This window comes from Bos mutus, chromosome 14 (assembly GCF_027580195.1).
Source record: "Bos mutus isolate GX-2022 chromosome 14, NWIPB_WYAK_1.1, whole genome shotgun sequence".
Classification (NCBI taxonomy): domain Eukaryota; kingdom Metazoa; phylum Chordata; class Mammalia; order Artiodactyla; family Bovidae; genus Bos; species Bos mutus.
Genome location: NC_091630.1, coordinates 25463983 through 25740256, shown reverse-complemented (window position 1 = coordinate 25740256; position 276274 = coordinate 25463983). Strand labels below are relative to the sequence as shown.

The following is a 276274-nucleotide window of genomic DNA, read 5'->3' as shown; positions in this document are numbered from 1 at the left end:
TGGTGATTGCAGCCATGAAATTAAAAGATACTTACTCTTTGGAAGGAAAGTTATGACCAACCTAGACAGCATATTAAAAAGCAGAGACATTACTTTGCCAACATAGGTCCGTCTAGTCAAGGCTATGGTTTTTCCAGTGGTCATGTATGGATGTGAGAGTTGGACTGTGAAGAAAGCTGAGCGCCAAAGAATTGATGCTTTTGAACTATGGTGTTGGAGAAGCCTCTTGAGAGTCCCTTGGACTGCAAGGAGATCCAACCAGTCCATTCTAAAGGAGATCGGTCCTGAGTGTTCTTTGGAAGGAATGATGCTAAAGCTGAAACTCCAGTACTTTGGCCACCTCATGTGAAGAGTTGACTCATTGGAAAAGAGTCTGATGCTGGGAGGTATTGGGGGCAGGAGGAGAAGGGGACGACAGAGGATGAGATGGCTGTATGGCATCACCGACTCGATGGACATGAGTTTGAGTGAACTCCGGGAGTTGGTGATGGACAGGGAGGCCTGGCATGCTGTGGTTCATGGGGTTGCAAAGAGTCAGACACGACTGAGTGACTGAACTGAACTGAACTGAAAGGGACAAAGGCTTCAACATACGAATTTTGTAGGGAGCATAATTCAGTCCATAAGAGCCACCTAACATTTCTAACACCTTCCCTGAATCTGGGGAGTTTCTCACTTCAGTAGCCCATATGTTTAGAAGTTAGAATCCAGAAACTCTTTTGTTCAAGCATGTGCCATGTGCCAAGGCTTCTGCAAACACCTATGATTGTACTGCACAGCTTAGGGAGATGGTATTCACATAAACTCCACGAGAATGATATTTTACAGTTCTGCTGTATTCAACTTCTCTATCATATGACTTAGGCCCATTATTCTCCATCGTTTTGAAACTAGTTTCACAAAGAAGGAAGTATTTCAGAAATCAATTCCAATGCTGAAGAGAGCAGGGCCATGAAACTTCCAGAGACAGAAAATCTAGTGACACTGTCCACTGCCCGGTGTGTGCAGAAATAATATCTACCTTGTGGTTGCTGAAAAGGCAGTTGCTCAGGGACAATCCAGCAGAGTAACCTGGGCATCATTCTGCCATCATGGTTTCCATGTTGGACTAGCTGATTCTAATAGAAATTCAGCATAATATCCTTTACAAAATAGATTATTTTTCTTGAGTTCTTTGTAGTGCATTCTTTTGCTTACAACTAAGAGCCCTACTAGATACCTTAGTTTTTGCAGGAATTTTGTTTCTTAGAAAAAAGAAGGATTTCTTGGTGTCTGTTTGTGAAATATAGCAGGTACCTAAACAAGATGAAAGTGTGTATGTGCAACTTGAAAATAGTTAGATTTCTATGTACTCATTACTTAAATCAAGAAATTGCCAATGTCTTTTCGTGTTCCTGCCATTTGTACCTCTTCCCATTCTGATGTTTCTGTCAACCAACCCCTTGCTTTTCTTCAAAGTTTTTACCACCAGCATATGTACAACTAAAGAATATGTTGTGAGGTTGTGAGTGTTTATGAAATTTATGTAAGTGGACTGATATTGTATGTATTTTTCTATGGCTGGTTTTCTTTTGCTTAACGCAATATTTTTGAAATTTGTCCACATGGATACACATAGTTGTAGCTTACTCCTATCACTGTGTCGAGATTCTTTGTGTGATCCCATAACTTATATATCCATTCCATCGGTGATAGACTTTTAATTCTTTTATAAATAATAAAAGAGGTATTATTTCAAGAATTTTCCTAGAGATTTTAACATGCATTAGTTAATTAATTTTACATTATTAAGATCTCAACTTCATAAAAAATATTTATTCCCCCGGGACAGTATACAATACTTAGCACGGCTTATTTCAGTCACCTGTCCCCCATTTATATCCCATTGTTGTCATTATTTGAATTCTAACTTATATTGTTTTTATTTTAATCCAGAAAGATATTAGTGTTGTTGTTTTATACTATCAATATTTTATTGAACTTATCTATAAAACCCTCTCCTTCTTGAAGTTTAAACTTTTCATCAGATTGAGATCCTATTCCATGTATCTGAAACACATATTTTAGAATTTTCTTTAGTAATATTTTATTGATAACAAGCTAGCTGTTTATCCATCTCTGAAGACATTTTTTATTTCTTTTAGTTGTAATGACTTTTTGGTTACAGTCATTCTAGGTATAGAATTCTGATTGTTCCCTTCTTTTAGCAAAATTGAGCCCCTCATTTCATAGACTTCTGGGTTCCATTGTTGCTACTGAAAATCTGTTATCAATTTAATTTTTCATCCTTTGAAGATTGTTTATCTTTTTCTCTTAGGCTTCCCTGAAGATCTCTCTGCCTTTGAAGTTCTGTAGTTTCATTATGATATCCAGGTGTTATCTTTTTTTTCTTTTAACTTTAATTAGAATTCATGAACTATTTGAGTGAGTTGACGATGATAGAAGATGATTTTCATCAGTCTTGGAAAAATTTTCAGTCAATATCTCTGTTTTTCTCTATACTTCATGTGATTTTTTCCCAAAGTGTTGCTATGTATGTCTCTTTCATGTACCTATCAAAATACTGCATTAGTAACCTAATGAATACATCAGTCTAAAACAACAATAAATGATTTATTATCTCTCACAGTCTCTGTTGGTCACATTCAGTATATACTCTGAATTAGTCATTATTTGGGGTCATGAGATTACAGTGCTTTGTTGGCTGGGGCTGTAGTTATCTGAAGGCTTAGGGGACCCTGGAGTACCCATTATCAAGGTGGCAGAGGCCTTATTTCCTCTGTTTGGGACTGCTGAGAATAGACCTCATGGCATAGCAGTCATACTTGTTCAGTCTTTTTCTCTTTATAAAGATTGGATAGGTGACTTCCAAGCTCTTTTCATGTCACAGCAGAAACTGGAAGTGCTGATTTTGTCTGTTGAACTTCAGTTTGAAATTTTTATTCTATTTCTATTCTGTTTTAGATTTTAAAATCTTTCCTTAATTATATCACTTACCACATAAATGGCAAATGGAACAGTGGGAATGGATGAAATTGCCTCATAACAGAATGGGAAAAGAATCTAGGGCTGGGAAACTCTTTAACATTTAAAAGGCAAAAGAAGGCAACCCCCCCTTGCCTGCTCACCTGCATCCCTCACACGCATCCTATATTAATAAATCCACTTCTTGCCTATCCAAAAAAATAAAAGATATAGAAGGAAGCACATTATTTTTATAGCTTCTTGAATGTTAGTTTTAAAATTTCCATTTGTTATTTTTTAAAAGCAATAATAAATAATAAATAATAATAATAATAATAAATAATAATAATAATAATAAATAAAATAAATGCATAAGCATTTTTGCCTTTCGACAACTTTGACTATATTCCGTAACATGTGATCCAATAGAAGAAACACTTCATTTTGAAGTTGTTTAGGTTTTTTGGTTTAAATTTCCATTATAAATTTATCTTTTTATTGCTTTGCAATCTATAAACTAACCTGCTATATTTTAACTTTGTGGAACTTATGTTTCTTTTTTGGTCTTGTGAAGGTTAGCATGTTAATTTTACTTCTATGTTTTAAAAATTATGTGAAGTGTTTTCAGACTGAATCATTAATTTTTCAAATCTCTGATTATTTTTTTTCTATCTGATATGAGAGAATTTACAGTGGAATGTTAAAATTTTCTATCTCAAGTATATTTCTAAATATTTCACATATATTTTAGTGATTCTACGTTTTAGTGCTGAATAATTTGATATACAGACTTTTATACAGTTATTTTTATAATGTATTATTATACACATATATATAACTGTGGGTATATCTTTTTCCTCACATAATGTTTTTTTCCTTTATCTCTCCTTTTTATGAAATTCAATCTTTTGACATCTGTTTTAATTGTGTTTACCTAATAGGTTTTACGGTATCTGTTAATTTTAAACTGGTCTGTTATTTTTATATTTGCTTCTCTTTTCTGAACATTTGCCTTTATTTTTATCTACTTTGTTGTTACTACCTTTAAACTGGAACTTTAAACAGTTCCAGTGCTAGTTCTATGTATATTTTTATATAGTTGAATGCATAGTAAATACACAATTTTTATTATACGTTTTTAATTTTGCAGTGTGACGAAACAGTTTTCCTTGTCAAAAATCTTCTCACACTTATAGTGAATGATGTTGGTGTTTTATAATTTTACCATGCACTTTCTTTTGTTGGGTATTAGGTTGTTTTTTTTGTTTCTGTAATTGTTTCAAGTAATATTTCAATAAACTTCTCTGTATTTTGATTTAGAATAGTTTCTCCAAAGTGGAATTAATAAGTCAAAGTGGACAAACATTTATAATAAGGCTTTTGTTTATAGTTCCATTTTAAAAATAAATTTATTCTTTTCATCAGTGACTGAGATGGAATCCAAACAAATATGCTAGAGCTTATATATCCCAAGGTATCATCCTCCTTAAAGTGGACATTCTGCATAGATAACACACTGCAAATACTAAAACTCCCCTTTATGAGTTGCTCTCAGAGCCTAACACAAAACTTTTTAGTGATTTTCATGTGGTAATCTTAATTTTTGAGAATACATTTGATTTTTAGAAATGGAAGTCTTTCAAATTCATATCTTATGGCTCAGAAGGAAGAACAAACCCTCCAATGGAAGTTTTAGTATATAGATATCTGAATAAAACAGAATTTTGACCCAAGTATTTCTGACTTCCAAGCCCATGTACTTAACTAAACTCACATCCAGCAGACAAGTATTTATTAAGTTTTATTGTTGAGTTTTTTTATTCTAAGCATTTGCTAGGTGTCAAGATAGAGTAGGGACCATAACGGATATTTTTTTTGTTCTTATGCTGCCAAGACTTTATTTTATACTCAATGTTCTTCTTTCAGTTATACTCTTTTAAGCATTTAAGTAATGGTACTTTAAAAAACTCTATCTTGTTAATTGATAAGTAATGCTTATATACACCTCCTTATGATAATATCATTTCTTTAAAAGCAGAAGACATTAAGTCCTTTTATTGCTTGACTGCTATGAAGTTAGTGTTGGTCAGTTAGTATTTGCTCTAATGAATGTCTGATTGTATACTGAGTTTGACTCAAACTCATTTTATGTAGGGTGACATTATAATTTATCATCTAGGCTGACAAATATGATTGCCCTAACTTTATGTAGTGTGTTAGAGAAAGGGTTTTACAAGGCAGCAGACAGGTGCTTTGGAGATTTTTAAAATGTGCTAAGAGGATAGGAAAATGAATCTGATTTTGGAGGATTTCAAGGTAAATTTCTGTTGTGAAAAATATTTTCACCAAAATGAAAAGTGGAAGTTTGATAAATATTTCTTAGGATGTCTTTTATTCCAACATCTTTATTTTATCAAGTCAGATTTTAAAATCAGTCATAGCTTAAAATATAGATTACTCTTTTTTTAATCCAGTACAATGGTATAATTGCTTTAAGCATTATGGGAACAGAAGCACTTGGTCCTAGACTTACAGAAAATAACTTAGTCATAAATTTTGGAACCTCCAAAAAGAAGATAAGCATTGGGTATTTTCCAGCTCATTTATCTTGGCATTTAGCATGTAGGGTCAAAAGCATCTGAATTTTAATAGCTTAGATACTTAGATCATTTCTTGAGCCCTATTTTGTTTTCTTCAAGTCAGCAAGAGTATATGAAGAAATAATCAATTTTAAATGACATCTGAAAAACATTTGATATCATCTCCTGCAATTCCCATAGTTTTATTTTTTAACTCAGGGTAACGTGAACCATAGTAATTCTTTGACTAAGAAAAATTAGTAATTAAGATATTTAACATTTTACTCTGAAAAATGTCCATAGCTGTTTAAAGTATAAATAGAGATTAAGTAATGTGTATTTTGGAAAGATGAAAACCCATCCCATTTACTCATTTGAAGTGTTTGGTGAGTTTCCTAGATAAAGTTGGTCCTAACAATTAACTGACTTTTAAATTAGCATAGCAAAATGATGCCATAGGTGATGAGACAGGTTAGAGTTAAGTAAATCATATGAACTCTAATTTAAACATAAATCTTATTTTGGATTTACTTCTTATTAATAGTGAGTACTTTCTATGCCATAGATTGGAGTCTCCTAAAGACACATTAGAGTGAATAGTATCAGAATCTTTGGAGATTCTTGTTTAAAATGCATCCAGTTTGAAACCATCATTCTAGTTGATCAAGTTTCAGCAAGCCTGACCAAGAGAAAGAAAGAAAACCCAATTTACCAATATCAGCAATGAGAAAGGGGATATTTCTACAGACCCTGAAGAAATTAAAAGGATAAAAATACTATTATCTTCTCTATGCTCATAAATCCTGTAACAGATTGAATTGACAAAATCTTCAAAAGACACAAATCATCAAAACTCACTCAGAAGTAGATAACCTGAATTGTTCTATAACTATTAAAAGAAATTTAATTTATATGTTAAATTCCTTCCCGCAAAGAAAACTGGCTCCACTGACAAATTATACAAAACATTTAAGAAAGAAGTAAATGAATTCTATACAAACTGTTTTAGAAGATAGAAGAGGCAGAAACACTTCCCAACTCTTTTTAAGAAGTCAGCCTGATGGCTCAGAAGGTAAAGAATCTGTGATGCAGGAGACCCAGTTTCTATCCCTGGGTCAGGAAGATCCCCTGGAGCAGGGACTGACAATTCACTCCAGTATTCTTTCCTGGAGAATTCCATCGACAGAGAAGCCTAGCAGGCTACCGTCCATGGGGTCTCAAAGAATCCGGCACGACTGAGCAACTTAACGCTTTCACTTTTCATTATTCTGATACCAACTCTAGACAAAGACATTACAAGAAAAGAACACAACAGACTGAAAAACCTCATGAACACAATGACAAAAATCCTCAACACTATATTATCAAATGTAGCAACATATAAAAGAGTAATAAGTTACAACAAAGTGAAGTTTATCCCAGAAATGGAAGACCAGTTCAACATAGAATAATCAATCAATATATTTCACAATATTAACAGGTTAAAGAAAACCACATGATACTTTAAATAGATTTAGAAAAAGTACTTGAAAAAATTCAACAACTGTTCATGATAAAAGTTCATAATAAACTAGGAATGAAAGGAAATTTCCTTAATCTGACATAAGGCATAAAAAAAAAAAAAAAAAAAACTACAGCTTGCATCACCACTGAACATCTATATGTAGAAACAAAGCACCTTGATCTATACCCCATATCTTATACCAAATTTACCTTTAACTGTACCATAGATATAAATATAAGTGGTAAAACTATAAAAATTTTGGAAGAAAACGTAAGGGAAAATCTTTGTGATCTTAAGTTAGGGAAAGAGTTCTTAGATACATCAAAACCATAATCTATAAAAGAAAAATATTGACTAACTGAAATTCATAAAAACATTTTTATTCTCAAAATGGCACTGTTAATAAAGTGAAAATGCATACCATAGACTTGGAGAAAATATTTGAAAAGGATTTGGATCCAGATATAAAATGAAAACTCAAAAATAAGAAAACAACCTAATTTTGAAATGGACAAAAGATTTGAAGAGACGGTTCACCAAAGAAGGTATACTAATGGCAAATATGCACAACATCATTGGCCTTAGGGATATGCAAATTGAAACTGCAATGTGCTACCACGACTCACAGACCAAAATGGTTGAAATCAAAGACTGACCATTCCGCATGCACAGGAAGCTGTGTAGCAACTGGAACTCTTACCCTTTGCTGTGAGAATACAATGTGGCATTTTGGAAAACAGTTTTACTGTTATTTGTAAATTTAAGCATACAATTAAAATGCAATTCTGCATTTCCACTCACAGGCATTTACTAAGTGGAAATCAGCACAGAATTAGGCAAAATGAGGAGACAGAGGAATATCTTCCTAACAAAGGAACAAGACAAAACCCTAGAAAAACTAAGTGAAATGGAGATAGGCAATCTAACTGATAAAGAGTTCAAGATAATATCATAAAGATGCTTAATGAACTTGGGAGAAGAATCCATGAACACAGTGATAAGTTTAAACAAAGAGAACATATAAAGGAATCACCCCCCATAAAAAAAGAATGTTGAAATTATATCAAACATCTCTTGACCACAATGCTATGAGACTGGAAATCAACTATGAGGGAAAAAACTGCCAAAACACAAATATATGGAGACTAAACAATATGTGCTAAACAATCAATGGGTCACTGAAGAAAACAAAGAGAAAATAAAAAATTATCTGGAGACAAATGAAAACACAATGGTCCAAAATATATGGCACTTAGCAAAAGCAGTTCTAAGAGAGAAGTTTATGCTGATACAAGCTTACCTCAGAAAATAAGAAAAATCTCAAATACCACATTAGCAAACTAAAGAATAAAAATCATATTATCATCTCAATAGATGCAAAAAAGTTTTTGACAAAACTCAACATTCATTTATGATAAAATCTCTTAATAAGAGCAGAAACATACCTCACATATTAAAGACCTTATATGAGAGACTGACAACCAATATAATATTGAGTGGTGAAAAGCTGAAAGCATTTCATCTGAGATCAGGGACAAGACAAGGATGCCCACTGTCACTCATTTTTATTCAATACAGTATTGGAAGCCCTAACCATAGCAATCAAACAAGAAAATGAAATAAAAGGAATCCAAGTTAGAAAGAAAGAGTAAAACTCACTGTTTGCAGATGAAATGATGCTCTATATAAAAAATCTTAAAGATGACACCAAAAACCCATCAGACTAGTATATAAATTTAGTAAAGTTGTAAGATACAAATTAATATACAGAAATCTGTTGCATTTCTATACACTAACAATGAGCTATCAGTAAAAGAAATTAAGAATACAATCATATTTACAGTTGCATCAAAAAGAATAAAATACCTATGAATAAACCTAACAAAGGAGGTAAAAGACTTATACTAAAAAAACTGTAAGCCACTAATTAAAGAAATTGCAGGTAAAGAGATGTACTGTGTTAATGGATTACAAGAATTAATATTGTTAAAATGACCATACTACTCAAAGCAATCTACAAATTCAATGCAATCCTTATCGAAATACCCATAATATTTTTCACAGCTACAGAACAAATATTTCAATTCTTTTATGGAAAAGCAAAACACTGACCCCAAATAGTCAAAAAATCTTTAGAAAGGAGAACAAGGCTGGAGATATCACACACCTTGATTTCAAACCATACTACAAAGCTATGTAATTAAAATAGTATGATACTGGCACAAAAACAGGCATGCATAGATCAATGGAACAGAGTGGATTGCTCGGAAATAAACCCACACTTACATGGTCAATTAATCTATGACAAATAAGACAAGAATATACAATGGGGAAAACTGGACTACTCTGCCAGAACATATACAAAAATAAACTCAGAATGGATTAAAGACAAATGTTAAGATTTGAAACTATAAAACTCCTAGAAAAAATGTAGTCAGTACAATAGTTGACATGAGTTTTAGCAGTATTTTTGGGGCTATGTCTCCTCAAATGATAGAAACAAAAGCAAAAATAAACAAATTGGACTACGTCAAACTACAAAGTTGTACACATTGAAAGTAATTGTCAACAAAATGAAATGCACTTAGTGAGAGAAGATATTGGCAAACATTATATCCAATAAGGGGTTAATATCCAGAATATACAAAAATTCATAAAACTTAAAATCCACCAAACAACTGAATTAAAAATTGGGCAGAGGATCTGAATAGACATTTTCCCAAAGACGTACTGATGGCCAACAGACCCATGAAAAGATGTTCATCATCACTAACCATCAGGGAAATGCAAATCAAAGCCGCAGTGAGATACCATCTCACACATGACAGAATGGCTTTCACCGAAAGGACAAGAAATAGCAGGTGTTAGCAGGATATGACAGAGAAGGCAATGGCACCCCACTCCAGTACTTTTGCCTAGAAAATCCCATGGACGGAGGAGCCTGGTAGGCTGCAGTCCATGGGGTCGCTAGAGTCGGACACGACTTGAGCGACTTCACTTTCACTTTTCACTTTCATGCATTGGAGAAGGAAATGGCAACTCCAGTGTTCTTGCCTGCAGAATCCCAGGGACGGGAAGCCTGGTGGGCTGCAGTATATGGGTCGCACAGAGTCCAACACGACTGAAGCGACTTAGCAGCAGTAGCAGCAGGATATGAGGAAAAGGGAAACTTGTACACTGTTCATGGGAATGTAAACTGGTGCAACTACTATGGAAAACAACATAGAGGTTCCTCAAAGAATTAGAACTGCCATATGATCCAACAGTTTCACTTCTGGGTATCTACTTAAAGAAAACAATAGCACCAATTCAATAAGATATATGGAGTCCAAAGTTCATGCAGCATTATTTACAATAGTCAAGATGTGGATGCAATCTAAATGTCTCAGTTCAGTTCAGTCGCTCAGTCATGTCTGACTCCTTGCAACCCCATGGACTGTGGCATGCCAGGCTTCCCCGTCCATCACCAACTCCTGGAGCTTACTCAAACTCATGTCCATTGAGTCGGTGATGCCATCCAGCCATCTCATCCTCTGTCGTCCCCTTCTCCTCCCGCCTTCAATGTTTCCCAGCATTAGGGTCTTTTCAAATGAGTCAGTTCTTTGTATCAGGTGACCAAAGTATTGGAGTGTCAGCTTCAGCGTCAGTCCTATTCAGGACTGATTTCCTTTAGGGTTGACTAGTTGGATCTCCTTGCAGCCAAAGGACTCTCAAGAGTCTTCTCCAACACCACAGTTCAAAAGCATCTAATTATCTATTGATATACAAATGGATAAAGAATATGTGGCGTATATATACTACATATGTATATGTACATACACACAGGGGAATGTTACTCAGCCATTTTTAAAAATGAAATTTTTTCCACTTGCAACAACATGGGTGGATCTAGAGGGTATGATATTAAGTGAAATAAATCAGATAAAGACAAATATCACATGATCTCACTTATATGTGGAATGTAGAAAACAAAACAAAAACAGACTCATAGATATAGAGAAAAAACTCGTGGTTGCCAGAAGGAAGGGAGGTTGGGGGTCAAAAATAGGTGAAGAGGAGTAAGGGGTACAACACTGCAGTTATATAGTGAGTCAGAAGGATATTAAGGAGTATGACCAATAATATTGTAATAACTTTGGATGAGGACAGATGGTTACTAGGCTTATCGTGGTGATCATTTCATAATTATGCGAATGTCAATGCATTATGTAGTACACCTGAAACTAGCAATATTTTATATCAATAATATTTCAATTAATAAAAACTTTTGAAGTTTTAAATTAGGTGTTAAAAATTATTCTCTTAATTTACTGAGTGCTACAATACAAGATGCTGTTTGACATAAGTCCAAGTAGTCATCTGTTTTCTTTTTCTATTATAAAACTGAGTATCTTAAAATCAGAAAATTTTAAGAAGTCACGATTTGCATATAAAAAAGGACTTAAGTTTCAGAGTTGGACCATATTCAGCTGAAAATCTGTGATGGTGACTTATGTATAAAAAAGAAAAAAATAGACTATTTCCAATGTGATTTCATTTATATGATGCTCTCAGAAAGGTAAAACTATAGAGATAGAATACATATCAATGGTAGCCAGGCACTGAGGGTAGGGGGAAAGACTAATTCCCAAAGTGCAAACCAGGAGATCTGGGGGAGGCTGATGGAACTGTTATATATTTTGTTTGTGGTAATGGTTGTACAACTATGTTCATTTGTCAAAACTCATAGAACTGTATACCAAAAAGTTTTACCATTTGTAAACTGATGTAAAAACCCATCTACAGCTATGATTTTTTTCACTTTATCATCTCTCAGTCATTTCTCTACATACTAGTTTTTTAAATTCCTCCTCCTCAGTTAATTAAAACAGGAGTTTTGCAAGGCGCATCTCTACACTTAATCAGTTTAAAAATTACTTTGCAGTTATATAAACAAAAAGATAAGCAAATGTCATGTCGGGGCCCAAGATTTAACTACATGTGGTTATTCATATGAAAAGTATAAAGTTTTAGCTATTATTTAAATGACATGATTAACTATAAAGTAATACTTATCTATTGTCATAACTGTACTTTTTCCATGATGGTTCTAAAAGCACTGTGTGGTGTTTTCACTGGTTAGAGCAATAGATGCAGCAGAGAATTCAGAGAGGGATCCAACTGGTAACTTCTACTCTGAGGAAACAAGGAAGTGAATAATCTTAGGGACTGATGGGAGAAAAGAAAGTGTCTTGATATTCCCCAAAGTCCTACTGAGCAGGGTTGATGGTCGCACTCACTTTTTCTTCCCGTGCAACACCCAATCACTTATGGTGATGTACATAGAGAGCAGTACGATAAGAAATTTCTTTGGAGCATATGCAATACTGTCAGTCCAACCAGTGATGACCTCTGTTAATTCGGTATCATTGCACATTGGAAGGTTGAAGTTGATAGATTTTATTTCTCATTGCATTCTGTTGAAAGGCAGTGAAAAGAAGGAGGAGAAGGAAGACAGGGAGCTGAGTGAGAGAAAAAAAAGTAGAATAAGGAAAAGCATCAATCCCAAAGGGCTGGTGAAATCTACAGGGAGGTAGCAGAGTGTTATGGCAGAACATAAATGTTGGGGTCAGACATATTTAGGTTCAAACCTCAGCCTGTCACTTATAGCTTACTTAGGAAAGTTACTTAATCTCTATGAGCCTCAGTTTCCCCGATTTTAAAGCGGAAACTTAACAAAATATTAAAAATTATTGTGAGAATTAACAAGATCTTGTAAGGGGGCTGAATTTAACGTTTGGTCCAATGAGGATACGTAAGTAATAATTGTTACTATTAATGTTATAATTTACCTTTGTAAATCAGCATGGAATAACTAAATTGACTGTATGCAAGTTGCTATTATTCCTTCTATTCTAACATTCACTTTGGGCACAGTGATATAATTTCTCTGATCTTAGTTTTCCCATCTATAAGATGAGTCTAAGAATAATAGTACTGATTTCATAGTATCATTGTGAGGACCACATAAGTTATACTTTTAATGCTCTTAGAACAGTGGTTTGCACATAGTAACTACACAATAAGGGTTAGCTATCACAATAAACTGTGGAAAATTCTTCAAGAGATGGGAATACCAGACCACCTGATCTGCCTCTTGAGAAATCTGTATGCAGGTCAGGAAGCAACAGTTAGAACTGGACATGGAACAACAGACTGGTTCCAAATAGGAAAAGGAGTACGTCAAGGCTGTATATTGTCACCCTGCTTATTTAACTTATATGCAGAGTACATCATGAGAAATGCTGGGCTGGAAGAAGCACAAGCTGGAATCAAGATTGCCAGGAGAAATATCAATAACCTCAGATATGCAGGTGACATCACCCTAATGGCAGAAAGTGAAGAGGAACTAAAAAGCCTCTTGATGAAGGTGAAAGTGGAGAGTGAAAAAGTTGGCCTAAAGCTCAACATTCAGAAAATGAAGATCATGGCATCCGGTCCCACCACTTCATGGGAAATAGATGGGGAAACAGTGGAAACAGTGTCAGACTTTATTTTTCTGGGCCCTAAAATCACTGCAGATGGTGACTGCAGCCATGAAATTAAAAGACGCTTACTCCTTGGAAGGAAAATTATGACCAACCTAGATAGCATATTCAAAAGCAGAGACATTACTTTGCCAACAAAGGTCCGTCTAGTCAAGGCTATGGTTTTTCCTGTGGTCATGTATGGATGTGAGAGTTGGACTGTGAAGAAGGCTGAGTGCCGAAGAATTGATGCTTTTGAACTGTGGTGTGGGAGAAGACTCTTGAGAGTCCCTTGGACTGCAAGGAGATCCAACCAGTCCATTCTGAGGGAGATCAGCCCTGGGATTTCTTTGGAAGGAATGATGCTAAAGCTGAAGCTCCAGTACTTTGGCCACCTCATGTGAAGAGTTGACTCATTGGAAAAGACTCTGATGCTGGGAGGGATTGGGAGCAAGAGGAGAAGGGGACGACAGAGGATGAGATGGCTGGATGGCATCACTGACTCGATGGACATGAGTCTGAGTGGGCTCCGGGTGTTGGTGATGGACAGGGAGGCCTGGCGTGCTGCGATTCATGGAGTCGCAAAGAGTCGGACACAACTGAGCGACTGATCTGATCTGATCACTACTACTATGATTACTATTGTTACTGCTGTTATTATTCTCAACCAAGAATTAACATGTACTAATTGAGCACTGTTATGAGTCCAACTGTGTTGATAAAAGATTTGTGAGATATGCTGAGTATTAAACCGTTAAGTATTGAGTCTAAGTTCTTACCACTAAGAACTAATTAGTATTTGATTAATTAATTAGTATTTGATTAATTAATGAAGGTATGCATTAGTAACCCAGAGAACAGTCAGTGAATTGGTGAGGAAGAATGAGGAAAAACAATATTCATATTCTGAGAGAACTGAATACATGAGAAGGAAAAAAGGAGACTCTATTAGGCTGGGATAAAGGCATTAAAGCATAAGCGGAGCAAAGTATAGATGGAGAAGCAAATGTCAACTGGCATGGATACAGGAAACTGCAATATAGTAAAGTAATGCAATGAATTGCTATACAGCAGGGAAAATTAACTAATTATACCTATATACCAGTGTGGACAAATATAACAAACAGAATATGGAGTAAAACAAGCAGTCACAAAATAAAAGCTAGTATTATCTATTTATATAAAATTCTAAGATAGGCAAAACTAAATCACATTGTTACAGGATAACAAACATAAATGATAAACTTATAACAGTGATTATTTCAAAAGTTAAAATAGTGATTACATCTGGGGAAAGGAAGAGAAGGTCTCATGAAAAATTAATGTTCTATCATTTCATAATGAAGGTATGTATGAGAACGTGGGTATTTTGTTTACAATTTTTTAAAAAATATACGTGTATGCTTTATATATTCTTTTTTATGGATGACGTATTTCATAATAAAAAGTAAAATAGATTAAAAGTAAGAGTGAGTGGAATCCAGGAAGTTAGCATGCTCAACTAGAGGATATTGTATGCTGTGGACATTGTATGCAGGAATTAAAACAAATAAGGTGATATTCAATCCATTTCTAAGTGCTAAATGGAGTCCAAGTGGTTGCTTTCCTCCCCCTGTAAGCTTAAAAATCTCACCTTCCTCAATATATAAAAACAAATAATGGAAGTCATCAAGCAGAGTCAAGGGGTCATGATGGAGGGTATTGAAACCTCAGAGAGGAATGTTACCTCTGACACCTAGCTAGCTGGGCTAGGGTATCAGACGCAAGGCAAGAGTTAGGCATTGATAGCCAGCAGTTGTCTGTCAATATTCAGGGCTTCCTCATTACAATTGAGGCCCTTATTCCAGTTGACAAATGACACCCCACCGTAAGAGACGATGAAATTCATTCTGCTATCGAGGGTATGGTTAAAGCAGAATCTGGTCAGTCCTCAGTGGGAAAATGGAAGAGATCAAGCAGGGATAAACCAAAGGAATGTACTTCTACCAGGAAGATCAGAAAGAGATATAGGCTGATACATGTGCAAGTTTAGACACTTGGAGTTTATCTCTTGTGTCCAAAATCTGCCCCAGACATTCCATTACTCATTGCTCTTTTTCTTTTAATTCTGCTGTCGAGGAAATAAGATGCAAGCTGAGCAGGTGGGAACTAAATTCAATAAGTTTCACATTCTATTTGAATGCTTCTAGAATTTAGCCAGCAATGAAAAGGTTTAGTCTGAGCTCCTTATTATTATTATTTTTTAATATCCAGCCAGCTAAGAGATAGATAGCTGGATATTTGAAAGTATTATTTGGGTTGTTTTTTATTATTTGTTATTGGGTTATTTGTTATTATTATCTGTGTTATTTGGGTTCAATTAAAATTGCTCTGTCTCTATCCCTCACTCTCAGAAAGTCTTCTGGGAACAAGGTAAATGTCCAGGGGTAAACAGAACACTAGAGTACAGAAGAAGCTTGCCTTTTTATGACCTTTATTTTATTGTTGTTATTGTATGTAAAGTAGTAGACAATTTACATAATCCCTCAACAACCTTGCAAAATTGCTCTTTTTCTCAATAAGAAAACGGAGATGCTGAGAGGTTAAATAATTTGACCAGAAACGTATAGTGCAGCTCGGGTGCCAACTTGGTTCTGTCTGAAAACAACTCAAAGGCAGTAGTCAGGTAATCTCTAGTCTCTTAAAAAGCAGGCTGCTGCTGCTGCTAAGTCACTTCAGTCGTGTCCGACTCTGTGCGACCCCATAGACGGCAGCCCACCAGGCTCCTATGTCCCTGGGATTCTCCAGGCAGGAGTACTGGAGTGTGTTGCCATTTCATTCTCCAATGCACGCATACATGCTAAATCGCTTCCGTTGTGTCCGACTCCTTGTGACCTCATAAACGGCAGCCCATCAGGCTCCTCTGTCCACAGGATTCTCTAGGCAAGAATACTGGAGTGGGTTGCCATTTCCTCCTCCAAAAAGCAAGAATACTGGAGCGGGTTGCCATTTCCTTCTCCAAAAAGCAAAAAGAAGGAGAAGACTTGAAAAGGAATCTTATCAGAGCTGGTCACAGAGGTGGGAAGATCGTTCCCTGAAAGACTGGTGTATCTAGGGGAAGTCTTTCTGAACTAATCAGACTGGAAGGTAAGGGGACCATGTGAACTGGAAAAGGTGTAAGTCGTCTAAAGCGGGCAGTGGCTCCTCATGCACCACTGTTGTAATGTGGGATTTAGGCCTAATTTTCTTACTTTTCAAGAGGCCAGAAATCCAGACATTAGGTTAAAAAAAAAAATCTCCTGAGTTTTTACAAAAAACACTATAATGACCAAACAAAGTCTGCCATCAGTCTGAATTTGCCCTGTAGGCAACTAGTTTGCAACCGTGAACTTATTCCAATGCTGCCAACTTGGGCTTGCAGATGCTTTTCTTCTTAGCCTCCAGAGAATTAACTAGCTGTCCCTTCTTCAGGGAAGGCCAGATTTGTTCTTCCAGTTGGACTTTCTCTAGTTCTCTATGGATCCCTATCCTGTCTCTCCCTCCACAGACCTATTTTTTTTGTTTAATTAACATGTTTAATGTTTTTCTTTCCTGCTAGGCTGTAAGTTCATGAAGGAAGGAGACATTTCTGTGTTGGTCATTGTCACTGGGCTCCCCAGAATCAGATTGGCTGATGGAGAGTTATGTGAAGAACATTTACTGAAGAGCGTGCTCAGGAGCACCAGGTGGGTGAGGGAACAGGACTGGTCTGGGAGATATTAGGGTGAATGACTTAGTAGAGCTCCTACCTGGGAGACAGCCATCTATAGTATATAATTTGTGTGTTATTACTTTAAAATAAAGATATGAAAAAATGGGTTTTATTTGAAATTCTATTAAATTCTATATTATTTACTTTTCTGTTATGTAAATGCTATTTTTTTCCAACCAAAGCAATGAAACTAGTTAACAGTGGCAATTAGTAGTAATTAATAGTAGGACTAATGAATTATATGTGTGAGGAAGATTTAATAATATTTTGATAATATTTCTTTCCTCTGATGTAATGATTTATTTTAACTCTTTTTCTTAATGGGGTACTAAATAATTGCAGGCTATACTTGTATGTATTTTTAAGATTCATATTATTTAAACAGATACTGCCCATATCTGTTTAATCAAAAAAGTAACAATGAGATGTTTCTTATTGTCTTATGATAGCAGTAGAATATTTGTACTCTTTCAGTTTGCTTTTTCTTTTTGTTGAAGATTTATTTACTTCTTTATATTTGGCAGTGCCGAGTCTTCGTTCCTGCACGTGGGCTTTCTCTAGTTGCGGCAAGTGGGGGCCACTCTGTGCAGCTTGCGGGTCTCTCATTGTGGCGGCTTCTCTTGTTGTGGAGCGAGGGCTCAGAACGTGGGCTCAGCAGTTGTGGTGCAGGGGCTTCGTTGCCACATGGCATGTGGAGTCTTATTGGCAGGCAGATTCTTTACCACTGGACCGTGAAGGAAGCCCCTCAGTTTCCTTTTTCAGTGACACCTTCTGAATGCCGGAAGCCTTTGCCTTAGGACATATTTTTTCCTTTTATGTAGTGGTGGAAGTAAACGTAGTTAGTTGAATGTAAAATTCATTTTGACTTGCAGGTCTGCTCTTTTTTCTTCCAATTTTATTGAGATATAATTGATATACAGCACTGTATAAATTTAAGGTGTACAGCATAGTGGTTCAGCTTACATATGTTGTCAAATGATTACCATGTTTAGTGAGCATCCGTTTTATCATGCAAATACAAAATTAAGGAAATAGAAATTTTTTTTCTTGTGGTGAGAACTCATGAGGATTTACTGTCTTAAAAACTTTCACTTATACAGAAGTGGTAATTATGTTTATCATGTTGTACATTATGTCTTTTGTAAGTAAGTTATAAGTGCTTACTTATAACTGGAAGTTTGACCTTTTGACTGCCTTCATTGAATCTCCCCTTTCACAATCTCAATAAGTACAAATCTGACCTCTTTTTCTATGAGTTTATTTGTTGGTTTGTCTGTTTCTGAAGTATAATTAATCTACAACACTGTGTTAGAGCCTGTTACACACCACAGTGATTTGATATTTCTATATATTTCAAAATGATCCCCATGATAAGTCTAGTTACCAAAGATAGTACATAGGTATAAGCCCACTTATTTCTGATGTCAATCCAATCTGATATTGATCCAGATATCATCTCAACAATTTGGGCATTGAATATTTGGGATTTTACTTGGTAATAACAGCATGTTTTTAGATGTATAAGAATTAATTTCAAGGTCTTCCAAAAGTCCATTCATTTTATATCTACACACCAGCTGTTATCAATCAGATCCTGTGCATGTAGAAGTTAATCAGGTATGTTGCTGCTGCTGCTAAGTCGCTCAGTCGTGTCCGACTCTGTGCAACCCCATAGACGGCAGCCCACCAGGCTCCCCCGTCCCTGGGATTCTCCAGGCAAGAACACTGGAGTGGGTTGCCATTTCCTTCTCCAATGCAGGAAAGTGAAAAGTGAAAGTGAAGTCGCTCAGTCATGTCCGACTTTTAGCGACCCCATGGACTTCAGCCTACCAGGCTCCTCCATCCATGGGATTTTCCAGGCAAGAGTACTGGAGTGGGGTGCCATTGCCTTCTCTGTCAAGTAGGTTATCCGTATCTAAATCATTCATCATTTTTAAACATTCTTAAGCACATAGGACATCACCATATTAAATACTCTTTCTCAGCGTCGAAGGCAGAGGTAATCTGAACTTGTGAAATTGAAAAGTTGGATTTCAAATAGGGTAATTTAGTAAAGGAATGAGAAAGTCCTGTTTAACTTGGCTGCCATTTTCTGAGTTTTAAATCAGTCTTATTTCTCAAAAAAAAAGAGTCATTTTTTTTTCACTGTATGAATTTTGCTGAAATCTACACATAACATCAAACAATTCACGTGCAGTCAATCCACCCTTTTCCAGGTTCCTTATGGCCTCTTTAAAGATCATTGAAGTTTCAGAGAAACAGCATATACACTTCTGTTTTACTGTAATCTTTTTTCCATTCTCCTTCTGGATGCATTTTCATATTAGAGAAGGACATTATTCTTGTCTCACACTTTAAAAATATGATTTTACAGTAAGCTAATGTTTTAACATCTTTTCTGTGCCAGTAACACTGGCCAGACCAATCCTGTGGTCACACATCTAAGGACACAATCTCCTTCCATTTCTATAAAGCCAATAATCTTATGAAGTGCTTCTGTACATTTTATGGAAACTGAAAAGTGACCAATATTTTTATTATAAAAACCTCAATATTATGGGCAAGCAATTAAGTCTTTTTCCCCAAAAATAACTGTTGTGTACAGGTGTGTAGAACATAGCAGGTAAGACCTTTTTATTTTCTTTAGTAAGAAGTTTCTAGATAAGAATTTTACAAAATTTAACTTTGAATAGTACATCTGTTGAATATAGAGATAGATGAGCAAAATCTACTTCTGTTTGAACAAGATAGTAACCATATTTTGTATTTTCTGTAGTTTGATTAAAATCTTTATAGAAATCAACAAGATGATTTAAAACTCCATTTGTTTTTCAAATCAAAATACCTACGAACCAAGGGGAGCCTTTTTTCTTGCCATGATTAAATTTATCACTTATACTATAGAAAGTATGGTCATTGGTAATATCTGACTTAATTCTAAGGGATCGATACATCTGTTATCAAAATTCTCCATTTTTTGGGGGGGGGGACACAAATAATTTTTATTGGACCACAGTATTTTAGTTGGGACCTCTGAATCAGAAGATACAGGTTTACCCAGCATCATGGAGCAATGAAGGGACTGATAATGTGCTGTATATGGTATACCTAGATTAATTTGTGGCCAGTATTTTCAACTGGTATCTTTTGGATAAGATGGGATAAAAAAACGTTGATTGCTTTAAAGTACTTGTGTGTTTCATTCCTAACTTGAGAGATTTAATCTTCTTAGGTGATTTTACCTCTCTTTCTCCACCATGCCTGACCAGTTCTTTTTTGCATATCACACCCATATGGTACCAACAGTAGTTCCTCTTTTAGTTTGGTCATGTGTTCAGAATTTAATCAAGTGCTTCTAACAGTATGAAAGACCAAGCCTTGAGCTGTATATTTTACGGGGGCAGTCTGACTCAACACTTCATCTTCAACTCTTTACTGGAGTTAATCCTAATTTTTAGAAAATTGTTTAATTTTCCTACATGCTACAGGCATAGGAAGCTGTACTAAAAGGAAGAAGCTCTGATAGGAAACTGCAGTGAGTCCTGATGTCACTTAGTTCAGCACAATGGAAATAGAAGCCACCTCCCTTCTGTTGTTCCATTTCCCCTTTTGGATGAGCAAGAGAGAATCATCTTTAGGGCATTATGTATTCATCGAGGGGCAGTGACCTTAATCCATAAAGCCCTATAGAGTTTATGCTTTGATTACCTTAAAGCCCGCCTCCCCTTATACAGTGTCCCAGACAATCAAAATTGCCCCACAATGTGCCTGCTAATGTTCCCAATTTCAGTAGACCCAAGACTGAGCCATCTGGTAAATAAGGCTTGGCACAGAGATTCCCCTTAAAGTGATCTGACCATGCCACATAGTTTGCCTAGAAATCTCTTCCTGAATTGCCATGAGGCTAGGCCAGTTTTAGAACTCTCTTTGGATCATTGGAGAATAGAGTAACTAAAATAAACTATAATTGTAGATTTACTACATCAACGCTTCTTTTTTCTAAATAATGGTATTTAGAGATTTCTTGTGATTAAAAGGGGATGAATGAAGGTTAAATTCAATATGGGGAAAAATATTTTTTGGAGGACCTACAGTTTGGCAGGAAATTGGTATGCTTTCTCATTTGACTCTCACAACTCTATGACATAGATGTTATTATTCTTATTTTACAAATGAGGAAACTGGCTTAGAAATGTTAAGTAACATTTCCAAAAGTGATGGACTTGTCATTCAAATTCAAGTGCATGGGCTCCAGGTTCCGGGTCTTTACACTCTGTTACCCAAACAATAACTCTTTCTGAACTCCTTATTTCTCACTCTGGCTCTAATTAATTTTTTCTTTATCCTCTTTACTTTTATTATATTGTCCACCAGCCTGTATATATTTTCCTCATTTCTCCTTTTGGTAGTCTCTTAATATCTTCTTTTAATGACTATATTTTTAGTTTCATTTCTCATCTCCTACAGCTTTAGCCATTGTTATCTTTCCTGGACCAATGTATTAATTTACTAACCGATCTCATATTTATTCTCTCTCCTCTGGATCTCTTCTTCATATGTGATTATCTTAAAAGAAATAACTAAATTATGCTACTGCTTTGTTCAAAATCCTGAGATGGGCTCACATCACAGTTTAGACTAAAATCCTCTCTACTGATGGCCGAGACAGTTCTGTGGAATCTGGCCTCCACCTTTCTCTCTCATTGTGTCTCCTGCTACTGCTCCCCAGGCTCCCCTAACTCCAGCCACACTGGTTTACCCACAGGAGCTTGCATCCAAGTTCATTCCTGCTTTTGTCCCTGGTGCTCCTTTGCCTTCCTCTGACTTTTCTTGGCTCATTCTCTTCATTTAGGTCTCTGATCAAACTTATATCCTTGAAAACTTGAGAGAGGTCTTCCTTGACAATGCTAAAATAACTACCAACTAGTCCTACTTTGGGGTTTCCCTGGTGGCCCAGATGGTAAAGAATCTGCCTGCAATGCAGGAGACTCAGGTTCAATCCCTGGGTCTGGAAGATTCTCTGGAGAAGGGAAAGGCAACCCACTTCAATATTCTTGCCTGAAGAGTTCCATGGACAGAGGAGCCTGGTGGGTACAGTCCATAGGGTCACAGAGTTGGACACAACCGAGTGACTAATGCACACAGTCCTACGTTAATGCATTACCCTAGAATTTACCACTCACTACCTGGAATTATATTAGTCATGAACACAAAGTTATTCTCTTTGTCTTTCTCCTGCTGTGAGAATATAGGCTCCATGGTAACAGGAACCTTTTCCGTCTTGTTTATCACTGCATCCCAGAGCCTAGTAGAGTCCCTGCTTATACTCAGGGACTCAAGAAATATTTGTTGAGTGAATAAAGATATACTTATACAAGTGCCTCAGGAATTTTCAGGGTGATCTTAGCAAACTGCTTTTCTGAACTCTAAATTATTTTTTCATTTCCCTTATTTATTTATTTTTAAATCAAGCTCTTACTTTAGCACTTGATCTCATACTGCCTTATGACATATATTATATTATTACTTAAATAATGTCCATACAATATTATTATAGTTTGTTTTTCAATAGTAGCTTAAGGTACTACTCTTAGTATTATCCAGATGCTTTGTTATTTATTGACTGAATTAATGACATGTTATTAAATCCCAAAACAATATTCTAATGCTTTTAAAATATTATTTCTTTTATCCTTATAAAGATTTATAGAAATATATTTCTTTTCTCCTTTATCTCCTTTATTACTAAAAGGAGAAAATTCTTATTCTCTTGCAAATAAAACCATGGTTCAGAAAGGAGAAATGAAATGCTTCATTAAGGTTGTACATCTAAGAAAAGATGAAGTGGGTCTTAAACATAGATACTGACTTGAAAACAAATGATCCTTCCACTAGAGGCTATAGCTTTGCAGTAAATCTCTATGAATGTAATTTCATTCATATGGCATAATGACTCCCAAATCCTACTGAGCTGACTTGTCTATTGTGGGTGAAGAGGAAGAGGAGAATGTGTTGCTCTTGATTACCAACTTTATGCCATGTACTTATGGTGTTGTGTGAAGAAAGACTAGAAAGGCAACTGAGTCTACTCAAAAGAAAGGCGTTTAAAAACATAAAACACATGGGCACAGAGGGTAAAGCACAGTCTTGACCCAGTCTTCCATATTATAATACTGAGCCCCAAGACACACTGTGTTGCTTCCCCTTTTCCCTCCCATGACCATTATTCCTAAGCAGGCCTGAGACACGCAAGATAGTGTAGCTCTACTTAAAACTGGGACACTTAAAGTATCAGTTCAGTTCAGTTCAGTTGCTCAGTCATGTCCAACTCTTTGCGACCCCATGAATCACAGCACGCCAGGCCTCCCTGTCCATCACCATCTCCCGGAGTTCACTCAGACTCACATCCATCGAGTCAGTGATGCCATCCAGCCATGTATAGCCTAAGGGAAAAAGTTTCAGTCACTAGCTGACCATATTTCAGTTCTCCATAGCTGTCCAAAGCTATATCCTTGGCATTTTTGCAAGCATGACATGGTGCAAGATGCCTGGCAAAACCCAAAATTCCTGCCTGAAGAGCACACGAGAGGGAAGCAGCACACCTTAGGGGTTTGGTGATTTGAGAAGTTTGACATTTCATGTCGTGATCTTTACATTTACTGCACTTTCTCATTCAAGCTGAATTTCATGAATATTATCATGAATCAGTGGCAAGGTTTCAAACACAAGAACCACCACGGCATCCTATATGACAAAGCAGATTCCAGGGTCCTTGTTGCTAGAGATTCTCATTTAGTTGACCTTGAGTGAACCTGAGAACCCGTCTAAACAAGTAGTTCCAGGTGATTCTGATAACACATTATCTGCAGAGATATATCCGTGTAGGAAAACCTTTCTCCCCACTCAGATATTTTAACTCTGCAATTGTATTTTATGTCTCTGAATAATTTATTATTCTCCATATGAACATGAAGGACAAGTGAATATTGTTAAGTATATTAATATTAGAGACTGAAATCCAAAATGATAATCAGCCAAGAGATTGTTCTTATAATGATTTATTCAAGTCTTTTTTTTTTTTTTGGTCTTGTAGGGCTTTTAATGCACAGTCAATCTTTTAAATTAGACATTGGCCAAGTGTTAGCTCACAATCTATATTACTAAGTACTAAAAGCTGGCCCAGAATTCTGGCAAGAAGGATGAACTGTGAACAGTGAGGCCTGACAACCAAAATGGTATGAAGTGCTTAGATCACCTTGTGGGGAAATCTTGGCACTAATACTAATCCGTATTTCCCAGAAGATTCCTCTAAGTGTCACACAGTGAGGAAACCATTAGCAGACACACTGTGAGAGGATTTTGATTGCTTTGATACGTACGTGCTGCATCTTCTGGGTATTTTTTTACTGCTTTCATTACATTAACTTCTCTAAATAGTTATTGAAAACTTAGACTCTATAAAGTTATATAGTCACATTCCTTGCTCTATTTACCCCATAAGATATGGATAGAAGCAGCCCTGGACGTTATTAATTGCGAGAGACTATGAAAAGCACTACACAAAGGGTATGAACAGTGCTCAGAGTTTGGAGGCTGGGAAGAAGGTGGAGAGATGATATTTGAGCTAGACCATCAAGTGTAAGTAGCCTTTCAGTTGGAAGAGAAGGGAACAAAAGCCTTTCCAAAGAGAAGGGCTGCTTTAGGATAGAATAATAGCAACTAATATTTATGGAGAACTTATTATTTGCTAGCCACTGTTATGAGCACTTTGTGTTTTATCTCATTTAATTCTCAAAAAACTATGCAATGGGTGCTGTTAGTATCTTCCATGTGTAAATAAGGAGACCCATCTGTGTGCATAGGTTTGCAATGTTCTTGGGTAGCATGATTGGTTAGGCAGTGGCAAATGGCACGGTGTGACCTGAGCCAACAGAGGACTCAAGGTAGGCCGGGGCCAGGCGATGAAGTGCGTCTGTTAGATTCTTTCATTACACAGAGGATTTTGGTTTTACTTTTTTAAATTAGTGTTTCTAATTACAAAGGTGATGTCTACATATGATTTTAAAATGTACAAGGAGCACACAATAAAAAGAATCTTTGGCACCCTTGATCTTCAGTTCCACTGCCTTCCTCCTGGGAAGCAACCATGATCACCAACGACTTGTGTATCTTTGTGGACACAGTGTGTGTAACGTCTCTTGTCTTTGCCCTTTGTTGCACACTCTAGTACACACTATACAGACCTTGCTTTGTATCTTGAGATTGTTCTGTATCAGCACATTTGGCACATTTGGCTCTATCTCATTCTTTCCCACAGCTTCGTGTTTCCCAGTTATGTGGTTGAACCATGGTTTATTTAACCAGTCCACCAATGATAGGCATTAAATATGTTGCTAGTCAATACACAACGCTGATTTGAATATTTTTGTCTTTGAAAACATTCACGTTTTACTTACAGGAGATGCTCCTCAAGGTGAAATTTCTGTGCCCCAGGAATAACTGTAAACAGGGGAGTGGCATGAACAAGTTGGCCTTTTAGAGCAGTCCATCTGGCCCTTGTGCGGTGGATACAGTGGTGGGAGGAGCAACTAGAAGCAAGGAGGTTGCGAGGCTTGCGTTTCTTCAAGAGTGAGACAGTGAGAGCTGTGGAAAGCCCTGGCAAGGGGTCCTGGGAGTGGAGGACAGATTGGAGGAACAGTTTCTGGATACAGTCATTGAGAGAGTTTGCACCGACCATCTGACTTTTCCTCTCCTTTACTCCTTTCTGTTTTCCACTGAGTTCTTTTCAGCAGGTATCCAGAGCCCGTGATCAGAAAGTATTTGTGCCAACATCACCACCTCTATCTTTGGGGGTAAAGTATTTTGAATTTAGTAACCACAGATAATTTAAGGAGCCAACAAGCAGTGGGAGGAAACTCTTCTTAAAAATGAATTCCCAAAGGGACCGTCCAGTTACCTTCCTGGGCAGTGAATGCTCCCAACTCTGCCAAAGGATTGCAGATGGAGCTGTGTATCTGTGTATCTTTTCTTGCCATCTTTCCTTTCAGTGCAGTTCAGTTCATTCGCTCAGTTATGTCTGACTCTTTGTGACCCCATGGATTGCAGCATGCCAGGTTTCCCTGTTCATCTTTCCTTTAAAAAATTTTTTTTCTCCTACACATAAAAGCAAACTTGTTATCTTTTTCATTTGCGGGTAACTACCATACCCTCATTAAGCCCCATGATTTCTTCATTTGTTGTCTAGTCATAATCTTAATTACCCCCGCTTAAAAAAGCTTAACCTACTTAAAGGAGAAATAACAAACTAATCCTAGTTTGACAACACATGTACCTTGCATCTGGCATTGGAAGCAACAAGGTTTACCCAGCATCTATCACTGTGCAGCTTCCAAGGGGAAAATGCAAAGAAGCGAAGGCTCGCGGTTATCATCATCTTTTCTCTCTGTCTCTTGCATGGAGTCAGCTTTGGAAATGGACTCACTCACTCCAAGCCTGAGCACCAGAGAATTCCACAGCCCTTGTGCCCTAGGGCTATCCAGCTTTATGTAACAGAGAAATGGAGCAGAACTCCTCCTGGTGTGGTTGCAAATCAATTAGAATTTGAGAAACATGACACTGAAAGCCAGAGAGGACTGGCTGCCAGTCACACAGCATGCCTTTCTGCCAGGGCATTCCTGCGCCCGGTGACTTGGTGTGGCTCACCGTTTTGGCTAGGAAGGAACCCAGCACCCTCACAGGCCCATGCTGCTCATCTGTCAGGCAGGTTTTGATGATGGACATCGTAGGACAGTAGTTGTTCATGGGGTGGGGGGAAGTGGAATCTGCAGCTTTGTTTTCCAGGCAAAGGGCATTCACAGTGAGCTCGGGGCTTCCTAATGCTTCCATTTTAATTACTATTGTTCGGTTTCCCTGGAGGAAGAAGAAAGGAAAAGGAAAGTTGTAACTGGGATTTTTCAGGTGGTGGGGCCTATTTATTTGTTTTTAGTGGTGAACCTGACTTTATTCAGCACATTTCTCTCCCTATATATATATTTTTGGCTGTTCGTTGCTGTGTGTGGGCTTTCTCTAGCTGCGGTGCGTGGGCTTCTCATTGCAGTGGCCTTTCGTTGCAGAGCAGGGCTCTAGGGCCGGAGGGCTCGGTAGTTGAGATGCATGGGCTTAGTTGCTCTGAGGTGTGTGGAATCTTCGAGGACCAGAGATCGAACCTGTGTTCCCTATGCTGGCAGGTAGATTCTTAACCACTGTACCACCAGGGAAGTCTAGCACATTTCTTTTTATTCCTGAAGACACTGAAGTTCAGAGTAGGTGGAGAAACGGAAACAGTAGAGATGAGGAGGAGGAAACATGGGGTAAGTTTTCAATTCACTTCCTGCTTACGTGCCTGGAACATTTCTCTAAAGCAGAACTTCTCAAATAGAACTTCTCAAACTTCTCACAATTTCAGGATTCCAAAATATTGATCCTTTCAGCTCACAGGTGGCAGAACAAGGCCTTAAAAGGGACTTCAGCAGCCTTCTCTATGTATCTCAAGTCATTTTCAAATATGGTCCTTTTGTGCACATGTGACATATTTAGAGGCACTAAGAAAAGCTGTCTTGGAACCTAACAGTCCTAAATTCTTGGAGAGAAACACAAGATGGCTATTTGACCCCATCAAAGCTCTGGTTTGCTAGGCTGTGTGGGTGTGGATGTGTGTTTACATATATATGCATTATGTACATATGTGTGTCTGTACACATATCTATTTCAATAGAGAGAATTAGAGAGTTAATCAATCAAGTTAATCAAGAATTAGAGAGTTAATCAAGCATATGTTCCAACAGCATATGCTTTGGAGTCCGGAAGATTTGGTTTAAAATTTCACTTCACCATTTTCTCATTGTGTGTGAACTTGAGCAGGTTACTAAACTCTTTTGAACCTTGGTTTCCTGGGAAGTAAATACCTACCTCTCAGGGTCATGATCTTGAGCAAGTCAAATTCTTTGTTCTTCAGTTTCCTCATGTGTAAAATGGGATAATAATAGTATCTATCTCAAACTTCTGTAAGGATTAATATGTTAACTCATGTCTTAGTATATGAGTTAATATGTATATAAATTGGTTAGAACATTGCCTGGTATGTGATTCACTGTGAAGTTGTGAGTCTTCATTATCACCAACCACCATCATGAAGTAAAATGATGGGTCTCATAGACAGGATAGCTATCATCGTCATTACTGTAGTTAGCTTTGGGGAAGAAAATGGTTTTTGTTCCCACCATAGAAAATAAAAATGTGTGGAGCTCTGACAATGTGGAAAAAACTGCTGAGAATATAGGAGATAAGGCTGTTTTCTGAGTGAGTGTAACGTAGACATCATCTTCGCAGCCTAGAAGATGAGCTCAACGCTGGCCTCTTATCTTGTCAAAGGTCTCTTTATTCATTCCTTCCCAGCTTCCCTCTGTCCTATTCCTATCTTTGTTAAAGCACTTATCCATTAATCCTGCCAAAAAGAAAAATGGGAATATTTGTGTTCTTTGGAATCCCTGCCTGTTCTTGCCAAATCAAAAACCCGGCTGCCAAGGAAGCCTTGCCCGGGGGCTCCCTGGCTTCCCTTTGGTGTTCCCATTCTGCTGATCTCCACATTGGCAGCTGAAGGAAACAATGCTCATGGGAAAGAGTGTGAAGAGTCAGCAAAAGCTGAGCTGAGCTAAAGTATTATTAGAAACAGAAGAATAATCAACAAACTGAGCTTTCAGACAGGAAAATGGAGACAACGGAGAACAAGTCCAGTGGGTACCTCACAGGGCCAGGAGTTGTGGGTCACATATATTGCGGAGGCGTGTGGCATGGCAAAGTGAGCCCCGTGTGTGCACTTCTTGTTGCTCCCTGTCATTCCATCTTAATCCACCCCATCTCTAAGAATCTGAGCAGAGAGCAGCCCCTAGGAGAGGGAGAAAGCAGTAGCTGCCTCCCTGATTCATTCTGCCCACCCCCGCCTTTTCCCTGTGCCTGCTGGATTGTCAGGGAGCTGGAAGAAGGAGGGCATGAGTCAGAACTGGAATAGTCCAACTAGAGTTCAGTCCAAAGCTCCCAGGATGGCAGTCCGGCCCAGGGGTTAGGACAGCCACATGGGAGTCACAGGGACCTGAGTTCAAATCATAGCTCTTCTCTGCAACTGAATGAGCATGCTCAGGTTATTCATTTCTCTAAGCCTTGGGACCCGCATCTGAGAGACAGAATTAAAGGCAGTTGCACATATTACATTGTGACTGAACAAGCTAAAGTATGGAGAGAATTGCCACAGTGGGCATCACAGGTGCTTAAGAAATGCTGCTGCTGCCGTTAAGTCACGTCAGTCGTGTCCGACTCTGTGCGACCCCATAGACGGCAGCCCACCAGGCTCCCCCATAAGAAATGCTAGCTATCATTATTATCATTAACATTAAAGTCGCATATTAACTGCTCTTCAATGAGTCTGTCCACTGCCACCCCTGAGACAAAATCTTTTTCCTTTTTTTGCTCACATCTGCTGACAGCCTCCTGTTTCCCTTCTTGACTCCATTTCCTCTTTGAATACTGCCACTGATGTTGCTTTAATCTGGTTTTACTTGCATGTATGCATTCACTCTTTGAGATAGTCCCAGGACTCTGAGCTCTCCTTGAGCCACCCTGATGGGGAGTTAAGGTCGGAGAGGGCTCAAGTCTCAGATCTCATCTCCTGCTCTGATCCCACCGAAATCTTTCCCTGCCACATCCAATCTGACTGAGGAGTCTTACAAACTGCAGATGCATTCATGCGGCACTTGCTAGGGGCAGGAGAAGGGAAACGATCCCTCCCAGTGGAATGATCTTTGGGAGGGAAGGTGGAACGGAGACTGGGTTACACAAAAGGGAAATATCTTGCTGTCAGTAGGTTCTTACTGGCAGTTATTTTGGTTTCTGGGTTTCAAACTGCTGTGCAAAGTCAGCTACTGACAGTTTGGGTCGCTGCTTGTTGATGCAAGAAGATCATAAGCCAATCCAAGGTTCCCCCAAGCCTCCTCCATGGGATTGTTTCAAGGAAAAATAAAGAGAAAAAGTGCCATTGGTATCTTGTCTCTCTGAAGCTTTGATAGTCTCTCCAGTTATCATTCTGAAAAGCACTCTGATCCAGTATTTCACAAGAAAACCTAAGAAGCATGTAAAAATAATCTTCTGCGGACTCCCAGGAGGATGGCATTAGATGCTACAGATGGAAATGTTGGCTCAAAGGAACTGAGCTTCAGAACGAACAGGGCCTGTTGGATGGTTGTAGACATGGGGTGTCCCCACATGTCGGAATGGGGGGAAGGTGGTTCATCCCCTTAATTGGCATGCAAAGAGGGCATCAAGATACTTACTTACTTACAAGATACTTACAAGAGTGACTCTTCAGTCCCAGGGTTCTAAGCCTTACAAATCTAACTGATGTCTTTGGTAGAGAATTTGGTCGGCTTTGAAAAGCAGCAGAGGAAGAGTTTTCACTCAGTGTGAGGACTCAGTATTTGAAGGCTTATGAAACGAATACCTGGGTGATACTGGGTGTTTGAGACACTTTCCTTTCTTTGTTTCTGAATCCATTTTCAAGCAATGCTATCTGAGAACTTATTGAAATGGCTCAGGATATAATTATTTCTGTCTTCTTGGCCTGACCTGAGGGATTTGTTCTTTTCCATCTCCTATGTCTAACGAATTCTTGTCACTAAGTTCAATTTCTGGAATAATCTAGTTGACAATCATCTATAAAGTTTAGTGTGTCCTGGACATATCTAGTTAAAGAATCATACCTGAATTCTTATTTGCTGTGTTGCACAGCAGAGCTGAGATCTGTATGCCCACACTAGAGGGGGTAAAGCAATGCAGTGCAATGAAATAAGGTATTCTATCCTTTTAAAGACAATTTCTTGTCCAACTTAGGCACCTTAACTTTGGTGAGCTAAGGACCATCTACTTTTTTCTTGTCCCTCCCCTAACAAGGAGGACCAATTCATCCATCCAGTCACTCAACAAATATTTATTGAACATCTGCTGTGTGATAGGAACTCTTCCGGATACTGGGGATGGAGTAGAGAATAAAACCAAGTTAATGCTCTCATGGAATTATACTTTACTAGAAGATGAAAGACCAATAACCCAATGACTATGTTATTAATGCTGGTGGAGACAAGTGCTACAATGAAAAACAGATCAGGCTATCTAGCAGAAGACGTGTTTGGAAAGCAAACTATTTGACTAGAGAGAAAGTAAAGCTTTAACACTTTAGATATCATTCATTCTGTACAGTTTACCCACTTGAAAGCCTCAGGACTCTCAAATGATGTCCGTGACACTCAGCAAAAAATATACATCTTTGTGCAGACATAGAGATATATGTACTTGCCATAAAGAGGGAACCATGTATCAAGGTTAGGTTTCACTGCCCCATGGACACCAGCACTTACCTCAGAGATGAACTGGGCATAAATAGGCCTGTGGTGCTGAACTTGACACATTCACTTTATTTCCTCTTCTTTTTTTTGGCTTTAATTCTGCATTTTAAAAATCATTAACTATGCATATTATCTACAGCAGCTCTCTAGAATTATTTCATCTTGCATCACTAAAACTCTATATCCATCAACAGCAGTTCCCTGTTTCCCCCTCCCAACAGTCCCTGGCAACCAACCACCATTCTACTTTCTGTTCCTATGAGTTTATGTTGGATACTTCATAGAAGTAGAATTATACAACATTTGTCCCTTTGTGACTGGCTTATTTCACTTAGCATAATGTTCTCAAATTTCACCCATGTTGTAGCATGTGGCAGGATTTCCTTTTCTAAGGCTGAATAACATTCAGCAAATTCACATACACATACAAATATATTTTATTTTCACTGTACATATAATATACATATTTTTACTGTATATATGTCTATATAATATATATACACCACATTTTCTTCATCCATTCATTCGTCAGTGGACATTTAGGTTATTTCTATATTCTCATGGTGGATCCAAATTTGGATTTGTGGATTGTGCTGCAGTGAGCACGAGTAACCAAATATCTCTTTGGCATCTTTTTGCAACTTTTTGGGGGACCAATTTAGCCATTCTTGAGCCTCTATATGATGTGTTGTCCCTGAATAAAATGCATGGATCACTTTCCTTCAGCCCGCATGCATCAAGCACCAGCTATCTCCCAGGCTCTGGAGTCACAGAGGAGAACAGTAATACAAGATGGCACTTCTGTGATGCTGTGCGCCCTTTTAAGAACCTTGGGAGGCAGGTAATATTATTGTCACTCAGAGAGAATACAGAGGCACACAGTTAACTAGCAGAAAGAGAAATGGGTTTAGTCTCAGGCAGTTTGGCCCCAGAGACTGTGCTTGTAACCCTCACACTGAAAAATCTCCTCTTTGCCTTTCAAGTGTTCAGAGTATGGCAGGACTGGGCTGACAGACAAGGAAATGACTATATTCAACCATGCAGGAACTGCAGTTGTGTAGATGCTCAAACAATTTGCTTTGGAAATAAGGAGCAAAAAGCACTGAACTCTTTGAAGTTGGGCAGGATTTTCTCGGGGCAGAGAGGTTTAGGTTAAATCCTGACAGGTGAGCAGGAGGAACAAATCAACACAGGCACCGTTAAGCCCCTTCCAGGTAAAATAAAATCTAGGTGTGTTTTTTCACATCTGTTTTGTGCATACACCTGTATTCAATCCCTGCTGTTCAAGTTGTGTGTTAGACTTGACTGTAAGTATTCTATGTATTATCTTATTAATCCCAAACCCTTGTCACTGAAGGGCAAGTATAATAATCATCTTACAGGTGAGGAAACAAGTTCAGAGAGGCGACGTATGGTGCCCAAGAATATCCAGCCAAAGTCAAGTTCCGTGTGTTGGACTCAAGCTGGTTCTCCTGACACTGCAAAATAAAAAGGACAGATGAGGTGGAAGTCAAGCTCTTCACCCTGGGAGACCCCTGAGGGTGCAATTGCCCAAGCAAAGGTATGGTGTGAGCTGACCCAACTTGGTCCACTGACTGATACACCTGCCTGGAGTACACAGCAGAAAAGGAGAGGCTAAGAACAAGGGCAAGATAGCGAGCTCTTTCTTTAGAGAGAAGAAAGGCCGGCCGGCCCCTCCCCCAGCCTGGCACTTGGGCCGGTGGTTGCAGCGGGTGTTTGGTTGCCTCGCAGCCTCTGTTCTCCCGGGTCTAAGGTTGCAGCGCAAGGCTCCGTTCACCCGACACTATTGAAAAGTGGGGCGAGAGAAACAGTGGCTTATCACGAGGAGCGGAGGCCTCTGTCCTGCTGCGTTCTGCCGTGCACTTGGCATTCTGAAAGCACTTGTTGACGGACTGCCAAAATGCCAGCTTTTTTTTTTTTTTTTTAATCCAAGGTAGGGTCAGATTTTCTCTCCATCCACCCTCCTCCCCTTCTTCCAAGGTGGTAATCGCATCACAGGGAAACCTGAGCTCGCGGGTTTTTTTTTTTTTTTTTTTGCCGCTTGTTCCTATTTGCCTGGAAAATACATTTGCTGGAGAAGAGTACAGGAGGAACTGCCTCCTGATTTATTGCTCTTTCCCTGTGAAGTTTTCTCTTCTGAGAATCCTATTGTGTCAGAACTGGGGTGGGATTGAGTCTTGGTAATGAGATTAATAAAGGGTATATTCTGGTCTTTCAAGCGCTGTGATGTGGCAACTTACTAAGGAGAACAGAGAAGGGATGGTTTGTTAAATTGCTTTGCTGTTCCTGCAGAACTTTAAATACTACCCCGATGGGCAGACCCAGGTTGGAGGCTGTCTCACAGGTCCTCCTCGGAACTCTGTAGCACAGTCTCTTAATTTCCTCATTTCCTCCCACACATCAAGGCAAAATGCCTTTGACAAGGGGATGGGAAGAGGAATGAGTGTGGTTTGCCTTCAGTTCAAAGCATCCTTAGTGATACAGGTTCTCCGTGAATGTGTGTTAAATGAGTGAGTTAGGTTTTAGAAAAGAGTGGGTCATGGTGGAAATGGGGGCAGTGGTTGCAGAGAGTGAGGAAGAGAATGGTGGGCCACGGTGGGGAGACAGAGCTGCTGTTCTAACCTCCTATGCTTTTTCTACCATCAGAATGCTTCACAGTCCTGGCATGAGAAATCCAAATATGCTCAATGTGTTCACATAGAAGAGAACTTATCTCTGTGAAAACAATAGTTGGGGAGTATTTTTAATAGAACTTATATCTGTTTTTACTTTGGGTTCAAAGAGCAACTCACACCCAATGACATTTTCTCTTTTGTGAAACAATCATGTAGTTAAGCACTAGTCACCAATGGCCCCGGGATGGGTTTCTTTTTTGTAATTACCCCAAAGGGTTTGAAGGGAAAAGGTTTTCTTGTTTCTTTTTAAAAATCATTTATCAAGTCCAGAAACCATATTTTGGTAGACATGGAAGAAAGGATATTTTTGATAAATATACAGGAAGATGAAGCAAAGATTACCTTGATTTTAATTCTTAAAATAGTGCAATTGCTTTGTGTGTGATTTTTAAAACCACTTTACTGATACATAATTTACAGTCCATAAACTTCAGTATGTAAACAATTCAGCGGACTTCAGTTTACTGACAGAGTGGCTACTATCACCATACTCTAAGTTTTTAGCATCTTCATCCCCTAAATAGAAACGCTGTACCCAGAAGCACTCTTCACTCCTTTCAGCCTCCAGCCCTAGGCAAGCGCTGTCCTATCGATCTGTCTCTCTGGTTTTATCACCTTTGGACTTTTCATAAAAGCGGAATTATCTAATATGTGGTCTTTCATGTGACTTCCTCCACTTTGCATAAGGTTTTCAAGGTTCATCTGAACCATGTTGTGGCTGGTGTCAGTACTTCATTCCTTTCTATGGCTGAATAATGTTATGTTGTGTGGCTATACCACATTAATGTGTTTTTACTTTTTAAAATGATTTATTGAAAAAATTTTATTTATATTGGAATGTAGTTGATTTACAATATTGTATGAGTTTCAAGTGTATAGTAAAGTGATTTAGTTATACATATACAGGTATCTGGGCTTCCCAGGTAGCTCAGTGGTAAAAGAATCTGCCTGCCAATGCAGGAGACACAGGAGACATGGGTTCGATCCCTGGGTCAGAAAGATCCATTGGAGGAGGAAATGGTAACCGAGTCTAGTATTCTTGCCTGGGAAATCTGATAGACAGAGGAGCTTGGCTGGCTACAGTCTATGGGGTAGCAAAAAGTCAGACACGACTAAGCATGCTTGCACATACAGGTATCTCTTCTTTTTCAGATTCTTTCCCCATGTAGGTTATTACAGAGTACTGAGTACAGTTCCCTGTGCTATACGTAGTCCTGTTGATTGTCTGAAAATAATCCAATTTCTTTTAAATGACAAAATACAAAGTTATAAGCAGTTGGGATCATAATTTCTGAATGTGTGAGGTAATTATGTACATTTTAAGTGGAGTTGGACTTAACTCCTGAATTCTAATTTACTTGTGGTAGAGTATTATTTTGCAACCTTTTACTAAGCTGGGGATGAGAATAAGTTGAAACACAGTTGTACCTAAATAGTTCCATGGGGGTGGGGGGGAGAGATTAAAATGCTGCCAATTCACTGTGTGACATCACTTATATATGGAATCTACAAAATACAACAAACTAGTGAATATAACAAAAAGAAACAGATTCACAGGTACAGAGAACAATCTAGTGGTTGCCAGCGGGGAGGCACTATAAGGGCAGGGGATTAAGAGGTACAAACTATTATGCATAAATAAGCTACAAGGATATATTGTACAGCACAGGGAATGTAACCAGTATTTTATAATAACTATAAGAGGAATATGACCTTTTAAAATTGTGAATCACTATATTCTACACTTGTAACTTCTATAATATTGTATATCAACAATAATATCAAAAAAAACAAAGAGAGAGAAGAATCTGAAAAAGACAAAATCAATGGTGAGACCTTGCTCCACATTGCTTATAATGACTCTTGAGGCTAAAGAAGATGGGTTCTACTTGAATAGGTTGAGGCCTAGAGGAGCAAAAATTGGATTCAGAATCCTAGTGACTTCACTGGATAGCAATGCATGCTTAGATTTCTTGGTGAGACCCTGGGACCCTAAAAGAGCTCCATTGGTCAAGGGCAATGTCTCTCCTGTTCATAGGTCTATTCAGAACATCTAATAAAGACTTGTTCTCCAAGCCAGGCTTCAGCAATACATGAACTGTGAACTTCCAGATGTTAAAGCTGGTTTTAAAAAAGGCAGAGGAACCAGAAATCAAATTGCCAACATCCTCTGGATCATCGAAAAAGCGACAGTTCCAGAAAAACAGCTATTTTTGCTTTATTGACTATGCCAAAGCCTTTGACTGTGTGGATCACAATAAACTGTGGAAAATTCTGAAAGAGGTGGGCATACCAGACCACCTGACCTGCCTCTTGAGAAACCTGTATGCAGGTCTGGAAGCAATGGTTAGAGCTGGACATGGAACAACAGACTGATTCCAAATAGGAAAAGGAGTATGTTAAGGCTGTATATTGTCACCCTGTTTATTTAACTTATATGCAGAGTACATCATGAGAAATGCTGGGCTGGAGGAAGCACAAGCTGAAATCAAGATTGCCAGGAGAAATATCAATAACCTCAGATATGCAGATGACACCACCCTTATGGCAGAAAGTAAAGAACTAAAGAGAAGAAGAACTCTTGATGAAAGTGAAAGAGGAGAGTGAAAAAGTTGGCTTAAAGCTCAACATTCATTTTGATATTTGGCAAAACTAATACAATTATGTAAAGTTTAAAAATAAAATAAAATTTAAAAAAAAAAAAAAAAAGCTCAACATTCAAAAAACTAAGATCGTGGCATCCGGTCCCATCACTTCATTGCAAATAGACGGGGAAACAGTGGAAACAGTGGCTGACTTTATTTTTCTGGGCTCCAAAATCACTGCAGATGGTGATTGCAGCCATGAAATTAAAAGACACTTACTCCTTGGAAGGAAAGTTATGACCAACCTAGACAGCATATTAAAAAGCAGAGACATTACTTTGCCGACAAAGGTCCTTTTAGTCAAGGCTATGGTTTTTCCAGTGGTCATGTATGGATGTAAGAGTTGGACTATAAATAAAGCTGAGTGCCGGAGAATTGATGCTTTCAAACTGTGGTGTTGGAGAAGACTCTTTGAGAGTCCCTTGGACTGCAAGGAGATCCAACCAGTCCATCCTAAAGGAGATCAGTCCTGGGTGTTCATTGGAAGGACTGATGTTGAAGCTGAAACTCCAGTACTTTGGCCACCTGATATGAAGAGCTGACTCATTTGATAAAGACCCTGATGCTGGGAAAGATTAAGGGCAGGAGGAGAGGGGGACAACGGAAGATGAGATGGTTGGATGGCATCACCGAGTCAATGGACATGGGTTTGGGTGGACTCCGGGAGTTGGTGATGGACAGGGAGGCCTGGCGTGCTGTGGTTCATGGGGTTGCAAAGAGTCAGACACGACTGAGTGACCGAACTGAACTGAACTGAAATAATTACCAAGTTGGCTGAATGAAATTAAATGGAAATGAAAATCTGAGACTTTATTGGGTTAAGTGCTGATGATTCAGCAGTGGATAAGACAAAGTTCCTACCCCTATGGTGCTTCTGTTCTCACACAACAGTAATCATTCCACAGGAAATATATATTTTTATTGAGAAACTATTTTTCCAGAGTAACTTGTACCAAGTCAGTTTCATTCCTTGTTGATTCCTATAGCATACAGTTAAACATTTCTAATATTTCCATTTTCATTCTTATTTAATTAACTTGTTTTATTATTTTTACAGAGACTTTTTTTTTCCTGTGAGAACTTTGCAGTGAAATTTGATTCCTTGGATAGTTTTTTTGCCCATATAGAGTATACCAATTATGACTTAGTCTATTTGTAATTTTTGGACTTCCTTTTGATTCCTGTTTTTTAGTAAGTCTAACTGTCCCAGGTCAAATTGAAGTCCTCACAATGTGGCTGTTGCCAATCTTACTTTATGTTGATTGGTTCTACCATTTGTTATAAATGAGATAAGAGATCACTAGTTTGTATTTATGTCCCTACTAACTCTTGACATACTGCAGGATGACTCTACTGTCTGGAATTAGTCTCCCACATTGTAAACACATTTCCTCTGATCACTTTGCATATTCTGTTCTCTCTGTCAGCAGAACAGAGTGTCACCATGTCCTGTTTCATCTCTAACTTTATCTCCTCCAGTGACACTTGAGGCATTGTGAGTTTCAGCCAAATGGACTTCCCACTGAATGTTGCTTTAACTTCTTTGTTCTTTCCAACTTGAGAGGTTTTGCTTATGTCAATTTTACCAAACTCTTTAGGTCTGTGAAGGATGTTTCCGAATCTTCCAATCAAAGGTAAAATTTTTTACTTCTTTGATGGCACAGATATTATGTTCTTAGGCTATGTTACATTATATATTAAGATATGTATAGTACATATACACCATGACATATAACGACCTTGTCTTATTTTCCATAGTTATCTTGAAATTCCTTGAAGGCAGTGTTTGTGCCTTATTTATAGCTATGTTATCTAGGATTACTTAGAATACCAAACTGAATCCCTCTTTGAACCCCTATCACAGTAGGCTGGAGGGATAATCAGTCTCATTCTTGTTGCTTCCCCTCCCGTTGTAGGTCCACACTGCTACTATTGAGACAGCTTCATCCAAGCTGGAAGGGTCCTTACATTGTTTGTAGCTGTGTACCTTCTGTACCGTATGTGGGGGTGGGAAACAGGCATGGAGGTTCCTGGGCCTAGGTTCCTTGGTAACTCATACAGACAAATCTCTGAGGCCTTGTCAGCCCCAGGAGTACTCCCCTGAGATGGTCCTGTGTCCTCATCCTTTTTTTTCTGTAGAATACACATTTAGAGAAATGTGTATTCTACCCATTTAATATAAGTTCTTCAGTAAGTTTTTCCCAAAGGGCTTCCCTGGTGGCTCAGTGGTAAAGAATCCGCTTGCCAATTCAGGAGATGCAGGTGCGCTCCCTGGCTGGTAAGATCCCCTGGAGAAGGAAATGCAACCCACTCCAGTATTCTTGCCTGGGAAATCCCATGGACAGAGGAGCCTAGAGGGCTACAGTCCATGGGGTTGCACAAATCAGACATGACCTAGCTAGCAATTAAACAACAACAAGTTTTTTCTAATAGCCAAAAAAAAAAAAAAACAAAAAGCCATCTTCTTTAAGTGGCTTCTGCCTTCTTAGCAAAATTCTCTGCATCACAGAATTACTAAGGGCCTGGTTACTTGCTTGGAATGGAAGGGGAAGGGAAAAACATAAAGAATAAAAATGTATTAATATTTTAGGGAAAAATCCTTCCACATTAAAAAGCTGAAAGACTGGCTCAGAGATGTGAACCTGAATAAAAATAAAGGACTAATCTGAATCAGGGTCTTAGTCAGTTGTTCAACAAACTTGACTCAGGAGACCAGTCAAATCTCAGCCATAGGAAACAGGAGAAAATAAATATTGGCAGGTGAGCTGCTGGGGATTTGGTTATGAGAAAGAGTTAGAAATGTCAACAGGAAGAGAAGAAGCATCAGAAAGGTTTAGCAAAGAGAGAGGAGGGCATTGAGACTCAGGGTTAGGACACTGGCCTTAAGGAGGACCCACGGGAGCCAGGCAGAACCCTAGCTCTGGAGAGGTGGGCATTGGGTCAGGCAGTCACAACAGGGTGTTCAATAAGGAAAAACAAAACTAGAACCCAATCACCAGAAAGGGATTCAAAGGTTAATCAGAAACAAGGCTGACTTCATGCTGGGTTGCTGAGTCATTGAGCTAGGTGATTATGGTTCCAGAATTTACCCTCTAAAAGGAGAGAGGAAGATAGAGGGTGGGCTAAGTTTCAGCCTGCTGTAGAAATATGAGTTGCCCAAGGGATGGAGAATGAGGGATGGGAAAGGAATGGAGAGTGAGTCAGGCAGGCCATTAAACCAGGGTTTCATGCACAGAGTTTGAAAAAGACACTGGCATAAAAATTAGTCTTCACACACTTCTCTACACATGGATGCTGTCAACACGTCTAAACATGTTGACCAAAATAAAAATGGCCTTCTTTTAAAAGATTACCACTTGCATTTCCTTCTCAAAAATTTCCCATTGCCACAATTCCAAGGTAGAGAATGTCTCATATGTTGAAAAATATAGTGAAAATATTGTTCTGATAGTGACTGGTTAGTGAAGACTCCAGTACGAATAGCACATTTTCTGGGAGGATCAGAGAACATGTCATGGTTGATTGCCAGTTTGTGAACCATTAGTCAGGAAACACTTGTGTCAAGGTAACTCCAAGACCTTCAGTTGGGCAACCACTATAATTGACGCAGTGAAGGCAGTTGAATGTTATTCAGTGACTTCATAAGCAAATATGTCCAATCTCTTTCCACTTTAATCTGTACCACATTCTGCAACCACAAAAAGTTTTCTCAAACTATTAGTTAAACACATTCTTTCTCTTGCTTCAAAACTTTCCATAGATCCTTAATACATGTGCATACTAAGTTACTTCAGTCATGTCCAACTCTTTGCCACCCCATGGCCTGTAGCCCACCAGGCTCTTCTGTCCATGGGATTCTCCAGACAAGAAAACTGGAGTGGGTTGCTGTGCCCCACTCCAGGGGATCTTCCTAAACCAGAGATCAAACCCATGTCTCCTGCGGCTCCTGCATTGCAGGTAGATTCTTTACCACTGAGTCACCAGGGGATGCCCAGTCCTTAATCTGTTCCATGTCAATTCCAAAGCCTTCACAAAGATCTCCACAACTTGAATGCACTCCATCTATTCAGTGTTCTCTCATTGTTCCCAGGCATAGTCTTTCCTTAGTCTCTTCTCTGAATATGTCAGGCTAATCAGGCAAATCTGCCCTCCACTTCTGGTCATGCTGCTCCTGCCACTGGAGTAAATTTCTGTTTTCTTTGGGATAACCAGATCCTGACATCTTTCAAGATCAAGGAGTTGTTTCACTTCCTCCATGAAGCCATTTCCAAGAATTTTCTCTGTTCTTTCAATTCTCAGTATTGCAGAAACAAATAGTCATCTACTTACATCAACCCTACTTTTCATTTTCTTTTATAGAATCCCAGTTTTGTTCTGTGGAGAAGGGAGTGGCAGCCCACTCCAGTACTCTTGCCTGGAAAATCCCATGGCCAGATAAGCATGGGGGGGCTACAGTCTATAGCGTCACAGTCAGACATGACTGAATGACAGCATGCAAGCAATTTTGTTCTGGACAGCTCTTTTGTGGCAAGGAGTGATAATATTCTGGCTACTGAGACAGAAATGAATTTCCTGGAATTGCTTTCCCAATTTAGACATGGTATCGCCTTTTCCTCCTGGTGCTTCTTTCATGTTTTTTCCAGCTTTATTGGGAAAAAATTGACATATAACATTTTGTAAGTAAGATATACATATACATATAAGTGATTCTACTATTGAAAGTGAAAGTGAAGTCACTCAGTCATGTCCGACTGTTTGTGACCCCATGGACTATAGCCTACCAGGCTCCTCCCTCTATGGGATTCTCCAAGCAAGAGTACTGGAGTGGGTTGCCATTTCCTTCTCCAGGGGATCTTCCCAACCCAGGGATTGAACCCAGGTCTCCCACATTCCAGGCAAACGCTTTAACCTCTGAGCCACTAGGGAAGCCCTTAATGTTACTTATATCTTTTACCTCATATAGTTACCTTTTGTGTGTCTTTTTGTGTGGTAAGAACAATTAAGATTTACTCTCTTAGCAATTTTCAAGTATACAGTTATATAACATAGTCAACTATAATCATCATGCTGAATATAATTTCCATAACCAATTCATTTTATATTTGGAAATTTATTCCTTTGACCAGCATCTCTTTACCTCAACCTTCCAGGCCCTGGAACCACCAATCAACTCTCAGTTACTCTAAGTTCAGCATCTTTAGATTCCATATGTGTGATACCGGTATATGTCCTTCTCTGACTTATCTGACTTAGCATAATGCCCTCAAGTTTTATATATGTTGTTGCAAATGGCAAGACTTCCTTCTTTCTCATGGCTGAATAATATTCCATTGTTTATATACATCACATTTTCTTTATGCATTCACATGAAGGTTGTTTTTATCTCTTGGATATTGTGAATAAGACTGCAATGTGCATGGGAGTGCAGTATCTCTTCCAGATGGTGATTTCATCTCCTTTAACTTATACTTATAGCCAATCTTACTTTTATACTTAGGAATAGGATTGCTGTATCAAATGGTAGTTCTAGTTTTAATTGTTTTCCCTAGTGGCCATACCAATTTACGGTTCTATCAATAATGCATCAGACTTCCCTTTTTCCCACACCCTTGCCAGCACTTGTCATTTCTTGTCTTTTGATACTAACCATTCTGAGGTATGAGGTATGAGGTTTATCATTTATCACAAATATCATCATGATTTGCATTATCCTGATGATTAGTGATGTTGAACACCTTTCTATGGCCATTTTTATGTCTTTCTTGGGAAAATGTCTATTCAGGTTCTTTGCCCACTTTTTAATCAAATTATGTTTTTGTCTTTGAGTTGTATGTGTTTCCCTCTCTGTTTTAAATATTAACCACTTAGCTATTTGGTTTGCAATATTTTCTCTCATTCTATAGGTTGCCTTTTCATTTTGTTGATTGTTTCTTTTGCTGTGCAGAAATTTTTTAGTTTAGTATAGTCCTACTTGTTTATTTTTGCTTTTGTTGCTTGTGTTTTTGGTGTCATATAAAAAGAATCATTACCAAGACTGATGTCAAAGAGGTTTTCCCTATGTTTTATTCTAGGAGTTTTGTGGCTTCACATCTTCCATTTAGGCCTTTAATCTATTTTGAGTTAATTTATGTGATTGGTGTTAGATAGGGGTCTATTTTCATTATTTTGTATGGTGACTATCCAGTTTTCCTAGCACCATTTATTGAAGAGACTATTCTTCTCTGAAAATATTCTTGGCTCCTTGGTCAAATACTAGTTCCCTGTATATGCATAGGTTTATTTGGGGCTCTTCATTCTGTTTCATTGATCTATATTTGTTTTTATGCCAATACCATACTGTTTTGGTTACTATAGCTTTGTAGCACAGTATAGTTTGAAATCAGGAAGTACAATGCTCACAGCTTTGCTCTTTTTTCTCAAGATTGTTTAGACTATTGAGTGTCTTTTGTGGTTACACACAAATTATAGGAAAATGACATTGAATTTTGATAGAGGATACATTGAATCTACAGATGGTTTGGGCTGGCATGGACATTTTAACAATATTAATGCTTTTAATCCATAAGCAAAAAGTCTTTGTGTCTTTTTCAACTTCTTTCATCAGTGTTTTATAGTTTTCAGTATATAAATCTTTCACCTCCTTGGTTAAATTTATTCTTAAGTATTTTATTGATTTTGATGCTATTGTAAATGGGGTTTTTAAAAAAAGTTTTTTTCAGATAGTTCAATGTCAGTGTATAGAAACATGATTGATTTTTGTATCCAGCAGGTTTACTGAATTTATTTATTAGTTCTAACAGTTTTTCAGCTTTATTGAAATATAATTGACAAATAATAAGATATTTAAAGTGTACCTTGTGGTGATTCGATATGTGTATATATTGTGAAAAGATTCCTCCAATCTAGTTAAACACATCATCACCTCACATATTATTAAGGAGACCATTTAAATTCTACTCTCAGCAAATTTCAATTGTATAATACAGTTTTATCAACTAGAGTTGTCATGTTATACAGTATACGTGTGTGTATACTTGGTCATTCAGTTGTATCTTACTCTTTGCTACCCCATGGACTGTCGCCTGCCAGGCTCCTCTGTTCATGGGATTCTCCAGCCAAGAACACTGGAATGAGTAGCCATTCCCTATTCCAGGGGATCTTCCTGACCCAGGAATTGAATCTCTTGCATTGCAGGTGGACTCTTTACTGTCTGAACCTTATAAGGGGAAACCCTTATTCTTCTTATAATTGAAACTTTGTAGTCTTTTGCCAATCCCTCCCTATTTTCCTTATGTCCAAGCCCCTGGGACCATTTTTCTACTCTCTCCAACAGTTTTGTTTTTTTTTTTTTGGAGAGGGATAAAGTCTTCAGGATTTTCCCTATCATCTGCAAACAGAGGTGATATGATCTTATCATCTTATCTTTCTCGCTGGTTTGGATGTTTTCTATTTATTTTTCTTACCTACTTGCTCTGGCTGAAACTTCCAGTACCATGTTGAATAGCAATGATGCGAGGGGGCACCCTTGTCTTGTTTCTGATTTTAGGGAAAAAGCCTTCAGCCTTTCAACTGTTGAGTATGGTGTTAGCTGTGCTTGTCATAAATGACCTTTATTACATTCCTTTTATACCTAAATGTTGAGAATTCTTATCATGAAAGAATGTTGAATTTTGTCAAATGCTTTTTCTGTATCTACTGATAAATTGTATGATTTTTTTTTTCTCTTTCATCTTCTCTCTAGAACTTGAACTATAAGTTGCAAGTGTAGCAGTCATCTCCCGGTTACAAAATAACCAAATAAATAAAAAAAAAAAGCTAAAGATGGCACAGCATAAAGAGGGAAGTAGACTGGGATGTTGGTAATATCATGGAACTATTGCAGTAGCAGCTCTACACTGCCTATCTATAGCCATATTTTTTTCTTGCGTGACAATGTAATCCCCCATTTGGATAATTCAGAATAGGTTAGTGGATGATATGTATAACTTACTAGAACACCTATCTAATATCCTCATGTACTTAGAGTCATTGTCATAACATAAATCAATTATTTATTCCCTTTATCTCTTTATCTTTTCTAATTTGTTCTCTTCAATAATTTTATCTCTTCAATAATTAGAAGAGATAATTATCTCTTAATAATAATTAGAAGAGATAATTTATCTCTTCAATAATTAGATAATTATTTCCTTGTGGATGGGTATGGTTTTATATTATTTATCAGTAGTTTATCACTATTCTTAGATACTATTAGTGGCATCTAGTAAATAAGTGCAAATAACATTCAATGTTGACTGTATAAATCAGCCAATAACTATATAATAATATAAACTATGCATCCAGCATAATAGAGATCATGCAAGCTGGGGGAGTTTGCATTTTGAAGTAGTTTTATTGTGATACTAGAAGTCAGATTTTTGCATATGGGTTTTTAATGTGCCTGCTTAAAAATGGTCATTAAGAGTCTTTCACATATTAGATTATTACATTTAAGTATTTAATTTCATTATATTTCATTATTAAAGGAATGCTTATAATTTCAATAAGCAGTGTTAAAAATAGAATAATTAGATGACAGAGTCAGGCAACCTTATATAACCTAAACTATATCTTAATATAGTACTTATTATGCGATGAATGATGTAATACTATGAGAATATTTTTTTGCATTTCCATGCAAATTAGAAATTCTTACATTTCCAATGCTAATAGGATAGAAATATTCTTTCATTAGCTGTGTAAGAAGCCATCCCTGCAATTCAAGAAGTCAAGAAACTGAAAGACCTAGGTGTTGATGAATTATCCATTTAAAGTTAAGTTCACCAAGATGATTAGAAGAAAAGAGTGGGATGGAAGATGGGAGGGAGGTCTAAGAGAGAGGGGATATATGTATCCATATAGCTGACTTACTTTATTGTACAGCAGAAACCAACGCAATATTATAAAGCAATTGTGAAAGTTTTGGTCACTCAGTCGTGTACGACTCTGTGACCCCAAGGACTGTAGTCCAACAAGCTCCTCTGTCCATGGAATTCTCCAGGCAAGAATACTGGAGTGGGTTGGCATTTCCTTCTCCAGATGATCTTCCCAACCCAGGGATTGAACCTGGCTCTCCCTCATTGCAGGCAGACTGTTTATCAACTGAGACTCCAAAAATAAAATTTTAAAAAAGATGATAGGAATAAGTCATGGAGAGAGAAACAGTGAGCCAGGTACTAAAGTGATGATGAATAAAGAAGACTGATCAAGAAGTAAATGACAGCACAAAGGAAAGTCAGTAAGGGATAGTCTCAAATGATTATGTGTTGGTATCAAGTATTATTAAAATAATTGGCCCTGGAATGGTTCAGGGGACTCTTTCATTTAGAGTCTCTGTTACCACACAGATGAACAGAGTTTGGGAGCAGAATGGGTACACTAGGCAGAAAGCTGATTCTCTGTCCCTGTGAGCTCTTACAGGAAGGAGACCAGACAAGGGTTCATCACATGGCTGAACTTGCTTCCAAGTAGTGAAAACCAGTGGACAATATTAGAGGGACAGAATGATGTAAAACCTCGAATGGAAGGGTTTTGGATCTGAAAAAAGAGCGTGAGTTGAGGATTGGCTCAGAATCATAGGGAAAGAGCCAAGCTCTGCTCTTGCTCTGACTTTTTTTCCTGTTGATTGTATCCACACTAAATATCAAGGCCTAATATTTACTCCTCAACCTCCTCCTGTGCTTGCATTAGAGATGTCCAGCTCCTATCTATTCGATAATTAGAGTTCTAGAATATGAACTTGTGGAATTGGGAAGTAGATGGGTGGGAACTTGGTCCACAGCAGACCCTCTTCAACCTTCTGGTTCATTCTAGAATCTATGCTTTTCAATCTGAGAACCTGAGAAAGTGGTGTGTGATTGACTTCTTTGCATAATTTGATAGAGTAATGAACCTTACTGGGTGTAAAGCATGCAGCAGACACATAACTACTTCAGTATATGCACTAATTAATGCATATGATATCTATAGTCTGTGGGAGTAGGTAGGCAGCTGAGCCAAGGGAGATTGTGAGGAGGCTGAACAGCATTAGCTCATTGGTAATTGATGTTAATAGCAACCAGTGACAATTTGTCTCTTTGTACTATGAAAAGTATATATGTCAGTTCTTCCATCCTCAGTCTTAGTGATGCCAGTTTACTCCTGCTATAAGTTCCAAGAGAATAACCAATATCACCCTATGAATGTAATTATTACCAAATCCTACTTATTACCAGAGAAAGTGATTCATTGGCATTATACCCCGTGTCTTTGCCAGGACCATGGCTGAAAGCAGACTGTAGTCTTATTATTAAGAGTTGGTCATATATAACTGTATTTGAAATTTTCAATTGTCCTCTGGCTCTTTTCTTCTTTGGCTAAAAGATCAGGTGTCAGCTAAGTGATCTATATTTGTAAACTCTCACCTGACTAGGTAAGAAATGATCTACTCGGTGTCTGCTTAATGGTTTAGTAGGAGGAGCAAAGGTCCAGGGGCAGAAAAACTTCATTTACACTCTGGCTTTGCGACTAACTAGTGGGTAATTTTAGTGGCTCAGACGGTAAAGAATCTGACTGCAATTTGGGAGACCTGGGTTCAGTCCCTGGGTTGGGAAGATCCCCTGGAGGAGGGCATGGCAACCTACTCCAATATTCTTGCCTGGAGAATCACCATGGACAGAGGACCCTGGTGGGCTACAGGCCATGGGGTTGCAAAGAGTCGGACATGACTGAGCGACTAAGCACGTTAAGTTTTCCCAAATCTGTTTCCTCATCTGGAAATGTGGTAAGATTAATGAGTAATAGTAAGAATTAAATTATTAAATTAGCAAAAATTCTCTAACATAGTACCTGAAACATAAAAGATGCTCAATAAACACCAGTTATTCCAGGGGATGTCAATAACTTGTCTTGACTTGTTGATTTTCATCTGTGTAGAGACCCCCAAAATCCAGCTATAAATTATACAGAAAAAAAATAATCCCCAAACATCAGAAAACCCTTCTATTCTAATGCCATTCCTCAATCCTGGGTATTTGGATGTCTATTTACATTTTAGGGTGAGATGTCTCTAAGGGCAAATGATGTACTTTTTAAAGAGAAATTAAGCTTTATTACTTTATTTTCTAGTGGCTGAAACTCTTGCCAGGCATTTTGCTATATTCTATCTTTTTTTATTATATTCTATCTTTATATGCGAAATGGATATTAGAGTAAAGGGATTGGGGGTGTAAAAATAAGAGAGAAGTCAGAAGGAGAAAAGTGAGAGCAACAAGAAATACCCTTTCTCTCTTAAGTTATATTTGTCCATTTGCATATGCAGGGTATCTAAGAGGGTGGTTGGTAACTGATTTCTTGGTATGCACAATTTGGTAGAGTTATGGAGTTTAATGAGTGTGAAGCAGCCAGCAAACACACCCAACTCCTTCAGCATATGCAGTAATTAGTATATATGAGAGAAGAGTGGATGAAGTGGGATAAGCTTGGTGTGGAAGATTGGCGGAAGACAAAGTGGCACTGTATTTTAAGAACTGATTTAAAAAAACACTGTGATAGTTTATCTCTTTGCAGTCAACAAACTCCTATTATAGGATGTTAATAGCCGTATTACTTTAGTTTATATGTCAGACCCCCTAGGTAGTTTGTAAACTCCTTGAAGGCAGGTACTACGTTTTATTTCTCTATACAGCCACCCCCTAGCATAGGTATTCCATAAATGCTTGATGGGTAAATGAATAAATAAATGAATGATCACAAAGTTAAATAGACTGAAGTTATTGAGGTGAATGTCCTAAGGAGGACACTGTCTTGCTGTCCCGAAAAGCTGAGACTGGAACTTCAGTGAATTATTTTAAGAGGCTAACTCTGTCCATTTACTTGTCTAGAGAAATACTGTCACTCACTATCACAAACTGGAGGCCCACAGACTTAATTTGATAAGTTATGCATGTATGCATATTTAAAATTGAAGTTTGTTAGCTATAGGTAGAAGTTGGGATATAACATAGCATAAAAATTTGGATTTGTGTGGTTTTCTTCATTGACTGTACAGAGTCCATCAAGACTTGTATATTGTCACCCTGCTTATTTAACTTATATGCAGAGTATACCATGAGAAATGCTGGGCTGGATGAAGCACTAGCTGGAATCAAGATTGCTGGGAGAATATCAATAATGTTAGATATGCAGATGACACCATCCTTATGGCAGAAAGTGAAGAGGAACTAAAGAACCTCTTAGAAATAAAGAAAGATAGCACTAAGTTGTATCTAACTCTTGTGATCCCATGAACCGTAGCCTGCCAGACTCCTCTGTCCATGGGATTCTCCAGGCAAGAATACTGGAGTGGGTAGCCATTCCTTCTCCAGGGTATCTTCCTAGCCTAGGATGTGAAACCAGGTCTCCTGCATTGCAGGCAGATTCTTTACCAATTGAGCCACAAGGGAAGCCCTTAATGGAAACAATGACAGACTTTATTTTCTTGGGCCCCCAAATCACTGCAAGTGGTGACTGCAACCACAAAATTAAATGATGGTTGCTCCTTGGAAGAAATGCTAAGACAAACCTAGACAGCATATTAAAAAGCAAAGACATTACTTCGCCCATGAAGGTCCTTACAGTCAAAGCTATGGTTTTTCCAGTAGTCATGTATGGATGTGAGAGTTGGACCATGAAGAAAGCTGAACACTGAAGAACTGATGCTTTTGAACTGTGGTGTTGGAAAAGACTCTTGAGAGTCCCTTGTGCTGAAAGGACTGGGACCTTGTCAATCCTAATTGGGAAATGAATCCTGAATATTCATTGGAAGAACTGATGCTGAAGCACCAATACTTTGTCCACCTGATTCGAAGAGCCAACTCATTAGAAAAGACCCTGATGCTGGGAAAGATTGAAGGCAGGAGGAGAAAGGGACAGCAGAAGATGAGATAGTTGGATGGCATCACCGACTCAACAGACATGAGTTTGAGCAAGCTCTGGGAGTTGATGAAGGACAGGGAAGCCTGGCGTGCTCTAGTCCATGGGGTCCCAAAGAGTTGGACATGACTGAGTGACTGAACAACAACAAAAAATTCGATTTGTGTGGTTTTCTTGATTGGCTGTAGACTGATAAACCATTTCCCTTGGAAAAAGGAAAGACTTGGCTTTGATAAGTCAAATGCTTATGTGAAAAAATTTGGCCAGAACTAAGTAGTGACTCTGGATAGGACATGGAACCTGTAATTCACCATAGTCCCTGTCCACTCACTTTATTCATTTATGTTACCTATTTGATCTAGAATAACTGCTTGAGTTTGTGATTTTGGCAACATGTGATTGCCTGGTTAAAAGGCAGGGGGCATCCAAGGAAGAAGGGGTTACCTCATTGTCTTCCAAAAATACCATGAGAAGTGTGATTGGACCTGATGAGGAGATGCCTGGTTAGGGTTGGAAGGAATGAACACCTGCAGAGCAGTTGCATGTGGGGGCAAAGCTGATACAGCTATTTGTACACTGAGAAATGGAGGGGAAAGAAAAGAAAGATTCCAAATTCCATTTCACTAGGCTGCATAAAGATCTTTCATGATCAACAAGACCAGCCTTTCAGCAGGCAGGGGATTGCAGTTAAAGAATTTGTTTCTGAAGGGGGAGGAGCAGAGGTGGGCTGAGATTGTGCTCAGTCTAAAGCACTACATACAACTCTCTGGTTCTTAGAAGTCAGCCAATTCAATTTACTTACATTTGGCTTCCCCTTTCAAAAACCCATACGTTGGATGACACAATCTGTTATATTAGATTTACTAATATTTTACAGTGATGCAGCAAAGAGCAGGCCAAGTCCCTTAAACACATGAGATTTATGGCCAGTGATTAATCTTGTAAAAATAATGAATTGCCACCAAAAAGGGGAAAAGAACAGATTCTTCCCCAAACAGGAAAGGAAATCTAACCCCTTTGTTTGATGGATGAGTATTTCTTAAAAAAAAAAAAAAAAAACTAACAAATAGGAAACGTTAGAATCTAAAAAATCTCTTTCTGAACACCCAACCATCAGCATCTTCCAAAACCGACTTGGTGTACAGTTGGCAGACTGAATTTGCCCTCTCACCTTAAGAATATTAGCAAATTGCAATGGGTCCCCTCCAGAAGAAATATAATATTCTCGTGCTAGGACTTTCCAGCAGGAATACAGCTTCTACAGTTGGCAGGCTCTAACTGACACTCACAAATAGGTCCAGTTTGAAAGATGAGGATTCAGATGCAGTGAACAGCATATTTTTCTTATTATTTTTTATGCATATCTAGCTTTTCAGAAAAAAAAAAAAATTAAAAAGTCCCTGAAACTGAAACTCAAAAGGCTTATAAAAGCCATTCCTTTAGTTTTTTTCCTCTAATTGTTATTTTCTTTTTTCCTGTGACTTGGAAAGAAACTGGGTGTGTGTGGGGGGATAAAATTTATTATGTTTTATATTTAAAGGAAAAGGAATTTTGATTTTTTTGAAGAGGAGGACTGTGTAAGCAGGTTGGCTAAATCTATACATACTCACATATATACTGTATTCCTGGTAGTACTCTTGCTCTTTATTATCACATTTTTAAATGAAAAGCTCACCTTTTCTGAAGTGGTATTACACAGTTCATTACCCTTTTTTTGAGCTTTATATAAAAATTCAGGGTAGTCTTGCTTCACTGGTTTTTCACGAAAGAAAACATTTCCTTTGCAGCTTGGAATTTTAAAATGCAACTATTGGAGTTGTTTTCCTTTTCCTTCCTCTAAAACCAAGAAACATATTTTTCTTTCTGCACTGAGACGATTACTGAACTATCAGATGACCAGTGGGTCCTGAAACCAAGATATTTATAGTCTGTAAATATTTTTATGGTGGTAGTGGTGAAGAAAGAGGTGGTCTTCTCTATACACACAGACTGCCTTATAATTTTTTTTCTAACATTTATAAGTAATCTATTTTTCCTGCAATGAGGAAAGAAACCTAGGAAAATATGTGATTATTCTTTTTATTCCATTCTCAGACATTGTAGATCTGTGAATTTTACAGATTATGGATTGATTTTTGTGGTTCTCTTTCATGTACAATATAGATATTGAGAAATAAAAAAGGTTTATAAACATATACACATTTATATTTCAAACATTGCCTTTTTTTTCTGAATCAGTTTTGTCTCAGAGCATATGTATCTCTGGAAACAAAATAACTCAGGCATTTGTTTTTTTAAAAAAAAAAAAAAAACTTTAGTTTGCACATCAAAGACAATGATGTATAAGTCAGCTCTGCTTTGGTAACAAACTGTCCCTCAATCCCAGTTAATTAGAACAACAGAGGTATCTGAAGATCAGCTATGGCTCTGCTGCCCCTATCCTCTTATTCTAGGATTCAGGATAAGGGAGCAGCTCTTATTTGAAACATAATTTTCTTTCTTTTCTTTTTAAACTTTTTGTTTTGGATTGTGGTATAGCCGATTAATGATATTGTGATAGTTTCAGGTGGACAGCAAAGGGACTCAGCCATACATTCATGTGTATTCATTCTCCCCCAGGAAATGTCTTCCAGGTGGCGCTAGTGGTTTCAGAACCTGCCTGCTAATTTGGGAGACAAAAGAGACACAGGTCCGTTCCCTGGGTCGGGAAGATCCCCTGGAGTGGGCATGACAACCCACTCCAGTATTCATCCCTGGAGAATTCCATGGACAGGGGAGCCTGGCAGGCTATAGTCCATGGCTGAAGAGTCAGACACGACTGAAGCAACTCAGCATGCATGAAATGTCATTTTCACATCTAAAGAAAAAGAACAAGACAAACCATGGTTCTTAAAGCTTCTGCTTGGATGTGGCATGGGTCATACATCATGTTGACAAAATCAAATTCTATGGCCAAGAGGAGTATCAGTGGGCCAGGGAGGAGTGTTTCTCCCACGAGAAGTCACTGCAGACTCCATGGCAATGGGTGAGATAATTATCCTAAAGGAAAGGGAAAGCAAATCATTGAAAACCACAGTCTCATCTAACAGGATAATCCAGAGGAACTTACATATACTCATCATCAGTCAGGCCAGGGTGCTTCTACTTTCCATGCTACTTCCACGATTTAAATGAGGGCTCCCCCTGCCATGAAGAATGCATCCACAGTTCCTTCCTTTTGTCATTTAATGTGCACTCGGGATATTAAGAAATAAATTTTATTATTTGTGAAAGCAGAGGAAACTCAGAAGGGTCAAGATTCTAAAAGAAGGCACAATAATGTAGCTCACAACTGGAGATGCCCATAAGTATTGCTTAATGATTCTAATTTCTTGTGTCTTCTCTTATTCTTTTTCTCTTTATTCTGTGTCTTCCAACCTCTCTTCTCCTTTTTCCAAAGTACAGAGGTAGGTTTAGTTGCTAAGTCGTGTCTGACTCTTGTGACCCCATGGACTGTGTAGCCCGCCAGGCTCCTCTGTCTGTGGAATCATTCTCCAGGGGATCTTCCTGATCCAGGGATTGAACGTGGATCTTCTTCACTGCAGGCAAACTCTTTACCAACTGAGCCACCAAGGAAGACCTCCAAAGTACATACATTTCATTCAGTATGTCTCTTTTTTTCCCCTTAATTTCTCTTCTATATTATTGCCTTCCCTTTTTTCATTTCAACTCATTCTTTCAATTATTATTACTTCCTAAATCTATCTAAGATACCGAGATAAAATATAGTTCCTACCTCAAGTTTTATTTATTTTTGGCTGCATGTTACTGCCCACCAGCTTTCTCTAGTTATGGCAGCTGGGGGCTACTCTTTATTACTGTGTGTGAGCTTCTTATTGCAGTGGCTTTGCTTGTTGCTGAACACAAGCTCTAGGTGTGCAGGCTTCAGGATTTATAGCACTGGGGCTCAGTAATTGCAGCTCACAGGCTCTAGAGCAGCTGGCTAAGAAGTCATGGCTCATGGACTTAGATGTTCTGTGGCATGTTGAATCTTCCTGGACCAGGGAGGGAACTTGTGTCCCCTGCACTGGCAGGAGGATTCTTATCCACTGCACCACCTGGGAAGTCCTCCCTACTTCAATTTATGAAACGAGAAGGTTCTTCTAAGGCTGTCCAAGGCACTTTCTTTCTCTGAAATTCTATGTGATTGTTTCCTCCACAGGTATGCAGATTTATAGAAGAGATCAGAACAGTCACTCAGTCGTGTCTGACTCTTTGCGACCCCATGAATCGCAGCATGCCAGGCCTCCCTGTCCATCACCAACTCCTGGAGTTCACTCAGACTCACGTCCAACGAGTTGGTGATGCCATCCAGCCATCTCATCCTCTGTCGTCCCCTTCTCCTCTTGGCCCCAATCCCTCCCAGCATCAGAGTCTTTTCCAATGAGTCAACTCTTCGCATGAGGTGGCCAAAGTACTGGAGTTTCAGCTTTAGCATCATTCCTTCCAAAGAAATCCCAGGGCTGATCTCCTTCAGAATGGTTGAATCTCCTTGCAGTCCAAGGGACTCTCAAGAGTCTTCTCCAACACCACAGTTCAAAAGCATCAATTCTTTGGCACTCAGCCTTCTTCACAGTCCAACTCTCACATCCATACATGACCACAGGAAAAACCATAGCCTTGACTAGACGGACCTTTGTTGGCAAAGTAATGTCTCTGCTTTTGAATATGCTGTCTAGGTTGGTCATAACTTTCCTTCCAAGGAGTAAGCATCTTTTAATTTCATGGCTGCAGTCACCATCTGCAGTGATTTTGGAGCCCAGAAAAATAAAGTCTGAACTTTATTTTTAAATTTAAACTCTCATATAGAAGAGATAAAGATATACAAAGTTTGCTACAATACCAAGTAAAATGTTTTGAGTGCTGGGATCGGGTAATTGATAAAATGCTATGAAAATCAGTAGGAAGAGATTATTTTTAGGATGCATTGGCAATAGATAAGTCTCATTACCTGAATTTTTAAACCATATTCTCTTTTAAAAATTTCCATTCCAAGACCAACTCTCCCTCTTTCAGATATTTCATCCTTGGTGACCAGTCCAGGGCTCTGAATACTGTTCTTATATACCAGGACTCTAATTTGCAAGTTATAGAAGCACAACTCTAACTGACTTAAGCATAAAAAGGGAATGTACTACATGGTATAAGAAATGGAGATGTTTCTGGCCTATAGGCATAGAATCCATATATTTAAAGGCTATCATCAGGAATCTATTTCTCTTTCTTCACTTCTCTTTTCTTGGTGTTGGCTCTGCTACAGGCACACTGTCTCCTCAAGGTCCTAAGACAGCCCTCAGACTTCCAGACTACCAGGTTAGCAACCTCAGCAGTTCCAGCTAACCCAGGAGTTCCAGCAAAAGTCCTATGTTCATTGGTCTTTCTTGGAAAACAGTCCCACTCCTGAATCAGTTACAGTCACCAGGTGAAGGGAGTGGTTCAGTTGGTCAGTCTGCGGTCTCACTGCCACTCTTGGAGCCTGAAAGAAGGCGAGTCTTTCTTGTGGTATGTGTGTTTCCTTATTAAGGAAAATAAGATTGCTACTTGAGAGGAAGGGAGTGGAAAAGACAAGCAAAAACCACAGAGATCGGCTACATCAGTTCAGTTCAGTCCCTCAGTCGTGTCCGACTCTTTCCAGCCCCATGAATCACAGCACACCAGGCCTCCCTGTCCATCACCAACTCCCGGAGTTCACTCAGACTCACGTCCATCAAGTCGGTGATGCCATCCAGCCATCTCATCCACTGTCGTCCCCTTCTCCTCCTGCCCCCAATCCCTCCCAGCATCAGACTCTTTTCCAATGAGTCAACTCTTCACATGAGGTGGCCAAAGTACTGGAGTTTCAGCTTCAGCATCATTCCTTCCAAAGAAATCCCAGGGCTGATCTCCCTCAGAATGGACTGGTTGGATCTCCTTGCAGTCCAAGGGACTCTAAAGAGTCTTCTCCAACAGCACAGTTCAAAAGCATCAATTCTTCAGTGCTCAGCTTTCTTCACAGTCCAATTCTCACATCCATACATGACTACTGGAAAAACCATAGCCTTGACTAGACAGACCTTTGTTGGCAAAGTAATGTCTCTGCTTTTGAATATGCTATCTAGGTTGGTCATAACTTTTATTCCAAGGAGTAAGCGTCTTTTAATATCATGGATGCAGTCACCATCTGCAGTGATTTTAGAGCCCAGAAAAATAAAGTCTGCCACTGTTTCCACTGTTCCTCCATCTATTTCCCATGAAGTGATGGGACCAGATGCCTTGATCTTCGTTTTCTGAATGTTGAGCTTTAAGCCAACTTTTTCACTCTCCTCTTTCACTTTCATCAAGAGGCTTTTGAGTTCCTCTTCACGTTCTGCCATTAGGGTGGTTCATCTGCATATCTGAGGTTATTGATATTTTTTCCAATCTTGATTCCAGCTTGTGCTTTTTCCAGCCCAGCATTTCTCATGATGTACTTTGCATAGAAGTTAAATAAGCAGGGTGACAATATACAGCCCTGACGTACTCCTTTTCCTATTTGGAACCAGTCTGTTGTTCCATGTCCAGTTCTAACTGTTGCTTCCTGACCTGCATATAGGTTTCTCAAGAGGCAGGTCAGGTGGTCTGGTATTCCCATCTCTTTCAGAATTTTCCACAGTTTATTGTGATCCACACAGTCAAAGGCTTTGGCATAGTCAATAAAGCAGAAATAGATGTTTTTCTAGAACTCTATCTGCTACATAGTGGGGGCTTAATAGCACTTTGATGAAAGTGATGGTATTGTTATTGATTTTCTTCATTAGATTAGTATGTATGCAAACATAATCTTCCAAGTTTTCTCCCCAAAACTTTGTTGTCCTTAGCCTTGTCTCCCTACCTCATTCACAGTCGGTTCTATTCCCTGCAGATATTATCAAGCTTGTTTTTAGTATTTCTTTAAATACACTAAAGCATAATTGCTTTATAGTTTGCTTGATTGATTGTACCAATATTTATAATCTTTGTTGCTCTGTTGTCCATTGTTTCTTGTCCATAGTGACTTTTTTGTGTGTATACACTTGGTTCTCTTGTATTTTGTTTTTCTATTCGAAAAATTATTCATAGAAATAATGTGAATTCAGGATGAATGTATTTTGTTTTATTCCCTGGGCAGGTTATTTACTTATTTATGTAGTTTTTCGGTTGTGCTGGGTCTTCACTGTTGTGTGCGAACTTTCTCTAGTTGCGGCAAGCAGAAGCTACTCTTTGTAGAGGATAGGTGTCTCGTTGCAGTGGCTTCTGATGTTGCAGAGCACAGGCTCTTGGTGCACAAGCTTCAGCAGTTGCAGCACGTGGGCTCAGTAGCTGTGGCTCGTAGGGCTTAGTTGCTCCGTGGCATGTGGGGTCATCCTGGACCAGGGATTGAACTCATGTTCCCTGCATGGCCAGGCAGATTCCTATCCACTACCACCAGGGAGGTCCCCTGGGTAGGTTTAGAATTTGTTTCTGCCAGCAGCCACAGACACTCTCAGTCCAGGGTCATCTTAATGCAAATTAAATTCTGAGGGTCTGTAGACTGCTCAGGTAATGTAAATCTGAGATGCAAGAAGTGGTGGGGGCTGGTTTGCTACTGAGTCACCCTGACTCCAAGGGTGTAGCTAGAGTACCAACTTATTGAGAGGAGGGTCTCCTATTTAATTTCTCAACTAATATGTACCTTGCTTTGAATTTTCTATTTCCCTTCCTACAAGACACACTCTCCATCCTGAGAAAACGAAAACTCACATTTTCATGTTGGGCAAATGTTTTCAGGTTGAAAGTAGCTTTTGTGTTCGCTTACCATCCTGGGTTCTTGTTTGGCTTGTTATTTCTTAATATCTTCTTAGTTCTTTGTACCTATTAGAAACATGTTTATTATACCTGGCATTTTTAGTTGGTTTCAGCAGGAGAGTTGTTCAAATAACCCAGCCTGCCATTCCCAGGAAATGGAAGTCTTCTCTCTGAAAACTCTGGTTAATGCTTCAATATTCCTGGTTTTTTCTTTCTGAAGTCTGCTCTCCTGGTTTTTCTGCTCCTGTTCTTTCCTTATAGATAAGCCTTACTGCAATGGGATAGAAAAACCTGTTTCTTGACATGACATCATGGATCAGCTTTTCATTATTTTTGGTTCATATACTTTCTCTGTCGTGACATTGATGGTACAAGTTGTTTCCAATTTTTCCAAAAAACTATCATCTTGGTCCATTTGGACTCTGGTGTATTTGTGGGATATCTACCTTTCTCCAATCTTATATCATTTCTAACATCTGAAAACATGATAAAAATTAGAGTGTGACACAGGCAAGGGGCACCAAATATACAAAGAATGTTGCATATTTAGAATTGTATAACATACATGTTTAGACATGTATTTCCTTTACTTCCTGTTCTGCTTGGGGATCATTTACTAGCCTTTTTAGTTGTTTTTGTTCTTTTAATCCCCTTGGTTTAGTTGCTAAGTCGTGTCTGACTTGTGCGACCCCATGGACTGTAGCCTGCCAGGTTCCTCTGTCCATGGGATTCTCCAGGCAAGAATACTGGAATGGGTTGCTATTTCCTTCTCCAGGGGATTTTCCTGACCCAGGAATCGAACCCAGGTCTCCTGCATTGCAGGCAGATTCTTTACCAACTGAGTTACAAGGAAAACTCATGTAATCCCCTTAGATTTGAGTTTTTCCCCCACAGTCTTCTTGGCTCTTTCATTGGTTCTCTTCCTCTAGACACCTTAATTTTTTAGTACATTTTTCAAGGTTCTATCATGGATTTTTTTGCTTCTTACCTAAGTAATCTCTTGTAGTCCTAACACTTCAATTGTATTCTATGTGTAACCAATAATCAAATTTTATGTCTAGCTATGGCCTCTGTTTGGTGCTTCAGTTCCGTATCATCACAATTACTATCTATCTCTGCCAGGATGTTATCCTTGTTCTAAAATTCTATATTTCCAAAATTTTATTATCTTTCTCCTCCAGTCTCTTTTTCAGGATTATATTTTTTGGTAATAGCATTAATATTTACCCAGTCTTTCAAAATAGAAACTTCAGCATCATCTTTGCCTTCTCTCTCTCCCCATACCCACATTTAGTTGATCAAATCCTTCATTTTTGTCTCCACTAACATTGCACTGGTTTACTTTTATACATATGCAGGTATGTTGGAGAAGACTCTTGAGAGTCCCTTGGACTGCAAGGAGATCCAACCAGTGCATTCTAAAGGAGATCAGCCCTGGGTGTTCTTGAAAGGACTGATGCTAAAGCTGAAACTCCAGTACTCTGGCCACCTGATGTGAAGAGTTGACTCATTGGAAAAGACTCTGATGCTGGGAGGGATTGGAGGCAGGAGGAGAAGGGGATGTCAGAGGATGAGATGGCTGGAAAGCAACACCAATTCGATGGACGTGAGTTTGAGTGAACCCCAGGAGTTGGTGATGCACAGGGAGGCCTGGCATGCTGCGATTCATGGGGTTGCAAAGAGTCGGACACGACTGAGTGACTGAACTGAACTGAACTAAGGTATGTAGTCGATACTCATTATCCACAGATTCTGCTTTTGCAAATTTGCCTATTCATTAAAATTTATTTGTAGCCTCAAAATCAATATTCCTGGTGCTTTCATGGTCACTCATGGACATGTACAGAGTGGCAAAAATTTGAGTCACATGACATTTATATTCCCAGCTGAGGTTGAATGAGGTGGCATTCGCCTTCTTTCAGATCTCATATTGTAAACAAATATCATTTTTGTGATCTATTTAGGGCCAGATTTTTCACATTTTGGATTGTTGTTGGTAATTTCAGTTATAAAGGTCCCCAAGTGTAGTGCTGAAATGTTGTCTAGTGTCCCCCAGCTGTGATGTGACTTTCAGGAAAAAATATGTTAAATCAACTGCATTCAGATGTGAATTTATAGTGCTGTTGCTGTGATTAGGATGTTAGTGAATTAATAATATATATTAAGTAAGGTGTCTTTAAACAGAAACATATATAAAACAAGGTTATGTATTGATGGGTTGATGGAAAGAGACCAGAGGCTTACAGGAATCTTACCCTGTATTTCTCTAAGGAGCAATGGGTCAGTATTTGCTAATTCATTGTTGACTTTGTAGAATACAACTACCATGGAAATGAGAATCAACTGTATGCATGTGTATGTGTGTATATATATATAATTATATATATCATATATAATATATAATATAGTCATAGTAATTAACCTCTGAACTGGTTTCCCTTCAATGCATTTTCAGTGCTACCAAAGTAATTATCTTCCTAAGGTAGAACTGCGTGGCTTAGTGGTAAAGAATCTGCCTGCCAATGCAGGAGACACGACAGACATGGGTTCAATTTTTTGGAGTGCAGAACCCAACTTAATATTCTCCACAGGCCAAATCTGAGAAAACTGAGATGGAAAATAAGTGTAATAACACAGTATAACACATTGAGCAAAATAAGAATCTATGGGTCCGTATGCTTTCCATCTACTGATCAGGGAAAAGAGAAAACTTTTCCCTACAGTTTTCCCTACAAAATAACAACTAATAAATGTGGAAGAAATAATGTAGTTAGAAAAATCACCATTTCACAACCATCAGAGTTAATTATCTGATAGTTAACTATATCAGAGTTATAATTAATTATCAGTTAATAAACCATTAATATATGACAAAATTAGGGTGAAAGTTTGATGAGAAAGAGGGTATTTTCATAATCTCAAAGTGTTTCCTATAAGTTCAGTTCACTTTAGTGGCTCAGTTGTGTCCGACTCTTTGCAACCCCATGGACCGCAGCATGCCAGGCCTCCCTGTCCATCACCAACTCCTGGAGTTTACCCAAATTCATGTCCATTGAGTTGGTGATACCATCCAACCATCTCAGCCTCTGTCGTCCCCTTCTCCCATCTTCAATCTTTCTGAGCATCAGGGTCTTTTCAAATGAGTCAGTTCTTCACATCAGGTGGCCAAAGTATTGGAGTTCAGCTTCAGCATCAGTCCTTTCAATGAATATTCAGGACTGATCTCCTTTAGGATGGACTGGTTGGATCTCTTTGCAGTCCAAGGGACTCTCAAGAGTCTTCTCAACACCACAGTTCAAAAGCATCAATTCTTTGGCGCTCAGCTTCCTCTATAGTCCAACTCTCACATCCATACATGACTACTGGAAAAACTATAGCCTTGACTAGACGGACCTTTGTTGGCAAAGTAATGTCTCTGCTTTTCAATATGCTATCTAGGTTGGTCATAACTTTTCTTCCAAGGAGTAAGCGTCTTTTAATTTCATGGCTGCAGTCACCATCTGTAGTGATTATGGAGCCCAAAAGTCTCTCACCATTTCCATTGTTTCCCTATTTTCTATGAAGTGATGGGACCAGATGCCATGACCTCAGTTTTCTGAATGTTGAGCTTCAAGCCAATTTTTTAATTCTCCTCTTTCACCTTCATCAAGAGGCTCTTTATTTCCTTTTCACTTTCTGCCATAAGGGTGATGTCATCTGCTATTGATAGTTCTCCCAGCAATCTTGATTCCAGTTTGTGCTTCATCCAGCCTGGCATTTCGCATGATGTATTCTGCATATAAGTTAAATAAACAGGGTAACAATATACAGCCTTGACATACTCCTTTCCCGATTTGGAACCAGTATGTTGTTCCATGTCCAGTTCTAACTGTTGCTTCTTAACCTGCAAACAGATTTCTTAGGAGGCAAAATAGAATGTGTTCTTCAAAAATATCAAGGCCATCATTGAGAAAGAAAAACTGAGAAAGAGTTCCAGGCTAAAGGGGACAATGACACATGACAGGTAAATGTAATGTGTGATCCTGGATTCAAGCCCATGCTGGGGAATCAGCAGCTATAAAGGGCACATTGGATAACTGAGAAAATCTGAATACTGAGTATGAATTAAGTAACAATATATTATCAATGTTAAACTTCTTAATTTTGATAATGTTGAGGTTACATAAGTGGATGCTCTTGTTCTCAGGGAGTATACATTGAGGTATTTAGGACTAACAGACCATGTTTAAAACTTACACATCAGTGGTTCAGAAAAATATACATAGCTGTAGAGGTAAAGTGAAAAGTGAATGATAAAGTCAATGAAACAAAATTTAAATTATTAGTTGTGTTTGGGAAAGGCTATGTGTAAGGTTTTTGAATTTGCATCAAGATAAATGTACAAAAATAAACACTTTTTATTTATTAAGACAATCCCCATGTATTTAGTTTTTATCATTTAACTCTCTTCCCACTTAAGATATAGTCTCTATAAGGATCTCATCTTTCTTTCTCATGGCTGTATTCTCAGCATCCATAACTGTGTCAATACACAGGACTTCAATTATTATTTGTTGAGTGAATAAAGGAAAAACATACAAAGGCAAGTAATAATAGAATGGATTTCCATGCCTTTCATTTTTCTCTCTTCTGAAGTCTTATGAAATCTTAAGTAAAATAACTTTTTCATAAGGGGAGAAAATCACAGAGAAAGGAAGAATTAAAGACAAGACAACAACTGCCTCCCCTCAACCTTCCATCTTTGCAGAATATTGGAAAACTTTTCTCTGAGAAATCTGACCAACCCTAGTGAAAATATTTAAATAAATTGTATTTTGATTCCTTCCAATAAATTCCTCGTTCAGGTTACTTATGTTCTGTTTTTACCACACAGGAAAGTTCAAGTTGGCAAGCATCACCAAAGTGGTAAGAATTTTTTTTAAAAAAGAGTGGCTTGTTAATCTCTCACTTTTAAATATAAACAAATAGCCAAGAATTATAAAATATCAAGAAAAGTCTCTAAGATGAAAGATAAAGACCAAAACAAACCACAACTTGAAAATAATAAGACTATGCACAGTAAAGACAACCTTAAAATGAAAGAGAGCTCCTGAAATTAAAAAAAAAAAATAATAAAGTGAGAAGAGCAATGAAACCTAACCAGAAGACAAGAAGGATGAAGTTGAGGGAATATTCCAGAAGGTAGAGAAAAAATGCAAAGACATGAAAAGTAGGAGAGAAAATATGGAACAATTAGAGGGCCACTCTAGGATTCTCAAAAAAAAAAAAAAGGAGGAAAGAAAAATGTGTGTATGGGCTTGAGAGGAATCATATACCAAGTAATTAAAGAACAGTTATAGAACTAAAAAACATACATTTTCAGGGTTAAAAGGGCCATCAAACTTCTAACAAAATCAATAAAAAAATATCCATGACAAAGTAGTATCAGTGGAATTTCAGCCCTTCAGTCTTCTGGGAGTGGGCTACAGAGAGGAACATGAGAAAGAATCAGTGATTAGAAAGGTTTGACCTTCTCAAAGCATTACGGCAAAGTAAAAAGCAATGGAGTCCTGTTTTCAAACTACTAAAGAAAAATGATTTCAACACGAAATTTTATACCTTATCCAAATAGTTGTGAGAGTAAAATGAGGACACTCTGGACATAGAAAAGTCTCGAAAAATGTTTACCCTTATACAAAAATTTTCAGGAAACTCCTGGAGCATATCCTCCACCACAGTGAAAATTAACTTGGAAAAAGGAAGACATGGGTCATAGGAAACAAAAAACCCACTAGAGGTGAGAGAAAAGAATTCCCAGGCACTTAGTGAAGGGACATAATGGCAATCGTGTATCAGGCACAAAGGGGAACCAGTTGAGCAAAAGTGCTCCAGAGCCTTCAGGAGAAACTTGAAGAAGATGAAGCTGATGGTCTACGTGGGATGAAGGAACATATTAAGAGGTGATTAAGATAAATGTTTGGGTTCAGTTTCTGGTAAGCTACAGAAAACTCTGCAGAGGAGACAAGGTAATGACAGTTTTAGAGAAAACAGAGTTGCCCAGGAAAGCAACAGTAGTCCAGTTTACACATGACTGAGCTCTGGAAAACATAGTCAGACACAGCGACATAGCCATGCGATATTGATCTGGCCGTACTTGAAGGACGAGGCTGAGGCAGGCAGAGGATGGTGTTTAGGGGAGAAGCAGGAAGAAAAGGGAATAAGTTCTCATATTTAACAGTGGAAAAATCAACAGATAATACTTACGTCAGCCATGGTTCAGGCAGGAGAGTAAAGTCACTTGGTGTTACAGATGGAACTATTAGAAGAATCAGACTTTATGTCACTGGGAGAGGACCTGAAGAAGGGAAGTTCTGGAAGGGGGATTGGAGGGTTGGAGGGGCAGAGGAGTCACTAATATGTTTGGGAAGCCAAGTGTACCCCACCACCAGAGTGTGATGGCAAAGGGGGAATTTGTGGGTGGCTTCTGGAAATACACTGCCTCTGCAGCTGGTCATCTAGTAGTAGGACTAGGGGTTCTGGGTAAGCAGGGTCAGAATTCAGAAGAAAAGCAGGACGTAGAGTAGAGTGAGTTTCAAGCTCGTACCCACTGCATACCTTCTGTCCATCACTGGATCTTGCTGATAAAAGACCTCTGGGAAGTCGTGACCACTGTTTAATTTCTGTCCCCCAAATCCCATGTAAATTCCTCTTTTGTTGTTGAATCACGAAATCAATTTTTGTGACCCCATGGACTGCAGCCTGCCAGGCTCCTCTGTCCATGGGATTTCACAGGCAAGAACACTGGAACTGGTTGTCATTTCCTTCTCCAGGGGATCTTCCTGACCCAGGAATTGAACTAGAGTCTCCTGCATTGACTGGCATATTCTTTATGACTGAGTTACCCTAGAAGCTCAAATTCCTATTTAAGCCAGCTGCAATTCAGTATCCTTGCATAGCAGAGGATTTGAGAAATACAGTTCCCAACTTAACGCAAGTGATAGCATAAACTACAACAATCCAGCTGTTGACAATCTGGCACCCACTACACATGTCTTTTGACCACATTTAACTTACAAATAAAGATAAACACAAATTTATGTTTCCACAGTACTTGGCACAGCTATCCACACAAAAACATATAGACCTGCTTCCCAAAAGAGGATACTCAAAGTCTCATGTGTCCCTTTATTCATCTTGGGGTGACAGTCATTCTTTTAGCTGAGTCATACTCACAATTCTGTACTCTGTAGCTTAAATACTGAGATATAAGGTTGCTGCTAAGTCGCTTCAGTTGTGTCCGACTGTGTGCGACCCCATAGACAGCAGCCCACCAGGCTTCCCCGTCCCTGGGATTCTCCAGGCAAGAACACTGGAGTGGGTTGCCATTTCCTTCCAATGCATGAAAGTGAAAAGTGAAAGTGAAGTCGCTCAGTCGTGTCCAACTGTTAGTGACCCCATGGACTGCAGCCTACCAGGCTCCTCTGTCCATGGGATTTTCTAGGCAAAAGTACTGGAGTGGGGTGCCATTGCCTTCTCCAGATATAAGGTTAGCTGCAATTTATACATTTTATGTTAAATAGTAGAGGAATGAAATTGAAAGTGAAAGTCACTCAGTCGTGTCTGACTCTTTGCAACCCTATGGACTGTCCATGGAATTCTCCAGGCCAGAATACTGGAGTGGGTAGCCTTTCCCTTCTCCAGGGGATCTTCTCAACCCAGGCATTGAACCCAGGTCTCCGACATTGCAGGCGGATTCTTTACCAGCTGTAAATAGGAATAGGAGATGACAAAATATTGATATTTGACATTTATATCAAATCAAGAAAGAAGTACTTATTGCTGCAGTATGTTTCTGCAGCTTGTTATGTGACTGTAGTTGGTATTTATAACTTACTTTTTCCTAGGACTGAGGTAGACAGGACAGACTACTAAAGTGTTATATACGAGAAAAACCTTAGTTTTGGCTTATAGAAGTATAATCTGAGTCACCACAATAGTCACAGCCTCTTCTTTTATTTAAAAAAATTTTTTTATTTTTTTTGGCTGTGCTGGGTCTTCATTGCTGCGAGGACTTCTCTAGTTGCAGTGCACACGGGCCTCTCATTGCGGTGGCTTCTCTTGTTGCAAAGTTCGGGCTCTAGGGCTTCAGTAGTTGCGGCTCTTTGGCTCTAGAGCACAGGATCAGTAGTTGTGGTCCAGGGTTTAGCTGCTCTGAGGCATGTGGATCTTCCTGGATCAGGGATAGAACCCGTGTCTTCTGCATTGGCAGGTGGATTCTTTACCACTGAGCCATCAGGGAAGCCCCAGCCTCTTATCCAACCAAGACTTGAGCCAGTTGAGAACCATAAAATGAAGAGAACTCCTTGAATGAAGAGAAGGTAAGGTCTCTTGAGGAAGGACTCTCACCATAAATCTTTTTCCCGGTCTTCCCCCACAGGACCTGGAGCCATTTACTCAGATGACTATGTTTTGGGGAAGGAGAAGTAACTAGACTTTGGTTAATTTTTTGACACCCAAAATGTCAAGAGAAGTGTCTTATGAAGACTGGGTAATTAATAGAGTTTGGGTTTGGGTTCACCTCTCAATGGGCCTAGTGGATCCCATGATTCATGCCATGGTTATTTCCTCAGTTCTAGAGTGAACAATTGGAATAGACATAGTCGGCAGCTAGAACCCCTATGTTGAATTAGAACCTCTATGGTCTTCAACCTACATATATATATTATATATATACAATATATATATAAAATTATCTGGCGTGCTGCGATTCATGGGGTCGCAAAGAGTCAGACACGACTGAGTGACTGAACTGAACTGAATCATGTGTATAAGGTATGTATTATTAAGTTTTCTGTATTGTTCCAAAGTTAAAGCAGCTTATAAGGATGCAAATAATACTGAAAAATACAACACTAAAAATAGGTGCAAAAAACACAGCAAAGGGAAAATAAGAGTAGAAATATAAAATGGACCAAGAAATGAGACTAGTACATAAAGTGTCTGACCACAAATTTGCTCCTGAGAAGTAACAGAGCTCATTATAACCATAAGTTAAAGACAGGCCAAATGCTTAGGAGAGGCAAGTCTATTTGTGACATGGGTAGTGAAAAAAGTTCTAAGAAGCATATTTCCTGCTCTTAGGGATTACTTGTTCTATTGTTCATCTCAATTAGCATAACTAATTGCATGTCCACAAAGAGCAAAAAGAGACATTCTCTTCTATTAATGAAAACTGTCTCATTCTTAAAATAGCTGAGAATCTTTATCTCTTGTTATTAACCAAGTGTAGTAACACTTCCTTCCAGCAACCACATTCATACAAAAAAGAATGGAAATGACACTATTTTAGTTCAAAAGAGTTCAGAGTGCACAAGATTAAATAAAGGGAATAATTTTAAAACTTCAGGTCAAATCTCATGTTTTTTTCTTTATGAGCTGGTCTGAGTTAGACTTCCTTTGAAGAGAGCCTCCTGGATCTCTTCCATGAGGATGGAGAACAAAATGAGAAATGGGCCTTATCACATCAGTCTACAGAAGAGTTCTCAAGTGGCAGGACATAGTATTAATATTTGGAGGAGTCAAATATTTACACATTTTTCAAATGTTAAATAAGTGATTATGATGTGGCTTTTAAAAACAACAAAGTAGCCTGGATAAGAACTGGTCAGTGACCTGGTTGAAGATCTTTTGTATTAATTAATTTAATTATCTCATACAAAATATAATAAATGAACATAGGCTATCACATGTAACTAGCAAAATGGACATTCAGCTTATATTTAACAGAAAAAAAAAACTATCAATATTAATACAATGGCAAAAATGCCATAATTTGTTCCAAAGTAAATAATGGATAAATTCTAGAGTGGAAGAGTAAGTATGACAGCAACTAATTTCAACAATCAATAAGAAGATTGTGGGAAACTTTAACTCTGAGAATATGAATATCTGATAACAGAAAAGATAAGAAGACTCTAAATCAATTAGATGATGAAAATGAGAGTCAGAGCCAAAATCAACCATATCTGTGAACATAAATACTTAGCAAAAATTTAGAAAATGTAAACTCTATTCTAATGTAGCCACATCATACAGTCGTGAAACCACTAACAGCGTACAGTTTTTAACATTGAAAAAAGTGTCTTAGAAAACTCCCAAATAAAAACTAAAAAGAATGGCATGAAGAAGAGCTTTTTACAAGTGTAACACAAAGAAATTATAAAGATAAGACTGACAAATTTTAAATAAAATTATTTTTAAAATTTAAGTAAAGAGACAAATGATAAACCTGGAAAAGCATTTGCAACCCAAATAGCAAAAGATAATATATTTATATATATCTATAGTATATTGTACAAAATAAAATTAAGTGAGTAAGAGCAGAAAAAAAAGGTAAATGATATCTTTGAAAAGTTGATAAAAAAGGAAATATAAATTGCCTAAGCATATTAAAGGTGCATAATTTCATTTAAAAGAAATAAAAATTAAAACCATTGATATATCATATTTTGCCTAGGAGTGCTAAAGGTCAAAACACATTGGCTGGTTTATAGGGAGATGGGCACTTTCATACACTGTAATTGGATAGAATCTCTGTGGAAGGCATTCCCTCACACTCGGTTAACCTTCTCTATCACCAGTGAGTGGGATGATGTCAACCTCCTCAGTATGGTTCTCTGTAAACATACACCAGACACATGTCTGTTTATAAAGCGAGTTTAATGAAACCACCATCTAAACTCAGTTTAAAGAAAAAGTCCATTGAGTCTCTATGATGGAGAAACTCTGAGCACTGAGCCTCATCAACAACACTTTCACAGTTTAGAAATGAAAGGATGCAGAAATATGGGATTAAAGTTAATGATAGTTTAGGATCTGCTAGGGGTGTATTTTTTAGTAGCAAAAACATTCCTGGGTTCTTGAAATCAGGAAAAATATTCAGTGAATGGCAAAAAAGGAAAAAAAAATTCTGCTTTATCAACAACCTAGTCCAAAGAGATTAAGTGTGAGATCCTAAGTACCCTAAGAACAAAGTGTGAAAGATTTTTGAAGTTCCTTGGTGTCCTTTAGAGACAGACCAGGAGAGAGCACAAGGAGAAAGGAATTAGGAATCTTCTTGGCTTCCAGGGTCCATTCTTATCTTAACAGCATTAACCAATATTCAGCAGTGATACTATTAACATTCTTTTTTATGTGTGAAATGGATTTAGGAGTTCACTAAGCTGAAAAGTATCTCTGGTTTTAAAAATGCCAACAGTGCAATCCAAATGATTACAATTTTGGAAAGTAACCTTTGAAGACAGAAGATTGAAAGTGGTCTGTAAATTTAAGGATGACAGTGGCTAATTCTCATCTTTCTACAATGAAAACTCATCAACGATGAGTTTGTCCTCACGCTGTTGGACTCACTTCTTGACAGAAATAGAAAATTGACTGAAAATCAGAACATGGTAGGGGTAAAAGAGTTCGTGTTCTAATTTCCTAAAAGTACCGACAAGGAAAAGATCCAGAGATGTGTCTAAAACAACCCACATGGAGCTAGATCTACTTGGTCTTGTACTTACTTTTGTCTTTAAATATTTTAAAAGACACTGATGATCTCTAATCTTGAATGGATCCCAAGGCTATAAAGGCAGAGGGTTTATTTAGAGAGGAGTTTGTTGTGTCATGGATTGAATTTCTTTGCAAGTGCAATGAATTTGGTGTGTGTATTTGTGAGTCTGTGGAAGAAATGTTATTTATGATGCTTAGGGGGTAGTCACTGTAATATCATGCCAAATATCGGGCCACTCCCTAAACTGAAATGTTTCCAATTACTTCCAAATTCTGTGACAAAAATCAAAGGTTCTGAAAGCTAAGAAACAAATCCACTCTAGCCATTATGTCCTTAACTCTGTTTGTGCCCTATGGGCCAATCTCAGGGGCTGAATTTTCTTATCTGGGAAATGGGACCAGGGACTTCAACTCAGATGACTTGGATGTTCTCAGATATACATAAAATGAATAACACTAAAATTCTTAGTCACATAAATGCTGCTATATAAATAGTAATGTCTATAAAAAGTTACGGATAGGTATTAATGGGACAATTAATAATTGTGCTATTTTAATAGCCTTATTGTTTTATATGATTGTTTCAAATCTCCAAACTTCTGAACATCTTAAACTGAAGGCATAGAGAAATTTAAATGGTACAAAATGCTAGCATAATAATATGGTACTTGTGGTCATATTTGCAAACATTCCTAAACCCCTGGTTAGCAGTATAAATTCTTATCTTTTGCCTAGGCAGTAAATTCATTCCTACAGTAATGACTTCAGAACCTAAGATTTCACCAGAATGAAATCTAATAGCATCAAGAGTATGTAGCACTTCGTTAAACAGAGTATTCCCTAAACTCAAGGCACCTAAAAGTTCAATTAAGGAGACTGCGAGGGTGGGGGAGGGAGGAGGATTATGAATAAGAAGTGTTTCAGTAAGAACTGAACTTCTCTTCGAAGAAGCAAGGCCCTAATTTCTAGAATACTGCAAGCAAGGGATCAAAGGTTTTTGGAAGTTTTTCTGGAGGAGACACAAAGTCAAGAAAGACTTCTAAGGATAAGCAAAGGATTGGAACACCCCTTTCCCTCCCTAAACCGAGGACGCGTTTTAGATTCAGCTGTACTAAGACGTCTTCCTATAAAACAAAGCCAAGACGTAAATGTAAGAGTATCAGAGGTGTGGCATCTTTCGGGCTGAGGCTCAGGTTTAAACTCCGCTTTAGAAACAGCAGTCCCGGCTCAGAGCTCGGAAAGGAAGGTCTAGGAGAAGCCATCAGTCAGGTCTTCCCGCAGGAAGGTCGGCGCTGAGGTTGGAACCGGCCCTGGAGCACCAGAGCAGACGCCCTGGGGGTGAGGACAGCTGGGCTGTAGGGCTGGCACAGTCTAGGGGTACGCGTCCATCTCAGCCACTCTTCAGTTTAGCTCCCTACTCCAGGAAAGCGCAGAGGGGTCTCGCCTGGGGGTAGGCTCTCTGGAGGCTGTAAGCGCTCTTTAGGACCTCAGGGAAACCCGAGAGATTCTGGCTTTAGGACCCAGGAACTCCAAGGCAGCCCTGACTTAGTTGCCTTGGACCACAGCACCACCTACTTATAGAAGCATCCCAAGCCTGGGCCCTGCTGCATCTCCATCGGAAAGTGCGCTCGCCATCCCTTCGCCCTCCCAGGAGCGTTCTGTCTCCCACAGCTTGAAAGAGAGAAACCTTAGCTGAAAAGTGGCTGTGGAGAGAGCTCTGGAAACCGCACAATTGGATACGGATCCAGAGAGTGAGAGCGGGCGTGCCCCTCGCCTGAGGATCGCACTCACCGGCCGGGACGCAGCATCCCAGAGGCTGCGGTCCCGCCCGCCCAGCCGCGCTCCTGCTAGGCGCGGTCAGTCCGGAGGAACCTCCGCGCGCTTCGAACCCACCGCGGCCGCCCGTACCCCAGAGCTGCCACGCGCTCCCTGCGGGCCTCGGCAAACTTTTCCCCAGCCCACGTGCTAGCGAGGTGTCTCGCTTAGCGATCCCGGGATGGAGCGCCGCGCCTAGGCACGCCGCGCAGCCTGAGACGTGAGTGCTCACGGTAGGCGACCCGCGCCCGCCACCGTGGCCACAGCGCCTGGGTACCCCACTGCTGGGCCAGAGGACCTAAGAGCGAGCCTTTAACCTGCACCCTCGGGGACCGTGGAGGTCTTTTCTTTTCCCGAAGCGCCCGCGCAACGTCCCTTCCCCGGGGTCGGAGCCTGTAAGTCCGCAGAGGTTGCTAATTCACTGATTGTAATCACCTTGCTCTCCAAGTTGCCTGCAGCTGTGCGCTCCGGGTTAAGCCGCTCCGCGGCTCGCGCCAGGCAGTGAGTTCGCTTTCCCCCTCCCTTCCCTTCTTAAATTGGGACGCGTGAAAAGGCAGCTGCCTCCCTGGGCCTCTCTCCACCCGGCTTTTCCTCCTCGTCTCTCAGGTTCAAGGCGGAGAGATGCCGAACTGACCCGCGCAGCCCCCCTGGCTAGTGGAGGCTCCCCCCTCGGCGTCTTCCCCAGCAGCGCGGTCTGCGCCGGCTCCTCGGATGAGCCCTCCAGTTTCCCTACTTTGAGAGGCGTCTCTCCCCAGCCCGACCGCCCAGATGCAGTTTCGTCTTTTCTCCTTTGCCCTCATCATCCTGAACTGTATGGATTACAGCCACTGCCAAGGCAATCGATGGAGACGCAGCAAGAGAGGTGGGTTCTACTCTGCCGGAGCCGCGTGGGGTCGGGGGCGCCGGCGGCGGCACTCGCCCCCGGGCTCAGGTGGGCAGGGCCGTGCCCTCCACCCGGCCTTTGGGCTCCTCACTTTCCGGGCCCCGGGGCGCTGCCGAGAGCTCGGTCTTTTCTGTTCTTAGGAGGCGCGGCGAGCCGGGTGAGCCCGGCTTCCTGCGGGCGCTCCGGGCTGAGAGGTGCGGTCCGCACCCACGTTAGCTGTCGAGCTTCTACTTCTGAACTCTTCTCTATAGGTCTCTCTCTCTCTCTTTTTTTTTAATCTGGCATCCTTTTTTTTCCTTGTTATTTTTTGTCTTTTTCTCTTTTTAGTCCTCTCAACTATCTCCCCTGCTCTCATTTTTCTCTACCTTCGCCACCCACGTGCGCCCCAAACCCTGTCCCCAGATGGTTTTCGACCGGCCTACCTACAACTGTGTGTATGTGTATCTGTGCTGTGTCTGTGTCTGCGCGCGCGCGTGGGCCAGAAAGCACGAGCGAGAGGGCTGGGGAGGGGTACCAAGTCTTTGTGGAGGATCTGCATTTCCAGGAAAAGAGCAATACTGTCTTCCTCTGGACCTTAAGACGAGGTGGAAGGACTCACTGAACTTGGTACACTGAACAGCAGCTCTTGCGCAGGTTGTTTTGGGGGGAACGCTCGCTGGCAGAATGATACTTTGGGGACAGGCCCGAGTTTGCCCTCTGCGTTTACTTCCCTCACAAGCAGCTATTTCTGAGGTTCCTGGCCTCGGTGACACTCACTTGTGGCTTTTTAGCCGCCCCTCCCTCTCCATCACATATGTGCGCTGCCGGAAGGCCAGTGGAAACCTCCAGAACGGTTTCAGAGAGCTAGCTTCCCCGAAGATTTAGGGCGCCCGTGTTTGAGTCCTGCTGCGGCTGCAGCTAATCTAACTTCATTTTAGGGGAAGGGCCGCTAAACACAATGAAGTCTCCTGAAGGATTTAAATACAAACCACAACACTCCCACCGCCAACACACACGCTCACCTTGCACTACTGCCTCGCGGAAGGTGGACAGCTGCTCCCCAGAGTTTATCCATCTTGGTCCAGCAATTTGGACTTCTGCGCAGTTAGAATTTGTCCTGAGGTTGACAGATTTGGATTTTTTGGGGATGTGAACGTCTCGCTCGACCTGTGATATGGGTTGTTTCTGACTCGTTTTATGGAATTTCCAGTCCTGCATCCAGATTTTGGAGAGAGCTTTTTGCGCCTTTATTTTTTCAAAGCTTTTTAGGACGTCGTTAAGCTGTTCTCACCTAAACGCGGGGCTGAAGGTTGGCCGGCCTGAGGGCAGAGCCCAGGACAGCTGGTCGTGTGCGATTTCCGCCACCTCCGCTTTGCAATTGACACCATGGAGCTGTGCTTTAAAAGGACACCCCTTTCTCCAACCCCCGGTTCTCTTACTCTTGGTCTCTCATTTCTGACATTTCGAAAATGCTTATCTTCACAAGTTTTTCTGAATAAATACATTAGGGAGGAATTTCTTCCCAGAGGCTGTGAAAGTTTAATATTGTTATGTCTTGCAAAAGTCCCTTTCCATCTCCTTCACCTCCCTTTTCCTTTCTCCACCCCAGTATTTTCTTACCAGGTATCACTTGGTAGAGCTGGCAGGTTTTGATTACACTGTGGTCAAAGTGTTTGGAGAGGTTCCCCCCACCCTCCTCCTTATAAACAGAGGTTACAGTCTATTTGATTGAAAAGACTAACATTCAACATACAGAAAGAGCTAAAACCCCTTGCCAAATTCTTGTTTATTAAATGACTTGCTAATTCAGCGATGTCTTTCTGATCCACACTGCTTGTTGCATTGTGGTTGAATGGGGAGGAGTCGAGCTTGTTGCTCTAGTAGAACTTAACACATAGATGCTCTTTGGTGGAGCATGGCTTTACAGCACCCCTGCGGCCAGAAGCGATACTGCATGCTTTTATTTGCAGTGCCATCTCCAAAGTTCTGCCTATGCCTCCTTAAGGGTCTAATGCAAAACCTATTTGTTTCAAAGCTGCTTTAGCAAAATCTCAAGGCAATTACTGCTACATCCCCAAGTGCTGACCTTCAGGAACCCGATTCTAAAGTGTGCAACTTTTGCCACTGTAGTAACTTGTGCCAGACAAACCTTTCAATTTAATAAATTTCAAATGCTTTCAAACTACATATAAACTAGTAAGGTTGTAAAGGAAAAAAAAATCAAAGTGTGTGTGTTTCCCTTAACAGATGTCCCTTCCCAAACCTCAAGCTGCTGGCTAAAATAACTTCGGTCCTTAAAAGTGACCACACTATCTGTGCCAACAAAAGGCATACTGTGTTTTTAATTAAAAGTGGAACTACTTAAAGGGCTGGCTAGTCAGTGTAGGGTGATAGTAGCTTTTCTGCTTTGCAAGAAAGCTTAAGGATTGCATTGTGAGAGTATTGAAATGAATAGAGATCTAACTCAGGTTGTGTGAATTGTCCCTCTTCACAGGCTTAAGCTGGTTTTAATTGATCTCATGTCCGCTGATTGATCATACACCAATTGTTGCGCATACCAAACAATTGGCTTCCCAAAGGAGATTGATTTAAATTAGTTCCTTGGTGAATGCTTGAGTACTAGCCAAATCATGTCAGTAGTGACAGTTGACATGCTAGAGCCTATTGTGGTACCAACATTTCCCCTTTTCCCTTTGTTTTGGATGGTGGCAGCTAAGTATTACTTTCTAGGAAGAAAAGTGATTAGTACCATAAAAAAAAGGTGCTCTGGCTTAGAAGACCAGTTATTTTCTTGACTTTGTGCTGTGATGTCTGCAGCAGTGATATCAGGATTGGTTAGGCTAATGCCTGGGATCTGATTCTTTTCCTTTTTTTCATATTCCATCTGCAAATAATCAAACCTTCACTGTGGAGCATTCTCAGAACTCCTTTGGCATTATGTTTAGTCTGCTCTATGATCTCAGATGCTCTATAATATCATTTTCTTAATGAAATAAAATTCTTTGCAGAGATCAGATAATTTAGTCAGTTAAAATCAATTGCATCCAGTTTAGAATAGAGAGCAAATATATCATTTAACTCTATGCTTTATTTCAAAATATGGCCAGAGGATTAGAGACTAGAATATCAGATAAAACTTAAGGGGAGACCATCATAAACAACACTAGCCACCTACGAGTCTTTTGTCTGCTTATTTAGAAAACAAAACCAGACAATAGAAATGCATTTGATAGTGACTGCTGGGGCCTGGCAGCAATATATTCGAAAGTAAGGCACAAACACAATAGTGTGGATGGATTTCTTATAGAGGGGAGACACATGCCAATGTTTTGAAAAGCTGATTGACAACTCGTGTTTTGTCTACGTGGTAACAGTCATAACTCATTGGCCCTCTCACTCTCCAGTCCCTTTTGAAATATAGTCATTATTAGCTACTGTTAACCCCTATAACCTGAATCTGTCTTGGGCCTCTTATGATTTATTTGCATGGTAAACTGGGTTATTCAATTTGTTTTATTTGGGGGGTTGGTTGTAAGTCACATTTCAGGCTGAATTACTGAAAGGTGGATAGATATCATGACTTTATTATGGTATTCCTAGGACTTCTTGAGTTTAGTATGTAGTGATTTCGTTTTATATATCTTTTGTCCCAGTGATTTTTACCGGTCACAGATTTACCAGGGATTTATGAAGACTGCTTCATGAAACTCTTAAAAGCAGCAAGGCTCCCAGACATGTAATTGTGTTTCTGGTGGTCTGATGGTAGGGGGCGCGATATGACAAGTGTTTCCTGCCATAGGCTTTTCCCTACTGAAGCTTCAGCTTCTCCCTCCATAACTGCGCATTTTCCTATGATTAGACTTGGCTTCTTCCATGAAACAAATGTTTATCACAAATAGTGTGGTATGTTTCTGGCAACTTTGGTTAAAAAACAAAAAGACTCATGCTTTCTCTTAAAACTTGTAGCGCTGAATTAATTTGTATTTTTAAAAATTGAATGAAAAGATGTGGAGATATTTGCAAGTTTCACAAGTACTTTTAATGATAGCTTATTTCTCACAGTATTCTTTGAAAATAAAAATGGCACATGGAACATATTAACCTACTCTTAAAAGCTTCAAAATACATTTTGTATGCTTACTTTTCTAAGTTCCAGAGTGTTTCAGAAAAGCTCGGTGTGATGTTTAACTTTGTAGCATAAATACATTCTTTCTTTTCTTCTGTTGTTAATGGGCTTTTCTTTCAACATAATTCTGAGTTTTTCTGGCTAGTATCTTACCAATGCACAGAGGTTAGAAAGTTGCCATGTCCCAACCAACATCTTACTCTGCTCCTGAAATTTGGAAGTGATTAAGAATAGGTGACATTTCGTCAGGCCTCCACTTAATTCTGGCTTTGTTAACTGTTTATAAATTCAGCCTGGGTAGAATCCAATGTTTGCAGAAATCACAAGTTGGAAATGACACTTCTAATTTCTTAATGAACAGCCGCCTCTTGATGTATTCGGAGACTAACTGGCCAGTTTATAGATTGTCCCGGCCACTTTTTATTCCTTTTCTCCCAACTGACTGCCGTTTGAACCATTTTTTTTTTTTCTGGAAATAAGCACTCTTACACCTCGCAAGTTCAGGAAATAGATGACTGACAAATCATTTGACATAATACTTCAGAACCACCCTGCTAAAAGGAAGTAGTAAGCTCAAAATATTCTTTTTTCAAAATGTTGTGATGTTCGTTCCCCTCCCCCTCCATAATCTGCCACAGTCAAGGGTTGACCATTAGATAAAGAGTGTTGCATGTCATATTGGTAAGTTTTCACATTTTGAGCTGGAATGCATATGGAAGGCACTAATTAATAAAGTACATAAATAATATATAATCATATATGATAGGGAAGGCATATCTATTACATGCTTATATGTGTGTGTATATGTAGGTGTGTGTGGAGTGGGGACAGTGTGACCATGGATGGTTGGCTTTTTGCAACTAAAAAGGGCTTTTGCTCATCTTTCCCGTTTTTCATCTTGTTCTCAGGAGCAGGACAGGGGTCCGAGGAAAGCTGTAGGTGAGGGGTTGAGGACTAGGAGAGGGAATGGGTAAGGACACAGTGTTCTTACTCTTTCCAAGGCCCACCCTCCCTTGTCTTTCTCGCCTCTAGGACCTTTCTGTATGAGTAGCCCTCTTTTCAAGCATGCTGCTATCCCTCTTGCCCTGAAATTTCCTTCTTTCTCATATTTCTTTCCAGTCTTTTGCTTCACTTCAGCCCTTCTCTTGTTTTGCCTTATGATCCTCTTTCATTCACTCACTCTGCAATCTGTCACAACCTGGCTTCTACCTCTGTTTTATGGGAAGGATTTTCTTAGTGGTCATCCATGCTCAATACTCACCTCAATGCCAATCCCGCCTATGTCGTTCCGGTCCTCCCGTCACTAGGATGATCACTCCTTTCCAAGGTTGTTTTTTTCTTAGTGACACGGCACTCAGTTTTGCCTCCCATATTCTGTGCATTTTCCTTCTTTGGTCTCCTTATTCACAGTTGGAATATGCGGGTATTTCCTTACTTTTCTTCTTTCCCTTGGAGGATTTTATCCATCCCTGTATGCTCAACTGCTTTTTCCATGTAAAGTCCTTTAGCTCTATCCCCCATTTTTTTGAGCTTCAGGTTATATTACTTTCTGATTTCCCAGCTACTGCCACATGGATAGATACTTCACACACCCTCATATGTGGATAGATTCCATTCCATGCACACTAAACTTGACAACACATTCTATGCGCTCTCCCAAATATGTTCCTCTGCTTGTGTTCCCTTTTCCTGTTCATGGGTTTCTGTGTGTTGAGGCTGGAAGCCTCACTATAGTCTTTGGCTTGCCTGTTGTCTCTATTATTGGTTTGTTCAGTCTTGGTAGGAGGCATCAGAAATGTTGCTTGTATCTACCCCACACTTTCCATCCCCAAAGGTATTTCCTAGATCAGATTCTCACTCACTCCTCATCTCTCATCATCCACTTCCTCCTCACTCCATCCTTTACAATGCTGCCACACTGAATTCTTCTCAATGTGATCCACAGATCTGAGCATGTTACTTCTTTGCTAATAAACCTCAAACCTCCCAGGTCTCCATATTGACCTAAGAATAAGTCCCAGCTTCTTTCACTTTACATTCAAGGGTGCTCCACCATCTGATCACAGCCTTTTTCTAATCTTCCACCGCCATGAAAGTACTGTACGCTCAAGCTATACTAAATTATTTCATTTTCAACCATACCATTGTGTGTTCATGCTTTTGTGTTGTTGAGCATGAGGTGGTGCCCAGCTAAATAAAATGTCACTGCCTCTGTGAAGCCTTCCTGGAATTTTCCCTAAAAGCTTGCTTAGCTTTTCATGCTACTCCTATAGGACTCTCATTTTACCTTTATTCTGATTATTTTGCCGTATGTGCCATCTTTTCTATATATTGAGCTCCTCTAGGGCAGAACATTCATCTTCAGTTCAGTTCAATCATTCAGTCATGTCCGACTCTTTGCGACCCCATGAATCGCAGCACGCCCAGGCCTCCCTGTCCATCACCAACTCCCGGAGTTCATTCAAACTCACATCCATCGAGTTGGTGATGCCATCCAGTCATCTCATCCTCTGTTGTCCCCTTCTCCTCCTGCCCCCAATCCCTCCCAGCATCAGTCTTTTCCAATGAGTCAACTCTTCACATGAGGTGATTTTGGAGCCCAAAAAAATAAAGTCTGACACTGTTCCCACTGTTTTCCCATCTATTTGCCATGAAGTGATGGGACCAGATGCCATGATCTTAGTTTTCTGAATGTTGAGCTTTAAGCCAACTTTTTCACTCTCCTCTTTCACTTTCATCAAGAGGCTCTTTAGTTCCTCTTCACTTTCTGCCATAAGGGTGGTGTCATACTTCTCAAACCAGGCCAAATAGAGTGCTTCCTCCACAAGTTGTGCCTGAACAAAAAAGTCATTGAGACTTTGTTGTTTGCTCTTAAAATAATGCTAAAGACTTAATGAGAAATGTTTTTCTTTTTTGGGGGGTCAGCTTTCACCTTTTTATTTTGTCTTGGGTATAGCTGATTAACAGTGTTGTGATAGTTTCCGGTGAACAGTGAAGGGACTCAGCCGTACATATTCACATGTCCATTCTCCCCCAACTCCCCACCATCCAGGCTGCCACATGACATTGAGCAGAGTTCCCTGTGCTTTACAGTAGGTCCTTGTTGGTTATCCATTGAAAGTATAGCAGTGTGTACGTGTCCATCCCAGACTCCCTAACTGTCCCTTCCCCAAGAAACTGTACCTTCGTTCTCTAAGTCTGTGAATCTTTTTGTTTTATAAGTTAATTTGTGTCATTTCTTCTTAGATTCCACATATCAGGGGTTTCATGCAATGTATCTCCTTCTCTGTCTGACTTTTTCACTCAGTATGACAATCTCTAGGTCCGTCCATGTTGCTGCAAACAGCATTAGAAATGAGTTTTCTTTTAAATTCAAAGTTCTTTGCACATAGTTGAAGTTTGAATGAATAATTAGATAATAGATATAATTTCATTATTTACTGTTCTTTAGAGTTTAAAGATAAGCAATGCTGACATATGAAAGCATCCCCAGTCTAGCCTTATTCTGAAGCCTCTGATGGTCCTCAGCATTTCACAGAATACACGAGTGCCCTTGTGTGTTCTCCTGTAACTGTTTATTATGTGGATGATAGAGGATGAGTTGGGGCAGGGGAGGGGAAACTGGGAGTAACCTGTATCTAAAGGTACTTCTAGAAAAACAAACAAAAAATAAAAACAAATAAAAAAATTAGAAATAAATAAAAATACTTCTAAGGAAAGGGCCAAAAGGGATTTTCATTTCCAAACTCTTGGTCTGTATGAATAATTATTTAGACCAAAAAGAAAGTAGTTTTTATCTTCTTAAAAGGCAATCATATTAATAGCATAAATTAGTGCAGGCAGACATTCAATCTTATATTTATGACTTTAGAGTAATATAGCTATGTAGACATACCTATGAGAGACAGATGTGTGTGTGTGCATGTGTGTGCGTGTGTGTATTACAACAAGTTTTGGTGTAGCTGTGAACAGACTACACAGTTTTTGTCCAGTGCCTACCAGGAGAACACGGACATTTTGCTGCCGTTTGAAGGAAGTGAGACTGGCTTGACTGATGAAGAAGCTGAGGTGCTTACTGAAATGTGTTATTTAAAAAACCAATAGTTAAGTGGAAGAGAGCTAGAACTAGAACCCAGCCCTCCTGAACTCATTGACTTTTCCTGAACAAAGTACACTTTAAACATAAGCATTCATTTTAAAAAAGAAATCACCTTTGAAGTCATTCAGATATTCTTTGGACCCAGAGTCTCACTGAGCCTCTAAACTTGCCGCAACTCAATAATGCTAACATAACTGGCATTAAGGAACTTTAGGCTGAGGGGTGAAATAACTGAGGTTTAGGACCGTAACAGACCCTGATGCTGGGAAAGATTGAAAGCAGGAGGAGAAGGGGACAACAGAGGATGAGAGGGTTGGATGGCATCACCTATTCAATGGACATGAGTTTGAGCAAGCTCCAGGAGATAGTGAAGGTCAGGGAGGCCTGGTGTGCTGCAGTCCATGGGGTCAGAAAGAGTCGGAAATGACTGAACTGACTGACTGAAGATTATAGTGTGATCTGGTAAAAGCTTGCATGCTTGTGTTGCTAATTTTTTAAATCCTCATTCTTGAATATGAATTATAGGAACTTTAATTTCGGGTACTCTAGTAGCCAGAACCGGAGAAGGCAATGGCACCCCTCTCCAGTACTCTTGCATGGAAAATCCCGTGGGCGGAGGAGCCTGGTAGGCTGCAGTCCATGGGGTCACTAACAGTTGGACACAACTGAGCGACTTCACTTTCACTTTTCACTTTCATGCATTGGAGAAGGAAATGGCAACCCACTCTAGTGTTCTTGCCTGGAGAATCCCAGGGACGGGGGAGCCTGGTGGGCTGCTGTCTATGGGGTTGCACAGAGTCGGACACGACTGAAGCGACTTAGCAGCAGCAGCAGTAGCCAGAACAATTATGTATGTGTCTCTGAGGGTGTGCTTGTGCATTTGTATGTAAATATGTGTGTTGTAGGTGTGTGTGTATGTGTATATATATAATATATACATATACTTTACATATACACATTTATATCATGAAACCATCATATGATCAGAATAGCCAATCAAGGTTAGAGGAAAGCTAGTAAGTATTATTTTTACTCTTAAGAAACTATAATTTAGGTAGTTCTTCACCTTATCTAGTCATTTTGGGGAAAACCTTTACAATTAAAGCCATTTGATTTTTTCATTACCTGCTGAAAGATACTAAAAGCACTTATAAAACAACTGGCTCTGCACATTTCTTTTGAGCAAAGCTTCTTGGGGTCCAGAGTTGGGGCCAGGGATTTTGTGAGTCTCCAAATATTTTCTTTCTTTCTTTTTTTTTTTTGAGTGTAAAGAGAGATTCTAGAGCTTTCACTGCAGCCTTAAAGTGGCCGTGGTTATCTTTCCTTAAAGAAGTTAAGAAGCATTGGTTAAAGAGATAGAAGTAGACCGTATTAATTAGCATGATGCCCGTTGGCTGCTTCAGATTCACATAGACATTTGTTTCCTAAAAGTTTATTTTCAGTGTGTGGGTTTCCAGCCATTTGCCATGTGTGTACTTCATAATATGAGGACACATTGGAAACACTACCTCAAGACTTATTGCAGTAAGTAATTACTTGGCTAATAATCCCTTTCTCAAAGGCAATAGTTGTTATATTGTCTCTATTCCCTAAAAAGTTTATAAAAGTACAAAATAAACAAAATAAGGGGGCTCTGTTAAAACTTCTCGTATGGTCTAATTTTTATCTCGTTAACTAAACAGTAATATAAAGTTTTAGAAATCAGTGTTGCAATTTTCCAGCTGACGATGTGCAGTGCTGGCATTGATGGGATTTGTATGTATCACGCTGCCAGTTCACAGACCGGTCAGAACCAGGCAGAGCACTCTTGACTTCTGACCAAGCATGCTTTTACTAGATTTTTGCTGCTGGGTCACCCCACTTAGAATTTTCCTACTCTGATGGCCTTGGTCTCTTAACCTAACTATGGATTCAGCGATCCAACCAGCCACCAGCTTTTAAAATAGACCGATAGAGGGCGCACTTTGCATTCTTTTCCTCGTGCTTTGTTCTAGGTTTTGTGCTTGCCTTGCTCTCTCTGTCCAGTAGGTTCAGGTGGCAAACCTGTTCTACAATTTCCAGTAAGACTGATGCTGTGAATAACTTGACTTTCTCATGGAGAGGAAGGGAAAAAGAATCATAAAGAGAGCTTTCAGTTTTACTGAAATGTCTGGTTTTGGTCCCTAGACTCCTTATGACAAGACCTTCTCACCAAAAGGCAAACTTAACCAACCTCACAATTTTAATGACTATGAGGCACATATTAAGCCTAGATAGAGATTGTGTTAACCTGGAAGTGCATTACAGCTTTTGTAACTACTTTGGAAAACATTAGTTTTTATTTTTTTAAAAAGAAGGTTTACCATAATCTACAAGCCTAAAAGTGTAAGCAGCTGGTAAAATTTGAAGTTGACCAAACGACTTCAAGTTAATACTTCTCAACTGTTTGTCAAATTCTGTAGTCTTTATGTAGAGACCCATTTCATTCAACAGATCTCTCACATTGTAACCCTTTGAAAATGGTAAAAATTGTTTGACCTTCTCTTGAAAATCCAAAGTTTAATTTTTTTTCCAGTTCTTTCTCCTTCATGTAATAGTCTGATAGAGAACTTAATTCTGTCCCCTTGTTGCTGATCACTTTCCATTTGTATTTTTTCTTTTTGTAATCTGTTTCATTTTGTAATGCCTTTTTCTTGTAGCCAAAAGCTAGCTTTTGAAATTCCTTGGCAGTCCAGTTGTTAGGGCTAGGAGACTAATTTGAAAAACCAAATGTTGTTTGATAGTGGACAGCGGTGGTTCCCAGAATCGTGATTAGTGGGTTGAGGTTAGTTTGGCTGCGGAGCGTGGGCAGCTATTCACACCACTCCCGGTGGTCAGTAAGTCATGTAGTGACTGATGTGATTCTTGACCGAATCTGTCAATGATGAAAGATTTCTCTGTCCCCTCTTTAAATAATACTATCCTGAAAATTGATCTAGGGCTGGGCAATTGTCCCTTGAAAATTGATTGTTTAAAGTTATGAATTTTGTGCGATTTAATTGTTCTTATGTAGAAGTGAAAGTAACTAGTTCTTCGCAGCTGCTGTGGGTGATCTCAGTGTGATTTTGACTCAAAAGTGACTCAATGTAAATAACTGTTCTAAAGACTTTGGCAAGCTTGGAGTCGTCATCTTTTTTGTTGTTGTTGTTGAATTCTGAGGGAGTTCTGAAGAAATGGGAGAGCCTGGACCTAGAGAGAGGAGGAAAGAGCAGAAATAGGATCAGTTCTTTCCAGGACTTGGGGCGTGTCATGTAGAGGCTATACCAGAGCCTTCCTGCAAAGTGTGTTTCAATCCATTACCACTCTGTCAAATGTAATTTAAATAAAAGGATGTGATTCATTCTTTTGGGACCCAGGCAAAATGAAGGAGGCTCACAGGGAGGAAGAGTATGGGTTATATTTAAGAAACTATCCATTCATGTAAAAGACCCCTTCTTGATGCCCTGAATCATTGGAAATGGCCCTTCTCCAACAGTAGAGCATATCTTTTAAGGGTGTTGTCAAAACAGAGGCTGTACTGAGCATAGAGAAATGTTGGAGGGCCACTCACACTGTAAGAGCCATGATGAGCACACTTGTAATGCATGTGATGTTTAAGAGGTGTGTAAATAGAAATTCGTGCTGGCAATTATTTGGATTCAAATTATTATAAGACCTAACTCTGTCCTTCCTAAATAGAGGACACTAAACAAAATTCTTTAGATTCTGCATCTCATTCCTCTGAGTTATGATTCTAAGTTTCAATGATAAATATCATCCATGTTGAAGTTTAATCTGAATTCTCAAAAAGCAAAAGATATTTCTCAATTGGTACGTGACCATGATGTCAGTTTCGAGAACATTTCATTGTAAGACAGTCAGATTTCAATGCAGCTATAACCAGCATGGGTTTTACCATACCAATACTTTGCTTTCTTTAATGGGGTGACTAGACTGGAAGATAAAGAAGCATTTGACAAAAAATTTATTAATCATACTACCTTGCACTTATGAAAGCATACGAGGCTTAAAAATTCTTTTGGAACACAGAAATGCATGCATATTATGCAATGTTAAGATTATGTTACTTGAATTACATTTGACAGAGTGGTGAGTAATGGATTGATACACACTCTGTTACAATAAAGGACCTCTCTTCAGTCTTGTTTGGAACAATATTTTCTTAATGATTTGGTTGAATAGAGATGACATGTCAACCACAGTTTTGCATAATATGAAGTTGAAGAGGACATTAAATGTTGGTTGGTTACAAAAAGATCCTGATGGCTGGGAATAATAGCAGGAGGAACTTAGGAATAAAATCTTTTTTAAAAGTTAGTGAATTTGACTCCATCAGGTCTCAGTTGTGGTACTCGAGATCTTCAGCTTTTAGCTGTGGCATGCAGGATCTCAACTTAGGTTCAGCAGGTGGGATCTAGTTCTCTGAGAAGGGGATCAAATCTGGGCCCCCTGCATTGGGAACGCAGAGTCTTAGCCACTGGACCACCAAGGGAGTCCCTGAATGAAATCTTAACAAGAAAAATACAGAGCTTAGATCTTAAGTTGAAGAAATCGACTATGGAAGAAAAGGATGTGGGAGAGAAGGGGTTATCGTTCATTTTTGACTGATCCTGAGGTGACAGTGGCATATAGTAATGATGTAGTTGCAAAAACGAGTTGGTTGCACTAAGAGAAATGTTTACCTACATTAAAGAACGAGGTAGGTGAAGGTCCTCAGCGCACACCAGTGTCCTCTAGATGTCACTACTTTCAGAGTTGGCAGCACACGTTATAATACTGCATTGATTTCCTAGGGCTCCTGTAGCAAAGTACCACAAACTAGGTAACTTAAAAAGCAAAAATTAATTTTCTTACAGTTCTAGAAGCTAGAAGCAGGGTATTAAGGTGTCAGCAGGTCTATGCCCACTTTGAGACAACAGAGGAGGACACTTCCTTGCCTCTTCTGGCTTCTAGGAGCCTTAGATATTCCTTAGTTTGCGGCGGCCTAACTCCAATCACTTCCTTCATCTTCACAAGGCTGTCATCCCTCTGTGTTTGGTTTCTCATCTCTTCTTACAACAATACCATTTATGTTGGAGGATACCCCATATTCTCTTAATTACAGCCGCAAAGATAATATTTCAAAATAAACTCACATTCACGGGTACTGAGGTATATGGCTTCAGCATATATTTTAGCGAGTACCACACAACCAATAGGTCCTAAACTGTGTCAGACCTTTTAGGTTCTTTAAATCCTCATTTTCAAAACTCTGAAATAAGTATTATTAATTATACCATAACAAGAGTATTAAAAGATAAAGTATTGGCAATAGAGGTATAATATTAATAACTAGAGTTGAGACCACTGTATGTAGACTGTGTACTACATGTAAAGCGTGATATTAATGACACCTCTGGACTTGTGCACACAGTGGCCCTGGGCGTGGGGATGCTTTAGACATGGTTTATAAGTGTATAGGTTTTGAAATGGGACCCGCAAATTCCTTTTTGCTGCTAAAATTCCATGAAATTGCATAAATCCATCTGAGTGTGTTGATTTACATTTTCAAATAAATACATGAATCAAATTGACTTCTTGTTCAGCTAAAACTGAGAAAGAACGTGAAAGGTCGCTCAGTTGTGTCTGAGTCTTTGTGACCCCTTGGACTGTAGCCCACCAGGCTCCTCCATCCATGGGATTCTCCAGGCAAGAATACTGGAGTGGGTTGTCATTTCCTTCTCCAGGGGGTCTTCCTGACCGAAGGATTGAACCCAGGTCTCCTGCATTGCACCGAGATGCTTTTCCCTCTGAGCCACCAGGGAAGCCAAAAAAACCCTGAGAATTCTCTTCAACTGCCTTCTTTTTGAAATTTACAGAACTCCAGGAGCTGTTAGCCTCCTTTATGAAGTAATGTTTTCAATTACTCAAATATCAACATGGTCAACATGCTTCTGGTATTAGAGGTATCTTAAATTAGTTCCCTCTGATTTTGAGTAGTATCTAGGAGTACTTGAGTACTAGGAGTACTTTGAGTAGGAGCTTCCCAGGTGGTGCTAGTGGTAAAGAACCTGCCTGCCAGTGCAGGAGACACAAGACATGAGGGTTCAGTCCCTGGGTCGGGAAGATTCCCTGGAACAGGAAGTGGCAACCACTCCAGTATTCTTGGCTGAGAAGTCCCGTGGATCGAGGAGCCTGGTAGGTTACAGTCCATGGAGCTGCAAAGAGTGGAACATGACTAAGCAACTGAGCACACACACGGGAGCTGGATCTGTTCATACTTGTGTGCTCTAGATAAAGGGCTAGGAGGAACATACTTAAATGTTCTCACATTTTGAATGTGATAAGTTTTAAACATACACAAAAGCAGAGAGGGTGGCATAATGACTGCCTGTCACCCAGGTTGAACAAACATTGAGATTTCATCACACTGGTTTCATCTATTCTTCATATCCTTAAGTTTTTATTGCTATGTTATAAAGCAAATCTTAGATATTACACCGTTTTACCTTATTTCTGTATGCATTTCTTACAAATACGAACATTTTCTTAGCAAACCATGATGTTATTAACGTACTTGACTAAATTTCTTATTCCTTGGTAACACCTCATAATCAGAATGTCATCAAGCTTCATCAGTTGCCCTGGCAATGTCTTTATACAGCTGATATGCATGAATCGGCATTGACATAACACCCACTCACTGTACTTGGTATGTTCCTCAAGTTCCTTTGATTCTAGAGCAGTACTTTCTTCCCACCTAGTTTTCCATATCACTGACTTACCAAAAAGATCAGGTCTGTTTTCTACAGAACATCTGACATTTCAAATTTTTCCTTTCGCTCCCTTGTGGGGGTAATTTGACATCCTCTATCTGCCATGTTTTTGTAATCTAGAAGTTCTTGAAGGTTTAATTACAGTCAGGCTCAACTCTTTTGACTAGAATGCTTACAGCTGCTGCTGTGGACCTCATATTATAATATGTCAGAAGCACACAACATCCCATGCTTAGTGATGCTAAGGTTAACCAGTAGCTTCATGTGGTAACAGCCCGATTCTTCCATACTGAGGTTCCTATTAACTTTTCATGTAATAGTTTCTCCCATTGATCTTTGTGTGAATTATCAATTACTTTAGGGGTTGTAAAATGGCTTTTTTGTTTGTTTTCTACTTTTATTCCTTCCACAATTATTATGTGAAATTCAATAGAAAGAACTGTTCCTTTTCAACCATAGTTATTTTGTTAACTATGAAACAGTTCTTAGAGCAGGCAGTACTTAATTCTTCCTCTTTAATTGCAGAGTAATGTTCAGAGTAAGGAGTCGATGCCTGTTTGACTGGCCAGTGGGTCAGCTTTGATTTGTGTCGAGCCATGGCCTGTCGGGTGGGGGAGGTGAAGTCTTCCAGTAGTTTCTGCTTACTTGAAACATTAGGGCTGGATGACATTAAAAAAAAAAAAAAGCACCTCTTTTTTGGCTTCTGCTAACAGAAATGAAATGCAAGCCTTCTGCAAACCTGAATTCTATTAGACATCTCCTGATAATGTTCTCTGTTAACAGCTTTCAGAGAAGGTAGTGAGTGAACATACAGTAGCATCAGCCTAGTGTAATCTGACACTCATTGGGTAGAAAAACAGTACTTTGTGCTACTTAAACACTCGCTGGAAGGCTTAGGGAGGGGAGGAAGGAAAGTATTTGAGGAGATCAACTGGATATTGTAGAATAGAAGTAATGTCACCTGAGAAGGATTAAAGTTTGCTCAAAGGTTGCCCTGAATGGCTCCATGCCGCTTAGAATGGGCGCCCCACGCCCATCGGCGGCTAAGTTTTAGCTGTGCAGTCTTTAACTTGAAGGTATGTGAAGGAAGGATCTAGAGATTGTCTTCAGCACTTAAGTGGCAGTAAAAGTTGTAGGAAAACAATTCCTCCTACTTATTAGCTGCAGCTATTTCTCGATAATTACAGAAGTCTTTCCTTTATCCATTTAAAAACCTACCTCGTTGCTACGAATTAAGTTACCATTGGTATCATTTTTGTATTACCTGTTGAAAAATACTATAGTATCTACATTTCCTAATTTTATTTAGTGAAATTGAAGATTTACTCCCACAAATGTCTATTGGGAAGAGTAGATACGAGCATGCTAAAAAGTTTTTTGAATATAAATATAAACACATTTAGAGCATGGCTAGCAAGACAACTTGGTAGGTATGTGGTTTTCTTAGAAGTAAAGTGCCTTCACAGTGTTAAGAGAACAGAAAGTGTTATGAGCTGAAGAAACTGGTTATATTGACAGGGAAACAGAACTGGCAAGGTGCTTCACTTCAATCTGTGTAAAGCAGGAAAAAATGAGCTATATCCACTAATTAGGGCCAGTAGTTCATGTCCCATTTTCTTCACTTGATTTGCAATTTATTTTGGTACAAAATCCCCATCTTGTTGAGATATTTAGGTGTTTTGTCTTGGAAGCAAGTGGTAAAGACTTTATACTATGTTCATGTAAGTCATTCATTTAAAAACCACTAACTGCAGAGTTTATTATGGATATAGTTCCAACATTAATTTTTTGATGGAAATACGGAAAATAGAGAATAAAACAACAAGGAAAACAAAGCTACCAGTCATCTTTCCACTTAGCAGTAATCACTGTTTAACATTTTGATTTTTCTCCTTCAAGATATTTCCTCACCTTGTACATAAATAAAAGGTTTTCAAATTTAATACATCAAGTACACAATTGTAATTATTTTAATGATATGTTTATTTCATAAGTCATTGTTCATCATGACATTTTATTTATTTTTAAATTAATTAACTTTAATTGGAGGGTAATTGCTTTACAATATTATGGTGGTTTTGCCTTGTATTGACATGAATCAGCCACAGGTGTACATGTGTCCCCCATCCTGAACCTCCCTCCTGCCTTCCTCCCCACGCCATCCCTCTGGGTTGTCCCAGAGAACCGGCTTTGGGTGCCCTGCTTCATGCACTGAACTTGCATTGGTCATCTGTTTTACATATGGTAACATACATGTTTCAATGCTATTCCATCATGACATTTTAAAATACATTTCCTTATAATTAGACAGTTAAACAACTTAAGTTTTCTGTGTTAGTAATGCTACTGTGAACATCTTTGTTCGTCTTTTTCCGCATCTTTTTTCCTTGGGAGTCATTCACAGAATAAGATATAACAATTCTTTAACCATGGCATTTATCGAGCACCTACTATGTGCCAGTCACAGATCTTCATGCTGCATGTCATCTTATTTAATCCTCAAATGACCTTGTGAGGTAGGCTCTATTTTTCTCTCCATTTTACAAAGGAAGAGTTGGAGGAACAGGGGAGGAAATAATTTGCCCAAAGTTGCAGCACTCACTAATAGAGCTGGCATCAGCCTAGGGATTTTGACTCAGCCATGCCCTTAACCACAAGATGGAAAGGTGAAGCTTGTGATCTTATTGCCAGTTGTTCTCCAGGATATGATACTGATTCCTATTCTGTAGACGGGAGATGGTGTGCACCCTGCCTTGAGCCTTCTATACTCTATTTTTAAAAAACGTCTTGTTGGCAATACTATAAAGCAATTATCCTTCAATTAAAAAATAATTTTAAAAAATCTTGTTGGATTATTCCTACAACTGAGAATAGAAAGAAACATCTCCCTTACTCTCAAGAAGCTCACTATTTAGAATAGACAAAACATTTTCTTTCATTCCCCCTGGCTTCATATAACATTAATATCCACTTAGTTGCATAAACTTTTATTTTCTTCTCAGCAATGCTTATGATTTCTTTACTCCGCTCCAGTATATTTTGAATCCTTCTTCTGTATCTTTTGCCGCTTGTTAGACTGTAATCTTGGTATGCCACTTGCTATCACCATCTCTCTCCCGAACCACACGTGTGTCCTTCCAGTTCCTCTCCCAGTGATCCATTCACCACAGGCAGTTGGAGCAATTGCTTGTAAAACAAAAGTTGGAGCATCTGATTCTGCCATAGAAATGCTTCAGTGCATTTCCGTTGTATTTGGAATAAAACCCAAATTCGACTCAGCCGGAAAGTCTATGTGTGAGCTGGTCACTTTTTTTTTCTCCAGCTCTCTGTTTGTTATCTCAGTCTGGTCGGACTCTTCCTGTTTCTCAGACACCATCAACTGGTTCCTGACTTGGGACCTTGCATTTGCTAGGTCTGACTAACAAGTTCTTTTCTCATCCTCTTTGTGACAAATTCCTTTCTAGTAACTGTTTCTAAAACAGCGTGGTTATCTATTTTCTGCAGTTAAACCATCAGGGCCAGGATACAGTGAGGCAAGAGGGGTGCCCACACATGGATCCAAAGAGTGTACTGAGACTGAGAGAGAGAGACTTTCAGCGTCTCCTGTCAGAGCCTTGCTCACCTCACTTGAGTCCCAGCCCTCTCTGTTATATCAGCTATTTATTTCTTAAACACAGTAGAATTTTCTTTGCTCCTGTGGCAGTGAACACTCCACATTCATAATTTCTGTTTCTTTTGCCTCTTGGGCGTCCGTAGCTAGACTATATTTTCCAGCTTCCTTTGGAGTTGGGTGTGGCCGTGGCCTCAGTTTGTCCTGGAAAGTGCGCAGAAGAGATGTTCTTCCTGCCTCTGGACTTGTTTCCCAAGCCTCCTGCCAGAAGGGTGCTCTTTCTCATCTTGAGTTGGCCAACTTGGTGCAGAGGACCCAGCCCCCTTCTCTGAGCCCGCAGGGGTGGCGGGACCACCAGGTGCATGGAGCTTAGGTCCTTGAGTGACCCCCTGTGAATCTCTCTACTGCACATCTGCACCCGACCCCGTGTCAGCAAGAAACAAACTCCTTTTGTGTTAAAGCCACCAAGACTCTGACATTTGACACAATGTGGATGAATCTGGAGGGTATTATGCTAAGTGAAATAATCAGCCAGAGACAAAGACTGCCTGGTAGCAGTTATATGTGGAATCAAAAGAAAAATTCAGGTTCATAGGAACAGAGTACAAAAGTGGATGCCAGGGCCTGAGGGGTGTGGGAAATAGGGAGAGGTTGGTAAAGGGTTCAAACTTTCGGCTATAAGATGAATAAGACGCAGAGGGCTGGGATAGGGGAGGGGAGGGAGGCTCACAAGGAAGGGGATATATGCCTAGTTATGGATGATTTGAGTTGTACTGCAGAAACCAACACAGCATTGTAAAAATTTTTTTTAAAGAACTAAATATGAAAAAAAAAAATGAAGATGTTCTAAGGGGATAATGTATAATGTGACTATAGTTGGTAACACTGTACTGAGATTTCCTAGAACTTAAATAGTCTCACCAAAAAAAAAAGTAAATGTGAGATGTGTAAATTAAATATGTTAATTAACTTGATTGGGGGAATCCTTTCACACTGTATACATATATCAAAACATCACATTGTATACTTTATATTACAAATTTGTCAATTATACTTTAAGCTGGAAAAAACCAAACCAAGAAAAAGGGAGGGGCTAGCTTCTTGCCTTAACTGATACAAGCTCCCTTACTCACACAGGAGCTTTTGAAGCATGCTCCAAATTATGGTGACCTTATTCACATTGTATCAGTAGTACCCAGTACAGTGCTTAGGCTGTGGGTATCAAAGAAATGTTTTTTGAACAAATAAATGCAGACTATCAATAGCAGTATACAAGAAATTCAGGACAGAATGCTGAAAGGAGAATACAGATGGGAAACATCTTCTGGGTTCACAGGGGGAGGAATGGATGATGCTCTAGGAAAAGATCTCATGGAATCTTAAACATAAGAGTCACAATTTATAAAGTGGTCCTTATATTTCTTAGTCATAGGGATTTTGGAAACTTAAATGTACAGCACAGTGCGCTCACATAAAAAGTATAAAATTTAACAACAGCTTACTATATCTAATCATTTTTACATAAACAATTTAATATTACATAATTTATGTAATTTTTATATGTTTCATTTAGTATAACTGGAAAATATTGAAAATTTCTTGTCTTTGTTTCTTACTGATTATACCTGATGGCTCAGATGGTAAAGAATCTGCCTGCAATGCAGGAGACCTGGGTTTGATCCCTGGGTCAGGATGATCCCTGGAGAAGGGATTAGCTAGGCACTCCAATATTCATGCCTGGAAAATCCCATGGACAGAGAAGCCTGGTGGGATACAGTCCATGGGGTCGCAAAGAGTTAGGCATGACTGAGGAGCTAACATTTTCACTTTTCGTGCCCAATATATATTTGAACTTTTGGGAATTTAAAATGCAACCGAGAAGGAATGTCTGCTTTTATTATGGATACAGGGAAATTCCTTAATGTTAAAGGTTCAGTAGATTATTTTGCTTGCCTTGTGATAAACATCAGTTTAGGGTTAGGATCTGGTGGCATTCCTTGCAGAAATATCTATAGACTCTGGGGAAGGGCATTGTGTTGCATTGTACTGTTGATAATGGGAAGGATTTTTGGTCAAGATTAAGGGTTTCTTTAAACCCTTTTAAGAAGAGGATGTGTTTTTATTTTCTGGGAAGTCTTGAGATTGTGGATGTGAAGGAGGGCAGGTAAGAGGAGAATGATGATTGCTGCTAATGAAGTTTCCAGGCAGGCAGTGGGGATGGAAGGAGTTTTGTACCACTTGCTGTGGACACCTTACCACCAAGAAGCCCACCCTGCGAGCCCCTGAGTACAGGATAAACTGATGGCAGTAAATGGCTTAGGATTTATGATCCATTAGAAGATTCTGATACCAGATACCAGAGTTAAGACCATTGTTTCATTGCTAAGAAGTCATGTCTGACTCTTGTGACCCCATGGACTGTAGCCTGCCAGGCTTCTTTGTCCATGGGATTCTCCAGGCAAGAATACTGAAGTGGGTTACCATTTCCTTCTCCAGGGGATCTTCCCAACCTAGGGATTGAACCTGTCTGCATTGCAGGCAAATCCTTTACTGCTGAGCCACTAGGGAAGCCCCTAATTAAGACTAGGATATATAAAATCTGAGGCTTTTATTCCTACTTTTATTCTAAAGTCACTGGTAAGTCACACTCTCTGGTGGGAATGGCTGTGAAGGGCTCTCTGCCCTACCTGAATTAGCCCTGACAAGTAACTCTTCACTGCTGCTGCTGCTGCTGCTAAGTCGCTTCAGTCATGTCCGACTCTGTGCGACCCCATAGACGGCAGCCCACCAGGTTCCCCCGTCCCTGGGATTCTCCAGGCAAGAATACTGGAGTGGGTTGCCATTTCCTTCCCCAATGCATGAAAGTGAAAAGTGAAAGTGAAGTCGCTCAGTCGTGTCCAACTCTTAGGGACCTCATGGACTGCAGCCTACCAGGCTCCTCCGTCCATGGGATTTTCCAGGCAAGAGTACTGGAGTGGGGTGCCATTGCCTTCTCCTAGCTCTGCCACAAACTGTGTGTGTAAGAGACAGACCTTAAATTTACCTTTTGACCAGACATCTTGCCTATTTAAAATATAAGATTTAGACTAAATAGTCCCCAGAATCTTTTCAACAATAAAATTCATTTTTCTATGCTTCCTTTGGTCCAAATTTTTGCACTTGCAGTTCTTGCATTTCTTAATTACCTTGTAACATCAATCGTATTTCATGTCTCTCTACCTCAGTATTGCTGTTTGTAAAGAGGAGGAAATGGGAGTTACCTAGCTGATGATTTTGTTGTAAGAATTAGAGGGTCCCTGTCGACCCCTTGGAGAAGAGCCTGGCAGCAAGCAGTGACCCCTTGCTGCTGCTGGTTATGTTTCCTCCTTGCTTACTCGATGTGTCTTTGCTCATATTTGCTCCCATCCTAGGTCTCTAACAAATTCTCCATTCATGGTTTTGAAAAACTCCCTGAAATGATGTCTTTTAAAAATTCATTCTAGATACTAAGAAAGAATTAATAAAACACCTTTGGCTAGCTATGACCAAAAAATAAAATAATAAAAATTCATTCTAATGAATTTTTAAGGAATACATTCCTGTTGGAAGTTTGTTCAGAATCATAAGTTTAAATTTCTCAAAGGAAGGAGCTTTTTCTTTTAAACTGACAGATTTTGGTGACGAACAGAAAATGTACATGGCTTAGAGATACCAAATGTGAGCTAAAGTACAAAGGTCACCTGTCAAAATGTAACGAGTTCAGAGAAACTCCTTAATCTAGAACCCTAAGTCAGCATGTGGTTTATTTGCTGGCTTTCTGTATGATCTCGATACTGCTTGATCCAGTTTATATAAATAGTTTTTTCAATTTGAAAATGAGTCACATTTGAAATACTTCCCCAGCTGAAAAAGCTAAAATTTTCCTTCTTTATATTAACAGAACTTTTACTTTTTAAAAGGTATACATAAGCATGCACATTTTAACATGTACATTTTTTAAATTTTTTAACATTTTTTTTAAATTTTATGTACATTTCTTTAGTTTGATAAAGGTTACCAAAGAACATGGAAATGCCCAGGAAAATACTTACAGAAAAAAAATTTAATCGACTGACTTAACCTTGGGTGTGTATGTAATTTTTAAAAAAGCTTTTTGTTGAGACGTAATTGACATGTGAGGAGTTGTACTTGGGGAGAAGTATGTTGTGAAACCATCAAGGCCATAAAGATACACATCATCTCCCAAAGTTCCCTCCCATCTGTATCATTATTATTATTTTGTGATAAGAGCACTTAGCATAAGCTCTATCCTCTTAGTGAACTGTTAAGCATAGGATGCAGGGCTGTTAGATATAACTACTGTGCTAACGATAGGTTTCCGGAGCTTGCTGATGTGCCTGTGATTTGAATTCTTTGGAGATAGTTTAGTAGAAAACCACTGGCTTAAGAGTCAGGAGTCCTGGTTAGAGTTCCAGTGCAGTGTCAGCTCTCACCACGACTATAGTCCTTGAGTCTTTTTGGGCCTTGTGTTCAAAGACTGAATTTGAGTTCGTAAATGTTCTCCCACCTTTTGTCTCTAAAGACTTAACTCCCTATTAAGACTTAACTCCCTGTCTGTCTTCATTTGCTGGGATAATATTCAAATTTACTTAGTTCATCTGTTCCACTTGTCCTTTCAAAAGTTCTAATAAGGGACTTCCCAAGCACTGGGGCGGGGGGGTTGGGGGGGAGGTTGTGCAGTGGTTAAGACGTTGCTTTTCCAATGCAAGGGGTGCAGGTTTGACCCTGGTCAGGGAGCTAAGATCACACGTGCCTCGTGGCCCAAAAAACAAAACATAAAACAGAAGCAATACTGTAACAAATTCAATAAAGACTTTAAACATGATCCACATAAAAAAATCTTGGAAATAAAAACAAAATTTAAAAACATATCAGACATATTAAAAACAAGTCCTGATGAGATCAGGACTCTTCTGTACCAGTCTTGAAACATTCATGCGTTTTCTCTGTGCTTTGCCATCTAAATTGACAAGGTGTTCAGGCAACAGCTAGTAAGTATTTAAAAATTTTCTTTTAAATCATTTGACATCTCTTAGTACTCATACTTTCTGTCCAGTGAAAGAAGCCACTTCAAAAGAAAACTTGTTTCTTTGCAGGTTTTTTTTTTTTTTTCCTGCTGATGGAGCCCTTCAACCCAAATCTCAACTGGGCAGAATTTGGAGTCCTGATTTTTGCTCCCACACCCAAAAACTGCTTTTGCAGTGCTCACTCTCAACTTGTTGACTGCCAGTGAGACAAGTCACAGCATCTATTTTAGTATTTAGATGAGCTTAAAAAAATCAACTACCAGTTTTGATTCTCTCCTTTCACATTTCAATGAGTTTTCTTTTTCTTCACCAAGCTTATTCTTGGCGGCATAGTGGTGCAGTGGGGCTGGTGATGCTTGCTCGTTGCTGAAAGCCCCGAGGCCTTCTTCAGCTCTTGCACACATCCCTCCATGTGGTTTTGATTTTATGGTGTAAGAGGGTACTTCACTTCTGATTCATTTGTGGTATGTTGCTGTAGCTGTTACTGTAATTAATCTCCCAGCAAGAAATCTGAAGGTTCAAGTCAGTAAAAAGGAACACTGGACAAAGCAGCAGAGCATCAGTTTGTTGTTTTTTTTTTTAGGTGATTCCTCCATTCTTGGGGATGTAGATAACGTACTCTCCTCCCTGATCTCATAGACTTATGTGCTGCTGGCCCCCTCTCCAGCCGCAGAGGGTGATGAGATGGGAACTGGTGATCAGCCCAGCCAGGTTTCAGGTCCTGTTTAACACAGACCAGGGAGTGGCAGCATTTTCCCCTGGAGCTTGTTTTATTCATGCTTGCAATTTATTTCTTTGTTTTGTTCATTCCAAATGAGATGTTATTAATTCTGCCTTATAGCTTTTGTTACTTGAAAAATATATTTTTCACTTTTAATTTTGATAAACTGGAAATAATCAGAAACATAGGAGTAGTAAAATAAACATCTCCATACCCACAGACGAAAATAAAGTTACCCTTTTGTTATCTCTGCTTCATTATTTCTGTATATACATATTTTTGTTACTAATTTTTAATAGATAAATGGAGCTGTTTAGTTCCATGCTCTGAAAGAAGTGACGAATTACCCAAAAGGATGGATCTTACTCTTGCATAAACTCTTCTTAAATTTAAGCATTTTTCTGATTAACTGATCTATACCTTAAGTCCAAAATCTTAAGAAAGCAAACATTCTAGCACTTAAATATGTATAAGTAAAAGGCAATTTGTTTTCATTGGAAAGCCTTTTTTTCTGGCCTGTGGAAATTGTTTGAAAATGCAATAGATTTAAAACAAATATATCCTGGAAACACAAGTGGTTTGGAGGGTTCTGAAGGTTTCCCAATGCTGACTAACTGTAGTAGAAAAAGAGCAGTGAGTGGTCTAGTGTTTTCTTTTTTATTCTGAGATTATGGAATTATGTACCAGATAGATGTTTAAAAAAACTTTATAATTACCAGCTTGGGGTAAAAAAATGTGAATAGGATGAGTTTTATGGTTCTTTCTAAACGTTAGGATTTTAAAGGTACAGCAGAGAATAAGTCAGTCTAGAAAGCCAAGGTTCCAAGTAAATGAAAATGATTAAGTGTTGGAACTTAGAAAAATCGACGTCCTTCTTTCTATTTTCCTGACTCTAGTAGATTTTCTGTAATTTCACGGTTTGTTTGTGGCTGTTATTTCTAAGTTTAACTATTGGGTTATCATGAAGCCTAGTGTGGGATATTAATGTGAATAAATGTTGACGAGTCAATCCCAATCCCTTTCCCAGTGGCCCTGGAATTTACTTTCTTAAAGTTCCTTAGGAATTTGCTTTTTAAAAATTTTCTTTCTCATAATTTGACATGAGGCATTTAAAGAGAGGCAGGGTACTTAATGGGTAGCACCCTAGGGTCTAAGCTGTGTGTCTTCTTCAAGTTGTTCAACCTCTTGGGCCTCAGTTTTTCTATCTGTTAAATGGACATTAAGAGTACCTGCCTCCTTAGGGTAATTGTAAAGACTGGATAGCGATACTTAAATAGTGCTTAACATAGTATCCAGCACATAGTAAGGACAAAAAAATGTTCTGGCTATCATTAATTTTAAACATAAATATTTAGCAACTATGCAGAAGCAGTTCCCTTATATATAGAAATTTTCTTTTTACAATAAAGAAATCTTTAGGGTGTCAGTCCCTTATCTATCCCATTACTTTGGGTGAATGGTATAAACACAATGAATTACAGGCTTCCTCTCTAATTGCAGGCACTTTTTTATTTTACCAAGTTATTCACTGAGTTAGAAGAACCTACCTTTGAAGAATTTTCCTGAAGTGTTTTGAAGAGCATGTTGCAGTAAAATGTTCAGATTTTTCATTGGCATTGGAATATAACGCTTCTGCTGACAAGACATGAGGTCACGAATTCCCCAAATTTCCCCTAAATGTGCTTGGCCTGGCCTCTGTCATGCATGGTATTATAGACTACAATTCAGATACTTATAATATGGGAAAGCTTCAGATGATGTTTTCTGGTACATGATTAAATTTCACATTCATTAGTAATATTTCATGTCCTAGATAATGCCTATAGTTTATATTAAGTAGTACTGGAGAACAGGAAGGTGGTTAAAGCTATTCCCAGTTGCTTGCCCTGCTTCTACGGGTGACCACTGGAAAAGAAATGGCTTTCTGGCTGTGGGTGGAGTCCTGCTGAACACTCAGTCTCTACGTCCTACTCTGTGACCCTGACTCATGCAGTTTCCAGTCTCCATCTTTGCTATTTTCCTTTTTTCCTCTTTTTTTTTAACCTTTCTTGATTTTTTTTTTTTTTTGTCCCTTAGTATTTTGTCTGCACACCCAAATGGTTTATCTTATTTCTAGAAAGGTTAATGAGTATTTCCCTTGACAATTGTATTGGGAGAGGGGATTGATAGGATGAATATTAAAGTTTTTGTCCATTTCATGTATAAGTTGGCAGAATTGCATTAACACACTGGGCCAGGCTTGAATTATGGGCTGGAAGAACACAGTGTTTCAGGTCACTGACAAACCATGAAGCTAAAGAGATGTATTTTGCAAATGATGTTTTTGGTCCCTAGGTGCCAATTTTGACCTAAGAGAAAAGTTTGCATGGCTGAATATGACTGTTCCTTCCCTAAAGGTAAAAAAAATGACCAATGATCTTTTTCGGTGCTAGTCTCGGTTCTCTTTGTTTTTCTTCTGTACATCATATTGTATTGCCATCTTACTGGTTTTGACTGCCACTGAATAGACAATTTTCTTATCTTTTGAGTAGTCTAAAAGAAGTATTTGTTAAATGTTTCATGGTGAATGTGGTGTGAGAAAAATCTATAATGGTTCTTGATTTGGACTTCTCTCAAGGCGGTCAAACCCCAGATAGTTTAATCCAAGATAAATGATAGCACATTTTATCTTTGCATTTGTGAGATCTCATTATGCTGTTCTGCAAATGTATAAACGTTTTCTTTTCATAAGGCCTTAGGCCTAAATTATGGCTTCTCATTAACAAATGGTTTCCATATTCTGTGCAGTGTGTGCAGGGAAGCCTTCTTTAAGCAGCCACTGGCATCATTTACACTGTCTGGAAAAAGCAGGCATTTAGCATTTAACTCTACCTGCGTTGGCTTTTTGCTTCTCCAAGATAAGAAGCATTTCATGTTTTATTGAATATTGACTTATGTGAACCTGAGATGCAGGGATTCTTCACTTTAGTGACTAAAGATGGTGAGGTAGGAGGACAGATTAAAAACATAGCTGTGTTTTATATTACACAGCTTAATTCCAACCATATCTATGTATCCTGGAGTGCCGACTCTATGGCGGTCTGAGTGGAGTAAGCAGTTAGCAAATTGTTCACGTTTCCCCCTGAAACTTCACTTAAGTAGATGTAGTTTGAAAAGGTCTTTTACTGTTTAAGATGTATATATCAGTGTAACATACATGGACAAGATGGCTATCTTCTAATCTCTAGAAAAGACGACTGTGATTCAGCAAGCTTGTGTTGTAGCCGCATGTGAAACTGACATTGCTTGCCACTACCCAGTGCCCCCGCCCACCAAAAAATGTTAGTGCTTGGGAGTTTTGGTATTTTTGTGAATAGTGAATGAAAGTTACTTTATAATATTGAATGTGTCATGTTATATAATAAAGGGAGAAGGGAATTAATGTTCTGAGTGTTTGGATTTTGAATCCAGGTGTCTAACACGTAGGCTTTGTGATCAAGAGAAATGTTTGTGTTTAAAATTAACTTTTATTAGCTTTTTGAGGAATTAGAGGTGTAGATACTGGTGATACTTCTTGACCTCTAAAATCAGAGTTTTTCCTTTCTTGAGCACATTGTAAATATCCAGAGTGTTTTTTTCTGGACTGCAGAATCAGTGACATTTGTGACAATATGTAAGCCCATTTTAGAAGTGCGGTATAATCATTGGATGGATCCACTCTTCCACGGGACGTGGAATCACTGAGAAAAGGTATTTTGAGTTCCTGCTGGGTGGCAGGTGTTGTGCTAGAAATGATTTTTTGTCAGTCAGTAAAAACATGGCTTTTATATTAAAAAATTTTAGTGGAAATCTAAGCATTATTTTCCCTCTAAAAGCTCCTATTGGTAACAATTCAAATATAGTTCTATCCCTGTAACATTCCTTAAAATTCCTGGTTGTCAAAGCAATGATCTGCACAGTGACTCTCATTTCACTTGTCTCTGGAGCATCCGTGCCCATCAGAGACTCCCTTCCTGTCCTTACCTCTGTTGGGATAACCCTGGCTGGCTGCAGAGCTTTCGGATGCCTGTGCTTCTTGATTGGCTTTCACAGTTATAAATTCAGCCACGATGTCATGGGTATATCTGTAATTTTCTTTTGAATTAAATGTGGGATGAGAGAATGTTGGCATGCTTCAGGGTGTGAGGTGCTGACACTATTTTTTTTTTTCCAAGATGCTACTCCCCACCCCCACCAAAGTATCTTGGTAAAAAGTATAACCAAATAAAAATAGCTATTCTCCTATAGTAATTTAGCAAAAAGAGTAGCATAGTGTTTTAGACACAACTTAAATACTTTCTTTCATTCCTTAATAGGAATGAAATATTATTACTTATTTGGCACCATTAGAGACTCAGAGTGGATGAAACATAATCCTTACCTTGCTGAAACGAGAAGAGACATCAGTGGCAGTCTTACCACCCACTGCCTAGATCTCTCTAAGACTTAGACAAGAAGGATTTTAGAGTGCAAAATCTTCAAGTGATGAAGCATTAACATTACCTGTAAACAGAGCAAGGGTTTTCATCAAAACGAACTCCCCGTTGCAAATTGAGTGCACTCACCATTAAGGTTTAAAAGCTCTCCTTATCAAGGCACTTGCTGTCATGCATTCACTCTCATCTTCTTCTGTCCTTCATCCACAGTCTGCCCGAGGCTGTTTTCACTTTTCACAGCCTCTATATGAGACTCTTCAGTGCCTTTTTCCTTCTCATAACGATAGTTGTCATTTATTTTTACTGCTTTTGTGTACGGAGTTTGTTTCAGCTGTGTACTTAACAAGTTCTCATTATTTCATTTATGGCTTGCAACTGCCACATGAGGTTGGAATGGATTTTGGAAACTCAGAGACTAGGAGTTTAAGGGAGCAAAGAGGTAAGAGAAGTTCTTAAAGCTTACATGTCATGGAACCAGGATCTGAGGCTGGGCCTGACTCCAAAGTGTTTGACCCCCCATCCCATTTCCAAGTTTGTGCTGCCCCCTGGTCTGCTGCGTTCATACTTCCTTCATCTGTTATCCATCACTGTTGCCCTGGACACGAAGTTTATCTTGCATCCACCGCTGTGCTAGTCATCATCTTCAAGAACCCAGAATCTTCTTCTTCCATGCTCCCCATTTTGTCACTGTGGTTCTCCAGGTGTCAGGAGAAAGCTATGTTAATGGGGAAGTTGCTTCTGTTTCTTTACAATGACTCCTTCCATCTTCTTGCCATTCATGAGCTCAACATTTAATGAGCTGTAAGGAAATCTGGGTAAAGCATACTGCCTCTTTTCTGGAGTCTGCCTCCTGTGGAGGACCCACCCTCCTCCCCCTTTCTAGATTTCCTTGGAAAAGGAAGGCCTGCTTCTCATTTCTGTGCTTCATCTTCACCACTGTTTCTGACCATGGTTGTTTAACAGTCTCCTTCCTTGTAGTCTACTACATTCATTGCTTTCTGCACATTGTCACCATGCCTGTAGCTTCAGGATCTTCCTTCACCATCTTTCATTAGCTGTTTCAAACTGGGATCATATGCTGCTAAGCTGCTAAGTCGCTTCAGTCGTGTCCGACTCTGTGTGACCCCATAGACGGCAGCCCACCAGGCTCCCCCGTACCTGGGATTCTCCAGGCAAGAATACTGGAGTGGGTTGCCATTTCCTTCTCCAATGCAGGAAAGTGAAAAGTGAAACGGAAGTCGCTCAGTCATGTCCGACTCTTCGTGACCCCATGGACTACAGCCCACCAGGCTCCTCCGTCCATGGGATTTTCCAGGCAAGAGTGCTGGAGTGAGGTGCCATTGCCTTCTCCAGGGATCACATGAGGTTCCTCTAAATTCAGCACCAGTAGGTATCATGTTGGTAACCCATGAGAGCTTGTCCTTGATCTCATTTTCTCCTCAATTACCTGTTGAAGTGACTGCATCTCAAAACCCTTCTAACTCCTAGTTCTCAAATTTGTGTCTTCTCTTGCTTACAACTTATATAGCTTAACCTTTCCTTACCATAAAGTAATTGAGCCTGTTCTTTGACCTTTGGTAACCACAGGTCTAAAAACTGCTAATAGTCCAAAATTTCATTTTTCTTGGACTGTCAACGTATTGGTAAACTCAGAATTCTGACTGGATTTATGGGCATTGTCTTAGTCCATTTGGGCTGCCGTAACAGAATACCATAGAGAAGGTGGCTTATAAGCAACTGAAATTTATTTCTCACAGTTCTGGAGGCTGGAGGTCTGAGATCAGGGTGACAGCATGATTGGGTTTGGCAAGGATCTTCTTCCAGTGTTTCTTGTTGTATCCTCACATGATGGAGAGAAGGCTAGCCAAGTCTATGCTTCTTTTAAGGGCACCAGTCCTATTCCTGAGGGCTGCACTCTTTTGATCTTATATCCACCACTCCCCACCCCACCCCCGCCCCCACAAAGCTCTACCTTCAAATACTGTCACACTGGGATTACAGTTTCAACAGGAATTTTGAGAGGACATAAACATTCAATCCCTCCAAAATGCTGTCTTTATTGTCTTAATGCTTTTCCCCTTTGCCTTTTTGTGGTGTAAATCTCATGCAGCCATGGGGTATTTGGGATGCTCTTTGCCCACAGGTGGGATTTCCTACTCCATGGAAATGCTCTTCATTACTCCTTTGGGACTCTTCATCGCAGTCCTTTTAATAGTAACTCTTTCAAATGTTTTTCTGCAATCCTGGTCTTTATGTCCATACGTTGGAGGAAGGAGGACCTTTTTCGGGGCCTGAAACTGGGCTCTTGTCTAACACTCAGAAATGAACTGTCCAAGGAGACGCATGTGCTAACAAAGCAGGAGACTTTATTAGGAAGGGGCGCCTGGGCGGAGAGCAGTAGGGTAAGGGAACCCAGGAGAACTGCTCTGTCATGTGCTTGCAGTCTTGGGTTTTATGGTGATGGAATTAGTTTCTGGGTTGTCTCTGGCCAATCGTTCTGACTCAGGGTCCTTCCTGGGGGTGCGCACATTGCTCAGCCAAGATGGATTCCAGTGAGAAGGATTCTGGGAGGTTGGTAGGATGCATGGAGTCTCTTTTTGACCTTTCTTGAACTCTTCCAGTTGGTGGCAGTTTATTAGTTCCATGTTCTTTACCAGGACGTCCTGTTGTAAAATAGTTCATGCAAATGGTTCCTATGGTGCCTGGCCAGGGCGGGGGATTTCAGTCAGTGTTTGCCCTAACACGTGCAGTCTCTTATCAATCAGATAACAACCTCACCACTTAATTTACTGAGGAAAATCAAAGTTGTCCAATGAGAGCTCACTAATCTTTTCTCTCATTCTCACCATATTGTACCTTTCTGTTACCATACCCTACTCTGCTTAAAACCTTCTTTTACACATGCATTTGAAAAACATCTTTCTAAAGAATGCAGAAAGTTAATTTGCTATAATCATAGCAGAGATAGAATAAAGTTCTTTAATTAAATTCTTATTGCTAAAAAAAAAAAAAAAAACCTTTTTTAAAAATGTCACACTTTCTTTCATATATATATATTTTCCTCCTATCTCAGATGAGTAGCTTTTGGCACTTCTACTTGTACTTTAGGGCTTCCCTTAAGCTCAGTCGGTAAAGAATCTGCCTGCAATGCAGGAGACATGAGTTCGATTCCTGGGTCAGGAAGATCCCCTGGAGAAGGAAACGGCAACCCACTCCAGTATTCTTGCATGGAGAATCCATGGACAGAGGAGCCTGGCAGGCTACAGTCCATAGGGTCGCAAGAGCTGGACACGACTGAGTGGCTCTCACTACTTGTACTTTTGGCCCTATGTCCTCTTTTTGGAGCTTTTCTCCGATAGAATCTCTTTCATTTGACCTTCCATCTGTCTCTCACTCCTCCTTGACACTGACTCCTTTTACTTATCAAAAGTCTTTCAATATCCTCCATATTACATATAAAATAAAAATACCTTTGATTCTACAATCCTTAAAGTGGCCCCCTTTGCCACTTCATTTTGCATTCTTTTCATTGTTCAACCTTTGGGGAAAAAAATCTTTTGCAGTCCCTGTCAGATTCTTCTTTCTTGTCACACGTTCAGGGTTTATCTGGTTCTAAAATGTTGCACCTTCCCAGGTGGCTCAGATGGTAAAGAATACTCGTGCAATGTGGGAGACCCAGGTTCAGTCCCTGGGTTGGGAAGATCCCCTGGAGCAGGGAATGACAACCAACTCCAGTATTCTTGTCTGGAGAATTCTATGGACAGAGGAGCCTGGTGGGCTATAGTTCAGGGGCCACAAAGAATAGGACACGACTGAGTGAAAAAGACCTGAATTTAGTTCATGCTTTGGGGTTCCCCTCCTAAATTGCTCCATAACTTTAAAATCTCTCTGTAGACAAGCCCCGTGTTTTCATTTGCATCCTGGGGAGCGTCATTTTCATGGTCAACTTAACTTCTCCTAAAAGGTGAAGTCTCTGTACCTCCTCCCCTGGTCACAATTAAACCAATGAAATCCACACTGCACTCACCTAGCATGTCACTGACTTTTGCTGCTGTTTTTAGTGATACCTCCATTCACTTCCCCAGGTTGACAATTTTGACTACATCTTCAAATATTCTGTCTCCTTCTGTCTCCTTCCACACTCATCTGTTATCTTTGTTAGTTTTAGTTCATAACAAATCAAGTCCAAAATTCAGCTCGCCAGTGCTCTGGCCCAAATCAGTGTTTTAGTCATGATTGTTGCAAAAGTCTTTTAACTGATCCTTGTCTCCATTCATCACCCATGTCCGTCTGTTAAGGTTTAGACATCAAATTGGATTAGTCCTTCTATTACTTCCCTTTGATCATATCATTTTCCTGTTCAGATTTTTAAGGACTTATTAGTGTCTGGACACTAATTTTCTTACCCAGTGTGATATTCCATGTCTGTTTGGCCGGGACTCAACCTACCTTTTCAGCTGTCTTCTGAGACCATTTGTGCTTCCGCTGAATTACAGGATGGATTGTTTCCATGCATTTGCATACATTTTTTCTTTTTCTGTTTAAAATACCTTAATTTCCCTTTACCTTCCTTCTGTTTGAAGTCTAGCCCACCAGACCCAGTTCAGATGCATTCAGTGATCATCCCAGTTGAGGAGTTAGTGGATTAAAGCAAGAAATTTCTGTCACAACACTTACCACCTATTAGTACGGTAGACGATCTAATGCCTGTTCATACAGCCCTTTAGACTGGATGCTTTTCAAGGATTGCAGTTATGTCTTCTATTCTCCTATTCCTCGGAGTCTTCTAGCAACAGGTGCTCAGTATTAGTTTCTTGATTAATCCCTTGTTTATACTATTTATTATTTGGCCAGCAGTGAGAAAGGGTAAATGTGCTTGGCAGCTCAGTAGTTACTGGGGCTCTTGAGATTGAGAGGTGAGAGGAGCTGGGCTGGCCCAGTGTGGGGCTGCATGGATGATCTCAGACCTCTTCATTACCAGCTCATTCTTTTCTTTTGGAAAGGAATCTTATGAGAAATGCTCATTTTATTCATTTGTTTTTAAATATACAAGAAAACACACTTGAAGCACTGAAGCCAGGCTGCCTGGGTTTGAATCCTGGCTTCATCTCTTAGTGACTGAATGATCTTGGGCAAGATATTGGGCTGGCCAAAAAGTTTGTTTGGATTTTTCTATCACATCTTGCCAAAAACCTCTAACAAACTTTTTTGGCTAACCCAATAGATAACCTTTTCTGTGCTTTACTTTAACTCTGTATAATTGGAATAACAATATATTCATAATGTGCTTAAAAACAGTAATGAGTTAATACATGCAGAGCATATTAAATATGGCAAATAGAATATTCTCAAATGCTGGCAATTAATATTACTACTATTAAGCAATGAGGGAATTGGTACAAGCAACAGATATGTTAGAATTCATTTCTGTGTACTTTCTTTTTGAAAATGAGTGGAATTTTCTCTTTGCTGCCAGTGTTCAGAAAATGCAAGATAATAGACATTGCTGCTGCTAAGTTGCTTCAGTTGTGTCCGACTCTTCGCAACCCCATAGACTTCAGCCTACCAGGCTCCTCTGTCCATGGGATTTTCCAGGCAAGAGTACTGGAGTGGGTTACCTAATAGACATTAGTATGGACCTATTTTTTTCCAGTGTGCTAAGGCATTATACAGTGCTTCCCTGGTGGCTCAGATGGTAAAGAATCTGCCTGCCAATGCAGGAGACAGGGTTTCCATCCTTGGGTCGGGAAGATCCCCTGGAGAAGGAAGTGGCAACCTACTCTAGTATTCTTGCCTGGGAAATCCCATGGACAGAGGAGCCTGACAAGGCTACAGTCTATGAGGTCACAAAAGTGTCAGACATGACTTGGCGACTAAACAGCAACAAGATGATTTTAACATATGAGGATAAGAACCCTTAAGATCTAAAATCTCTTAAGATATAGAGCATAGTGAAGGAGCAGATGAATGGAAATATCAGAGAAAATTAAGGAATCCAGCCTCATATTGGTTTGTCATATATACCAAGAGACTGAGTACAGTGAAAGTTGCTCAGTTGTGTCCAACTCTTTGCAACCCCATGGCCTATACAGTCCACGGACTTCTCCAGGCCACAATACTGGAGTGGATAGCCTATCCCTTCTCCAGGGGATCTTCTCAACCCAGGGATTGAGTCTAGGTCTCCCGCATTGCAGGCGGATTCTCTACCAGCTGAGCCACCAGGGAGACTCATATACACCAAGGGACCAAGCAACTGAGTTAATTACTTAAATCATTCTAGAACATGGATGATTATTTATGTACCACCTAGTAGACACTGAACAAAGCATTGACGCAGTACTTCCTAGATACTGGTAGTGTGAAGATGAGCAACACATTGCTTTTATTTTGTGGATGCTCAGCTTTTTAGGATAAACTGTTAAATAACCACAGTTCAATGTTAAGTGCTGTGGACACAGATATATAGGATGTGCCATAGGCTTCTATGGTGTCGGAGGAGGTGTCGGAGGAGCTGAGTCTTAAAAGTGGTCAGACTTTTATGGGGACAGAGTGCATCTTTTGCTATAGACCTCAGTGATGTCAGGTGGGATTTTTTGTTTTGTTTGCTTTACCAAGATCTGTGAGGACAGCAAAATGCCAGTTGTGCTTGATTTGATATGAAGGGAATGCTAATTGTACCACATATTCTGGGATTTTGTTGTTGTTGTTACATAAAATACCTTTGGTTTTAGTACAAACTTTTAAAAAATTGCTTTTTAATACTTGGAGGACAGTATGCACATATTCACAGGATGCCCTTGTATCTCTGTCTTTTTAATATATTTAACAAAATCAAGAAAAAGTTTTCCATATTAGGCAATCCATGCAAAGATTTTTGTCTGTGGTTCCTAAACTTGATAATGGTGGGAATCATCTGGGGAACATTTAATGATGGGGGAGCCTGGGCCTCCTTCCAGATAAACTGAAGCAGACTCTCTGAGGAAAAACTCGGACTCTGCATCCAGGAATCACAGGTGCTGAAGAATTGTGGGGGAAATCAGTGGTCACTGTGAGCTTGTGCTGTTGACATGGAAACTACTCACTGTGTCTGTGATACTAAGGAATACTCAGAAGTGAAATGAAACACAGGAAGAAGACAGAGTTGGAACTCAGTCGGAAGTATCATGAAGTCTTTGACTTGTACTTACCTGGCGTGTGCGTGCATGCTAAGTCACTTCAGCCATGTCTGACTCTTTGCAACCCTATGGACCACTCCTCTGTCCATGGGATTCTCAAGGCAAGAATACTGGAGTGGGTTGCCCTGCCCTTCTCCCGGGATCTTTCCAACCCAGGTATTGAATCCCTCATCTCTTATGTCTCCTGCATTGGCAGGTGGATTCTTTACCTCTAGTGCTACCTGGGAAACCCACTTATCTGGTGCCTTTTCCTAGGAAGCAGCTTCAAGAGGCAGTGACTTGCAGATTCATTCCGAAAAGAGACTGAGATTTCTAAAGTTCTCTTGCTAATGCTAGATCCCCAGGTAATCATTTGGTCTTTTGTGTCCACCTTATTATTTTCTCGGAAAAGGATCTAATCTTGTCCCTTCCCATCACCTCCTTTTTTCCCCTCCCTACTGAGCAATGGTCAAAACTTGGAAGGTGTGTTTACCTGGAGGCACTTTTCAGTAGGTTTCAATTATTTAATGTAAAACACACGCATGATGGTTGGGGGGAAACCAAAGCAAATGCTTGGAGGAAAGTTAGTAATTTCATTCAAAACATGAAAATAGCTCTTCACGTCTGTGTAGGAGTCTGCTTGGTGATGTGAGGCCATCGCAAAATTGTTACGTGTTCTATGTACACGTGCGCATCTCTCCTAGACTTTCTGTTTAGGACACTTCCTGCACTGATCTTCACATGACTTTAGCCACAGCCTGGTCACCCCGAATCTTCTCTGCTTTGATGCTGCTGTGGCCTAACACCTTCTCCACTGGGTCACTGCAGTCATTCCTCTGAGTTCTACACAAAACGGAAAGATGACTTTACAAACTTTTTTATTATGTACATTACAAACATTTTTATTATGAATTTTTTCTACTGCTACTGCTAAGTCGCTTCAGTCGTGTCTGATTCTGTGCGACCCCATAGATGGTAGCCCACCAGGCTCCCCCGTCCCTGGGATTCTCCAGGTAAGAACACTGGAGTGGGTTGCCATTTCCTTCTCCGATGCATGAAAGTGAAAGTGAAAGTGAAGTCGCTCAGTCCTGTCCGACTCTTAGCGACCCCATGGACTACAGCCTACCAGGCTCCTCCATCCATGGGATTTTCCAGGCAAGAGTACTGGAGTGGGGTGCCATTGCCTTCTCCGATGAATTTTTCCTATCACACCAGAAATGGCACTGTGATTATAAAATAACCTCATTCTATTAAATGATGAGGTATGTTAAGGTAACATACATGTGATCAAATTTTATTTAAAATACTTTATCAGATAAAAAAGAAAAAGAATATATATATTAATGTTGAGTCTGAGCAATGACTATAGGGGGTGTTCCCTATTTATGAATTTTTCCTATCAAACCATAAATAGGCAATACCCTATAGTCATTGCTCAGACTCAACATTAATTAATATATATATATTCTTTTTCTTTTTATCTGATAAAGTATTTTAAATAAAATTTGACCACATGTATGTTACCTTAACATACCTCATCATTTAATAAAATGAGGTTATTTTATAATCACAGTGCCATTTCCAGAGTTAGCAAAATTAACAATTCTTCAGCATCATTTATTACTTCAATCAGATTTCTCAGATTATTTCAAAAATGGCTTTTTACAGTTTGCTTATTTGAGTTGGGAACCTAGTTTGGGAACAGGACACTTTTAGGAGTAGTACTAAGGACATGCATGAAGAACGTTTTACTCCTGATGTAATTAGAACAAGTGGGGGGAAAATCCAGAACCTCATGGGATTTCTTAAGTATTTTGTGGCAGGAACTAATACTTTCTTTAAATTTTCTGTCCTTAAGGAGCACTATGATCTATCCCCTGAGAATGAGCGACCCAAGGCACTTTTTAAACACTGTAAACCACAGTTTCTGGTTTAATGAGAGATTACTTTTCACATTGCATTCCATGTTGGTGCAGAAACAGTGATTTCATATTCTAAAGTTAGTTCTGCAATTACCATTTTGATTGCTCTTAGAAAAATGCACACACAAAATACTGTGACTCAGCGAACGGGTGTTGCCAGTGGGTTGTCATTTTTAGCTCTCCAATTATGATGGAATTGCATAAGGAATGTTCAACTTGGTGCTGCATTTCTCTGCTCCCATGCCTTTCTTTCCACACCAGCACCAAGCACATCCAGCCTCCTTTTCTTCATCTTGTTCATTTATTTTTGTGACTTAACAAGAGTCTGAGAAGCACAGTACACAGGTGAGTAGTAATACAGGTGAATATAGATAATCTATAGCAAGAGCTGCTTCCTAATAAGTAAATGATCTCTTCCCTTGCAATTACAAAGATTCATAAGACTCTACATAAAATAATGAGTTCAAAGAAGTTTAATTTTAAATATACATTGATGTTCATGTGGTACCTTGGTCCATGAGGCACTGGAAAGTTTTTATTGCAAACATGTGAAAGGGGCACTGAGTTGGTAAGACATGGCACCTGCCTTCCAGGCATGACTGTCTTCCAGGAGGGATGGAAGTGGGGCATGGGGAAAACTGGTGGTTTGGAGGGGAGGAAGCTGAATCAGGGAGGTTACCTGAAAGTTCTTGCTGTAAGTGCAGCACAAGTTAATTAGCAGCTGGATGAGAGTCCTAGCATTGGGCCATGAGAACAGATGCTAGAAGGATTTAGAAGTATCCTTACACCTTGGTGGGCTTCCTTGGTGGTTCCGATGGTAAAGAATCTGCCTGCTATGTGGGAGACCCAGGTTTGAACCCTGGATTGGGAAGATCCTCTGGAAAAGGGAATGGCTACCCACTCCAGTATTCTTGCCTGGCGAATCCCATGGATAGAGGAGCCTGGCGGGCTACAGTCTGTGGGGTTGCAAAGAGTGGCATACAACTGAGAAGCCAACACTTTCACTTTTGCCTTGGTAACTACTGGATCTGAGGAATGGAAGAACAGGGTGACCAAGAATTTGTGTTGTAGTATATTTACTATGTATTTTGAGAAGAAACATGAAACTTGATGCAGGAGCTTGATTTTTTTTTTTTTTCTCTAATGTTGATGCCCTCACTTTGAAACCAGAGTCAGCCAAGAAGAAATGTTCTATATATATCTAGGAAGTGTGACCAGGACACATGATAGATCAACTGATTATCTGATCAACCCTCGTGTAATACAGACTTTATTAAGGTGTCAGTGACACAAATTTAAGAGTGTCTGTCCCCAAGAAGTTCATACTTGATCAGGAATTAAGATGAATGAGTAGGGAGAGGGATAGACTACGTGTGAATTATGTAATTGTTAAATATTTATGATTATAATTAGGCCTAGATATGGTAAAACCAGTTTTGTTCTATAATATCCTGTCTACCTTTCTCTCTCGTTTTTGTTTTCCTTTAGAAAACATCTTAACTTTAGAGTTAGAACAGGAGTGTGCAAGATATTCTACTAAAGTTGTTGAAGAGCCAGGATGGGGGTCCGCACTTCTATTTGTACTCTATGCCTGTGGCCTAGTCATAGTTCCTGGGCTGGGGCAGCCTCCTGTACAAGCTGGGTGCTGGTGCTGGGTGACAACTTTCCCTCTGTCCCCTCCCGCTCACTGGTCTCTGCCAGTCTAAGCCACCATCGTGGTGGCTGGGCCAACTGGGTTATGAGTGAGGTGTGGGGCACCAATCATTTTTTCATTCTATCACCTCTCTTTTCTTAGTGCCCAAAATTGGAGACACTAGTTGCTGTCTACAAAAGATTGCCAACAACCTTGGCAGCTTAATGGATCTCTTGGTTTAAGGTCAAGGTCACTTTTTTTCCCTTTTCCATTTACAGAGCAAGAGAAAAAATGCAGAAACAAAAGTCTAACCAAAGGTTCAGTCTTTAGCATTCCTAGCATCAGTAAATATTTTTACATTTTCATTCATGGTTGATCTTGAATTTTTCTGTATAAAATTATGGTCTTTTATTCTCCAATTTTAGTTATTTCTTCTTCTCATCCAGGTGACACTTAATACTTGTATTCCATTTATTCTGAAAAGGTGCTTGCAAACATTAAAGATTAGGATTGACTGTCTACTCTCTATTTTTCGAAATGCATGGTGTTTTTAATAATCAGTAATTAACATGACAATTTATTTTTTCAACTTGGTAGCATAATAAGGCCCTTCAGTTACACCACAAGAAAGGAAAGCTTATAATGGACCCCATCTGTTGACACTTACAACTTCCTGAGTCACGTTTTCTGCACCATGTAATGGTGATCCATTAGTGATGCAAGGTCTTTCAGATCTTTTAAGTACCCTCTCTACAGCCATCATTTGAAGAAAGATGAATCTGGTGGTAGGTTTAATCCTATAATACCATGATTTATTAAGAGGCTAGTTCAAGTTATACTTGTTCCAGTTTGAAAATATAACTTAGATGCATATCCTGTGAGACACAAGAATAATTTAACAATGGAATAGGTCGTGTCTGAAAGAACTCAATAAATGGGAAACACTAAGTCTCTCTGAGAGCATTAAGAGTCATCTTGAGCCTCAAAAGTACTAACATAGGTGTATAATCATCAGTGGCGAAATGCTTGCCAATTCTTTAGGGACCTCATGCAAGGATTTCAATGGAAGATACACTTGGTGAAATATATCCCGTTGCCACACTGTTCTCTTTGGAAGAAAGGAAACTGAATAGCTGACAGAAGTGTGGAAAGAGAACCATTTCACAGTAAGCAATGGCTCTCCTTATTACATTTTTAAGAACACAACTGATCTTCCTCAGAGTTCTTTTTGACTCACCTCCACTGGTTGAATTTTCAGCCCCTCCTCTGGATTCCCCAGGAGCTTGTGCAGACGTCTATCATAGCACTTAGTGCAATGTGCTAATTTTATTTTCATTTGTATCCTAAATGAGCGGGTACATTTAAGCCAGCAGGGGAGTGACTAAAGGATTGTGGGTTTCACTCCCTATCAATTTGTCCAGTTATTTCTGGGCATCATTGGTCATCACCATATAGCATCCTATATTAGGGCTTTCTTCCCTTAGAGAGGATTAGTCAATGTCTGTGGTTTATGAAGTCATTTGAAGGAGCCTCACTACGGTCCCTGCTTAGGACAGTACAGGTACCAGGCAGGACCAAAGACTTGCTTCTGAAACATCTCAAGTTGCCAACCTATGGAGTTCTGGAGCCATGCTGGTTTCCATGCATAGCCAGAGAGACTGGCACTCTTCCAAACCCTAAGTTGCACTTTGATCGTGTAAATGAATACTGTCTCTCCACAGTCTTCTCTGCCAGCCCATCTGGCTAGGATTTCTCTCTCCTACTTCAGGAACTAAAATCCAGTCCAAGGGGCTGGCCAGCATCACAAGCTTAGCTGTCTTGTCTTTTTACCTGTCCTAGGACCCTTCCTTGCAAAACTCTTCCCTTTCATCCCTGATGCCAAACAAAACCAATACAGAGTTGAGAACGTGCTTTCTTAGCTTAGCACTGAACTCCAGCTTGGAGAGTTTAGATAACTTTGTTAAATGCACGTTTGTGTTCCTCACTGGACTTTGAATTCTGCAACGGCCAGGACTATCTATCCATGGCACTTCACACAAAGTTAAAGAAGTCAAAGTTAATTAGATGAAGAATTATTGCAGTGTCTTGGTCAGACTTAATAGCTTTCACAACTTATTCTAAGCTGGAATAACTCTCATCAGTACTCTTTGCTTCTCATCCACTAAAGAATACTAAATATGTAAATATTCTTGTTGCTCAAATTCTATTCCAAGATTCCCTTTTAGTGGAAAAAATGTTTAGTGTATCTTTTATTTCTCTTGAGTCATCATCGTTCTTGGGAACACAGTGATAAATGTTTTAGATGCTTTGCAGTATAAGAGTTTTGTGGTCAGTAATGCTTCCTGAGCCCCATAATTTGTAGCAAATTAAAAATGATGATTCTTATGGTCTGTTTTCCCTCTTTTAGGTGTGGACTCTCTGAGTATAGCATGTTTGAGCTGTTAATATTGTATGTCCATAGAAATTTTCTTTTAAAAATATTACTTTAAATATTACCATGGCATTTAAATTGGTAACAGCCAAAAATATGCTAGGCACTACCAGTAAATAACATCTGGTCTGTAATCCTCACATCATTTCTTAGAAGAGGATTGGCTAACTTTATCTGTACACAGCCAAAGAGTAAATATTTTAGGCTTTATGGCTCATAAGTTTCTATAACAACTCCTTAATTGGGGAGAAAATGGGACTCTGATGACGAGATTTACCCAAGACCACCTTGCTAAGAAGAACCAATCCTGTTGATTTTTTTAATTGAAGGATAGTTGCTGTAAAATATTATAAAATTTACTAGTACACAATATAGTGGTTCATAATTTTTCAAAGGTCATATTCCATTATAGTTATTTTAAATATTGACCATATTCCTCATGTTTTTACAATGTATCCTTATAGCTCATTGTATATCTAATAGTTTGAAACTTTTAATCCTCTTTCCCTAAACTGACCCTTCCCTACTTCCCTCTTGGAACTAGTAACTACTACTTTGTTCTCCATATACGTGAGTCTGCTTTTCTGTTGTTGTTTTCACTAGTCCGTTGTACTTTTTGGATTCCACGTATAATGATATACAGTATTTTTCTTTCTCTATTTCACTTAGCATAAACTGACTTCACTCTGTCAGTAGTGAAGAACTTCAATAATGAGAGGTTATTATCTACCCATTTGGTTAGGAGTGTCTACTACATGCAAGGCACTGTCCAGTATGCTATGGAGACGATACAGGCCCAGTTACAGGAACCTACAAATTCGAGGAGGTGGAAGTTGATGAATAACATTCCTTTTACCTGCCTAAGTTGTGAATGATAACAAGAGAGACTGGGGTTTTCAGTTGACAAATTAAGTATCATTTTGTTAATGGTAAAGCTTACTGGAGAGCATGGCTTTGTTCAGCAAACATGAACTTCCCAATCCCATACCTTGGATTTGAATGAGTCCATCTGGCTAGATGCAGGCAGCGTATGCAACCACAGGACTCCACAAAGAGGCCTGCTGCTGGAACACTTTGGCAACGCAAGACAATTCCAAAGAGGAAAGATGGACAGGGGTGCGTGGTTTCTTGTCCCAAATTCCCCATCCAGAGGACTTCCTCTTCATTTCTTGGTAAAGAATTAGTGAAAAGGTGGAGAACGTGCACAGTATTATATATAAAGATATTCTGCCCCCTACCCTGTGAAAAAGGGAACATCAGATGTAGGGAGTAAGCGACTCAACTCTTCCTCCCCCAACAGAGTACAAGCTCCACAAGGGTCTAAACAGTTGAGATACTTTGAAATTTATAGTGAAGAGAAATTACCTCCAGGATAGGAGAGAAGGAAACGTTGGACCAAGAAGGTGGCATTTAGACAAGTATGTGAATAATTTTCACTTTGATATGTGGAAATGACAGGGAAGGATGAGCCAGAGAAAGGGAATATAAGAAGCGGGGGGCATGTGGGATATCTGGAGGGCAGTTCCTAGGTCACAGAGCTAGCATCACCTAACACCTTGATTTATCTGAGACACCTTGAAGTCTAGAATCCCAGGAAACCCCTCAGTTCTATACAAATGGGATGGCTGTTCTCTTGAGTGTCTGGCTAGGCACTTGGAACTTAAGTTTGTTGGATGGTACGATATATAGGAAATGGCAGCAGTATTCTTGCCTAGAGAATCCCATGGACAGGGGAGTCAGGTGGGCTATAGTCCATAGGGTTGCAAAGAGTCAGACACGACTTAAGCGACTTACCACGCACACATGCACAATATATGGAATGGCTACGTGTTTGGCAGTTGTACAGTTACTTCCATAAGGGACTCGCTAGGCTGAAAATGAAAGGTGAGAGGCCAAAGGCTATCAGTAGATGTTAGGAACCTCTGAAGAGTTTTCAAAGGATATAGGGGTTACATTGAATTTTAGAGTATGGCAAATATGTAGAAAGGAGTGCAAACTATTGAATATAAACTAGATGAGAATATTTTAGAGAGTAAACTGAAACATCAAGAAGGATTCTGTTTTTGAGAAGGATGAAATTCTAAGAGCTGTATGATCCATTTGTATTGTCCCTGTTCAGAGCTACTTAGAATTCACTTCCCAAAACTACATCTATCCTGATCTGTCCGTTCTAATGTATAGAGGTTTATGTGATGTCATGGTGGTGGTAGCTAACACAGTGGTGGTAATTATATTGCAATATACAAATGTATAAAATCAATGCATTGGACACCTTAAACTTGCACAATGTTTTATGTCAGTTATATCACAATTAAAAATCGAATGAATTGTGATTTGGAGTGAATTGTTAAATATAATGAATTGAACTCATGGATTGTTTGTTTTTGTTGTTTTTAAATGCAAACTCTCTACTGTTGTATTTTCCTGGATAAAAATGCATTGAAGGATCCATTTCTAGTAAGTTCCTTGAAATTATTATTCAAGAATAGCTTTATTATCATGACTGTATTGAATGTTCTGCTGGCATGTGGTAGTCCTACCAGATTGACCAGACTGATGATTCATTTGGCAAAGACAGCAGGGTAACACGTGTATGGTTGTTTGTTGTTGGCACAGAACTGGATGAACCAGATGTAGATGTTATCTGCTTAAGCATCTAGAAAGTGTCTCTCATTCAATAACTATTTGTTAATCAGGTACATAACTCCTGCCACTGAAAAATCTAAGACGAAACTGCAATGTTAGAGTATTCTAGTCTTTTTAAGTAATAAGCTTTATTATCTAAGAAATATCAGAGATGGTTTTTATGAGTTACTCAAGAACTCCAGGAAATATAGACGTGAAATAGAGATCTGGTTTCTTGGAAAACTGGAAGTAGTTTCATAAAACTTCTTTGTATTAATTGCTATAGTTTTTTAATAGGTAATTATTATGTTAATTATTTTGAAATGAATTGGTAATTGCTATTTCTGCCTAAATTTGAATCTTTATATTGTTTAACTTATTTTGAAATAATTTCAGTTATAGAAAAGATTAAAAATTGTACAAAGAAATCTTATATACCTTTACCCAGCTTCCTTAAGTGCGATCTTACCACACTTTATAATTGCTATATCATATTATCTATTTTTTCTGAAACTGAGTAAACTAGAGACATGAAGCTCCTTAAAAGACATCCACAAAACCTCGAATAGCCAAAGCAATCTTGAGAAAGAAGAATGGAACTGGAGGAATCAACCTGCCTGACTTCAGGCTCTACTACAAAGCTACAGTCATCAAGACAGTATGGTACTGGCACAAAGACAGAAATATAGATCAATGGAACAAAATAGAAAGCCCAGAGATAAATCCACGGACCTGTGGACACCTCATCTTTGACAAAGGAGGCAAGAATATACAATGGATTAAAGACAATCTCTTTAACAAGTGGTGCTGGGAAAACTGGTCAACCACTTGTAAAAAGAATGAAACTAGAATACTTTCTAACACCATTCACAAAAACAAACTCAAAATGGATTAAAGATATAAACATAAGACCAGAAACTATAAAACTCCTAGAGGAGAACATAGGCAAAACTCTCTGACATACATCACAGCAGGATCCTCTATGACCCACCTCCCAGAATATTGGAAATAAAAGCAAAAATAAACAAATGGGACCTAATTAAACTTAAAAGCTTCTGCACAACAAAGGAAACTATAAGCAAGGTGAAAAGACAGCCTTCAGAATGGGAGAAAATAATAGCAAATGAAGCAACTGACAAACAACTAATCTCAAAAATATACAAGCAACTCCTATAGCTCAACTCCAGAAAAATAAATGACCCAATCAAAAAATGGACCAAAGAACTAAATAGACATTTCTCCAAAGAAGACATACAGATGGCTAACAAACACATGAAAAGATGCTCAATATCACTCATTATCAGAGAAATGCAAATCAAAACCACTATGAGGTATCATTTCACGCCAGTCAGAATGGCTGCGATCCAAAAGTCTACAAGCAATAAATGCTGGAGAGGGTGTAGAGAAAAGGGAACACTCTTACACTGTTGGTGGGAATGCAAACTAGTACAGCCACTATGGAGAACAGTGTGGAGATTCCTTAAAAAACTGGAAATAGAACTGCCTTATGACCCAGCAATCCCACTGCTAGGCATACACACCGAGGAAACCAGAATTGAAAGAAACACATGTACCCCAATGTTCATCGCAGCACTGTTTATAATAGCCAGGACATGGAAGCAACCTAGATGCCCATCAGCAGATGAATGGATAAGAAAGCTGTGGTACATATACACAATGGAGTATTACTCAGCCATTAAAAAGAATACATTTGAATCAGTTCTAATGAGGTGGATGAAACTGGAGCCTATTATACAGAGTGAAGTAAGCCAGAAAGAAAAACACCAATACAGTATACTAACGCATATATATGTAATTTAGAAAGATGGTAGCAATAACCCTGTATACGAGACAGCAAAAGAGGCACTGATGTATAGAACAGTCTTTTGGACTCTGGGAGAGGGAGAGGGTGGGATGATTTGGGAGAATGGCATTGAAACATGTATAATATCATATATGAAATGAGTCACCAGTCCAGGTTCGATGGATGATACTGGATGCTTGGGGCTGGTGCACTGGGACAACCCAGAGGGATGGTACGAGGGAGGAGGGTTCAGGATGGGGAACATGTGTATACCTGTGGTGGATTCATGTTGATATATGGCAAAACCAATACACTATTGTAAAATTAAAAAATAAAATAAAAAAAATTGCATAAAAAATAAAAAAACAGAAAGGGGAAAAAGACATCATTTCATTCTTAAAAATGAAAACCCAATTTATAACAACAGTGCACTTATTAAAATAAAATAGCACTAAAATACACTGTTACCTAGTTTATAGGGCTTATTCAAACTTTCCCAATTGTCCCACTATTGTGTTATGTAGTGAAAGAAGAGAAGTCTGTTTCAGATCCAATCTGGGATCACACATTACTTTATGTTTATTTGCTTTTTAATCTGGACCAACTCTTCAGCCTTTTCACAACATGACCTTGACATTTTTGAAGAGTATTGGTTGGTTATTCTATATAAAATTCCTAATATTGATAGTCTGATGTGGTCTCATGAATACATTGAAGCATTGAAGTTCTGTGTTTTTGCCAGGGCTATGACAGAAATGATGTTTTTTTTTTTTTTTTCAGTGCATCATATCAAGAAGTACTCAGTACTGATTTGTCCCATTTTTGGTGATACTAGTTTTGATCACTAAGGTGTCTTGTCTGTAAAGTTACAATATCTCTCTCTGAAATAAGTGTTTTGTTGGAAATGCTTTGATGCTATAAAATCTTTTACTCATCAGTTATGTACTTGATATCTTTAGTGCCTAAAAAACGAAGATCATGGCATCCGGCCCCATCACTTCATGGGAAATAGATGGGGAAACAGTGGAAACAGTGTCAGACTTTATTTTTCTGGGCTCCAAAATCACGGCAGATGGTGACTGCAGCCATGAAATTAAAAGACGCTTACTCCTTGGAAGGAAAGTTATGACCAACCTAGATAGCATATTCAAAAGCAGAGACATTACTTTGCCAACAAAGGTTTATCTAGTCAAGGCTATGGTTTTTCCTGTGGTCATGTATGGATGTGAGAGTTGGACTGTGAAGAAGGCTGAGCGCCAAAGAATTGATGCTTTTGAACTGTGGTGTTGGAGAAGACTCTTGAGAGTACCTTGGACTGCAAGGAGATCCAACCAGTCCATTCTGAAGGAGATCAGCCCTGGGATTTCTTTGGAAGGAATGATGCTAACGCTGAAACTCCAGTACTTTGGCCACCTCATGCGAAAAGTTGACTCATTGGAAAAGACTCTGATGCTGGGAGGGATTGGGGGCAGGAGGAGAAGGGGACGACAGAGGATGAGATGACTGGATGGCATCACTGACTCGATGGATGTGAGTCTCAGTGAACTCCGGGAGTTGGTGATGGACAGAGAGGCCTGGCGTGCTGCGATTCATGGGGTCGCAAAGAGTTGGACATGACTGAGCGACTGATCTGATCTAAAATGATTATTACTATGGTGATTTCCAAGTAGGGGAAATCTCCTAATTCCTTACATATTTTATTTTAGTTAGAATTCTACAAAGAAGAGCTTCTCTTCTCCCTCATTCATTCATTCATTCTTAGCAGTGTAGATTCATGGTTTGTTGTTTTCTTCTATGGATTATAATCTATTAATTACAATTCTGTTGCTCAAATTGTCGTAGATTGGGCCACTGGGAGCTCTTTTAATCTATTTCTGACATGTTTCCAACATTCCTTGAAAACTTCTCTGCTTTCTGGCACAAGGTGTCTCAGGCTGATTTTGTACTTTTTTTTTTGACCTCACCTTTGAATCAATCATTTCTCCAGGAGGCTACAGCTTCTTTTAGTTGGGAATGTGCTGTGTGCTTAGTCACTCAGTTGCGTCTAACTCTTTGTGACTCCATGCAGTGTAGCCTACCAGGCTCCTCTCTCCATGGAGATTCTCCAGGCAAGAATACTAGAGTGGGTTGCCATGCCCTCCTCCAGGGGATCTTCCCAACCAAGGGATCGATCCCAGGTCTCCTGCATTGCAGGCAGATTCTTTACCATCTGAGTCACTAGGGAATCCCAATAATACTGGAGTAGGTAGCCTATCCCTTCTCCAGGGGAACTTCCCAGCCCAGGAATTGAACCGGAGTCTCCTGCATTGCAGGCGGATTCTTTACCAGCTGAGCTACCCGGCAAGTTTAATTGAGAATAGAATTTGGAAAACAGAATCTGGACACTTGGTATGTTCATTGCTATTGGGAGTGGCATTAACCCTAGAATTTCTCAGTAAACAAAGCTATAAAACACGTGCATTTATTTTTGTGTCTGTATGTATGCCTGTGTGTATACCTGTTTATACATATATAGTCTATCTCTATGAACATATTAAAAATGACTTCGTGATGCAGTAGCCTCTAGTTCCAACCCAACATTACAGGGTTCATTTTAGTGTGATCTTTTCCCATATTTCGAACTCATTTCTAGCAATGAAAAACCTCTCATCTGCAATATATTTACTCATCTGTTCAATTTGAGAGTCTGCATAGAAGGCTTTTAGAGATGCTAACCCCTATGGCTGTTAAACACAACCTGCTCAGAGTGAGTGAGTGTTTACAGTTTTCTTTGTCTTTTGCTTAACGATATGGAGTCAAAATATTATGTTCAAAAGTTACTTAGGTTAGATCTCTCATTTCAGTGTGGTTCTGTTCATCTGAAATTCAGTTAGATTGGGCTTTTTTGGTGGGAGGAGTCCCTCTTCCCCCTCCTTACTTTTGGCATTTATTTTTTGAGTATGTCAAATATTAACATGATTATTAAATTCAGAACAGTATAAAAGAGGTGTCTGCCTTTCTCATACCCTACCCCTTCTAACCTACTTACATTCCCCTATCTTTTTAATTCCAATTCACCTGTCTAATTCAGTGACCTGTTCCACTAGCTTCTAGTTTATCTTATGTATATGTTGCACAAGTGAGTGGACATTTAAAAATTTTCTTATTTAGTTCCTTTCCCCTGAAATAAAAGGTAACATGCATTAGTTACCCTGTTGCACTTTGATTTCTTTCTTTCTTTCTTCCTTTTTTTTTTTTTTTTTTTTACTTAACAGTACATTCTGAAAATCATTCCATTTAAGTTTAGAGTTCTTCCTCCCTCTTTTTATGGATGTGCTCTATCCTGTCCTGTGGCTGTGTCCTCATTTATCCACTTACTCTTCTGTGTGTAGACAATTAGGTTGTTTCCAGTATTTTGCAGGGAAAAACAAGGCTACAGAGAATAACCTTGTGCAAATATATTTTCAGATTGATATAATTTTTATTTCATTGAAGCAATTTAGTCCAAGTATTGCCTAAGTTTTCTGTGATGAAGAGAATTTTGGAGTTACGTATTTGTTTTTTTTTTTTTCCCCTTTGAAAGCATCTTCAGTATATAAAATTGTTAAATTCTCCTACTTTTAAACACAGAAACACACCATATTGGGACTACTCACCATGAAATTTCAGTAATTTAATTCATGTTTAATGTGTGGTCAAAAGAGCCCTTATGCTTCCTGGCTTTTTATTATCTTAGGTAATCTGAGTACCTTCTAACGAGAGGTTCTAAAAGAATTTGGGGAGCTGGTTTTATAGCTGTAATTGAGACACAGCTCTGCATAACTCCTTCCATCCACTACTTCCTCCTCCTTGTACAGGATACAGGCCTTAAAGACCACAAGCAGGGCCATGTGCTTTTCCGAATTAATAGTTGTTCTTTTATTATCAGTAGTCTCCCAAAGAGTGTACTTTCTAAACACTTGGTTATCTAATATCTCTTATCTGTGACCATAATACAGTGTCTTAAGTAGAACTCTCTACATTGTGGATTTACAAGTAAAGACGTTTTTAGGGCTGCTCTGTAGCACTTTTTACTGTTACCATTTTCCTGTTCAACTGTCACCCTCTAAGAGGAAGCCAGTCTTAATTTTATTTGTGCATCCTTTCTCTTAAGGGTTCACATTCTGCTGATTTCTTAACGTCTAATCTAAAATCAAAGCATAGCATTTTAGCTCAGATGCCATGTGTTGCGTTTTATGTGATCCTCACGCACTTGAACTCGGGTTTCCTTGACAAAGACGCTGTTGTTTCTGAGTTGATTGACTTTAACCAGAAGCTGGTGCTTCCTAAGCTTTGTGTTTGAATGGGCTCTAGAGGTAATGTGGCGTACTCCTCAGGGATGTTCAAATCCTATGAAGTTTTCCTTAATTCTGAATTTGTCGTATTTGATTAAGATGATGTAATTTTATTTGTTTGCAGTAACCACAAAGAAGAATTGTTCTCACTATTTCTGAAGAGTAAATTAATAAATAGCAATGTGAACACAAAAAGAGTTTAACTCAAAAATTTGATCATTGAGTCATTTCATTATAAGGAAGCAATCAATCTATCTCCTTAATTTCCTCTCTTCCTCTTTCTCTCCTTTCATCCTCATTTAGTTACACTTGTATACAGATACATCTTTATTATTAAAGAAAAAAGAAAATGAAGAAAGAAAACAAAGTAAAAAGCTTGTCTCCAGTGTTGTTACCCTTCTGTACATGCAACTATTATTTTATGTCAATTTCTTATATTTTCTATACATTTGTACCCTCACAATATAAACTCTTAAAGTTGGCAAGCTTGAGGATGAAGATCCCGTGGAGAAGGGGATGGCAACCCACTCCAGTATCCTTGCCTGGAGAATTCCATGGACAGATAAGCCTGGTGGGCTACAGTCTATGGGGCCTTAAAGAGCTGGACATGGCTGAGTCACTAACGCAGACAACAACATATAAACTCTTAAAGTTTGGGAGCTCGAGGATGAAGGGGCAGTGACTCCCCAAAGATAAGGGTGGGGGCTTTTAGAAAATCGTTCCTAAATTTTGTTGCTACTGTCAGAAAGGGGAGAATGACTTTTCCCTCCTTTGCTGGAAGCTGTTTGGACATTTCACTATTGCTGTCTTTCTGTCTGAAGAAGAGAAAGGAGACTGGGAGATGGGAACACTAAAGACGCAGCCTGCATGTTTGGTTACAGAGTGGATGGGACTAGGATTATGGTCTTGATGGGACCTTTGCAGCGTGGTTGGGAGGGGGCCAGGTAAAGCTTGTATTGAGGGGACACAGTGTGGACAGTGTCAGCCGGAAGGCCCAGTGAAATTTGTAAAGGAACACCTAGGGACATTGCTCTGGGCATGAGGCCCTCCCTGACAAGGTTGCTGTTGATGAAGGTGGTCTCATCACTCTTCCATCAGGAGCCTATCGGCAATGAGACAACTAAGGCCAGCTGATGAGAGGGATGAAACCCTATCCTTTAAGTGAAAGACAGGTCTTTTTCCTCTGTAGCTCAATGGGGAGTTCATGAAACCAGTCCCTGTGTACCCCAAGATGCTGGGGAATTAGACTTTTCCTGCCTGTTTGTGTGGAATGGAGGAAAGGCTTTGGTTTAATATCCAATTTAAACTGATTTTTAAAATAAAAAGGAACACGTCTTAAAAATTCAAGAACTGCCATAATAAATTTATTTTGCTTTCATTTATGGACTCTGTTCAGCATGCCTAGGGAACTGATGGGGCTTCCCTGGTGGCTCAAAGGTTAAAGCGTCTGCCTGCAATGCGTGTGACCTGGGTTCGATCCCTGGGTTGGGAAGATCCCCTGGAGAAGAAAATGGCAACCCACTCCAGTGCTCTTGCCTGGAAAATCCCATGGACGGAGGAGCCTGGTGGGCTGCAGTCCATGGGGTCACTAAGAGTCGGACATGACTGAGTGACTTCACTTTGACTTTTCACTTTCACGCATTGGAGAAGGAAATGGCAACCCACTCCAGTGTTCTTGCCTGGAGAATCCCAGGGACAGGGGAGCCTGGTGGGCTGCCATCTAAGGGGTCACACAGAGTCGGACACAACTGAGGTGACTTAGCAGCAGCAGCAGCAGACTGTCTTAGGAAGTGGGTTAATATTTTGTTTGGAAAAGAGATACAGCTGATGTGTTTTTCAAATCTGTGATCTATCAAACACTGTTGTAAGATTGTTCAAAATGATTGAGACCAAACCTTAGAGATTTTTCTCTTTATTATTTCAGTTCAGTTCAGTTGCTCAGTTGTGTCCGACTCTTTGTGACCCCATGAATTGCAGCATGCCAGGCTCCCTGTCACCAACTCCCGGAGTTCACCCAAACTCATGTCCATTGAGTCAGTGATGCCATCCAGCCATCTCATCCTCTGTTGTCCCCTTCTCCTCCTGCCCCCAATCCCTCCCAGCATCAGAGTCTTTTCCAATGAGTCAACTCTTTGCATGAGGTGGCCAAAGTACTGGAGTTTCAGCGTTAGCATCATTCCTTCCAAAGAACACCCAGGACTGATCTCCTTCAGAATGGACTGGTTGGATCTCCTTGCAGTCCAAGGGACTCTCAAGAGTCTTCTCCAATACCACAGTTCAAAAGCATCAATTCTTCAGCACTCAGCCTTTTTTATTGTCCAGCTTTCACGTCTGTACATGACAACTAGAAAAACCATAACTTTGACTATATAGACCTTTGTCGGCAAAGTAATGTCTCTGCTTTCTAATATGCTATCTGCCTTTGTCATTGCTTTTCTTTCAAGGAACAAGTGTCTTTTAATTTCATGGCTGCAGTCACCATCTGCAGTGATTTTGGAGCCCAAGAAAATAGTCTGTCATTGTTTCCATTTTTTCCCATCTATTTCCCATGAAGTGACGGGACCATATATGCCATGATCTTAGTTTTTTGAATGTTGAGTTTTAAACCAGATTTTTGTCTCTCCTCTTTCACCTTCATCAAGAAGCTCTTTAGTTCCTCTTCACTTTCTGCCATAGCAGTGGTGTCAACTGCATATCTGAGGTTGTTGATATTTCTTCTCGCATCTTGATTCCAGCTTGTGCTTCATCCAGCCTGGCATTTCACATAGTGAACCCTGCATATAAGTTAAATAAGCAGGGTGACAATATACAGCCTTGTTGTACTCTTCCAATTTTGAACCAGTCGATTGTTCCATGTCCGGTTCTAACTGTTGCTTCTTGACCTGCATGCAGGTTTTCTCAGGAGGCAGGTAAGGTGGTCTGACATTCTCATCCCTTTAAGAATTTTCCATAGTTTGTTGTGATCTATACAGTCAAAGACTTTAGTGTAGTCAATGAAGCAGAAGTAGATGTTTTTCTGGAATTCTCTAACTTTTTCTATTATCCAACAGATGTCAGCAATTTGATCTCTGGTTCTGCTGCCTTTTCTAAATCCAGTTTGTACATCTGGAGGTTTTTGGTTCATGTACTTTTGAAGCCTAGCTTGAAGGGTTTTTTTTGGGTTTTACTTTGCTAGCATGTGAAATGAGTGCAATTGTGCAGTCGTTGGAACTCTCTTTGGCATTGCCCTTCTTTGGGAATGGCATGAAAACTGACCTTTTCCAGTCCTGTGGCTACTGCTTTGTTTTCCAAATTTGCTGACATATAGAGTACAGCACTTTAACAACATCATCTCTTAGGACTTGAAATAGCTCAGCTGGAATTCCATCACCTCCACTAGCTTTGTTTGTAGTGATGCTTCCTAAGATCCACTTGACTTATCACTCCAGCATGTCTGGCTCTAGGTGAGTGATCACATCATTGAGGTTGTCTGGGTCATTAACATCTAGTTCTTCTGTGTATTCTTGCCACCTCTTCTTAATATCTTCTGCTTCTGTTAGGTCCCTACCGTTTCTGTCCTATATTGTGCTGATCTTTGCATGAAATGTTCCCTTGGCATTTCTGATTTTCTTGAAGAAATCTCTAGTCTTTCCCATTCTATTGTTTTCCTCTCTTTCTTTGCATTGTTCACTTAAAAAGGCTTTCTTATCCCTCCTTGATATTCTCAGGAATCTGCATTCAGATGGATATATCATTTCTTTTCTCCTTTGCCTTTCACTTCTCTTCTTTTCTTAGCTGTTTTTAAGGCATCCTCAGACAACCATTTTCCCTTTTTGCATTTACTCTTCTGGGGGATGGTTTTGATCACTGCCTCCTGTACAATGTTACCAACCTCTGTCCATAATTCTTCAGGCACTCTATCAGATCTAAACCCTTGAATTATTTGTCACTTCCACTGTATAATTATAAGGGATTTAATTTAGGTCATACCTCAATGGCCTAGTGGTTTTTCCTACATTCTTCAATTTAAATCTGAATTTTGCAATAAGGAGTTCATGATCTGAGCCACAGTCAGCTCCCACTCTTGTTTTTGCTGACAATGTAGAGCTTCTCCATCTTCAGCTACAAAGAATATAATCAATCTGATTTCAATATTGATCATCTGGTGAAGTTCAAGTGTAGAGTCATCTCTTGTGTTATTGGTAGAGGGTTTTTGCTATGACCAGCGCACTCTCTTGGCAGAACTCTATTAGCCTTTGTCCTGCTTCATTTTGTACTCCAAGGCCAAACTTGCCTGTTACTCCAGGTATCTCTTCAGGCTTCCCAGGTGGCATTAGTGGTAAAGAACCTGCCTGCTAATTTAGGAGACATAAGAGACTTGGGTTCGATCCCTGGGTTGGGAAGATCCCCTGGAGGAGTTCATGGCAACCCACTCCAGTATTCTTGCCTGGAGAATCCTCATGGACAGAGGACCCTGGCAGGCTGCAGTCCATAGTGTTACAAAGAGTTGGACACGACTGAAGCAATTGAGCATGCACATGCATACCAGGTATCTCTCGACTTCCTACTTTTGCATTCTAGTCCCCTATAATGAAAAGGAATTATTTTTTGAGTGTTAGTTCTAGAAGGTCTTGTAGGTCTTCATAGAACCGTTCAACTTCAGCTTCTTCAGCGTTAGTGGTTGGCGCATAGACTTGGATTACTGTGATACTGAATGGTTTACCTTGAAAACGAACCGGGATCTTTGTTATTTTTGAGATCGCACCCAAGTACTTCATTTTGGACTCTTTCATTGACTGTGAGGACTACTCCATTTCTTCCAAGGGATTTTTGCCCGCAGTGGTAGATATAATGGTCATCGGTATTAAATTTGACCATTCCTGTCCATTTTAGTTCACTGATTCCTCAAGCTCTCAATGTTCACTCTTGCTATCTCCTGTCTGATCACTTCCAATATCTTGATTCATGGACCTAACATTCCAGGTTCCTATGCAATAATGTTCTTTACAGCATTGGACTTTACTTTCACCACCAGACACATCCACAACTAGGCATTGTTTCCACTTTGGCTCAGCCTCTTCATTCCTTCTGGAACTATTTCTCCACTGTTTTCCAGTAGTATATTAGACACCTACCAACCTAAGGGTTCATCTGTCACTGTTATATCTTTTTGCCTTTTCATACTGTTCATGATGTTCTCAAGGCAAGAATGCTGATGTGGTTTGCCATTCCCTTCTCCAATGGACCACGTTTTGTCAGAACTCTCCACCATGACTCATCTGTCCTGGGTGGCCCCACACGCCGTGGCTCATAGTTTCATTGAGTTAGGCAAGATTGTGGTCCATGTGTTCACAGCTTGGTTAGTTTTCTGTGACTGTGGTTTCATTCTGTCTGCCCTCTGATGGAAGAGGATAATGAGGCTTGTGCAAGATTCCTGATGGAAGGGACTGGCTCTGGGGAAAACTGGGTCTTGTTCTGGTGGGCAAGGGCATGCTCAGTAAGTCTTTAATCCAATTTTCTGCTGATGGGTGGGGCTGTGTTTCCTCCCTGCAGTTTGGCCTGAGGCCAAACCATGGTGGGGGTAATGGTCATCTTCTTCAGAAAAAGGACTTATGCCAGCATGCTGGGCCTCCCAGACTGTTGTAGTCAGTGTCCCTGACCCCGTGACAGGCTGCTGTCAACCCATGCCTCCGTCAGAGACTCCCAAGCACACACAGGCAAGCCTGGCTCAGTCTCTTGTGGGCTCACAGCTCCTTTCTCCTGGGTTCTGGTGTGCACATGATTTTGTTTGTGTCCTCCAAGAGTCTCTGTTTCCCCAGTCCTGTGGACGTTCTGTAGTCAAATCTGCTGACCTTCCGAGTCAGGTTCCCTGGAGATTCTTGGTCCCTTTGGGAAGTCTGTTATGGGGCCTAGAATTTTCACAGCAGTGTGAGAACTTCTTTGGTATAATTGTTTTCCAGTTTGTGACTTGCCTGCCCAGCAGCTCTATAGTGGGGCTAATGGTGACCTCCTTCAAGAGGACTCATGTCACACACTGTGCCTCCCAGGACTGCTGTTGCCATAGCCTCTGTCCCCGCGCCAGACCACCGCTCACTCATGCCTCTGCAGGAGACTCTCAGACGCTCACAGGCAGGTCTGTTCCAGTCTCTTGTGGGGGTCACTGCTCCTTTCTTTTGGTCTTGGTATACACAAGGTTTTGTTTGTGCCCTCCAAGCGTCTCTGGTATGATTGCACCCCTCCTACCATCTTGTTGTGGCTTCTCCTTTGCCCTTGATCATGGGATATCTTCTTTTGGTGGTTCCAACATTCTCCTGTCGATGGTTGTTCAGCAGTTCCTTGCAATTTTGTTGTTCTCGCAGGAGACGATGACCACATGTCCTTCTACTCCACATCTTATGGGGGGAGTTTATTGTCAATTTTGTTGAATTAATGAAAAAAATAGAACCTGATATAAGACTTGAATAACAAATATAAAGTAACTAGAAAAATAAGGGCAGATGGCGGGGTAAAGGTATTCTGGGGGTGGATGGTGAACAGTGGAAACAGAAACTCAAGAGTTTGGGACTGGAGCTTTGTGGAGGGCTGAGGCATAGCTCAGAGATGCAACTGGACTTGTTCTTTGGGTAGTAGAGACCATAGTGGGTTTTTAAACAGGTGGAGTGACAGGATTTTAATTTAATTTTTAAAAGTCCCTCTGAAAGTTTCATGGAGAAGGGATTAGATGGAGGGGGGTGAGAGGTGGAAGCTTGAAAGTTTGTAGGCTGTTGGAATGGCCCAAGTGGTGCATTTAGAAATATGGTAATAGATATGTTAAAGAGGGATTGGAGTGCAGGATGTACTGGAAAGTAAAGATTGGGCTTCCCAGGTGGTGCTAGTGGTAAAGAACCTGCTTGCCAATGCAGGAGACATAAAAGACGCACATTCAATCCCTGAGTTGGGAAGACTCCCCTGGAAGAAGGCATGGCAACCCACTCCAGTATTCTTGCCTGGAGAATCCCATGGACAGAGGAGCTTGGCAGGCTACAGTCCAAAGGGTTACAAAGAGTCAGACCTGACAGAAGTGACTTAGCATGCATACGTGGTAAGTGAAAATTAGGAATTGGTAACTGACTGTGGTGAGGGGATGGGCGTCTAGGATGGATAAAGGTTTTGGTCTCTGAGATATAAGCAGAAATCTCCTGAATAGGGCTTCTGGGAAAAGCTGTTGTTTTCCTGTTAAAAATAAGAGAGACTCGAATGGCATATACCTTTGTCCCTGCCTAGATGTGGCGCTAGTGATAAAGAACCTGCTTGCCAATGCATGAGACAAAAGAGATGTGGGTTCGATTCCTAGGTGGGGAAGATCCCCTGGAAGAGGGCATGGAAACCCACTCCAGTATTCTTGCCTGGAGAATCCCATGGACAGAGAAGCTTGGCAGGCTACAGTCCATAGGGTTGCAAAGAGTTGGACATGACTGAAGTGACTTAGCATGCACCCATGCATAATGTGCCATGTAACAAATGCCTCCTAACTACCAGAAGGTCTGGGAAGTAATTTTTTTTTACCAAGTATATTGCCTTCCTAAAGAAAACTGGGATCCTGAAACAAGGGTAGGTAGCTAATTAATAATGTCTGACAGGTGGTGAGTGACCTGTTCGTTTTCCTAATGTCAGTATTAAACAAAGAAGCACCAAGTCTATTCTTTTAAAGAACATTTTGAGAAAAACATCCTGTACCAGTGGGGGATTACTATATTAGCAAGAAAAATATGACTGTCATATTTTTAACATGCACTCAATCAACAGAGACTTTCACCCTTCCTAAGACAGAAAAACAAAAAAGAAAGGAGATTATGGTCTTTGTCACCCAGCTTGCTTTGAATGAAAAGTAAAAAACAAAAAACCCCCGAGAAAACAAAAAAACTTCCAAATGAATGTTAAAAGTAGCATGTAAATATATGATTATTATGTGGCTCAGACCAAAAGGCTGAGGGAAGCCCACCAAAAGGGAGAGGCTACCGTGGAGCTTGGGTCAGCTTTGTAGAAAATGTAATAAAGATATAAAATGGAAAGGTTTGTATGGGTTATATATATATTTTTAATAACAAGAGTCAGTGTTGGGTAGTTCACAGTAACATTTTGAATTGAATTCATTTTGTTAGGCTTGAAAATATTAGAGACTATGAGGTCCATAGACTGGGAATAAAATAATAAATCTTCCATCAAGTTTGCTTTTATATACACCTCTCTTGTATTTATAATTTATACTGTATTGGCTACACTTAACTCTACCACCATATGTCAGTTTTCAAAACTATTTCAAACGTATACGCAATAGCATATGTGCACTTCTTGGGCTGGCATAAAGTTTGTTTTCTTAAAGAATGAATTGTTAATTTGAAAACCAAATTCACTAAAAGATCATAAAGCATGAAATTCAGAGTACTGGCACTTTGAGATTCTTCATGTTTTACAGAAAAGAAACTTCACATTTGGTGATACATGCATTTACTTTTAATGCTTTATCTGGATTTTCTATCACATCTTTACCCCCTTTCCATTTCTATTTAAGACTTTGAGACATCTTGGCAAAGAGGAACAAAGACGCTTAATTCTTACTGAATATGAAACTCCTTAGGCCTGGATAATGTCTGTATTTTTGCTAAGTCTGGAAAGATGTAAGTTTTAGCCAACACTGGAACAGCTTGAGAAACTATTGAAATCATACATGTATTGTTTTGTCTCTTATGTAGGAAAGTACTCCTGTGTGGCCTGGTTTTACTTGATGTGGTCCTAGTTAATCTGGTTGGCTGTTTGAGGTCTCTTGTGTTGACCTAAGGGAGTTTTGGGAAATACTGGTTAATATACCACAGTGTGAGAGGGATTTATTACAAATGCCATGTGTCATTAGTACAGGCATTCTTTCCTTGTAAACCCAATATTTTATATAAGAACACACACAATAACTTGGATTCATTCCCTCTGAGTAAAATAGGAGACACCCCCTCTAAAATGGTTCATCACAGAATGAGATGAACTTTGTGTCCATCTTGAGATTTGCTTTCTGCCAAGATTTCTCTTTTAGTAGGGAAATATAAATGTGAATTAAGGGTATAATTTATCCATAATTAAATAAAAACATTATGGCAAATAATACTTTTCTCTACATCCAATAAATTGTTCAATTGCTGAATGAAGGAAGACACTGTACAACGAGACTTGAGATGCTGAAGTCTTTTTGTTACTTGCTAGCAGTTAGAACAAATCTGGGAATTTGAATATTGTGGTATTAACTGCTGACAACCCACAAAATATTACCATTCAGCTATATATTTATTTCTCTTTGACTTTGTAAGTGCTATGTAATTAAATCTTTAGCTTGTAATTTCTTCTAATTTAATTGCATACATTTAAAAAATTCCTAAGTAGAGATAAATTACTCATTACTAATATCACAAGGAAATACCATGTCTTTTATGTTTTACCAAAGTTAAACACACATATGGTTTAGAGTCAGATAGTTCTACCAAGGTTGTCATGAAAAACTACTGTCCTTGTCCCAGTTCCCTCCTCCTAACTCTCTCTTGACTAATTTCAGTGCCTTTAGAATCTCTGGGTGTTTATGGTCCTAACTGTCCACCACATGCTCCTATTGCTCTTGCTATACACTTTAGTTTGGGGCACTGTCTGGGGCATAATTCCACTACGGGAGATAAGGACTTACCCGCTTTCCTTACTGCCCTTCCTCACTATGAACAAGCTTGCTTCTCCTCCCTATCCTCCCATATGGTTATAGTATAATTTTAGAAGGATGAGTAACCGGTGTCTATATTATTATAACCATGCAAACACAGCTGACTCACATAATATGTATATGTATATATATATATATATATTTATTACATCTTGTTTCCTGCAGAACTTGTTTTTTTCTGGAGATGGTTTTTCCTTTATATATGCATCCCTAATTCAACTCTTCTCTTCAGCTTGCCTGAATCTCTTCCTAGGATGTTAGAATATATTAACTATTTTCTTAATTGTATCCTTTGAAGAAACTTCGGAGTCTCTGATATGGTACAGTCTAAACTGATTGCTATATATGCTGCTTCACAGGTAATTGTTCTGGCGATTCCTTCTGCCTCGCGTTAGTGTTTAATGTGCTGTTTCCTGGATTCCATCTTTTCCTTTCTTTCTCCTTTTTTAACTTACTCCCCTGTTTTTGTGGTTTCCCTGGTGGCTCAAACGGTAAAGAATCTGCCTGCAATGCAGGAGACTGGGGTTCTATCTCTGGGTCAGGAAGATCCCCTGAGGGAGGAAATGGCAACCCACTCCAGTATTCTTGCCTGGAAAATTCCATGGACAGAGGAGCCTGGCAGGCTACAGTTCATGGGGTCACAATGAGTCAGACACGACTGAGTGACTAACACTTTCACTTTTTCCCATTTTTGTAGAGCATGTCCTCCAATAACTTACTGAGAAAAGGTACACGCAATATATATTTTGGGGACCTTACATGCCAGAAAATGTTCTTATTCTTCTTCAAAGTTGGTTGCTTTGGGTGATTCTGGATACTTTCTGAAGACTTTCCATAGCCATCTCCTCACTCCCATATTTGAACCTCAGGCTAGGCTCTGTGGTAGCACTCACTGTATTTCCTCTTAAGCACTCTCTTAATTTCCTCTCTAGTTCTTCTCTAGCACCCGGGTGGATGGTGGAAGTTACGAGAATGTGCTTCTACCCTTGGAGAAGGGTATCTTTTCTTTATCTGCACCCTCACCTTCAAAAGTTACCATGGTTTAGTTGCTAAGTTATGTCTGACTCTTGCAATCCCATAGACTGTAGCCCGCCAGGCTCCTCTGTCCATGGGATTTTCCAGGCAAGATACTGGGATGAGTTGTCATTTCCTTCTCCAGGGGATCTTCCCAAGCCAGGGATTGAACCTGATCTCCTGCACTGCGGATAGATTATTTATGGACTGAGCCCACCAGAGAAGCCCTTAAAAGTTACCATAGCTGCCTGTTCTTGGCATCTTTATCTTTTCTTTGTGGTTGTCAAAGAAAACTAGAACTGGACAGTAAAGTGGTAAAAGCAGATTTTATTTAGGAACCTTTGCTATGTGACAACAGAGACCTCAGTTTAGAACTAGGCTCAATTTTAAAGTCTGTGCCAAGCTGGGTATCTTAAAAATTGATGGTCAATGTAACTTACTATTTTTAAAGGGTATGTAGGTTGTACTTTTTGCTGCCAATGCTCATCTCTGCCAGATACTATGAGGTTGAGCCATACAAGAAGAGAAATTTTTGCACATTAACTCATTTCTCAAGAGGTTACCTGAGAAACAGAAACGGGTGGATGAATTTATGTTCACAATGGTGGGCAAATATAAGAAAGAAGCTCCCCAATGCCACCGGGAAAAACCAACAAATAAAAAAATTAACAAAGAAGGAAAATTGTCAGTATGGGAAGTTAAGTTTCTAGTTTGTTTGCTTCTAATTTTCATGACAGGTTACAGCATCTCTAAGAATTTGAGTTTGGTCATAAGTTATCAGGAAATGAATTTTGAAATCAAGTGGAGAGCACTCTCTTGTCTGTGAACAAATTAGCAGTATACTGGTTCTTTGTAATAGACTGATACTCTCTTCAAAAGATCTATAATGAAATTGGAGAAGATACAAGGAGTCTAAAGTGGTCACAATAGAAAATGCCTGCCCATGGAGAGAAAAGAAAACAAAACAAAACAATAGGAATCAATGGACACAATTGCTGTGAGGACACGTGGCCATTTTCCATTTACATCATGGAAGATGTGAATAATATTGATAGTATGGACACTGCCTTATTCTGTTTTGTTGAGCAGTAGGACTAGAAAACACCACCTTACCCATCTAGTTACAAACTTATGGAACTGATTTCTCTAAGAGGAAGTAGGGGTAAAAAATATAAATAACCTCAAAAATGATTTAACTAACTTTGTGGATGACAGCTTCATAATGGGTTATTACAGGGAGTTAGGATGTTTTGGGTACACTCCTAACCTTTGAGGCTGACATCAAAGAACAGCCATTCTTCCCACAGCGTGTCCCTTGGTGCCATCATCAGAATCCTGGACAGGAAGAAGCGTGAGTCTGATCCAATGTGGCAAGACCCAGCAGACTCTGTGCCAGGTTTGTGTGGGTTGTAAATTTAGGGTAAATTCCAATATGAGGGTTGTAAATTTCAATGAATGAAAACTTGAAAATCTTAACTTCTATATTTCCTAATCGTTGTTACTTCTTCTTTATATAATGTACTCTTAAACCTCATCTTTCAGCTGTTTGAGAGATCTCTTATTATGTAGCTTTTATTGGACGAGGATGGTACCTGGTAACCAAGTAGTTTCCTATCCTGAGGGTTAAATAGAGTCAACAAATAACCTTGGAAAATAAATCTTACACCCACGTTTCTTTTGAACATTAACCCATTTTTAATTTGCAGTTTAAGACTGAAAAACTACAATGGAAAGATTTTAATTATGATTTTTGATTTTTCTGATAGATAAAATTCCCCTTTGAATTGATTATAATCTATGTATAGGCAAGCACAAAAAGCAGGTTTAGGGTTAGGGTTAATTAATCTCTCTGAGATTAATTTTCCTTATTATAACTTTTATTTTGGAGGGAGGTGCTACATTCAAAACTTGGATCTGAATGCATTAAAGTAATGTGTAGGAGTCAAGGGGGGATCTTGTTTTGAAATGGATTTGCATTCAGTAGGTGTAGGGGGAGGCCTGAGATTCTGCTTCCAGAGGGTGCTGCTGCCTGGAGTCTAGGGACCACATTTTGCAGAGCAGGACTTGAAAGGACTACTTGCTAATATAGCACTGTAGTTTGAAAAACCAATCTTGGTTTCAGCTTTCCCACTAAATGTTTTTGGAAAGTTTAGGGAATAATTAAAACAAATAACTTATATGAGCATGATCCAAATACTACATTTATTTGGATGTTGAACTAATCTAGAAAGTCCTTTTCCACCTCGTCTGAATTCTTCCCATCTCTCTTCCCTTTCCTTCTTGAATATTTCAGTTCAGTATTGAAAAGTGGGGGCTAAATGATACAAATATTTCTTGATTCTATTAAATTAAACACACACAAACACACGCACACACTTCTTAGTTCTGTGTACTTTGCCTAATTACTAGCAATAAAACTCAGTAGAGAGATTTAAGGCTTATGAATGTTCTACTTGGAGGAAATTGTAATTATGGTTATTAAGGCCTTTGGGTTTCTGTGTGTATTTTAAGCAAATTAAAATTTTTATTTTTTATAAAGAGACAGTAACACTTCCCTGAAAAATTATGACCTTTGCTGGGGTACGCACGTGCGTTCAGTGCCTATGATGCAAACGGCACACGGGCAACTTTGTTCTTGTAGATGAATCACAGGCATTAAGGACTGTTTTTCTCTCCACTCCACATGTGAAAGTAGGATAATGAAAAGTAGAAACTAAGAAGTGGAGAAAAGTAGTCCCTTGTATTTTGCTACCAAAATTATTTTTAAAATGGAATTATTACTTTCAATTCTTTAAAACATTTTAAGGCAGAATAATTGTCACTTAACTTTTATTTCCAAAGTAATTTTGTTTTCTCTTAAGGTAACATGGGTTTATTGTAAGACTTGATGAAATGCCAAAGAGTGTACAGAAAAATGATGGATTCATTCTCCTTCCTTGCATTAACCACTGTTAATGTTGTTGCATCTGTATTTCTAAGATATTCTTTGTGTGTATTTAGAATAAAGACATTTCCTAAGACACATGCCCAGGGGTGCAGCAAAGTTGCTTTATTTTCTACACTTGAGTTTAGTGTCTGTCTTGAAGCCTTGTTCTTCTTAGTAGTGGAAAATTAATCCTGGTAAATTCGAGTACTCTGTCAATTAAGTGTTTTTCCATTTTCATCCCCAGATGAGCTCTGCCCTTTCCTCCTCCTCACCACTGGCTCCTCAGCAAGGTTTGCATCAGGCTTGTCTGGGGAGAAGAAACAGTGGGGGGCCTCCGTCATCCCGGTCGCCACTCTGCACTGTTGTGCATGGTCAGCGCTGGTCTTGACTCGTCCACGGCTAGCCCTGCACACTACTGCCAGGACCTCAGTTCATGCCCTCAAGGCCTCTGCCCTCTGGCCCTAACCTGTGGACTCTATCAGCCCCATCTGAGCTCTTCTTGGCATGTGAGGTAATTTCGGATGGTCTCCTAGACTGCTTTGGGCATGAGAGGCCTTCGTAGGCTCTCCATACCTCACTCCCACGTCTCCATCTCGTGGCTCTTAAGTGTCCAGCTTGGAAGCACACAGCTAGATGTGCCTGTATTCCTGGGTTTCACATATATCTTCTGGTCTGACTCTCTAGCTTATCTGGACAAGATATGAATATTAAGGTTAGGGCATACAACCCTTGGTAGAGACACACTCCGCCTAAACTGAGAGTTCTCTTCTTCTTCCCCCACCTGGCGATTCATCGGGTCTTTATCCTGTCTAAGCAGGTAATTGGCTCTGATAATCTTTCATGCTTATTTAGGAAAGAAACTTTTGTTCTCTGTGAATTTTGCCTCTGTTTTTGAAAGTCAAAACTCAGTGTCTCATAACATGGTGAAATGAAAGGAATGGGAAGGTTTTGTTTCTTTTAAGGGTTTTAAAATCTCATTTGGAAACTTAAAATTTGAGTATTTGCACTTCTTTCTTTGAGAAACTCTTCCCTGAGCCAGTGAATTCCACTTGTTTATTTGAATAAAGAAAAACCTAAGGACTAAGAATGAACTTAAAAGAAAAAAAATCAGTTATACTCCAGAATATAATGCCATTATACACATGTATGTGTTTTTAAATGAATCCTGTATCATTTTTATAATTTGCCTTCTCACATTTTTCTATATCAACAGAGCCTTCTTTGCATGATAACATTGCTATATATAACAAATGATCTTTAAAGTCCGTATTTTAGATCTAATATAAATTATTCAGTATTCTATTGCTGGACATTTTGGCAGTTTACTACTTTTTCACTATAAAAACAAATGCTGTGATGTGAATTTTATACCTTTATGTATTTGTCCATTTCTTTCTGTAGTATTCCTGAAAGTTACATTGCTGGGTCAAAGGAAAACTACAGTATTGCTAAATTATACTCCAGAAGATCTGTACTAATTTATGTTACTACCAGGAGTATATGAGGTCATCATTTTCTAAATGCTTACTGATAGTTTTTAATCAGCCAACTCCTAAACTTTAATATATGATGAGGTTGACTTCTTGTTTTAATTTGCATATTTTTTGTCACTAGTGAGGTTGAACATATTTTCATGTACATTTTTCCATTTCTTTGATCAATGTTTAGCAGTTTAAGTTCCCTGCTTCCTCTTCTAAGAAAACCATTCTCCATGTTAATCTACAAGTATTCAATACACAAAAAAAATGTACTCTTTTTGTGTGTTGCTATAATTTTTCCAATTTGTTTCTTTGTTTAATAAGAATTTCTTTGCAATTTCTGACTTTATCACACAGCCTTTCAGGAGATTCTTTTGCTCTGTGAACATAGATTTTAAAATATGTAAGCCATTTTACCTTTCACTTTTCACTTTCATGCATTGGAAAAGGAAATGGCAACCCACTCCAGTGTTCTTGCCTGGAGAATCCCAGGGACAGGGGTCACACAGAGTCGGACACGACTAAAGTGACTTAGCAGCAGCAGCAAGCCATTTTACAAAGTGATTATTTTTTTTTTTATCACATATGTGAAAATTTAGGTACATTTAAATATTTATAGTAGTTTAATACTTGAATCTAATTTTGTTTTTCACCGATATTTCTTATCTAATAATACTATTTTTCTTTATGCCAACTGGTCTCTACTAGGCTACAGTGAAAAAGTTGCTATTTCATGATTATTAACTCACAGAGAGGAAGTTACAGTGGTTTGTGAGATGCTGTACCTCTCCCAGGCAGTAAGTGAATTGAATGTTACGAAAATGTCGTCAATGAGAGCATGAACTTGAGTGTCTTATCTCTTTTATGGAAGGTGATCCTTGAGGCCAGTTGGCTGCTCTGTGTGTGAAGCTGGTCACATGCTAGACCATGGAGAGTGATGAGCTGAAGTGGACAGGGCATGTCTGTTTGATGGAGGCAACTGCCATATACCTCAGTTGATGGTTATTAAGCAGGAATGATGGTATGATGCCCATACCATCTGATTATTCAAGAAAAAACAAGAAAGCTGAATTTCCAGAAAAAAAAATTTAGGGGGAAAACAAAGTACTTCTATAGTCTGCCTAGGGCTCGTGGCCATCAGGTGGGACTCTCTGCTTCATATTCTTTCGAGGCAGAACTGCTATATGTAAATAGTGTCCCCTAGAGCTTTGTAGTGTACGACTTCATGTGATGGCCTTAGAAATGCTTCTATTCCACAATGATAGACTGATTTTCCCAAAAAGTACCTAATGTCACCCCAGCCCACTTGCTTGGGATGTATGGGCATGTATATATGTGTCTGTGCTTGCACAAGTGCCTGTGTGTATGGGCCTGATTAATTGCTTCTTTATTTATTTTTTTACTTTACAATATTGTATTGGTTTTGCCATACATCAACATGCATCCGCCACGGGTGTACACGTGTTTCCCATCCTGAACCCCCCTCCCACATCCCTCCCCATACCATCCCTCTGGGTCATCCCAGTGCACCAGCCCCAAGCTTCCTGTACAATGGAGTATTACTCAGCCATTAAAAAGAATACACTTGAATCAGTTCTAATGAGGTGGATGAAACTGGAGCCTATTATACAGAGTGAAGTAAGCCAGAAAGAAAAACACCAATATCGTATGCTATGCTATGCTATGCTAAGTCACTTCAGTCGTGTCGGACTCTGTGCGACCCCATAGACTGCAGCCCACCAGGCTCCCCTGTCCCTGGGATTCTCCAGGCAAGAACACTGGAGTGGGTTGCCATTTCCTTCTCCAATGCAGGAAAGTGGAAAGTGAAAGTGAAGTCGCTCAGTTGTGTCCGACTCTTAGCGACCCCATGGATTGCAGCTTAACAGGCTCCTCCATCCATGGGATTTTATACTAAGGCATATATATGGAATTTAGAAAGATGGTAATGACAACCCTATATGCGAGACAGCAAAAGAGACAGATGTATAGAACAGTCTTTTGGACTCTGTGGGAGAGGGAGAGGGGATGATTTGGGAGAATGGCATTAAAACATGTATAATATCATATAAGAAACGAATCACCAGTCCAGGTTCGATGCAGGATACAGGAAGCTTGGGGCTGGTGCACTGATAATTGCTTCTTAATGAGAGCAGACAATCCTTCATCATCTGTCTACTAGCTCCTTATCTTCCTCTTTGGCTCCACTTCTTTTTGAAATATGTTGCTGTCAGAGTACTATGAGTAACAATGAAAAGAATAAAGAGGAAGAAACGTGCCTCTGCAATATTAAGTTGAGCATCCCTGAAAATGAAATGGAGACTTAGTGATTACAAAGTCATTAGAAGAAGTATCTGTTGACAAAAATTCTTGACAAATATGACTCCCCATTTCACCACATCAGGAAGCACATAAGGCAACTTGTTCTGTTTTTGGTGGTGATACTCAGTTTGATCCCTTGGTTAATGTGGATTCGACCAAATCTCCTCACTATAAAGGCAACTTCCCCCTTTGGAATTAGTAAGTAATCTCCTGGGGGATATTTTTTTCCCAATAAACTTTTACCTAATGGTATTAGTTGATGATGGTCCCTGCCTGAACTAAATGATTGTATCAATGATGGAAAAATGGCATGTCTAATTGTATAGCCTGCCAGGCTCCTCTGTCCATGGAATTTTCCAGGCAAGAATACTGGAGTGGGTTGCCTCCCGGGGATCGTCCAGGCCCAGAGATTGAACCTACATTTCCTGTGTCTCCTGCACTGCAGGCAGATTCTTTACCCTCTGAGCCATTGAGGAGGAAGCCCAAATTATATGGCCATAGTCTTTCAAATGCAGATTAAAGGATATTCCATAAGAAAACTGGCTTTGATTCTAAAAATCTCAATGTCAAGAAAGACAAAAAATAGTGGGGAAGGTGTTCCAAATTAAAAGGACTAAAGAAACAACCAAATGCAGACCACAGTTCTTAATTAGTTTCTGGATAGAGGGAAAAACAAAACATTGGGGATGGCTGACATCCCCAGTGGATGGATGGATATAGACAAAGGATGGATATAGATAGCGTATTAATAATAATGTTTTGTCCATGCTAAATTTCTGAGGTCTGACAATGATATTGTGAATATGTAAGACAATGTTCTTATTCTCCGAAGGTATACTCAGGATAATTGCATGTGAGGTATTGTGGTGTCTGCAACTTACTTGTAAAATAATTTACCAAATATGATTGTATTATTTCTGTATCTTTCTATCTGTAGATCTCTGTGTATATAGAAAGAGACAATGATGCATAGGTAGGGAGAGAAAGCAAGGGATATTATGATGTTTTTAAATAATTAGGTTAATTTTAAAATAACTTGTTCTTAGTGACTTATAAATACCAAAATAGGTGTTTATATTAATTAAGAGTGCTTACAATGCTAGTGTCCTAAAGCATCTTCTAGAATCTGGAGTTCTAGAAATTCAGTTTTCCCAACTTATTGAAAATGAGACATTTATTCATGTCCCATCTTTAAAGCCCTCCATTTTTTTCAGGAATCAATTTCTTAATATTAAAAAAAGATATATTTACTAGGATCTTCTTGTCTATCCCATATTCACTATTTTTTATTAATCTGTGATATTGTCTCTTTTCATGTCTTTATTTTTAATAAATATAAAATGGAAGCAGAAAATAAGTTTTCTGTCTCTTTCATCTATTGTTACATTATATTTAAAAGTTGAGCTTAACAATGTCATCTTGTTAATTTTGCTCTTAAAAATATTTCCCATAAACCTTAGGAAACTTTAGCCTTCTTCATATTTCTTTGTGATTTTTCTGTTTTTCTCATGAATATATCCTTTTGTACATGTTGCTTAAATGTTTAAATTCATCAGAGGACTTCCTATGAAACCTTATTGAATTCTATAGAATATCATATCATTCATTTTTTTTCCTCATTGAGATTATGTAAGTAGAATATTATTTTGAAAATATCCTCTTAATTCCTTTTCTAACTTAGAAATGTTGGCTGCAAAGCCAATCCTGTATCCTTCCAAACTTAAAAAGGAAATACATTCTTAAAGTCTTAGATTTTACTTCTACTGTTGCAGTTTCTATGTATTCTATACTTATAAACCCCTGAACTGTGAACTTCCAGATGTTCAAGCTGGTTTTAGAAAAGGCAGAGGAACCAGAGATCAAATTGCCAACATCCGCTGGATCATGGAAAAAACAAAAGAGTTCCAGGAAAACATCTATTTCTGCTTTATTGACTATGACAAAGCCTTTGACTGTGTGGATCACAATAAACTGTGGAAAATTCTGAAAGAGATGGGAATACCAGACCACCTGACCTGCCTCTTGAGAAACCTATATGCAGGTCAGGAAGCAACAGTTAAAACTGGACATGGAACAACAGACTGGTTCCAAATAGGAAAAGGAGTACGCCAAGGCTGTATATTGTCACCCTGTTTATTCAACTTATATGCAGAGTACATCATGCGAAATGCTGGGCTGGAGGAAGCACAAGCTGGAATGAAGATTTCCAGGAGAAATATCAATAACCTCAGATATGCAGATGACACCACCCTTATGACAAAAAGTGAAGAGGAACTAAAGAGCCTCTTGATGAAAGTGAAAGAGGAGAGTGAAAAAGTTGACTTAAAGCTCAACATTCAGAAAACTAAGATCATGGCATCTGGTCCCACCACTTCATGGAAAATAGATGGGGAAACAGTATCAGACTTTATTTTTTTGGGCTCCAAAATCACTGCAGATGGTGATTGCAGCCATGAAATTAAAAGATGCTTACTCCTTGGAAGGAAAGTTATGACCAACCTAGATAGCATATTCAAAAGCAGAGACATTACTTTGCCAACAAAGTTCCGTCTAGTCAAGGCTATGATTTTTCCAGTGGTCATGTATGGATGTGAGAGTTGGACTGTAAAGAAAGCTGAGCGCTGAAGAATTAATGCTTTTGAACTGTGGTGTTGGAGAAGACTCTTGAGAGTCCCTTGGACTGCAAGGAGATCCAACCAGTCCATTCTAAAGGAGATCAGTCCTGGGTGTTCATTGGAGGGACTGATGCTAAAGCTGAAACTCCAGTACTTTGGCCACCTGATGTGAAGAGTTGACTCATTGGAAAAGGCCCTGATGCTGGGAGGGATTGGGGGCAGGAGGAGAAGGGGATGACAGAGGATGAGATGGCTGAATGGCATCACCGACTCAATGGACATGAGTTTGGGTGAACTCCAGGAGTTGGTGATGGGCAGGGAGGCCTGGCGTGCTGCAGTTCATGGGGTTGCAAAGAGTCGGACATGACTGAACGATTAACTGAACTGAATATTATAATTCTCAGCAAATGCTTCCTTGTATTCCAATTAAGTATTGAATGTCTCCTTTTGCTGTTTCTGCTGTTGTCTGAAAGGTAGACTGTCAATAAGATAGGCCAAGGTTTATCTGGCATACAAGGACAAAGAGTTCAGCCTCCTCCAACCGTGTACAGATATCTGCACGTGTCCTGTTTCTCTCCTTCGGATATTCTCCTCCAGCTCACAAACTCCTGGTCTCTCTTCAAGACCCAGGTCATCTTACCACCTGTATCTTAGCTCTCTAGAATGAATCTCTTTCTTCTCTATCCCTAAGCACTTGGCAGTGTGCAAAATACAACTTAAAATCCACAGCACCTTAGTGAATGAACAATAACACCTTTAAAGGCTCTCAGTGAACAAATCTAGGATAAGTTGAGCACAAACATAACATATGATAGTACAATGAACAAAGTCTGTGATTCCCCACGGATATAAACAAGCAAGCAGACCAACAAATGAGGGAGAAGGGAAAGCTCATTCCAACGCCAGAATGCCCCCTGATAAATGGAGAAGAATGACGGAGTTAGAGAATCACCTTTGAGAGTCATCCAAAGAATAGTTGATTCAGGCAAGAATCACTGGGCTACACAGGTGGCTCAGTGGCAAAGAATCCACCTGCAATGCACGAGACACGAGTTCAGTCCCTGGGTCAAGAAGATCCCCTGGAGGAGGAAATGGCAACCCACTCCAGTATTTTTGCTTGGAGAATTCCATGGACAGAGGGGCCTGGTGGGCTACAGTGCATGCGGTCATAAAGAGCTGGACACGACTTAGTGACTGCACAGGCACACACATCAAGCTAGTTCAGTTCAGTCACTCAGTCGTGTCTGACTCTTTGGCACCCCATGGACTTCAGCACACCAGGCCTCCCTGTCCATCACCAACACCCGGAGTTTACTCAAACTCATTTCCATTGAATCGATGATGCCATCCAACCATCTCATCCTCTGTCGTCCCCTTCTCCTCCCACCTTCAGTCTTTCCCAGCATCAGGGTCTTTCCCATCATCAGAGCTGATGAGTCAGCTCTTCTCATCAGGTGGCCACATTGGAGTTTCAGCTTCAACATCAGTCCTTCCAGTGAATATTCAGGACTGATTTCCTTTAGCATGGACTGGTTGGATCTCCTGGCAGTCCAAGGGATTCTCAAGAGTCTTCTCCAACACCACAGTTCAAAAGCATCAATTCTTTGGCGCTCAGCTTTCTTCACAGTCCAACTCTCACATCCATACATGGCTATTGGAAAAACTGGTCTTGACTAAATGGACCTTTGTTGGCAAAGTAATGTCTCTGCTTTTAAATATGCTTCTAGGTTGGTCATAACTTTCCTTCCAAGGAGTAAGCGTCTTTTAATTTCATGGCTCCTCATCAAGGAATACTAAAACCAGTGTGGAAGTTTGAAGAACAGGATGGGTACTTAGTCTTACTATATCTCCTCAAAAAATATGTCTTCTGGAGCATCAGTTCCAAACCTTTTTGGCACCAGGGACCAGTTTCGTGGAAGACAGTTTGTCCAGCGGGGGGAGGTGGGATGGTTCAGGCAGTAATGCCAGCAGTGTGGAGGGGATGGTGCAGGTAACATGACTGATGTTTCAGGCAATGTGAGCGATAAAGTGAAAGTGAAGCTGTTAGCCTGCTCAGCTGTGTCCTACTGTTTGTAACCCCATAGACTGTAGCCTGCCAGGCTCCTCTACATGGAATTCTCCAGACAAGAATACTGGAACGGGTTGTCATTTCCTTCTCCAGGGGAACTTCCTGATCCAACCCAGGGATCGAACCCGGGTCTCCTTCCTGTATTACAGGTAGATTCTGTACCACCAGGGAGCTGCAGATGAAGCTTCGATCATTTCCTAACAGGTCTGGAGCCAGTATCCGCCCTGGGGTTTGGGGCCCCTGTTACAGAGGGTAAAATAGTGACCTTATAATATAGAAACCTGGCAGGTATAACTTTAGCCAAGGGATCAAAATTAGTATCACCAGTATTGCAACCAGATTCATCAAGTGCTTCTTGATCTACACAAAAAAGGCCATACCATCAGTTCCTACGTTATTCCCCAAATGTGAGATCAGTCACTCAAATAGATATCCTGTAAATAACTGACCTGTTCTCTTCCAAAATATCAAACTCACAAAAGAGGAACTGTTCCAGAATAAGGGAGACTGATAGGTATGACAGCCTATTGTAATGCATAATCTTGGATGGGATTCTAGTCTAGGAAAAAAGTAGATTAAAAGGAACAGTATTGGGATAACTGAATATGGACTGCAGTTAGAACATAGTATTGGATTATATCAATATGGAAGGTATTGTAAGACAATGTCTTGTTTTAGAAATATATACTGAACATGAAATTTCAGTGTAGAGTGTTATTTCAGTGTAGAATGTAACATTCACAACTTGTACTCAAATGGTTCAGAAAACAGTATATGAATATATTTATATATACAGGCATAAATGTGGGACTCTATATACAAATCTATATCTGCAAACGGGCTTCCCAGTTGGCGCTAGTAGTAAAGAATCTGCCTGTCGATGCAGGAGATGCCAGAGACACAGGTTCGATCCCTGGGTCAGGAAGATATCCTGGAGAAGGAAAGGGCAGCCCACCCTAGTATTTTTGCCTGGAAAATTCCATGGACAGAGGAGCCTGGTGGGCTACAGTCTATGGGGTCTCAAGGAGTTGGACACGACTGAGCGAGCACATGTCTGTAAACGTGCACACATCCGGTTTCGCCACTTTTTCAGAGTGACCAACTAGTATTGACACTTTTCCAGCACTGCAGGTGCAGTTTGCTTGGAGGAGGAAAGGAGAATTGTGGCTGGGAGCAGAGGCAACCGGCTCTTGAACCCTGTCGGTGTGTCAGTCCGTACCGCTTCACTGCAGTGCATCTTGAAAGTCTAGTTGGACTCATTTGGATGGCGTACAGAGCCTTTCTAATTACATAGGTACACTTGCTGTGTTACATCAAAGGCTCCTTGTCCAGGGTGGGATTTGTCTTCAAAGACAGTGAGGGGAGTGGCCCATTTGCAGGAAATTGCATGGTTTGGGGTGATGTGTTTTTGAACTTGTCAATTGGAGATTCCAGTTTTTAAAATGCTGGCCTTTTGCTGTATGCCCAAACCGTTAAAAGACTTTCCATTTATAATTTTGAGGATTTCTCTTTAACTTCTGCCAGAAGAAACCTGTAACTCAGTTTCCCCTATTATCCTTCTTGCTATATCAGCAGTTTGACTCTGAAGTGTTCTTGGGGATGACATCCTAATTTTGTTGATTTATGGGACTTAGTATAGTCCTAGTTATGTTAGGAAAGAATTAGCTTAGTACTCTTAGTGACTAATCATCAAAAGGATGCTTGATTATTTCCTTGTAGCTAAAAACAGAGCATGGGGCAGTGAGCAAATTACAAGGGCACAGCCTAATTTGAAAGAAACTTCTCACGGTTTTAATCTTGGTACAATGCATTTTATCCCTAGGTGCTGTACATATATCTTTTAATGAGGAAATTAAAAGCCTGGCTTTTGAAATCATAGGTCAGAGCTGGATTTAAATTTGTCACTAACAAAGTGTATGACTTTGGAAAGGTTTCTTAAACTCTCTAATCTGTTTATTCACTTCTGATAAACAGAAATTATGAGTAATAAGCACTGCTTTCAAAAATGATGAAAGCATATAGCCTGCAATTTGTCGCATAGTGTGTTCCTCTGTGTTCATTTTCTTCTCCTCCCATATTGATTTTCCTCATTTTCATTTCTTCTTGTTCTGAATACACATAACTTCTTAGAACAAGAACGATTAAGTAGCGCGATTTCAAACTAAGGTATTGATTGCTATAAACTTAGCAAACTGACAAAGCATGTTAAAATGAACTTTGATAAATGTTAAATGCAGGTGATTGGTTTAAAAATTACTGAGAACTAGGAAATGGCAACCCACTCCAGTGTTCTTGCCTGGAGAACCCCAGGGACGGGAGAGCCTGGTGGGCTGCCGTCTATAGGGTCGCACAGAGTCGGACACGACTGATGTGACTTAGCAGCAGCAGCAAACCCTGTGTAGGTCTGAAGATTTAATAGTGAATCTTTCTAATTTTAATTAAGTCTGTGTGGTATTTCACCCACAGTGACCTGCTGCTGCTGCTGCTAAGTCGCTTCAGTCATGTCCGACCCTGTGCGACCCCATAGACGGCAGCCCACCAGGCTCCCCCGTCCCTGGGATTCTGCAGGCAAGAACATTGGAGTGGGTTGCTATTTCCTTCTCCAATGCATGAAAGTGAAAAGTGAAAGTGAAGTCGCTCAGTTGCGTCTGACTCTTCGTGACCCCATGGACTGCAGCCCACCAGGCTCCTCCGTCCATGGGACTCCAGGCAAGAGCACTGGAGTGGGGCGCCATCGCCTTCTCCACACAGTGACCTAGATTGAGTGTAATAAAGCTTTCACTTGTTATTTTTGCATAATCGTGTATTCCTGAATAATTGTTAGACAATAATGCTTGTCAGCCCTAAGGGTTTGCTAGTGTGTTTTTCATTAAGACAATTAAAAATTTTTTTTTATTATCTTCATTTGAAGAGACCTGTCTCTAGGACAGTGTAGCTAACAGTATTCATTCTCTATTTTAAAATACAGTGGTATAACCCACATCTAAAACACATGGATCCTTTAATCTGGTTAGTTATGACACTGGTGGTTCTTGAGGGCTGTGTTTATGACACCAAATAAGCTATCCAGTTGACTTTCCATTTATTGTCTTAAAATTAAAACACTGAAATAAGCAGGAGTCAATTTCTATTCTAAGACCCACGTGGTCCATGAGAGACAGTTGACTAACTTGTACGCAGTGAGAATTCCATCATACCCTGTTTCCCCTTTTAAAAAACCAATTTAATCTTTGGATAGAGGGGGCGTTTTTTCCTATAGGCAGTTGGGTAGGTCAGGCACCGTGGCACTTAGCTTATAGTACTTAGGAAGTATGCAGAACTTATTTTGAAATACTGTTAGTATAAGAAGTATTTAAGTACTTTATGGAATAGAAGTCCAGCTCTGTTTATGAGCAGTTTGCTTTTTTCTATTTAAATAATTGGATTATCTCCTTGTGTAAACTTGGACTCGTGTGAAAGTGGTGGTTTCACAATCTTCATAAATGTATATATTTAGATCTGCTCATGTTTGAGTTACCATTAGCACCAACACTCTGTCAACATTTCCACAGGGTCTTTTAAGTATGTTGAGAAAGTCCCAGCCAACCCTTGACGTGAGTAATCTATACTACACAGCAGTTTCTAGGCACGGCTCAGAGGATCCCACACATTCTAACTTTAAACTTACATATCTTCTGGCATTAGAACAGTTTGATGGAGTGATTTTTTTTCCCTCCGTCCCAGATTCAAGCTGGTGGCTCATTTTATACAATGTAAAATATATGTCTTCCTTTGTTTCAGAACATCATATAACTTTGGGCAAATGAGCAATCTCAAAGCATCTTACATTGTTCTCTGACTTCATCACCTAATGAATGTTAATGGCCATAGCTATTGTAGAAACTGAAGAGCTTATGCCTTTGACCATGTTAATAGTTTAGTTTTGGGATGAGCATGTTAAGATCCTTAATTGTACATTTTCCCCTGTTACCTGTCAGAGTTAACATTTAGCCTGGGAATATGCATTAAGATTTTTGTGTCAGAGTTGGTGGTGGGAGTGAGGGGAAGAGGAATAATTAATTCTTAAAGGGCTTGACTTTGACAGTGAGTGTTCATTCTGAGAAATACTTCACTCTTTGGGGAATTGTATATGCTTACTTGAGGGCTAATGATTTTAATTTTTCGTTAGCATCTATACATAGCTACTTTCATATTTGCTTGGGTCTTTTTACTTGATGTTGGGTGTTAATGACTGTTTTTGGAAAAATGTTTCTGAGTCTCAATTAATTCATTCAAGTTCTTACTTTCTACTTGATGGTTAGTTGATGAGTGCATAGAACTGGCACATCAGAGTGCTCGTTTCAACCTTCCTTGAGCTTCTAGAACTCAGTGCTGCCAAACTCTCAGGATCAGGACCTGATGGGTACTGATTAAAAACAAACAAACAAAAACACTTAGGTACCTTGCATTGCAAAGTAACATGTGCATTCAGAAGCTCTTTTGGGAAATCTGTGGCTCACAGCACCAGATGTATAACCTGCATCTGCTTCAGGGGCTTACATGTAGGGTGAACTATGTTGAAAGGATACTGCTTTGTCTCAAAGTAAAATGTGTTGAACCAAAGTAATTTTTCCTGATTATTGCAGTGACTGCTTTGGTGCAACCTTTCAATTTCCTCCAGTTTTGGCAGGCTGCCTTGAATATTAATGAGGATTTGTTAAATTAGAAGGGGAATGTGTTTATTGTTTTCTGAATAGGTCCGTTGTGCCCTCAAACAAACCCATGTAAGATTCCATCCACATTTATTTTGCAACCATATCTTAGTTCATCATCTTTGTTTGACCTGCCTTTTGAGTATTCTGGGCTTCCCTGGGACATCTCAGTTAATTCAGACTTGAAGCACTCATGACACATGCCTCATACACGCTTTCTGCTTCCTTGTAATGTGTTTTAAAAAAAATATCCCATCTGGTTAACCACACAACAGCCACGGCTAATCTTGGTTGTAAATGTATTGCTGAGGTGCCAGTCTATGAGGATTATGACTCGTGTGGTGCGAGCACTCGAGAGGAATTAGCAGCTTACAGTTGTGGTCCTTTTCCTCATTTTTTTGTGATGATATTAGCACTTCATGTGTTAAAATAAACCTGTAACTCTACTTAAATTCCTCCCTCCATATTTTAAAATCTTCTAGTAGAGTTGAGCTTTTGTACAGTAAGATACATACTTTGGTAGGAGCAGAAACATCATCTAGTTAAATTCCTTTAATCCTGATGTCATTAAGAATATTACCTGGTATCTCAGTTGGTAAAGAATCTGCCTGCAATGTAGGAGACCTTGATTCAATTCCTGGGTCAGGAAGATCCCCTGAAGAAGGGATAGGCTACCCACTCCAGGATTCTTGGGCTTCTCTGGGTGGCTCAGATGGTAAAGAATCCGCCTGCAATGTGGGAGACCTGGGTTGGGAAGATCCTCTGGAGAAAGGAATGGCTACCCACTCCAGTGTTCTGGCTCAGAGAATTCCATGGACAGAGGAGCCTGGCAGGCTACAGTCCATGAGATCACAAAGAGTCAGACATGACTTTCTTTCAGAAGGTGAAAGTATAAAGTGAAAGTGAAGTTGCTCAGTCGTGTCGGACTCTGCAACCCCATGAACTGTAGCCTACCAGCCTTCTCTGTCCATGGGATTTTTCAAGCAAGAATACTGGAATGGGTTGCCATTTCCTTCTCCAGAAGATCTTCCTGACCCAGGGATTGAACCCGGCTCTCCCGCATTATAGGTAGACACTTTATTGTCTGAGTCACCAGGGAAGTCCTTAGGGAAGTCATCACTTTCAGAGATGATTTCAATATTTTGGGAGGCTTAGAAAATTTTAGAAGTATTGTTTTCCTAAGGAATACTTCTGAAGTTAGGGATATATCCAGTCTTTCATTCTTAAAAGACATGTTTTAGGTGGATAAACAATGATATTATTAATTATCAACTAATAACATTTTCAGACACCCAATGGACATGGGTTTCTCAAAGCTAATACTTCTTGGAGAAGCTAAAAGTTTCATAAGTCTTTTTCCTAAAAATATTGGTATCTATTGAAGCACTCATAACAAAAGATAAAAAATGATTCTGAGAAGGTGTATTTCAGTTCTACAGGTTATGAAACTTTTGAATTCTTGGCACAAGTTTGCCCTTCTCATTTTTTTCCCCCTAAACTCATGTTATTTTAGCTCCTCTAAAACTTCAGTGGACATTTAGAAACTTACCTGTGTCAGAGCTTTATTAAAATTGTTCATTTTAACATCTGTTTTCTAAGGCATGATTATAATGGTGAATATCTAGCATGTTAAAATCTGTTGTCTTTGCATCAAAGATCAGATTACATATTTCATTTTTATCAATATTTAAAATTTAATGTAAAAAAATTTAATGTAAAATAAAGTACTCTGAAAGATAGGTATTTCTCATTTGGGTCAAATTTTGCATGGCTTGATCATTCATAATCTTGATGGCTTAGTCAGGTTTGAGCTTGGTATTATACATGATTACAGGATTTTTTATCCCAGTGATGCCAAGTTCTAGTGGAAGGATCTATGCCCAACTTGATTTGTATAGGATCTGACAGGCAAGTTCTCTATTATTGGTGCCAGAGATAGGGTTTTTGTTTCCAAATATGTATCTTGAATTTGGAATTGGGTGGAGATAAATATTAGCAATTTTGTGATAGGATGGATCAATGAAGTTAATAATAAATGTTCATTTTTTTGAAAAGCTGTTGGACTTGTAACATTGTTTAACTTGAAAATATGGAATGAGGCTAAGATGCTATGCTAACAGGATATTATTCAGTCTCATTATTTTCAGAATTAGAATCTGTACTCTTTGTCAGGAATGGATGCCTTCAGCTAGTAAGAATTTAGATTTCTTCTTGTTTGGCAGGGCTTACAACAGAAACAGGGGAACACTTTTAAGAAGTATTAGGAGTATATTAGAAACAGATGGGCATTCAGCACCTACATAAAATGTTCTATGGGATAAAATGTGCATAACTGGGTTTGATTTAACAAAGCATCAAACTTAAAAATATCAGGATTCGTAAAAAACCAAACTTACTTTGCAATTTAAGAGGAATATAAATTACGTGACTAGAATTAAGAGTAAAGAGTTTTACTTAAGCTGTTTTTTTTCTCCTTGTGTACTTATTAGTGATATAAGGAATTGTTACCTGGTTTCTGCCTCGTGATTTTTTGTTTTCTATACCCGTATATTCCTTTTCCCATCAAGGAGATATGTGTGGATTTGTGTTAATACCACTGTCTAACACCTTTTAGAGGATTTTTAATGTTTTATGTGATATATTTCATCTTTAGAATTTTGGGTGGGTCTAGATTTAGAAAAGTGTTTTGGTTGGAATGATGAGGCCCTGGATCTCAGCAGGCTTCAGGGTTGGAAAAGTTGAAGCTTACGGGGGAGAGCAAATAAACACGGTCTTCAAAGCTGGGAATTAAGATCTGTTTATTCACCTGCACACTTGAATTAAATCTCATAGAAATACGCTGAGCCATTTGACTTATTAAGATCCTGACAAAATAAATTACTCTAGTCATGTTTAAAGGTCTAATTTTTGCTTGGCTTTAGATATATAGAGATTGGGGTGTGTGTGTGTTAGTCGCTCAGTCATGTCTGACTTTTTGCGACCCTGTGGACTATAGCCTGCCAGTCTCCTCTGTCCATGGAATTCTCCAGGCAAGAGTACTGGAGTGGCTTGCCATGTCCTCCTCCAGGGGATCTTACCGACCCAGGGATTGAACCCAGGCCTCCTGCATTGCAGGCAGATGCTTTACCATCTGAGCTACTAGGGAAGCCCAGAGATTTGTATGCTGCTGCTGCTGCTGCTGCTAAGTCGCTTCAGTCATGTCTGACTCTGTGCAACCCCATAGACGGCAGCCCACCAGGCTCCCCCATCCCTGGGATTCTCCAGACAAGAACACTGGAGTGGGTTGCCATTTCCTACTCCAATGCATGAAAGTGAAAAATGAAAGTGAAGTTGCTCAGTCGTGTCTGACTCTTAGCGACCCCATGGACTGCAGCCTACCAGGCTCCTCTGTCCATGGGATTCTTCAGGCAAGAGTACTGGAGTGGGGTGCCATTGCCTTCTCCAAGAGATTGGTATAGTCACCATATAATGGATGAAGAAGTTCTTGTTGAATTTAGCTTCTGATTTACAACATAGAGGAGACCAGGATAGTTGACACTGGACAGTGGTTAATTAAACTGAAAAATTTGTTTGAGGTTTGGGCCGTGAAGCTTCAAACTGCAAAAATTACACATGTTCTTATCCTTCAGCTTTGAGGAGCACTGCTGAAGGTTGGGGCAAGTGAAGAGACAGCACTCACGGCTGGGTGTGGCTCACATCACTTTTGTTTTAAGAGGATTCCTCTTATGTAGGGTTATAAAGATATCTAAGATATGGACTCAGGTAAGTATTCCTTACTTCATTTTCATTGTCAGTTAAAGTTCAAGTAAATAAAGCAATGCATTTACTGATTTTAAGAAAACCTTTTTAAAAATGTGGAGTACACTTTGTTGACTCTGAAATCTTTGTGGTCAAGATGAAAGTTGACTTCTGATACATAAAAACAAAACAAAACAAAAAGCCTTTAATTTATAATGAGTCTCTTAGCTCTGTAATTCTCTTCTCTCCATCCTCCTCACTGTGCAGTGTGATTTATAGTGATAGCTCTGGGTTTAACTTTTGAACTTTAAGTACAGCTTCACTTAACTTTGTGATGACTGTGGTCCAGAGAACCTTCTCCTTAAACTATTTTGCTACATATGTAAATCTTCCAAGTTCTCTTTTTACTTATGAAGCTAAGTCTGGGATATGGATAACCTTGATATTACGAGTTCATATTTGTAGTTAAGTTGCAGAGCAAAAGGCAGCAGTGAACCACTGCAGAGCACTCTGCGGTGTGCGGCTGCCTTTTGCTGAGCTCCAGCCAGCAGCTCCTGTCCTTGCCTTAGTCTCCCGGTTGTTCCTACTTAAAGGCTTCCCCCACCCCACAAAAGAGTCATAAGAGTCATAAATTACATCTCCAAATATCATGCCATAAGGGTCTTTCTGCTTAAGGTGGGTTATGTTCTTAGACAGCCCTGAAAATTAAATGAGTTGGGTTCTCCCCAGTCACCACTTCCTCTGCCAAAGCCATTTCATCCATCATAGAGCTGCTGAGTCTTTCTGATTCTGTTCCCTTCACTCACGTTCTACACCCCACCCACCCTACTCTGTCTTTATCTCCTCCTTGCATGGAAGTTAGTCTGTGTCTCAGTTTTTGAAACTTATATACTGATTCCTTACACCCTGCTCTGAACAATAATAACAAAATCTTATAATAAAACCTCTTCAGAGGCATCTGGGAAAATTGTAAATAATCTAGGCTTATTTCCAGGGGCTTCACTGATGGCTCAGATGGTAAAGAATCCATTTGCAATATAGGAGATCTGGGTTTGATCCCTGGATTGGGAAGATTCCCTGGAGAAGGGAAAGGCTACCCACTCCAGTATTCTTGCCTGGAGAATTCCATGGATAGAAGAGCCTGGCGGGCTACAGTCCATGGGGTGTCAAAGAGTCAGACACGACTGAGCAACTAATACATTCACTTTCACTTTGTATTTCCAGTCAGCTATGTGAAAACATTTTATAAATTGTAATTATTTCATGAGAGTAAGGCATAATAGAAATCTTATGATGAGAATAAAAGCAGAAAAACTGACCCTACAGTAGAATGGAGAGAGAAGTAGAGAAAGATAGGTAGGGCAGAGGGTAGGGTGGTTAGGGTGTCTAAGCTAGAGGTAGAAAGGGCCTCTGATAAGATTAGTGGAAATCACAAGAGTAAGGGTTCAGAGTACATCTTCAGAAGATATTATCACGGGAGCTACAAGAGGAAGAAAACTTTTAGTAATGGCCTAGACACAGGAGTTGGGAGGACCAGAGACTGAGAATGAGGTCTTGAATCGAGGCTCTAAAAACTGGTTGTGGTCTTCATAAAAACAGTGTTGGGCATAATTGAATGAATGGTGTTGGTGGGTAGAGGCTACAGATAAAACTGACATTTCCAAGAAACATGAGTGATATTGGTCTGGTTCATTGGTAGGAGAGGATGCTCACGACCTGATGAAATTTGAGCAAGTTATCATACTTCATGTAAAGTCTGATCACAGTTATGAAAAATCCCAGTTACATATTTTAACTGTCGTATAAGTGTACATATATGAAGGGGTATCTGGAAAGTTTGTTATGATTTTATTAGGAACTCTATATGAGGAGGTGATTTTCCATTTGATTTGATTCTTTTTTGCTCCACAGTTGCAGGTTAAAGAAAATAAGTGGTAAATAAGAAATTAGTTGGGAAGCATAGATAGGCTTGCAAGCAAGAAAAAGTCCATAAAATAGATTCACTATGTAGATAAAAGCAGTTGAACAGTTGATAGGACGAAGTCCTAGAATAGGTGGGAAGAAGCAGACCTCAATGGCCAATGCAAAGGGTTATCTTGGCCTTGGTTTCTGATCCTGAGTACCTTAGCTCTTTTTTGGCTCCTTCTCTGAAATGTTAGGTTAAGACCTTGTTTTGGGGATCTCTCTGGAGGAGAGACTGTAAGAACAATCAGGGAACCCAGAAGAAGTGGGGAGAGTGTTTGTGGAACTGAAACCTAGGAAGAACTGCTCCGAGTAGAGGTACATATATTGGATACTCAAACATTTTAAGTAAAGGACGGGTGTGGTATATAGCATACTTCGGAGTATTGCTGCTAGTCTGAATACTGAATGTTTATTTCTTATGCAATAAAGATTATATGTAGGGCAAATAGGATTGTAGTCTCAAAGTGAAGTTTCAATAATTGAGGAATTTTCTATTCCTTCTTAAGACTTTCGTGGGCTAACTCAGGAAAATGAAGTCAGTGTGGCCTTATATATCTTGTATTTATGACCTTGCTTGGTGTAAGGATAACTAAAAGTTAACATGACTTTTTCATATTTTAGAAATTGTACTGGGATTTCAGGTTGTATCATTTTTAAATTTTATACCAGGACTAGAAACAGAATGTTTTCTTTTAATTATCCTTTTTGTCACTAACTGTAGTGAACTTCATGAGGTTTATATATTTCAGATGCTATTTTTTTTCTTACGTATTTCTTACCTTTTGTGGTACAGCTCTTTAAAACTATTTTCTAGCTAAGTCCCTCTCCCAGTCTACCATTCAACTTGTCCATAAAATTTTTTTCAGCTTTAGAGTTTTAATTTCTTTCTCATTTGCATATTTTATGATACTGTTTCTTCCTGCACGTGATTTCTAGTCATTCCATCCCTTCCAATGTGCTAAAGATACTCACTTTAAGGTTATTTTCTTATTGTTCTTTCTTATTCTTTAGGTATGAAATCTCTTACTCAGACTGATTGTTCCTCATGGGGGTTTGCTTGCACGTGTGATTTGTTCATTTTGATGTTAAGGTGGTTTTCCTTAAGTCCCAGGTGTCAGGGTTGTAGAAAATTTCTGTAGCGTCATTTCATACTTTTTTTTTTTTTTTTTTCCTTTGTGGATATTCCTGGATCTAACCTCTTGACTTAGAAACCCCATACTACATTGATGATTTGAACTTGGATCCCACACTCAGATGTCTCGTAGATTTGGTGTAGTTATTTCTCATGGGTTATATTTTTCTCTCCTCCTGTATGCCCCCTAATCCAGGGTTGGAAATGTTTTCTCTGGCCAGTTGGAGTTGGGGCTTCTAATACTTGTTTCGTGGAAAAACAGCCTTCATGACTCCACTCTCAGTTCAGTTCAGTCGCTCAGTCATGTCCGACTCTTTGCGACCCCATGAATCGCAGCACGCCAGGCCTCCCTGTCTATCACCAACTCCCGGAGTTCACTCAGACTCACGTCCATTGAGTCAGTGATGCCATCCAGCCATCTCATCCTCTGTCGTCCCCTTCTCCTCACAGAGACAAATGTTAACTCTTTACGTGCACACTTCTTTACTCATTTATATTGAAGTGTAGTTACTCGCAGTACTGTGGGCTTCACGTTTACAGTGATGTGGTTTGCCACTCACGTTTCCTTGGTTTGGACTCAGGACCCTGCCATGAGGTCTGCCTCTGTCTGCTTCAACATCTCCAGCCATTTAGTTTGAGCTTTCAGCCTCAAGTCTGCCTCTGGGTTTCTTCTTTGTTGCTAAGTTTAGTTGTGTTTTAACCTTTTTGTTTTTTTTCTAAATGGCAAAGGTTATTTTGTTTAGCATTTCTATATGATTAGAGCAGAAGGAAAAGAGATACTTGTCTTTTTAGCATGTTGTGCTCACCAGAAGTCTGACCATATGCATATTTAAGCATGTATTCTTTTTTCTTTTACAGCTAGTTATGTATCAAATCCCATTTGCAAGGGTTGCTTGTCTTGTTCAAAGGACAATGGGTGCAGCCGATGTCAACAGAAGTTGTTCTTCTTTCTTCGAAGAGAAGGCATGCGCCAGTATGGAGAATGTCTGCATTCCTGCCCATCTGGGTACTATGGACATCGAGCCCCAGATATGAACAGATGTGCAAGTAAGCAGTTGACTTTTGTCCACCCTATTTTACTGCTTATGCAACTTAGGGGGAGTTAAAAGTTTAAAATTTTGATTAAGTATGTTTTCAATGTACTACAGAAATAGTTTAAGCTTAAACTTAAAAAAAAAAATGAGTGGGGTGGGATAAGAACACTTTTACTTTATCTTTTGTATAGAAATGTATTGTTCATGGGGCCTCCCTGGTGGCTCAGTGGTAGAGAATCCACCTGGCAAAGCAGGAGACATGAATTAGATCCCTGGGTTGGGAAGATTCCCTGGAGAAGGAAATGGCAACCCACTCCAGTATTCTTGCCTGGAAAATTCCATGGACAGAGGAACCTGGCGGGCTATACAGTTCATGGGGTCGCAAAAGAGTTGGACACAACTCAGCGACTAAACAACAGCGAATATTGTACCTACACTTTTAAGAGTACGTAAGTACTTTTTCATAACATGTATTTTGGACACAAACATGGTAGGCAGATTTTTGTAAGACATACTTGCTTAGCACTTATAAAAAATAAAGGACTTTAAATACCTTTATACTGGGAATAGCCTCTTGGGTTTTACCACAGTGTCTGAAGTTTCTTTTTCCTCTTATACTTAAGTTTGTAATACCTGAATTAGTCTAATCTTTAATACATTAATTTAAAGCACCACTACTGATAAAAGATATAATGAAAATACTTAGTTTACTTCAAAGTATTCTAAGTTTAGCAACTACAAAAAGGTCATTAGGGAATGTCATTCTATGGAAAGGAATGCAAGTACAATTTTTTAATCCAAAAATCATTTATCATTATAGCATGATTCTCAACTTCTAGTGTAGAAATTGGAGTTAAAAAAATGCAATAACAAAGGAACATCCCCTTTTTTAAAGAGCTCAAATTTTAGAGGATAGAATGGGTAAGGAGAAGGGGCACATGGAGTGAAACGACAGATGGGTAAGAAGTTTAATCATAATTCAATGTACTAAGCACTAGATCAGCAGGCAACTAGTGTGTTACGGGAGTGACTTAATTCCCTCTAACACATTGTGCATGACTATTAAATCAGCTGAGGTCTTTAGGTAGGAAGAGTGTTGGAGTTTTATCATCCAGGGACAATGTTATTTTGGAAGGAGGCACAACTAATAGAGGAAGATTAAATAGAATCTGGGAGGAAGAAACAACACGTTTGAAAAAATAATGTGTTTGGGCAATGAGAAGTCTCATTTATGGTGCTGTTGGCATCTTGACAAGGCACAAGTCCTGCACTGCTGGTCACTGAGCATTCTTAGTCCTTGCTCCTTAAATAATCTTCATTGCCCCAAATCACGATGGCAATAAAAATTATCCCCAGACATTTCCCAACACCTCCTAGGGGAGCACTACCATCCCTGGAGGAGAACCACTGAGTAGTATGTGCTTTGTGTGAGGTATGGTTGGAATTGAGGATGAAAAGAGAGGCTTAAGTGCAAATAATAAAGGTCTTGAGTGCCATGTTAAGAAGTCTGGATGTTATCTGAGGGTTTTGAGCAGGTTGTAAACTAGAGAAATTGCTTTATTTAATTCTTGCAGAAGTGCAGGAGATGAGTTGGAGAAGCCTACTGTAACAATTGCAGATGTGAAATCTTGTTCTGATGAGAAGTTTGTGGGCAGTGAATTTCAGAGATTTAAAATCAATGAGACTTAGTAACTAACTAATTTCACAGAGTGCAGAGAAAATCAAATTTGGTCATAGGGTTTCTGGCTAAGGTGGTTGGGTGAATAGTTTTGCCATTAGCACAGATAGAAATATACAGTCTTACAGGAAATTTGCATGTATTGATACTTCCATTGTATAGAATTATTTGGATTAAAAACTAGACAGACACAGCTCCCCCAAAGTATCAATACATTGATCAAATTTTTCAAATATGCACTTTATCCTTAAAGTGTATGATTCGAGGTAGCTAATAATGTGCATTCTCATAGTTTTTGAGCCACCCATAGCAAAATGGGGCCAACTTGAACTGGATTCCTGTTCAGATTGCTTTAGACCGTCTATGTGGTGGCGGTGGGGGCTTGAGCACATGGATGGTCTGTGTGGGTGCTTATTCTAGACTAACAGTACAGGGAAGATGAGACAAGAGTTCAGATGGCTCGGCATTTATTCCACGTGCTATGCTTAGCATTCCTGTGTATGTACAGGAGGCTGGCCATTAATGTTTTGCTCTATCTGGGACATTGGGGACTGAAAGTGGCTGCTCTTAACAACTATGCAGGGACATGGGGCATAAACCAGGACTGTCTTGGGCAAACTGGAATGGGTAGTCATTCAGCAATATCCCAGGCTATCAACAGGGTCTTCCTTAGACACTCTGAGACAGGGCTTAACACTTACATTTTGGCTAAGGTGATCCCTTTTCTCAGAAACGGAGAGGAGAGCAGTGACTGTAAATCAGCCTTAGAAAGAGAATCTCCATGTGAAAATGGGTTTGCCATGGTTATACTTATTGTAAGTGAATGCAATCAATGTTGCAATTTACTGACCTAGAAATCATTACTTATTTGGTACAAGCGGGAAGTGCTTATTAACAAGGCTCCTGTGAAGCAAAGTGAAAGTGGAAGATTATTTCTTAATTCTCAGTATATGACTGAGGATGACCATGGTTCATTCTTAGTAATATTGGCTCTTTTTCATAGGTACTTGGCATATGTTGCATGTTATTTATATTTTATATAGACGATGATACACTCCACTCTTTTTTATTAGATTATTTTGCCATATATAGGCCATTACAGTTTTGAGAAGAATGTTCTGTGCTATAAATAGGTTCTTATTAGATAGGTTCTTATTAGTTATTTATTTTATATATAGTAGTGTGTATATGTCCATCCTAATCTCCCAATTTATTCCTCCCCCTACCTATCCCCTGGTAACCATAAACTTGTTCTCCACATCTGTGACTCTACTTCTGGTTTACAACTAACTTCATTTGTACCCTTTTCTAAGTTTCCACATATAAGCCATATCATATGATATTTGTCTTTCTGAGTCTGACTTCAGTCAGTATGACAATCTCTAGGTCCATATACTGCAAGTGGCATTATTTTGTTCTTTTCTATGGCTGACTAATATTCTGGCTTCTTTTCTTGACATTTTGTTTCTGTGCATATTTATGTCTTTCTTTCCTTACACATGTTTCATCCTGTCTTGTAATTTGTTTTTACGTGATGTGCTATGAACATTTTTCCTTGTCATTAAATATGAGTGCATGTTTTCTACTGAATAGATAACCATAATACATCTAGCTAATTATCTATTGAAAATTTGCTTTCAGTTTTTACCATCATAAGCAGTTATATGAAGAATTTCCTTGTATATAAATTATTTTGCTTATATACACATATGTAGTTGTATGCATTTTTCTGATTTATTTTCATAAGATAAACTTTCAAACATAGCACATACTCCCAGCTTTATTGAGATATAATTGAGATACAAGCATAATGCAAATTTCAAAGATTTTTTCGTATATATTGCCAAATGGTCTTCTGGGAATGTTGTGCCTGTGTACATATTTACTGATAGCAGACATTTTCCCTTGCTTCTCACCAACAATGGGTACTAGTGACAAAAAGTATAAAACATCCTTTTTTTAAAATATGCTTTTCTATGATACAAATGCTTAGAAAACTAATATCATGGCATCCGGTCCCATCACTTCATGGCAAATAGATGGGGAAACAGTGGAAACAGTGGCAGACTATTTTTCTGGGCTCCAAAATCACTGCAGCTGGTGATTGCAGCCATGAAATTAAAAGACACTTACTCCTTGGAAGGAAAGTTATGACCAACCTAGATAGCATATTAAAAAAGCAGCGACATTACTTTGCCAACAAAGGTCCATCTAGTTAAGGCTATGGTTTTTCCAGTGGTCATGGATGGATGTGAGAGTTGGACTGTGAAGAAAGCTGGGGACCAAAGAATTGATGCTTTTGAACTGTGGTGTTGGAGAAGACTCTTGAGAGTCCCTTGGACTGCAAAGAGAGCCAACCAGTCCATCCTAAAGATCAGTCCTGGGTGTTCATTGGAGGGACTGATGCTAAAGCTGAAACTCCAATACTTTGGCCACCTCATGCGAAGAGTTGATTCATTGGAAAAGACTCTGATGCTGGGAGGGATTGGGGGCAGGAGGAAAAGGGGACGACAGAGGATGAGATGGCTGCATGGCATCACCGACTCGATGGATATGAGTTTGAGTGAACTCCAGGAGTTGGTGATGGACAGGGAGGCTTGGCGTGCTGCAATTCATGGGGTCACAAAGAGTCGGACACGACTGAGTGACTGAACTGAACTGATGACACAAATGAAGGTAAACATTTATTTTTCACATGAATATTGGCATTGTAGAATATTCGCCAGAATCTTTGGCCTTCTTTTTCCATCTATGTACACAACTGTTTCCTTAGTAATATAAATAAAAACTTCAAATGAAGTGTAAAAGAGAATGATATATTCACAGATCATAAATGGAGCATTCAATGAATTACCACAAAGTGGACACACATATGGTACCACTACTCGAGAATAAATGTTAACAGCACCCCCAGGAATCCTCAGTGTATCCTTACCAATTACTCCCCTTTCTCCTCCTTCAACAAAACTGGTATCTTGACTTGTAACCAAAACCATGCAAAAGGTTATTCATGACAACACTAATTATACTAGCTACAAATTGGAAACAACTCAAGTGTCCAAACGATAGTGTCTAAAAAAGTATATGGAGAACTCAAGATGAACTGCAACATGAAGCATCATGAAGACATCCCATAATCTGACAGTGAATGAAAGAGGCTATAAAATAATATATACATTTACATGCTTTTCAAAAAATAGGTAAAATTAATCTATGGTGCTAGAGATATGCATTTATTGAATACTTACTGTATGCTGACTTCAATCCTAGATACCTAGAGACAAAATAACGAGTAATAATTAGTTTCTGTCCTTCGAGTTGCTTATGGTGTAGTGCAGTGATTCTCTACCAGGGATGATTTTTGCCCACTAGGGAATATTTTAGTAGTGTTTGGAGACATTTTGGCTTTTACAGTACTCCTGGCATCTAGTGGACACAGGCCATGGGTACCACTCAATGCTGTCAGTGCACAGGGCAGCCTCCTGCAACAAAGAATTACCTGGCCCAAAATGTCAGTACTTGTGAGGTTGAGAAAGCCTAGTCTAGTGGAAAGACAGGTAGTTAATAAAGTGTATTATGTGGTAGAGGCTGCTAACTATTTAGCTTCCATCCTGTGCCAACTATGCTATTAGATGTACTTTTTCTCATTTTATCTTTCAAATAAATGTGGAAAGTAGGCTATGGGGTTTCTATTTTATGGATGAAGTTACCAACTGAGTAAAATACACTTTCTAATGTTTGTGGTGGATTTCAGCAATGAAGGAGATGCCACTTATAAAGACTGTGTGTGTTTTCAGAATTATTAGGATTAAGTATTATAGGAAGAAAAAAAGGGGAAAAAACACATGGAAAGGTATGGAGTTGCACCAAAAAAATCATTCATTTTGAAGTAAGATGCAGGTGGTTGAGTACATTTCTACTGTAAAACCAGAAATGGTGCTAGTTAGGTTGCTGGGGGCTCGGTCAGTGCAGACCTTATGTGCTAAATTTAGGTAATAGAAATATCCTGAAAGCCACAAGCTGTTAATGAAGCATGACAAGTAAGGGAACGATAAGCTTATGATTTGGGGAAATATTTTTCTTTCAGTTGGAAAATGGGCTAGAAGAGAGTCTGCAATGAAGGTAGCAAGATCAAGCATCTGGGTTAAACAAACAAACGAACAAAAAAAATCAGCTGCATCCTTGTTAGACTCTCCCTGGCCAATCTATATAAAATTTAACCTTCCCTATTGCAATATTTCCATTTCTTTATCCCTTCCACTCTTCTTTGCTCCCTCTTTCAGTCATTCTTTCCCTCCCTTCTTTGCTTAGCACTTATGGGTAACTAACACACTGTGTATTTTACTTATCTGTTCTATTCACCTCTCCTGCTAGTATGTAAGTTCCAAGAAGGAAGGGATTTTTAGTCTATATTGTTCAGGCTCATGTTATGTATAATTGTGTCTGACATATTGTGGGTGTTTAGTAAATAGATTGAATGAATAAATGACCTAAGTTAATTATAGTGGAAGTGGAGGAGTGGAGAGAGATATTGAGGAAGAATCAATAGGACTTCTTAATCAATTGGAGGGTGTTGGCCAAAGGTGAAGGGAGAAATTAAGATTACTCTTATGACTCTGACTTGAGAGCTGGAGAGTAAAATTCATTGAGGTACACAATATAGGAAGAGGAGTATATTTGCTCGAGAGAAGGATGGTGGTAGAGAATGGTTGATTTGAGGCACGTTGAGCTTGGAGAAGGAAATGTTCTTGTCTGGAGAATCCCAGGGACAGGGGAGCCTGGTGGGCTGCCATCTATGGGGTTGCACAGAGTCAGACACGACTGAAGTGACTTAGCAGCAGCAGGAGCTTGAGAGGACATCCTGGGGAGGATGTCCAATAAGCATTTAGATGTCAGGGGCTGGAGCTGTCAAAGGAGACAGAACTGAATTATTGACAAGAAGAAAAGAATATCAACAGAGAGAAAGAGTTCTGAGGATTGAAGCCTGAAGAATGTGGACCTCTTACAGCAAGCAAAGCAAAGCCTGTAGTGGAGGCTCTGACAGAAATACCAGGAAAATGGGAAATTAGAGAATGATGTCCCAGAAGCAGGTAGGGAGACTTGAAGTATCAAGGGGTCAGTGCCAAAACCGTGCTGTTTAAACAACAGTCGTTGACCCTGGTGGAGGTTGTTTCTGCTGTTGTTGGAGTGCTAGCCTAATTACTGTGGTTTCAGGGAGAACATGGAGCCTTAGGGAGGAGCCACGATTATAGGACACTTTCTCTTTCCCCTCACCGCTAATCTTGTTGAAAAAGACTCTCTGATGATAGGTAGGAGGTTTACAAATTAGGAAATCGTGTGTGTCTGGGAGGGGGAAGGTGGAGGGAGGTTTGAACAGAATATAGCCAGTTGAGATGGAGAAAGGGATGATTAAGGAAAACAAGATCAGTTAAGAGACAGAAGAACTTAGGATCTAAAACCTAAGTGAGGAAATTAGCCTTGAACAGAACAGTTGTTTAATATGCAGTCTATAAAGAATCTATCTACCTCATATCAGTCAAGATTTTATTAATGTGCGAGGAAGGGGATCTAAAATGCACCAAAGTGAAAGAAAATGGGCTAGTAATTTTTTTATGTGGAACACATGTATACTAATTAAATAATTTCTATTAAAGAAAAAAAAAAAAAAAGAATATACATGCTTGTATTGCCAGGGACTGTATGTTTTAACAAAATCATTTGCAAACAAAAAATTACAGAATTGAGATTTCATACTTTTGTATCCAGTAAACTGGCTACTTTTTTTTCACTCTATATTATGATTCCGTCCTTGTCTTGACACTGTGAAAAATGTGTTATGGGCTGGGAGAATGTTATAGTTTGTTTCTAAAATGAAAAGACACAAGTTTAAAAAACAGGTAATTTTGAATGTATAAGCATCCCTTAATTGATTAACCCTAAGGTCAACATTTCAGTTAGTTCAGTTGGGTCCAACTCTCTGAGACCCCTGGACTGCAGCATGCCAGGCTTCCCTGTCCACCACCAACTCCTGGAGCTTGCTCAAACTCATGTCCACCGAGTCAATGATGCCATCCAACGACCTTATCCTCTGTTGTCCCCTTCTCCTCCTGCCTTAAATTTTCCCCAGCATCAGGGTCTTTTCCAAAGACTCAGTTCTTTGCATCAGGTGGCCAAAGTACTGGAGTTTCAGCTTCAGCATCAGTCCTTCCAATGAATATTCAGGGTTGATTTCCTTTAGGATGGACTGGTTGGATCTCCTTGCAGTCCAAGGGACTCTCAAGAGTCTTCTCCAACACTACAGTTCAAAAGCATCAATTCTTTGGTGCTCAGCTTTCTTTATAGTCCAACTCTCACATCCATACATGACCACAGGAAAAACCATAGCTTTGACAGTTTAGACTTTTGTTGGCAAAGTAATGTCTCTGTTTTTTAATATGCTGTCTAGGTTGGTCATAACTTTTCTTCCAAGAAGCAACCATCTTTTAATTTCATGGCTTCAGTCACCATTTACAGTGATTTTGGAGCCCAAGAAAATAAAATCTGTCACTGTTTCCTTATCTGTTTGCTATGAAGTGATAGGACCAGATGCCATGGTGTTAGCTTTCTGAATGTTGAGTTTTAAGCCAACATTTTCACTCTCTTCTTTCACTTTCATCAAGAGGCTCTTTCATTCTTCTTCACTTTCTGCCATAAGGGCGGTATCATCTGCATATCTGAGGTTATTGATAGTTCTTCTGGCAATCTTGATTCCAGCTTGTGCTTTGTCCAGCCCAGCATTTTGCATGATGTACTCTGCATATAAGTTAAATAGGCAGGGTGACAATATACAGCCTTGACGTACACCTTTCCCAATTTGGAACTAGTCTGTTGTTCCGTGTCCAGTTCTAACTGTTGCTTCTTGACCTGAATACAGATTTCTCAGGAGACAGGTAAGGTGGTCTCGTATTCCCATCTCTTTAAGCATTTCCCACAGTTTGTTGTGATCTGCACAGTATAAGGCTTTGGAATAATCAATAAAGCAGAAGTAAGTGACTTTTTTGGAATTTTCTTGCTTTTTCGATGATCCAATGGATGTTGGCAATTTGATCTCTGGTTCCTCTGCCTTTTCTAAATCCAACTTAAACATCTGGAATTTTATGGTTCACGTACTTTTGAAGCATGGCTTGGAGAATTTTGAGCATTACTTTGCTAGTGTGTGAGATGAGTGCAATTGTGCGGTAGTTTGAACATTCTTTGGCATTGCCTTTCTTTGGGACTGGAATGAATGCTGACCTTTTCCAGTCCTGTAGCCACTGCTGAGTTTTCCAAATTTGCTGGCATATTGAGTGCAGCACTTTCACAGCATCATCTTTCAAGATTTGAAATAGCTCAACTGGAATTCCATCACCTCCACTAGCTTTGTTCGTAGTGATGCTTTCTAAGGCCCACTTGACTTCACATTCCAGGATGTCTGGCTCTAGGTGAGTGATCACACCATCATGATTATCTGGGTCATGAAGATCTTTTTTGTATAGTTCTGTGTATTCTTGCCACCTCTTCTTAATATCTTCTGCTTCTGTTAGGTCCATACCATTTCTGTCCTTTATTGTGCCCATCTTGCATGAAATGTTCCCTTGTATCTCTAATTTTCCTGAAGAGATCTCTAGCCTTTCCCATTCTGTTGTTTTCCTCTATTTCTTTGCATTGATCACTGAGGAAGGCTTTCTTATCTCTCCTTGCTATTCTTTGGAACTCTGCATTCAAATGGGTATCTCTTTCCTTTTCTCCTTTGCCTTTCCAGTCTTTTCTTTTCTCAGCTATTTTTAAGGCCTACTCAGACAACCATTTTGCCTTTTTGCATTTCTTTTTCTTGGGGATAGTCTTGATCACTGCTCCTGTACGGTGTCATGAACTTCCGCCCATACTTCTTCAGGTACTCTATCAGATCAATCCCTTGAATCTGTTTGTCACTTCCACTGTATAATCGTAAGGGATTTGATTGAGGTCATACCTGAATGGTCTAGTGGTTTTCCCTACTTTCTTCAATTTAAGTCTGAATTTGGCAATAAGAAGTTCATGATCTGAGCCACAGGCTACTCAGCATTTAGGTATTTTTAAAAAATTACTACATTGTCAAGTTTCAGTCGTTTTGGAAACTCCTGCCATTCTTGAATCATACAGTGTAATGCTGCATTTGAAAAAAAAAGTCAAGGTATTAGAAAAATGGTTAGAATGTTTTTAAAAAAATCTGGATAACAACTATAAATAAGGGGATATAGATATTACTGAGTACCATAAAGGCTTTATAATTGTTCAATGATCTGTGAAGATGCAGACCTCTAGCAGATATGTTGGTGTAACCTCAGTGTTTGTGGGATTACAGGAGAAATAAAATAAAGTTAAAGTCTTTATTTGGAAAATACTTACAAATTGACTGAATGTACAGTTGGGCTGCACATGTGAAACTGATACAGAATTAGACAGTAGTAATATACAGCAGCATTACCTAAAGTGCTGCTGAAACACACAGACAAGTAGGGTTGGTGTGTCATGTAACAGAGGATAGAGAAAGGAAGTCTTCCCAGGTGAAAAGTGAAAGTGAAGTCTCTCAGTTGTGTTCGACTCTTTGCAACCCCGTGGACTGTGTAGCTCCTCCATCCATGGGATTCTCCAAGCAAGAATCCTGGAGTGGGTTGGCATTTCCTTCTCTAGGGGAATCTTCCTGACCCAGGGATCGAACCCAGGTCTCCCACATTGCGGGCAGACGCTTTAACCTCTGAGCCAGCAGGGAAGCCCCTCCCAGGTGGGACAGTGGTAAAGAATCCACTTGCAATGCAGGCAACCCGAGTTCAATCACTAAATGTGGAAAATCTCCTGGAATAGGTAATGGCAATCCTCTCCAGTATTCTTGCTTGGGAACTCCCAGAGAGCCTGGTGGAATATAGTCCATGGGGTTGCAAACTTAGCAACAGAAAAGGGAGAAGTCAGTGGTTAGGTGAGAACAGTCATGAAAAGCTCTGGAAATTGTGACTTAGGTATATTCTCTCCTTCTGTCACCATCTAGCCTGGGTGGCTAGATCAGTAGTGAAGAGCTAGGAGGAATTCAGAGGACATGCATGAGCATGAAGTATGAAAGGGCCAGTAATGAGACCTTGATGTGAAATCTGGAGATGATAAGTGATATAGATCCAACTAAAAATAATATTCAAATTTAGGGACTGAAATTCTGATTATATACTTAAATGAAACCAGAAATGTCCTACAACAACTATTGTATTAGAGTTGTTTTACTTTGGGTTTGATCTTCAGCAAACTAGCAAGTGGATTAGGGATACACTGAAGGAGTCTCTCATAGTCTTTATTTTGGAGTAGAGGCTGTGCTAGAGTCAAGGAAGCATAATAATAAAGGAAGGACTTGAGTAATTTTCCTAGTACTAATAGTATGTATTTATCTGGTGAGGAAAGAGGGCACACTGTAATTTGGGAGTTGGTTTAGGCTGCGTAAAAACGTGTGCAAATGTAGCAAACACTTGATGCTTACCTTATATACACTATACAAGGGCAATGTGTGTTTTTAGGAAAAAAGTGCAAGGGAATATGATGTGGTAAGAACCTCGATAGTGATGCCCTGGGTGCTCAGGGAACCCATGGACATCAGCTAACATGCACTTGGATGTGGGTAAGTCTCAAGATTTTGTAGAGAGTGTGTCATCTGAAATGATCCCAAAGGAGGAGTAGGGCGAGTAAGAGCAAGAGGAAAAAGGGCATTCACAGCGGGAGTCCGCTGAGAGTCGGAGAAAGTTTGAGAATGGAATCCTGGAAGATGAGGATGGAGGATCCATAAGTTGGGCAGGCAGTCTACTTGTTTGAATTTTCTCTAGTGACAGCAAGGAGTTAAGTGAGGTGATTCTTAAACTGCAATGTACATCAGAATCATCTATAAAAACAGGGGTTGCAGGGTCCTCCCCTAGAGTTTCTGCTTAGGTAGATTGCACGTGGTGCCCTAGAACTTGCCTTTTCAATGAGGTTCCAGGTCATACTGCCATGGCTGGCTTCGGGAATCACTGCTACATGTAATAATTATGTTGTCTCTGTCGCTGATTATGGAAGAGAAGGCTTTGCATTTAGTAAAAGACACATTTTAATATGCATAAACACATAAGGATATTGTGATGAGTATTCTTCCCCACATCCCTCATTAATCATCAGTGTATTAAAATCAATGATCATATATCTGATTGTGGATTCTACTAAGTTGACCGTGGTGGAATACACTGACTTTTGGATCAGGCTTCCAATGCTCCTGACTCTATGCTGGCTCCCTTCTCTGCCTCCTCCACTTTGTCATAATTCCCTCTTCCTAATTCTCTACGATTCCAATAGCGTATGTATTCTGGCACATATGGTATTTGAATTTATAATTGTGTTTTACTATCTAGGAATCTGATTCCCATATGCTTTGATTTTGTGGACAGAGTTTCTGACAAAAGATTCTGATTTAAAGTAGCTTTTCTTTAAAAAAAAAAAAGACTGTCTGAGTCCCTAGCTTTTCTAGGGACTCAGACAGTAAAGAATCTGCCTGCAATGCGGGAGACCCAGGTTTGATCCCTGGGTCAGGAAGATCCCCTGGAAAAGGAAATGGTAACCCACTCCAGTACTCTTGCCTGAAGAATTCCATGTATAGAGGAGACTGGCATGGGCTCGCAAAGAGTGGGACATGACTGAGCAACTAACACCTTGACTTTTACTGCACTAGTAGAAGCATTATAAACTTCTATTTTGACCAGACTTTAAAGGGGAAGAGCAGGGGAGTGTTAACTGGCAGAAAAGCAGGATCATGGTGACTACCCATAGGAGGGGCCTTCTGTGGGCCTTGTCTACAGCTGGCTCAAGAATGGAGATGGATCAGGTATTACAACTTTACTCTTTGACAATGGATGACCCTCATATTGTGAGCTCCAGTGTCCTAATCTATAAAAACCAGGGGAGTCTATGAAAAGTTTACTCTAACATGCTGGGATTCTGAATGCCTTCATAAATCCCTTTTGTTAGTTTATAGAAATTCAACAGATTCTGTGTATTCATTTTGTATCCTGTGACTTTACCAAATTCATTGATGAGCTTTAGTAGTTTTCTGGTAGCGTCTTTAGGAATTTTCTATGTATAGTATCATGTCATCTACTCAATAATGACAGTTTTACTTCTTTTCCAATTTAGATTTCTTTTTTTTCTTCTCTGATTGTTGTGGTTAGGGTTTATAAAACTATGTTGAATAAAAATGGCAAGAATAGATACCTTTGTCTTCTTTCTGATCTTGAGAAGAAATGCTTTTATCTTGTCACCACTGAATATGTTGTTAGCTGTGAGTTCTTTTCTATTCATTTAAACTGGGTATACTGTGAAAGCATTTCCTATCTTTTCATTCTGTAAACAAAGTTCAGATAAAGATAAGCAATAGCTTATTGTGCTGTGCTGAGGAAAGCAGGTAATAACAGCATATTTCTAATAGTTCTTAAAGGAGAGGATGTTTTATTCAATTAATAAACACTTTCACTGATTAATCTGTGTGTGTTCACAACCCTACAAGGCCTCTGGCAAGCATGTAGAAGTTCCTTTAAACTAATTAAAAACTACACATAGATCTGGAAGAAACCTAATTGATTCTGTTCCCTCTCCCCCTTCTCCCCCTAACCCCAACAAATGTGCATATTGAGGCTTATGAAAGAAGTGTTTCCCTAAAGTCACATGATTTGTCAGTAGCAGAGTGGCCTCAGTGTCTGAGATACAGACTCCAATGGAATATTCTTTCCATTATACTATTCCTTAAAAATAAACCATGTAATATAGATAAAACTATTATGTATAGTTACAAGCCTGAGCATTATAGAAAGATATCAAAGTTTATTTGACTAGTTTTTTAAATGAATGGTTAGTTTAAATGTTTTAAATCCCATTAACAATTGCAAGGCATTTGGTTTTTCTAAAAGAAATTAATTTGTGGAAAATCACTTTAAAAGAACACTGTATTACAAGGAACTCCTGGGCTCTGATTGGGCTTTTGCAGTAAGTTTGTAGCTTTGCAAGCTTAGACAAATTATGTAACACACTCTGAAATAATAACCTTTTAGTTCATAGTAACCTTCTAATTTGTAATTCTAATAACAAACTTCTAATTCATAATAATTCTTATATCTATAAACAACTTGGTAATGGAGTGCTACCTGGTATTGGCCATTCACTTCTCTAATATTGATTTCTCTGTGACCTTATATGTACTTTAAGTCTATTTTCTGCTGTGTTCAGTCTCTCCTTCCAAACCTCATCTTTACTTGGTTTACATGAATATGTATACATTTATTTCTTAAAGACAAAAAATGAAACATAGGCGCTTCAGTGTAGTTTGTAATAAATTGATGCCTAATTTGGAAAAGGAGCTCTTTATTATTTAAGTATTTTTGTTTGTAACAAAATCATGTTATTCCATTAACATTCATGAGGTGGATTCTGCTTCAGTGTCTATTCTAACCTGAAAGAGATTCAGTTACATTTGTTAGTCATTCAGCAGATACGTCTGTCGTCATCTGTTGTGTCAAGCACCTGTATCCTGTGAATACTGAATAGAATAAGACATGCTCTGTCTTCTTCAGGGCTCTCCATTTAATTGGGTGATTATAGTGAAGAGTCGGACACGATTGAGTGACTTCACTTTCACTTTTCACTTGCATGCATTGGAGAAGGAAATGGCAACCCACTCCAGTGTCCTTGCCTGGAGAATCCCAGGGACGGGGGAGCCTGGTGGGCTGCCGTCTATGGGGTCGCACAGAGTCGGACATGACTGAAGCGACTTAGCAGCAGCAGCAGCATAGTGAACATAGTTATTAACAATTATGAGAAGAATTACCATCATGGGTATCTTGGTGCTGGGAGACTTGAGGGGTTTTGAGGAAACTTCATGGCTTGGGTGAAAGTTACGCAGGGTGACGAATGAAAGTAGTATTAATAGATGGGTATGTCTAGCAAGAAGGATCTTGTGTTTGAAAACTGAAGGTTTGAACTGATTCCAGAAGTGAAGGAGAGCCATTGAAAAATTTTAAAGCAAGAAAATGACATGACTAACTCGTGTTTTTGAAAGATCACAGATGTCCTCATGTAGCTGCAGTCAAACAATCTTAGTTTGATCATTGAGATCTGAAACACCAGTATGGTTACACCATCAAGGATTTAAGATGTAGGCCAGACTGGAGACACTATTACCAACTCCAGTTATGGTTATTCAGCTTCACGCTGCAGTTGTTTACTATGCAGACCTAGGGTAGCCATGCTGTGACTACTTGTAGCAAGAAAGACTCTGCTTTAGTGGTATCAGATAACCTGTAGAGAAAACTCAAAGGGTGCTCTTTCTTGCTATTTGATCTGGAAGACAGATTACATCAAATAGATATTCTAAGAGCTTCCTCTCTGTGGCAAACACGGCTATGTGATTTTCAATACTACTTATAAAATATTAAAAATTTTTAAAGTATGGTAGCAAGGTTTGGAGTCTGTCCTGATATTTAACAGGAGAGCTCTTTTTCAAGCTTACATTTAATTTTCTTGTGGGTTTTGCAGCTGTCTTGAATGAGCCTATTATTTCAGGATACACCCAAGTCCGACAATACCATTCTCTGTTAAAGACAGATGCTACCTTGCACTATTTCCCTTTGTCTATGGCACCTCTTTTGCACTTTCATTTTTAAAGTGCTTTCCAGTACATTCTTTCATTTGTTCTCAACAATCCATGATGGTGGTAGTATTATTCCTACTTACAGAGCAAGGTTAGTCCACTGACAAGCCTAAGGTTGGCTGCCACCACATGGCACAGCAAAGACCATATCTACTTTTATCATCAAACGAGGAAGCAGACATGACAAAGCTACTTTCACAAACAGAGCTGGGTAAATGTATCAGATCACTATATACAAATACGATGCAGGTTTTAGCCAAAATCTTGTTTCGTAAAAGTATTCTTTTTTTTCCTCTTCAGTCAACCCCTTCACAGACAAGTGAATTCCGCACATAATTGAGAAAGTAAAAGCTTATTAAAATAGGGTGGAATTTTGACCTGCAAACTGATTGCAAACGTTGCAAACTGATAAGTAGTCGTCCTTTTAAATTTATCAATATAGTGTGTTGAACATTGAAGTAATGTTGCCCCATGCCGAAATAACTAAACTGTAGCATCCTTATGTTTGTTTGATACTGTATTTGTGTTACACAGCCAGAGTGTATAAGACATCTCTGTGTCTCTCTAAGCTTAAGTGCTTTCATTTGGTGTTTTAAAAATGAAATTCTTTTATTTTTTTCCCCTTTCTAATGTGCCCATGAATTTCCATCATTTTCTAGCTTTCATAGTCAGCATCTTATGACCAGCAGCAAAATCAGGCCTGTCACCTTTTTGGTAGGACCCTCAGGTGAGAATAATTTTCAGATTTTTTTATTGGTTGGAGAAAGTCAGAAAAATGGTATTTTATGACACATAAAAATGATACTGTAAGGTTTGGGGTTCATGAATAAAGTTTTATTGGAAAACAGTCATGTGTAATCATCTAATCTAATCATGTTTAGACAGAGACTGTAGGGCCCACAACACCTGGAATACCTACTGTCTGGCCTTTCACAGGAAAAGGTGAAAGGCTTTTACCTCTTTGGAGTGTGAAGGAATTGAGAGATTCTTCCTATTTTCCTTGGATGGAGGTTGAGTGGAGTACAAGGCAGATATTAGCTTACATATGCTTTTCCATTTAGTTGGGTGGAGAGATCTGCATTTTCCAACATTTGGAAAAGTTCAACTAAGTCTCAGGTCTGAAATTTATTAAACTGCTTTGGTTCCACCTTAATATAAAAGGGTAACAAGCTACCAAAAAAAGGAAAGCACAAGGAGTAACCTACATGAGAGGTTGGCTACTGGCAGGAATTTAAAATCTGAAAAGAGAGATTCATTTGGTTTATAATTTTTGAAACTTCGTTCACTGTTATCACATTCCTTTTCTAATTTATTTTGAGATAGTGTCCTTTTCTTTCATATTCTTTAAATGGGAAAAAAAGCCCTTTAAACATCTAGCTATGTATTCCCATTTTTTTCCCCATTGTTTTAAGAGTTATTTCAAGTATCCATCACTTGAACATATGAGAAATGAAGCCAACACTTTTATAGTTCCTTATTATTTTACCACATGATTTTACACAAGGCTCAATGTTTCTTCAGATTTCTTTGTGTGGGCGGGCAAGATATAATTTTTAAATAGTCAGGTGTTGCAGTGAAGGTACCAGCAACATATTTTACAAATTTGAGAGTTTTTCAAAAGAAGTGTAACACTTTAAATCAGGAGAAAACAATTTTTGACAACATATATATACTCTGAAGTTGAAATAAGGCTTCAATTCTGATATTGGGCTTCACTTGTGGCTCAGCTGGTAAAGAATCTGCCTGCAATGCAGGAGACTTGGTTTGGGAAGATCCCCTGGAGGAGGAAATGGCAACCCACTCCACTATTCTTACCTGGAGAATTCCATGGACAGAGGAGCCTAGCAGGCTACAGTTCATGGGGTTGCAAAGAGTCGGACACAACTGAGTAACTAACAACACACTTTGTTAAAAAGCATATGAAACAGAATTCTGTAGTTATCTGAAAAAACAGTGTATACATTTTTGGACTGAATCCATTCATTCTACCAAATTGCAATTTGAGGATTAAAATTGCTGTCAGGGCAAGATTTTTCCCATCCTTGTCACTGCTCCAAAGGCCATGCCATCTTTAATGCACTTCATAAACTGAACATCTTTATAGTGCTTAGAAAGGGATGCTGAGTATTTGAAGCAATCTGCTGAAGGTTAGGTTTATTTGGCTCTAGAATGTAATGCAGATTTCATGTGGCATCTTTTAACCTTTTGTGTTCTGATCTTTAACTTGATACTCTGATATAGGTAAGTCAGATATTTTCTCCTCGTATTTGACAGTGAAGGGACCAGGGCACAAAGAGGATGTAACTTCCCCCACCAAATTCAAAATTACATTTAGATCTCAACTTCCCTAAATCCTGGCTCTGAATGTTTGAAGTAGATGACTTTCCATGTCGATACTCAGCAAATGATCACATTCAGTGTGTTTAGCTGTGTGACCTAAACAAGAGTAAGGATATACTATGTTTATTATAGACAGTGGTCTTTGGATAATGCCTTTCATTTGAGTAGTACATATGTATGGAGAAGGCAATGGCACCCACTCCAGTACTCTTGCTTGGAAAATCCCATGGATGGAGGAGCCTGGTGGGCTGCAGTCCATGGGGTCGCTAAGAGTCGGACACGACTGAGTGACTTCCCTTTCACTTTTCACTTTCATGCGTTGGAGAAGGAAATGGCAAGCCACTCCAGTGTTCTTGCCTGGAGAATCCTAGGGACGGCGGAGCCTGGTGGGCTGCCGTCTCTGGGGTCGCACAGAGTCGGACACGACTGAGCGACTTAGCAGCAGCAGCAGCAGAAGTACATATATATACATATATACTCACAGGTATATAGTTAAAATTTATATGAATGTATAGGATATATAAATATATACACATATACCCATACACACAGTATGCTGATACCTTATTTGAGCTTCCTTCCACATGACATCTTAAACTATCCTTGTTGGCAAGTTTTTACACTTATAATAGTTCGCATTCTTTTCTTAGATATTATGCTGAGATCTTTGCCTCTGTTAAACCTCTGACTCTTCTCAACTCTGAGATTAGGGCCTGATGTTACCTGCTTTTTAAAGGTGAGAATACTGAGGCAAAGAGAGCTTTACTGACTTGTTGACAGTCACACAACGGTAAGGGAGCCAAGATTGTAAGCTCAGCTCTGCTAACCACTGTACTATTTGCAAGAACACTATATTCTCAGCATAGTTCTCATTTTCTGCCTTTGGTTCTTGTTCAAAGTGTCCTCTTCTGCACTTGACACAGTTGAATTTCACTCTGTTTTAACTCTCCTAAATAGTAAATACACTCTTGACTTAAATCCATTCTGGTGGGCTTTACACAGACTTCTATCCTGGATCTTCTCTTAATTTAGTGAAATTAATGCTGGGTTTCTGCATCATCATTCAAATAGCACAGTGGTAAGTATGAAACACCGAGTCCTGAAGCCTCTGAATCTGTCCTTTTTTTCCTTTAGGTTGAACTATAATGAAGTTTCTGATGAGCTATGTGTAACTAGACCTTACCAGAAAAAATGTAATTTTAGATTTTAAGTCATAAGTTTTCATCAGCCCTACTCTAATGGGATTACTGCAATAGTACACATTGCAGAGGAATGACTTGGGTAACATAAAGCTGAAGAACTTTATTTAGGGATATTTATAAACCATTGCATGTTTTGAGAAGGAATGTTAAACAGCAGTATTTGAAGTTGTTAGAGAAGCCTAAAAATATTTAAACAATTTTAAGAAACCTCATATGAAGTCGCACAGTCTAGTACTTTCCATGTGAAACAACTGCTTAAAGTCTAATTTCAAATGTCTTTTGGAGCAACCTGTTCCTTTAATTTCTGTTCAAAGTTGAGCGAAAACTGAGCCGAGAAACCTCTAATTTTCCAGGGGTTGACTTGATGTTCTTTGATCCTTGCAACTGCAACCTGAAGACTGAATGCCCTTACCCCCTGCGCCCTGTTTCTGTGTGGGTGTGTCTGCCAGGTTCTGAATCGAGGTGCCAACACTAAAGGATGATTAGAGAACCCTACGCGATCAGATATTCACGACGTACTGAGGAGCCTGAGGCCCACAGCCCTGGTGACCAAGAAATAACAGGTTCCTCAGTGTGTGTCTAAGGTCCTCTCTACCTCACTGATTCCTTCCTTTCTCCAATAACTGATTGTAACCTATAGAATTACGAATTACATTTTCCACAGTTGAGTTGAGCAAAGGTTGATTTTTTTGTTTTTCATTTAAGGTTTTCATTTTTCTGTTTATATTGTTAGCCACACAGTGATATTCAAATAAGAGATGGTTTTTGTCATCTAGATTTTGCTGGGGAGATAATAAAACCCTCTCGGGGTGTCAAGGCCCTGAGTAGTGGGCACCAAAGGAAGAGAAGAGGGATGGAGGGGAGCACCTTCTCCTCCACCCAGTTGGTTGGTTCTGTTGATTCACTGTAACTCCTTTTCCCGTGCCTGTTAGCTCTTAGAGTATGAACCTCTCAGTGGTTATTCCTTACCTCCACACTCTTCCTGCTTTCAAGAAGCTTGTATGCACGCATGCTAAGTTGCTTCAGTCATGTCTGACTTCTCGCGACCCTATGGACCATAGCCTGCCAGGCTCCTCTGTCCATGGGATTTTCCAGGCAAGAATACTGGAATGGGTTGCCATGCCCTCCTCCAGGGGATCTTTCTGACCCAGGAACCGAACCTGCATCTCTTATGTCTCCTGCATTGGCAGGCAAGTTCTTTAATTCTAGCACCGCCTGGTTAGCTGAAAATAAGCTCTCCCCAGCTCACCCTGTATAAACTTAAGCATAGTTACATTATTTCCTTGTTGCCTGTCTGGGTATCTTTTCTATTAGTAGACAGAAGATCCTGAAGTGCAGGAACTTTGCTTTTTTATCTATGCCTCTAGGTTGCAAAGAGTTGGACACAACTGGAGCAATTTAGCACGCATGCACTAGCTACCATCCTGATGTCTGGCCCTGAGGGGCTCTTATCTGTTGAAGTGAGGGAATAAAACAGCCATGCGCAGTCTATGGGGACCTCTTACATCTAGTTAGATGAAGACCTAATCTTGAACTTCATTTTTCTTCATTTGTTACTCAAATACTTAAAACCACACAAAGTAGAGGTAGTTTACAATTTTACCTCCTTTTTTGAAACTAAACAAAATAAGAGGTGAAATCCCCCACCCACATCCATCTAAACTCAAGTAACCCCCTCCATCTAACCTGCAGTTCATTCTCGCCTCCCTTCAGGGACCATCACACACCATGGGAACCATCTCCAATATGTTTTATAGATGGAGTTGCCCTCTTTGGATTCTTCTCTCCCCTCTATCTCACACCTGCTCAGCAGAGGTTCCAACTTCCATAGCTCCTATGACCTGCCACACTTCCATATTTACGTTCTCATTATAATTGTTTTCAGATGTTGGACTACTTGTTCCTCCAATACGACTTGTAGTCTTTTACTAGCAGCATGGTTTTTATTTTATATTAAAGGTATTTACAGTGCATGTGCAAGCCATCTCATATTAAACATTCAAATGAGTTTTTAATATAAAGGAATTGGGTTTTTAAATGGCATTCTCTTGGCAAGCACTAAAACTCAACCACATATGTGTCCGGCACTGTGTTAGAAACAAGGAATTCAGAGACTGAAAAAAAAAAATCAACTTTGTAATAGCAGAAGAGAAATGGATCTTTCTTCTCTGCCTCTAATGTACCCAGCACATGCTTCTAATATCTCAGGCTATGTTGCAATGCCCTGAAAGTGCCACATGGCCCCTTCTCTTTAGCTTTTGCACCTTCAGGACAGGGAATGAGTATTATAATTTTATGTTCTCATAAAATGGCACAATGCCTGGCACATACTCCCATTTTTTGAGAATGTATGGAATGAACTATTGAACTGAACTAGAGTATAATTTGGGAACTGTTATAATGGAGTCAGGATGGATACTGTGGGAGGACAGAAGGGATGCCCGGGCTATTTTTCTGTTTCTTGGCTGGAGCGAGCCTCCCTTGCCAAATGACAGCCCTATCAGTTAGCATTTGGACACAGTTTTACTTGGACAGTATTTTACTTAAACCGACACTGGCAGTTCTCATTTGGTGGATTACATTTTTGAGGAGGCACTGTAATTTAGAAACGTGTACGTTGGATAAAGCAGGGTCTTGTATTTCTGAACAGGGACTTAAAGCCCAGATTTTTATAGACAAGACCCATGTTTAGTCAAGTTTGATAAACCTATTTTCTTAGGCAGTATGAAGTTTTATAAAGCTTACCAGTGTATTGAATGATCCCATTGGTATTTTGAAACTCACTTGTTTATAAAATGGACATAAAGATTTTCCTGAAGTTTTAATACAGAGGCTATTTCTGGGGAGTAGACATGGTGTGTCATTCAGGTAAGAAAGAATATTTCTGTATTTTCTGTTAAAGCTTCTGTATTGTTTTGAATTTTTATTTGTAATGAGGATGTTTTACTTTTATATAAAAATATACTTTTGTATAAAAGTGAATTAATAGAGTTGATGTGAATATGAGCTGTTTAAAGCTTAAGAATTTTGGGGAGAGGCTTCTAGCTGGAGGGGAAAGGACAGATCTATGAGGTTGCACAAATGGTGGTTTTCTAGAACTCTCTTCAGTTTCAAGACAAGTGGCTGAACTGGGCAAGGGGTTGTGGATGGACCTTAAGCCAGGGAGCAAAGGCTTTCAGGGCTGAAGTGTGTTATGCAGTTGTTAGCCTTAAAAATCTTTTGATTCCAAGGTGTTCATGATTAAATCACTTGTGTCAGTTCAGGTTGCTCAATGTGTAGCTGGCCTGCTTTGGTTTTATGTTATGGCAAAGAGTGACTGAGACCAGGAAGGTATGAAGGTCAGAGGAGCTTTGGATCACATTACAACTTCAGTTCAGTTCAGCTCAGTCATGTCTGACTCTTTGCAATCCCATGGACTGCACTACACCAGGCAGGGGTGATGCATCCAGCCATCTCATCCTCTGCCGTCCCCTTCTCCTCCCGCCTTCAATCTTTCCAGCAGCAGAGTCTTTTCCAATGAGTCAGTTCTTCACATCAGGTGGCCAAAGTATTGGAGTTTTAGCTTTAGCATCAGTCCTTCCAATGAGCACTCAGGACTGATCTCCTTCAGGATGGACTGGTTGGATCTCCTTGCAGTCCAAGGGATTCTCAAGAGTCTTCTCCAACACCACAGTTCAAAAGCATCAATGCTTTGGTGCTCAGCTTTCTTTATGGTCCAACTCTCACATCCATACATGACCACTGGAAAAACCATAGCTTTGACTAGATGGACCTTTGTTGGTAAAGTAATGTCTCTGCTTTTTAATATGCTGCCTAGGTTGGTCATAACTTTTCTTCCAAGGAGTAAGAATCTTTTAATTTTATGGCTGCAGTCACCATCTGCAGTGATTTTGGAGCCCAGAAAAATAAAGTCAGCCACTGTTTCCACTGTTTCCCATCTATTTGCCATGAAGTGATGGGACCAGATGCCATGATCTTAGTTTTTTGAATGTTGAGTTTTAAGCCAACTTTTTCACTCTCCTCTTTCACTTTCATCAAGAGGCTTTTCAGTTCCTCTTCGCTTTCTGCCATACGGCTGGTGTCATCTACTTATCTGACGTTATTGATATTTCGCCTGGCAATCTTGATTCCAGCTTGTGCTTCTTCCAGTCCAGCATTTTGCATGATGTACTCTGCATATAAGTTAAATAAGCAGGGTGACAATATACAGCCTTGATGTACTCCTTTCCCAATTTGGAACCATTACAACTTGGCACCAATCAAAAGTGAAAAGTGAAAGTGTTAGTTATTCAGTCATGTCCAGCTCTTTGTTTCCTCATGGACTGCAGCCTGCCAAGCTCCTCTGTCCATGGAATTCTCCAGGCAAGGATACTGGAGTAGATAACCATTTCCATCTCCACAGGATTTCCCCTACCCAGGAATCGAACCCAATCTCCTACATTGCAGGAAGATTCTTCAACATCTTAGCCACCAGGGAAGCCTGTAGTTCTAGCAAAGGCTGTTATGGATTCATGCTCAGTCCCTCAGTCATGTCTGACTCTTTGCAACTCATGGACTGTAGCCTGCCAGGCTCCTCTGTCCATGGGATTCTCCAGGCAAGCATACTGGAGTCAGTTTCCATTCCCTTCTCCAGGGGATCTTCTGGACCTATGAACTGAGCCTGTATCTCCCTCATTGCAGGTGGATTCTTTCAGTTCAGTTCAGCCACTCAGTCATGTCCTACTCTTTGCAACCCCATGAATCATAGCATGCCAGGCCTCCCTGTCCATCACCAATTCCCAGAGTTCACTCAAACTCATGTCCATCGAGTTGGTGATGCCATCCAGCCATCTCATCCTCTGTCATCCCCTTCTCCTCCTGCCCCCAATCCCTCCAAGCATCAGGGTCTTTTCCAATGAGTCGACTCTTCACATGAGGTGGCCAAAGTATTGGAGTTTCAGCCTCAGCATCAGTCCTTCCAATGAACACTCAGGACTGATCTCCTTTAGAATGGACTGGTTGGATCTCCTTGCAGTCCAAGGGACTCCCAAGAGTCTTCTCCAACACCACAGTTCAAAAGCATCAATTCTTTGGCACTCCGCTTTCCTCACAGTCCAACTCTCACATCCATACATGACCACTGGAAAAACCATAGCCTTGACTAGACGGACCTTTATTGGCAAAGTGATGTCTCTGCTTTTGAATACGCTATCTAGGTTGGTCATAACTTTCCTTCCAAGGCATAAGCGTCTTTTAATTTCATGGCTGCAATCACCATCTGCAGTGATTTTGGAGCCCCCCAAAAATAAAGTCAGCCACTGTTTCCACTCTTTCCCCATCTATTTCCCATGAAGTGATGGGACCAGATGCCATGATCTTCGTTTTCTGAATGTTGAGCTTTAAGCCAACTTTTTCACTCTCCTCTTTTACTTTTTTTTTTTTTAACTTTACAATATTGTATTGGTTTTGCCATACATCAACATGAATCCACAATGGAATATTACTCAGCCATTAAAAAGAATATATTTGAATCAGTTCTAATGAGGTGGATGAAACTGGAGCCAATTATACAGAGTGAAGTAAGCCAGAAAGAAAAACACCAATGCAGTATACTAATGGATATATATGGTATTTAGAAAGATGGTAATGATAACCCTGTATGGGAGACAGCAAAAGGGACATAGATGTATAGAACAGTCCTCTTTCACATTTATCAAGAGGATTTTTAGTTCCTCTTCACTTTCTGCCATAAGGGTGGATTCTTTACCACCAATCAAAGCTATTATTTAAATGCTTCAATGAATAAACAAATATTTAGCTTTTTTCCTAATGATTTGGAAAGCACTGCTGAACATGTGAAAACAAAGGATACTGGCAGGAGATGGTCAAATGATTATTTGGAAGGCTAAGGCAGGTTTACCATTATCATATACAAGATCCTTTCCTGATGGTTACTGTTACCTGTAGGTCCCTATCATATATAGCTTCCCTTGTGGCTCAGATGGTAAAAGCATCTGTTTGCAATGCGGGAGACCTGAGTTCGATCCCTGGGTGGGGAGGATCCTCTGGAGAAGGAAATGGCAACCCACTCCAGTACTCTTGCCTGGAAAACTCCATGGATGGAGGAGCCTGGTGGGCTACAGTCCATTGGGTCACAAAGAGTCGAACACGACTGAGTGACTTCACTTTCACTTTATAAGGGGTATAATTTCATGCTCCCAAATCTGAAAAAAAAAATTGGCACTGAATAATTTTTTATTCAGTCTTGCCTGGTAAAAATCAAAAGAATTTCATTTGGAATGTTAATATAGTGGTATTTTCTGTATATTTAAGTAGGTCACAAGTATGTATTGAAATATCATTTTTGTTTTACTTTTAGTACATAAATATATTACAATTAAAAAATTCATAGCTCAGAAATATAACTTTTAACATTTCAAAATTCCACTATTCCCAGTCCCAAATTAACTTCTCTAGCTACTCCATACAGACACACATAGTCTCGTGTCGTGGTTTTATTGCATCGTATTCTATATACCCTGCACTTGCCTTTTTAATTTAATGATGTGGCTTAGAGCTTATTCTCAGTCATTGCTTATGATTCACCTTGTGCTTTTTCATGGTTGAAGTGTTTTACAATTTGAATGCATCAATATTTTATTGTACTTAAATTTGAGAACAAATAATTAAACTTTCTTTTAGCCAGATTTACACCTGAAAAAGGGACTTTAGAGAGAATGTGGAATTTCTGGAACACCTATCATTCTATGGACTGGTATTAGGAGCATGGGATGAAATGAGGAAAGGGACCTACACATAACAGTAATGATTAGGAAAGGATCTTGTAAAATTATTTCCAAATGCATACTGTTATAACTTTTTGGCCAAAAGGCTTGTTGGTGCAGACCACATTAGAATCAGATCTTATAGATAACAGCTGATTTATGAAGTGTACAGTCTTCTCTTTTTTAAAATATAATGCGTTGTTCTCTTCACCCTTTAGTTCTCTTTTATACTTTGGAATGTTTATCATTACTTCTTGGAAAATAATACTGCTAACAAGAAAGGTGGCTTGCTTTAAAAAAAATGTAGCAAGAAAGCCAACAATTTGTGGACAGGATGGTCATGTATTTTGACCATGGTTAAGAAGCTACTGACCAGCAATAGATCACTGTTCTATTAAAATATAGGTTACAGCATTTAAGACTACAAATGAACATTTTATAGGGTGATAAACTGTTCTTCTATGCCCACCATCCTCCCCGAAAAGAGCAATAGTATAATTTGACTATGGACTTTCACCCACACATAGTTGGTTTTCCAATTGTAAATTTGTGTAACATTTTAGAAGTTGAATTAGCTGCTTCAGGGTGGTCATTTAATACATAAAGTCCTGTTTAGACTCAAAATTAAAAGGTGATGAGTTGCCACTGTCTTTTTATAAGTCTAGAAACTGTCATTATTTATATTGTAATTGTTTTAACAGAAACTTTTTTTAGTGTTTATAGTCCACATTCTGGCTTTGCCGTCTTAATTTTTAAAATTTTGGAATTCAATGATTTCACGTTTTGGTTACATTTTTTATTCAATTGTATCTTTGGTTGCAGAAACTAGATTTGAAAGCTTTTCTGAATCATTAAATCACCAAATACAGTTACTCAGAGGCTTGTTAAAAGAGTAAAAGGGTTGCCAGGGAGTTTTCATAGAGCTTTATGTGCTGTTAATTGCCAGCAATTAAATCTGTTACAAGTAATAATGTACTGTAATCTGTTGAAAACCTCACCTTTCAATTAACCAATTCTCCAACCTTTCCTTCCTTCTCCTTGAAGAATAGTTTAGAGTCTATTTATTTTCACCTCTACATGCCAATTACCTCTGGCCCAGATGTTACTGGCATACCAGGGAATCTGATCTTGAGTACAAGTCTAAATTATTGCTTCTCTTTATACCTTGTTGTAATGTGATGGTTTGATGGAAAAATACATGTTTCTAATCCACTGGAGCAGACCACCTATTATAAGCTAGTCAATTTACATGTGTTATTTCAAATCCTCACAACAGCCTTACAAAGTTAGTGACACCCCTGTTTTATACAGAGGAAATAGAGACTCAGAGAGGCATGTATAAATAGCTGTTCAAAGTCAAGAACTGGGAAGGTCAGAACTGGGAGTCAAGGTCAAAACCATACCTGGCAGACGTGAAAGCACTTCTCTTTCATCAACTGTTTCCAACGAAATGCAGCTAATGTGTTATAGAGAAGAGATTTAGAAGGCAGTCTGTGTAGGGCTCTCAGCACCGACTCAGCCACTACCAACTTCTTGACTTCGTCTCAGACTTCTTATTTGCAAAATAGGGGTACTACCGCTCACCCTGACAGACTGTTGTGAAGTGGAAATGTATGGCACATTGTGGGTCTTCCACAAAATGACCTACAGTCCCCCTCCTGGTTGACACCCACTGATGAAAGCAAATTCATTACAGAATTTTAATTAACTGTCTTGGACCAGAAGAGACTGATTAGATTGTTTCCATTGCATTTTTCATAGTATGTCTTTGGAAGAGCAGAACAGACTACAATCCCAGCAGCAGTGTCATTTGTAGTGGGGGTGTTTTTCTTTTTAACCTTTATTTTAATCCCATTTAGAGTTGCAAAAATTTCTGCAGGATCTCATGCTGCCTAGGGCCCTGGGCTGCAATTTTTTCTCAGCCTATTGATGTGGTGAGCTGTTGGAAGAGGTAGGAGTGATGTAGAAGGAGATGGCATCAGGAAACTAATGAGCTAAACACATATTTCTCTGACCACTAGAATTCCAATGGTGAGTTTATGAAAGTTTTACTTGCAAAACCAGTAAATTGTTTGACTGAAATTTTCTTTCTCTTTAAAATTGTTTTTAGGATGCAGAATAGAAAACTGTGATTCTTGCTTTAGCAAAGACTTTTGTACCAAGTGCAAAGTAGGCTTTTATTTGCATAGAGGCCGTTGCTTTGAGGAATGTCCAGATGGTTTTGCAGCATTAGATGAAACCATGGAATGTGTGGGTGAGTAGTGTTTCATGTAACTTTCAAATTTCCACTTTTATTTTAACACCTGTTTCTTGGGGGAAAAAATGCATGCTGGATGTATCCATCCTAAAAACGAATTGGTTCTCATGTTATTAATTAGAACTGAAAATTATTGAAGTTCTATGCTATTGAGTTCTTTAGTCATTCTGCCATTGGGTAGTATCATAAATTACATTTTGCTACAGAATTTGCGGGTAGAACATTAGGTTAAACTACTGAAATGTTTAGAATAATGTTTTTATGATCTATGTAATATATCCATTTCTTAACTATCTTTTTAGTAACTGTTAGAGAAGAACATTTTGTTTTGAAGGAACTTTTTAAGCAGGGTCATGTGGTTAGTCTCTCATTTTCATTATGTGTATTAATTTTGTATCTTCTTGCTTAGCCACACATTCATATTAAAAAAATCAATTAGGAAGAGATTTTTTTTGTGCCACATATACTTTGTTGATGATTAACTGCATGTTGCAAAGTGCATTAAAACAATTTTACTAAATTTAGGTATGTAGAATGCATAATTTAATCTGCACGTATATGCTGTTTGTAAATAACAATTAGGAATACATATTTTTACAAATTTTGGGGGGTTTTTTGTGTTTAAAAAACCTTTTGGCACTTTTTAATGCCACTGATTAAAATGCAAAGCTCTGTCAAATGGCTGAATCTAATCAAGTGTAATGGCATCTTCACCACCCCCACCCCCAACATGCCTGAATTTTATTTGCCATGTTTTATATCTGGTATGGTGTACAACAGAGCAATGTATTATGAATGAGACTTTCCATCTTTTTAAAATGGAGACTTCAGTTGAGAACTTTTTTCCTGCATAAATACCAAAGTAGTCTATAACTATATTTGAAAGCTTGCAGAGAACACATTTAAATGAGAGATTTTTGAAGAAATGTGTGCTTATGTTCCTATATATGTGTGAATTAATACATGCATATAAGCAACACTCTATTGAAAAATATAGAAAAGTCACCAAAAGAGCACATTCAAAATGTTGGATTTGTTTTTGAGAGGCAAGACCCATACCAATTATAGAAGTCCAGAGGAAATTCTTATGAAACTTTTAAGCATTAACAAATTAACAGTAGTCCTAACAAATTAACAGCAGTCCTATGCATTCCCCTGGATAAAAATCTTAAATAGCTTTGAAAAACCTAAGAGTCACCATGATGCCTTATGAGATCTGGATGAAGAAATATTCATTGTGTGTGGATTCTGTGCCTGCGTCCTCTTCTGCTATTACACTACGGGCTTTTAATGGTGAATTTGATGAGGTTTAACTCTGTATATTTTTATTCTTTTATCCCAGGGGAGTTGCAGAGTAGCCTACTTTTTCATTATATGAAGTTAAAAAAGGAGGATGCTAAAAGTTTTTACATACCTGGGAAAAAATACATTTTCAAATATCTGATATTTGTTTACTTTTTAAACTATGGCACCAATTTAGGGAATAAGAAATACGTACTGTGGTTTCCAGACACCTATTAAAGGAAATGAGATAATCAGAAAATGCAAAAACATTCCCTATCCTTTTCATAAAGTATTAATATTTACTTCTAACTAAAACTAACACACTTGTGAATTTCAGTGGGGGCATGGAGAATTTACCTGTAAAATTTTGTCTCCTCTTCATGGTATGAAAACAGTATATTTTACTGTAGGTTTTAGCTGTTGAATCTTTTAAAGATAATATACTCAGTGTCTTTAGAGTGGACCAGTTAGCATCCCATCAAAAAATGAACCAGGACAAAAAGAAAGTAATAGTTTTTAAATTACTTATGTGGCAGTTTTTTACTTCTATCTGTAACTCCATAATGCCAACATTTCCCAAAAGGTATATATAGGTCTTGTGGGCTATACAGCTTAATTTTTGGTATCTGAAAGTGAAGGAGTAGAGAAATACTGCTATATAAATTTTGTAACAATGGAGAAATGTATACCAAATTGTTACCTGTGTTTGTTTTTTCTCTCTTAGAAGGATGTGAGGTTGGCCACTGGAGTGAATGGGGAACCTGTAGCAGAAATAATCGCACATGTGGATTTAAGTGGGGTCTGGAAACCAGAACACGGCAAATTGTTAAAAAGCCAGCAAAAGACACGATACCCTGTCCAACCATTGCAGAATCCAGGAGATGTAAGATGGCCATGAGGCATTGTCCAGGAGGTGAGTTCAGATAATCCCTATTGTGGACTATGTGCTTTCTGGATTTTCCTCGTCCCTAATCACCCTTGCTCCCAATAAAGAGTATTTATCCAAGAAGGAAACCTGATAATAACATTGGCAAGAGGGTAAAATTCCACATCGAACTTCCTTAGAGACAAATGCTTAAATTGTGAAGAATGTAAAATGACTGTTTAATTTCATGATACCTTGAAAGTAATTTAGAAGACAACTTTACAAATCAACTTTTAAAACGAGATTTCCAAAAGTGTGTGTATGTGTGTGCCAGTGTTTTTCTTTTTCTTTTTTTCACTAATGTACCATAAGAGCCAGTTCTTATGAAATCAGGCCTTTGCAGATGTTGCTCTAAGAGAAGCAGCCAACTTTCAGTTGAGAAGAGTTTAGATTAGAAAAGTTTATGGAATCCGTAAAATCATCTGTATCACTACTAGTTGAAGATGACAACTTAAAATAAACTTGCCCAAACACTGGGAGGAATAAACATTGTCTTAATGTTGCCACAATGAGCCGGTTCTCTGTTTTGGTAATAATTTGTGGAAAACAGCTACTAGTATGTGTATGTTTATTTGTGTCTTTGTAGTAATTGTGCTGATTTGCAGTAATTATTCTGTAATAACAGGATTAGGCCCACTTACAAATTGGGAGAAGTGTACATAGCTCAGGTGCTGGCTGGAGCCGAGTCAGTATGTTGAAATGCAGTTCTTAGCGCTGATGCTGTGCTTCTGAAAGCATAATCTCGTTACTGTTTATTTTATCACTAGCGGATGCCGCATTGCCAAAAATGAAGTTAGGATTTTTCTAGTGCACAAAATAGAAGAGCAAAAAAAGAAAGCTGCATGTAGAAAATTGCCCTATGAAACAATCAAAACTTTCGTTTGCCTTCATTCTTGCTGTTGGGGCATAGCTTTCAGCTTTGTGGCTGTAGCCCAGAGAAGAATATATATCTGCTTAGAATGGATTTATATCCATATTCTGCTGCCTCCTAGAGAATGTCTGTGATCCATGGAGGAAGACAAAACTTTTAAGACTTGAAGACTCCAGTCGGCCTTTTGAGAACTATTAGATCCAGATTCAGAAGCTACTATTAGGAAGGCAGCTTTTCCTCTTGAATTAGTTTTGCTTTTCTTTGCTGAGTCTTTGAAACAAAGTTTTTTTGGGTCTGCTTTGCACTAACAAGGATGGTTTTGTTCGGTTACACTGGGTATTTTTCAGTCAAAATATAAGAAAATATTTTCTTACAAAACTAATAAGCCACTTCTTGGATAGCTGAGAGCATTTAACCTGCAACCTTGTGCCTAAAAACAAACCCGATGTATTCAGGTATTGGGAATAAAGGCTTTCTTTGTTGTATATTGTTTATATAACTACCCCCCACTCCTCTTCCAGCAACATGGTCCCCCAATTGTGGTTTACGTTAATAGCAAAAATTAACCTGAAAATGCTCCTATAACAAACATGCTTATGTGTAACAAGAACCAGCATGCCCCCCTCCCCTCAGAAACTATTTTGACTTAGCCCTGGTCTTGCTGAGAATTTTGTAGATAACAGCTAGATTTTTAACCTATAATGCTTATTGCATTTTTTTTTATGCTTCCGAAAGCAGTGTACTGTCTTAAGAGATATAACCTGACACTGTCAGCAATTAAAATCATGTCAAAACAAAAGTTTATGTATCATCTGTTAATATTTTCTTTGACAAGTGAACCAGTAATGAACTCTTATTTAATTTACATTTAGATTTTGCCAAATATTATTTATTAGGATAGACATTTGCAGAGATAAGCTATTGTCTAATCCCTGTATCAACATATTCAGCTTAATAAATTCAATTTTTAAGTAACCTTTACAGTTAGTAGGTTTAAAAGTTATACTGGAATTTGTTTTCTGTTTTATAAAAAAGAAACTACATAAAATTGATAGAAATGGAAAATGACTCTGCAATAAAATAACTTCTATTTACAAATGTAGAAAATGAAAACTAGAAAATTAATTTTGGAACTTGAGCACCAATTGATAAAAATTGGCATAACTTTCAGTGGAGTATCCCACCTTGCCTCAGGTGAGAGAGGAAAAGGTTCCTTTCTTCTGTAGGTCACGGTGATTAATGGGAGAATGGAGAAGAAAACCACTTTATCCCGTTTTACATCTTGACTTGATTTCAGTGATCTGCTTTGACAAACCATGCAAAAATGTAAGTCGTAATCAGGTTGGGAATACAGGCATTTTTCAGATCTTTTCAACATATGTATGGATTTTCCTCCTGTTGGAGCCAGTCTTAACCTGATTGCACACAAACGCAGCCTTAACCTCCTTCACACTAGAGCACGGGCACATTAAAATCAGCTGCTTTTCATTACTGGAAGGCATAAGTTAGAGGTCAGCAAAATGGAGTAGTCCTAAGTAAATATATAAGATATTACACTAAAAACTATTACAAATGAAACAATAAATGGCTGTAAGATTTAAAAACAACAATGTAATGCTTTAGCCTATTTTTTCTTAACTATCAGTGCTTATTTGCTTTAAAACAATGAAAGGATATTTGAAAATATCTTAAGTCATGGACTGATATATGACATGAAGTAAGCGTCCATTTCCAAACTTTTCTTGATCAGTTATCTTCTCTTTCATTTCTGATGATGTAATCTGTAGAGTTCCTTGGGCTTTTCTGACACTCATTCTTCAGGATTCTGGTCAGGTGATCAGACGATCTGGGTCTCTGCACCCTGTCAGCTCATTAATTCTATGATCCTTGGCAAGTCACTTGACCTCTCCTGGCTTCTATTTCCTATTTTAAATTGAGGGTATTGGGGTAGGCAATCTTGAAGATCCAGTCCAGTTCTAAAATCCAATGATTCTAAGACTAATTGCCAAAAATGACATGGATATATTTTGTGGTTGTCATGTGAAGGGTGAGGAAGAGAATCGTAAGCCCAGGAATATTGTTTTATGACCGAGAACTGAACACTTTTCCAATAGCTACAACCGTGCATTCACGCAGCCTTTTCCATCTGGCAGTTCACACTCTTCCTCTTTCCTCCTTCCTTTTCTAAGACTCTCAAAGACTGAGCAAGATTCTTGTAAAATCTTCAAATGACTTATAGTTTAGTTAGTGGGAAATACGGAGAAAGAGAGCAGGAGGATGGAGAAGGAAAGAGGAGGGGATCATAAAAAGATAATGGGAAAGGGTGACAATGAGTTAGAGGGAAAGAACTGAACAATGAGGGTAGGAAGCAAGGGATAAAAGAACAGACTACTAAAAATGAAGACTTGGCCCCTAGCAGATGTAACTGTCTTCACTTCTCTCCCTCTCACCCTGAGCTCACTAATAGAATTAATCATGTTGGGACCAAGTTATCCTATTCATATATAACCTGCAGCTTAAATGGAATAAATTTAAAGTCGGCACTATGTTGTACATTAGGCAATATATTAATAGAAAAATACGCAATTATCGTATTTAAGTGATAAATGGAAGAACAAAGTCATGGCTACTCAGCTGCAAAGTTGGGAGGCGCTCATGTATGGTGGGGGGACATGTCATTTGGAGGGGACAGCAGTCTTTCCCAGGATTGACCAATGCCACCCCAACCTGAAACAGTCTGTCCTATCTGTAAAGTCCCATGACAACTAATTTTAATGTATTCATCAGGTGTTTATTGAGCAGTGCTGTGTACCAATCATGAGTACACAGTCCTAACAGTGTTTTTCCTGGAGGGTATCATGGCCTTAGAGAAGTGGATGAGTGCCTTATTTCGTGTGGAGGTGGGAGCCGGGTGAAGAAAAGCAAAGCAGGATAAGGAGCAAGTGAAAGATTGGATTGAGGGTGTATTATGTCAGGTGTTCAGGGAAATTGAGGGAGTAACATTTGATCACAAAGCTGAATGAAGGAGATCTTTTGAAGACCTAAGGAAAATGTTCTTCTTTTTTTTTTTTAGCTCTTGACTCAATGGCTATGTTTTTTGAACATCATTGATTCTCCCATTACCTATTAGAGAAGAGCAAGGAACTGAGATCTAGGATTCTTTTCCTGGGCCACAGAGATGTAGCAAGTTATTAATGGTAAAGCCAAGAGTGGGAAGCTCATGTTTACTTGTACCTTTCCCTTGTTCCTTATTATAAAATGCAAAGATAAACCCATAGTTGTCTGACATCAAAGTAGCTGACTTTATTTCTCCCTCCACCTCAGTGCATCATTTTATTTTTGTTTTACTAAATGTTTCTTAAAAACATGACACTCTGCCATCACTATCACCTCCCAACATCTTCCCACTTGAGATAGCTAGTGAAACATACCTCAAAGGTCATTTTATAAATGCGAAGTGTCGAGTCACTGGCTTTGTTTCGATTCTGCCGTTCCTACTTACAGCCATTCCTACCTTACAGGAGAAGGCCATCTTCTTCCGTAATTTTAGTATCATTGACCCTCAGTTTGTTGGGGGGGAAAGTGCAAGTGCAAGATTGTTCTTTCCATCCTTAGTCTTTCAAGGTCGCCCTCCCATTGAGGCTGTCCCCACAGAACCACACCGAGCACTCTTCTCTGCCCCTTTGCTCCCTGGCCTGCCCAGGAGCCCTGGGATCTGAACCCAACCCCATTTCTAGTAGCTCGGTGCCTGGAATGGCTTCTCTCTTTCTGACACATCTAAGCAATCAGGTGGTTAAAGTAATTTAGGTAATGCTTGGACAGATGCACGGATGGCCTTCTGTCTTTTGCTCACGGCAGCCTCAGCATACCATACTGCAGCTGTTAGTAACAATATGGAGCAATTCTTTAAGCCCTTGGTCATATTTTCTCAGGACTGTGCTAAAATTTAAATATAAAAACTGCTACTACTTAGGATTTCAACTTGAAAATAACTCACTCCTCCTCTTATGTGACATTATTTGACCAGCATCTACTTTGTGTTTTTAAGTGGCTTTTAACTTTGTTGTTCTTTAGTCACTAAGTGGTGTCTGACTCTTTTGCAACCCCATGGACGGTAGCCCACCAGGCTCCTCTGTCCATTGGATTTCCCAGGCAAGAACACTGGAGTGAGTTGCCATTTCCTTGTCTAGGGCATCTTCCCACGTCAGGGATCAAACCCACATCTCCTGAATTACAGGCAGATTCTTTACTGCTGAGCCACTGGGGAAGCCCTGGCTTTTAACTTGATAGGGTTTAAAAGAAAATACTATTTAGCAAGCTAGAACTAGAATCTCATGCAAACATCTACTTTTTAAAGGCAATATTAATAAGACCTCTTTAGTTTTTGTTTTCTGTGTATAAACTGACAGCAACATGTGGATTAGGTATTAGATACTATAACTAAAGATGATTGTAGATTGTGATGGATTAAACCAAGAGCAGGAAATAAGCACATTTTCAGTAGATGGGGTCAAGAAAATATGCTTTAGACATATGTTCTTTATTTCTGTACATTTTGTTTACATTTGAGTTGCAATTTATGTGGTCTGTTTTATACATGCCAACCTCAAAAGTAGTTTGGAGGAGAGAGGATAAGAGAAAAACCTCTTTTCTTTTGAAACTTTCAGAGTTGTCAAGAATGTAGATATTGACATTTTTATATGAAGAAGAGAGCATCTAGAAAAGGAATTCTTTCTGCCTCTTTGTTTGCTATGCTAAATTGTTTCTTTTAAAATCAGTGATTTGTGTTAGTTGCCTTAGGAAAATTGTACTGTTTCCCGGGTACTCTGGACATGTGGCAGCAAATGGTAATGTTTATTTTGATTATAAGTTGGTGGTCACTCATAAGCAGCCACATCTTAAATGTAAATGTATGCTTATCATATAAAATTGACATTTAACAAAGATCCACCTGCTTCCCAAACATTTCTCTCAGTAAAGTATCTGTAAGTCCTGCTTCATTTGTCTTAACAATAAGCCTTCAGGCTGTGTCTTGGGGTGCATCCCCTCTTGCTGCTGTCCCCACGCCCACACACTATTTTTACATTTTTTAACTTATTTCTGGAAAAGTGGGTAGGGGATAACCAATGCACCTGGTGGTGGGTGGTGGTGGTGGTTTTTGTTCTTCCTTGTCTGGGCTTTTTTCTGGGTGTGGGGGGCAATGATTTTTTTTTTTTTCTTCAGATTTTTCAGTTCTCACATTTCAGAAGGTAAGGGTCTGAGGAATGGGGGAGCAGAAAAGTGGGGCCTGGTGTGCTGTGCACGGGAGCTCATGCAAAGTCCAGAGAGGGCGAGATGCAGTGCAGCCTTGGACTCAGACACAGAAATTCAGGGCCATGGCCAGTGCCCCTCACATGGAGTGAATGAGGGGATTTAGGACAGCCTCTTCTCCCAGCTGCATTTTGAGCCTGCCCTGGGGCCAGGCTTGCTTGCCCGAGGGGTCAGGGAGCGAGTGAGTGAACCCACACCTCTGTGCCATTCTCTGCAGCTTCGCCGGGAATCTCTATGAGCCCCATGTAATTAGAGTCTGGAGCAACATGTACTAGTCTCTTTTATGAGTGCTCGTAAAAAGGATTTCTCAACTACGTATGCCACTGAAGGTCTATGTGTCACAAGGCAAGGATAGGAACGTTTTGGAGGAGGCTTTCTTTTATGAATTCTACCCAGCAGTAAGCTACTCTGATCTTAATGTAAAATATATAAAACAATTTTTACAACACTCTAAAATAAAAACAACTTTAACAGGACACACATGGTGTCAGTGGTAGATTTTCTTTTTTTCCCCTTCTTACAGGGGACTTTTTTTTTTCCCTCATGAGATAAGGGAGTCTTGAGTATAAATCCTCTAATGGTTTCTTGAAACAACTTATTTTCCTCAGCAGACACCTCTCTGGGCTCTTTAAATGGTGTTGACAAAAAGAGCACAGGCGGGTCGCTCGGTGAGATTTCCTGTAAATGCTCCAGCTACTGGATTGACCTCCAGTTGGACTCATGGATCTCCTCCAGGATTAGGACGCAGAAAGAAAACATTTTCGTGGAAATGATGACAGAGTTCTACTCAAATCCCAGCGTGGTTCATGTTGTCACCGTACAGAAGTGGTTAAGACGACAAAATTACTTTGTGCAGCAGAGAGGGGCAAAGTTCAGGTGGAAAACTTGATTCCAGTTTAAACTCAAAATGTTAAGGGCAGTAGATTCTGCTTTACAGTTGACTTGTTTGTGTAATATTTGGACCTAATATCCTGTGTAGCAACCTTATTTTCTTGTTTTTAAGGACTTTGGAAATGAGTAAAATTGTTTGAACTGGTGTCGTGCAGAGACGTTAATAACTGGTGTCATACCCTACAGCCTGCCCATTACGCAAAGGATTTAATGATAACTTAATGTAAAAAGTATTGATAACATCCTAAAACAAGACAAATTTTTAAAGATCAGAACTAGGAAAAACTTAGAATAAGAGCTCAGGACTGGCAAGGAGAATGGACCATATGAATGTGTTGGGTGAAATAATTAGGCCAAAAATTTGACCTTGGGTTTCCTACCAGGTAGTGGGAAAATGTGGCTATGATTCTATCTTAATTAAAAATAAATGGTTACTTATATCAATTTAATAACAGCTTTTGGAGAGAAAATCACCACATGTACACATATGTATATACATACAGCACATATACACCTATACATATACACAAACACATGAATATATACACATGCCCACATACTGCTGCTCCTAAGTCACTTCAGTCCTGTCCGACTCTGTGCGACCCCAGAGACGGCAGCCCATCAGGCTCCCCCGTCCCTGGGATTCTCCAGGCAAGAACACTGGAGTGGGTTGCCATTTCCTTCTCCAATGCATGAAAGTGAAAAGTGAAAGTAAAGTCGCTCAGTCATGGCTGACTCTTCACGAGCCCGTGGACTGCAGCCCACCAGGCTCCTCCGTCCATGGGATTTTCCAGGCAAGAGTACTGGAGTGGGGTGCCATTGCCTTCTCCGTTCATGTATATATGAATGTATATGCATATTCACACATTTATGCATGACACACACACATGTATGTATACTCACCTTCAGACACATTAAGGTGTGCACAGGGGGTGAGACTTACATTGTAGAATTAAGGAAACTAATAATTCTCACAGTAAGGGGAATATTCTAGTTCCATGAGAAGGTAAACACTAAACAGATTTGTCAAGTGGGAAATCATACCGAGAGCAAGGAGGAGTACGGCAGACAGTGTCTTCAACAACACACATGTCAAACATATGTATGTTTCTGGAGGTGGAGGGCAACTTGGACGTGTTTATCCCTCAGTGAAGGGAGAAGGTTTAATAGTGAAATATGAGTCTACAGAGGAACAGGCATCATGGAATCAGGACTTTCTGACTTAGCAGTTACATTTGAATACAGTCACCCAGTAGGATCTTTTAGTGAATATTGAATCCACTGAGAACTTCATGGTATCCAGAGAATCTAGAAAGTGTGCATTTCTATTGAGGGCCAACTATGCTTTGAGCTTGTTCAATGAGCCAAGTGTATTTTCTGCCTGGTAAGATGTTCTTAACTAAGTTCAGAAGTCGTGTATTTAGATGCTGAGTTACTTCTGGTGATTACCTCAGGCCCCACACTAACATTTTAAATACCTTTTTTGTGATATTTGTTCTCTAAGCCTGGCCTTCAATTTTTAAACGTGGTTTGACATGAGAGAACCACGTGGATTTTGAGTAAATTCTTACCGAGTTGACTTTATTTTTAAAGATTTTTTAAAATATATTTATTTGACTGTGTTGGGCCCTAATTGTGGCGTGCGGGATCTTCTTCCTTGCATCATGCGATGCATGGACTCTAGTTTGTTTGCTGTTTATCTCTCTATGGAACTATACAATCAATCAAGATTTAGCCGTCCCATGGCATGTGGGATCTGAGTTCCCAACCAGCGTTTGAACCCATGTCTCCTGCATTGCAAGGCAGATTCTTAACCACTAGACCACTAGGGAAATTCTGAATTGACTTTATTGAAATATGTTACAAGCTACCTTCTAATGCTTCTTTCAGGTTTACTTCCCTTATATAATTCAGGTATTAAGTGGTGGAGCTGAGTTTCGAATGCTGTGATTTCCCCCTAGCTATGTCTATAGGTTCATCAAATCAATTATTTAAATCTTATGTTTTAAAGAAATGGGCAAATGGGAGTGGGAGGTGATAGAAACAAACGCTTATAGTCTAGTTGCGGATGAAGAAAATGCACATTACAAAGTGATATAAAGAAACATGTAAAGTAACCAAAGAAATAAAATGGAATTTGTAAATATAAGTATTATTATAGGCCCTGAAATAATAGGAAACATGTCCTGTTTTAGCTGTTGTGCAAGGGAATGCTTCCTGAGGAGCAAAACATATAGGAGAGGTGGGGGAAAATCATGTTTGAATAGGGAGATCGTTTGAGACAGAACATTGTAGGAAAAAGATACAGATGCCAACAAGTACCTCTTGTGTCCAAGGGAGGCTGAGCAGAAGAGCCTGGCTGGAGTTCAGATATTGAGGATGGCAGTCATAGGCAGCTCACAGCAAAAATACAAGTTGTAAACTGAGTCTGTGAGGCACCTCTTTGGAAAGAACAGGATTTTTAATTTTATCTTGAACAAAGGGGAGTCCTAGGGGACTTCTGAGTGTGGGAGTGTTTGGCACGAACGCTGATTGAACGTGGGGGTGGCTGAGGGTGTGTTGGTACAGTGCGGTGGGCTTCCAGGTGGTGCTAGTGGTAAAGAATCTGCCTGCCAACGCAGGAGACCCAAGAGATGCGGGTTTGATTCCTGGGCGGGGAAGATCCCCTGGAGGAGGGCACCGCAACCCAATCCAGTATTCTTGCCTGGAAAATCCCATGGACAGAGAAGCCTGGTGGGCTACAGTCCATGGGGTGCAAAGAGTCAGACACACGGAGCACACACACACAGAAGAAGGTAAACCACATGTCTAGACTTGGGGCGGGGCATCATGCAGAGTCTGAGTTTGGGAGAATTCCCAGAGAATACTTCTGGGTTCTGATGTTTATGCATGTTTCTGTAATGCTTGCTTCTCTAAAGAGCACAGGATTTTGCCTTGACTCGCCGTCCACTGTGACCCTTAAATCTTTTTCTGCCAACTTTCTAAGCCAAGCCATTCCCCAGTTTGTATTAGTGCGGTTTATTTTTTTAAGATCTAGACACATTTTGCATTCGCCTTAACTGAACTATGGGCTTCCCTGGTGGCTCAGATGGTAAAGATTCCACCTGCAAAGCAAGGAGACCGCAGTTTGATCCCTTAGTTGGGAAATCCCCTGGAGAAAGGAATGGCTACCCACTCCAATAGTCTTGCCTGGAGAATTCCATGGACAGAGGAACCTGGCAGGCTATAGTCCATGGGAACGCAACTTTAACTGAACTAGATTTGCTTCCTAACTGCCACTTCCATTTGCCACTTACCAAGACCCTTGGATGTATTTTTCCCTATTTTCTAATTTATGATGTTAGTCTTCGAATGGATGTCCCTTACCAGCCATCTTGGAGTATTCTGAGAGTTTAAAGTATGCAAATCAAATATTACTCAGGGCAAGGATGAAATTATTCTGCCGGATCCTATTTCAATTGTATAATCTAAGATGGTTTTATCCAGCATGTTTACTAGCAGCTGCCTGGAATGCTGGGTTGAGAAGGAATCTGAGTTAAATGCTGTTTAGGAGAAAAGTGTATAGTTATCAATTTGCACTGTTTGTGGTGTGGGATGGAAAATAATGTTGTATTTGTTCCCACTAATTCTCTAACCCTCCAAGTCCCCAACACAAACTTGGCTATCTTTGATAAATAGTCATCAACCTTCTATCTTATACCTTTAATGGTAGTGAATGAGTGTATATTGGAAAAAAGCAGTATGAAAAACTAGTGGAAAGAGTTGTAAATTTGGTTTATACTGGTCTTGGTCCCATATTGGTTGAATGGCATTAGTCAAACTACTTAATTTCCTAAAACTTAGTCGTTTATAAAGTGGGGATATTATGTCAAGGGATTGTTGTAGGAGTAAATGAGCATATATGCAAGTTGATGAATTCTTATTATTCTCTACATTTTGTTGTAATTTCCTTGTTAATTCTGCTGTATTTTCCATTCTTCCCAGGGTTTACTCTTACCTAGTCATGCTCTCATTCAACATGAATCATCCATCTCCTGTTTGAGCCCCAAACCCCCAGATCTTGCCATTGATGCTTCCTTAGATATCCTGCCAGCATGTCAAACTAAGTGCAGCTGAAACCTACCTTACTATCCTTGCAAAACCTTGTTTTTCTGGGAATGGCTAACATTTCTAAAGGCATCACTAGCTTCCCACTTACCTAGGACCTCAGCCCTGCCTTTAAATCTCTTCCTCATATTCACACAAATAAAGCTCAGATCTTTGCTCAGCCACCTAAAAAGTTTGAAAACTTGAAAAGTTTAATCTTTCTACGCTTCAGCATGTATTATATTTGGAACATAATAATAGATGCCTGCTGCATAGGATTTCTAAGAGGATTAAACATCATTTGTACCTGCTTTGCATGGGATCAAGGATCAGAAAATATGGGTTGTTATTATTTCATCTTTTTAAAATAACTGCTTATCCAGTTCTATTTCTCCACTGTTCCTTTTTATTTCTGTCATCTCTACTCAACTTAAAGCCTTTTTATTCTCTTTACCTAGAAGATTGTAATATCCTTTAGTAGTCTGAGAGAATGTAGGTTAATTTGTATTTCAGTTAACAGTGGTTTCAGCATATTCAACATTAAACTCTCTTAACCTCATTTTGGCAACCCATTCCAGTATTCTTTCCAGGATAATCCCGTGGACAGAGGAGCCTGGTGGGCTACAGTCCATGGCGTCACAAAGAGTCGGACATGACTGAGCAACTGAGCATCCGAGCACACACAGTGTAATCTAGGTGGTGAAACTGAAACAGTTCCAGAAGTGGCTGGGACAGCCACTGAGAGTCCTGATTAGCACAGGGCCTAGGACAGAGCAAGCCTCAAATGTTGAAAAGGATTAAGGTTGGAGTATAACTGGGAAAGGTTAACAGTGGCTGAAAGAGTGATAAATTCAGAATATAGATCTGGAGTCATGGGGGGATTTGAGTAAGTAAAATTGAGTACAGGGAGAAGATCAAATGAGCAAAAAACATAAAAAATGGATGTGTATAGCTACCATATAAGTAGACATGGGGCATCTACTTGATATAAAGTATGTGTCAGGAAGCAAAAAAGGAAAAATTGGGGCAAAATGAATAGAAAGTGAACTCAGTAAATTCTTCAAAATTAATGTTACCAAATTAAGCCTCATGGATTGACTGGTGCCAGAAAAAAATTGAGACTAACTGAAGAATTAACACAAGGAAGAGAGTTTCTGCTGATTTATGATAATTCATTTGGAAACCTCAAAGCTCATCCTCAGAAAGAAGGATGGGTACAGGATGCGGATATATAACAGACACGGTAATGTGTGTCGCTTCACTGACCTAAAGACATTTTGCTATGGGAATTCAATTTCTTCAACCCATTATGTATCAGTCATTTAATCTTGAGAGAGTAAGATCCATGGGTTGAGGGGAGGATGGGATCCATAGAAGGGAAGAAGTCTCTAGACATAGATCCAGGAGTAGCCAAACTAGATTCTCTGCAGGATTTCACAGGACGTGGGTTGCTTCATGGCTTGTGAGGAGGAGGCCCGTCAAGGAAGTATCTGGTCTCTCACCCTGGCTAAGAGAGAATAGCTTTACTTTTTCCCTTTTTATGTTTTGGTTTTTTTTTTTTTTTTTTTTTTTTAATGAGCTTTCCTTTGGCGGTGGGGTAGCAGGTGGGAACTTGTCTCTCTAAAACAAGTTTAAGTTGCATTCATTCACATCCCTTCCTTTACATGGCAGAAGCTAAGGTGCAGAGAGGATGAGTGAACTCCCCAGGGTAATAGAGGATAAGGGCAAAGCTTGGTTCTGGCTTAGACACCAAACCTAGAGCTCTTGCTTCCATACAGCCTCCTTTTTAAAAAAAAAAAAAAGTAGAGTCGAGTTTCTTTACAATGTTAAGTTTCTGCAGTACAACAGAGTGAATCAGCTGTAAGTACATATATATCCCCTCCCGCTTGAACCTCCCTCCCATCCCACCCCTCTAGGTCATCACAGACCCCACACAGCCTCTTTTCTGTTCAGCATATAATTATCTCTGGGAATTCCTCAGAGGTGCTGTGACTAGGGTTTTCATGTTCTTGCATACATACATCTCCTGTATTGATTGGCACTTTATTTTTGCAGTGTTTTCTCTCCAAATAGTGGTATAAAACTCAGCTCGGGCTGATTCAATAAAATATGTGCTTTTCATTAAGGTGGACTGTGCAAGATTCTGTGATGGACCAATAAGAGAATCCCAATCCCGCCTTTAGCTAGTTTACAGTTTTTCAATTGGGTATGCAAATTACAGAGAGTTAAATATGGTATTAGATGGACAAGCACATGATAGGCTCCAAACACAACTTTATTTCATCTTTAGCTGCCTCTCTAACATTTTTACTCAGTAGGTATTATCTTCCCTTGTTCCTAGGGGAAAATCCTGGTAGGTCTTACACCTTTTCTGCTCACTTTTTGGTGAAAAACTCCTATGATCATTTTGTCATTGATATAGCCTTGATTTAATTATTAGATAATAACCAAAAACTAGAAACTTGAATTCATAATAAGCCTTTGATTATTATCTTGGAGAAAATGTACAACAGACTTTGGCTGATACAAAGAGCCTATTTTAAAAAATATCTACGTATATTAAAAAAATCTACTTTCCAAACTATCCCTTTCTTGAAAACTCTAAAGGAAATAAACCTCTGATGAAAATGAAATGGTAAAAAGTAACTAATGCTAATTCCTGTAAGATGTATACCGTGTAGACTCCTGTTCCTTTCGTCTCTTTTCATTTTACATCAAAACCATAGGAGGAAACCACACGCATGTTTAACATGTGTGCAAAGATTTCTTGTAGTATTCTTGTATTTTCATGTTGAGAGTGGTATTGATGACCTTAGTAATTTAAAGTAATTTCTGCTTCAAATGTCAAGTGTCAGTAGCATTTCAGATCTTCCTCTATTTGGTGTAATTGTCAGCTCTAAGCTCACAGACTGACCTAATACAGTCATCAGATATGCTTTGAATTAAGAGTTATTTGGCTAACTTCTGTAGCCCTGTTTGAAGCTGTGCAGTGTGTTGCCGTTACCAGTTTGCTTCGGCTTTATCAGAAACATAAGACCTGTATATCCCAAGAACCACTATGTGAAATTTTCCACCAGGTGGATGACATGTGAGCATATCTGGTTGCAAAACTATAATATCGGTAGTAGCCTAATTCGAACCATGCCTTTTATAATAGCTTACATTTATTAAGAACTTGCTTAAAGGAGTTCAAACAAGGGTGGTGACCTCTTGGACACCCATATTTTAAAACCCTTTTTTTTCAATCGGACAGTCCTTAAGTTGTTCATCTCTTATGCAACTTTTAGTATTTGGTAACCAATGATTCCACAATCAGTGTTATGCAATGAATGCCCAGTGAAAGATAGATTGAAAATTCAAAACTTTTGGTCATTTATTCTTGTACACACACTTACGTGTGTGTGTGTGCGTGTGTGTGTGTGTGTGGCGGGGATGAGAGCTAGTGCTTTCTGTGCTGCATTCAGGGAAATGTTCAATGTTGCACTCGGCATTTTGTTTGACAGTTGTCACGTTGTTTTCATTGTCTCTCCATTTTGTTTATTTCCCTGCTTCTTAAGCAGCCTGATGAAATCGCATCAGCTAACTGGGATTGAATTTTGATGAGTGCCAAGTTGCTTTGATGAAATCTAGTGTGCTTATCTTAAACTCGACTTTATTTGGCTTTAATGCTGGTATTTTCCATATTGAGAAGATTAGAGCTTTTGTCTGCTACTGGAGATAGAAGCCCTGTAGGAAACAAAGATAGCTCAAACACAAAAAGGAACGACAGGAGAAGTTCATTTTATACTTTTGCTCCAGAACTACTGTCCACACATTCAGACTTCTTTTAAAAGAAGTGTTAGCATCCATTCCTTTTAATAGTGATAAAATCAGAATTAGCTCTTAGCCAAAACTACCCTCACCCGTGAACTTAGAGAAATAGTTTTCTTGTTGACCAAGAAAAAAGCTTTCATGTCCCATTATCTGGATTTTCCCAAGGGGGACAAAAATATTTTGTATATTAAATACAAGATGATATTCCCTTTTGTCAACCAAGGAAACAATGGAGCTTTTAAATTGTACCTCCTAGTGATATTTTAGGCTACAAAGCCAGTACTATAAAGGAATTAAAGAATTTTGGAGTCAAAAGACTCCTAAATTTAAATCTTAATTTCTGTCTTATCAGATAGAGGAAATTAAACTTGCTGAACTTTTGTGTGATTAAATTAGGTGATACCATTGTTACCAATGTCTCTCTTTGGAGTCTACGGCCATACCACTCTGAATGGTGCCCAACCTCATCTGATCTCAGAAGCTAAGCAGGGTTGGGCCTGGTTAGTACTTGAATGGGAGACCAGTGTATCTCTGGAGATCATTATAATGCCAGAATTTCAAGAGGTTTAGGCCACGATTGTACAATAGGATCTTCAGAATGTTCACAGAGTCTGAAATAGGACATTTAGCTCTTCAGCTAATATATCTTCCCCTTTTACATAGGATGCCAGCAGCTTCTGGTATCCCCAAGGCTTCTAAATCTAATGTGTATTGGTTGTAGAATTGGAAGCGATAGCCTACTTTTATTCCGTAACCATGGACAATGCAGCCACCCTCGTCAATTCTTAAAAAGACTGGGGCTGCTCTTTGGACACTTGGAGATACTTATCTCAGTTTTCTGATTTGAGTCGATTCCCTAAAGTGATTTTAGAATTTCGACTTGCAAAATCTGGCACAGAACATGCCCACTCAAAAATGCTTATAGATCGTGGCAGTTTAATGGAAGACAGATAATTGGTGGTAGATAATTCAAGGCAGTTCTATAGCCCTGAAAGAAAGTTACGTATGTTACATTTCTTCAAAATCATCTGTTTCTGTACCTTCGCATAACCTAATTCAAATTATTTCCTTTTTCATGTTTTTTCTCTGGGTCAGTTTTCAGTGGGTATAACCTACCTGATCTATTAAACACTAACTATAAAGAGTTCACTTCTTAGTTTTACTACATTGTATATAGAGTGTTCAATCAAGGACTACTTCAGAGTTACAGAATTACTGGGTTCTGCCAACTGTGAAACCAGGCTGCTTTTCTATTTAAAAACAGAATGTGTGTGTTAGTTGCTCAGTCACGTCTGACTCTTTGAGACCCCATGGACTGTAGCCCACCAGACTCCTCTGTCCATGGAATTCTCCAGGCAAGAATACTGGAGTGGGTTGCCATTTCCTTCTCCAGGGGATCTTCCCAACCCAGGGATCAAACCCAGGTCTCCTGCATTGCAGGTGGATGCTTGACCATTTGAGCTACTACTGCTAAGTCGCTTCAGTCGTGTCTGACTCTGTGGTACCCCATAGACGGCAGCTCACCAGGCTCCTCTGTCCCTGGGATTCTCCAGGCAAGAATACTGGAGTGGGTTGCCATTTCCTAGCCACTAAAAACAGGATAGAATCACCTAAATGTCAACTCCTCACTTGTTAAGTTCACTCATGGTCTGACTGATTTCCATTCTGATGGAAATAAGCCTTTATCAGAGTGGTATCTTATGGTGGAGTAAATTTCATTGCATTTAATATTTTAAGTAATTTATGAATTATCTGGCAAGGATTATCTTAGTGGATTTTACAGATGTAGCCCCAAAACACGAAATAAAAATGTTCCATATTTATTTATGTACCACGTACAGAAATTACCTCTGTATAAATGATTTCAATGTACTCTTTATTATACTGATTTTTTTTTTTTTTACTCACTTATTTAGCTGTTGTAGGCTTTCCTGGTGGCTCAGATGGTAAAGAATCCTCCTGCAGTACAAGAAATCGGAGTTTGATCCCTGGGTCAGGAAGATCCCCTGGAGAAGGGAATCGCTACCCACTCCAGTATTCTTGCCTGGAGAATTCCATGGATAGAGGAGCCTGGCAGGCTACAGTTCATGGGGTCACTAGAGTCGGACACGACTGAGCGACTTCACTTTCACTTTTCACTTTCATGCATTGGAGAAGGAAATGGCAACCCACTCCAGTGTTCTTGCCTGGAGAATTCCATGGATAGAGGAGCCTGGCAGGCTACAGTCCATGGGATTGCAAAGAGTCGGACATGACCGAGTAACTAACACATTTAGTTGTTGCAGATATTACTATTATCACCATAATCTAGACCAAAGATCTGGTGAAGCTTCTGTATACCCAAGTCCTAGACTTCCATGCAGTTTGATTTAGAGAAAGCCACCACAGAAGGTAATTTCTAGATGAAGAATATAAGAGAGTGAATTGTAGCAGCTCTGTTCTCAGGCTCTTTAATGGGTTTTCTGACTGTGGTCTACGCCACAGCTCCAGATGAGTTGAAAATAGTTACTCTGGAGTCTGAATACAATTGCTGTCTTCTCAGTGTAAGGGTTTGTTGATCAACAGGCTTGAAAGAAATTAACAAAATATGCATTTTTTTGTAAGATGCATGGTTTCTCATTATAATAGATATTCTACAAACCATGAGCCATGTTAACAATGTGATTCAAGATTTGAAAAGTTTGAAAGCTGCTACAGCTGAAATTATAAAGCAAGAACCAAATGCTGAAAGAAGGGAACAGGCACCGTAGAAAAATGTTGATGGCAATTTGCTTGAGGTTCATAAAGGAGGTATATTATACCTTTTTTTTTTAATTGGAGGATAATTGCTTTCCAGTGTTGTGTTAGTTTCTGCTGTACAGCAACATGAATCAGCTGTAAGTAAACATATATCCCCTCCCTTTTAAGCCTCCCCCCCCAACAATGGTGCTCTTTCAATTCACTCCCTCTAACCCTAAAAAAAAAAAAAAAAAATTATCATAAGGGACATATAATTGGTGTTTTTATCAATAGCTAAAACAGTTCAGTGTATTTGATTCTTTTTCATCTGTTAAAATTTTTCAAGTTGCTTTTTCTATATAATGACTTTCCTTTCAAAACTGTGCTTATGTTCTTCAGATCTCCAAGTTCTTTTAAAATATATTTTTTAAATTATGATAAAACAGTACATATTTCAGGTATACAAATCTTTGTTGATATCCTGACTCTCCATTTGAGAGACCCAACTTCAGGAAGGGGCTTGTTGAGGCAGATCATAAATGGCTTTGGGCCAAGAAGCCATGAGCAAAACACCCACAGGCACATACTGGGAACTGAAGCTTTTCTCAGAGAAACAGACCATCTGACTTTTTAATTAGAAAACCATCTAAGTCTACACCTCAGTGTCATCTCTTGGGACTTCTAAACCAGAAACTAGGGTATCTTTACTAGTGTTTTTCTTTTATAAAACATGCCATAAAAATGTAGAACCATAGCCAGGGGAGAGATCAGGGGTAAGGGGGTGTGTCTCAAGGGATTGATAACAGGATTAAAACTTTACAGAAATCCTTTGCATTTCTGGCTAGCATCTGTTATAAAGCACACATACTTAACTTGGCTGGAGCTGTGAAACCTGGTGTTTCACATTTCAGGTTCCTTTTAGGCAAAATTCAACACTTGACCTTCTAAGCAGAAACGACCACCTCTGTGAAAATTTAAGAACTAGCCCTGAGCTCAGGAAAGGGTAGACCAAAGTGAGGGGAAACCCCCCTGGGACAAAGTGGTTTCTTTAGCCAGGTCAGTGGCAAAAGGCAGGATGCCTTTCACACTGGTTGAAATCGAATATGATGTTATGATAGCAAAATGAAAAGGGTTTGGGGGTTACAAGCTATGAGGTTGAGGAAGCTGTGTTCTGCTGTGTTGACTTCTGAGAGGTAAGTTTGGATCTGTTGGTATCAGAGATTTCCTTAAAGTTATCTCTAGTTCAAAGATGATATTAAGCGTTGTAGTTTGTTTTGTTTTGTTTTGGGGAGAGATGATGTTTAGAGAAAAACACCCCAAATAGGCACTTTATTTTTAAAACAGCTGCAGAAAAATCAAGGATTTTTTTTTTAATTTTTTTTTTTATTACCAAGGTTGTAGCCCACACTGAAGCAACTTAGCAGCAGCAGCAGCAGATGCTGCTCATCTCCTCATCACCTTTCCACACTGGCCTTTGAGATTCTAGATAGTTTGTTTTTTCTTATTATGTTCATAGGACATAATACTTGGCATTTAACTTACTTGGCATCTTTTACTTCATGTTTCTGTACATATGAGCAGGTGCTTCATGGAGGTCAGTAACGTGAGGAAGATTACAACAAATTTATTTTACTTCTTTATGTTCAGTGTTCCAGGCTGTGCTCTTGCAAATGTTCTCTGTTTTGTGTGACTGAACAGCAAAACAGAGGCTAAAGCACAACAGAGACAGTTTTAATGCTCATAATTAAACTGCTGTTCCATGTAGCTGTCCCAGAATAACTTTTAAATCATTGTGCCCTTTGGTCTAGTAACTTTCTAGGTACCTTCTCTGCCGCCTCATTCTCCCTACTAAACATTTTGTGAGGGATCAGCTGTACTACCAGGCCATCAAATGTATTCAATTTTGGAAGCAAACACTTCATGGTTGTTTAAAAATCCAAAGTATTCACATGGGGGAAAGTGTGGGAGGTTTCAAGTTTCTGAAACATTCTGCAGAAAATGAAGTGATAACAGTTCCTGCCGGTGGCCATATGACTCAGTAATAACTGGAATAAAAAAAAATGTTTGTTTAGGCTTGGCCAGAGTTAATGACAAGAGTTGTAATCTTATTTTTGCTCACAAACATGTTTCCTTTCTCCACAACACCTTTCCCCATCTTCTGTAGACACATCGGTCTTTGCTGAGACCTGGCTTCCCTCTTTGAGAGATGTGTTCAGCATGTATTCTGTGCTGATTCAAAGCTTTGTTTTGATTCCCACCATTCATTAAAAACATAATAACAGCAGAACCTCAAATCTCTTGCCACAGTACAATGTTAGCCTGTGTTATGGCAAAATGCGGGGAGCATTTGTGGCCGGCAGGCAGGGGTAGGTGCTTAGAAGGTTTTCATTTCAAGTCCATGACTTACAGCCTCAGTTCATCAAAATGCTTTACTCACAAAGATTTCAGAATACATTTGGCACCAACATGTGCTAACGTGAGTTTTTGTTGTGTTTAAATTCCTTCTCAGCTTGGTCAGCCAGATCTTTATTTTATTTTGGTGCATAGGCACATCTGTCACGGGTCTCCTCAGAGACTATATGCCTCTTGGGAGGGGCTCCTTTTTCCTGAACCCATGCTTTGTGTTTAGCTTCCAAATACATTTAACATTTCTAGAGCCACAATCAGGTGAGTTCCCCAATTTTTAATCCATTTGGTTGATAGGCTGGGGTGTTATGGTCTGTTTTATTTATTTATTTTCACTAAGTGGGTGGGATATTACAGCTTTAATAAATGACCTTTTGTGCTGATAGTGTTGTGGGCAAAGAGACTGTATATTTTGAAAAGAAAACCTTTAACTTAAATACATTAAGTAATTCTGCAGGAATTCATAACTGGAAGGTTTAAGATAATGTATTTTAAAGAGGGCTCCAAGAGCATTGCCTCGGAAAATGGTGGGTAGTTGTGAACTGTCACAAGAATGAAATTACTTGGACCTTTCTGGGTTAATCTTAATTTCTTAATATATTCAAGCTCTGAATTCATATACACTTGACAACAGAAGTCAAATATTTGATTCAATAAACATGCCAAGAAATGCAGCAAAGCTAACATTTTTATTTGTAACAATAAAACTGCTGAGTCTATTAAATGTCTTAATCTCTTCTAACTTGACATTTAAACTCTAAAGGACACTAAATTTTTATGTTACGAGAATGTTGCCTGAAAAAGCCCTATTAGGTTGCAATTTCAAGAATCCTATTGTGGACAGGTTCAGGATTTTAAGCAAACATACAAGAAATATCAGTATTTATATACCTCATTCATTCATATTCCCTCTGTATGTATATATGTGACCAAGATGTATATTTTCTTAAGTGGTCTGCTGAAAACATGGAGGGGGAACTCTCCCTGTAATATGGAACAAATCCATTTGGTGAAATAGTCAGTTACTAAAAGGCTTGGTGATAAAACTATCCAGAAAAGTCATAATGTAGAATTGCAGGTTACATATCCAGTGGTAAATATTCCACCTCTGAACCGTCTTGCTTCTCGATGTCCTGGCATCTCCAGTTGGTGTCAACCTCTTTCAACCTTGATGCCACCACCACCTGGGCTTCCACTGTGGGGCCACCTGCTATTTCTGTTTCTATGTTTTGCAGCCCTCAAATGATGAGAGGCAGAAAGAGCAAAGGAGTAAAGAGAGCAAAGGCTTTGCAGTTGCACATCCGGAGACTGTCTCACCAGGGCTACCACTCATTAACTATTTTCCCTGGGACCCATGTCTGAAACTCTTGTTCTTTCCCGTGAAGTGGGACCTTTCAGGCTTTAGGGGGAGAGAGCACATAGCATCTGTGTATAGCTCGTGTTTCCCGATGCTTACTGTTTCTTAGTGTGGGTCTGTCAACTCCTCCAGCTGACCCTGCATGACTTGCTAGGATGCTAGAGAGCTTCAGCTTCTAGAAAGCAGTCATACTATTCCAGATTCCTAGCTCCTTCTCTCAGACACATAAACCTAGGTCATTTATTCATGAGGCTCAGGGCACCTTCTGCCACTAAGTATTCAGTACTATTTTGTGGCCCTGATGCAGCATTCCTACGCCTTTATGTCTTCCAATTCTGCCCACTTAGTCGGGCAATTGTCTTTAATTCAGACCTGGTCACGGTTTCCTCCAATCTTGACTATCTTCCCACAGGTGTAAGGACTTCCCACAAATCCAGGACTCAGCAGGAAGCCATGAGATGGCAAAATTCAAAGATGAATATTAGATTATATCCACTTTGAGCCTTATCTCATGATAGGTATCTTTTGTACTACTACTATGTTTTCTGAAACAAGTTTTAAAATTACTAGCTTATAGATTTGCAGTAGTACATAATTTATGTGTATCTGGACATTTTTATCCATATTAAAGTCTGACTATTGTGTAAAATATATATTAAATTATATATATAATTACTTTACACATATTACATATAAGTATCATAGGATGATATGATATAATCATAATAAGAAGACACCTTGCAGGTAAAATCCTATTTTTTTTTTTTTTTTACTATATCTAAATATAAATTTGAGCACTTAAGATTTTCCTGCTTTGGGCGAGAGTTCTTTTTTTTTTGGTCAACAAGGCTCCTAAACAAAAAAAGAGTTGTCATGAAAAAAATCAATAGCATCCCTAGTTACAAGTATTAGTCAATCAACCATAAGCCAACATGGTTTATGCTTCCGATGGAAAGGATTGTCACACCCGCTTCTCAGTCCTCAGTGTTTAGTTAAAGTGAAAGTCACTCAGTCGCATCCAACTCTTTGCGACCCCATGGACCATACAGTCCATGGAATTCTCCAGGTCAGAATACTGGAGTGGGTAGCCTTTCCCTTCTCCAGGGGATCTTCCCAACCCAGGGGTCAAATCCAGGTCTCTCACATTGCAGATGGATTTTTTTTTACCAGCTGAGCCACCAGGGAAGCCCAAGAATACTGGGGTGCATAGCCTATCCCTTCTCCAGTGGATCTTCCTGACCCAGGAATCAACCCAGGGTCTCCTGCATTGCAGGCAGATTCTTTATCAACTGAGCTATCAGGAAAGCCCTATATAAGTAGGAGTCAGTAAATATCTGAATGAATGTAGCTATGTAAAATGTTCCTCCTTTGTACTTTTTTGAAGTTTTTAAATTTTGTATGAATAACATTATCTTAGTATTATAATCAGGAAAAAATACCCTAAAGTTATTTTACAAGAAAATATTTTTGTGATTATTATTATAAATGTACTAATATTTTGAACTATTTTCTTAGTTCGAGTAGTAGAATTACTATATCAAAGAATGTTTTTTTAGCCAAAATTCATATTGCCAAATGTCTTTCCAAAGGACTTATGTGTATTATTGTGCTACTGGCAAAATAGTATTAGCCTTGTGCTACAACTTGCCAGAACTACGTGTTCTATTTTAAAACAATTATGTTTTGAAAAATATTTCATCTGTTTTCAGTTATATTCATTTATTAACGAGGGGGCTCCCTCTTCTACTCCTTTGTTTACCAGCTGCGCTTTGTCTTTTGTGAATTGTCTTTGGAACCTTTGCCCATGATAGGCAACGAGCATGTGTATTTATTAAGAAGCTTAGGAAAAAAGAGATATAAAGAATTATGTGGTCATTTTATTTTTTAAGATGAAGGTCTAAAACCTTCACAATGGAAAAGAGTTTTGAAATGATCACAGCTGGTTATTTATGACTAGATTGTTCAGTCTAAGTATAAAGTTTTTAACTTTTAGATGGATTGAAATGAGTACAAAGTTGCATAAAAATGTTGAATTTCTAATCTTTTGTGTTGTACAATGATAGTTTTAGCTTCTGCTCTTGTCTTCTAAGCTTTCTAAGCCTTGAGTAGTGCCGATTAAAACAAACAGAATTAAGGGGCTAAATTAAGCGGCTAAAACAAAAAGAATTAAGCTTTTCTTTTGAAAAATTGTTCTAAGAAAATGAATTTTAAAATATTCCTTTGAGGTAAAATTTGGCATATGTGCTCCCCCAGAAATCTGTTCACAGGTTTCAACATTTTTTAGAATTGTTCATGTGATGGTACTTACAATTTTTTTTTTTAACACCAATTTGTGTTATTTATATGGGTGATAAATTGGAGATCAGCATTTCTTTTAGGAGCACTGATGTAAAGGAAAGAGATTGGATCATTTCAATAAATGTATATTTCATATGTATTTGAAATATACATGGCAGAGGATGAGATGGTTAGATAGCATCAATTCAATGGACATGATTTTGAGCAAACTCTGGGAGATAGTGGAGGATAGGGAAGCCTGGAGAGCTGCAGTCCATGGGGTTGCAAAGAGTCAGACATGAGTTAGAGACTGAACAACAACAATATTTCATATGAACAAATATGCAGTTTCTTTGGCCAGTTTCTTTTCAAAAGTTGACTGTTTTATGTGAGCTTAAGTTTACTTTTACAGCAGACTTAACATGTATGTGGTTTTGGTTGTAATACTGGAAAAATTATGCCATCTTTTTCATGTTGATAGTAACAATGTTCACTTAAACTCAGCATCAGATCAGAGAGGCGTATGTATATATAAGTGGAAACTCCATGAGGCAGTGTTCTGAGGAGGTTGCATAACGGCTGTTAGTCTTTCTGTGACTGAACGACAGGCTCAGTAGGATAGCTGGAACTTAGCCTCATCTAATGCTTCCCTGGTAGCTCAGATGGTAAAGCGTCTGCCTACAATGCAGGAGACCTGGGTTCGATCCCTGGGTAGGGAAGATCCCCTGGAGAAGGAAATGGCAACCCACTTCAGTATTCTTGCCTGGAGAACCTCATGGATGGAGGAGCCTGGTGGGCTACAGTCCATGGGGTTGCAAAGAGTCGGACACAACTGAGCGACTTCACTTCATTTCACGTCTAATGCTTCAGAATCCTCCAAACCTGATTCAGTCTAAGGTTGAGGAAATCACAAGCCATGTGGACAGAAGACCTCACAATCCTAGTGAATTCCTCAGCCCAGCTGGAAGACTCTATTACCTCTTAGTCTCTAAGCTCTTTCTCATTTTTTACAGAAGTTATTCCTAATCTTGACTCTTCAGATGACAATATCTTCCCTTTAGGACAGACAATTAAACTTCCTTACCTTTCTTTCCATGTGTATATTTTCAAATACTGTACCTACTCAACTTATATTTTCTCATGAAAAAGACAACCCTTTCTCTTTCCAGGCTACCCCAGTATTCCTGAGTCTTGGCCCTTCTCCTCAAGGTGTTATTTGTCTGTTATGACCTTTTCTTTATTATATCTTCCCTCTCAGTGACTTCATTACCCTAACCCCTGACCCAACATTTCTACATGTATTGACATACTTCAAATTTTAAACATTTAAAATGACTTCTAATTCTTCTTTCAATAAGCTCTGCCACCTACTATGTCCTATTTTAGAGACTGGAATCACCTCCTGACTCATTTTGGCCTGGAAATCATCCGACTCCTCTGTTATCCTTATTTTCCATATTCATTTGGTCACTGATTCTACTTGATTTGAGCTTCCTTTGTGGCTCAGTTGGTAAAGAATCTGCCTGCAATGCAGGGGACCTGAGTTCAATTCCTGGGTTGGGAAGATCCCCTGGAGAAGGGAACGGCTGGGTACCCACTCCAGTATTCTGGCCTGGAGAATTTCATGGACGGTAGTCCACGGGGTCACAAAGAGTTGGACACGACTGAGTGATTTTCACTTTCTACTTGATTCTACCACCTCAACAACTTATTGAGCACTCCTTGTCTTTGTTCAGTCCCACTCTTCCTTCGTCTTTCCTACCTTGACTACTTTAGTAGTTTCTTGACTGGTCTTTCCCCCCTCTAACTTTAGAAGAGTACCTATTTAGTATGTGAAATTAGAATCTAATTTCATCCAGGTATTACCTTGAAACAAATATACAGATTTTAAAAATGTTGCTGACATTTTTAGATTAACTATTATTTAGTGATAGTCTTTTTTAAAAAATACATGTTGCATTTATTCTATTAGTATCACCTCACTTTAAATTTTAGCCAACATCTTGTTTCATATTCATTGTTAGTTCCTAGTTTTATGTAACTGGACTTTTGTAAGGTTTATGTTGCTTTTCTATTTTTGGTATAATATTTGTTTCTGTAACTTGACACCAAAAATGATTCAATTCGTTTTGGGAGCACCAGGCATCCAAACATAAGTAATATGGAGTGATAACATTCATGTGTTTTGACAGCATTTAAAGGGAAAATAAAGGAGGCTGTGTCAAAAGTGTACTGCAGATCTCAAATTACCAAGGGCATTACAGGACTTTGGCTATCTTGGAGCTATAAGTGTTGCAAAGCTATGATTTGGAGGGTATGTGAAGAATAAAGACCTACTTTATATTAACATTTCTTTTTACTATAAAGGAAGTAGCATTAATTTAAAGAGAGTTAGTTTACACAAAGTAACTCTTGTCTATTGTTAGCTTCAATTTTCAGTGTAAGATTAATAAGAATTATTAAGTAGTTTAAACCTTAAGTTTGCATCTCGTAATTAGCTTAATTTTGTGTCACAGGTTTTAATGGGAGCCGTCTCAGCTTTTTTATCCCCTGGCAAAGTGCTATCATGTTTCTAGCCTGGGTAGAGGAATGCTAGATTTTATGTATGTCCTGAAACAAGTTAGCACAGTTTGGTTAAAACAGCTGCCTGAATGATGAGCAGCAAATTGGATTATAAAATCCTACTTGGTGGTTTAGCATGTCAGTTAGTTAAGTTAGGATTTGAACCATATTGTAGTCACACGGTGGTCAGGACCAGTCTGGTAACAGCTCAACCTCAGCGCATGGCTCCGCTATTGACGTAGGGGATGGTGTTTGGGCCCCTGACAGGAAGCAGTTTCTCCAAGTGCAAGATCAGAGTTGTGTGTTTTCAATAAGGCTTTGTTGAGTGCCTGCCATGAGTTAGATGACTTATTTAGAGATGAAGCAACATTCTTCAAAATCATTACAAAACCAAGACTACATAATTTTTGGTGTTTTTCTTCATCGTGGTTCAGACTGCTTCTGTCATTCACAAGAAATCCTGGTGGCAACACGGTGTCATGAAGGACATTTATTAGGTCAGATGTCTGAGGGACTCACCATGTTCATCAGCTGAGCAGTTGAAAGACTCATGGTCCTTCAGAACTGGAGACAGTGGGACAGTACAGCAATTAGAGTGACAGAGATTGGGCTAGCAGAGCCTGGGAAGTTGAAACCCTCTTCTTTTATCTTTGTTATTCTTTCAAATCTGGTTTCCTATTCTCCACTCCTACTGTATTTCGAACTCTTGAAACTTTCACTTAACCAGGCATGATGACATATTGTTGAAGCTTTGGAATTTAGGTCCTGGTTCCTTTACTTGTAGCTGCTTAACTTCAAGTCCTTCGTTTACTCATTTGTAAAATGATAACACCCACTAAGTGGATCAATACATGTGAAATGCCTGGCGTAGTATAATACCTCACATGGATGTTAACTAATAAGGATATTGGTAATATCAGTCCAATTAAAGAAGACAGATAAAAACAATTTTAATGGCACTCATCTAGAGAGAGGATCCAGTATAAGGAGAGCACAGCAGAATCAACCAGATGACTTAAAATAGGTAGCAAAACAGACACGTAGATTTTTTTCTATGAATACTCTAGCTGAAAAGAGATCGCATAATCTCCACTGGCAAAATTTTCCTCACTGGTAGATACTCTGCCTTACAGCTTCTTAAAAAAAATCAGAGTTAATAGTATAGACAGAATGGCTTCACATTTCCCTTCATAGTGGGAAAACTATTTGGGTGGGTAGAAAAAAGTAGAAGAAAAAGCAGCTGTTTAAAATACTAAATTTATCTAAATTTCCTACAACCCACCTTAGCTAGTTGTGAGATGGGAGAGACAAAGCAAGAGAAGAGAGTTTTAAGGCATCCTTTAGAGATTTTGAAAACTTAATTGAACGTTTCTACCTTGGCAAAACTGAACCCATTTATCTGTATAATCTCTTCAAGCTTGGAGTTATTGAAAAACTTGTCTTTTCTCTCTATTCTTAGCCGAAAGCAGTTTGCATGTTATTTGCTTCCTTGGGTGCAGTTCTGCAAGTCCGCGTATTTAAAGTTTGTGAGGGAGCCAAGCCGCAGGACCTGGCTGCCTTTCAGCTGCTAGACAGGGGGCGCATAGCTTGCCATCGGCCCCAGCTGCGGGAACTGTGCATGTATCTCTGGTCGTCCATCCTGAAGTGAGTTTATCTCCTCTACATTTCTGTTTTCCTTTGGGTGTTTGCCTTTTGTTGCGTGATCCTCACTTTGTTGAACCCAAGTACTTCTGTAGGGTTACTTATCCTCTCAAAACAAGGAAAAATTACTTTTGCAAAGCTGTTTAAGTCAGAGGATGTAATGTAAATCCCATCCAAAGCAGCAGTTCCCATCCATCCAGAGGTGGGAGGAAGAGCAACTTCTAATACAAGTCAGAAAGCTAACAGTCCATCCGAGCTGGAAGAGAAGGGCTCTGACGGGCTTATGGTAGTGTTGGGCATGGGATCAAACCTCCCCTGTGGTTTGGCTGTGAGTCAGCTTGTCTCACATGGCTGGTTTAAGGGATGCTAAGGAGATTTCTTCCTATCTGTCTCATGAATAGTCTTTTTGTTATTATCATCATCATCACCATCACCACCACCACTACTAACATACATTCAGCGCTTACTATTTGCATGGCAAAGAGTTTGTTCTGGTTCCGCCCCGCCTCCCCCCCCACCCCATAATATCTTATGAAAAAACCCAAATAAACTTGCTGGGCAGCCCAGTACTTGCCATGAACTGGGCTAAAACTTTATTTGCTTGTTTAATCATAACCCCAACTTTATCTGGTAGGAACAACTATTTCTTACATTTTAAAAATGAGAAACTGAGGCTTAGAAGACACCAGCTATGAGGCTGTGGATGAATGAATGTGGCAGAGTGAAGATTTACGTTGGGTTTCTCAGTCTCTAAGGAGCATGTTCTTAACCTCCTAGGCAATGTTGCTTTCCTGAACTCAGATGACTGTTGAAAAGTATCCACTTTACGAACTTACCACTTTTAAATGCTGTATACATAAAACTTTGGAATGGCATTTCTCCCAGTTCCCTTACTTTTATATAATGTAAGTACCTCCAGTAAAAGGAATCAAAAGGTGAGGCTAGAAACAGCGTTGGAGAAATCTTTACATAATTTGGCAAGACTAAACTTTTAGTTTTTTGTTACAATAAATAAGAGATTTCCAAAGAAGAATGGGTGGTGTTTACATAAGCCTAATTATTTCTGCAAACGTTCTCAGTTAAGCAGTGCCTCTGTTAACTATCTGGAGAAGGAAATGGCAACCCATTCCAGTATTCTTGCCTGGAAAATCCCTTGGATGGAGGAGCCTGGGTGGCTACTGTCCATGGGGTCGCAAAGAGCTGGACACGACTGAGCGACTTCACTTTAAGTGACTGTTAACTATATACTTGAGAAAAAGGGCAGTAAAGAATGATAAGGTTTAAAGAACATAAAGATTACACAGAACCTGGTGGCCAAGTATTTTTCTTTCTGAAAAACAGTACTTTTATAACCACAGGAGAAGGCTTAGAATTCACATAATCAAGAGCTCCTTGGTACTTAAGGTTTTTAAGAATACTTAAGTATTCCTTTGGGTCTCCAATATGCTTTTTTCCAGGTTAAATGGATACAGACACATTTTAAGGCAGATTGATGGAGTAGATGCGTTCTCCATGTCCTGGCCAGCACTGTGATATTTTTAGGGTCCACATTTAATAATTCTAAATAGTGAGAGGTGGTTTTTAGAATTTGACATCTGCCATTGGTGTAAACATAAGACAGTTGGACTTGAGAGCTGCCCTTAGTTATGTAAACTTGAGGTTTTAGCATTTGAACATATTTAGGATTAATGATCAATGGCCTCTGGTTTAGAATGGTATCTAGATGGATTTGCCTTTGTGACCCTCCTGACTTCTCCCTAAAACCCTGATAAGGATGAAATGGATGACACTGTAAACTAAAACCAACCACAGCTTGTCATCAGAATCCAGAGGGAAGTTTCAGTAAGAACCGAAAGGACTATATTTAAAAACACAAGCAGAGGGTCATTTACATTATGCTGCTGATGACTGTGTCTCCCTGAAAGCTAGAAATACTTCCTGCACTTGCAACCCACTGGCTCCTGGGTCAGAAATGAAACTTTTGTGTCAATTAGAAAACTGGAGGGATGTCCTTTTGTTCTGTGGCCTCAGCTTGATAACAACAAAATGATAATTGGAACTAATAGTGATATACCTAATAGTGAATACTTACAATAGTCCATTAAATACATTAGCTTGTTTAATTACTATAATAATTGTGTGAGTTAGATTCTGTTGTTGTTCTTGATTTCCAGATGAGGAAATAGAGGCACAGAGATGATCAGCATTAACTGTGTGGTTTGAACAAGTTGACTAATGGGGCCACAATTTGAATCTGCACTGTCTGGTTTCAGGGCCTCTGCTCCTAGTGACAAGGATAAACTGCCTATGAAGCCAGATTCCTCTTCCCTACATCTTTCTCTCTAAAGTCTATAGGTATTGCTCTTCTTACAAATACCAGTTCCCAGAAAATAAGCATTTACATAAGCATGCACATTGTGTCCTGGAAAATGTGGTTCCTTTAACTTCGGTAAGTCAGAGGGTGCCGGGAACCTGATGGGAGTGATTGTTAAAGATCATAATTTAATGTGTTTCTCTTTATTGTGTCTGAAATCTAGACAGTCATTTAGAGAAGGTTCCATTTTAGTTCAGCATAGTCATAGCAGAGAACAAATGCCTAAGCATTGGATTAGGTTGTGTGTGTGTGCTCAGTCATGTCTGATGACTCTTTGTGGATCTATGGACTGTAGCCCGCCAGTCTCCTCTGTCCATGGAATTTTCCAGGCAAGAGTACTGGAATGGGTTGCCATTTCCTTTTACAGGGGATCTTCCCAACCTAGGGATCAAACCTGTGTCTTCTGCATCTCCTGCATTGGCAGGTAGATTCTTCACCACTAGCACCACCTGGGAAGCACAGATTAGGTTGTTGTTGTTCAGTCGCTCAGTCGTGTCCAACTCTTTGTGACCCCCTGGACAGCAGCGCACCAGGCTTCCCTGTCCTTCACCATCTCCTTGAGCTTGCTCAAACTCATGTCCATTGAGTCAGTGATGCCATCCAGCCATCTCATCCTCTGTCGTCCCCTTCTCCTCCTGCCCTCAATCTTTACCAGCATCAGGGTCTTTTCCAATGAGTCAGCTCTTTGCAACAGGTGACCAAAGGATTGGAGCTTCAGCTTCAGCATCAGTCCTTCCAATGAATATTCAAAACTGATCTCTTTTAGGATTGACTGGTTTGATTTCCTTGCTATCCAAGGGACTCTCAGGAGTCTTCTCCAGCAGCACAGTTTGAAGGCATCAATTGTTTGGTGCACAGCCTTTTTAGGTTGATTAGGTTGGGAGCTGGCTAAATCAAGTGCTGTTTAAGAGTTGAGATGAATATGGAATTTAATCAACACCAAGATGGGCAAAGAGAGGCTCTAAAGGCAGTCCGACCAATTCATCCCTTAAATCTGAGTAGACTATACTTTTTTGGAGGAAAATGTGAATTTATGGAATAATTACTGTAAAATAAGAGGGAAATCATTCTAAAACTTAGCAAAGTTCAGATTCCTGATATTGTATTATAAGACAGAGGAAAAAATTAGGGGGAAAGTTTGTCCTTAAAAAGATAAAAGGAAAACATAATATTCATAAAATAGGTTAGAAAGTAATAGCAAATAGACTGAGATAAACAGAGGTCAGGCAAGATAAAAAGTTGAAGCAAACTAAACACAAAATGGTCATATTAACATGTTCATTGGAGAGTGTCAGGTACTGAATCGATCATTTGGGAAATAGAATAATTATATAGGGGAGAAACTTGGGAAGTGAATAGAATTTTAGCAGATAAGGACAAATTGCTAAAAATGGTGATGGAAAAGATGATAGATATTAACAGTAAAAAATCTGAGTTGAAAAGTGGCCTGGTTTTATAGAGACAAATAACTTAGTCTGTTAAAGAGAGATCTACCTATAGTCATATCCTGGCAAAAACATGACTGATTCATGTTGAGGTTTGACAGAAAACAACAAAATTCTGTAAAGCCATTATCCTTCAATAAAAAAATAATTTTAAAAAAAGGATAAAAAGAAAATTCTAAAGAAAGTACTTTACATCCAAAGGACAAAAATCAAAGTCAGGCTGTCCTCAAGCTTCCAGTTTTGGTGTTTTGTTTTGTTTTTTAAGTAGTAGAAATAGCATTTAAATTTTGAAAGATGAAGAATCTAACCCTATAATCTTGTAACCCAGCTAAGTTATCTTTGCTGACATATCGTGTTACCTTAGTGACAATCATGAATTGTCACTAAGGGGATATTTCTGTAACTTGCAAAAGTTTTACTCCAAATTTATGAGTCAAACTCTGTCATAATGGATTCACATGCACTTGCCAGCCAAAAGGTTTCAATGATGTGACTCCAAGCAAGGAGGAGTGCCTTTCAATCCTACCTCAGTTAGTCTTCTCAATAGGATAGTGCATTGCTGCATGACAAACATTCCAAAATTTAGTAGCTAACAATCAAGAAGTTTATTATAATTTTGCATGGATCCAAGCATAGACAGGTTGCAGCCAGGAGGCTGTCATTTGGGGGGTGCTTATTCTGTTGTATCAAGTCACTCCTGAAGGTGCATCCATCTGAAGGCTTCTTACTCTCATGTTTGAGTCCTAGGCTGGTGTGGTCAGAACAGTTGGTATTAACTGATGTCTCTCTATCCACATAGTCTCTCCACATGATTAGCTTGGGTTTCCTTACAGGATGGCAGACCTAGAATGGAGCTGTAATGATTCTAGTGAAAGAAGTTCCAGAGTACCGTGTCTGTCATGCGAGTCCAGATTCAACGGGAGTGGAGGATCAGACTCCTGTGGGTGAGAGGATGGCATATGGGTACAAGAAAGGAAGAAAATGCCGGCAGCTATCTTGGGGTCACACCACTATCCTGTTTCTCACTGCTCACTTTATGTCCCAATGTAGAAGGCTTTCAGCACTGCACCTGATAGACATGAGTTTGAGTAAGCTACAGGAGTTGGTGATGCACAGGGAAGCCTGGTGTGCCACAGTCCATGGGGCCACAAAGAGTTGGACACGACTGAGCAACTGAACTGAACTGAACTCAGCACTGTATAGCATCATTGCTTGGGTAACACAAACACATTAAAGAGTTTGTTGAATTTTATTAAACAAGTCGTTAGGTTATTTTTTTTAAATTCAGAAAACCTTGGCTGGATTGTTACATAGATATTTTCAAGGATTTTAGAGATATTCTGGGAAAGTATTTGGGATATTTTCATAAACTGGAAATAAATTACTTTATCCATTTCAAAAATGGAAGACTGGCCTCCACTATCCAAAAATTTGCCATCCAGCCTGTTTTTCAGAAATGAATTTGATTCAGATAGTGAGGATTATTGTAGTGACAGGACAGCGATATACTTAAATGTACGACAATTACAAAGTATAATGCCAGTGTATTCATTTCTTGAAAAAACATTGCAAAACACTGTAAGAAACCAAGTGGTTGATTAGCATTTATGAATGGTAACACTTTTGTTTACAGAATGTGTGTATGTATATATAGATACATACACTTTTGGTTAACGGTTATTTCTGAGGGTTGTTTTTCTATTTTGGGGGCATATTTTATGGTGATTTTGTATTTTTTTAGAGAAATAGTATACCTACTGAAAAGTGCACGTAACCTCTATGTACAATTTAAAGAACAATGATAAAGTTATCCTTGAGCTCTAGAATTCTGTTTATAAAGTTGAGAGTTATCAGCGATTTCACTAAGATGGCAGAGTAGGAGATCCCCAGCCTCCATCCCTCCACAAAAATCAATCAAGTAGAGAGCTAGCCACAAACAAAAACAGCACTGGGAGAGCTCTGGAATCAGAGAAACTTCAGCAACTCAGTTGGCTAAAACAACTTGAGAACAACCCCACAAAAAGGGAAGGAAGAACGTTTCTTTTCTGCCTTCATCATCCTGGCCCCCAAGGCCACATTCTTGGCACCAAAGGAGACTCCCCAGCTGGAAAGAGTTCCCCCCACAGGGAGAGGAAGAGTGGGCTGAGTGACCAGCTCCCCTGCCCTTCAGAGATACTACTCAAAGGACCCACTTCAGTCACCTCCACCAGAGACCAGCAGAGCTGGGGCATGACCTGTAAAGACGGCTGCCAGTGTTCCAGTGTCAGATCCACAAAGGAAGAAAGCACAGCTCCCAGTGGCCTGTCCTGCAGATGAGAACAGCAGCTTTTGCTACCGAAGAAACCAGGGGCCCGCACAGTCACCACTGATTTCACTGGGCTCTCACCCCCAGGTATTCATGTTTGCTGACACCAGCCACCTGAGTCCCTCCTCACTCCCCTGGCCCCTCCCACCCCAGCAAAAGCTGGGGACCCTCTGTGGCTGTGTGCCTGGCTGACGCCAGCCTGGAGCCCCCCAGCTGACCTCTCTGCTCTGTGTGCTCTCTGGGCTAGCCCCTCCTGCTGTGCACTTGCACACTGCTTGTCTCACGCCCATCATCAGCCTCCATGGCCATGTGTGCATGTGACGAGGTCTTACAGCCATCACATGCACGCTGATAGCCAAGACCTCCAGGGCTGCTTGTGGTCCTGGATCTGGCCCGGTCACTGGCCTGAACCACTTGAGTGGGCTCATCTGCAGGTAGCCCCTCCAGCCGCACAGCTGCATACCTCTGGCCCAGCCTCCATCACTGGCCTCTACGGCTGTGTGCACGCCCACGGAGAGACCACACAGTCAGGGAGGATGAGCTGATAGCACGGCTCCTACAGCTGCTTGTGGATCTGGATCTAGCCCTGTCTGTGATCACTGGGCTGCACCACTGCGCACCTGCAGCTAGTCACTCCAGCTGTATGTCACATGCTGCCAGCCTGACTCCTGACACCAGGCTCCACTGCTGTGCCCTGGAGACCAGAGTCAGCAGCTGGGATGGTCACACTGACAGCCAGAGCCCTCACAGCTGCTGGTGCACCTGCAGCTGCGACCGCAGCCCCTCCGCCTGCCCTGGCTCCACCACTGTGTGTGTTTGCAACTGGCCCTGCCACAGCCGAGTGTGTGTTCACAACAGGCTTCAGCCACTACTGCTGCCTGCCTTGGTCCCTAGCCTCTGAACTGGGGCTCACCTCTGAGAACCCCAACTGCCCTTGTGGCCACTGAAGATATTCTTCCTGAAGCATCACCAAAGACCATGTGGTTGAGAGGGTGCTTCCTTGCCCCACCCCTGTTCAACATATTACTGGAATTCCTAGCCAGAGCAATCCATTAGACAAGGAAAAGAAATAAAAGGCATTCAAATTGGGAATCGAAAGAAGTAAAATTGGCTGTTTGCTGATTGTATGATCTTGCTCCTAGAAAAAATTTAAAACTCCACCGAAAATTTTTTTATACCTTATAAATGAATTTGGTAAACTTTCAGGCTATAAAATCAACATACAAACATACCCTTCTGTACACTAAGAATTAACTACTGGGAAAAGAAATAAAATAAGTCCATTTACAATAGCATCAAAAACAGTAAAAGGGAATACCTTTGAAATAAATTTAACCATGGGAGTGAACGATCTACACACCAAAAATTATAGTAGTGAAAGGAAGTGAAGAAGACACAAATGGAAAGATATCCTATATTCAGGAATCAGAAGAGTTAATATTGCTAAAATGTTGATACTACCCAAAGCCATCTGTAGATTCAGAGTAATCTCTTATCAAAATTCCAACACTGTTTTTCACAGAAATAGAAAGCACAATCCTAATTTTCATATGGAACCATAGAAGACCCCAAAGAGCCAGAGCAATCTTGAGAAAAGACAAAGCTGGAGGCCTCACACTTCCTGGTACAAAGCAATCTGAACAGTTTAGTACTGGCATGAGAGCAGACACAGAGAAGTAAACCCAAACATATCAGGTCAGCTAATATTTGACAGAGAAGGCAAGAATGCTCAATGGGGAGAGGAGAGTCTCTTCAGCAAATGGCTGGAGGAAATCTAAATATCCATATGCAAAAGAATGAATTTGGGCCCCCATTTTACATCACCAGAAATGAACTCAAAATGGATTAAAGATCAAAATGTAGGACGTGAAGACATAAAATTCCTAGAAGAAAACAGGTGAAAGTCTCTTTTCAGAAGGACTGTATTACTTTACACTTAAGCCAGCATATATGTAAAAACTTCATTATTTTTTAAATCTACTTCATACTTATTGCGCTTACTTTTGAATGTATACATGTTATCCGTGCATACCAGTTGTAGTTGATGGTATATAAAATTCCCATGGAGTAACACTTAGGGAAAAAGCACTTTACCTGCATAACATTATACATTCAGATAACCCTTAATTGGAAGTGGTCTGACTCCTACCTATAAAATAGAACTTTGCTGGCATTAGGGAGTACTTATTACTCAATGGAAAAGCCACAGTCTTTCATCAGTGTACTCAACATGTGTAATGCGCAATTTGTGGAGTTACGTGAAATGAATTTGGAAAAGGATTTAAGCTCAAATATTACTTTTCTTTTTCCTTTATTTATTTACTTTTTATTATCACAGTTTGGCACAGAGAATACATTAATTCAATTTTTTCCTGCTGGAAAGACCATTAAGTTTTTGGCTTTCTCTTTTAAAAAGATCTAAGAATGATGGTATGAGGAAGGGATCAGGAACCAAAGAAAGTTATTAAACATGTCCATGGTCTCTGGATTTCCCTGCACTCCAGATACAGAGTGAATTACACAGGAATTAAATAGTTTCCTTTGCTTAAGTCTAATATTACCAGATAAGGTGCTAATGTGGTTTTGCCTGGAGAGACTCCCTTCTCTGCTTTTTTTTTTTTATCCCTTTGATCATGTGAATGTGGCCAGACACATCATAGCCATAGAAAGCATCTCCAATCTGCTGTTTGCTTCTCTTCCTCAGGTGTCAGTAACCTCGGATTTCCCCATTCTGAAGAATCCCTTGGTCGCTCCTTCCATCTCTTTCTTGGAACAGTGCTTTCTAGTGGAGCCTTTATGCTCTCTGCTTCACTCCTTCATTTCTGACTTAATACAGCCAGCCTGGTTTCTGCATTCAGCATCTCTGAACTCCTGCTTTAAAGGTCATTGATGGTGTCCCAGGGACCAAATCAAATGGCCATTTTCTCTTCTTTAGTTTTTAAATAAGAATTGTGTATCTTTAGCAGGGGAGCCTGGTGGGCTGCCATCTATGGGGTCGCACAGAGTCGGACACGACTGAAGCAACTTAGCAGCAGCAGCGTGTACATGATAATTTGATTTACATATACAAAATGATTAGTACAGTTTAGCTAATTAACATATCTTCTCACATACCTACTGTTTCGTGTGTTGGATGAGAGCACATGAAATCTACTCTTAGCAAATTTTCCCCAGTGGTTCAGCAGTAAAGAATCCACCTGCAATGCAGGAGATATGGGAGACATGGGTTTGATCCCTGGATTGGGAAGATCCCCTCGGATGAGGAAACAGCAACCCACTCCAGTGTTCTTGCCAGGAAAATCCCATGGACAGAGGAGCCTGGCAGGCTACAGTCCATAGGGTTGCAAAGAATAAGACATGACTATGTACACACACACATACACACACTATAGTAACTATAGTCATCATACTGCCTTTTTACTTTAATGCTTAGAACAAAATGCATAGGACCCAAATGTTGCCATTTTGTTTCTATAACATCTTCCTTGCACACTTCCCTAGCAGATCATGTGTTCAGAACCTCCTTATGATCTAGTTTCATTGGTGTTTCTATAATGGAAATCCTTAGGATAGGACCTATGACAAAGCAATCTTTATATAAGCTTATAAGCTCTAACAAGTAGTAGTTTAGTAAGACTTCAAAAATCATATCCTATCATGATGAAAATGTCTCCTTGTCTTTGAGTTACATCAGTGATTGATTTCTAAATGAGGAAATATTTCTAAAATGGTCCCCTAGACCAATTTGCATTTGAGTTGAATGGTAGCCATAATGATCAATCATTTTCCTCTCCCTCCTTTTCTTTACTTCCTCCCTCTCTTCTTCCCTGTCACCACACAACTTCCTCTTGTCCATATTTTTGGTTATTTCCATATTTTATTTATGAGCACAGGAACTGGAAGAGAGATCTGAAGTTGTGCTCTGTCCTAAGTTAATAGGAATCATTTTCCTGTATTTTATGGATGAAAACTGGCCCCTTAAAGAAACTTTGCTGTTCAGTGCAGAATATTCTTCGTCAGAGCCAGAAAAATAGCATTGATTATTGATGACTCCAAGTCATAAACTTTTACCATTGGAATTTTGCAAGCCTTCTTCAGTTTACCATTTTTAAATTCCCCAGAATTTTTTAGTCTTATTTTAAAAGAAACTTATAATTTGCTGGTCATAATACAAAAATATATAATTGTATGCTGTAAGACAAACACACATATTTACATGAAAGTAAGCTGGCCTCTTAACTAATATGCCTAGTCTATGGAGGAGGATATATTTTGGATACACATGCACTTAGGAATACACACACACCCCTCAGAGAAATTGTCCCTGGTAATTTTGGTTGCATACCTCATTGCTACTGAGACTTTCGGTGAACCAGAATTTAAGATATTTCAATGGCATTATTTGGTAGAATTTTAAATTCTTCTGCAAGAAGACTTGGAAACACATTGTTGTTGTTCAGCTGCTCAGTCGTGTCCTATATTTGCAATCCCATGGATTCCAGCACGCCAGGCTTCCCTGTCCTTCACTGTCTCCCAGAACTTACTCAGACTCATGTCCATTGAGTTGGTGATGCCATCCAACCATCTCATCCTCTGTCATCCCCTTCTGCCCCTGCCTTCAATCTTTCCCAGCATCAGGGTCTTTTCCAGTGAGTCAGCTCTTCTCATCAGTTGACCAAGTGGAAACACATTAGGGTGATTTAATATTACTTCTAAAAAGGATCAAAGTATAAGTAACAATCTTACATTTATCACCCACACATTTATTTCTGTTTTGTATTAGAATCAAACTGACTGGAAGTGATTTCCAGAAGTTTTCTTAATTCACCCCTTGTCTTCCAACTGAGTTCTAATTAAGCTACTGTCAGAAAAATGGTTACCTAATTTTTGAAAAATGGTAACCTAATTTTTGAAAAGTGGTAAAGCAGAAAGCTTTTCACATCTGTTCTCAGTAACTTTTTCTCTAACTTCTCCAATAGACAAAGAAATTATTTTGGTTTTATTCCCTGATAGCTCAGTTGGTAAAGAATCTGCCTGCAATGCAGGAGACCCTGGTTCGATTCCTGGGTCAGGAAGATACCCTGGAGAGGGGATAGGCTACTCACTCCAGTATTCTTGGGCTTCCCTTGTGACTCAGTTGGTAAAGAATCTGCCTGCAATGAGGGAGACCTGGGTTTGATCCCTGAGTTGGGAAGATCCCCTGGGAGAAGGGAAAGGCTACACACTCCAGTATTCTGGCCTGGAGAATTCTATGGACTGTATAGAAGGGGTCACAAAGGGTCGGACATGACTGAGCGACTTTAACTTCACATGGTTGTAATGATAGCTTTGTAGCTATAATTGTATTAATATCTATTTTTGATTAGCAACAAAGTAGAAAGGTTGAGAACAGTTCTATTTTAAAAGATAATTGTTAACATATCCTATGACTATTGACATCTTTTTTGATTCTCTGTATATTTCCCAAAAGTTCTTTTTAAAATAACCATTTTCATATTGAAGCTTTAGGTCAAGTTTCAGCACAGGACCTTGAAATGTAGTTTTTATCAAATTTCAGGTGATGTCTTTACTGAAATTATAGTAGTTTGGAATGCAAGTCTCCTCTTGGATATATCTTGTTCGGTGATGATTTATTTTAAATCATTTACATTAATTTTTTTCATGTTATATGTAAACTTTTCATTTCTCATGTTTTTCTTTAACACATAAGTCAAAACTGACTACAACATAGTGATACAATCATGAACATGAGCAGTGCTTGGGAAATACTACAGATATTTATGTGTATATGTGTGTGTACATATGTGAAGTAGTTTATTTTGATTTTAGCTTATATATTTAACAGTCTAAGTATACTTTCTGGAGAGTGAAATGCCATTTTCAGTTGTGGGGAAGTAAACTCATTTTATTAAACAGTAGGATACTTGTGGAAAATATAATTAGCTATGTTCTGCTCTTTTGATATCTGGTAATCAAATTAGAGATACCAAGGGAACATTTCATGCAAAGATGGGCACAACAAAGGACAGAAATGGTATGTACCTAACAGAAGTAGTAGATATTAAGAAGAGGTGGCAAGAATACACAGAAGAACTGCACAAAAAAGATCTTCACGACCCAGGTAATCACAATCGTGTGATCACTCACCTAGAGCCAGACATCTTGGAATGTGAAGTCAAGTGAGCCTTAGAAAGTATCACTATGAACAAAGCTAGTGGAGCTGATGGAATTCCAGTTGAGCTATTTCAAATCCTGAAAGATGATGCTGTCAAAGTGCTGCACTCAAGATGCCAGCAAATTTGGAAAACTCATCAGTGGCCACAGGACTGGAAAAGGTCAGTTTTCATTCCAATCCCAAAGAAAGGCAATGCCAAAGAATGCTCAAACTACCGCACAATTGCACTCATCTCACATGCTAGTAAAATAATGCTCAAAATTCTCCAAGCCAGGCTTCAGCAATACATGAACCGTGAACTTCCAGATGTTCAAGCTGGTTTTAGAAAAGGCAGAGGAACCAGAGATCAAATTGCCAACATCTGCTGGATCATTGAAAAAGCAAGAGAGTTCCAGAAAAACATCTATTTCTGCTTTATTGACTATGCCAAAGCCTTTGACTGTGTGGATCACAATAAATGGTGGAAAATTCTGAAAGAGATGGGAATACCAGACCACCTGACCTGCCTCTTGAGAAACCTATATGCAGGTCAGGAAGCAAAAGTTAGAACTGGACATGGACCAACAGACTGGTTCCAAATAGGCAAAGAGTATGTCAAGGCTGTATATTGTCACCCTGCTTATTTAACTTCTATGCAGAGTACATCATGAGAAACGCTGAGCTGGAAGAAGCACAAGCGAATCAAGACTGCCGGGAGAAATATCAATAACCTCAGATATGCAGATGACACCACCCTTATGGCAGAAAGTGGAGAGGAACTAAAAAGCCTCTTGATGAAAGTGAAAGAGGAGAGTGGAAAAAGTTGGCTTAAAGCTCAACATTCAGAAAACGAAGATCATGGCATCTGGTCCCATCACTTCATGGGAAATAGATGGGGAAACAGTGGAAACAGTGTCAGACTTTATTTTTCTGGGCTCCAAAATCACTGCAGATGGTGATTGCAGCCATGAAACTAAAAGACACTTACTCCTTGGAAGGAAAGTTATGACCAACCTAGAATAGACATTACTTTGCCAACAAAGGTCTGTCTAGTCAAGGCTATGGTTTTTCCTGTGGTCCTGTATGGATGTGAGAGCTGGACTGTGAAGAAAGCTGAGTGCCGAAGAATTGATGGTTTTGAGCTGTGGTGTTGGAGAAGCCTCTTGAGAGTCCCTTGGACTGCAAGGAGATCCAGCCAGTACATCCTAAAGGAGATCAGCCCTGGGTGTTCATTGGAGGGACTGATGCTAAAGCTGAGACTCCAATACTTTAGCCACCTCATGCGAAGAGTTGACTCATTGGAAAAAACTCTGATGATGGGAGGGATTGGGGGCAGGAGGAGAAGGGGAAGGCAGAGGATGAGATGGCTGGATGGCATCACTGACTTGATGGACATGAGTTTGAGTGAACTCTGGAAGCTGGTTATGGACAGGGAGGCCTGGAATGCTGCAATTCATGGGGTTGCAAAGAGTCGGACATGACTGAGCAACTGAACTGAACTGAATCACAAAGATACCAGGGTTCAAGATAACCCAGCAAAAGTTACAGACTTTTTACAACCTTAGAAATGTGATGTCTCTAATCATTAATTGTGTGGAACATGCTATTTAGATTTAATTAATCATCATTAATTGTGTGAAATGTTATTTAGAGTACCTTGAAAAGTATTTTTCTTCTAATTGAAATCCATTGCTGCTACTCTGGTGGTTGACATAGATTCACAGTGACCAAAACATTTGTCTGATCTTTACTTGTAGAGACTATATATTTTGGCAAGTGTTTTTTTACTTTCCTTATCTTGTAAGAATAACAAAGAAAATATGCCCTTGATCATCTTGGTCTTGTAACAAACCAGTGATAGTCCCCACCCTCATTTTAGGAATTTAATGGTTCAACTGTTTAATCGAATGACCTAATTGTAGGATTTGTGGGAGTTTATGATTAAAGGGAGGAGTGTAATACTGACTCCATCTTATTTGCTTCCCCCTAAGGGGATCACAGTTATTATACCACAAAGGTGATGAGAGAAAGTATAGCATAAGGGATAATAAGAGGGTAAGCTTTGGGACCAGAATGAGTTCAAATCCAAACTCTCCTACTTACTGGCTGTGTCACCTGAGGTCACCTTACCTCTCTGACCTTCTGGATCTCCTTCTGCAAAGTCAGACCAAAGAGAATATCTATTTCATAGGAATATTTTTAGTATGAAATGAGATAACGTATATAAAACACTTTGTCCTGGCACACAGCTAACAGAGCATCGTGGTGATGATTTAATAACATGAAGGAAACTCATAGTATCTTTCTGAAAGAAGGAAAAAGATTTGTAATATGTCTCCTCCTTTCTGTGATACAGCCAGTAACATTTTAAGACCCCTAGTCTTTGCGTCACCAGGTATGAGGGGTACTTCTCTTGTTTAAAGTGCCAAATCTGTACCCAAGTAAGGCAGAAGCTCCAAAGTTGATCATAGGTTTAATTTTTTTCAACTATAATTTTTTTCTTTTTTTGGTCCAACTCTAGAATTTTGGCAAACCAAATAGATTGTCTTTCAAAACAGAATATATTGAGTGAATTGATAGATTCTATAGAGTGAAGCAAGTTTGTGGGATATAATCACAGGAGAAATGAACCTGCTGTAACCCGAGTGACCTACAGCATGAATAACTCAGCTTGAATGAAAAGATACGGTGTGCGCATGCCTTCCAACATGGGTAGCCTGATCTCTGCTGCTTTCTTTGGGCATCACCACAAGCAGAACCTTGGGAGGGGAGTCCAGGCACAAAGAGGTTTGCCTCATTTCATAACTTGGAAGTGACGTCTCAGCTGAGTTGGAAGGAGGATGCCATTTATTTTAAAGGGATGTTTAGCGCTCCTTGGGCCTTTCCTGGTGGCTCAGTGGTAAAGAATTCACCTGCAGAATAGGGGTTTGATTTCTGGGTCAGGAAGATCCCCTGGAGGAGGAAAGGGCAACCCATTCTAGGATTCTTGCCTGGAGAATCCCATGAACAGAGGACCCTGGTGGGCTACAGTCCATGGGGTCGCAGAGTCGGACATGACTGATGCAACTGAGCACCCACACACTAGCTCTCCTTTCTCTCTGCTGTTCCAAAGCTCTTTCTCTCTACTGCCCACACCCTTTTCAGCATAGCTTTGTGTTTAGACTTGTATATAATCTTGATTTTGCACTGAATCATGTCTGAAGCTTAGCCAAAAATTCTGGATTTTCCCTCCTGAATGTTTCATTCAGAAGTGAGTGTATGGTTAGGGAACCTACACTAAAAAAAAAAAAGAAAAGAAAACACCTCCCTGGAGGATTCTACTGTCTCTGGCTCATGATCTAGCTTTTGGAACTCTCAGCTGAAAAAGAAACATCCCTGTGTCGTCTTCCCTTGAGTTTTACCACGGGCGCAATGTTGATACTGAGTTCAAAATGCTAAGTGTGTTGCTTGACCCCAGGAAACTTTGAAGGCCTTTAACCCCAGAGAATAATTAATATGAGAAATGGAGGTTGTAGGCCAGGTCCACTGGGGAGCTAATACAGCCCACAAGCACCCTGATGTGTGGGGGGACTGGGTGGGGAGGTTGATGCCTTTCTTCAGTCTAGTATTTACTGATTAATTTGTTTGTTCAGCAGCCATTTAAATGATTATGAGATCAAAGACATTTTGCTGGGCACAAGGGATCCAAAGAGTATAATGGAGAGAGTACAGGTTTTAGAATCTGCCAGATGTTGGTTTGACTCACTGCCGAGCTGTGTGATTCTGAGCTATTTACTTAACTTCTCTAAACCTATTTCCTCATCAGTTCAGTTAAGTCACTCAGTCATGTCTGACTCTTTGCAACCCCATGAATTGCAGCACGCCAGGCCTCCCTGTCCATCACCAACTCCTGGAGTTCACTCAAAATCACGTCCATCAAGTGGGTGATGCCATCCAGCCATCTCATCCTCTGTCATCCCCTTTTCCTCCTATCCCCAATCCCTCCCAGCATCAGAGTCTTTTCCAATGAGTCAACTCTTCGCATGAGGTGGCCAAAGTACTGGAGTCTCATATCTGAGTGTCATCTGCATATCTGCATATCTGTTATTGACATTCCTCATCTGCAAAGTGAAAATAATGCCTACCTCACAGGCTGTCATAAGGATTAGAAAATACACGTGAGGCACCTCATCTGGTGCTAGAAGTGATTTATCATGTACTGCCAGGTAGAGTATCTGAAACTTGACATTTTCTTTACCCCTACAGCAATGTCAAGGTGGATATGATTGATATTATCAGTTTAGAAAAAAGAAAACTAAGCCTTAGAAAAAGTTGATCAGTTGATCCAAGATCACTAGCTTTGGAGAGGCAGAGCTCTGGTTTGAATCTATGACTACCTGACCCCCAAACCCATGTCCTTAACCATGTGTCCTAGACGCCTGGCCCATCCAGTGTCATGGGACTCCCCTGCCACTCCAGGCTGGACCTGGCAATGACCTATCTGTGGACTGGCCAGGCATCCATGACTGTGTGTTTTAGCTCAGCGGGGAGCAAGGCACACTGAATTCTTCCCTTGGGAGTATGCAATTCAGGCAAAAGAGATTGAGGCTGTTGTAAGGGGGAGGTGAGCTAAAAGGTCATGGGATTTTTTTCAGGGCCAGAGGTCTCTTCATAGTTCATGTGTAAGCTGTAGTTGAGGGCAAAAGCCCTGTGGAGCCCAGAAAAAGCAAGAGAGTTCACTTGATGATGGACAACAGAGACCCTATGGTTTTGGCTCCTGACCATATTCGGTGTTAAAATCTTTGCTCTAACTTACCATATCAGTTGAGATCTCTTTGAGTGAATATCTGTAACTTGATTTTTAGAAAGTCTCTAACCAGTACTCTGTGACACATATTGGCATTAAATTGTGGCTATTTGTACTTATTCACAAACTAGTAGCCATGAAATACAAGCACACATAAAATTGCAACAAAAGGTGGCAAATATTTTAGGGAGGGACGTTGAAAGTTCTACAAGGGCACAGGGGAGGGGGCACATTTATGGAGGCTGGAGCGCCCATCCCCTCATGTCACCCCATGTTGACTGTCCTCATGTCGGGCCTGACACCTAGGTTTGCCATAGGCTAGACGGATAACCCACGCTCTGATGTGGCTACCATACAGAAACCATTACTTACGTTCTTTTTACTTGTAGGTATGTCTTCAAGTTCCAAATTGTGTTGAATCCAAATTAAATAAATGCTTGCCATATGATGATAGTCCTAAATATCATTTCTTGGACTTCTTTTTTCATTTACTTAATGGCTATCGATTCAAGATCAAGACAAAGGGATTAAATCATCTTATTCAAATAGAATTATCTTAAAAGGTACCTTCCCTTACAGTATGAAGTCAGCTTTGGAGCAACTTGAAATTCTTCTCTGCTTATCCCATCACTCCTAATCAAGTGAAATCAGTGTCATTTTCTCTGCAGAAGTTGATGTTTTTCTGACTTAATTTAAGAGTGGCAAATGAGCATGATGGTTTTCTGCACATTTTACTTATTTTGAGTAAACTTAGGGTGCATGGTTGTACATCCTAGCAGAATGGTTTGGTTCTTACATTTTTTGATGATGGTCAATGACATGAGAATGTGCATGAAGTGCTTAAAGTGGTAGTCTAGAGTAGAAATGTTCACCAATCCACTTACCCCCTCAAGAAATTTCATAGGTTGCATCTTGATAAAAGGTATGGAAAAGAATAAGCAATGAATCTATGCAGTGTATATTTACAGAAAGTCTAGGTTACAGATAAGCTATCATGTATGCTGTACTTAACAGTTCATAAAGGGTTTTCAGTTATGATGAGGTCATGGACTTTCCTCCTAGAAGTCTGTCAGAGCAATATTAGTTGTTGTCTAACGCTTTTCTGTCTTTTGAAAAGTAACTATTGCTGTGTCCTTATCCAGGGACTTTTAAAGCTGTAGAATTGAGAGAGAAATACTGAAAGCTGGTTCCAAATCCAGTTCTGCTGCTGATTAGCTGTAGGAACTTGGATAGGTCACTTGAGTTTTTGTGTGCCTGGCCTGCTTCATTTCTAAAGCATTTAGCAGAGCTGGACTAGAGCAGAGGGTAGTGATGTCAGGCATACTTGCTGTCTCTCCACTGTTTTGAACACAGCCCACTGACTGAGGCTGGGAAGCCAACGCCAGCAGAAGCCTTGGTTAGGAATCATCACCTAGTGATCAGCTCTTGTACTTGACATTAAATCTCCGTGCATTTCCTGGACCAGAAGTTAATGAAGATCATTTTTAGATTTACAGTTCCATTCTCGTAGATAAAGAGATGTGAGAGGAAAAGACCTGGTGTTTGCAGGTAGTTTATGGTAACTTTCCTCAGAAGAAAATGGAAACCTGAGTTTATGAATAATACTTTTCCCTCCTAAATACATGCTTGCATAATTTCAGCAGATTTCATCTTGTTTTCTTTCTTCTTCGCCTCCTTACCTTCAAACATCTTTTTAATAGAAATGTAATTACTATATTTTTCCTCACCCTGCATTTGGATCTTGCTATGTATTCTTTAGTCCACTACAGAGCTTACCATTGCCAGCCAAAAGAAAAAAAAAAGAAAAAAAAAGAAAAAAAAAGACCTTCAGTTGCGGTTAAAAGAAAGTATTTAAGAAGTGAGAGCCTAAAAACTCCCCTGTATATATATTTTAAACCAGAGATACTCTTACAGTAAAAGTGAATTATTGCCCCCTTGTGGTAGAGTTATATATTTGTTTTTTCACACAAATGAAATTCTGGACAGGATATTTCAGGCTTCACTACCCCGAAACTCTTTGTCCTTACAGTGAATCTAAAGTAGTTATGAAAACAACTTGAGATATTTTTGAAGCCACCTCTCTGTTTATTCTCACTCATCTTAAACTCTGTGGAACTTGGTCTAAATTGATTTTCCTTTTCTGTTTGAGGTACCAGATATCAAAGAACTTAAATCAACTGGAGTGATCAATATTATATGGAACAAACTCAGATATTATTCAAGTTACTTTTCTGTAATCTTGATTGCTTCACATGAGTTGATAAGGACTCAGGCATAGAAGTTGTGTCCTATACCTGAAGCACAATAATTTTATCCAGAGCTACTCACTGAGGAAATTTTGAAACACCACGTGCAGGACATCGTAGTGGTAATACACTTAATTCATAAAGGTTTAGGTCATCCTCAGGATTACTTTTTCTCTTCTACGCTCATCAGTTTGAACAATGAAATAAGACTTTTAAACTAAATGGGACTTCCCTTTCAGCGAAATAGGCAGCAGACCTCATGCCTACTAAATTGTCTCTGAGAAGAGTAGAGAGGCCTCAAAGAGAAAGGAAGCCATTTTGTAATTGTCTTTTTGCAACAAAGAACAGTAAAATTCTACACATACACAGAATTGGTTTATTGAATTAGTGCTTACAAGTTAGTATAAATCTGCATAGGTAGTACGTATTCTGAATTCTGAATCATTTTCATGTTATATGTTCAGAGAAACCCATTTTCTTGGTTATTCTTTACTTTGGATGGTTGTCACTCTCCACCAATGGCCTTATAATATGAACAAGATAACTAGTAAGTTATCTCCAGATTGTCTGTATATTTTTAAAAGCACATGCTCTTTTTTTTTTTTTTTTTTTTACGTAAAGATGAAAAGACTAACTGACTACTTGGAAGTTTCAAATTATGACTTGAAATTCAAGATGTCTAGTGAAGTTTCCTTAGTAGGTGGCTGGTTATTTTTCAACACCATGACGTTTATTGGATTGTCCCTAAAATTTTCTCAAAGAAAATTTGATCACAGTCATCAAACAACTATTGAACAATTTGCCAGTCCTGTAAAAAGACAACAGTCTCTCTGTGAAATGTTTATTTTTTTTTCTTTAGTGAATTCACTGAATTTTATTTATTTTTTAAAATTTTATTTTAACTATATTTTTGAAAAACCAGATAAAAATACAATTAATGAACTTTGTACTACTGTTATCAAGGAACCAAATAGACTCATCTCCTTTACTCATTCTAGCTCACTCTCTCTGGCTTTCCAGATGATGTAAATACATAACCATCACTATGTTGTTCTGAACCATTGTGAACAGTGGTAAGATTTTTATCTTGGGCTGTGTAGAATATAGAGGGGTAGGTCCCGGTCATGTTCATCATATTTGCCTCTTTGGACTCCTTTCTAGATAAAAGAAGCTTTGTGAGCTTAATGTCTAAAATATTTAGGTAGTAGTTCTTAAAGTTTCACAGCTTAGATACTTTTGTGACTGATGCCCCTACTGAGGAACATGCTTACCACCACAGTATGAATGCTTTTGAATGACAGCTTTTCCTTGTACTCATTATGATAAGTTTTAGGGACAAGTTATAGTAGTACTCCTAGGAATAAATTTGTCATGGCCTTAAAATACAAAAAACTTCAATTCATAGCTGAAAACAAACTATTATTTCTGTAATCATAAAAAAAGAAGTCATGAAAAATTATAGTAGGACATTTAGGTAATTTGCAATTTTTCTAGAATAATAGTAAACATCTCTTACGTGTAAATATCTTATGTGTCCAACTTTAGGTCACTTTCCTAAGATAGATTTCTAGATCTAAGTCAAAAGTTAAGAATATTTTTAATGTTTTTGACACATTGCCAGATGGCTTTTCAAAAAGGCTGTATCAATTTTATATTCTCATAATGCATCCTGATGCCTATCTTATCACAGTCTCACTAGCTTTTACATATTTTAAGAATTTTTCCGGTGACAACTCATCCTAGTTGGAGGTTTTAATTATGAGATTTGATTCTTGAAATATACTTAATAGCTATTTTACTTCCTTTATGAATTATATTTGTCTTTTGTCTGTTTATTTTTAGCTTTCAAAGTATTTCAGGAAGCAGCTGGCACTTTTCCAGAGAATTATCAATCACTCTTAAATAAATAAATCTCAGTTTCTTTAGTTTGCTATTGGGCAAACTAAAGTTGCTCATACAAAAAAAGAGAAATAACCCAGTTTCTGTTTGTTGTCTATATCTCAGTCCTTGTGGCTTTAGATGTTGAAGCAACCTTATGTTATGCATCCAGCACCCCATCTGAAGTCTAAGATTCATTGAGTCAGTAGTTATAGACTTCTAGTCCTCAGTTTCAGCTGCTTTGAAGGATCACTGGAGGTGACTCCCAAGTCCCCATAGTGAATTTCATAAATACAGTGAAGCCCAGGTTCCAGTCAACATCACAGACTTATCATTAAAATTTAGTAAAAATTGGTACTGGTTTCAGGTGATTAGCCTCTTCATCATAGTTGTGGCTATAACAATGGTAATTATGGTCAATTTTATTTGCATGATGTGGCTTACTTTGCCCTGTTGTGTGTGTACATGTGTGTCTACAGAGAGAAGCTTTTATCTTTTTCCATAGTCACAGCTACTGAATTTATTTTTCAATTTTTTTGTATTGTATTTACCATAAGGAAATCTTTCTCAAAGCACTTAGTAATCAAGATGCAAACCCTAGACAGCCTTTGTATGTTATGATGTATGTACAAGAACCATTGTTCCAATGATGAAAAGACTCTTAACTAAATCTAGTAAGAGGAAAAATCATTTGAAGACCTTCCTTGAATTAGGGAGCTTATGAAAGAATGAAATTCATGTTTGATTGGCAGTGGAGCTGGTATTTTCACAGCTTCATGTAATTTGTGATTCTGACTGATACCTTGGTTCAAAATAATCTATCCTATTTCTGATTCTAATAGCAGCAATCTACAGCTAGATGTTACGAGTATTTCCATAAGGGACTGTTCACTTTTTTCTGTAGAAGAGTTGATAGGTTATCCTGTTGGACCATTTCCACATGTGTGCAAGTCAGTGTCATTATGTTGGTTAGTGTAGCTTTGATAGTATCATTCTAACTTTGTTCATTTTGATGATAATCATGTCTCGCTCGTGGTATTTTACACATCTTTTCATCCTAGGAACACCTTTTTACATAATGCCTTATAAGCTTCGAGGGGAAAGATGATTGTAGTATCTTCATTTTATAAATGTAGAAACTGAAAGTCACAGCCATAATGTGTTACTAGACAACTCAGTTACAAGACTGCCTACCTACTGGGTTTCTTTCCTTTCAGAGGGGCCTTTCTCTATGAAATGCAATGTTTTCCTTAAAAATTGTAATATCTGGGCCAGTCATCTTCTTGCATTTATATAACAGGGCTGTTAATATTTGCTCTGTAGATCAAATTCTGCCTGATCTTGAAGAGATTCTTCTAATAGTGACTTAAGGCCACTCTCAAGTACCCAGGATATGTAGAATTTTTCACTGGAGTTGAACATACCTGAAGACTGACAATCTCCTCATAAAACTCAAACCTTTTCTGCTCATCTTGGGCAGAACATTTTCTCTTGTGAACTAAGAAAGTTAGGTTCATGAGTTGAGTTACTCTTTGGGTGACTGGCATCATATTTGCCCTTAAATGCTCAGGGTGAAAGTGCTTGGTAATGTGAAATAATCTGAAGGTACAGAAGTCATTCTCTGAGTCTAATTTCATAGTCACAGATGTTGACTGTGAACTTAAGTGGAAATGAATTAACAAGCTCACGTGTCCAATATAACTTACCTTCAAATATATATATTTTATTAGGTTTAATCTTCCCAATTCTTTATATCTGAAAATCTTAGTAGAGTTCAGAAAATGTGTGCAAGACCCCTTTCATACTTTATGGTAGGTTATGTTTTAATAGTTTATTACTCAGAGTTGGCTTAAAGTCAAAACAACCTACTATGGACCACAAAATGTTTTCAGTTCATTTAGTACTGTCCATGGTCAAATCTGGAGAAGGCAATGGCACCCCACTCCAGTACTCTTGCCTGGAAAATCCCATGGGCGGAGGAGCCTGGTAGGCTGCAGTCCATGGGGTCACTAAGAGTCGGACATGACTGAGCAACTTCACTTTCACTTTTCACTTTCATGCACTGGAGAAGGAAATGGCAACCCACTCCAGTGTTCTTGCCTGGAGAATCCCAGGGACAGGGGAGCCTGGTAGGCTGCTGTCTATGGAGGTCGCACAGAGTCGGACACGACTGAAGCTACTTAACAGCAGCAGCATGGTCAAATCTTGGCTAACCAGCTTTAAGCCTTTGGCGTTTGCAATATATCCTACATGAGAAATGATGCTACTGCTAAGTCACTTCATTCGTGTCCGACTCTGTGCAACCCCATAGACGGTAGCCACCAGGCTCTCCCGTCCCTGGGATTCTCCAGGCAAGAACACTGGAGTGTGCTGCCATTTCCTTCTCCAGTGCGTGAAAGTGAAGTCGCTCAGTCATGTCTGACTTTAGCGACCCCATGGACTGCAGCCCACCAGGCTCCTCCATCCATGGGATTTTCCAGGCAAGAGTACTGGAGTGGGGTGCCATTGCCTTCTCTGACATGAGAAATAGGGCTGACCAAAAACAAAACCAAGCAATGAACCAATAGCACAGAGATGTCATTTAAGAGAGAGATCTAAGGCAAATTTTAGGGTTGTAATAAAATCTCCCAAAACATCTCTAGTTGGAACCAGTACCATATAACTTATTACCAGTGGGATAATCATACAATCATAAAAACTAAGTGTTCAGAAGCATTTCTGAATTTTCTGCCACAATATGAACTGCCTTATGCAGATACTGAATAACTTCCCTACCACACAGCGTTCCATCAGCCAGCAAACACAAAAACCACTTGGCACTTACAGTTACATCACAATAATACATTAGGTAAGTGACATGAAACTAACCTTCTCTTTTCAGTCATTAAGCGTGGATTCGCTGTTAGTGAAAGTAGGGAACATTTATCATTCAACTACATAATTTATATGAAGAATTGAAATGGTGATTGTGAAGTTTTCTTTAATGTATATTCAGCATATATCTTAACAAATTTTAAAATCTAGGAATGTTTGCATAAATATTTTTTCATTTAATTTTGTTTTGATTCTAAAAGAAATTCCAGCCTTTAAATAAATGAAACAGAAATGGACTGAATTTTTAAATGGTAGTCAGCAGTGAATTTTTTTTAACAAAATATTTTAGAGAGAGAACATAGAACTAAGAAAACCTTCATAAAACTTTATAAGTGGAGCGTCTTTTAAAATATGCTATTTTATGTTAAGTATTTCTCTGCCCTCATTAGGTGTGTCTCTTCATTAGATACAGTGTTACTAAATAGTTGTAACTTTACAGTTTCTTTGATTAATGAAGCCTTCCACTAAAGTTTCATTGGGTAGGATTAACTACATTTAAAGATGACAAAATGCCATTATAACATTAATGCCAGAATTTAATGAGAACCAGAAGTTAACTTCAAGGACATTTATAATTTAATATGAGGGTACCCTTATACTCTTACTATTTTACCATAACATCCTATCTTTGTTCTCGTGATAAAAAGTTTAACTCAGCAAAGTTGTACTTATTGAATACCAACTATGTGCCTACCAGGTGCCAGCATCTCATGAGTGAGACTATTTTCCATTCTCAAACAAAACAGACCATTTCTGATCAGAAAGAGGAGAAATGAGAACCACCTTCCTCACTTAAAAGTCCCATGACCTCCTTTAATCTTGGAGGACTCTAGTTTCCTACAGCACGTATCTATCATCCTAACCTCTGGTCTGTTTATTTTCCATGTCATGTCATCAGCCACCTTCTCCACTGTCTGGATTGAAAAGCTGACCAGCTATGTCTATGTAATAAAAGGATCTCAGGAATATTGGATTTCTTAGATGTAGGAAGGATGGAGATCATGGATTAGAATGGAATGTTCTATTTGTGGTACCAAATAGCTATACCTCACAGGAAGAGAAGCTTATGTTTTGTGCAACTACATGATAAAATCGGAAGTAGGCACAGGTAGAAGAGGAAAAAGAGCTGACAGGAGGATTCTTTTCACTCTGTGAGGAAGAACCTTCCTGTACTGAAGGTGTACAGTACCAAACTACAAGTGCAGATGAACTTTCAAGCTCTTTCCTGTTCTAAAAGTCCCATGATTCCTATGTGCTTAGAACCCAAAGAGGGCAAAGGACTTAAAGCAAACATCTATGTTCCTTATTCTTTTTTCTCACAGTTCTATGTAGACATACTTGCAAAGAAATGTTGAGACCTTATAAAGACTGGAAATGGTAACCACAAAGTGGAAGAAGTCAAATACAGTAGAGACCAAGGGAAAACTGCATCCTCAAACTCCTGATGGAGGAAAACTTCAACTATTTAGCTGTGGTCTGGGCTTCCTAGTGGCTAAGGTGAAGAGGAGAAACAGGAATAAGGGGGTGTGATTGTTTTTTGGTAGTAAGACACACCCCTGCTAGTTCCTCAGAAACAAGCATTTTTCTTGCTCTCAGTAAGAATACCTTGGTTAGGAGGATTTATATAAAAAGCCATAAACCACATAATAAATGATGTCCTCATGAATTTTTATAGAAAATAAAGGGGTATTCCACATATGTCATTTCAAATATTGGCCTTTGGAGAACACTGAGGGAATAATGTTAAAAGCTAGACATTTTTTTCTCCCTTGGGGCAGGGAGAGGGGCGTTTGAAACTTCTGGTATATTTACTGTAGATAAATGCTTATTTTCTTTTGACCCACTGACATGTGGAGCAGTAGAAATATGTAAAGATGTCTAGTACAGGGCAGCATTGTTAAAAGGAGGAGGGGATAAATGGAATTTTTGTGGCAGAATGATATTTGCAAGACTGATCAGGCCGCTGGGAGGTTTTTAAATATGCCAGTTCCCTGTAACAGGAAGATCAGTCTCTGAGACAGCATATCCAATTTAGTAAATTATTATTATTCCGTCAAAATTAATGTGAACAATTTTCTCTTTGAGGCTGCTTTTTCCATAGGTGATGTTTTCCAGATGGGCTTTGTGTAAAATTCTTAATGTTTTGTGTTTTCTTTCCGAGAGCAAGAGCCTTTTCTGACATGTCTTCATTTCTTTCTCTTCCGGTTATTGTAGGGAAGAGAACTCCAAAAGCAAAGGAGAAAAAAAACAAGAAAAAGAAGAGGAAGCTGATAGAAAGAGCCCAGGAGCAACACAGCGTCTTCCTAGCTACAGACAGAGCTAACCAGTAAAATAAAAGACACGGAGGGTGGAGGTTTTGTTTTGTTTTGGGTGGAGGGCAGGGGGTGGTGTTTTTTGCAAAAGTGCACACAGCTACTCTCCACTCCCGGACATGGTGGCATTTGTGCTGCTCTGACCAGTAGCTGTTTCCAGTAACCTTGTGAAAGGAGGAGCCACAAGCGTGGGCTCTGTGTTATTTATGCTTTGATTTGCATCGGGAGACTGTGAAGGTGGGCGATTGCGACCTGCAGCCAAGGCAGCAGGAGTGAGTGCAGAGCATGTGACTGGGTTCCCTGTGTGCCCCGAGGCGGAGGGGCTGCCCGCCCGGAGGTGCAAGGCTGCGACCCCCCACCCCCCAACTGGAGAACTGACTTGTGCATATTTATGGAAGGACGACCCTTGGCAGGCAAAGTGCTGTTTCACTTGTGACCTGTGTTTCCCACGCTGTGTATTTTCAAGGATCAGTGTATGTGGATATCTGCCTAGTGTTACCACACGTTGTTCTCGGCATCTGTTACCTTCCAACTGTTGTGTCCAGAGACTGCTCTTAGCGGCAGGAATTCCTGCTCAGTTTCACAGCAGCTCGGATGTGTACATACCCTGCTGGGGCTGCATATAAACCTCTTATTTACTGTATATTTATGCTTTTTTCTGTGTAACAAGTCATACCCAATTAATGTTATGTCTCCCGTTTCTAGTGGTTCCTAACCATCATCCCGTAAATGACTGTTCTAGTTTTGCGAATTGATGAATGTTTTGCTGCCCCTTGAAACTTCTCTTTGTGGGCTTATTTCTCATTGTAAAGATAGGATAAGCTAGTTTGTACATAGGATCAAACGACCCTTGTCAGAGAACTTGAATATCAATACACCTTCCCCACTCCTCACCATAGCTAAAGCATGAGGCATCTGGAGGTCAGAAGCCAAAAACTGCCTTTGAGTCTAAGATGTGATGACTTTATGAAACACAACTCCATGAGCAATTACATGCAGTACTTATACTACTACTATGCAGTTTCACAGGCCAGCTAGAGAATTTTTCAAATTTTTACTTTCAGACTTCAATATGTATAGTTTTTATTTAAAGCAGTTCCTGACTTGCAATGACAGAGCACCTACCAATATTCTTGGGTCCGTGTAGAAGTGACCACCTCATGAGACCATGCATGGAATTGGAGGAGAAAACACGATGAATTCCTACAATTACTGGTCAGATCTTAACAGGGCCCCATTAAGCCAGAATTTCTGATTCAAGACTGAGAGAGGAACCCTGTGGAGACTTCCCAGGTGACTTTCAGAGTAGTGGTTTCCAAAAACACCATTGTCCACTAGGGGGTATCAGTTCTTAGAGGGTTTTGATAATGATGCTTCTTCCAGAAGCATTATTATCTTCTTGGATGATCCAGAAGAAAATTAGAACCAAAAGGAATGGTGGAAGATTTTTTTGAGGGAAAAAATAAAGCAAGGTAAAAGCCTTTTTTTCTCACCTTGCATTGGCTAAACTACCTCTTTGCATTTTGGTTTAACTTTTGAGTCAAAAGCATCTTACCAATAAGTATAAATGTCATGTACATCATTATGAAAATAATATTGCTATGAGATAAGCCATATATGAATGTTGTATACAACTTTAGGGTTTGCATTTAATCCTAAAGTGTTCACCTCCTTTCACATCTATTTAGACTATATTCCTATTTACTAAGTGGGGAGGGGGCTTCTTTATATAGTGCTTCATTGTTAATAAATCAATACTTGTTCTGTTTCTGGGATGTTCTTTTTGTGCATTAAAAAAATTCAAAATTATTTTTGTGGAGATATTCTTTTCTTTAGAGATACATTTAGGGGGAAAAGCAATATTTTAGCAACTGTAGCCCCAAATAGTGGTCTTTAAAAAGAAGCAACTTTTTAAAACCTGTGTTTGTAAGTATATCAAGGAGATTAGTTTAGCTATAAATTGCATTGCAGCAATGGAGTTGGACATGACTGAAGAGACTTGGCATGCATGCAGAGTGATTAAGAGTGGGCATTTTAAAGCCACACTGCCTGAGGTCTCATTTGGACTCTGAAGTAACCTGGAGCAAACTGTCCTCCTAGGTCTCAGTTTTGTCGTCTGTAAAAAGGAGGTAATGGTATTACCTACTGTGTAAGGTTGTGTCTTAAGGTAAACTGTGTAAGGTATGGTCAGTACAGCATGGTGCAGACTGAGCAATACACAAGTTACCTGCTACTCTTATTACATGTGTCCTTGGCTATTTATTCCCCAAATTATCTTCCTTATCAACAAAATAGAATATATTTATGAAAATATCCATTCCCTTCAAACTATTTTTGATGTCTGGATATTCTTTGCTCAAACTTTTATAGGAATTGATTAAAGCTACTTGATTTTTAAACCTCTAGTTATAAGCAAACTGCGTGCATGCACTCATGAGAGAGAGAGAGAGACTGACTGACTGACTACAGGGTAGTGCACAGCTTCAGGGTAATTATACAAAGAACATCTGGTGGTTTTCCACAAGTGGCTGTACCATTCCTATACTTCATACAGTGTATATAAATAGAACATGTGAAACTGCTTTTCTTAGTATTTTCAGGTATCTTAGCATCTGTAGAAGTAAAATACGGAACTACAACTTTCTCAGTTAAGAAGCTTGAGTGGTATTTTGATAGGGATTGCACTGCATTGTAGGTTGCCTTCAGTAGTATGGCCATTTTTCTTTCAATCCAAGAAAACTACCTTTCCATCGGCTTATGTTGTCTTCAATTTCTTTCATCAGTGTCTTATAATTTTCTGATTATGGGTCTTTGCCTCCTTGGGTAGGTTTATTCCTTTATATTTTATTCTTTTTGATGTGATGGTAAATGAGATTGTTCACTTAACTTCTGTTTTGTTTTGTGTTTTTTAATTTACTTTAAATTGGAGGTTAACTTCTCTTTCTGGTAGTTCATTGTTAGTGTATAAAATGCAGTATATTTCTGTACATTAATTTTGGATCCTGCAACTTTATTGAATTCTTTGGGCTCTAATAGTTTTTTGGTGGCATCTTTGGGATTTTTCTATGTATACTCTTATGTCATCTGCAAAGAGTAACAGTTTACTTCTTCCTTTCCAATCCCTATCAAAATAGCAATGGTATTTTTTACAAAAACTAGGACGATTTTTAAGATTTTCATGGCACACAAGAGACTGTAAATAGGCAAAAAAATCCTGAGAAAGAAGAACAGAGCTGGAGGAATCCCATTCTGACTTCAGACTATATACGACAAAGCTACTAATTAAATCCAGTACAGTACTGGCACAAAAACAGACACATGGATCATTATAAATATATATGCACCCAACATAGCACCACAATATGTAAGGAAAATGCTAACAAGTATGAAAGGGGAAATTAACAATAACGCAATAACAGTGGGAGACTTTAATACCCCACTCATACCTATGGATAGATCAACTAAACAGAAAATTAACAAGGAAACACAAATTTTAAATGACATAATGGACCAGCTAGACCTAATTGATATCTATAGGACATTTCACCCCAAAACAATGAATTTCACCTTTTCTCAAGTGCACACGGAACCTTCTCCAGGGTAGATCACATCCTGGGCCATAAATCTAGCCTTGGTAAATTCAAAAAAATTGAAATCATTCCAATCATCTTTTCTGACCACAATGTAGTAAGATTAGATCTCAATTACAGGAAAAAAACTATTAAAAATTCCAACATATGGAGGCTAAACAACATGCTTCTGAATAACCAACAAATCATAGAAGAAATCAAAAAAGAAATCGGAATATGCATAGAAACAAATGAAAATGAAAACACAACAACCCAAAACCTACGGGACACTATAAAAGCAGTGCTAAGGGGAAGGTTCATAGCAATACAGGCTTACCTCAAGAAACAAGAAAAAAGTCAAATAAATAACCTAACTCTACACCTAAAGCAACTAGAAAAGGAAGAAATGAAGAACCCCAGGGAAAGTAGAAGGAAAAAAATCTTAAAAATTAGGGCAGAAATAAATGCAAAAGAAACAAGAGAGACCATAGCAAAAATCAACAAAGCTAAAAGCTGGTTCTTTGAGAAAAATAAAATTGACAAAGCATTAGCCAGACTCATTAAAAAAAAGGGGGGGGGGGAAGAAGAATCAAATCAACAAAATTAGAAATGAAAATGGAGAAATCACAACAGACAACACAGAAATACAAAGGATCATAAGAGACTACTATCAGCAACTATATGCCCAAAAAATGGACAACTTGGAAGAAATGGACAAATTCTTAGAAAAGTATAACTTTCCAAAACTGAACCAGGAAGAAATAGAAGATCTTAACAGACCCATCACAAGCACGGACATTGAAATTGTAATCAGAAATCTTTCAGCAAACAAAAGCCCAGGACCAGACGGCTTCACAGCTGAATTCTACCAAAAATTTAGAGAAGAGCTAACACTTATCTTACTCAAACTCTTCCAGAAAATTGCATAAGAAGGTAAACTTCCACACTCATTCTATGAGGCCACCATCACCCTAATACCAAAACCAGACAAAGATGCCACCAAAAAAGAAAACTACAGGCCAATATCACTGATGAACATAGATGCAAAAATCCTTAACAAAATTCTAGTAAACAGAATCCAACAACATATTAAAAAGATTATACATCATGACCAAGTGGGCTTTATCCCAGGAATGCAAGGATTCATTAATATCCACAAATCAATCAGTGTAATATACCACATTAACAAATTGAAAAATAAAAACCATATGATTATCTCAATAGATGCAGAAAAAGCCTTTGACAAAATTTAACTTCCATTTATGATAAAAACTCTCCAGAAAGCATGAATAGAAGGAACATACCTCAACATAATAAAAGCTATATATGACAAACCCACAGCAAACATTACCCTCAATGGTGAAAAATTGAAAGCATTTAGAAAGATGATAACAATAACCCTGTGATCGAGACAGCAAAAGAGACACTGATGTATAGAACAGTCTTATGGACTCTGTGGGAGAGGGAGAGGGTGGGAAGATTCAATGCCATTGGGAGAATGGCATTGAAACATGTAAAATATCATGTATGAAACGAGATGCCAGTCCAGGTTCGATGCACAATACTGGATGCTTGGGGCTAGTGCACTGGGACGACCCAGAGGGATGGTATGGGGAGGGAGGAGGGAGGAGGGCTCAGGATGGGGAACACATGCATACCTGTGGTGGATTCATTTAGATATTTGGCAAAACTAATACAATTATGTAAAGTTTAAAAATAAAATAATAAAAAAAAAAATGAAAGCATTTCTCCAAAAGTCAGGAACAAGACAAGGGTGCCCACTCTCACCACAACTATTCAACATAGTTTTGGAAGTTTTGACCACAGCAATCAGAGCAGAAAAAGAAATAAAAGGAATCCAGATTGGAAAAGAAGAAGTAAAACTCTCACTGTTTGCAGATGACATGATCCTCTACATAGAAAACCCTAAAGACTCTACCAGAAAATTACTAGAGCTAATCAATGAATGTAGTAAAGTTGCTGGATATAAAATTAACACACAGAAAACCTGTGCATTCCTATACACTAACAATGAGAAAACAGAGAAATTAAGGAAACAATTCCATTCACCATTGCAATGAAAAGAATATAATACTTAAGAATATATCGACCTAAAGAAACAAAAGACATATATAGAAAACTATAAAACACTGATGAAAGAAATCAAAGAGGACACAAATAGATGGAGAAATATGCCATGTTCATGGATTGGAAGAATCAATATAGTGAAAATGAGTATACTACCCAAAGCAATCTATAGATTCAATGCAATCCCTATCAAGCTACCAATGGTATTTTTCATAGAACTAGAACAAATAATTTCACAATTTGTATGGAAATACAAAAAATCTCGAATAGCCAAAGCAATCTTGAGAAAGAAGAATGGAACAGGAGGAATCAACCTACCTGACTTCAGGCTCTACTACTACAGTCATCATGACAGTATGGTACTGGCACTAAGACAGCAATATAGATCAATGGAACAAAATAGAAAGTCCAGCGATAAATCTATGCACTTATGGACACCTGATCTTTGACAAAGGAGGCAAGAATATACGATGGAGAAAAGACCATCTCTTTAACAAGTGGTGCTGGGAAAACTGGTCAACCACTTGTAAATGAATGAAACTAGAACACTTTCTAACACCATACACCAAAATAAACTCAAAATGGATTAAAGATCTAAACATAAGACCAGAAACTATAAAACTCCTAGAGGAAAACATAGGCAAAACACTCTCAGACATAAATCATAGCAGGATCCTCTATGACCCACCTCCCAGAGTAAAGGAAATAAAAGCAAAAATACACAAATGGGACCTAATTAAACTTAAAAGCTTTTGCACAATGAGGGAAACTATAAGCAAAGTGAAAAGACAGCCTTCAGAATGGGAGAAAACAATAGCAAACAAAGCAACTGACAAAAATTAATCTCAAAAATATACAGTTATTTTTATAATATAAATATACAATATAAAAATATACAATTCCTAAAGCTTGATTCCAGGAAAATAAATGACCCAATCAAAATATGGGCCAAAGAACTAAATAGACATTTCTCCAAAGAAGACATACAGATGGCTAACAAACACATGAGAAGATGCTCAACATCACTCATTATCAGAGAAATGCAAATAAAAACCACAATGAGGTACCACAGGTCAGAATGGCTGCTATCCAAAAATCTATGAACAATAAATGCCGGAGAGCGTGTGGAGAAAAAGGAACCCTCTTACACTGTTGGTGGGAATGCAAACTAGTACAGCCACTATGGAGAACAGTGTGGAGATTCCTTGAAAAACTGGGAATAGAACTGCCATATGACCCAGCAATCCCACTGCTGGGCATACACACCGAGGAAACCGGAATTGAAAGAGACACGTGTACCCCAATGTTCATCACAGCACTGTTTATAATAGCCAGGACATGGAAGCAACCTAGATGCCCATCAGCAGATGAATGGATAAGAAAGCTGTGGTACATATACACAATGGAGTATTACTCAGCCATTAAAAAGAATACATTTGAATCAGTTCTAATGCGATGGATGAAACTGGAGCCTATTATACAGAGTGAAGTAAGCCAGAAAGAAAAACACCAATACAGTATACTAACGCATATATATGGAATTTAGAAAGATGGTAACGATAACCCTATGTGTGAGACAGCAAAACAGACACAGATGTATAGAACAGTCTTTTGGATTCTGTGGGAGAAGGTGAGGGTGGGATGATCTGAGAGAATAGCATTGAAACATGTATATTATCATACATGAAACAGATCACCAGTCCAGGTTCGATGCATGAGACAGGGTGCTCAGGCCTGGTGCAGTGGGATGACCCAGAGGGATGGGATGGAGAGGGAGGTGGGAGGGGGGTTCAGGATGGAGAACACATGTAAACCCATGGCTAATTCATATCAATGTATGGCAAAAACCACTACAATATTGTAAAGTAATTAGCCTCCAACTAAAATAAATTAAAAAAATAAAAATTAAAAAAAAAAGAAAAAAATGGAATAGAATAGAGAGCCTAGAAATAAACTCACAGACTTCTGGCCAATTTGGGACAAGGCAGGCAAGAATATACATGGTGGAAAGACAGTATCTTCAAGTGGTGCTGGGAAAGATGGACAGCTACATGTAGCAGAATGGAATTAGAACATGCTCTAATACCATATACAAAAAATAAGCACAGAATGAATTAAAGACCTAAATTTAAGACCAGAAACCATAAAACCTTTAGAGAAAAACACAGGCAAAACACTATTTGACATAAATCGTAGCAATATGTTTTTGTATCTGATTCCTAAAGCTTCAGGATAATTTCCTAAAGGAAATAAAAGCAAAAATAAACAAATGGGACCTTCAGTTCAGTTCAGTTCAGTTGCTCAGTTATGTCGAACTCTTTGTGACCCCATGAACCACAGCATGCCAGGCCTCCCTATCCAACACCAACTCCTGGAGTTCACTCAAACTCATGTCCATCGAGTCGGTGATGCCATCCAGCCATCTCATCCTCCGTCATCCCCTTCTCCTCCTGCCCCCAATCCCTCCCAGCATCAGGGTCTTTTCCAATGAGTCAACTTTTTGCATGAGGTGGCCAAAGTACTGGAGTTTCAGCTTTAGCATCATTCCTTCCAAAGAACACCCAGGGCTGATCTCCTTTAGAATGGACTGGTTGGATCTCCTTGCAGTCCAAGGCCTAATTAAACTTAAAAACTTTTGTACAGCAAAGGAAATTATTGATAAAATGAAAAGACAACCTACCAAAAGGGAGAAACTATTTGCAAATTAAGTGACCAATAAAGGGTTTATAGCCAAAATATATAAATAGCTCATACAACACATCATAAAAAAAATCTCAAGATGTAAAATGGGCAGAAGACCTGAATAGACATTTTTTTTTTAAAAGAAGAAATGCAGATAGCTAACAAGCACATGATGATTAACGTCACTAATCATCAAGGAAAAGCAAATCAAAAGCATAATGAGTTATCACTTCACACCTGTCAAAATGGCTGGCATCTAAAAGAACACAATGGTGGTGAGGATGTGGAGAAAAGGGAACCCTCATGCATTATTGGTGGGAATGTAAATTGGTGCAGCTACTGTGAAAAAGAGTATAGATGTTCCTCAACAAACTAAAAATAGAACTACCATATGACCCACCAGCTCCACTCCTGGGTATATATTTGAAAACTATCATTTGAAAAGATACATCCACCCCAATGTTCATCAGTTCAGTTCAGTTGCTCAGTCGTGTCTGACTCTGTGACCCCATGGACTGCAGCATGCTAGGCCTCCCTGTCTATCACCACCTCCCAGAGTTTACTCAAACTCATGTCCATTGAGTCGGTGATGCCAGCCAAACATTTCATCCTCTGTCATCCCCTTCTCCTCCTGCCTTCAGTCTTTCCCAGCATTAGGGTCTTTTCAAATGAGTTGGTTCTTTGCATCAGGTGGCCAAAGTATTGGAGTTTCAACTTCAGCATCAGTCATATTCAGCATCAGTGAACATTCAGGACTGATTTCCTTTAGGATGGACTGGCTGGATCTCCCTGCAGTCCATGGGATTCTCAAGAATCTTCTCCTGTTGGGGGCCAGAGTGAGGTACTCCGCCCATGGCAAAGGTCATGAGGAAGGAGGCTCGACATACGCAAAGGCGGGATCGAGCCTCAGGAGTCCCCCTGGAAATCCTCGAGCGTCTACCCCCATAACCAGAGCCTGCCTACTTTACTACTTTGTGCTCTTACCTACACCTCTGACTTTACGGGGGGCTGTCCCCCACCACCTCTTTCAGAGAAGGAGTTAACCTAGAGCTCCAGTCAATAAAAACTCTTGGGTGTGACAAGAGTGTTTTAACCTACAAACTCCTCTGAAGGTTCTCTAGCCTGTCTGACAGGCTCATCGGGCCACATGTGATTGCTCACAGCCTCCCAACCGTGAGAGGCACAAGATGCTTTAAACCCTCTAAAAACAGGTTCTTTAGAGAAGTTAGAAAACTATAAGTATAGTGGGCTAATTAGAAATTGTGTTGGTGAAGGGTTTTTCATTTGTTGAGCCAATGTTTGTTGCTAAGTCTCCATATCCCCTGCCCTTACACACATTAATGAATATATAGAAGGAATAAGTATTAACCTTTGATACTAATCACGTTAGACCTTAGGCTAAGTAAATTCTTTCCTTAACTAAAACCCACTACACCCTCACCCTGTAGGAATGTAACTTTATTTGGGTGGCATCTGTTTTGAGAATAATCAGCCCTGGAGAAATAAGTGTCCTGATTGACTGACCGCTGTCACAAGGAGAGGGTCGTAAATTGTCAGCAGGCCCCCCTGGTCAGAAGATGATGTAACACCCCTAAGACCTCTGTATACATTTGTGTGAAGCACCTGACTTTAATAAAGGTCAGGACTGCTGTCCCCACGTGACTTTTGTATAACATCTCAGTGTATAAAAACAGACTCTGGAAAATAAAGAATTGGGATCAGTTTCTCGAAATACTGGTCTCCCCATGTCGCTCTCTCTCCCACTCTGGCTGAGTCTCCATCTGGAGCGCGGAACCCACCATGCTTACTAATTATGCCTGGGCTTCTAAGATCCGACTGGGGAGGCCTCAGTGTCTCCTCTCCTTCGGGAGAACAGAAGGACGCCTGTGGCCTACGTAAGTGGTGCAAACTTCTTGTCTTGAAGTTTTATTGGTCTCCCGCGTAAACCAAGCCACTCAGCCTCTTTTCTCCACTGAATTTTCCTACTGAGCTATCCTTATTCTATTACTCTTTATATCTTTAATTAATATCTAATTGAAGCTATTGTATCCTGATCCTCGCCTATGCCGTCTCTCCTTCGAATACCCTGGATCAGCTGGGGCTGGTCCCCGGCATTCTCCAACACCACAGTTCAAAAGCATCAATTCTTTGGTGCTCAGCTTTCTTTATAGTCCAACTCTCATGTCTGTATATGACTACTGGACAAAAAACATAGCTTTGACTAGACGGACCTTTGTTGGCAAAGTAATGTCTCTGCTTTTTAATATTTTGTCTAGGTTGGTCATAACTTTTTTTTCCAAGGAATAAGCATCTTTTAATTTCACGGATGCAGTCACCATCTGCAGTGATTTTGAAGCCCCCCAAAAATAAAGTCTGACACTGTGTTTCCAATGTTTCCCCATCTATTTGCCATGAAGTGATGGGACTGGATGCCATGATCTTAGTTTTCTGAACGTTGAGTTTTAAGCCAACATTTTCACTCTCCTCTTTCACTTTCATCAAGAGGCTCTTTAGTTCTTCTTCACTTTCTGCCATAAGGGTGGTGTCATTGCACATCTGAGGTTATTGATGTTTCTCTCAGCAATCTTGATTCCAGCTTGTGCTTCATCCAGTCCAGCATTTTCATGAGGTACTCTGCATGTAAGTTAAATAAGCAGGGTGAGAATATACAGCCTTGACGTACTCCTTTCCGTGTTTGGAACCAGTCTGTTGTTCCATGTCTGGTTCTAACTGTTGCTTCCTGACCTGCATACAGATTTCTCAAGAGGCCGGTCAGGTGGTCTGGTATTCCTATCTCTTGAAGAAGTTTCCAGTTTGTTGTGATCTACACAGTCAAAGGCTTTGGCATAGTCAATAAAGCAGAAGTTTTTCTGGACCTCTCTTGCTTTTTCAATGATCCAGCAGATGTTGGCAATTTGATCTTTGGTTCCTCTGCCTTTGCTAAATCCAGCTTGAACATCTGAAAGTTCACAGTTCACATACTGTTGAAGCCTGGCTTGGACAAGTTAGAGCATTACTTTGCTAGCGTGTGAGAAGAGTGCAATTGTGCAGTAGTTTGAGCATTCTTTGGCATTGCTATTCTTTGGGATTGGAATGAAAACTCACCTTTTGCAGCCCTGAGGCCACTGCTGAGTTTCCCTAATTTGCTAAATCTAAAAAAATACAACTAGTGAACATAAAGAAGCGACTCACAGATATAGAGAACAAATCATTGGGTACAGTTGGGAGAGTGAAGAGGGGAGAGGCATAATAGGGTAGGAGATTAAGAGGTAAAAACTATTATGTGTAAAATAATCTATAAGAATAGATTGCACAACATAGGACATATAGCCAATATTTGATAAATATAAATGAGTATAAATTTTAAAATGTGAATTACTATATTGTATACCTGTAACTAAAGTGGTTTGCCAACCACTTCAGTATTCTTGCCTTGATAACCCCATGAACAGTAAGCAACCTAGATGTCCATCGGCAGATGAATGGATAATAAAGCTATGGTACATATACACAATGGAGTATTACTCAGCCATTAAAAAGAATACATTTGAATCAGTTCTAATGAGGTGGATGAAAATGGAGCCTATTATACAGAGTGAAGTAGTATACTAACACACATATATGGAATTTAGAAAGATGGTAACAATAACCCAGTGTACGAGACAGCAAAAGAGACACTGATGTATAGAACAGTCTTATGGACTCTGTTGGAGAGGGAGAGGGTGGGAAGATTTGGGAGAATGGCATTGAAACATGTATAATATCATGTATGAAACGAATTGCCAGTCCAGGTTCGATGCACGATACTGGATGCTTGGGGCTGGTGCACTGGGATGACCCAGAGGGATGGTATGGGGAGGGAGGAGGGAGGAGGGTTCAGGATGGGGAACACAGGTATACCTGTGGAGGATTCATTTAGATATTTGGCAAAACTAATACAATTTTGTAAAGTTTAAAAAAATAAATAAATAAAATTTAAAATGAAAAACTGAAAAGAAAAATAAAGAACAACAACAAAAAATGTTAAACCTAGATATCAGGCTTTTAAAACTTCAGTTATTCAAATTGCAGTTATAATTTACTTTCAGATCTATCAATAAGAATTAGAATATTTAGTACAGCTTGAGTTTGAGGTTCTTTGCTTAGTAATTATATAACACTGTCTTTTTACAGGCCATTTAAAAAGTTCATCTTCATTTCCCAGCCCTCTTATCCTATTAACTGGAAGCAGCCAAGACTAAAGCAGTTCTTTAACTGAATAAACTCTCTTAATCTGTAGTTTGAAAAAAAAAAAAAAAAAAGGCAAAATAATAGGATACTGAAAGAGAAACTCCCCAGGTCAGTAGGTGCCCAATATGCTACTGGAGATCAGTGGAGAAATAACTCCAGAAAGAATGAAGGGATGGAGCCAAAGCAAAAACAATACCCAGCTGTGGATGTGACTGGTGGTAGAAGCAAGGTCCGATGCTGTAAAGAGCAATATTGCATAGGAACCTGGAATGTCAGGTCCATGAATCAAGGCAAATTGGAAGTGGTCAAACAAGAGATGGCAAGAGTGAATGTTGACATTCTAGGAATCAGCAAACTGAAATGGACTAGAATGTAATTTAACTCAGATGACCATTATATCTACTACTGTGGGCAGGAATCCCTCAGAAGAAATGGAGTAGCCATCATGGTCAACAAAAGAGTCCGAAATGCAGTACTTGGATGCAATCTCAAAAACTACAGAATGATCTCTGTTTGTTTCCAAGGCAAACCATTCAATATCACAGTAATCCAAGTCTATGCCCCAACCAGTAATGCTGAAGAAGCTGAAGTTGAACGGTTCTATGAAGACCTACAAGACCTTTTAGAACTAACACCCAAAAAAGATGTCCTTTTCATTATAGGAGACTGGAATGCAAAAGTAGGAAGTCAAGAAACACCTGGAGTAACAGGAAAATTTGGCCTTGGAATACAGAATGAAGCAGGGCAAAGACTAATAGAGTTTTGCCAAGAAAATGCACTGGTCTTAACAAACACCCTCTTCCAACAACACAAGAGAAGACTCTATACATGGACATCACCAGATGGTCAACACCGAAATCAGATTGATTGTATTCTTTGCAGCCAAAGATGGAGAAGCTCTATACAGTCAGCAAAACCAAGACCAGGAGCTGACTGTGGCTCAGACCATGAACTCTTTATTGCCAAATTCAGACTTAAATTGAAGAAAGTAGGGAAAACCACTAGACCATTCAGGTATGACCTAAATCAAATCGCTTATGATTATACAGTGGGAGTGAGAAATAGATTTGAGGGCCTAGATCTGATAGATAGAGTGCCTGATGAACTATGGAATGAGGTTAGTGACACTGTACAGGAGACAGGGATCAAGACCATCCCCATGGAAAAGAAATGCAAAAAAGCAAAACGGCTGTCTGGGGAGGCCTTACAAATAGCTGTGAAAAGAAGAGAAGTGAAAAGCAAAGGAGAAAAGGAAAGATATAAACATCTGAATGCAGAGTTCCAAAGAATAGCAAAAAGAGATAAGAAAGCCTTCTTCAGTGATCAATGCAAAGAAATAGAGGAAAACAACACAATGGGAAAGACTAGAGATCTCTTCAAGAAAATCAGAGATACCAAAGGAATATTTCATGCAAAGATGGGCTCTATAAAGGACAGAAATGGTATGGACCTAACAGAAGCAGAAGATATTAAGAAGAGATGGCAAGAATACACAGAAGAACTGTACAAAAAAGATCTTCATGACCCAGATAATCACGACGGTGTGATCACTGACCTAGAGCCAGACATCCTGGAATGTGAAGTCAAGTGGGCCTTAGGAAGCATCACTATGAACAAAGCTAGTGGAGGTGATGGAATTCCAGTTGAGCTATTCCAAATCCTGAAAGGTGATGCTGTGAAAGTGCTGCACTCAATATGCCAGCAAATTTGGAAAACTCAGCAGTGGCCACAGGACTGGAAAAGGTCAGTTTTCATTCCAATCCCAAAGAAAGGCAATGCCAAAGAATGCTCAAACTACTGCACAATTGCACTCATCTCACACGCTAGTAAAGTAATGCTCAAAATTCTCCAAGCCAGGCTTCAGCAATATGTGAACTGTGAACTTCCTGATGTTCAAGCTGGTTTTAGAAAAGGCATTGGAACCAGAGATCAAATTGCCAACATCTGCTGGATCATGGAAAAAGCAAGAGAGTTCCAGAAAAGCATCTATTTCTGCTTTATTGGCTATTCCAAAGGCTTTGACTGTGTGGATCACAATAAACTGTGGAAAATTCTGAAAGAGATGGGAATACCAGACCACCTGATCTGCAGCTTGAGAAATTTGTATGCAGGTTAGGAAGCAACAGTTAGAACTGGACATGGAACAACAGACTGGTTCCAAATAGGAAAAGGAGTACGTCAAGGCTGTATATTGTCACCCTGCTTATTTAACTTATATGCAGAGTACATCATGAGAAACACTGGACTGGAAGAAACACAAGCTGGAATCAAGATTGCCGGGAGAAATATCAATAACCTCAGATATGCAGATGACACCACCCTTATGGCAGAAAGTGAAGAGGAACTAAAAAGCCTCTTGATGAAAGTGAAAGAGGAGAGTGAAAAAGTTGGCTTAAAGCTCAACATTCAGAAAACGAAGATCATGGCATCCGGTCCCATCACTTCATGGGAGATAGATGGGGAAACAGTGGAAATAGTGTCAGACTTTATTTTTCTGGGCTCCAAAATCACTGCAGATGGTGACTGCAGCCATGAAATTAAAAGACGCTTACTCCTTGAAAGGAAAGTTATGACCAATCTAGATAGCATATTCAAAAGCAGAGACATTACTTTGCCAACAAAGGTCTGTCTAGTCAAGGCTATGGTTTTTCCTGTGGTCCTGTATGGATGTGAGAGTTGGACTGTGAAGAAGGCTGAGCACCAAAGAATTGATACTTTTGAACTATGGTGTTGGAGAAGACTCTTGAGAGTCCCTTGGACTGCAAGGAGATCCAACCAGTCCATTCTGAAGGAGATCAGCCCTGGGATGTCTTTGGAAGGAATGATGCTGAAGCTGAAACTCCAGTACTTTGATCACCTCATGTGAAGAGTTGGAAAAGACTCTGATGCTGGGAGGGATTGGGGGCAAGAGGAGAAGGGGACGACAGAGGATGAGATGGCTGGATGGCATCACTGACTCGATGGATGCGAGTCTCAGTGAACTCCGGGTGTTGGTGATGGACAGGGAGGCCTGGCGTGCTGGGATTCATGGGGTTGCAAAGAGTTGGACATGACTGAGCGACTGTTCTGATCTGATCTGATACCTGTAACTTGCATAATTTTACATCAACTATACTTCAATTAAAAAAAAAACAAATGTGAGTGGGGGGTGGGTGAAATGGTTGAAGGAAGTCAAAAGCAACAGATTTCCATTTATAAAATAAGTCATGGGATGTAATGTATAGCATGGTGATTGTAGTTAATAAATTTGTATCGCAAAAAAATATTGCATATTTGAAAGTTGCTAAGAGAGTAAATCTTAAATGACCTCATCACAAGAGAAAAAAGTTTGACAGATTAGCACTTAGGGAAGCCAATTTTATGAATATATCTTTGTTCTTTCTCATGATGCTCATATCATCCATTTTAAACGTGGAATTTTCATGTCTTGGTGGAAACATTTGGAGAACAGTTAACACTCAGCCTTAAGGGTGTGATTTATATATAAAAATGATCATGATTCTTTCATTGGACTACATTTTTGTTGTTGATTTAGAGGGGAGCTATGAGTAGGAGAGCAAACGTGAATGGTACTTCTGTTCATTTTAGAGAAATCTGTGCATGATGGATACTGCTTGATAATACCATGTTAGAAAAAGCAGGCTTAGTAACCTTGAATATGTTGACCACCCATATTATCCTCCTTATTTCAAAAGGATAACCATTCTGCTTCTACTCTTGACCCATCTCCTCTTCAGTTAGACCTTCAGTATCCACTCCTTTCATAGCTGCAGGCCTTCCTCTCCCTCCAACTTAAGGTATTCTTTCTTTCAAGGTCTTCATCATTCAGGATCCCGAAAAAGTAGCCTACATTCCTTGACATGTTCAACCTCTTCCTATTTTCATTTGTGTCTTAACTCATAATCTTGTTTCTTTCCGCCACTGTATTATAATTGTTCTGACAGATGTAGTGATACAGGCCCTTTGCTAGCCACAAAGGAAAATATTTGCTTTATTTGCCTCAATCTTTTAATGTGTTCTATCTGCTATTTTCACCAATTTTGACTCAACTGGGCCCTTTCCTTGAGGACTTTTGTTTCTCATTTGGCTTCTGTGACATTCCTAACCTGGGTTTCTACTTCTCTGGTTACTCCTTTTCAGTCTTCAGTTCTTTCCTGATTTAAATGAAAAAATATTGACTTTTCAGGGGTTAGCCCACTGCTTAATCCTTTTGGTTTAATCTTTCCACCTCCTCATTCCACCTGGGAAATCAAACCTTATGGCTTTAACTACCACCTGCAGTTGTTGGCTTGTAGGTCTGTTATCTCTGTCTCCAGGGCTTTGTTAACTATTTCCAAGCCTCCACTAAATATCTTTACCAGGGGGCCCCATACTTATCTGAAGCTCAATATTTCTAGAACTGAATTTATTACTTTATCATTTAGGTTTCAGTTAGGGAAAAAAAAAACAGTCTAGGTATTTCAAATAGGAAATTTAATATTGGGAATTGCTTATACCAGTGATGAAGGAGATGAGAAACTAAAATTGGGATGATAAGATAAGCAGATTAGCAACAGCAGAAAGCCACTATCAAGAGGGGTAACAGGATGAGGTGGAGTTTCCAAAATCCAGAAGGCAAGGCCACCCAGCTAGAGCTAGAGTTGTAGCTCAGGCTAGAACTATGGCCACTAGGGAAGCTGGAACCAGACAGAGCTTGTCTAATAGGAAGTGAAATCTCGGAAAAGATTCCAGTCACCAAGAGAAATGCTGCCTGAAGCAAAGTGAGAGACTAAGAAATACCCTAGCTTCTCCCTACAGTCACTTCCAGTCTTCCAACAGCACCTGTCTTAACTTGCTTGGACACCAGGGACCCTGGATAATGTAGTTCTTTGTGATGGTATGGCATAATCACTGGTTTACCCACCTCCCCAATCAATTCCTCTTCCTGCTTTCCCCATTTAATAATTAATGTTTTTACATACCTAGTTGGTTAAGCTAAGACTCTTGTATTCACCATTTACTATCATTGTTCTATACATCAAATCTGCTACTAGATTCTAATGAGTCCACATCAGAAACATCTCTTGAATTTCTCCCTACCTCTTCACTTAAGCCTGTTTGATCCTCTTTGTCTCTCTTCTAAACTTTCCCATTTTTATCCTAAATATTCTTGCCCCAACTTCACTCAACTTTTCATTTATTTTTGTATTAATACATTTATTCTGCTAGCCTCTCAAATGCTATCCTATCCTTGTATAATAAAATATTTAAAATTTTCACATGGAATATAGTGTCTTTTTAATTTTCTTATGTATTTTGTGGGGATTAAGAATGGACTCAGATGATAGTTACTGTAAAATTTTCAAGGGTTCTTTTATGGTAAACTTGGATAAGCTTGTCATGTTTGTTGATACCCCTGAATCATGAAGGCAGAGACATAAGGGCAAATCTGGCTTTGAAAGTAGATGCTTAATGTAGTTCTGATTAAGCAGTAAAACAGTATGAAAAGTGTGTAAAAGATAATAGATTCTCATATTAATCTATGGTGAATCATTAAAGCAAACTGCCATGGATCACCTCCCCCAGCATTGGAACGCATTGCTAATCTAAACACTGCTGAACTAAACACAAGTCTCAGAATCCCTCCCAGCAAACCTCTTCCAAGGAAACACTACCAATAGATTGGAGTTGACAGAGGAGTCATAACCTTTCAGAGGTATATTATTTTTGATTTCCAGGTCAACTTAAAGCCTTAGATGGTGGCACCTGTTGTCTCTCAGAAATACCCTCTGGAGTATTCCATGTCCTGTTTTTCAAACCTTCCCATGAAAGTACCCTTAAAGACAGAGAAAAGTGAATTTACAATTCCAGGATTCTAACATGGAGCCGACTTATTTAAAATTTGAAGTGTTTCAGCATCCTGATTTAAATATACAAATTATTTATGCAACATAAAAATTTTAATATAAAACATCATACAAATTTTGCATTCTACTCAGTAAAATGTTTATATATAAAACCACTCCCCCAGCCTTTAGCATCCCCCAACAAACCTGGAGTGAAATCATGTTCCAAGATGTTTTATGCTTATTGGGTCCTGTGGCTTCATATACTCCTTGGCACATAGTCACTTATACTTGAAGAAATGCATATCCCCCTTTAAGTAACTCAGCAGTGGCCCCTTTTTGGTGTTCTGAAGTTCTCTAGTGTCTTAACCAGCTCGCTCCTCCATGGGTTTTATAACCTTAGCTTCCATGGCAGCATGCTGTCTGGGTGCACATCCAACTCTAATTCTTTACTATCGGTTCCCTTTCTCCCTCCTACTTTATTTATCAATATAACATTTGACCACAACCCTTCCTCCCTATGTCTGTTTTGGAGAAGAGAGGTTATCAGATTTTTTTCTGTAAAGGGCCAGAGATTTAATATTTTAGATTTTACAAGCCACATGTCTCAGTCACAACTATTCAATCCTATGCTCCTGTAGCACAAATCAAGCCTTAAGACAATATATAAACAAATGGCTATGGCTATAGTGCAATAAAATTTTATGTACAAATACATATGAATTTCAGTTTTCACATGTCCTGATATATTACTCTTCCTCTGATTTTTTTCCACCCATTTAAAAAATGTAAAATTGTTAGCTCACCAGTTATATAAAAATAAGTGGGAGACTGGATTTAGCCGTAGGCTGGGTTTGTTGACCCTTGTTGGTCCAGGACTATCCTGAATCCTTGATACAGAAGATAACTTGTTGGCTCGTGGACTCCCTTTGCAAACTCTTTGAGAGGCTGCCTCTAACTCTGCCTCAGCTCTTCACACTCTGCCTCTGGAGGCATCCAATAAATGCATTGAATGCATATGCCATTTTAAAACCACCCCGTGTATGGCAATAAGTACAGAATTGATATTTCCACTCTTGATATCTCACTCCAATTCCAGTTTTATTTCTTACTGGCCATAGACTCTTAGTATATTTCTGGCCCAAACCTGAAGTGAAATAGTAAAAACTCAAAAAGCAAAATTATTTGTTCTAAGTTCTCTCCTTTATAACTTCATTGTGGCAACTATCTTGTAGCATAGCGGAGCCCTTGTGTTCTGTTTAGAGAATCATATCTATACTTTATCTTCTGTCCCTTCAACATCAAGACCTCCCCATCTTTTTTCTGTAACAGGTGTCAGTGGTGTACTCTTTGTTCTTATAAAAGTGGACTCATTTTAGACACAGCAAAAGACACTTTTCAAAATGATTATTTGATTACACATGTAACCAAATAATCATGTATACTTATAGGGTCTATAATTGTATTAATTTTGCCAAATATCAAAATGAATCCACTACAGGTATACATGTCTTCCCCATCCTGAACCCTCCTCCTTCCTCCCTCCCCTACCATCCCTCTGGGTCATCCCAGTGCACTAGCCCCAAGCATCCAGTATCGTGCATCGAACCTGGATTGGCAACTCATTTCTTACATGATATTTTACATGTTTCAATGCCATTCTCCCAAATCTTTCCACCCTCTCCCTCTCCCACAGAGTCCATAAGACTATTCTATACATCAGTGTCTCTTTGCTGTCTCGTACACTGGGTTATTGTTACCATCTTTCTAAATTCCATATATATGCGTTAGTATACTGTATTGGTGTTTTTCCTTCTGGCTTACTTCACTCTGTATAATAGGCTCCAGTTTCATCCACCTCATTAGAAATGATTCAAATGTATTCACCCTCTTACACTGTTGGTGGGAATGCAAACTAGTACAGCCACTATGGAGAACAGTGTGGAGATTCCTTAAAAAACTGGAAATAGAACTGCCTTATGATCTAGCAATCCCACTGCTGGGCATACACACTGAGGAAACCAGAAGGGAAAGAGACACGTGTACCCCACTGTTCATCACAGCACTGTTTATAATAGCCAGGACATGGAAGCAACCTAGATGCTCAGTGGTTTTTAGACTGTGTCATCCTGTGCTCTTCTACTATGGACAACAGAACAGATTATGTGATAATGGCAGAAGTGTCAAGGAAGATCTCTCTCAAGAGGTGGACTCTGGCATGAAGCCTGGACCCTGGGTGTATGCCCATCTGGGAAAGAAGTAGCCCAGACACTGGAAACAACCAGTGTCTTGAGGTGCAAAGGTCTTGACGTGCGAAAGGGTCAGCATGATCAAAGTATAGAGCAAAGGGAGAAGTTGCTAGAGGGTATTCAGGAGGAACATGGGATAAAAGAACAGAATATGTCCCCTAGGTTTCTTGCCCTATGCAACAGGATATATAGAGAAGTAAGGAAAACTGGAGCATAAATAAATCCATTTTTCACATAGTGTGAAATGCTTGCTAAATAGCTAAATGGAGATACCACATAGGCAGCTGGATATAAATATGGAGTTTAGGGAAAAGGTCAGGGCTAGAGATATAATTGTGAGCTGTATCAGTGTACAGATGGCACTTGGCACCAAGGAACTTTGTGGGCTGATGCAGAGAATGAATGGACAAAGAGGAGCAAAGAAACATAGACTTACTCAACCTTCAGACACCAACCAAAAAAGGAAGTACCAGTAAAGAGACAGTGAGAAAGTGTCCAGGGAGGAAAACCAGGATCTGTCACTAAGAGAGACCACAAGAGCTGGGATTCAAGGCTTACATTGTTCCTTTCCCCTTCATTTTAGGAAAAGTCACCAGAAGAAGTGAAGGACAATTAGGAAAATTTTGTAATAATCAAGGAGTTTGATCTTTTCCATTTTTTTCCCCCTCATTTTATACTCCAGAAGTGAAACTTACCAATAATTTTATTTCTCCTTGAAAACAGTATTGATATAGAATGAACTCAAGCAAATTCTTAAAAACTATAGAAATTCTTTACATAAATGTGATAATGATACTTAATTTCAGGTTACCATATTTTATGATACCAATTTCATCTACATTTATGATGAAATAATTATTTCAATGACCCAACTAAGAATTTTCTAATTTCTTTAAAATTTAATGAAATATATCAAGTGAATAGCAGGAAACAGACTTCTGAGAATTATAGGTCCTTAGGCTTGTAATTTTCAACAGTGAGGATTTTTTAAACTTGTAATTATTGAGCCACTTTTGTAACAGCTTTCTGACCATACATGTCTGAACAGAGTTAGGTATTGCACACACATACATAATCATGGTACTTGACTGGAAAACAAGACAAGTGTTATAGTACATTTTTCAGTGTTCATTGTATAAAATAGGATGGCTAAAGTTTTAAGTACTTCTATTACATTTGTAAATTAAAGTAAATATGTTTCTAATTTTTTTGTTGTTTTTCTTTTTCTTTTCTAATCTTTTTTTCCCATCACGCATGCTTCTCCTAAGTTTAGTCTTTCCTACATATTACTACTATCTGGAAAAACTAAACGTGATAGAGAACCTAGTGCTTACTTATATCCAGTTCTCTCCTTTCTGACCTTCAAGGAATATTCTATTTCTCAATCCTCTTAGTTAGGTGGGGTCTTGTGATTGACTTTAATCAATAAAATTTGGCTGGAAACTATATGTGTCATTTCAGGGCTGGGGCCCTTAAAAGCAGATATATGCTCTTCATGATTTCTTTTCTTCTTTGGCTGTGACTAAAAAGGCAGAATCACAAGATGAAATAAGCCTGGATTTCTGAGTCAGTGCACAGAAAACAGTTGCCTTGGGTAGTTGGTCAACCTAATTCTGCTTTTGCACAAGCAAGGAATAAACCTTTATTGTATTAATCCATTGAGATTCTGAAGTCATCAGTTACCTTATGTGGTCTGGCATTACTCTGTATAATGCAGTGTTTCAGGGTTCAGTTCATTTCAGTCACTCAGTTGTGTCCGACTCTGCGACCCCATGAACTGCAGCATACCAGGCCTCCTTGTCCATCACCAACTCCTGGGATTTACTCAAACTCATGTCCATTGAGTCAGTGATGCCATCTGACCATCTCATCTTCTGTCATTCCCTTCTCCTCCCACCTTCAATCTTTCCCAGCAACAGGGTCTTTTCCAATGAGTTAGTTCTTTGCATCAGGTGGCCAAAGTATTTGAGTTTCAGCTTCAGCATCAGTCCTTCCAATGAATATTCAGGACTGATTTCCTTTAGGATCGAATGGTTGGATCTTTTCGCAGTCCAAGGGACTCTCAAGGGTCTTCTCCAACACCACAGTTCAAAAGCATCAATTCTTTGGTTTCAGAGTAATGTTTCACTTTTTATTAGGATCAAGAAACTCTTACTTATTAGTTGAAACCTAAACAGTAGATCGGAGAAGGCGATGGCACCCCACTCCAGTACTCTTGCCTGGAAAATCCCATGGACGGAGGAGCCTGGTGGGCTGCAGTCCATGGGGTCACTAGGAGTCGGACACGACTGAGCGACTTTATTTTCACTTTCACTTTCATGCATTGGTGAAGGAAATGGCAACCCACTCCAGTGTTCTTGCCTGGAGAATCCCAGGGATGGGGGAGCCTGGTGGGCTGCCGTCTATGGGGTCGCACAGAGTCGGACACAACTGAAGTGACTTAGCAGCAGCAAACAGTAGATACACAAAAGCACAAAAATCAAAGGATATTTAACCAAAATAATCAGCTTGTGCACATTTAGAATTAGAACAATAACATCTACTTTTAGTGAATTGTCTCATTTTGATGTAAGAGATTGACATTCTGATAATCATGGTGCAATAATTTGTTGTCATACTTTCTCAAAGGCTCATAAAATATTCTTAGATATTCAAGGCAACACATGATTGCCATAGTTTGTCTCCACACACCTACCCTATGCAACAAGTGTAAGCAGCCTATAAAACACCAATAGTGGGGGTTGATCAAGAGTTTCAGTCCTCCTCCTTCCACAGACACACTGAATGTACAGCTACAGAGTAAAACCTCTAAAAGAGACCCATAAACTAGAGGAATGACTCCTCCACATCGGGCAAATGAGAAAATACCCACTGTGAAATGGATAGGAAAGGCTAAGACATACGTTTACCATAAACCCTACTCCCAGGACAGCACCATACAATTGAGAGGGTGCTTCAAACTCCCAGCTTCTTCCTGAAGATGGAAGAATTTTTGACCCTATAATTTAGTACCTCAGCTTTTAAGACTCCCACCAGAGGGTCAGGCACCCAAAACACCTAGCTCTGAAAGCCAATGAAGCTTGTGTCCATGAGACCCACAAGACTATAGCGAACAAAGAAGAGGTTGTTAACTGGTACAAATGCTCACTATGGCTATCTACCCAAGGCTCAGTGCAGAGGGAGCAGAAGAAGCAAACTGCTCATCTCCCAGTTTTTACCTGAGAGAGGTCCATCTGCATAGTTTGAAAGCTGCTACCTGAGGCCTCCTTGGTGGCTCAGATGGTAAAGAATCTGCCTGCAGTGCAGGAGACCTGGTTAAATCCTGGGGTTGGGAAGACCCCCAGAGAAAGGGATGGCAACCTATCCCATATTCTTGCCTGGGTAATCCCATGGACAGAGGAGACTGGTGGGCTACAGTCCATGGGGTTGCAAAGAGTCAGACTCAACTGAGGGACTAACACACACACCTGAGGGTTACGTTCCTAACTTATCACACATCCAGGGGCTGTCTGTGATCACCCCTGAAGACCACAGACACCAGTGGACACCTCCCCTGTCTTCCTGCAGCTGCCTACAAATCACTAGTATCTCCCCGGAAGGAGCTTCTAGACATACCTGCACCCCTGCTGTTGTGCTGCCACTTGAAGAATGGATCCCTGGACTGGCTGGCTCTGACACCCAATAGAGCTTCCACCCATGAAACCCATGAAAACTGTTATTAAGTGGCTATCCCCCAAGGTTCAGTGCAAAGGGAAAAGGCAAAAATGCCCATTTCCTAGTCTCCCAGAAAGGAATAAATCTGCTTACTTTAAAAGCTTCTGCCTAAGGGCCAGGCATTTAACTTAACATGCACTTAGGGGCTGACAACTATTGTTCCTGGAGGCCAGGGAAGCTGATGGACACTTCCTCCATTTTCTCCCCATAGGCCACTCCAGGTCACAGGTATCTCCATGAGGGGAGCCATACTCACATCGGACACCCCAGCATTCATGGCTGCTGCCTGAGGGACAGGCCTCTGATATCCTGGTTCTGAGAGCCAATGGGGATGGCACTCATGATCCCTCACTAATGCAGCAAAGAAGTGATTCTTAATGGGTATAGAAGCACATCTCCTTCCCCTCCCCATGATGGCTAAAACCCCAAGCCCAGACTGAGGGAACAGGTGAAAATGACTATTCCCCAAGTTCTCCCAGGAAAGGGCTTACCTACATAATTCCCTATATATATATATGTGTGTGTGTGTGTGTGTGTGTGTGTGTATATGTATATATATATATACACACACACACATATATATATATATGGCTGATTTATTTTGTTGTACAGTACAAACTAAAACAACATTATAAAGCAACTATACTCCAATAAAAATTAATTTAAAAAAGTTTATGTCAAGGCAAACATCACTATGAACAGAGCTAGTGAAAGTGATGGAATTCCAGCTGAGCTATTTCAAATCCCAAAAGATGATGCTTGAAAGTGCTGCACTCAATATGCCAGCAAATTTGGAAAACTCAGCAGTGGCCCCAGGACTGGAAAGGGTCAGTTTTCATTCCAATACCAAAGAAGGCCAATGCCAAAGAATGTAAAAAGCACCACACAATTGCACGCAATTCACATGCTAGCAAAATAATGCTCAAAATTCTCCAAGTTAGGCTTCAACAGTATGCGAACTGAGAACTCCCAGATATTCAAGCTGGATTTAGAAAAGGTAAAGGTACCAGAGATGAAATTGCCAACATCTGTTGGATCATACAGAAAGCATGAGAATCCCAGAAAAAATATCTACTTCTGCTTCATTGACTACACTAAAGCCTTTGACTGTGTGGACCACAACAAACCTTGGAAAATTCTTCAAGAGATGGGAGCACAAGGCCACATTACCTGCCTCCTGAAAAACCTGTATGCAGGTCAAAAAGCAACAGTTAAAACCGGATATGGAACAACTGACAGGTTCAAAATTGGGAAAGGAGTACATCAAAGCTGTATATTGTCACCCTGCTTATTTAATTTATATTCATTCAGGGTATACCATGAGAAATGCTGGGCTGGATGAAGCACAAGCTGGAATCAAGATCACAGGGAGACATATCAACAACCTCAGATATGCAGATGACACTACTCTAAAGTGAAGAGGAACTAAAGAGCCTCTAGATGAAGGTGAAAGAGGAGAGAGAAAAAGCTGGCTTAAAACTCAACATTCAGAAAACTAAGATCATGGCATCTGGTCCCATCACTTCATGGCAAATAGATAAGGAAACAATGGAAACAGTGACAGACTTTATTTTCTTGGGCTCCAAAATCACTGCATATGGTAAGTGCAGCCATGAAATTAAAAGACAATTGTTCCACAGAAGAAAAGCTATGATGTAGAAGAAAACCTATAGAGTGTGTTAAAATCCAGAGACATTACTTTTCCAACAAAGGTCTGAAAAGTCAAAGCTATGGTTTTTTCCAGTAGTCATGTATGAATATGAGTGTTGGACCATAACGAAGGCTGAGTCTAAGGAGTGATGCTTTTGAACTGTGGTGTTGGAGGAGACTCTTGAGAGTCCCTTGGACTGCAAGGATATCCAACCAGTCCATCCTAAAGGAAATCAGTACTAAATATTCATTGGAAGGATTGATGCTGAAACTGAAGATCCAGTACTTTGGCCACTTGATACAAAGAGCTAACTTATCGGAAAAGACCCTGATGCTGGGAAAGATTGAAGGCAGGAGGAGAAGGGGACCAGAGAGGACGCGTTGGTTAGATGACATCACCAACTCAATGGACACGAGTTTAAGCAAGGTTCAGGAGACGGTGAAGGACAGGGAAGCCTGGAGCGCTGCAGTACATGGTTACGCAAAAAGTCGGAGATGGTGAAGGACAGGGAAGCCTGGAGCGCTGCAGTACATGGTTCATAAAAAGCCAGACACAACTGAGTGACTGAATTACAAAAAGACAAGAACACAAAAATTTTCTCATCAAATAATAAACGACCCTGGCATATCAGGAACTTAATTTATTGCGACTATTCTTTAAATTTAGTGAGTTTTATATTGCACCTGAAATGCAAAAGGCAAAATGGTTACCTGTGGAGGCCTTGCAAATAGCTGACAAAATAAGAGAAGTGAAAGGCAAAGAAGAAAAGGAAAGATATATACAATCCAAATGCAGAGTTTCAAAGAATAGCAAGGAGAGATAAGAAAGACTTCAGTTATCAGTGCAAAGAAATAGAGGAAAACAATAGAATGGGAAAGACTAGATATCTCTTAAGAAAATCAGAGATACCAAGGGAATATTTCATGCAAACATGAGCACAATAAAGGACAGAAATGGTATGAACCTAACAGAAGCAAAGGAGATTAAGAATTGGCAAAAATACACAGAAGAACTATACAAAAAAAGGTCTTAAAGATCCGGATAACCACAATGGTGTGATCACTCATCTAGAGCCAGACATCCTGGAGCATGAAGTCAAGTGGCTTAAGAAAGCATGACTATGAACAAGGCTAGTGGAGGTGATGGAATTCCAGCTGGGCTATTTCAAACCCTAAAAGATGATGCTGTGAAAGTGCTGCACTCAAGATGCCAGCAAATTTGGAAAACTCAGCAGTGGCCACAGGACTGGAAAAGGTGAGTTTTCATTCCAATCCCAAAGAAAGGCAATGCCAAAGAATGTTCAAACTACCACACAATTGTACTCATTTCACATACTAGCAAGGTAATGCTCAATATCCTACAAGCTAGGCTTCAGTAGTAATGTGAACCAAGAGCTTCCAGATGTACAAGATGGATTTAGAAAAGGGAAAGGAACCAGAGATCAAATTGCCAACATCTGTTTAATCATAGAAAAAGCAAAAGAATTCCAGAAAAACATCTACTTGTTTCATTGACTACACTAAAGCCTCTGTGTAGATCACAACAATTTGTGGGAAATTCTTAACAAGATGAAAATACCAGACCATCTTACCTGCCTCTTGAGAAACCTGTATGCAGGTCAAGAAGCAATGGTTAGAACCAGACTTGGAACAACAAAGTGGTTCAAAATTGGGAAGGAGTACATCAGGCTGTATATTGTCACCCTGCTTATTTAACTTCTTTGCAAAGTTCATTGTGTTAAATGCCAGGCTGGATGAAACACAAGCTGGAATCAAGATTTCTGGGAGAAATATCAATAACTTCAGATATGCAGATGACACCACCCTTATGGCAGAAAATGAAGAAATAAAAAGGCTCTTGATGAAAGTGAATGATGAGAGTGAAAAGCTGGTTTAGAACTCAACATTCAAAAACTAAGATCATGGCATCTGGTCCCATCACTTCATGGCAAACAGATGGGAAGAAATGGAAACAGTGACAGACTATTTTCTTGGACTCCAAAATCACTGCAGATGGTGAAATTAAAAGACGCTTGCTCCATGGAAGAAAAGCTATGACAAACCCAGCAGGGACATCACTTTGCCAACAAAGGTCCATGTAGTCAAAGCTATGCTTTTTCCAGTAGTCATGTATGGATGTGAGAGTTGGATCATAAAGAAGGCTGAGCACTGTAATGTATAGCATGGTGATTGTAGTTAATAAATTTGTATTTAAAAAATATTGCATATTTGAAAGTTGCTAGAGAGTAAATCTTAAATGACCTCATCACAAGAGAAAAAGTTTGACAGATTAGCACTTAGGGAAGCCAATTTTATGAATATATCTTTGTTCTTTCTCATGATGCTCATATCATCCATTTTAAACGTGGAATTTTCATGTCTTGGTGGAAACATTTGGAGAACAGTTAACACTCAGCCTTAAGGTGTGATTTATATATAAAATGATCATGATTCTTTCATTGGACTACATTTTTGTTTGTTGATTTAGAGGGGAGCTATGAGTAGGAGAGCAAACGTGAATGGTACTTCTGTTCATTTTAGAGAAATCTGTGCATGATGGATACTGCTTGATAATACCATGTTAGAAAAAGCAGGCTTAGTAACCTTGAATATGTTGACCACCCATATTATCCTCCTTATTTCAAAAGGATAACCATTCTGCTTCTACTCTTGACCCATCTCCTCTTCAGTTAGACCTTCAGTATCCACTCCTTTCTATAGCTGCAGGCCTTCCTCTCCCCAACTTAAGGTATTCTTTCTTTCAAGGTCTTCATCATTCAGGATCCCAAAAAAGTAGCCTACATTCCTTGACATGTTCAACCTCTTCCTATTTTCATTTGTGTCTTAACTCATAATCTTGTTTCTTTCCGCCACTGTATTATAATTGTTCTGACAGATGTAGTGATACAGGCCCTTTGCTAGCCACAAAGGAAAATATTTGCTTTATTTGCCTCAATCTTTTAATGTGTTCTATCTGCTATTTTCACCAATTTTGACTCAACTGGGCCCCTTTCTTGAGGACTTTTGTTTCTCATTTGGCTTCTGTGACATTCCTAACCTGGGTTTCTACTTCTCTGGTTACCCTTTCAGTCTTCAGTTCTTTCCTGATTTAAATGAAAAATATTGACTTTTCAGGGTTAGCCCACTGCTTAATCCTTTTGGTTTAATCTTTCCACCTCCTCATTCCACCTGGGAAATCAAACCTTATGGCTTTAACTACCACCTGCAGTTGTTGGCTTGTAGGTCTGTTATCTCTGTCTCCAGGGCTTTGTTAACTATTTCCAAGCCTCCACTAAATATCTTTACCAGGGCCCCTATACTTATCTGAAGCTCAATATTTCTAGAACTGAATTTATTACTTTATCATTTAGGTTTCAGTTAGGAAAAAAACAGTCTAGGTATTTCAAATAGGAAATTTAATATTGGGAATTGCTTATACCAGTGATGAAGGAGATGAGAAACTAAAATTGGGATGATAAGATAAGCAGATTAGCAACAGCAGAAAGCCACTATCAAGAGGGGTAACAGGATGAGGTGGAGTTTCCAAAATCCAGAAGGCAAGGCCACCCAGCTAGAGCCTAGAGTTGTAGCTCAGGCTAGAACTATGGCCACTAGGGAAGCTGGAACCAGACAGAGCTTGTCTAATAGGAAGTGAAATCTGAAAAGATTCCAGTCACCAAGAGAAATGCTGCCTGAAGCAAAGTGAGAGACTAAGAAATACCCTAGCTTCTCCCTACAGTCACTTCCAGTCTTCCAACAGCACCTGTCTTAACTTGCTTGGACACCAGGGACCCTGGATAATGTAGTTCTTTGTGATGGTATGGCATAATCACTGGTTTACCCACCTCCCAATCAATTCCTCTTCCTGCTTTCCCATTTAATAATTAATGTTTTTACATACCTAGTTGGTTAAGCTAAGACTCTTGTATTCACCATTTACTATCATTGTTCTATACATCAAATCTGCTACTAGATTCTAATGAGTCCACATCAGAAACATCTCTTGAATTTCTCCCTACCTCTTCACTTAAGCCTGTTTGATCCTCTTTGTCTCTCTTCTAAACTTTCCCATTTTTATCCTAAATATTCTTGCCCCAACTTCACTCAACTTTTCATTTATTTTTGTATTAATACATTTATTCTGCTAGCCTCTCAAATGCTATCCTATCCTTGTATAATAAAATATTTAAAATTTTCACATGGAATATAGTGTCTTTTAATTTTTCTTATGTATTTTGTGGGGATTAAGAATGGACTCAGATGATAGTTACTGTAAAATTTTCAAGGGTTCTTTTATGGTAAACTTGGATAAGCTTGTCATGTTTGTTGATACCCCTGAATCATGAAGGCAGAGACATAAGGGCAAATCTGGCTTTGAAAGTAGATGCTTAATGTAGTTCTGATTAAGCAGTAAAACAGTATGAAAAGTGTGTAAAAGATAATAGATTCTCATATTAATCTATGGTGAATCATTAAAGCAAACTGCCATGGATCACCTCCCCCAGCATTGGAACGCATTGCTAATCTAAACACTGCTGAACTAAACACAAGTCTCAGAATCCCTCCCAGCAAACCTCTTCCAAGGAAACACTACCAATAGATTGGAGTTGACAGAGGAGTCATAACCTTTCAGAGGTATATTATTTTTGATTTCCAGGTCAACTTAAAGCCTTAGATGGTGGCACCTGTTGTCTCTCAGAAATACCCTCTGGAGTATTCCATGTCCTGTTTTTCAAACCTTCCCATGAAAGTACCCTTAAAGACAGAGAAAAGTGAATTTACAATTCCAGGATTCTAACATGGAGCCGACTTATTTAAAATTTGAAGTGTTTCAGCATCCTGATTTAAATATACAAATTATTTATGCAACATAAAAATTTTAATATAAAACATCATACAAATTTTGCATTCTACTCAGTAAAATGTTTATATATAAAACCACTCCCCAGCCTTTAGCATCCCCAACAAACCTGGGAGTGAAATCATGTTCCAAGATGTTTTATGCTTATTGGGTCCTGTGGCTTCATATACTCCTTGGCACATAGTCACTTATACTTGAAGAAATGCATATCCCCTTTAAGTAACTCAGCAGTGGCCCCTTTGGTGTTCTGAAGTTCTCTAGTGTCTTAACCAGCTCGCTCCTCCATGGGTTTTATAACCTTAGCTTCCATGGCAGCATGCTGTCTGGGTGCACATCCAACTCTAATTCTTTACTATCGTTCCCTTTCTCCCTCCTACTTTATTTATCAATATAACATTTGACCACAACCTTCCTCCCTATGTCTGTTTTGGAGAAGAGAGGTTATCAGATTTTTTTCTGTAAAGGGCCAGAGATTTAATATTTTAGATTTTACAAGCCACATGTCTCAGTCACAACTATTCAATCCTATGCTCCTGTAGCACAAATCAAGCCTTAAGACAATATATAAACAAATGGCTATGGCTATAGTGCAATAAAATTTTATGTACAAATACATATGAATTTCAGTTTCACATGTCCTGATATATTACTCTTCCTCTGATTTTTTTCCACCCATTTAAAAAATGTAAAATTGTTAGCTCACCAGTTATATAAAAATAAGTGGGAGACTGGATTTAGCCGTAGGCTGGGTTTGTTGACCCTTGTTGGTCCAGGACTATCCTGAATCCTTGATACAGAAGATAACTTGTTGGCTCGTGGACTCCTTTGCAAACTCTTTGAGAGGCTGCCTCTAACTCTGCCTCAGCTCTTCACACTCTGCCTCTGGAGGCATCCAATAAATGCATTGAATGCATATGCCATTTTAAAAACCACCCTGTATGGCAATAAGTACAGAATTGATATTTCCACTCTTGATATCTCACTCCAATTCCAGTTTTATTTCTTACTGGCCATAGACTCTTAGTATATTTCTGGCCCAAACCTGAAGTGAAATAGTAAAAACTCAAAAAGCAAAATTATTTGTTCTAAGTTCTCTCCTTTATAACTTCATTGTGGCAACTATCTTGTAGCATAGCGGAGCCCTTGTGTTCTGTTTAGAGAATCATATCTATACTTTATCTTCTGTCCCTTCAACATCAAGACCTCCCCATCTTTTTTCTGTAACAGGTGTCAGTGGTGTACTCTTTGTTCTTATAAAAGTGGACTCATTTTAGACACAGCAAAAGACACTTTTCAAAATGATTATTTGATTACACATGTAACCAAATAATCATGTATACTTATAGGGTCTATATTTATACTTCTAGGGTCTATAATTCCTTAATTGTATTCCCCCATTATCTTAGTGCCTTAGTTTGGCTTCATTTACCGTATTAGCCTGTGAAAACAGAATATGCCATGTCTTTTTAAAACTGAAACTTTATAGACTGGTTGTAGTGCCCCTATTTTCCGGCTTATTCATTTTGGCTGCTCAGTGTGTTTTTTTTTTAATTTTATTTTATTTTTAAACTTTACATAATTGTATTAATTTTGCCAAATATCAAAATGAATCCACTACAGGTATACATGTCTTCCCCATCCTGAACCCTCCTCCTTCCTCCCTCCCCCTACCATCCCTCTGGGTCATCCCAGTGCACTAGCCCCAAGCATCCAGTATCGTGCATCGAACTTGGATTGGCAACTCGTTTCTTACATGATATTTTACATGTTTCAATGCCATTCTCCCAAATCTTTCCACCGTCTCCCTCTCCCACAGAGTCCATAAGACTATTCTATACATCAGTGTCTCTTTTGCTGTCTCGTACACTGGGTTATTGTTACCATCTTTCTAAATTCCATATATATGCGTTAGTATACTGTATTGGTGTTTTTCCTTCTGGCTTACTTCACTCTGTATAATAGGCTCCAGTTTCATCCACCTCATTAGAAATGATTCAAATGTATTCACCCTCTTACACTGTTGGTGGGAATGCAAACTAGTACAGCCACTATGGAGAACAGTGTGGAGATTCCTTAAAAAACTGGAAATAGAACTGCCTTATGATCTAGCAATCCCACTGCTGGGCATACACACTGAGGAAACCAGAAGGGAAAGAGACACGTGTACCCCACTGTTCATCACAGCACTGTTTATAATAGCCAGGACATGGAAGCAACCTAGATGCTCAGTGGTTTTTAGACTGTGTCATCCTGTGCTCTTCTACTATGGACAACAGAACAGATTATGTGATAATGGCAGAAGTGTCAAGGAAGATCTCTCAAGAGGTGGACTCTGGCATGAAGCCTGGACCCTGGGTGTATGCCCATCTGGGAAAGAGTAGCCCAGACACTGGAAACAACCAGTGTCTTGAGGTGCAAAGGTCTTGACGTCTGAAAGGGTCAGCATGATCAAAGTATAGAGCAAAGGGAGAAGTTGCTAGAGGGTATTCAGGAGGAACATGGGATAAAAGAACAGAATATGTCCCCTAGGTTTCTTGCCCTATGCAACAGGATATATAGAGAAGTAAGGAAAACTGGAGCATAAATAAATCCATTTTTCACATAGTGTGAAATGCTTGCTAAATAGCTAAATGGAGATACCACATAGGCAGCTGGATATAAATATGGAGTTTAGGGAAAAGGTCAGGGCTAGAGATATAATTGTGAGCTGTATCAGTGTACAGATGGCACTTGGCACCAAGGAACTTTGTGGGCTGATGCAGAGAATGAATGGACAAAGAGGAGCAAAGAAACATAGACTTACTCAACCTTCAGACACCAACCAAAAAAGGAAGTACCAGTAAAGAGACAGTGAGAAAGTGTCCAGGGAGGAAAACCAGGATCTGTCACTAAGAGAGACCACAAGAGCTGGGATTCAAGGCTTACATTGTTCCTTTCCCCTTCATTTTAGGAAAAGTCACCAGAAGAAGTGAAGGACAATTAGGAAAATTTTGTAATAATCAAGGAGTTTGATCTTTTCCATTTTTTCCCCCTCATTTTACACTCCAGAAGTGAAACTTACCAATAATTTTATTTCTCCTTGAAAACAGTATTGATATAGAATGAACTCAAGCAAATTCTTAAAAACTATAGAAATTCTTTACATAAATGTGATAATGATACTTAATTTCAGGTTACCATATTTTATGATACCAATTTCATCTACATTTATGATGAAATAATTATTTCAATGACCCAACTAAGAATTTTCTAATTTCTTTAAAATTTAATGAAATATATCAAGTGAATAGCAGGAAACAGACTTCTGAGAATTATAGGTCCTTAGGCTTGTAATTTTCAACAGTGAGGATTTTTAAACTTGTAATTATTGAGCCACTTTTGTAACAGCTTTCTGACCATACATGTCTGAACAGAGTTAGGTATTGCACACACATACATAATCATGGTACTTGACTGGAAAACAAGACAAGTGTTATAGTACATTTTCAGTGTTCATTGTATAAAATAGGATG

General features: G+C 39.2%; 1 protein-coding gene and 1 non-coding gene across 5 annotated transcripts; both read left to right on the top strand.

Annotated features, from left to right (window-relative positions):
- Window positions 1-70927: 70927 nt before the first annotated feature.
- Window positions 70928-243703, top strand: RSPO2 (R-spondin 2). 4 transcript variants are annotated; one of them, XM_070382179.1, is made up of 6 exons: window positions 70928-71384; window positions 71758-72013; window positions 157261-157449; window positions 185233-185376; window positions 187388-187576; window positions 241797-243703. In XM_070382179.1, exons 2-6 carry the CDS (start codon window positions 71920-71922, stop codon window positions 241910-241912), a joined length of 732 nt encoding a protein of 243 aa, XP_070238280.1. In that variant the 5' UTR covers window positions 70928-71384; window positions 71758-71919; the 3' UTR covers window positions 241913-243703. The 4 variants fall into 4 exon arrangements, with proteins under 4 accessions (XP_070238280.1, XP_070238279.1, XP_070238278.1 ...); XM_070382178.1 differs by having other exon boundaries at window positions 70928-71546; XM_070382177.1 differs by having other exon boundaries at window positions 70928-71652.
- TRNAC-ACA (transfer RNA cysteine (anticodon ACA)) lies at window positions 211965-212036 on the top strand. The gene has a single exon. It is a non-coding gene; the product is annotated as a tRNA-Cys (tRNA).
- Window positions 243704-276274: the final 32571 nt, after the last annotated feature.

What these genes read in the sequence shown, in the direction of transcription:
- RSPO2 (XM_070382179.1), top strand. Translation starts at nt 71,920, where the DNA reads ATGCAGTTTCGTCTTTTCTCCTTTGCCCTCATCATCCTGAACTGTATG. An exon ending in AGATATGAACAGATGTGCAA is followed by an intron (nt 157,450 to 185,232) that starts GTAAGCAGTTGA and finishes AATTGTTTTTAG; the next exon opens with GATGCAGAATAGAAAACTGT. An exon ending in CATGAGGCATTGTCCAGGAG is followed by an intron (nt 187,577 to 241,796) that starts GTGAGTTCAGAT and finishes CGGTTATTGTAG; the next exon opens with GGAAGAGAACTCCAAAAGCA.